At 39.4% G+C, this 288,358-nt stretch overlaps 4 protein-coding genes across 6 annotated transcripts; all 4 read right to left on the reverse strand.

Annotated features, from left to right (window-relative positions):
- Nucleotides 1-655: 655 nt before the first annotated feature.
- Nucleotides 656-34,647, reverse strand: BCLAF3 (BCLAF1 and THRAP3 family member 3). The gene is made up of 12 exons (XM_066545413.1): nt 34,542-34,647; nt 26,075-26,146; nt 23,533-24,111; nt 22,524-23,189; nt 19,692-19,870; nt 18,842-18,956; nt 18,586-18,649; nt 17,615-17,733; nt 15,819-15,933; nt 11,841-11,936; nt 7,317-7,472; nt 656-5,622 (listed from the first exon to the last, which is right to left on the reverse strand). Exons 2-12 carry the CDS (start codon nt 26,113-26,115, stop codon nt 5,593-5,595), a joined length of 2,160 nt encoding a protein of 719 aa, XP_066401510.1. The 5' UTR covers nt 26,116-26,146; nt 34,542-34,647; the 3' UTR covers nt 656-5,592.
- Nucleotides 34,648-43,450: 8,803 nt separating this feature from the next.
- Nucleotides 43,451-124,859, reverse strand: MAP7D2 (MAP7 domain containing 2). Of its 3 annotated transcripts, none has more exons than XM_066545416.1 (17): nt 124,753-124,859; nt 80,207-80,284; nt 76,830-76,993; nt 69,766-69,880; nt 68,741-68,839; nt 66,692-66,802; nt 62,401-62,525; nt 61,198-61,325; nt 53,263-53,495; nt 52,751-52,877; nt 50,647-50,851; nt 50,429-50,530; nt 49,207-49,260; nt 48,151-48,229; nt 47,275-47,461; nt 45,635-45,914; nt 43,451-45,075 (listed from the first exon to the last, which is right to left on the reverse strand). In XM_066545416.1, the coding sequence occupies exons 1-16, from the start codon at nt 124,793-124,795 to the stop codon at nt 45,665-45,667; spliced, it is 2,100 nt and encodes a 699-aa protein (XP_066401513.1). In that variant the 5' UTR covers nt 124,796-124,859; the 3' UTR covers nt 43,451-45,075; nt 45,635-45,664. The 3 variants fall into 3 exon arrangements, with proteins under 3 accessions (XP_066401513.1, XP_066401512.1, XP_066401514.1); XM_066545415.1 differs by having other exon boundaries at nt 62,401-62,549; XM_066545417.1 differs by lacking the exons at nt 76,830-76,993; nt 80,207-80,284; nt 124,753-124,859 and adding an exon at nt 70,072-70,250 and having other exon boundaries at nt 62,401-62,549.
- A 20,792-nt stretch (nt 124,860-145,651) lies between these two features.
- On the reverse strand, nt 145,652-154,429 carry EIF1AX (eukaryotic translation initiation factor 1A X-linked). The gene is made up of 7 exons (XM_066545418.1): nt 154,310-154,429; nt 153,362-153,445; nt 151,661-151,764; nt 150,308-150,358; nt 148,802-148,883; nt 148,604-148,695; nt 145,652-146,988 (listed from the first exon to the last, which is right to left on the reverse strand). Exons 1-7 carry the CDS (start codon nt 154,323-154,325, stop codon nt 146,983-146,985), a joined length of 435 nt encoding a protein of 144 aa, XP_066401515.1. The 5' UTR covers nt 154,326-154,429; the 3' UTR covers nt 145,652-146,982.
- A 1,577-nt stretch (nt 154,430-156,006) lies between these two features.
- On the reverse strand, nt 156,007-229,753 carry RPS6KA3 (ribosomal protein S6 kinase A3). Its single transcript, XM_066545419.1, has 22 exons — nt 229,593-229,753; nt 216,278-216,334; nt 195,809-195,925; nt 193,944-194,025; nt 190,264-190,344; nt 189,182-189,261; nt 186,558-186,664; nt 183,603-183,640; nt 183,088-183,230; nt 179,913-179,983; nt 175,514-175,602; nt 175,191-175,255; nt 174,990-175,092; nt 174,680-174,804; nt 172,798-172,923; nt 171,270-171,359; nt 166,760-166,918; nt 163,486-163,647; nt 163,213-163,289; nt 162,028-162,145; nt 161,208-161,348; nt 156,007-160,075 (listed from the first exon to the last, which is right to left on the reverse strand). The coding sequence occupies exons 1-22, from the start codon at nt 229,662-229,664 to the stop codon at nt 159,953-159,955; spliced, it is 2,226 nt and encodes a 741-aa protein (XP_066401516.1). The 5' UTR covers nt 229,665-229,753; the 3' UTR covers nt 156,007-159,952.
- Between the last annotated feature and the right edge of the window lie 58,605 nt (nt 229,754-288,358).

The following is a 288,358-nucleotide window of genomic DNA, read 5'->3' on the forward strand; positions in this document are numbered from 1 at the left end:
CCCTGCCCCGGGGCGCTGCGACTGACTGGGAAAGGCACCGGCAGCGCCGCAAGCGCCCCTCGTCTCTGCCCGGCCCACCTTCCCCGCACACACGGCTCCAGGTTTGGGTTTAGGAGCAGGGAAGGAAGAAAGGAAGACAAAAAGGGAAGATGAAGAGCGCCTTTGGGGTAGTGTTGATGCTTCACTAAAAAGAGCAGCGTCGCACAGGAGCACGGATTGTTCGAACCGCAGGAAGATGCGAAACCCCTGCTACAGTAACAGTGCGCACACATCAGCAACATGTTTGGACAGAAAGGCATGGAAGGAGGGTGGGGAGGCTTCTGCACAGGCACGCCTTCCCACAGGTAAAGACCCTCGGGAAAAAACCTACAATAGCAGCAGAGGAGAAGCGCAGATTTAAAAAAAAAATAAAAGCTGGTATTAAAGTATAGGTAACATTTTACAGCATGAGCACCTTGACTATTAATGAAACAGCAGCAAAACCAGCCTGTTCTTACCTCAGGTAGTTAATTTGTGCATGAAAACAGAAAACTGCCACTTTCCACTCCCTGCACAAGAGATTTTGAAAAAAGCTTTTTCTTTTTTTTTACCCTGAAAATTACACCAAACATTAATAACTACTGAATCAAATAACTGAATTATTTATAAGTAAAAATTTCGTGAAAACATTTATTGTCTGTAGAAACAAAATTTACATTTATTTTATATAAACTATGTTAAACATACATATAAACATACCTACATCTTTCTATATATCCTTATGAACGAGGCTTTTAGATATGGAGTAACATTGTCAAAAGCACCGTCATGGACTCAAAGACTACAGACTTAAAATGCATTTGCATTTAACTCCAGCTTCAGTAGTTTAAAAATGTCATTTCTTATCCACACTTACAAATAATTAAAGGCTTCTCTAACAGTGTGTTTCCATGTGCACATACACGTACACACACACATTAGACAGTCCTTGAGAAACTACAGTATAAATAACATCAACGATCTATTCCTTAGAAGTGGACATTAGTTCCCCTCATTCAAATGGGAGTAAAAAATTCCTGCTATTCTTAAAACAAAACAATGAGGCTTTTTTTATTCCTTGAAGAACACACTTGAACAACAACTCTTTCCACTGCCTCCTCCCTCAATACTAAAGATGTGAGAAGCCAGTCACAAAATGAAAGCCATCTACTACATTATTTACAGAAAATGAAATATTAAAAAGTCAACATGAGATTCAGACTGCTTAGACAAAATTCAGAGCAATGAACAGTGAACAAAAGAAAACTGCATTAAAAGTGGCAGGCTATTAAACCATGTGTCTAAATACCTACTCAAAATCCCCCAACAAAAACCACCAGGCATGGAAGGAAGGGGCAGGTATTATGACAAGAGTTTTCTCTGATCTTGAAACTGAAAAATAATGTTCACAAAGCTCAAAACAGAACACACTTAAATGTTCATGGCTATCCTTAAGGTCTGTTAGGCAATCAAGTGTCACAAGGAGGCTTTCAACAATCTTGAAATGGCTTTTATTCTTTCCTTCCTTCGAAAGGAGGCTGAAGAACATCTTATCTTCAAATTCTGTGGCAATGGAATGAAGTCTGTCAAGGGCCAGAGTTACGTGCAGAAACATCTTTTTTTCAGATTCATTAGGATGCAAGTCTGAAGTCTTTTAGAGGGCTCTCCCACAAAGAACCTTGTAGATTGCGGTTCAGATGCTTAAAGAAAGGCAAGAGGTGGATTTCAACACAGTATGGGAAACACCTTCCTTTAGGAAAGCAAGGAAATTAAAGAAATCCCTCTATTTACAGTCTTCTAAGGTGAATACTGAGAAATCAGTCTCTCTTTGTTATGATCTTTTATCACCTTCTTCAAGAGACTCTCATTATCCATTTCACAGACATGGCAGAAAATTTACTTTCTGATGCATAACAAGCAAGTGTTGAGAACTCTGCCTCTAATGCCACAAAAGTGTAATCCTGGGGTTTGGTTCTGTTTGTAAAGCAACTAAGCTCATTTAAATAAAACTCAGCATTTCAGCCTGGGGCCCTAGGGAAGATGGGAGCAGGTAAACATTACACAGCAGGTGATGGATCAGCTGGACTTACTCCTATCCTCTGCTAATAGTTACCTGAGTTGAGACAGCTATGTTCAAGTCTCAAGACCATCTATATCCATCAGGTAAAATTATTTCAAACATGCAATTATTAGTTAAGGCAGGCTTACAGAAACCTTGCAAATATGTTGCTTCTTACTGGCCCAGAATTTTGTGAACCTTGTGAACTCAATAATTACAAATTTAAAATAAGTATTCTAATCAATTTATGCAAAAATTAAATGGATCAGCAATATAAATGCAGACATCGTAGCAACTGAGTATTTCAGACACTTAAAAGGAAGACTCTAGTCATATTAAACCCATTACGTTTTGGATAGCAATTAAAAATAAAATTTCACATGTGAACTGAAAATGACAGCATTTAACAGCCATTTCAAGCTAAACAAAACAAAGGCAATTCACATTTGTATTTTCAAAGTGTAAAACAGAAAGCTAGAAAGCTCTTAAGACAATCACATTTTTAACTTGCCCTTCCAATGCAGTGACAGACTTTACTAATGAAAGAGTCACTGTTTTCCTACAGAGGCTTACACACCTATTTAAAGTAAACAGTTGTTTTAACAAGAACTGTTATCAGTCCATGCTCTCACTAGAAAGATTGCAACGAACTTAAGTCTTTGTACATGTGTTTTCTACAATGCAGTCAAAATATTGAAAGGCACCAGGTTATTCAAGTAAATTGACCTTTCTTCTACTTAAGCCTTTTCCTTGTGCCTTCACAACCCAAACAGTAACTTCAATACATTGCCCTCAATCAAACACTGTATTCCAGTACAACAGAATTTTCTGTGCTAAAACAATAAACAAGCTGAACTGGGTATGAGTATATACACACAAGTCTCTGTAATTCACAAAGATATATCTACATAGCAATGTCTCACATCATATCATAGACTAGATGCTTCTAGCACCTAAGCCATGAATTTTTATAAAAGTCATTATTCCTGTGTGCATTTTTTAGAATATAAGAGGTTCTATCATGACAGAATCCAAAACTATTTAAGTAAAATTATCAGTAAAAATGTGATTTGAGCAAATGGGATCATACAAAAGATAAACCAACTGAAACAGTGACTACATTTCATGACATTCATCTTAGGATCATGGGGTGGGGGGGACCAAAGTCAGCAAACAAGCCAAAAAACCCACAAACTTCTTTGCAATATGTTGCTCCCAGTTGCAGAAATAAACACAAAGCTAAACTGTAATGTACAAAACAAATTAACCATGCATAGATAAAATAAAGCACAAAATCAGGAGTCAGTCATATGTTGAAACCTGGTTAAAGCAGCATTAACTGACTGAAGTCTGACTACTCCAGCATTACTTCCAAACAGTGTTAGCAAAACTACCATGTCAGAAGTTTCTTCATGTATCCACTTTTCCCACTTTACTCAACAAAGAGTTCTCTTCCAGAATTTAATAAGAACACTGCAGGAAGCTTACAGACACAGTAGTATCTTGTTGAATAAGACAACACAGCCTCAGTAGTTTGTCCTGTATCATAAATGGTTTCATTTCTCACATCTTTTACAGTGCACATTCAGAGCAGTGTGAAGGACTTGTTGGCTTCAGGGTAAACCTGCCCCTCTCAGCAGGGCAGGTGCTGCACTCCCCTGCCAGCAGCCTGATCAGAACTGCAGCTACTCTACATTTGCTTTGGGTTGACTCATTTAACCTGTTGTTTCAGTTCCTTATTTTTATCTCCCAGTATATCTACACAGGATGACTCTGCCAGATTATTCACTGACAGCATTAAGTAAAAAAACCACTTTCTTATCTGCAGAAGGTTGCCTGCCTCTATTTGTCCAGGGAGTTCCTTTCCTTCCCATTCCCATTTTGTCCATGCATTTTAAAGTTACTGAAAAAACTAGTTAAATTATTAATGATTGTTATTTAAACTGAAAACCTGTGTTTTAGAAACAAACCATATGTTATCATTGAATGACTGTGGCATCAATGAATGTTGCACTCTTCCTGCCTTATTCCCTATGAACGCTAAGCAGAACACCCATGAAACTGAAGAGCTCAAGTCACAATAATTTCAGCTGTTCTGAACCATAATTACATTTTCAAACAGTCTCTCTACTGAAGGCATTGTGGAAAAAAACATTACAAAAAAGCATGCAGAAATCACATCCTGGCTTTCCACCCAAAAATCCAAATTTCCTTTCCTGTGAACACACCTCTAACCCAGAACTGGAATTCTGGTCTACCAGCCACAACAGAGACCAGCCTTCATTCTAGATGGAAATACATCTGCTTGCAAGTATTGAAGATATCGTGAATTAACTTTTTTCTTGAAAAAGAACATCTCTTAAGACTACGTGCTATGCATCTTTAATTTACTGTCAATAAGAAGCCTGAACAGATCTGCAATACATACACACAACCCTACCATAGATAATGAATTAAGGCAAGGGCTATAAACAGGAAATAAACACAATACTGTTTATAGCTGCTTATGAAACAGGTCTGGCTATTTGAGTTTTGCACACAGCCTAACAATACTGCAGTATGGTAAACTTCAGAGAATCATTCAGAACAAAATCACCAACTGTCTGCATTTAAAGCAGTTTCAATTATGAACTATTTCTTTGTTAGAAGACATGCTTTCAAAAACTTACATTTTTTGGTTTTCTTGTAATTTAATACTTCAGGCGCCAATTTTAGAATTCACAAAATCATCAAATCATTTATGATGAAAAAGATTAGAGAACATGTGGCTTGGTCAAGAATCTCATACACTGAAATATGAGACAGAATAATTTTGAATACAGACCAACCAATCTTCTAACAAACCCAAGCATGCTTTCAGTGCAGTTATAAGCTACTGCTACAGTACTTTACATAACTGCCTGTTACCATTAATTTTAACCAAATGCTGAAAGTTGTCCCAACATTCTAACAATTTATAAATGTATATACACATCAGAAATCCAAGTGTATTATTAATCCAAAGTAATACAAAATACTGTTTTATGGAAATGACTGAACAGAGGTGTAAAATCTATTGCACAACCTAAAAGGTCATTAATTGGAAAATCCTGAGCTAATGTGCTATTACCAAACAATTCAGGCACTTTTTTTTTCTTTTTTATTATTACATTAGCAATAAACTTTCAACATAGAAACCTCTAGGTATAACAACTCAAGTTCCATCTGTAACATCATGCTTGGAGAAAAAGTATTCAATAAATAAAACTCCCTTCAATGACTTCCTTACTTGAGACTCGTATGCACACAGAACTAAAGGTACATAATATGATGTTTCAATTGAATACTGTACTTTAAAAGCAATTATTAAAACTGTAAAAAAGTTCTGCAGCATTCAAAATAAAGTTATTTTTTTAATCTGAAAGTTACAGCATTAGTTCCTTTATCCTTTTTTAAGTGTTGAGAAAGTTGTCAAAAACTGAACAGATGCTCCTTTTGCTGTGTTATCTGTTTCAACTTCAGGATCTCAGCTCAGTTCAGGATTCTGTTGCAATATTTAGATTTCCCTACACAGAGAAAAAAAAGAAAATCATTACTGTCAGTTGTAATAGCAGAAAAACCCTCCCAAACTTCCTAAGTTCTGTATGTAAAATGCAAGGTTCTTTCAATTACGGACTCAAAAAGCACAACTATAGCTCACCTTAAAAAATACATATGCATCATTATTACTTCAAATGAAATAAAGATGTTCAGACCTGTTTAACAGATCTTAACAAGTTTTATCATTACAATAGGCAAAATGCTACAATTTCAGGAACAGTTTTGCTTTTTCAGAATTAGCCAACCAGCAAACAGTAAGCTGTTAAGAAAATGGTTTTCATACTTATTCTTCAAGTTTTATTTTACTTTAACTCACACACTCAAATTCACCAGGTGTAAGAAGTCCCATAAAATTCAGAAGTCACTGATGAGTCTCTGATTCAGTATCTAGCAGCCAGCATGTTTTAAGTATGCTTTATAGGTTCCAGACAAGAATCTTAACAGCCAATTATAGAAGAACACTGGAAATTGCTCACAACAACAAAATTGTAACATTGCTATACCCATTTTACAAGGTCATAATTGGGGGGGGGGGGGGGGGGGGTATCTTTCTCCTATTTTCCACGAATTCCAATTCAATTTAGCCTTCAAAGATAATACTTCTCAGAGCCCATGTAAATAGAAGATATATTTGCCCAGATACTTCAGTAACAAGTGATCTCTTTACCTTGTTTCAAGTGCTTGGTTTTCTTTCTGATAGTTGGGTGGTTTTCGTTTGTTTGGTTTGGTTTGTTTCTTACAAGTGTGTTTCCTTAAGGGGTTTTGGGGGCTTTTTCTTCTGCCCACTGGCCTGTAAACTTAGGGAATTTTGCAAACAGCCATAAGAACCTGTGCTTTAAGGTGCTTCTGTGCTCCAAGAGCTAAACTCTAATCCAACTACAAATGCTTATTTATTCAAGTGTGTTTACTTGTAGCTGGATGGACACAGAATTACAAAACAAAAACTCAGAGCACAGAGCTGCAAGGGGCTGTGTAGCTCATTTAATCCAATTCCCCAATGTCACAAGTAACTTCATACTACTTTGATCAATTCTAATAAAGGATTTAGTATGTTTTAACTACTGATCCTCACAAAAGCTGCAACATTTTATACGGCCCAAAAGTTCTTCTGCAGTTCAAGATTATTGTTGGCCCATACACTCTGCAAATCAAAGTTTAAGCTTATCAAACCACTTTACACAAGACATTATATTGTACAGGAAATTTTGTTCAGAGCAGCACCCCAGTGAATGCTTTAAAGCACATAATTACGGTAACATAACAAAAAGGAGAAGCACACATGTATTAAAAATTATTAATATCCTTCTCTTAGATTAAACAGGACAGAATATTTTGTTTCACAAAGGCACAATTTCTGGTCCTGTCAGTAGGAAGAGAAATCAGCTGAGCTTGAGGAAAAAATACTGAAACAGAAGGAACCACAGAATCTCAGAGGGCACCTCTGATTTGCAGTTACACAAAGCAAGTTTCAGCAAGTTTCCATAGAATAAACAGAGAGGAAACAAGAGTGTACAGTCAAGTTTGCCAGTGAAGTACAAAGAGCCAATATCCCAGGAAATCCCATCCAAGTCATCCCATGGAGATTTAAAAATTGAAATGGATCTTATGAATATGCATATTTTACAAACGGCTCAGTAAAAAATAAATTAATCCAACTTACCTTTTCTTTCCTCAAAAATCCATCTCTGAATTTATTAGTGGCAAATCCCCTTACACCAACAGAACGTAACCGCTGGTACTTAGCCTGAATATATAAACCCTTCTGCACTAAGCCTGATTTATAATGGGGTTGCAAACGGCCATCTGCAAAGTTGCTCTGTAAGGGTGGGGGAAAGGAAGAAAAAAGTGTGCAAAATGAGGGCACCAAAACTCAAAAAGTTCATATTTACAGCTATACACATGTAAAACCTCCGGTACTCAATGACAGAAGCATGCATTTGCAAGTGCACACCCTTTTCCTTTATGTCCATGTATTATTTCTTAGACCACAGGGCTCAAAGAACTGTTTTATTGCACTTGCTGTTTAGAACATCTGAAATTATCTTCCTTGTAGAAAAAAAATAAATGCATTGTACAACATTTTAACATTTTTTCAACCATTAATGAGGCACAGTCCATCAACAAAAAACTTTCAGACAACACCTCACTGCCACTACCAAATTGAGTGATGCCAAGCCTGCAGCAGGCACACATTGAGCCTACAGTGTCACACTAACACAAGTCAGTACACATGTTTTTCCTAGAGCTTTAATGTCTGACAGTCTGAACACACAGGCATTTTCTATGCCTTTGATACCTCCACGCTGGAAAACTGCAAACTAACCTAGTGTGGGACTAGGAGCAGAGGCCACAGAGGTATCAGAAGACTTAAAGGTGAAAGGCATTATAAAAACACAGAAAGGATATAGCAAGATCAACACTGATCACAGCAGCTAAAGTTTGAAAAATATTTTCATTCCTAGGCATTCAGACCTCCAATAAAATAGGCAGTAAATATCTTTAGAGTAATAAAAATGTTATTTATCATAATTTTCCATAGTTTTCCAACACTGCCATTTTAAGTTTTTCAACAGCCACTCCAAATTTAAACAATGAGTTTTCATCTACAACCAGAGAAAACCTTCAGGCCATATAAATTCTTCTTATCTTTTACAAACACCTTTGAAGAGCAGGAGAAAACAAAATATGTCACAGAAACAGCCCTTCTTGAGCATGACAAAATTCCTTTGGTGAAATGTCTCCTTTTGACAGAGTAAGGATCACTTCAAGAAAAATCACATGCTCTGAGATTGCAATAACTTTAGAACCACTTTTTCCACTGTGTTTTCCACTGTGTGGCTGGTGAACAATAAAAAAAGAACTGCACAGAACAGAGGTTTCTTTATGCAAATGTAGAGGTTCTGTTACTTCACAAATCATTTCACCCACCTACTTTGCAGGAGACCAGTGATAATCTGGCCCCATCATTCATTCCCCCAGGGTTACTCTGATGGAGGACACTTGCAAGAGCCCATTCAATGCCAATCACTTTCCTGGAGAGTATCAGAGTTGCAGGCACAAAGAACTTCCTTGCACTAGGTTGTATTACATGGCTATGTGCCTATCACAGGGAAAACTGAAGGGCACTTTTAATGCTGGAATAATGCCCTGAACAAAGCACTTCAAGTTCCCATTTCCCCATTCCTGCTATGGTTCCCTTGACTTCAGTGACTAGAAAGGAGGCCTTGGTGGTCTGCCACTGCAATTGTATGACAATAAACAAAGGACTAGAACAAGCAAGGGATGGGGAAAAGGTGAAAGGTATTGAAAATTGCCTTGATAAACAGCTCAGACATTTAAACTTAAGCATCTACATGTTCTGTAAGTGGGGAGAGAAGGACACAGCAGTAATATTACTGTAGAGGAGCATCAGTTACAGACAAAGCTAACAGATTATATATATTTGGCAAATAGGCACCTCAGTCACACACAGCTTATAGCAAAACAAGATAATCTAAAGTATGTGGAAAACATCAAAACTTTTGGTCTAGAAATAAGAAAAGAGTCTGCTGAAGTGACAATCCAGGTTTACATTAGGACTATTATAAATAATGCTAATGACAATCCCTAGGAGCCTGAAGCTCTAAAATAAGGGTATATGAGTAAATATATAGGGCTGCACTGTGTGGCAGGGATGGAGTTAATTTTCTTCACAGCAGCATGCATGGTGCTGAGTTTTGGATTTGTGACTAAAACTGCACTGGTAACACACCAGTGCTTTGGAAATTGCCCAGCAGTACCTGCACAGCAGCAACAATTTTTCCTCCTTCCTTACCCTGCTGCTCAGCAAGGACACCAGGGTGGGCAAGAAGCAGGGAGGGGACACAGCCAGGACAGGTGGCCCAAGCTGAGCACAGGGATGTCATACACCATATGATCTCCTGTGGAACAGAAACTGGGGGAAGGGGGTTTTGGAGGAAGTAGCCATTGCCTGGGGACCAGCTGGGCATCAGTCACTTTGTGACAGATGGTGAGTGACGGCCTTTGCATCACTTTTTTCTTCACTACTTAAAACTGTCTTCATCTCAACTCATGACTTCTCTCACTTTTGCTCTCCACATTTTCCATCCCATCCTGCTGGGAGTGGAAGGGAGCTGAGGGGAGGGTGGCAGCAGCTGTGTGGGGCTGTGCTGCTGGCAGGGGTGAACCCACCACAGCCAATAACACACAGAACTATTCTTAAGCAGTGAATGCAGTTTAGTTTTAAAGATCACTTTACATTTACTTGCTTAAAGGCTGACTTAGTGATTCATGATAAAGGGTCATTACAAAAAAGACCTTTTAAATTTTGTAAGACTTCTCCAGATCCTTTATAAAGTATTTTAGAACAGCAGTTTTTTCTTTTCCCAAAAATACAGTGCAGACCATATGGTTTTTTTTAAATACTCTGAGTAGACATCACTTTTTGCTTACTAAATTTAAATGCCCCTATTTTATATATCAAGAAAAAACTGTGTGGGGCTTGATTTTTTTTTTTGGGAGGTGGGGAGAGGGAAAGGCAGAGAATGGAATTCTGTATGGGTTTTTTGGTGAGGTTTTTGTTTCTCTGTATGCTGCTGCTCTTTTAAATAATTAGCCAAGAAAGTCCTAAGTGTAGAAGATAGTCAAGTCACCTCTATTTCATCAACAGCACAGCAAGAAAACTGTTGTGCAAAAGGAATTTAAACATAAAAATTTAAAGAAATTAAGTCAAATCAACACCACTGTTTCCATGGCAATGATAAAAGTGCTATACACATAAGCAAACTGCAATACAAGTGCATATGCCATTTTCCCTATAAATATTAAAGTATCCTGGGACAGATCACTAGATATTCATATCTACGTGAGGTGACAACTTAAATGGACACTTTCCTGCTTGTACAATCAGCAGAGCTGCAGAGTGATCTAAATGAAAGGAGCACCAACCACCAACACTGCCTCAGGGATCCAGCAGTCAGTGCAAGATTCCTCCATCACCTGGAGGCTGACAATACAGAGGGGATACAAAATAACAGGCTATGATCTTCTAAGGTGCTGAAATAGTTGTGTCAGGCTTTGAACACTTTGAACTTTTTAACTTAGAAAAAGACTTTCTCCAGCAGAATAAAGACAGCAGTTTATGCTGGTGTTAGCTCAGCTATCTGACTAAGATTGGCTGGCAAAGCACACCTAAACTGGAGAAAGTCTTTTTATCCAACAGCTCTTATATCCAACAGCTCTTATGTTTGGGGTGGAGTGGGAGGAAAGAAGGGGGAAAAACCCCCACAAACCACATTTATACTTCCCCACCTTTCAAAATTTCATCCAAAAATGACAGCTACTCAGCCACTGAAATTTTACTTCACTAACTACAAAACAGAAAAGGTGACTATCTATTCTGTGTATTACTTTACTCGTAAGAACGCATGTTAAAAATGTAGGGGGAATTTCAAGTCGAAACTTAGTGTAAAGCTGTTTTAGATTTGACTTATACTTTTCTCACATCAACAATTCTAACTGGACTCATGCAGAGCATGCCGCTGTCAGCAGAAAAGGAAATGTTTTGTTTTTCTGCTGAACCCAGGATACATTTTACAATTAAAAGGCATTAGTTGGCCACTGCTCTACCTGAGAAAGAAGCACAGTTGCCCATCTCTTTACCCTCTTGAGGTACCAAGAATAAAATCTCACTTTCAATTTTTTTTTAATGCATAGCTAGCAGTATGCAGGGTATTCACATGACATTATTTACCCAGAAATCCCTACATGAATGGGTTAATGAAATAACAGTAATACAGTTTTGAAAGTAACACAACTCACATCTTCCAGTCTTTGGAAAAAGCTCAGGCTTCTGTCACGTGAAGGAAAAAAGCTCAGCAGCTTGGGTTTTGGATAGATGAGTTTTCTACTTATTGTGCAATTCCTGCATTTCTTATTCCTGACTCTGCAGTAACATACTTATTTCAACTGCCTGCATACAACACTGGACAGCCCTGCTCAATCCACTGCCAGCCCTCTCACCTACTAAAAGCTAAGCCTCCCATTATTCCAACAGAAACAATTAGGCTTTGATGATACTATTTTTCATGGCACTTAATACCTTCATAAATGCCTCCTGTTACGAAACTCAACAGGTTCAACCACCATTTTATATAACAAACATTTTATAAAAACTGATCTGTACCTTAAAGTGCCTTCGGATGGGTCCTGCATTTTCAAGGTGTCCTCTAATACGTCTGTGGGGGTAAGTGTCACTTGATTTTGAAGCATAGTAAGAATTCTAGTAGGAAAACAGTTATAGCTTCATGTTAATAAATTATTCAAGAAAAAACATAAATTGTTCAGGTTATACTAACAAATAATGCAACACATTCAGTCTTGTACTGTTTGACACAATGACACTCTTTGAAGGAACAGGAGTAACAGGAGCATTGAGCTGAAGGGACAGCAGAGTCCCGAGCAGAATCTAAAGATGATACAGACCATCCTCCTGGAATGCCTTCCTCTTGGAGAGATCTAAGCAGATGACAACACAATTAAGGCTCTCCATCCCTCCCTCCCTCCCTCCCAGAACAAATGCACATATCAAGTAGAGCAGTCATGGCTTGCATCAGGAACAAGGGTGACAGGATTGGTTCTCTGGAGCTCCTGGTTAGCACATGGCCATCACTCCTTAGTGTGTAGCCCACACACACCTCCACAGCAAACAAACAATGCGTAGCACATTGAGGTCCTTAGAAAATGCTACTTTTAACTCCTTAGTTCAAGGGAGCATTTGAGAATTGCTTGCCTGCCACACAAGCACAATTTCAAAAGCAAGTTACACAGACAGCTAGTATTGAAATTGTTGTGTCAACACACTGAACAGCTGGAATCCAACAGCTGTGGTTGCCTAAAACAGAGCACTCCCTCATTGACCTACCTGCACACTTTGGCTCTTTTACAACTTTCCCTATGACAGCTACTTCTAGAAGATGTCATTCTCATCCATCATTGCATATGATCACCAATATTTACAGAGGCATTGGCACATACTTGCATATATTGAAGTCCTCTATGCAGACAGAGCAAACATGCTAATGAACTCTAAGCAATTAAATTTGTTTGTTTATGGTCCGTTCTTGAATAATCCCAGAAGCATTCCAATGCTGTTGAACTCTCTTAATAGAGGAAATTTCATCAGCTTGAAATACATTTTTAAAAGAACCTAAGAAGAGAACTCCCCTGAAATATTTCATAAATACTAATCTTTAATAATAAATGCAAATGCATGCTTTGCTGTTCCCAGAATTTCTATCCTCTACAACTACCAAACCCTTCTGGCAAAACTGCTAATACTGGTGTGGGGAGAGAGGGGGCTATAAATATAATGGAATGATGTTAGAATCCAAGATAACTTTTAACTAGGATTTAAGTTATCTTTCTTTTTTCTTTTTTAGACTATGTTATTGCCTGCAAGTCAACTATTCAGCTTCTTACAATGCCTTGACAAGAAAGGATTCAGAGAACAAAAAGAGAAGAAGAAAGATTTTATGAAGTGAGATCAAAATGGTTTTTGCAAGAAAAAGATAAGAACTTTCCAGTTCCCTTATTCTAAGAAAATAAAGACACTCCACAAAATCAAATTAACTTTCTACATACAACACAATTAAATCAGGAAGCTCCTAGCTGAAGTACACTCCTCCTTTAAGCTGGGAATCCAGCAAGGTGGAAAAAAAATTAGAAGAATTTCCTATTATAGTTCAAAATAAACCTCTAGGAATTAAAATAAAGCTTGCCTTAATTAACTCTGGATACAGCCCTCCCCATCCCCACCTTCCTTAAGACTAAAGTACATTCACAGAAATATTAACATTAGAACTACTTGATGCAAAGGTACAGCAAACCACTTTTTAGGAAGTTCTTAAACCAGAGGCCTAAAAAAAATAAAAAAGAAAAAAAGGAGGAGGGGAAATACACATGTATACTTGTTCTGATTTTCTGCTTCACTCTTCAGCCAGCCTCCTTTTGTCAGTAGGGTAAAAGGCTAAATGGACAAATCTTACAATCAAGCTTAGATACACAATTGTACCTTTCAGGCCTAAGTTTTTCTCAAGTTTAAGCTCAATCCCCCATTATTGAATATTAACATCACAAATATTATATTTTGATTACTTAACTAAAGTTTTTTACTCTTCTACTTGTCTGCAAACCAGCTTCTGAAAGGCTGACCATTAAGAGCCATTGTGTCTTTAGGTTGTCTTGCATTTTTAATACCTGAGCTTTCACAGTTACTGTTGTTCCAAAGGAATTACTCTCTACTGCAGTGCAGGACTTCCTAAAAATTGCACGTTTGCAGTTCACTATTAAATATGAAAATGCAATCTTCCTGAATCTTCACCACATTCAGAAATAATTCAGTGTCTTTTTCAAACCAACCTCCTTTTTATTTGCAATTACAGTATTACTGTGGTGGGTTGACCTTGGCTGGATACCAGGTACCCACCAAGCAGCTCCATCATTCCCCTCAGCAGGGCTGGGAGGGAGAAAATAAAATTTTAAAAACCACATGGGTCAAGAAAAAGGCAGTTTAATAAAGCAAAAGCAAAGACTGCACATAGATGCAAAGGAAAATGTAAGATTTCTTCTCTACTTCCCACCAGCAGGCAATGTGCAGCCACTTTCCAGGAAGGCAGGTTTCTGTGCACAGTGGTTGCTCCAGAAAATAAATGTCACAATAACCAATTACCTCCCACACTCTCCTTCCTTTCTCTGAGCTTTTATTATTTCCTTCCTCTTGACTGAGCAGATGAGGTCATATGGTCAGTTTGGGTCAGCTGTCCTGGCTATGTCCCCTCCCAAGGTCTTGCCCAGGCCCAGCCCACTGGTGTGGGGTGGGAAGCAGGAGAGGCAGCCCTGCCATGTGGAGCCCAACAGTGCTACCAGCACCCGTCTGCACCAGTGCAAAGCACAGCACTGGGAGGGCTGCCATGGGAAATGAACTCCAGACCCAATGCACGCACTTACTGAGCCATTGGCACGCGCTTTGGGAGACCTGAATCTTAGTCTTGAAGAAGTAATGTTTTTGCCATTAAAAACTTGTGTTTCTTTACACTGAAGGAGGCACTTTTTTATCTGCAAAGCAGCTACACTTGAGAGTTGACTACATGAAAGCTACTTTTGATGGACCTCAGAACTAAGTACCATGGGCTCCTGGAACCCTCTCCATAGGGTATTAGTTACAGTGTATAAAAAATGACAACTTATATTAGTCTCCTCCTTATTTTGCTGCCATCAGAAAAAAAAAAGTTTAGAAAAAAAAAAGGCCTAGAATTATACTGTACACATTAAAAAAGCTTTTCTGGTCTCACCAGTTCCCCAGGTTAAACAAGCACATGCACCTGGAACTGATTACAATTCTTTAGAAAGAACTTTCCACAGGAGACAAATTTATTTGTACTGGACCTAATGTTATTGTCTTGCCCACTTCAGTATTGAAGTAAACTGCAGAAAGATAGCCTAAAGAATAATTGTCCAAAACTAGGTTTCATAAATGCAATATTCAAGAGATGTGACATTGCATTGTTTAACATTTCATCCCCAGGAACATTTTTCAGATAATTCTTGTTATTTCTGTGATTTGCTCCTCATTTTTATTTAAAATAAGTGCTCTTCAGAACTTTTATCATAATGAAGAGAAAAGAAACACTGTTTCAGTAACAATACCACCCACACAAGATTCAGGCCTTCCCTTTGTACCAATGACAACTAGAATGCAGGAGAGTATTCTTTTTCTCAAACTACTTAACATTAGCTCAGATTATCTGCTCAATAACAAGGCCTCCTATTTTATAATTTAGGTAATTACACCATTATGTGGAAGAAATGTGATATTAGACACAAACTTCTTTTATGAAAAGAAAAGGAGTGGTATCAGAGTGGTTTTAGTTCAGATGTACTAATCTCTGCTTCAAAAATACCTGAGAAAGTGCTCTTGCACTAGAACTGTGAAATTATGACTAGTTTTATTGTTGAGAACAGACAGAAGATAAAAAAGCTCCACTCAAAATTTAAAAGGGCAAGACATCACAGATTGTTAAATTTACATCAGCGTAGACAATGAAGCAAAATATTAATTATACATCAACAGTGCAGGAGCTACTATTTCTACATTTAGGCTTACCAGATGAGGTCTCCCAATAAATTTCCTGAAAGGTGGCTTAACGAACTTCATAGGCTTTTGGAAACCATCAACTTGAGATGTTTGCAACTTTGAAAGACTGCAGCTTTGCTGGTTCCTGATGTGTGTGAGAGAGAGTGAGAACAATTAATATCTAAAGCCACAGCATATCAACACCCTGTATTTAAAACTAGCTTATTCTAGCATCTGTATCACAAATGCAAAGTGCCAGCTTATAAGTAAATCTTCCTAGGACAATCCAGAAATTCCTAGTCCCAGCTCAAACCGCACAGAATTCCACAGCAAGGTGTATCCTCTCACCGACGGCAGGGGAGCAGGGAGGCCGCGCGGTGAAGCCCCGGCTCCGCTCCCCGCTCGGCCCGGCGCGGTCACTGCTGCCCTCTGCTGGCGGCAGCGCTTCCTGCACCGCGCCCCTCACAGCCAGCCCCGCGCACCTTGTCCTGAACGCGCCCTGCCACGGCATTCCCGGTCCCACAGGAGCTCTAGATCAACACCTACATCCTCCAGTTTCATCCTCAGCAAACAGCTGATTCTGGCTCTGGGCGTTTGCTTGCTTGTTTTTACTGTTTTGTTGTTTTTTTTTTTTTTTTTTACCAAGAATATTGCTAATACAAATGCAACCACAAACTTCTAAATGAAGTATTTACCATGAAAAGTAACCACCAGAAGTCAGAATTTGTATTTCACAAAACACACAGAAACAGTTTTCATAGCTCCAAAACAAGTTAAGGAAAAAAACAGCAGCACACTTGATAAGCTCAGAGGCACTGCCAGTATCTCATCTGAGCTATTAAAGCCTCTCAACCTCAGGAAAATTCTATATATCACTGATGCCATTACTGCCCTCAGCCTGGAACCCCTGACAACAAACTCCAGGACATCCATACTTGGTAGGGAAATTTACACTTCTCAGAAAAGATAAGCTGGACAGTAACTGGGGAAGTGTGCTGGGGGAAATGAAGCAATTCCAGGGATTTTGTCCTCCACGTGTTAACCTTAATTTTTTTTTTTGTTTCAAGAATCTCAAATAGAAGAAATTTCTTCTACAGCTTCTTAAGTCTGTTTTTCCAAATGTGTGTATTGCCATTAGACTGCATTTAAAATGAACAAAGAACAGCACATGAAGAAAAATCTGCACAAGAAACTATGACCACTGTGTGGATACATCTTATTACACTCTGGAAATTCAATAATCAACATTTCTATTAACAGTCCCTCTCTCTAAAGTGAAACAGGATGAGTGAGGTTAGCAAACACCTTTGGGGCAAAAACCTTTAACAAACCTGCTGGAGGAATCCATAGGAGAAAAACGCTATTCCAAAAATCTAAGTTTTCAAATTCTCCAAAAATGAGAAAAATTCCAATTATTTGCTGATATTCCACATTTTATTACCAAACCAGTAGGGCAACAAAACAATATATTCATCCTAGAATGCTTTTACAGAACTGCAAAATACCATGAGAATGTTGTTACGTGGCACATTGAGGAGTTTAAAAATCTTAAACTTTTTCAAACTAACTTTGTCCTCTCTTCTTATTCAATGCTAGTTTGTGCTTGCTTTTTATTTTCACCCACTGCAGTTTAACCTCTTTCAAGGTAACACCTCATTACAGAGTAGTTTGCAATCTATGTCTGCTGGATTTCAGCCCCAGTCAAACTTATAAGGCCTAACTGTAGAAAATAATCACCACAAATGTGAATGTACCTGTGGAAGGGCCCTAAAATGAACAAATAAGGGAACTATAGGCTTGGGCCAACAAGATTATTTGCTCATTACCTTGGAGTTACACCATCTACATGAAACACTCTCTCATCTTCATTCTTCAATCTCTCTTTTCTTCTCCTTTCTATATCATACCGTAGATCATTTGGATCTTCTAACACTCTTACAATGTTCTAGTTAAAAGGAAGGGTTGAAGCCAAGTTAGCTGCTAAGAACTCAACACCAACCTGCTTCTGTCCTTCAGGGGCAGAACCCTGTACATAACCTGTTAACATAGTTCAGCTATCTGCACACAGGACAGGTTCACAGCAACCCAAGGATCCAAAGCCTAAAGCAATAAAAAATGGTCCTAAGCAATTTATCCTTCCTTGCACCAGCTGTCTTTTTACAAGTTTCCAAACAACAGTGCACAGAGCACTGGAATTCTGCATGGAGTTGCCAAGGCAGAAATATTTACATAAATTTCAGTAAATCTTAAGAAGTTCTACTATCCTTAATAAGGAGAATCTTCATGTACCTGTACTATAGAAAAGGAATGGTAACTAAATAATAGCAAGCAGAGCTTTAAAAGGGAAGATAGAAAATCTTATGAGCCCAGATGAAAGCATGGGATAAAATAGCATTCTGAGAAATTATGTGGATTTTCAGTCATTGTAACATTAGAGTAGAAGAAACTTTAAGGCTTTTTGTAACCTCAGAGGAAAACCAAGAACCACACATCAGTCAGGGACTCAGTATTTACATTATTTAAAACCAGACAGGGGTTCAAGCTGCAGGAATAATCACACTCCAGCTACTCAGGAGAACACATCTGCATTTTACTGCTCAGTGAACACAGTACCACATACTGTGGTATCTGTAAATATGCTCAGGTGTGCATTTTTTCAAAACACCCAGAATTACTGCTGGTCTTCACAGCATGTAGAAATTATGTTCCAACAGCAAGGGGAAAACATTGCTTACATGTATAATGTATCTATAATAGCAACTTACTGCTTGCCAAAAAAGTTAAGCAACCAAGGTACCTGGGGAGATTCAGGTGGCACGGTTCGTTTGTTCTGAAGTTCTGCTAGAGACATGTCAATCCTCCTGGAACACAAAAACACTGCATAAAAACAAATGCCATCACTGTAAAAGCAAAAGCATTCTTGACCGGGCTACAGAATGTGTTAAAGATACAGGCAGGTAAAAATAATTCATAAAAACTTCACACTGTGTAAAGTCTACTGAAGATTAATTACCTTAATGCAAATAAATTAAGACCAATAGTTCAACAATTACCTGTGAATTTCTGGATCCAGATGCATTTTCACTTCTTTTGTATTTGCACTTGATTTATCCTGAATTTTTGAGAACCGTTCATGCAGAGTTATGTCAGAAGATGCAAAATAATTTGCTGTGAAGAGATATTAAATACAAGAATGTTATTTGTAGTATTTGAAATGCACAGTGGGAAAAGCTATCTTTTAAAAGATTAACTCTTAAGGATACCATGACAACTCTATTGAAATGAAAGTTCAAACTATTTCCACTTGCAGTTTAATATTCACAAATGAAAGATTAGGCCAGCCCAACTTAGACACCCTTATTTGATAAGATTAAACTCAATTGTCAGCTCTACCATGGTAGTACTCAAATAACTTGAATCTATATATAAAGATATACAGACTCAACACTGAGCATGATGCAGCTGCCTAAACACTAATCTGAAAATTTAAAGGAACTATGCATAACTAGAGAGCTGTGATTACAGCAAAGCTCCCTTATTCCCTTATGTTTTCTAAACAAGCAGGTTACTCTCCCATACTAGAATAAAATCATTTTGATCTTTAATCTCCACAATAATGCCTCAGTTATGGCCTGAGACCTTCCCGCAGTCATCCTCCACCCAACTACTTTAAACCCTCAACCCACATTTTCCTTAAATACAAAAGGAAGCCAAAATACAAACAAAGCCAATGGCAAACACCTGAGACTTACAGGGACCTCATATCTAAACCACCAGCTTTGGATTTAGTAATCTACATTTGTAATGTGTATATATATATATATATATATATATATATATATATATATGTAATATATACATGAACATACATAAACATACATATACTTCAAATACTACAGCCACCTTTAACTTGATGAATAATTGTGATTATTTCCTGAGTAAATTCTTTTGAAGGGTCGTTCTCAATGTTTTGTTTCACAGATGCCATGTGCTCAAACACTGGATGAAAATTTTCTTTTTTTCTGCCAACAGCAACCAGATCATGGGACATCTGTCTCTCTGTAGTGTGACTAGAAGCAGTCCTAGAATAAAAAAAATGTATAGTTTATTTTAAAACTAATATCTAAATCTGAAAACTTGAAATAGACAAGTAGAATAAAACAAATTAAGAAGTTCATTGTATGAATAAATGGGATTAAAAGCAAAAATCTCATTTTGTTCCTTTTTTTAATTAAAAAACTAGTAAGGCCATAAGGAAGAAAATCTATCATAAAATATGAAGAGATAATTTCACTCTCAGGAATCTTTGTTTCTGTGAAGTATGCAATACAAAATTTGTGACTTTTAAATTTAATTCAACTAGATTATCAAATCTAGATAAAAATTTAGATCTTGATAGACATCTTTAGAATAATTCTGAAATGCAGTTATGCCTGTGTCTTGTTTAGAAGGAACTACCAGGCAATTTTCAAGAACAGTTCAGAGATAAGAAAAAGAGTCTCAAATCTTTAGGAACTGAATCATAACTTCAGGCTAGTGAAACTGCTTCAGTAGCAGTGTGTGAACTCAAGAACGTGCTTACCATCTTTTTGTAAATTTTTACTCATTCTAAGTAAGTTTACACACCAAATGGTTGCACTGCTGCTCAAAAATTATTTTGACAAGAAAGCCAACACTTCAACAACCATACTGTTCTTGCTGCAAGGAAAATGCCTGTCATTCTAAAACATAATAAGAGCTCAGATAAAAGATTTTAGGATGAGGACTTTCGTCGCAGACATCTTTTCATTAAAAATCCTTTCTTAGGATTTTTCTTCCTGAGAAGCTTCAGGAACAAAATGTAAACAATGGTTATCTGCTGCTGTGGAATGCAACAGGGGCATCTCTGATTGGACCATCTTAGATGTTTATAATTAATGGCCAATCACAGCCCAGTTAGCTTAAACTCTCTGTCCGAGACACAAACCTTTATTATTCATTCCTTTCTATTCTTAGCTCAGCTAGCCTGCTGAGATGAAACTTTTCCTTCTATTCTTTTTAGTATAGTTTTAATGTAATGTATATCATAAAATAATAAATCAAGCCTTCTGAATATGGAGTCAACATTCTCATCTCTACCCTCACCTGAAAACCCCTGTGACCACCATCACAGACTTTTAATTGTTCATTCTGCAAAGTGATTATGTGCCTGGCCACATTGTATTAGAAGCATACAATACTAGAATTTCATACAAAAATTGCATCAGAAATAGCCTCTAGCAGATGCCAGAAATCATCTATTTTTCCCTAGCAAATTTGGAATAAATGCATGCAAGAAGGAATCCAAGCAACCTCAAGTTTAGATATCTGAATTATCTACCTGCTCCCCAGGTTTATAAAGAAATTCTTCTCAGCTGAGTCATTTCAAGTCAAGTGTTTCTTAAATGCCTAAAGTAATATGAATATTCCAAGTCATCAGCTTCTGTAAAATTAATGTTCTTATCTTGAAAAAATAAAATATTTAGCACTTTTGGCTGCAGAAGCAAACCATCCATACATTAAATTAGCTGTAATCAATGCAGTAGTTTTTGGTCTGCAAACAACTACCATGTCCATTGTGCATGACCTCCAAAAACAGCAGCAAGAGTCTCCTAGATAGAGGAATCATTCTGTGGGTTTGCAACAAAACCCAAAACTTTTCCTTACATTATCATTCGGGAAGTCAAATCCTCATCCTAGCCCAACCGTGGGTAATGGTCATTACTCCACCTCCCTTTCCTCAGTCTTTAGTATTAGCTCCTTATAGGCAGTAACTTGTCTTAGTAACTCTCCATTGTATTACATATTTTTAAATACTGCAAAGAGAGGAAAATTTATAAAGATATTTTATTTGGGACAAGAGGCAAAATCCCTTTAAAATGAAGGCTGATCATTTTGGAAAGGAAGGTAATCTCTTCCAAAAGCCATTACTACCAACATAAGATATTCTGGCCTGTAACAGCATGACAACAAACCAGATAACCCTGCAAGAATCTATCAAAACCAAGCTGCTTACTCTCTACCGTGTATTTATCATCTAAAATTTTATACTACTGTCAATTTTTCTTCCATTGCAGTCAGCACTGCGAATGCTAAATGCAAACACAAGTATTACACAGAAGACATTTGTAAGCAGACTCTACTGATTTTCAGTTCTGATGCCTCAACAGGTTGCCACTTTGTTATAACAATAAATGATAACTCAGATCTCTCATTTTTGGCAGTTTTACTGAACTTGAGATCTTGAACATCTGAATATGTGCTCGAGATTTAAGCATTTAAAGATTAGCTGATTTTTAGAAAAAAGAAGGGGAGACAGTTTAAAAAAATGCCATTGTATTTCAGGTGAAAGCATAGCACTATGCTTATCTGCATTTGGGTTTTGGTCTTTTGAGGGTTTTGTTTTTAAATAAAAATAACACACTGACTTATCATAACCAACTTCTAACTACAGGTTTGTATCAGGCATATCTATTCTTTCCACTTCCTACATCTCCATAAAATGTTGGTTTTTGTTGGTTGGTTGTATTTGTTTATATTAATACAGGTTTAATAATTAACTTGCCCAGACAGGAAAGTTACCAATTTAGAAGAAATAAAACCAAAAAAGTACAATCATAGTTTGTCCTGGTTACCTCGAAAAAAACCATGCTTCCCTCCAATATTCATAAACTGTAAAGACATGGGAAGAAAGCAGAGGTGAAAGAAAACCAATACCTGTACTTGGTCACCATTTGCTTCATATCCACTTTGACTGTGAGATGTTCTCTCATACAGTTGGCCTCTGACATTTTCACATCTGAAACAGTATGACTTGCATCACGCTGGCTATTGGAGGAATCTACGTTTTTCCTCAATTCCCCGTCCTTCCTCACTCTTTCATTCAGTTTGTTTTTAAAAGACCTCAGCTCAACATCTGTTTTGGAACAGTTAACACAAGCATTGCAGCCCTTCTTTGAACTGCATTTAACAGGTTCCTCAACATGCCGTTCTTCAGTCTGCCTCGCTCTGCCCCCACCGCAGTAATCCAGCTCCTTGCTGTTCCGGGCACCCTTGGAAGAGCCGTACTTCTGCTCTTCCTGCTTCACGTACTTCAGAGCTCTGTCTCCTGCAAAAGGCTTCTCCCCGTCGGGATGCCGGCGCCGTTTGTGGCTGTACTCATAGGCTATCTTTGGGACAGACCCCCCCAGGTGCTCCCTCTCAGCCGACCGCTGGGACTGCGCACCCGGGTATCTCTGCTCCTCCTTTTCTTGGCAGGGTGGAAAAGAACGTTCTTGCTTCCACTTGGAATTTCTCGCTACATCTCCAGCGTCATACCTCTCCATTTCCTTAGCCCTTTTAGACGCGTGCCCATATTCTCTGTAATCGTGATCTTCAGGATACCTGTGTTGACATAAAGCAATTTACACTTGCACTAGAGAAGAAAGCGAGAACTTATATGTGCAGAATGTTGGACAGCAGAATGCGTGGCAAGTTAACCCATAATCCCTCGCGCCAAGGTACAGATGTGCAGGGGCTCTTAAGAGGGAAATATTATCCTTTCATACTCTAGCCAGCAATACGATTTACTTAAAAGACAAATACTTCACTACTACCAGTCGCCCATAATTAAACTACAAAGTGGCCAACGTGTTTCAAGGTGGATATCTTCAACTATAATGAAAATAGACTTTCACTTGAGGCTTTACACCACAATACCCAGGGTTTAATTATTTTATTCCTATACCTCTTCTGTAAAGAGCTCCTTGCCGTAAATTCATCAGAAACTCTTCTGGGTGACTGACCATACTTCTCTTCATGTAACCTCTGGTGCCTCAAGTCATCTTCATGCCATTTTCTTTCAAGTTTGCATGAAGCCCCTAATGGTCTATGAAAAGGTTTCATTCCTTTTTCATTTCCAGTGACTTTGTAGTGATCAAACATGTATCTGTCCTCCATTTTGTGCTGGTAAAACGGACGATCATGCTCTTTGTAAGGTACTTCCGAGTATTTTGGTGGTAACTGGCATCTCCTATTGCCTTCAGTCCTTTCAGATGAATGTGTTCTGTAGGGCTTATGACTGTAAGCATCTTCCATGGGAATTCTTTTCAAGTTTGGTGAAGGTGACCTACGTTCATATATTCTCTGGTGGTTATTTCCATGAGGTGCAAACCTGGAATTGCTTTGTCCATACTTGTCATCTTCTGTTCTCCAAGGCATAGACTTTTTTGGGTCCTTACGAAAGCTTTTATATTCACAGTCATAATTATTATGAGCATGCCTTTGCCTATGGTGCTCTGGAGTCCTAAAAGCTGGAGATAAGGACCTAAAGCAAAAATAAAATCCACTTTGAGTAGTTCCATAAAATTAAATCAATTTCTTAATGAGAACATCTATTTCCTAAGGAAGTAGAGTTTAGTACATAATTTTAATCAGCTTGTAAAAATATTAACACCAAGATACCAAAGTGGCATTTTTCTGGCTGAGTACCAGGCTTACTTTTACTTTGTTGAAAGTTTTCATAGTAAAAATACACACTTGAAATTGCAGCAAGTCAATCATTTTGTCTCTTTGAAGTGTTTTAAATAAAACTAAAAATAATTTCATATACATGAAGTTTCCACTACATTGAGAACAACTGTTATACATATTTTTGCACTTCTCAAGCATTCCCTATCTTTCTTTTTCAGCGCAAAGAGAAAAAAGGAAAGGAAAAAAAAGTGTATAAAGAAATTTAAAAGGGGAGAAAAATGCTTTTTCACATTTTCTTTGCATGCCAAAACAACCTTCAAAACTGAAAGACTGAAACATTACAAAATATATTTAAATTGTCATACAGGTAAGCTTTTTCCTGAAGAAAAAAACAAGTTTGAGAAAGATGCTTTGGCCTTTTGGATAATTGTATATACATGTTCACACATGTATACACACACACTTCCACACTCACTGCAGCTTTTGCAATCAAAGATTCAATTGCATCACTCAGCTCTGCATTTTCACCAACAGTTACAAAAACGAGGGCAACCTGTTAGTCAAAATCTCCTTAAAATAAAGAAAAAACAGCACAGCCACTAACGACAACCATAAATAATCGCAGACATAACAGTCCTGCTTGTATTCAAGTATTCACTGCACACTCTTTACACACTCTTTAATAAAAAAACATCAAAAACCAAATTGAAATAAGCTACTTCCTTTATGCACATATTGCAAATGAACAGTTTGGAAGAACTATTTTCTCCATTTCTGCAAATGAGTTCAAACTCAGAACCACAGATGTTGCTAAAACCACAATGGCTGACTTCCAACAGCACCTACACTGTGGCTGCCATCCCATGTTGGTCTGGTTAGGGCTTGAATTTTAATGAGAGCTGGGGCTACCCTTACTCAAATGACATTCACAACTATCAATCCTACATAGGTAGGATTTCTCTTTTTAAAAACAAAAGGAACAAATTAAGAGCCCTATACATTTTTCGGAGTTATCCAAACTCCCTTGGTCATGGTCATCACAACTTAAGTCTGTTTTGAAGAGATACCCAAAACCAGCAGTAATTTCACATTCTCAAAACCTTGCAATTGTATTCCACCCTCCTGATTTTAGCACCTCAAATTTGTATTGCAAGTCTTAAGAATGAGGCAGGTAACTCCCAGCATGAAGTAAGCTGGATATTATCCTGGTGACAAACGTCAAAGAGACGCTACTAGGCTAATGTCCAAGGAGAAGGGCAATGACTCCCACATTTCCACATGTTTTCACTCTCTGTTATGCTGCAAGGCATGTCTAACTGTGCTAAAGATCAGTTTACAAATCAACCCCAAACTTCAGAAAGTCTGGGGTGTTTGAACTAGGAAACTTAAAAAAAAAAAACAAACAAAAACAACTCTTTTTTTTTTTAACAGTACCTCCCTGTAGGCCAAGAAGCAAAACAACAGCAAGTTACAGACATTCACAGTGCACAAGGTGGTGCTTGAGAAAAAATGACCTTAACTAGTCTGAAGCTTGGATTTTGTGCTCAAGGTAGTTGTAAATCTCAGAATACAAAAGATGAAAAGGTTCTTAGCAGACTCAAAACCTGAACATTTCCAGCTTAAGAGAAATTGCAATAAAATCATGACTTGGGAAAAAAATTACAGGTGTTCAGCTGTACAACAAACTAGAGATTACAAAACACACTTTACAAATTGCAATTCTGCATGCCATTTTCTTTCTTTAATGCATGTTTTAGGTCCTAATTACAAATCTTTACATAGAGCTACATTTCAGAACACAAGCTGTAGATATTTACCTTGGTTTCCATCGTGGTGATCTTGATCTAGATCTTGTCATCTTCTCTCATGTGTTAATCAGTTTCTTGAAGCTGTAAAAATGATATAATTTACTATTTTGATTACAAATTACATCAGGAAGGTTTTTTAACAAGTGTAGTACTAGAAACTTCAAAGTTAGGGTGAGGTATATTTTTAGGATGTTTCACTTCAAAGGCAAACCTTTAACACCAATTCTAAGGCAAGCAACTTTTCTTCTCTAGTTGCTGATCTTAAAACGCAGTATATTTTCTTTATAAAGATTTAAATATTTGATAATTGTCCCATTTTTCTCTCCATTTTTAATGCTATTAATGTCTATTCAACCTGCTGTTAAATGCTAATAAGCTCACAAGCAAGCTGCAGCAATGAAAAACATATTAGTATGTGTTGAATGCTGTAGATGATAGGACATAGCTGAGGGGACAGACAGACAGCTTTAAAAATAAAGTGTATAAAGGAAAAGGTTTTTGCATCAAGTTATATCCTGAGCTTCATATATACTGAACTTCAAATTTGTCATATACATCAAAATATTTACATGATTGCAGACTTCCTGTAAGCTTTAACTAATCCATCAAATCTTAACTGCTAGGTCATCACATACTCCATCCAAATCAAACCAGGTACAAAAAAATCATTTTTTTTCATTGTTGTACTTCACCTGTTAACAGCCTACTAACTAGACATACACCAAATATACAATGGATACACTAGGACAAAGTGCTGCTCCTGACTCCTGAAGGTAGCTCCTGACAACCCTTCTCATAAAAGCTATGAAAGAATGAAAAAATACCCCTAGGAACTTCATAAAAAAAGTGATGAAAGTATATACAAACTCACCAGTAATGGACTGGTGAATAGGAATTAAATGATTCTTCATTATTTAGCAAACACAAAGGATTAAAGCAGAATGAAATTATTGAGTAACTGGTTAAAAACTGAAGTTTGGACCACATAACCATGGCTACAGATTTAGTTACCACAAAATGCCTTAAAGGCCAGAAATATAGATGCAAAAACAGATCTATCAACAGTCCTAAAGTTAATGAACAACCAACCATTTGAAACTGAAAGAATGCACCCAGGTCAATGCCAATCTATATATGCTATGGTATTTTCTGTAACTTTTTGTACAAACACTCAGGGAGACAGAGAACTAGTCTGAGCTAGCAAAGTATGGTGTTTCTGACACTCCCAGAGCTGAAATAATTCCTTTAACTAAATCTTTTGCCTAATGAACTGAAACTGAAAAGGGAGAAAAACACGCAAGCTTTAAGGCACTACCTGAAGTAGTGTGCACCCACATGCCCGACCCAGCGCCTCACACCCCTCAGTCACACTGGTTGCTTAAACAAAGTATCACTCCTTGCTATACTTGACTTTTGGTATGATTACCTCATGGCTGAAACAGTAGTATCTTAAGAGAAGAATATACAGCATATTTCTGCTGTCTACCCCACAAGCAGGCATTAGATAAGCCACCTCCTGAAAGAGAAACTGCTCATCAAGTTGCACTGTAAGCTAACCAGACCTTTATTTGCAAGATGCACAGGTTGCGATCGAGCAGAGGGGCCAGGACCTGGCTGCTCTGGGCTCTGAATTTCTCCAAATAGCAATAGCTTAGTTCTGAAGAAAAACCTGTATAACTTATTTTTTGCTCCAAAATCCATCTTTTCATGTAACAAACCACAAGGTTGTAGTTGTTGCAAGGGGTAGTGAAGCAAAAAGAATCCAGCCCCAAAGTACCCCAAGGACAAGATAAAGCATTTGCTCTCTGAACTCATAAATATGAAGTTATCACTGCCTCTTATAGCCTAAAGACAAATATCTGAGGACTGCATAGCATGATTAACTTCAGGCCCTTTGCTTACTTGAAGTTATACTAGCCAAAGTTAGATATGATGCTCCAATGCCACTATTCATTATTTTTCAAAGAAAAGTAATATTGTGATCAAAATAACTTCCTATATTTCACCCATAAAAACACATCTTACAAAACACTATTTCAGAAACAGCAACAAAAAAACCCCAACACAGTCCCTGGGTAACACATTCCAAAATGTAGTACATGTCCAACAAGCTTTAAAGATTCACTACTACCATCTCTTCTGGTAAATTTTACAAGTGACAGTGTTTTTACATGCCAATCGAATTCTTTCTTCCTACCTTCCCTTCAGTTCTGAACTTTATTCCTAATTTTCAAATGGGTATGTAAACACTAAAAAGACAAAAGTACCATTAAACTCCACCCAACTACCTGGACAGAATTTGATCTGCCAGACTGATAAAGCTAGAAACTGGGCATACATAATGACCAACTCCTTATTCTTTCTGAGACTGGCTAAACAATCATACCTAAAAGCGTGAGAAAGACTGTGACAGCACATCCTAGATCTTGCCTTAGGATAAGGAGGACTGCTGTAATTTCCAATGATGACATTCCTTTTGTTTAGTGGAAAGAAGTGCTCACCTAATGCACCTCCTAAAAATGACCCACGCAGTAAGATTTCCTCACAGAGAAACATCCCATATGAAGGCAGCAGACACTCCCCCCCAACAAGTCTCCCAGTCTAACACCAGAATTGCAAATTAATCCATACAGAATTTGTAAACATGGCTAAATCCAGGTTTAAGTCACCTCAGCTAGACCAGCAATATGGTTCCATAAAAAGCAAGTTTTTTGTAGGATGGTATCAGGTAGCAAGCCTGTCTGTAACAGAATTACTTGACTCAAGTGAAGGCCCTAGAGTTTCCAAGTAAGGCATCCTGGTGCTTCTGAAAAGACAGGTCATGATGGAGTAGAGGTGCCAGGACCTGGCTGCTCTGGCCCTGAATATCTCCAAAATGTTCTGCTGTACTTTGGGAGACACTGTCACTATGAAAACATGAAGTGTTGGAATGCATGAAATAGAAGCCTCTCTGAGTCCCTGAGAGAGAGGAAGGAATGCAGGGATTGAACTGGTACCTTTAGAGAAACTTAAAGATATTAAGCCACACAGACATGAAGTAGGAGTGTAAGTTTTAGTTTTAAGTAAGTAGAAATATAGTTTAAATGCCTTAAGAGACTGTGTTAGCTAGTAAAAAGCCCTAAAGCCTAGTTTAAAGTTCAGTAGTGATACCTTTCAAAGATTAACTTAGCTCCAGACATAATGAAAACATAGCAGAAGGTTGCTTACATTTCTAGACAGAACAGACAGAACTACGTACATAGATTTTGTGGAAGAACTGACACTATTTTCGCAAGTTAGAATTAAACTCAGATAGACGTAGGAAGAATGTTTTAGAATCATGTTTTTAGCTGACTGGATGATTTATGAATAAAATCCCCCTGTATTAGGGTGCAAAAAAAGGTGTGGTAGTAGCTTCTGCTAGCTGCTCCTGCTGCCTCTGCTCAGAACATCGGGACTCTATGCCAGAAAGCTTTTAGCACAGACTTTAGAACTCTAAACTCTTTGCCTTCAAGGCTGATGCATTCCTGCAATAAACAACTTTACAACAATCAACAACTGCCCCAGTCTCTTTAAAGACCCAAGACCCATGCATAACTCGACAATGAAGAACTATTTTTTTAACTAAGCAGCATTATTAGGTTCAGAGTGCTGCTTGTGTTTGTTATGTTACAATAAGTGACTCATTGGAAGAGTTATCAGTAACTGTGCTTAGATAGTTTTTAAATATTAATGGGACTCTCACCTTTTATTTTCTTTCCCTTGACTTTTGGAACTGGACTCAGACAACTTCCCTCTTGGGAGAAATGGCCTCAAGCCTGCTACCAGCTCTCCTTTAATTCCACCCTTGGGATATTAGTGTTTTGACAAGTACAAAAGTCTTTTACAAACCTGAAAGGAGTATCTTAAGACAAGTAAATCAAAAATGACCAGAAATTGTATGGGATGTGCCAACTTGAACATATGTTCTTCCAGAAAGGCTGTAGATTTTTCACAACTAGCACTCCTGAACAGAACAATCTTCTATCTCTTTACTTTCTCCAGCATGAAACAAGAAATCACAAATGACTGCAATCATCTAGCTGCACAGAAGGGAACTGGAGCTCTTTCTAATGAAAAGAGCCCCAAATCAGCAAGCCCCAAACAGCCAAAATCCTGCAGGTAAGAGCACAGACTAGTAGAAGCAGTTAACTCTGCTGGAGCAGACTATAAACGTGTGTTTTACATGACTTTCTGGTGCCTTCCATCATCACATGGAACAGATAATGGAAGAAACCTTATCAGGACACACAAAGGGCAAACCAATACTAATAGTGCTCATCACCAGGGAGCTGCTCCTCGATGCCTTTCACCTACAGTGAAGGAAATGTCCTTCCTCACCCCTTTTGGAGGGATTGCCTGACCACCACCACAAATCTTTCAGAGGAGAGAGGGACAAGCAGGTCTCATAGGCTGGGTGACAACAAGACTGACACTTGCTGTAAAAACTACCCACATCACTATTCTCTCTCTCACTTCACCCAAAAAAGATAAGAAGCAGCTCCAAGCTTTTCACTGACTGCCTTCTAGGTGGGGATCAGTCGGAAGCTGCAAGAGGCACACCGAAGTCTGTATTGCTGCAGTGTCTGTCAAGAAAGAAAAACCAGGAATTGAGACTCTCAATATCAGGACAGCCATGTATTTGACAGAAATACAATCAAATTAAAAGCTCAGCTACAATCCAGACTTTAAGTTGGGGTTTTTGTTGTGGTTTTTTAGGTCGGCAATACAGAAAGTCATTTACACTATCATTAAACGAAAAGCACAGAATTGGTAACTTCTCCACTGTGTAGGTTTTAAGAGCTGATTCAAAGGCTGTCCCATGCAGTGACCACTCCACCCACTATCCAAGATCAACACAAGCCTGGCACGTTCTTGCCCATTCATCTTCAAGGCAAATCTTATCACCTCCAACACCAAATCCTCAGGAAAAAGTATAAAAGCAGAGAAACATCTCCCAGCAAATCAGTCTCAATGTTTCTGAGCCTGCAATAGGATTCCTGCAGTCAGTGCTTCCTAGACAGGCTTCAGTACCATCCTCTGTTAGCTCTGCCAGCACATGGAGGTGACTCCCATCTCAAGGCACACCACCTCAGGAAGGACATGTGTAACAGCTTTGAAAGCTATGAGCTGGAAAAGCTAAGTCAAGTTTAAGTCAAGGGCACACACCCAGCTGAGACAAATGAAACTTGGCTGAGGGATTTCTAAACCATTCCCTCTCTAAGAAAACACAGCAGGTAACAATCAATGCAAATGACTGAGAGCCAAATTTCCGTCCTCAGTTCTCTCATAGGTCTCTGATATTCAACAGTGGCTCTTTATGATTACAGATCCCTTCTCCTAGGCTTTTATCACTCTTGGAGCACCTCCCACCTCTCCATGGATAGGCTTTGAATCTCCAAAATATTTTGTGACAGGTCTGAGGCGACTGCAGTCTCACAGCCTAAATCCTCACCACCAACATCATCAGGGAGATAATCCTTTATATCCCCCTTCCACTTCTCATGCCATGCTATATTTAAGAAATTTCCAGATCTGGTCCACAGCACCTCCCCAGGCAGCTGTGGCAGAGCAGCAATGGCAGGAGGCAGCACCACATTCCTGCTGAATGTGTCACCCCTCAAGGTGACCAGCTCCGATGCTCCAGTTTTTCAGATAAGAGATTGGGCATCCACAGCAGCAGAAGCACCCCTTCAACCTACCAAAACCACATCCACTGTGGCTTTAGAAGTTGTCCTCCTGCTCAGCTTTATCCTTGTTCTTCAGCACAAGCTGGGGAAGGCAGGCTTTACACAGGTTGTATCCCAATGCCAAGGACTGTAACAGACAACCAGGGCCTCAAGCCAGTGAGGTAACTGTGCCAGGCAGGGGCAGCATGTGGGGATTGCTCTCCTCTGCTTGCTACACAAATAGACAGAGATAAAAAAATGATTGTTCCCCCTTACACTCACAGTAGGATGAAGACTTACTACACAAAGTACAGTCCTAGCTCAAGCATACAGAATTTCTTAGTGGACCACCCAACAAATTTTGCTTAAAACACATAGAAAATATTCCCCCATGCCTGCATATTTGATCAAATGAATAAAAATAACTGAGTAGGTCTACAGTGCATATAACTCTTCAGTGAGTTCTCATTTAAAATCGACCCATTTAATTTCACTAATTAGCAGGCAATGCCTCACCTTTGCAAAAGAACAGATTAGAATGCCAACTTGGGAAGACTGAGCAGGATAAATCCCTATCACATAATAAATAAGGTATTTCACTCTCAAACTACTTTTTTACACCAAGAAAACCCAATCCATAAATATATTAGTGAGCCATTTCTATAACGTGTTGAATTAGAGGCCTTTAACACCTGTTCAGTAGAGAACTTTACAGCACCATACTCAGCCACATCTGCTGACCAGTTTCTAAGGGGATACCAGAAGCATGTTAAATCTGCTTGTGTCAGTCCTAGAGACAGACCATAACAACTTCCTGCCTACTGAAAGCTCTCCAAAACATACAAACCATGATAGAAACCTCTGCTTTTCACCTTGGTATCACAAACCACCAGAAAACCAAAACAAGACGCTTCTTTATTCAGGATAAGTGGTGCTGCAGAGCAGCATTGCCCGGAGGCTGGGAAGTCCAGGCTGCCTTCCCCAGTCACACCACAGAAATGCATCTTTCCTGGAAGACTCAGGCATGCTTCCTTCCTTCCCTGCTGCCACCTGCCACCCAAGAGGAAAAGCAAACCTGCGTGCAGCCACATCCCTCACCAGCTTCCCTGCAACACCAACCCAGCCTATGTTACCTCCTGAGAGGTGAACACCCACAAGCCAAGACTGCACCAAAATCAAGCCCATCTTGTCCCAGCACAAGCACATGGAGAGTTGGTTTGATGAGTCTTACAAAAGCAGTGGCAGAAATACCAGTTCTTTTGCTGAAGGCAGATGTGGAGGAGTGCATGGACACTCAAGATAGACAGCGGTTTATCAGGATAACAGGGTGTGTCACTAAAGGAAGTTAATTAATTTCAGTTCACTTCATCAAGACCAATATTAAAAAAAAAAAAAATCGAAAAAATCCTCAAAGGGAAAGAGTCATCTGTGTCCTCTGCCCAGCCCTGTGTCAGGCTGCCACAACATGACATCCTTCACCAAAGATCCTTCCATGCCTTTTGCATATTTCTTCCCCACCCTTCCTGGCATCCTCTTCCCTGTTCTTCCTCCAGCCATCCACACCCAGCAAGACTTTCACAGAAGATTCACTTTTCCTTGAGGTCCACAAACACACAAAGTAAGCAGGTAATTAAAATCTCACAGCAATTTGAGCAGCCTTTGTTTTAAACCCTTATAATCAGGAATCTGAACTATATTTATGAGGACTTGAGGCATTTAAGAATGGCAGTAGAAATTAGGTGTTGCTGTCCTAGGTGGAGCTGAGCCAAGTGAGGAGACTGCTATCACCAACTCCTTACCAGACATTACCGCCCACTCAGATGTGTAGGAAAAAATGGTGCAAAATCAACTAATTTACTTAAAGAAGTCTCAAAAACCCCTCAGATTTATTCAAATCGGCATCAATTCATCTTGCTTTGGCTTGAATCAATCTAGAAAATACATTAGAAAATACAAACACATACTGAAACTGAGCTATGACTGTTACACAAAATCTGTACCACTCCAAGTTTTTATAAAGACTTTAACTGGTGTGGTTCTACGTGTGACAACAGATAAATTACTGGAAACAGGGACTGTTGGTATTTATGCATTGCTCACCTCTAAGGTGTCCTTACAGTAACAGTGAGCAGCGACCTCAGCTCTGCGGTGCTGCTGGCCCAGAGGGTTCACAGCAACACGGCTGTTCTGGAACAGTCACGACTCGGGGGCACGACCACGGCCCCGCGGCGACTCGGGTGTGTGCCCCTGCCCTGTGCTTTGTCCCTAGGCTTCCCAAACCTCCTGACGGCCCCGAGCACCGCAACACGGCACACACGCTCCGTACAGACAAACAAACACACAGGCTCTGTACAGACAGACAGGCACACACGCGGGGCGAGGCGGCTCCGGGTGCCGCTGCTCCGGCGACCCCGCCCTCAGCAGACTCAGGATAGTACAGCACAGTCCCCGCCGAGCTCCCGTCCCCGCAGCTCCGCTGCCACCAGCCAGCAGCGCCCGGGCCAGCGCGGGGAGCGAGGGCGGCAACTACCACTCACCTTCCCCGGGCCGGGCTGGGCAGGGCCGACCGCCGGCCCTCGGAGGGCGCGGCGGAGGGCGACGGAGCCCCGAGCACCCCGGCCCGCTCCGTCCCGGCGCACAGGCGGCGCTGACGGGGACAATGACCGCGGCAGCCCCGGCTCCCCCTGCCCGCGGCACCGCCCCCGTCCCCTCGCCGGGCCTTACCAGGCCCCGCCGCGGCCGCGGTGCCGCCACCAGCCCAGCCCAGCCCAGTCCAGTCCAGCACTCACCGCCTACGGCGCTGCTCCTGCCGCTCCTCCAGCCGCCGCCGCTCCGCCCCGAGCAGGTGCCCGGCGAGCCGGCGGGGCGGGTCCCGGCGGCCGCGCCGGCCGCGGCTGCTCCGCACGGGCGCGGCGGAGAGAAAGGGCGGGCGGGGGGCGGCCCGGAAGGGGAGGGGCGGCGGGGCCGGGCGGGGGCGGCTCCGGCACCGCCCACTGACCGCCCTTCTCACACCGGGGCCCCTTGCCCGGAGCCCCGGCGTGCTGCGCGGGGTGGGACCTGGGCCGCTGGGTCCCGGCCGCGGTAGCGCACAGGACGAGGTGTACTGGCCCTTTCCGGGTGTTGACTCCTGGGCAGCTCCTCGCCTGGCATGCCCTGTGGGAAGCAGAGCCCGTGTGTGATACTGGCAGCCAAGAGGGTCAGCCGTGTCCTGGGGCAAGTCAGGGACAGCATGGGCAGCCGGGAGAGGGAGGATCTGCTCTGCTCTGCTCTGCACAGAGGCGGCCTCACTTCGAGCGCTGGGGGCACTTTTGGGCGCCACAGTGATAGAAAGCTATAAAGCCATTAGAGAGTGTCCAGAGGAGGCCTACGAAGATATCAAAGGGTCTAGAGGAGAAACTAAGAAGTGGCTAAAGGCACTTGGCTTGTTCAGCCTGGAGGAAACCTCGTGGTCTACAACTTCCTCATGAGGGGAAATGGAGAGGCAGCCATTGATCTCTCTCTGGTGACCAGTGTGGCAGGACCTGAGGGAATGGCCTGAAGTTGTATCAGGGGAGGTTTGGGTTGGATATCAGGAAAAGGTTCTTCACCCAGAGAATGGCTGGGCGCTGGAACACGCTCTTCAGGGAAGTGCTGACAGCACCAAGCCTGACCAAGTTCAGGAAGCCCAGGCACATGAGTGGTTGTTGGGGCTGGCCTGTGCAGGGCTGAGTTACACTCAATTCTTCTGGGTCTCTTCTCACTGCCCCTTGGGCTCAAGGAGCACCTGGCAGCTCCTGTGCAGGGCCAGCGATGGCCAGAATGGGGCAGGCCCCAAGGACCTGGGTTTCCTGGGCAGGTATCACAGTCTTTCACTGGTCTTGGCTGCACTGTAGTGGGTCAGGCAGGAAAGTCTGAACTAAAGCCTCCCCAAGGCCAGGCAGGTCTGCCCCTGCAGCTGCGCCCACTGTGGTGCTGCTCCGAGCCCGCAGGTAAGGCAGCCATGGCTCCCTTGTCCCAGGCTGCTGCTGCTGCTGCGAGGGTTGAGGCCCCTGGCAAGGTGTCAGGTAGTGCTCTCCAAGACTTCTTGCAAGTTCCTGGAATTCCCATCAGAACATGCACTAGAGGATGGCAGCACTCTCCTTGCCTGGGATTGAATCAGTCCCAGCGGTGTGAAGGCTCTTTAGGCTGCTGGGATGCATTAATTCCCTTGATTGCCAGTCCTGATAGCCAGCAGGCCCAACAGGTTTGGTGTCAGTTTTTCCTTCAGGAGCTATAAACAACAGAATGACACAGTGAACATACTGTAACCCTTTCAAAACAAAGTCTCTTCTTCTGGCTGAAAACCACTCGGAAATAAATTTATAGATCACACAAAACCAAGGGGACACTGATGCTATCTAGATTGGATTGGTGTCTGAGACTGTTGGTCAAGGATCTTGAATACTACTTTGTATTGCCAGATCAACTCATTAATATAAATTTGATTCAGCACAGATGCAGGCACACAATTTTGTTTTAGACCAAGCATGGTTTTGATGTTGGTATTTTTACGGTAGCTAAAGGAAGCCTAGATACCTGATACAGTATCATTACAACAGCAAAGGCAGGTGATATCTGATCTGGTGTAAAGCTTACCAAGTTAACCTTGTCAACATTTTTTTAAACAATTTAATTTAAGCCAAAAAAAAGAACCAGACTCATCACTCTGTGTTACGCAGTCTTGACATTTTTGATCCAGCTGAGAGCCATAGTGTTGCATTCACTCTGTCATCAAGCCATGGCCTAAACAGGGTGAAGTTATATTCACTGAATAGAGAGTGGAGAGGAAGGGTTGCTTGCTTTTGGCCCCCCTCAAAGGGATGGTCTCAGTTTCCTTATGTTCTGACAACCAGTGTGAGCTGCCAACTTTGGCTGTCCTTAGGACTTTTGGCTGCTGACATCTTCCTGTCCTCCTTTTATAGGACTGATCTTTCAGCAGTGCATTATCTTCAATTTTCTGTCTTCTCAAGCCTAGGTGCTGTAGGTGGGACTGAGGGGTCCCTTGTCACAGCTATCAATCCATTTGCTGTCTTTGTCTGCAGGATCCTGCTGGGTTCCCTGTGGACTCAAACACAAGGAATCCCACATGATTTCTGCATAAAAGAATTTCCTGCATTCACCAAAACACTTTGAAATTCTCATATAAAATTATGAGATTATTTAGCTGTAGCATTTTCTCAATTAAAATGGACTGCAGAAGATTTACTGACCCATAGGGCACAGAATTACAATGACAAGCTGCACCAAACAACACTTGCTTCCTCTTTGCCATGCTGGAATTTTTGTGAATAGAAGTTCAGGATGAGAACTGGCTCCATGAGCTTTAGATGAAGAAAGTGAGACTGAAGCAGAGAGATGCCATTGATCTGCACTTTGCCAAAAAACCTGGTCCAGCCTGTGTGGCTCTGCCAGATAAAGTGCAGTCCCAGTTTGCCATATGTGGCAGTATGTGGGATAATCACTGTATAGGCAGCCACCCTTTCATTATCAAGATTCAGAAAGTTGAACTAACAGTAGAAAAGATTTGGGTTTATTCCCTGCTTCAGCTGGTGTAATGGTTTGCCTGACTTCTGCATGTAGGAGGCTACCTCTGCACTGAGACAAAACAAAGCAGATTTGAAACTAAAACTGAGCTCTCAGTACAGACACACAGCCTTCTGTGCATAGGGTAAACTTCTACACGACATAAAATAAATGACCAGATTTCATTATCGACCTATTGATGTTGCCTCAGATGGTCTTGATCCAACTCATATGTATGGATAGCAGGATGGATACTATCCTGATGGACAGTAAGCACACAAGGATCTCTGTGGTTAACACCATGTAGTCTAAGTAAAAAACAACTTACACATACTTTACAAGTTAAATTAATATTTAAATCAGTGTCTATTAGTAGCTCCACAGCATCATTATTCTTCACCTCTAAATTGGGAAGGCCATTCTATTGCACAAGACTTGGCAATTACTGCTTATTAAGACTAATTATTTTAATCTATTTCCATGTTTTATTTCTAATTAGGTATCATTAGAATAGAGAATCACTTTCATATTCCTTTAATGCTTAATTTAGTAAACATTCCCTTTGGAAAGAGCACAACTGTGGTTTGCATGCTAAATACTTGGAAATGATGAATGGAAGTTACCTAAAATTCAAAAGCAAGAACTAGCCTTTGACAGCAGACAGATCTTATGGATCTGTTCTTTCAAAGAGGCATTTAATTTTCCACATAAAATGTTATTCTTGACACTGACCTTTGCTGACCCATATTATGCTAATTAAAAAAAAAAATTAAAACATCTCCTTGATTGCTGGCAAGGTCAGGCACAGAAGCAGGCAGGGAACAAGTAAAGTGCTCCCCAGGCTGTGCTGGGAGCATCACCTGGACTTTCCTGCAATGCCAGGGCTGACCACCACAGCAGCTGCTGCTGAGCACCTCTCTCCACTGAGGTGCACCAGATAAATGACATTAAAATCTTGTTGTGGAGTGGTTTGGCTTGGTTGTCATACACAATTCATTTGGTGTCTACAGACAGAGCCTGTAGATGGTGAGAGTTAAAAGGAAAGAAGCATCTTGGAACAGTGAGAGAGGGTCTGGTGGAGTCAACACCCACAAGATAATTTTGATCCACCATCAAGAACTGCTGTCCAAGGTTAAATCATGGTTTTACCAAGAAACCTCTCATTATACCTAAAGGGAAATGTTTTCTTTTATACTTCACTATCTTGTTATGCCTCCTGATTAGGTTTGCATGGCTTCATTAACTTGGATCTCTGCTTTTGAAGGAGTTTCACATTCATGCTTTCTTTTTCTGCCTCTCATCCATTCCTACCCCTTAGTGCTATCAGGACTTTTTATCAAAATGCTTTCACCAAACCACAAAGTGCATCTCCTGTTATGAAATGAGAGTGAGCTGCCTAATTCTTGGCAGGCATGTTGGTCGTTTGCTTCCTCTAATTGTAGTAATAAAAAAATATTTCTACCATTCAGTGGAACAAAATTAGCTAAACCTCTAAGTTCCCAGCACAGGGGCATCAGCTCTTTCTCTTCATTTATAAAAAATTAGACACTGGGGTTTAAGTCAATTCCTGAGGTCATTTGTCAAAGGCACTTCAAATCTGTAATACCTTATGCAGACAAGACAAGAATATGTTCCAGAATGAAGCAGTAACTCCCAAATTCAGTCATAAGAACTTTCTTTAACAGTTTTCTGTGGAACTGTGACACTTTTTCCAGTCTAGGCTCAAAGCAATAGATAACGACTTCCTTCTTCATTGAGGAAATACATCCTACATTTTTTAGCCTCAAAATTTAAGAAAAGCTGGAAAGTAATTGTTTAATTAAAGCCTGAAGGAATGTGAGAGGATGACTAACTGCATGACTTGGCTCTGATAGCATCACTGAATTACTCTTCAAAGACAGCCTCCAGCAAGCCTGGGCTCTCATGACGTAACAAAAGCAGTGTTTTATTTATAAGGTTATCGTGGCTTTCCTGTAACAACACATGAAAATGTGCCATTGCTGCTGGGCATCCAGCCCGTGTGAACTTGGTAGGGTGTTGGCAAAATACCAGTGAAAACAATCTCAGTGTATGAAATAATACCAATCTGTGACATAAATGCAGTAAGAGGATTTTAAAAACAAAGGCTTTGAGCTTAACGTCCAAGAGGCCAAAGCAGATGAATTTGAGGAGGAAGGCAGAGGTGCAAAAAGACTGCAATTCTTTCCTTGTGTAAGAGCCAGGTGTTGCAAAGATGACAGGAGAAGAAATTGCAGTAAAACAGCAGGTGAAAGTCTGACTGAGGAGAGAGAAAATTTTAAAATGTCCAGCTTGAGACAGCATTGTGGGCATGACTGATACTGATTTGCTTAGGAATTTTAAGAGTAATTATGTGGTAATAAATATGTGTGAAGCGTCTTAGCATTCTTCAGTGACTGTGACCTTCACCCATTCATCAGCTCATTTATTTGCTAAATCCACCAGCAGTTTCATTTGCTACAGGACACCGGCCCTAAAGCCCAACACTGAACATTGGCATAAATTAACCTTGTAAAACTGTAGGTTAGAAATATAAACGTTGCTTGCCAGAAGGGAAGAACTTCTGACCCAGTCTTCAGCTGGGGAAGTTTTAGCCACGTCTGACCAGGACTGTACCTGTTGCCCATGCCAGCAGGGTTTCAGTGCTGGCCCTGACACACTACTGCACACAATCAGTCTTTGAAAGACTCCTTGGACTTCTGTTTCTCTGCCAGCTGTGGTGTAGGCAGTCTTTGTCCAGGAGCTGAGAGAACAAACCAATTTCAGCAGGCAATGGCCAGAATTTGTATTCATTTGAATTTCTGTATTTAAACTGATAAGACGTTTAAGTTAAAAAAAAAAAAGTAAAAAAATGAAAATTATTTCACACCAGGAAAATTAGAAGTTACACCATAGAATTTAGTGGTATAAACCCCCCAGCTTAGCATATTTAAGGTGCTAAAAATGGTATTTCAGACAATACTGCCATCTGTATTTTAAAAGAGAGGTTACTCTGAAAAGGGATGTGTGTGCATGTTAATATGGGGTTACATGTATTGCCCTGATCCTGCTTACTGTGCTGCTTACTGAATTTGGTGAGAGGGGCTATTATTTCTAGAGAAAAAAACCCCATACTGACAGAGTAATTTCCCAGATTCTGAACATCTCTTAATTTTTTTCCTTCAGTTATGCAATTTTATGTCCTTGGGTTCATTATTGTACAATATCAATCACCTACAATTGCATGGACTTCCAGTTGTTCTTGTGGGCACAGCAAGATCTAAAGTGATATGCAAAGCTGCTGGTTTAAGCTATTAATGTAACTATTTAAAAAACTTATTCTTAGAGAAAGGACTTCCTAGAGCACACAGTTCATTGCTTACTGCTCCTTCTATTCCTTGGATGTCTCCTGCATCATAGTTGGTTTTTCTCTGGAAATCATTAAGGCTTGATTATAGCAAGGACACCTATTTTAGTAAAGCTCCCAAGCGAACATGACACACTATCTTCCAGAGCCTCTATTTTGATCCTGAAAACTGCAGGCCTCAGGTAATCATCAAACCCACTAGATTAAAAACCTTACTAAGCTCAGTCTTGAATAATCAAAATGCTATAAAACATATACAAGCTGCAGAGCAAACAAGGCTGCTGGGAAGAAAACAAGTATCTAAAATTCTGGTGATCAAGAAACCATTTTCTTATACTTTAGGTAATTGTTTTAAAAGCTTACATATAATATCTCTTAGAGCTTCTGCCTGCTGTTTTAAGGACTTTTCCACTTCACAGGCTTCAACAGACATGTCAAATTGGAGTGAACAGCCTCACCTACTCTTCAGCTGTAGGACATCACGAGGATATGATAAATGGTTGATGGGATAAAAAAGTGGAGGAGAAATGAACATTCTGGCTCACTGTGTTCTGGACTGGCATTATTGCACTAACAGCATCTGAATATTTAAAGTTTTCTGTTATTTTTAAGTGTATGTATTCTGGAGAGATTGAATTTAAATCCTGCTTTCCTGAAAATTAAAATAAAACCCAGAGAAAATTGCATTCAGTCATAATGTACAATATATTTTCTATATTTTAGCATAGTGGCTCAGCAGAAATAATACACTTTTCAGAATTTAATATTGATACTGAAAATCAACATTCCCAATGTCAGATAACTGACATTGGCCCTTTAGGTCTCTTTGTGCACCCATGAACAGTGATAGCATAGGTGAACCACCACTCTTCACTCTGGTTTTGGAGGCAACCAACAGCCTGAACAACATTATCCTGAAATGAAAGCAAATGAAGAGACATTTTCAGTTTCCACCTTTCTCCTGAATAGGGAGGGAGAAGAGAGAAGTAAGGCAGAAGTCCCACAGGTCACTAAATCAGGCAAAGGAGCAGCATATTACCACTGATTCATTTGTGCCACTTACAGGACAGTCTCCCTCTTGTGCAGGACACAGGCCAGGCCTAGAGAAAACAAACTATAAACCTCAGAGTCTAGATTTCAGCTCTTGAATATTGAACTACCTACATTTTAATACAGTTTAAACCTTAATGAGAAGGATGTCTTCTCCTAGGGTTTCCAGGGTGCTGTGCAGCACTAAAGCCCAGTTATCCTGGGATCTCAGGCTTCTCCAAACAGCATGATCAATGCTGAAAGCCACTGTGCCACCTTGGGCAGTAGAAGAGCTGCAGTGCCAGTCACACTGACAATGCCTGGAACAGGAGTGGGTTGGTGGCAGGGACACCTGAGCTGTAGATGCTAGCAAGGGACTGAGGTGGAGTGGGAAGCAGGGCAAGGTGCTCCTCTCTTCATGCCAGGGGGAAGATCCCCACCCTCCCAGCCAGAGTAGCAATCTGTGCTATTTCTGCAGCTTCCTGCACACATCTCATTTGTACAATTAAAGGAGAGAGGTTGATGCCCCCTGCTTCTTGCTGTTCATCACCAGATGAAAATACAGCCTGGGGGTCCAGATCCACCCCTCACTGATGCAATTTTATTTTGAAATTAACTCCCTGGGGAGACAAGAGGTCTGCTCAGAGCCTTCATTATGGTCCAAGGCAAGCTCTGGGTGCCATTTCCCTGGGCAACACCATGTAAAGTGCTGAACCTAATCAGAAAGCTACTGTGATGCCCAGTTACCCCACAGGTGTTATTTACCTTTTAGAAACTTACTAATAGTTATATAAAATAACTTCAGAAAAGCTCTATCAAGGACTTGTGTGAATCACTACTGATCCTTCACTGCAGTTGCAAAACCACGGACAAATTCAAAGTGAAGCTCATTGCACAGTCTTGATTCACAGCAGCAAACACTGGGATGGTGCTGCTATGAAGAAGTTACATTAGCAAAAGCAAAAAGAAGCAATTTAACCCCTCAGCTGGGAGTACCTACTCCAGATATTCAGCCAAATTTGAAAAGTTACATTTGAAAGTGAATATAGAGGTTAATATGCAAGTTCTTCACAAATACTCATCTTGTTTCCTTCAATCTTGGTAAATAATCGAGTGGAAAAATAACATGAATGTTTCAGGAGTCAATACAAATGAAATGAACTGTCACCATGGAAAGTATTAATATCCTTAATCATAAAATCAGATTGTCTCATTTGCAATTTTGACTGAAGTGATGGTTTAAAAAAAATGTATTCAAAAAATCTCCTCAGCATTTCACTGGAGAACTATCAGAAGCTCCAGGCTGGTTGCTTTCCAAGCAGCAGTGTGAGCACATAGCTTGAAGAGAAGTTCAGCATTTACGTCATGGGTATTCTTACAGAACAGCTCTTGCACACTAAACACAAGTGTCTACTTACCACAGCTCTCAAGTTTTCTTTTGCTTATTTTCTTTGCCAGAGAGCAGAGGCTGGGGCTGCAAACTGGCCCTATACTGTCACCAGCCCTTTGGATGCCACAATTTGGAGTCCTGACCTTGAGGCTCTTTGGTCACCAGTCTGCACTTCCCCAGTGTATTGGCAGCACCTCAGAAAGCAAATGAATATATGGCAATGGGAACAATGGTGAAATATTCTGAGGTCTTGCCAACTGCTCCTTCATTCAGTATTATACTCTCCTTTAGAAAATACCTCAGAACAAATTAACATACATGTATTTTTAAATCAGTCATATTGTTGTGGGGAAAAAAAAGTGCTAAGAAACAAGTCAGATTCATAAATGAAAATGTATTTCACCTTTATACATGCTATACAGGTCATGCAAATACAGAAATCTACAGGTTATACAATGACACCATAATAAAATATAATATGACATTTGTCAAACACAGTGTATTACAGCAAAACAAACTGTTTCTGTTTGTTCATTATTTAGGAAATAGATGAAGGACTAATTTGGAAGACACAGTACCATGCTACAGCTTACTGCACAGTCAAAAGAAAGTATTTCTTTGAAGTACACTAACATAAATAGAGCTGGGTTGTTGTAGGTATGATTTTTTTAGGCATTGCACATCATGTCACTGGTTACTTTCCCACTGCTGACTTTTAAGAGCACAAGAATGGTGCTACAACTGAGGTCAATCTATGCTGTGAACTCTTACATGTGGAAAAAAAGGAAAAAAAAAGCCAAACACCCCCTCCCTACCCCAAGTTTTCACATTTTTGGTGTTAGTGTCCAAAGAGAGTTGTATTTGTAATTTATTTTTATAAGGGACTGGACAAAATATCCTCAAAGCAGCACCTAATCTAGCATAAAGGTTCACCAAGAGAAATAAAGTTCACACTGTGCAGCACATGACGTCCTGACCTTGTACATCGTGGTGTGGACTGTTCCATACAGATGTTTACAGAACGTTAAGGGCGCCCAGTGTTCCCAGCGTGCATTTTGGCCTTTGTGTTTCTGACACTCACATATTGTTTTGCTGCTGACCAAATCCCATTTTGTTGAGCCTACAGGAAGACAAAATACTTCTCTGTGTGATAGAAAGCCTGCTGGTATCAATAAAGTGTCTGCATATTCAAAGGTTAATGTGTCACCCTCCTGATCACTCACTCGGATCTACTACAGCTATACTACACACATATTAAGGGGTTATACTTGGCATTTGGCATACTTTGCTTACAAGTGCTACACAAATATGATTTCAAACACAGTTGATAGTTGCTCCCAGACTAATTAATATTAACTGGTAAGTGCCACTAGTGACTAAAAGTGTCAACATAATCATAAAGGGATAGCTCCCATACTCCACAGTCAATAAGAAGGCTCTTTTGATTCCAGCAGCTATATGTTTTTCAAGCCTCTTCAGCTACAGTTTTGAATTACACACCTCATAAAAGTTGCCATTAACTCCTTATTAAAGACAAAAAAAGATAGGCACAAAACTAAAGTACAGTATATTATTTTGTTTCAATGCACTGTGGGCAAACCCCATCATTATTTACAAGAAAAAGATGTCTAAATGGAAATAGATGAAGGACATGATCAAGCTTAGGAAAGAATTAGTTAAAAATAAAATGCACAGGTAAAAATCACAGTGAAGTGTTGAGATGAATTTTAAATTAAAGAAGATATAAGTGCTTTATTAGCAGCTAAAGCTCAAATTCTAATGCACGCTCTGTCTTCCCTGAAACATCAAGGCTCTAGATCATTGGTTTCTACCAAAAGCAGCCAGTTATTCAACACACTCCCTGGGAAGACAAGTTATATTCAGCTCTGATTATTTGAAATCCAGTGTTCAAGGACTGCAGAAGCTTTTTCAAGTGACAAGCTCATATTTTACTGCCAGTAGCATCACAGGGATATATATCCTCCAGAAATTGTTACCTCTGTCAATCAAAAAGAGAGAGAAGAATATCAGCTACACAAGTTAGATGACCTCAGTTTTGCTATTTAGAGAATATACTCTTCCAAAAAACCTGACTATAGCTTTGTACTTTGAAACTGTCACTGAAGCCTATTATGGATTTTTACTATGCTGGCTTTTCAGGGTGTGTGATTCTACACTGCAAGTTTTACAGCAGCAGAGAAAAGAGAAAGCAGCAGCAATAACTACTATGGCCTAGACTGGCCCCACTTTTAACTGTTTTCTTCATGCAAATAGGCTCCAAAGATATGCAGGAAAGGTATGGTATTAATGAAGAAATTCTGGATGCCTAAAGAAAATGTTTCCATTTACCAGATACTTGTGGTTGCTATGATACAGTCAGTTTGCATATGATGCCAGTTTACAGGCAGCTGCAAATCTCAAAGATTATGTTGAATTTTAATACCTAGGAGAACAGCTTTCTTTCTTTCCCCACACTGCCATGTGTGGGGAGAGATATTCTGGGAAACTAGGAAGTAATCACAGTAATTTATCATAAGATGTTTATCACAATACTGTACCTGTATCAGTTCTGCTGAAAAGCAAGGCTGTCAACAGATAGAATTAAGAGTATTTTCTTGTCCTGGGCTGTTAAATCCCTCAATCAAGTTTTTGTTACAGTCATCTAGGCTAAGGGTATCACTGGACATCTTGGAGTAGGTAGCTTGGCCTGTGAAATCCAAGAGGTCTTCAAGAGCCTTGGCATTACTTGTCCCATTTTGGTCCAAAGAAACACCTGGCATGAGTTCATTCATGGGTGAATATTCAGGGATAGAGATAAGTTCTTCTTTTGAAACCGGGCTATGCAAAAGATAAAGGAAGAAAGACACAGAATAAGAGGTCTATAACTTTTCATTAAGCAACAATCAAGTTAAACCTCTGACTGTTCAGAAACTATCGTGCATCTTAGGACAGCTGTAGCAAGATTTTACCTAGAGAATGTCCTAATCCAAAAAAAAAAAAAAAGATACTGCCCAGTAGTGCATTTTAGTTTGGAGAAGAGAAGGCAGAGGAAGGCTTTCACAGACATTTCTTAAACTATGATGTGGTGGTGGATGAGTTGAGAGCAAAACTATCATGCATGAAATCCTACAACACAAAATGTAATGGGTGTCCAATGCCACCAGTAAGAAACTGGATTTAACAGGGATCAAAGAATATAATCTACCAGTGAGACTGTACTGTACAGACTGCTTTAAGGTGAGGTCCTAGACACAAAGAGCTGGTAAAAAAAAAAAAGAGTTGGATAAACTCATGGGCAACATGTCAACCAGTGGCCACTTAAAAGGCCAAGGCAGACTTCTGCCCTCAATATTCCTAAGGCTACACTTCAGTGATCTTGGATTGCAGGAAGTGGTAGGCTCATGTGCTCTCCCTCACTAGTTTTTCTTATTGATACTCTCTGAAACCAAATAATGGGCTGCACAGTCTTCTGGCTGGTCCCAGCAGGGCATTTCCTATATATTAATGCATATTTGCTGGAAATACAATTTGCTGGAGACAGTATAAGAGGTTCAACTGGCTTACTGATTAATGAAGAACAGCATTAAAATTCCATGTTTAAAATTCAGATCTAGCTTTGACTTAGCAGCCTTAAATTAACTGCCTATATATGTGTGTGTAAATAAAAAAACTTAAATTAAAAATCCTTCATTTTTGCATGTCCTTCCATCAAGGACATGTGAGAGTATTTAAAACCACAAAGTTATTTACTGATTTCCATACATTTCTACTTGTTAAGTACTTAAAATTCTAAATCCATTATTTTCTTTATTCTGTTTGTATGGAGGCAGAAATGCTAATGAATCACAGCTATGCAGCCAAATTAAAAAATAGTGACATCAGAACACTATCTACAGTAGCTGCTTTCACAAAACTGTCTGAAAGGTTTGGGCAAACTTGCATGGAATCTCTAAGTAAGGACTGTGGAGGGATTTCAGAGTTCCCTCCCCCAAATATGTGAGAGTGAGATGAGGTTTTGTGGCTCTTGTGCCAAACACCCAGAAGCATCCTGGCAGGAGCAGAACACAGGCAGTGCACACCCAGCTGCCACCGTGGGGAGATGTGAGAAGCAAGGTAGTCAAGTGCTAACAAACAAAACCCAAAATCCTGTGTCCCACATGAATAATCCCACAACCCTGTAGGTAGATCCAGTCTGTACCTCACATCCATGGACTGAACCTCATCTGTTGAATCCTCCATGCTGTTAGATTTCCCATCAACAGCTTCCAGCTGAATAAGTCCTGAAACTGACTTCAGTCCATTAGCAACTACATCTTGGGAAGGGATTACAGAAGCAGCATTTTCTAAACTTTTATTTTTCAGGCAGGTAGCCAATCCATTGATCTCTGTAAAAGAAAGTTAGAATTATGACAGTAGAAACTTTGTTGTTTAAATAGTTTTAAGTTACAGATTGAGTAGAAAGGAAGACTGACAATGCAGTAGACTCAGTTTAATACATGACTCATCATACTGTACTGTCATTCCTCTATTCCACTCCAAAACTGCTCTTTATGCTACATCTTCTAAATTTGAGGAAACAGGAAGAGAATGTTCTGTCTTTTATGTCATGTAGTAAAAACCTTAGCCTGGAGAAGTAAACAAAATATAGATAATGTCAGACATATTTTATTTAATAATCCTTTAAAAGCATATGGGTTTTTTTTTATGAAGTGAAATTAAATGCTAGATTTAGAGTCATACTATAAAAAGCTTGGTTGTGTGCAAAAATTTTCCACCTACAAAATTTGAAGGTAGGTTGCAGCAATCAAACCAAAAACCAAAACTGGCAGATTAGAACTTTTCATTTACAAAAAATGCTGCATCAGGTACTAAAATGGAGGAGAAACTTTATTCTGCTTTTGCTTAAGTGGCAAAGTAAAGCTGTCTCTAACATTTGTCACTGATGCAAATGCAGCTGTTCTTTCTGAGATGAAAGCAAAGAACTTATAATAATACACAGTGCTCTGCCTCAGATCAAAAAAATCTGAAGAGATTCAATTGTAAAAATAGGTCAGAAAAATATGGCAATTTTTACCTGGCTGGTTGAGAACAAGGGCCTTTGGTTGCTTTTCCACATTCAAAGTTGATGGGATCTCCAGTTTTGGCTCTTCCTTCTGAAATCAAATAATGACTCGGCTGTATTAGAGGGAGGCCTGTAACCTTCATGGAACTGATTGGACTCAAAACTTGTAAGACTGCCCAGGGCCACAGCGTGACAAAGACCATCAACAGCAAGACAGGACTTTTTTTTCCCTTTTTAGTTAGGCATAGCATTTTTTTTTTAATTAAAAAAGAAAACATTCTCTGAAAGTAACTGAACAGTTTCTTTAGTAGATTAGTGTGGTAACCACATATCCTCTGAACAGAGAGAGACAAAGTTCTCCCATGATTTTCCTGGGAAGCTGTGAGAAAGCTCAGAGAAAGAATTAAAACAATTATCTCAATCTCTGCACCTGGCAGGCAATCTCTGTTTGTCAAAGATGTTTACAAGAAGGAGTTGTCCCTTCTCGATCAATAGGTGAGAGAAAATTCCTAAAGGCCAACCAGGTCTTAGGCCCACCATTGTTTCTATAAGAACTGTGAATTTCTAACATTAAAGTGCTTTTTGATGCCCTCTAATGATGGAGTCTCTGTACCACCTTTGTCTGTCCCCAATACCCCTTTGGTGATAGATTAGAAATGAAAACCTGATTGGCACTCCTTAGCTGGACACAACTGCCTTCTTTTCATTCCCACATTCCTGACAGGGGTAACAAAGAGAGCTCAGTAACTAAAACACTGCCTGGTACCAAGCAGGAAGACACATCAACAGCAGCAAACATTACAGCTCCAACAGGCAGGAATGAGCTGTTGCCCCTTGCTAGGTAGTGAGGAGGACAATTATCCTACCTGCAAAGGCTGCATAAAAGCTGTGTCTCTGGAGCAGTGGCTGTGACACAGCAACAGTTATTCTCAGTTTGAAATTTGGGTCTAGAGTGTACCTAAGTACACTTACTAACACAGAACTACCCTAGAATTTGATTTCCACATATGATAATAAAAGAAAATCTGCAACCACATACTTTATTTCATATCTTTATTTGTTTCATACCTTTATTTCTGGGGTTTCACTCTTCCTTGTTCTCTTCATAATTTCATCTATTCTCTATAAATCAAAATAAATTTCAGGATGAGATGGCAGACAGAATATGTAACACAAGAGAAATGGGGAAAAAAGACAACCTTTTCTTTACTGTCAGGACATCCTCTCTGCCTGTCTTGGAAAAGGGAGAACAAATGTGAAAAATAAAGAAAATTAAATAGAGAAAACATCTTGCAGCTGGCTTTAACCTATCAGATCTTAAAGAGCATGACTTTCTCAGCTGGTGCACTTTAGAAACAAGTATTTTAATACCAGGTGTTTGCAGCTATGAGTTATGCTCAGTTCTGGAACAAGACATTTGTTTAAAACCAACAGTAGTTTTTTAATCTAGTTGCTTTTCCAACTATTTCTTAACAGTGCCTTTAAAAATAGTTAGCCTTTTTGGAATAGAAGAACAAAATACCTGAAGTTATTCTTGCTAGAAATGTGTAAGGCATTATCCTAAAATACTTTTGTTTTCCTTCTTTCTTCATTAAAAAGGAAATGTTATTTGAGATGTAAAACACTTTGGTTTGATATTCTAATCTGCAACTGTAACATGCCTCCAGTTCAGTGGTGAACAGTTTAAAACATATTGGAATAACATGTATGGATAGATGACTGTTTGTAACCAGACAGGGGTTCTGCAGCTGTTCTCTTTCTGCCACACAGCTGTAAACAAAGCTAATTTATGCAGCTTCAGCCATTTCTGTGTGCAGCAGTGGCCAGACAATCCTGTTCCTCTGCATAATGCAACCAGAGACAGCCAGGTGGGGGAAAAGCTGTTTGTTAATCACAAACTTTCTCAATTAATGACACAGAGCTTTTGTTGAGCAAGTTTTAAACAAAGTCACTCATGTTTCTCAGTAGTTAGTGATGTCCTGGGTTGGACAGCAATTGACATTTGCCTTGGCATGCCATTCCTTGTTTGTCTCAGGCATTTAACTTTCAGGTAGAGGCTGGCTCTATGTTGCTCAGTGCCTAGGAGAAAGTCATCTGCCTCAGGCAATTCCACTTTGTTACAAATTTTTATGTCCATGTTCCCCTAACAGGCAAGTAACAAATACTACGTTTGCCATAACCATTCACCTCTAACCCCTCCAGATTATTGTTATTAGATACTACTAGGTGCTTCCTGGGTTATGTATTTAAACAAGAAATGAAATAATTATCCTGAGATGCAAATCCTCACCTTCTTCCGCTCCAGCCTTTCTTGCTCAATTTGCTGCATGATTTGTTCCCTTTCAAGACGGAGCTGTTCAGCTGCCTCACGGGCTTTGATTTCTGCTTCCCTCTAATTAAAATGCGTAAAATATGTTAGGGCCATTATTTATTTCAGGCAGACTACTAAATATTAAGAAGAACTTTTTTACATGTATAAAAATGGCACATTTCTGTTTGAGATCATACCTGTTTCTCAAGTTTGGCTTGGAGCTCTTTTTCTTGCTTTTCCTTTAGCATTTGTTCTTCCTCAGCTCTTCTCCTGGCTTCCTCTTCTGCCTTTTTTCTGGCTGCCTCTTCTTCACGTTTTCTTTCCTCCTCCTTCTTGCGAGCTGCTTCTTCCAGACGAAGTCTTTCTTCTTCTGCCTTTCTTTTCTGTTCTTCTCTTTCAAGCCTGCAAAAAATGTAACAGAAGGTTTAAAAGGCTTCATCTCGTTTAGCATGAATCCTTTTGAATGTACATCAGTAACTGGTAACACATGCATCAGCACATATTTTCATGAAAGATGCCAGCATACAGCAAAGACATTGAGCACATGCTCAGAATTCAGGTTGCTATCAAGGTTTTACTCCAATCTTACTTTAAATGCCTAAAGTATTTCATAGAAGTTATAATTTCCATTGAAAAAAAACCATGTGTGATCAAAGAAAACATTCCTGTTCTAATTTCAATTAGAGTGTCAGTAATAAAATCAAGTTTCAAGAACAAAGACAACCCTTCTTCCCCTATACTTGGTACCCAGAATGTTGGTATCTATAAACAAGCAAGTACTTTTATCCTTTGCTTCATCTGAAGATAAACAGATGGGATGAGTAGCAGCAAATTCCACAAAACACAGTGGAATACTGGAATGAGTCGGTCTAAATATCACCTGTGTTGTTCCCTGGCCCACTGAGGGACATCATGCTCCTTAAGGATTGTTTTGTAAGTGATCATTCTTATCATCCTATCAGGGCCAAAATGGCAGAAGCTGGTTCATTCCACTCCAACCCAAATCAAGGGTTTAGAGAAACTGAAAGAGTTAAAAGTTTAACTAAATTTAGTTAGGGGGATAGAAACAATTAAGAGTATAGCACAAAGAGTAGAAATAATAAGGGAGAGTTAATTATTAGGAGATAAAGTAGTTAAGGCTAGAGTATGCATCAGATATATCACCTGCCTATCTTTACTATGTTTAAAGAAGCAGAATGGGATGCAGATTTAATTGTGAAAAAGAAGAGGACTATAGCCTGCACCTGGGCCCCAAAACCTGAGCTATAGCCAAGGGGTCCAAAACCTGCCAACAAGGAAAAGTAAAAGGTCACTTCGACCTCAGAAGACCACGACCTATTTCAAAACCCACCGACCCATTTGAAGCAAAAGACTGCACAAGCATGAAGGAACCTTGGACTCAGTTATAAATACATTTTAATATGAAAGGCAGTGGGGAGGTTAGGTAATGGATATGTATTAGGCATTTTGGGAATTATATGAATATGTAAGACTTTTTAGATAAATAGAGAGCTGGAGCCTGTGATTATTTGGGAATCTCCCACATCTCTGGGAGATGACTCCCCATGTCTGGCACTGTCAATAAACATACCCATTTCTAACTTTAACTAGCTGGAGAGTTCTATTCCACGCTTCAATCCTGCCCACCGTGTCTGTAGTAAGAAAACCCAAAGCTGGCTTTTCTAGACAAGCAGAATGAGTGATTTACTATTAGAGTGTTGAAGGAAGTGCATGGTTTGCTGACACTTGCAGACAGCATCCCATGTGGAGAACCACCAAAAAGCCTGTTCCCAGAACAGAGCCACAACTTCACTGCTCAGACAGCAACCTTCATCCTGCCCACACTCAGCCCTCAATGCCTGCAGCAGAGTTGGGTAGGAAGAGGAGCTTCAGGTTAATTATGAATGATTCAAGCTGTGCCATTTAATGCATATCCCGCTGCTGCAAGACCATTTCTGCTACGTGATCTAGCTCATTTAAAGCCACCTAAAATATTTTTTTACAGTGTAAAATACTTCAGGCATGTCCATGCTGAAGTTACTGCACACTGCAGTCCACTTCAGCATGGACGTGCCTGAAGTATTTGGAAAAGTAATAATTTATTCAGGGTTCTTGAAGAGGCCAAATTATTATTTTTTAACTTCACTAATCATGGAGACTGTAAAAGACACTAGTGAAATGAGTCTGAAATTAACAAATACATATAAACTCCTGCTTGATTCCAAAACTACCACAGTTTCAAGCATCTTCAGTGATACAGATTAAATTACTAGCTTATAAGTTTCACAAAGCAACACAAACCTTTCTCGTTCTTCTCTTTCCTGTTTCTCCCTTTCCTCTTGTTCTTTTTGCAGGCGGGCCTGTCGTCTTTTCTCAGCTAGAATTTTTGCAGCTTCTTCTGCATCGCTTGTTCCTGCTGTGATCTTCCCTAGGAGAAGACAACCAAGGATGGAAAGTCAGGCAGGGAACAAAGAGAGTGCCTAGCAATTCCAGGTTCATACAGAGGCTGAAATGGGCCTGGTTCAGAGTGGTGAGACACCTTTTTAAAAGCATATTTCAGCATTTTCAGCAGAAAGAAGATGGAATAGATAAGGGCATCCCTGGATGTCAGCATTTTCACATCTTCATTAACAATTGGTACATTTGGCTTTTGGTACCTTAGTGAAAACTGTGTATTCACAGGTTCCAGTATGTATCTTTACATATTCTCATAAGCCTGTGACTGAGTAGCCTCATGAAAAGAACAGCTCATCATCATTTAAAACTCTCAGGGACCATCATATCTTGCACTAACCTCTTTCAGCAAGGCTCACCTTCACTGTTCTCAGCCTTTCCAGCAGAAGGCACGTGCTTCTCAGGAGCCACCTGGCCCACGTCATCAGTGCGTGCTCCTGGGGACTTCAGGTGACTGACATTTTCTTTCTCCTTGTCTGCTTTCTTTTTAGGTGTTTCCTGGCTGCTGTTGGAAGTGGCACGATGCTTCACAGGAGAAGCTGGATATTGTTTGGTGTTTTTAGGAGACTGAGGATAAGTCTTTGCAACTGTCCTGATGAGGGAAAACAAAAATCAAACAAGGCCAGATGTTACACAGCTTGGAACCAAACTCCATCTTCACATTTCTCATTCCTTCTTGTCTCTGGCTACAGAGGAGTATCAGCTGTTTTGCACAATACTGAAAAGAACCACCTGGATGCAATCAGAACTTAAAATGCATGAAACTGACACAAAAGTGCACATGATTACAGAAAATGCTCATTAAAATAAACCAGTAACACTGTCTAAGGTCTAGGCGAGAGATAGGAAATCGTGGACTACCTAAACCAATAATTTTAGTAATTGCCATTTCAAAAGAATTCTGTCAACTTTACTGTTTGTACAGTCCTTCTCACCATGTAAACCAAAGCTATGGCTGCTCTCTGTCTGTAGAAATCATAATGAGCTACAGTGTGCTGCTTTCATCTGAACACCACCTTGCCAACTATGGTCTTTTTCTAATCGTATCTGATTTTCCAAAAAAGCACCAAATACCAGTAATATACAAAGGTAAGGCTGGGTACTACTGAATGAGACAGAACTGATCAAACCATTATATTGTCAGCAAAACTGAGTTAGTGCTTTTTTTCAGCACCAACACAACAGAGTCCAGACTCCAAACTCAGCCCCTGCAGCTTTTCAGAGGCTGCACTTATCGTGATGGCGATGCACGGCAGCAATGCACCCCATTGCTTATCTGGCTGTTGCACACTTCAGGGGAAGTGATAACCTGAAGTCAGTTCTGGGAAAGTGGAAGGGTAAAGATACCTGATATTCACTGAAAATAGGTGCACATAGAGAGAAGAGATTACCAGGAAACATAAAACTACACACGAACGCCATTCATTATTTATGTAACACCAGTAAGTAGCACTTGTAACATTAAGAAAGACTGGGATGTGTGACTAAGTAGTATAAAAATAAAGAGATTACAATCTTAAAATAATGATTTATGTGAGTCTCATTAGAATAAATTATCTTACATTAAAGTGAACATTACACATGTATTTCTAACCATCTTCCTGGATATGCAATTATGATATAAATGTATTATCCCTTATCACTTTTTCATCTACACTATATAGAGTTTCATATACCATAATATGCTTTCTGAACTATACACTCATTCTGGCAGGCCACAAGCATGAAACACATGAACAGCAGCTGAAAATCAATGGACTGGAGTGGCAAGTTTTGTATAGATCTAACTAGTATTGTGTGGTCAGAGAGTATTATAACTAGAACAGCATTTGCATTACAGAGCACACAATAAAAACAAGACATCTTTCAACTCCTCCCCAAACTCATGAATTCTATAGAAAAAAGGGTTCTTTTCTACCATATTAGACTGCTTTTGAAAGAGGTTGAGACATTAGACTACAAGGAGCTCACTCAGAGGTGCCTGGTTTGTGGGCAGGAAAACACTGCAGAGTATTGCACCATCCCTACTTTCTTAATCCCACTGAAGAGCCACCACAGAGTCCAAAAGCCCTCAGGAGTCCAAAAGCTGCAGGAACAGTAGCACCCAACTAAATTTGAAGTTCAACTCAGGCCCCCCCTGCCTGCAGGCCCAGGAGCTCCCTGTCAGCTCAGTCCTTGGCTGAGCTCAGCTGTAGCTAAGCCTGTTCTTCTTGGCTTCCTAACCTGCTGATCCTGACATGATGTCCTGGCTTGTCCTTGGACTTGCCTCAGTAAGGCCTTTGTTGGCTGTCACTGGGCTCTTGGTTGACCCTGGTCACTTCTTTTGCCTGCCATGGCATAGGGTGCTGTGGGCAAGGTCCCTGTCCTTGTCTGTCCTGCTGCCACCCATGACTCCTGCTGTTCCATGACAGAAGCAGGCTTTGGAAGATGTAAACAGGCAAGCCTGATTCCACTTCTTGAAAAAAACAGCAATGGGAGAAGCCAATGAGTTTGGTTGTGTTGACCCAATCTGGTTTTAGCATTGTCTTTAGATTCCTCTTTACGTTATAGATGCATTTCCAGGTCCTTCTAACAGCAAAGGCAGATTTCAAGGCCCCACCTACAAGTGTGTATCTCACATGTGCCTCATCACTGCAGTCATTTCCAACTGCATTTCATAAAAATATAATTGGTCAATAGAAAACATTTTTCTCATGTTTTCTGCAGCACAGAGGGTGCTTCTTGCTAATTAGACACTTCTTCAAAGCAGAGTCCCTTTTTGCTGTCTTTGGTTCACATTTCCAACTTTACCGCACGTTCCTTGCAATGCTTTTGATTTGACTGTTGTGACAGAAGGAGCAAAACAGGCTAATAACTAAGGCTGAGTCATTCTCAGTGTTAGCACAGAAGTAATTGTTCTCTAATAAAGACATGACAATCAAAGAGGTTGGTAGGAAGGAGTCTAGTCATGAGAGCCACATATCTTGCACTGCATAGGCATTAGAGCAGACTGGTTGTACAACTCAGCTGGTGGATTAGAAACATGTGCTGAATGTATTATTTAGCTACTGCATCTTTGAACTTTTAGACCTACAGTATTTTTTTTAGTCAAAGTGCTACAGGCTCTTAGACCAGAACAACAAGAAAATAGTAGAGCTTCATATAAAGTAGCTAAAAGTGAGAAAAACAGAAGACTGATTACTGCAAGGATGAGAATAATGCAGTGTGTGAAGTACAAAGCTGAGAAAGTCCATCAGGAATAAGAATATTTTTCAGAATTTTTACATAATTTACTGGATGTCAGTAGAAAGTATTAAATTAACATTGTATTTTAATTGTATTTAAAACATACTCTCAAGTTAGCATCTTTAACATTCCTTGACACAGGCAGAATTGTTACTGGAAAAAACATTCCTTCTAAATAGCATTTGAGTTATGCTATTTTACCCCAAAAATAGCCAAACTTGATTGAAACGGCAGAAAAATGGAATTATTAAGAAAAAAAATTTAGAGTCACTTGTATAGGAGTCTGTTTAGGTTGAAACCATGGTAAGAAAGTGGGAAACACAGAATTAGGCTTGATAAGGATTAGAGAATTAAGATGACAAATCACTGAAGTCCAAGAAGTGGTAGCATGTCAGTTGTCCAACACGTCACTCATTCTCAGTAACTGGATTTTTCAGGGGAATACAGAAGCACCTTCCTCTCTCCAAGAAGACATTAGTTTTCTCACCTAACTGCTCTGAGCTGATATCAGGGCAGCAGCACAAAAGAAGCTGTCCCCTGTATGCTCTGCTAGAATATCTATCACGTGTGAGGATCCACTGATTCTTAATTACCATGGCTCCTATTTAATTACAAAAGAGATAGTCCATTGTGCAGAACAATGTCTCAGGAAGAGCATATGAGGGGTTCTGAGCTTACTTTTGCAAAGCACAGAAAATAAAGCACACGTAGCACACAAATCAGAGGTCACAACCAGCTGTGGCCATAAAGAGCAGGGCAGAGAACAGCAAGCTCTCCTGAAAAGCCAGCTGTGTGGCAGGTCACTGGTTACTGCTGCTCATGAGGCTGACTGGAAATCAGAAATCTTCAGCAATGCCAGAGCTGCATTATTTTTCTCCTTTCTCCCCATTAAATCAACAAAAACTCTGCTGAAACCACACCACAGACCTGCATGTTCTCAAGCCTACTTTCTGACATTGCTCTGATCACAAGCTATTTCTGGGTTCTGATATTTTTGCTCTATCTGTGACACTTTCTCAAAAGCAGTTTTCTTTCACTCTTAGTTTTGATCTTTTGTAACCAAAGACAGATTAATTTCTCTTCTACATTTCTTGAAAGAGAGAAAACTCAGCATAGGTCTGTAGAATAGTTTTTTGAATAGCTGCATTATTACAGATGTTTCAAAAGGTGAACTGGCCTGTTATCTAGCTAACTGCTGAAAAATCCCTCAAAATACTCTTGAACAAACATTCTACCCATTGTTTTTATCTTTCCAAGTCAACACAAAAACGAAGAGTAGCAAATGCAGCACATATAAAATAAAAACAGGTCACTGCAGAACATAGAAGCTACTTCTGTGGGGAATTCACCACATGCAGAAACCTTTCCAATAACTTATTTTTAAACATTTTACAAGTTTGAGAGGCACTTTTTTTTTGTACTATACTATGTTCATATTCCATTAGTATTCTGCAATTTGACTGAGCATGCACATTTGTGACATCAAAAATGTTTCCCCCAGGCTTCAGGGAGCTGTCACCCAACAAAAACACCAGGTAAGGGGTTTAATTAGAAACCACGAGCAAAGGACAATGACCTTTGCCTGGATCTGGAAAGGAAACATGAACCACCACCCATCAGCAGCCCCACTCATCAGTCACCTTTCCCTTCCCCCTTTCTCCTTTTCTCATGAGGTTATGCTTTGGCAAAAGAAGGTGACACAGAGGCTTGTCAGAGCTTTTGATTTTATTCACTGGCTTACACTATGGCTCATCTGAAGACACTTAAAACTAAATCCTACTTCCTTGATTCAGTCAGGTGCCATTGATTTATTTAGGAACTATTTACCCAAAGACATGTGAAGGACACAGGCTTTATTGCCTTCCTGATCTATAAGAAAGCACACTTATCTATTCTCTGAGGGATACTCCAAGAATAAACTGATTAATGTACAGATCTTCAAAGATAAAGCACAAAACAAAAAATTACCCAAACCCCTCATCCTGTTATTATTGATCCTGTGAGAGATCTGAAGAAAATGAGAACTTTGTGCCATCAATATCCAATAGCAATTGAAAAAAATTAAAGACAATTTCTCAATTGTTCAAACAACCTAATCCATTAACTTTCATCTTATCCACATTAAAATTCAAAATAATAGTTTTGGATTTCTTTCTGTGACATTTCTTGACATATTTACTTTTCCAAACAACATCGTGTTTTGATTCCTTCCCCGCTTATAATTGTTGTTCAGCATATTTTGATTTTTTCCCCTTTTCTCCTTTTTATATCTGTATCTGTTCACTTGTCTCAGATGTTATGTTTTTGGGCTGACCTTTTTTGCTTTCTCAGTAAAATTTGCCCATCCAAAACATTAGGATTTTATTTATGTAATTACTGCAACTCTCTTCTTCCATTAATCACTGGGTCTCTTTAGGCTGAGGTTTTACTGTCTTGTTTGATCCTGTTTCAGTTACTTTATCATGATTAAAAGAGCTTTTTATTTAATAAATAATGAAATAACATATTTAGAAGACAAGTTACTGCCACTCAGATACCAAGATGACAACTGTGAAAAACTGGTAAGTAGAACAATGCCAAGATTCAACAATTCAAGAAAACTTGAATGCCAAGTCACAGATTCTTAAGAAAAGAAATGCATACAGCTAATTCTCATGTAAATCACTGGCCATACTTGATTCTTTCCTCAACAGCTTTAGAGGTTTAAGGTGCTATGCTGGATTACTAACTACTAATGCTGTACAACATGTATTCTTATTTCTTCCAGGGTATTTTTTCAGTCATACAGAGTGCTAGAAGGAGAAAGATTAAACATGTAAAAGATTGTTAGGTTTGCAAGGAGAATGAGTATTTGTATACATATTTAGTCAGACTAAAATTATACTTGAATGTCAGATAATGATCTTGCTGATCAGTGGATTTAAATACAGGCAGTAAGGCTTTTGGAACCTTCCTTTAGATTGTATAATCTTCTCTCCTCAATGAAAATTAACAGTGGAATTTGAGTTGTATGAAAAAATACATGTATTATCACTATTATCATCTATATATAATTATACAATATGGCCATTAGGGCACTTCTTTATTTTAGAATTATGAGGGGAAGTTTTAAAAGTGCTGAAGCAGAACTCTATTTCTGCAATCAGTAATAAACATGGATTTAAACTCTATTTACTGTATCTCTCATAAGGTCAAGAAGGGTGTTTTAATTGGGCCATGTTAAGATTAAATGCTTGGTAATACATTCCTAGACATGGTCAGAATCAGATTCCCTTGAGAAAGAGAAGGAGGGGGAAAAAAAGGGATCACTACTGTGGCTCACAGTCACAGAGAAACACACCAGTAGGCTTCTTAGTTCCTCCATGCAGCATCTGTTTCTTCTTCTTCTAAAAACAGTATTCCTTATAGGCATGAAAACATTTTACTGTACAAAGGTCACTGTAATTTGCACCTCTGGGAAAAAAAATCTCAATAATTTCCTAATCTTTTATGGAAATTAGTTCTTCAAATTAAGACTGGGCATACCTTTTTCATGAAGCACTAAAGAGCTGTCTCCCAAGAACTTTTTCTTTTAACCACTGGACATTTTTCTGATGATCTACACTAACTTTTGCCTGCCCAGCAAGCAGCACTTGACTCCAAGCTAATTAATTTCCTGCCAATCATTTTGTTTAACTAAATGTGTCTCTTGGTGGGTCTATTTTTTTTTCTCTTATACTTTACTCTTATACTGAACAAACTGAAAAATGCATTCTGAGCAGGGAGTATCAGTACTTGCCAGAATAATATACAGTCTTACAGCTCAAACTTTTTTTTTACTTTACATTGCAGAGTGCCACTAGACAATGCTCTGCTCAAAACTGTAAGAAGAAAGCTGACTGTCATTACCATTGCATTTCATTAAATTTGTCATAAAATGGATGTAGTTCATACCACAGAATCTGATGACATTACATATATAATATTGGAAGTCTGAGAATTTGTAGCTTTATAAAAAAAACCAAGAAAAGCAGCGTCCCAGTTACATGCAAGGGGATGTCTAAACCAGAAAGAATGCTGAGAGTCAGATGGTTTCCTTATGTTGTCTAACATCAGATTCACACACAAAATCATCCCCCACTAAAGGGCTATGCCCTCAGAGCTGAAAGAGAAAAGGAACACCAGCTGGTTTTTCGGGCAGAAGAAATTTGTCAGAAAGGGGATCATCAAGCCTGGTTCAAAATATGGCCAGCTTCATATTAAAAAAGATAAAAAAGACAATTTTCAAGACAGAAGCGGCACCCACAAACAAGGTCTAAGGGAAAAAGTCCAAAGCAATCAACCAGCCAAATAAATTAGACAAGTATTGTAGACCAGGACTACTTTAGCATGCTCCTACATTAGAGCCAGACTTAATATTCTGTTCTAAGAAACCCATTTGCTTAGACTTGAGTTTCAAGCTGTGGTACACATAAAACTGTTTTCAGCAAAGGACAATCAAGAAAAGCAAGACAGTTGTCAGTAAGCCCAGATATGCTATAGAACCACAGCTCTGCATTAAAAAAAAAGGAGCAAAAGGCGCAACAAACACAAAACCACAGAGGTCTGCAAATGAGCAAAGGTTAAAGCCAATGGTTTAGATGACACATAGTTAAGTGTATTTACGGCACCAGATGGTCATGCCAACAATAGGAAATGCATATATTAAATGTGGAATTTCTAGTTAGCATTCATGATGAGTGCATTTCCTCACATTAGGCAGTTTCTTTAAAATCAAACAACAAAAAAAAGCATATTTAAAAATAAATGTGAAGGAAAGTTTCATATGAATAATGAAATGCACTGTAATCTCTGAGAAAGAAGACTGAGGAAAGGTAGAGAGAACTGTCTCTAGTGGGTACTACCACAATATTACAGATATCAGATTTGTCATCTACACCTCTCCTCTCACCTATCTGTATATGTGTGTATGTATTAGTAAAATTAACTGCATTTTATACAACATTTCAAAGGAAGTTCCTCAAGAATCTGTGCCTTATTTACAGGTAATGAGAAATTCACAGGATATTTTTCCACTAAGAAAAGCATACTTAGGTGTTGCAGGTGATGCAGATCTTCTGGACATAGCAGCAGGAGAATCAGACCTTCTCAGAGGAGATCCCATACCAGATGAGGAACCAGGTGTTGCAGGTCGCTTCTCCTTCTTTATCTTCTCAGTCTAGAAGCAAAGTTCATTTTCATTCCCATAATTAGGATCAATAAATCAAAAATGTATTTGATTGTTTTATTAGCAAGCTGGCATATAAAGAGATTTGTGTGGCACACTTGTAAAAGCTTTTTAAACAGGCAGCTCACAAGTGAGGTGCTATTAATAGTTTTTTATTTTACATAGACATAGCACACACCTACCCCTGTCTTGCAGGGTAGAGCATGCAAATTTCAGATAAGTAATACACATCACAGCCTCTGCAAGAGTTCTTGGATGGGGTGGTGGCACTGGGTGAAATCTTCAAAATCATCCATATGCCCCTGCTTAGACATGATCAGCAGTGCAAACAAGCATCTCACAGAAATGTTGCTGCATGTAACACTGAATCACACCTAAGAATGACACTACACAAATCTTTATTGCCAGCTTTGATTCTTTCACTTGCAGCTAATTTAGATGGCATGAATCCCTCTAACATAAAGTATTACAAGATACAGGACCTTACATGAATATTATAGCCCTAACACAGGTTTTTTTTAAAGCATGCCTTAAGCTGTGCAGACTCAGTGAAGATGAGTGACTTGCCTTTTCTTTTCTGGAAACAACGGTGGATCGATAATGCATCTTTTAAGCAAACAGTATTAAAAATGTCCACATAAAGAGTTAAATTGGTGTAAAAGAGAGGCATTATCAATACACTTGGGGAATTTCTGAAATATATGAAGCTTGCTCATCAACCAGCAAGCCTGGATAATCATACTCAGGAGGGAATTATATTTGTCATCCCCATTCCCAGAAGTTATAAACAAGTCCAAAAACATACACTTCAGTGCCTCAGTTCTCTGAAAATAGGGGTGTTGGTGTTCCAACACCAGCACTCAGCACTGATTCCCAGGAGGAAGAAGATATTAAAATGCACCTTAACAGGAGCACAAAGACAACAGGTGTTGGCACAGCTCACTTTTCTACTGCTCTTTCCTATAGCAGGGGAAGCACTTCATTTGTATTCATGTAAAGGGAAAGATAACAAGCAGAAGCTGCATCAGTTTACCCAGCAGTGAAATCAAAACCATTAAAAACTCACCTGAGTAACTTCAGCTGCAGGTGCCCCTTTCATGGCATTGGCAGTGGAGGGTGAAGTTGCCTTCTTCCTGTCGGTGCTTCGGGTGGGGGAAGGCTTGTAGGGAGATTTAAGAGGACTAGCTGGTGCTACACGAGGACAGATATGGAATACTAAAGAGTTATAGTACAATAGCAAGAGCAAAAAGGAGCATGGATAGAGGAAGTAAAGGAGGGGAGAAAACAGCATACTTTTAAGTTATAATGTTCAAAGGTAGTTTTAAAGTGGTTTTCAGTGTTTTAAAATATCACATATAATGCAGTCAACATGATCCCATGTTTATTAAAAATGTCTTGACTAAAACATTTTATAGGAAAAAATCTCTAAAATATAATACTCTTTTCCTCATATACCTTTTGAATCACCAACTGACTAATACTGTGACTCTTTTTTCTTCTAAGAAGTCCAGCCTCCTTTGCATATGATAAAAAGAGTAAGCAGATAATGCTAACTGGATGACTTTTGAATGCATACTGCAAAATAGGAAAGGTGACAAAAGCATGGGGAGTTTTGTCTTTTTTAAAACCCTAAACATGCAAAGGCTCCTAAATATGTTAATTACTTTCCAAATAATATTTAATTAAAAAATTAACAAAAAAGCCCCCAAACCTAAACTAAATGCTGCTGTAGGTATTTCAGTTATTGCTATTTGAGGGAGACATCAATTTGAGTGTGACACATGCATTACAGCTTATAGGGCAACTTTTTTTATTTGCAATATGAACAGGAATTTTTTAATGGGATATTTTACTCCTGAATATTTTGTTCATATTGCCTTCTAAGATGAAACTTTCACATACATACAGAACAATCAACAGAGTATATGTTTTATCAATAAGACAGACACTAATTGCAAGCAAGTGATAGAATGTTTCCAATTTTAGTCAACTAAAGTCAGAAGGGATATTGAAAAAGCAGCAATTATGCACTAATGTAAAGAAAGTCACATTCCCAAATTTTTTACTGGAGACAGCCCTAATAAGATTTTTATGAAGCCTTTTTGAATACTTTGAAGTTTAACTGGACCTTTGTACTCTTTGACCCACTTTCCAGCCAATTGGCATAAGGTCACTGTATATTAACAAAAACATTCAGAAACTTAAAAGCTGCCTAAGAGAAATATTTTTACTTCAACTGTTAAAAGAATTAATTATGCATCCAGTAACAATTGTGTGCCTGAATATCTTGACTTCGAGTGACATTAATAATGTGTTGCTGTAGAGTCTGAAATTGAGGGTCCTCATTTCTAAGCTTACAGAAAATGCAGTAGCAGAGCAATTTTGACCCCAGCATAAAGACAGGAAAGGAAGATCCCTCTTCCTTATTCAGAAGCTATTTCTGTGGTGAGAAGTACATGACAAATGGGAGATGTCCCTCAACTATTTTGCTGGCAATTACTGACAAAATGTCAATGGCCTCTGTTGTTTGCAACTTGTGCTACAGCCTGATTGACTTGTGGGGAAATGACAAGAGAATGCTTGTTCAAAAAGCTGTTCCCAAAATCAGCTGCCCTGTTTCAGCTCAATGAAAAAGCAGTTTTCAGAACAAATTGTACCCTTGTCAGACATGCCAGTGTATTACTTTAAAGATCCTGTGATGAAGAGATAAACCTGAGAGTTTACAAACAAAATGAGTGAGGAAGGACAAAAGTCATCCTTATTGATTTCTTTGATATCAAATACAAAACAGAAAAAAATCAACACAGGTGGCCTCAGCAATTCAGCTCAAAATCTTAAGCAGAATGTACTGATCTAATTTTCACTTGGGTTTTGCTCACTCTTGACAGTGGCTGGTCCCTGAGCCAGGGACTTTCTCAAGTGCTATATGAAAACATTTCTGCTTCCAGTAGAGGCTGTTTTTAATGTAGAAACAAGGGAAGCAATTTTAGAGGCATTCAGTATCAATGTCCCTATGCACTGAACAGAGAAGTAATGCACAAGGGAAAGTAGGTTTACTTAGCAATTCATTTCTAAATAGCTTTGCATGAAAAACACAGCTACAGAACTTAAGCCTATTTTAACCAAGATGTGTGAAAACACTTATCATAAAGATGATCTGTCTTCATCATCTAAATAGTTTAATCTTGGAAAAGTCTTTCCTTTTGCAGACAGGCATTTGGGAGGCTTTTTTTGTTTGTTTGTTCTACTAAAAGTAAAAAGGGCTGTTAAACTTTTGTCTTGTTTAGCCAATCTATGACCAGGTATGGCTTTATAAACAGAAACTACTCAAAGTCAGGCACTTGCCCAAGTATTAGCATGACTGGAAACATTATTTTTGTAGATGTTTGCAAAATATTGGTTTTATTAGTCTACCCTTTGCACATAGGAATGGTAACTATCATCTCTTAAAGATCAATAATTTCTGTAACTGACATCTTCCTATCAATAGTCTGGTTTTCTGTATGTATATTTACACCTATACATACATATAGGTGTCACATACACACAGTCCACAGTTAAAGGCAAAAAGATACTTAATAAATAGAAATTGGAGCCCTAGTAAAAATAATTAAGTCTCAATGGTGCACTGGGATTTTTGTTCTACATACTATTCAGGTATGACAGGGCTGGCATTAATAAATCAATCAAAGCCTCCCAGAGTTGTCACATCCTTGTCTAAAAACCTGTTTCTTAAATGAATATATTATTTTTTTTTATAGTCTGCAGTTTTAATGACTTTTTTTTCTAAAATAGTTATTCAGAATAGCACAGACAAGATAATGTGCTTTTCAAAGATTTTAAATACACTGCTATCTGAAACAACTTAGTTCATCATTGATTTTGTAGTATCCTGTAAATTGCCATTTGTTTCATAGTACTCTGTTTCTTCCAGTAGCTATATAAATGCAGCTAAAAACAAACCTCAGTGGTTTCAAAGTGAGGAAGTCACATTTTTACCTGGAGTATTGTATTGCTCAGAAAGCATTAATGTACTTCTGCTTCTGGCTAAAGATGACTGTGTGGGAGTCAGCAGTCGAGAAACAATAAAGTTTTCCATTGGACTAAGATGCATGCGGTGAGCTGAAGGATGGGAGCAAATAAAATAAAATTTTAAATGCAAAGAAATAAAACAATGTTACATTAAAATAACTGAAACGAAATGATGAAATGATTAAATGAAATGACAAAAAATTCTAGAACTACTTGAGATTTAAAATACTTGAAGATAATTTTCATTCCCTCTGAAAAAACCTTCTCATTTCTCCATTGTTTTAAGTTTCCCACTTATACACTACACACAGCAGGTTAAGACCATGTTGTATGTTGTTTTTAATCAGAAGCATGTTACATTCTGCAAAATGGTTGCTTTCAGGACTCAGCACGAAAAAAGTTTGTCTTTTTCCCCAGCAGGAAAGGTACAACACTTGGTAAACAGTGCAGCTGCTCACTAATGTGCCACCTGTGCTGGGACTGCATTTGAAATCTGCCATCTCACCATGTTACGTAAGTCTTATTTATACAATATGCCTGCATTACTTCCTGCTCCATAAATATAAGTGTCAACTATATAAGACATATATAGATGTTCCTATTACATGTATATATAGCCATCTGTCATAATAACCTCAAAGCTTCTGATGAGCTAAGCAATTCAAAAATTAAAATAAATTTACCTTCTCTTTTTCATTCTAGAAAGAAACCTTCATAATTTATTTCAGTAAATATATTTTTTCCCATTAGACTTAAAAAAAAAAAGAGGTAGAAAGAAATAAAACCTAAATAAAACACAAAATAAACCTAAAAAAATAAAAAGTTCACAGTGAGATAAACCCTTCAGTCCTCTTTGTAGTGTTTAGCAACCACTAATCCTACAAGATGATCATCTTTTGTGGAGTCACTTGAGGATTGAAGTCTCCCAGGTGGCTCATCAGATATATCCCTGCATATGGAACATCCCATATCTACTGCCAGGCCACACCTTTGCTTTGCCTGTTTTTCCTTCTTCTGATAGAAGGTCACAAGCAGTACAGCTATAGGAAATTGCTGCAGTCGCAGCCTGTACTTACAACCTGGTTTGCTGGAGTATCAAAATTTGGAAAAGAATCAGTAAAAGCCCATGGCATTTGTGTTGGACTATGGTCTCCAGCATGGCAGCACAGCCTTGGGACAGGCTGCAGAACCATGTTATTAATACAGAATCTCTCAGATGTTTGAATAACAGACATAAGCAAACCCCAAAGCTCTATGGAGCAGAAGTGCTCTAAGCAGAAGGAGAGTTTAGTTGATGCTGGCAGGAGACCAGCAGGTTCACTTGCCTCTGTCGGGGGAATGCGTTATGGCCGCTGTGGAGGACGAGAGGCGTTTACTGATCGGCGACTCCATTTGCTTTGGCAGATTCATTGTAGAAGCTGAAAGTTTGTCACATGCTGCAGAGAAACGCATTAAAGATATTTGTATTCACAGCACAGCATTGATAAACTCCAAAAATTAACCTTGCATCTGTACTTGTGGCCCTTGCACTGATGACAGCACTGAACTGGCATGAGACTGTGGCTGCAGCTCTCTTCACAGAGAGCAGCAGGCACGTGAGATGAGCTCTTTCTGACCACTGAGGACCAGCACCCTATGACACATGCTTTGGCATGCAACTTTTCTGCTTGTGAATTTAACATTCCAGTTTCACAAACCCCTATTTTTTATACTGACACTGATAAATAATTATATATCAGCACAAGCATAAAGTTACCCAAAGAAATCAAACTGCATACATGGCAACTCTGAGCTCATCTTCATTCCCCCTCCCCTCTACCTTCAGTCTGGAAGAGCTGAGGTTCACATAAGACATTACTCTAATAAGAAAATGACATAAGCAACATTCATGCATCTATATGAGACCTCACTGTTTCAATGACTGAGCTGACATCAGCCATCTGGCTTTATCTTTCTGTGCTTGAGAAGAATTAAAAAAAAAAAAAGAGACTGTTTTTTTGGTATTTTTCTTCTGAAATACTATTTGATAAAATCTGTTTGAGCATAATATCCATTTCCTACCTTGGGATTTGTTCAACTGAATGAAAGAGAAATCTTACTCAAGTATTAGCAGAGTACTAGTACCTCATGATCACTGTATGATACTCAGAAGCTAAAAGCACAGACGCTTTATTCCCTCCATTTGAATTTTATTTCTTTCAAAATCAAAACTATTTTCAGCTACAGACATGTATGTGACCCTAATTTTGCATCTTCTAAGTTACTGCATTCCCTATTATGTCCATCAAATCATTGCCTTAGTGGAGTTTCCAAGATTTGGCTCCATCTACCACAGTAAACAATGCAATTCACTACATTTCCTTTTTTAAAAAAGCAGATATAATGCTGGTATGCTGCAAAACATCAGTTGCACAGGCAAATACCTTTGCACATGAACAACAGTCAGTAAAAAAATTGTATCTGTTTGCACAGAAATATTAGTTATGTGAGATCATAGGCAGAACAGTATTTACTGTGAATTCTGCAGGAGTAATAGCCAAACTTAACTCCTCCTTTGGGGGAGAGAACAAACCTACTTCTCAAAAGCACAGGCTGTGTTTTCTTTTCAAACTACCAAGTACATTTGCAATCAAATCAAATAACATTTTCAATTTGAAATCCTATATGCAACCCATTTGTTATTTTGGAGAACTCGTACTTCAGAGCCCTTTTATGGCAATAATAATTAAAAAAAACCAACACAAATAAAACCCCACTAAAAATAAAACACAGAAACAAAAACCAAAAACAAACTAAACCTGAACAATAGAAAACATGATTGCTTAAAGTCAACCACTTGAGTTGGTCATAATTTGTTCTAGGAAGCTGAAAACATAACAAGGCTGTTTGTACCAAATTTGCTTGTTTTCAAAATATTGCAGAAGAAGGTCCTTGAGATGGAAAAAGAGGGCTGTTTTGATGAAACATGGTCTTCATAACACATTTTCTTACTGTGCAACTGAAATTTTTCTCAACAGCACCTGTGCACATCCATTAGAACTGCCAAATATACATGTATTACACACACATACACACACACAGAGAGTACCCACAGAATTAAAAAAATGAGAATCTGAGCAGTAGAAGTCTACAATTACTTAGAAAACCATGAAATGCCTCTACTATGCTGGAATGTGAGGCATGCACTGCTCCACCATGGCAAAATTAAAAGGAAATTAAAAGCCACTGGTCTACATCACTAAGGGTAATGCTGTAGAGTAGCAGACTGAAATGATAAGAAAACAGTGGTTAGGAAGAACAAGATCAGTGGATGGATTACAGTGATTAGAACAGTTATAAACGAGACACGATGGTACTGTGATTCTCTGAAATACCATTGAAGGAATCAGCAGGAGCAGTAGAGGTCACAGGGTCTGGAGGAAGGGTGTTGGCAGCTAAACCTAGAACAGGGGGTGGGGTATTTTCTGATTCACCTACACAGCAGAGAAATCAGAGCAAAAAGAGGTGAAAGAAATTACTGAATAAGTTGGGGGAGCTGGAATTAAGCACAAACTGTATCACAAAGAAAACTGGTTTTCTTTCTCAAAGTATAAAAGACTTCTTTCATTATTATAATTTCCTGGCATTTTTAATGACATATCATGAAAACTATGATATGAAACAGTTTGTCTTTTTAAAGTTAAGTATACTTACACACTGTTTAAAAGAGAGTAATTGTTATATTTCATCAACACCCAAACATGGATGTTTTTCCCTATCACATCAGTTTATTCAAACCTGATAAATTCAAATAAATTTTATGATTTAAAAGAGAAAACATGCACCTTTCTGAAATATAAAAGTAGCACATGACTCATTATGTAATAAAAAGAATTTCCTCTGAAGCCCAAGCAAAAATAGCAGAAACAGAATGTACGTGGGGAAAAAACCCAAACTATTTTAAACTGCACATGCTGCATAGTCATCTAGAAATTCCCATCAGGTTTTTAGAAGTACTAAACAAAAACAGAACATCTTTTGCAAGCCTTAGACAGCACTCAGTCCTTTGGTGAATATTAAATTTGCTGTGTGCTTGGGAAGAAGCTATTAAGAGAGCTATTCCACAATGTGGAAGAAGCTATTAAGGGAGACAGTGCACCAATTTTAATTCTAGCATTTAGCATCCTCCAAACTGATTCTGATTACCCTATTAAAATTATCTGCATTCCTAAAGTTAGGAGGAACCTGTCTCCACAGAAGGTATTAGGGAGAGGAAGCCCGGCAAGCAATTACAAAGCACTTATTCACGCCCCAAGGCAGCGGTACCACCCTGACTCTAAACCCATCATACTTACTATCTCCACAATCTCATGCATTTTGCACTTCAAGATCTGCAATGCAGGCAGCCTGTTTCACTCACCATCTCTGCCTCCTGAGCCTGCAGCCAGTGCTCCTCCCCACGACCATCGCTTCTGCTTCTGTTCCAGCTGCTGGCTGCGCTCGAGGGACCGGCGCATCATGGCTTCTAAACGTTCCTGGGAATTTTGGTACAAACCCCAGTGAGACACAAATCCCAGTCAGTTCTCTGCAGGCTTCCTTCCCCTGCCTGCTGAAACCACGCTAAAAATACACAGTCCCCCTGTTGCTCCACACAAGATGCTTACAGGAGCTTGCTCACAATAAAAGAAAATGAACTGAATAAAGAAGGGATCAGCATGCTACCTACCTCCAGATATGTGTATCCTTTGTCTGCAAGCCACTGAGGTCACTACAGAGGCCTAAGTAAATAACACAGGTTGCATCACTGCCTAGCATCTGCTCCTGCTGGTGAGGCTGCTGCTGTGCTCTGGACTTAATTTGTATAAGAATAATGCTCACCAAGCATTAACTCCTTCTTGTCTATGCAGACATCAGAATTTTTTCCCATCCCTTTCTGTGCACAGTTAAATTGCTGCAATGCCAGTGGCTCCACCTAGTCACTCAGATAAATGATCACTTCAAACCCAAAGTAGGTTACTTTGCAGGATGCCCTACTTATTTATTTATTTTTACAAAAACTCCCTTCTTTCTTCTTTTATGTTTCTTAAGTCTAGGCATTTAAGACCTTCTGACTTTTTTTCTTCTTTGTATATTTATTTTAGTGCATGGCTACCTCATACTGCTCCCAAGATTTAATTTTTTTCCCCCTGCCACTCCCATGTTCTTCTCCATGAGTTAGGATTTTCACAGGGGGAAGAATAGAATTAATTTTTTCTCTCCTCAAATCTTGCTCTACCTTTAACTTACAGCTAATTATGGTAGCTTTATTCCCTCTCCATCACCTCTTGACTCTCAAAAACCTTCACTGAGTTTCATTCCCACCTCCTCCCTCTGCTAGTTTCTCAGTGATTTATTGTTGTGGCAATGATCCCTGCACTTTTTCTTTTCCTCCTTTCAAGCAGATAAAATGTGGTTCTTCCCCACCCACAATTCCATCATCTAACAGCCTCTTCCCTTCCTCCTCCCAGCACCTCATTCGCATCTGGCAACCTCCTCACCCTCACATTTCAGCAGCCCAGCCCCTACTGTGAAAGATAAGTCTACTCTTGCTGCCTCCAGCTCCTGCCCCAGCTAGTTTTAGCCCTTTGATCCTATTAGTATTTTTGATGCTATTCCTTATTACCTTTGCTATGTCCCTTTGGTCTAGTATAAAACTCCCACTCTTATCCACTTCAGACTGGATCCTGCAGGCTCCTGTGATTATGTCATACCCATTTTGATTTTTATCAATGCCCTGCTCTATCTCCAATATCTTTTGGCAGCTTAGATAAATTGTGTGGAAAACCCTTCATATATCTCTTGGCCAGATTACTTTCTCTCACTGATTAATGCCTTTGGTCTGGCTTTCCTGAGCTATTTTACAAAAAAATTTCAGTCTTTGTTTAAGTGTGTTTCCTTCAGGCTCTGCACTGGTGGTGACCCAGTTGTCTCTGATGGGAGCTCCTTCAGCACATCAGACTCTAATATCAGGCACCTCCAGTAATCTCCATACCTTTATACATGTACCTGTAAACTTTGTCTTACCTTCCTGGCTTCTGACCCTCGTCACTAACCTTCTACATTGCCAGATGTCCCCTCATCTACTTTTGGTTATCTAAAATATACTTCTGCCTCTTCCACATCTTTGAAGACTCTTTTCTACTACCATGACTTGCAGGAATTTATTTCTGAGCTTATTTTTTCCACCTCACCCAACCCTGCTACCAATTATCCATCAGTATCAACAGCAAGCCAATACCTTTTAATCTTTAAGCTCTCTTCTAATTTTAATACAAATCACTTGCGCTATAAAATATTCTATTACCCTCTATACAAAGAGTGAAAAAAAGGAAATTCTTGCACCCTCTATCATTTCCAGCTCTCCTGTCCCTGTTACCTTCTGGCCAGGTGACCCACCCTGCTGTTTCAATTTCTGCTGCTGTGCCCACAAAGATGAGCTTTCAGTGGTGTTGTGAGCTCACGGTCTATCAGGTAACATCATTCAAAGGCCACTGAGAGCAGGCAGCTGCTCCCCTCCCCCCTCCCCCCTTCATTCTGCCTACTCAGTGCCATCAGTGTCCAGGCAGGCATGAAAATGAGAGCTCTGCCTCTTTCCTTCTCCCTGCAGAGCAAATGAAGGAAGCATCACAAGGCTCAAGCGCAGCCTCTTCTGCAAGGGCACAGAAATCCCCCACAGCCTGAACACCCCATTCCCTTCTTACACACACCCTGCCTGTGAAAAGGAAAAAATCTGTTTCCACTCTCTGGAATCTGAAGTCAGTCCTCTCTGGTTTAGTTTGCTACAGAATTTCTTTCTTCTCTTACTACTTGATGATACAGGTTTCACATTTAAATCCTGTGTGTGCAGGCTTTGCTTACAAGTTTGTGCTTTTTTACCTTTAGCTCCCAACATCTCTAACTTAATTCTGTTTGAGTCCCTTTTATTAGTCTTTCCAAACCTCACATATTTCATCACCAGCTCCTCTCTGCAGTGTGCCTCTTTCCACCACTTTCTTCTACTATGCAGCTTGCCCCAATCTATCTTTCTACCCACATTTTCTACCAAGGAAAATCACCCGCCCATTTCTTTCTCATTAAAGTATACTCTTTCCCAGAACCGTTTTTTTTTCCCATTTCTAATGAATATTGTTATTCAGTAATCAAAAAAGATAAGACTAAAGCAGTCATGTTTCAATTATTTCTGTTTGGTGTCTTGTTTGGGGGGGCGGTTTAACAATGCTTGGAGTAAGCAATCTTCTATAGTTTGCAAACCATAGAATACACTTATACCACCTACTATCAAAATATTGTTTCAAGAATAAAATTCATGCTGAAATAGATTAAAGAAATTAAATTACATTTCATACATTTCATTTCAAAGCCCATGCTACCTACAATCTGAGGTTGAAATCTTCAGTTACATTATTTGGAGATGATCATTCATTTTCATTTGCAAAGAACCTTTCATTAGAGCACTATAGAATCTAAGTATTAAAACTCACAAAACCTTTGCAGATATAGGTTAGATAAAGAACATCACGAAGGCTGCTTTTCACAAAGAAAGGATAGTTATTAAAAAATATTTTAAGTTGGCACAGAACTAAAAAGGCAAAGAAAATAAGACATAAGCAAGCATAGCATAAACAACTCATACATTAATAATTTGTTCCATGATGAAAACTAAACCACAAGACAAAGCTTTCCTTCATCAGCAAACAATGCAGAAAACCCTTCCAGTCTATATTATAGGTAAAGCACTTTCTTGAAATCATATCAGACTATGCATGTGATCTCATTTGGGAGCTCTAACAGCTACAGATAGAGGAAACAATGTCTGCTCTCAAGATATAGTGAGTTTTCACCTTATAATGCACAAGCACTTCATGTAGGTTAAACTAAGAATGAATAAAATCACAATAGAGAGCTATTTACTGCTAACATCTAAAATATACATTACTTTCCAAAATCCAGTTACTCATACAAGTTTTCCTCAGCCTGAGCAATAGAATAAGCACTTGTACTGTCTGAATTAAAAATAAACAAAAACCTGCCCCTCAAAACTTAGCCAAATGACTTGTTTTCTCACAAGTAAGTTATTTCCTTTTTTCTGTGTAAAATATAACACAGATGTGACAAGGAAAAAATAATGTTTCAAGTATTATGACTTAAAATAATTTGTGCAAATAATTCTAAACCAATCTCCTTATATCTGCAAGACAAACATCTGAAAAAGTCCCAAACCATCTCTTCCTCCTCACTTTATATAGAGCACTGTATGTAAGCAGCTCACTGTTTCCTGAGATTATCAGTTGGCTTCATCTTTGGAGTGGAGTACAGGAAGTAATTAAAGCTACAACATCTTGAGAGTTTTTCACTCTTTTGTGTCTAAGCACATACTTTTTACAAATGTAACAAATAGTGCACATGCACCAAACAATCTCTTCCCAATAACCTGTGTACAGCTAGACATCTATTTACAAGGTATTTCCAAGTTACATGGAAGTTCAAGACAGGAAAGGGAAAAGAATTACTTTAACTAAAAAAGGACTAGCTTTTTTTTTGTCTAGTTCCCTGTTATAAGAAAATTTTAAATCACTTCTGTAGAACAACACACTGCTGTCCTCAAGGCTGCTTTTACTAAAAGAAGTGGGCGGCTTTAAAAGTAATATGAAGGGAAGGGCAGTGATACTGAAGACCTCTGTAGATAAGAAAAATGCAGTCAATATAGACAGAATAATTTCTAAACATTATTTATTCAGTTCCTTCTGAAGAATCTGACACTTTCACTGTGCTCTGCAACAACCTCCAGCTGCCCCAAAGAACTCTGACAGAATACCTTGATTTCTACCAAGAGAGACTTTAAAACCATCATCCCTTATCTGGCACTGTAGAGGGGGAAAACTAAGCAAAATAAATCAAATTTTAGCCACCACTTTAAGAAGTCCTTTGCAAGCAAAACAGTCAAGCATAGGATGCTCTGATATAGGAGACAACAAGTCCCCACAGTTTGTTAAGATCTATTCCTGTCAGATTCTTTGAGATGCAAGAACAATATTTTGTACAGGGAGATTTATATCACCTCTTCCTATCATGAACGTGCACTACTTTCTGCTCTGTTTAAAAAACAAGGAAAAACAATTCAGGGAAACTATAAAGAACAACCAGTAAGGCAGAAAGCAAGGAAGAAAATCTCTCTACTTGTCATTTCAGACAGCTGATAAGCAAGTAAAATGGGTATTCCAGTACCCAGCTAGTGTTAACTGGTCTTAAAAGGAGAAGATGGTGCAGCACACACTGGCTCACTGACAGGGGCACACCCACTCCCACACCCCAGGTGGGGGAAATACATGTTCAAAGCTCTTCCAGTAAAGACAGTCTTAAATGGCCAAAATTACTCACAAACAGTGAGTAACTCAAATGCCCAGGGAGCTGCAAGTTCATCACCATCATTACTCAAACCTCTACTGTTATGATGCACACAGAGTTTGAGGGGTCCATCACAAGAGCAAGGGCTGGGGAAGTTGGGACTAAACTGGCAGATCCTTTATAGTAGAATTCAAACAGAATTTGAGAAATGAGGGACAAGAAACTGTGAAGGGAATCTAGGAGGGATGCCTTCTATTCCCATTTTCCTTCTTCTCTCACTCTCCCCTGTTCTATAGATTACTCCCCTATGCACCCTCTTCTCCTTCAGAGGCTCCTGGACTTTTCTTCCACGGTTTAATCCATCCCCAAACAAGCAAGCATCCTCTCCTGTCCTCCTGCCCACATAGCCTTCTCTCAGCTCCTCAGCCTGGGGGAGGAGAAGGGTGGGAAGGAAAGGGAAAGAATCCAGACCTAGGCCTGCTTTAACTTCCAAAAAAGACTTTGGACACTTAAAGCATAAAGGACCAGCCTGGTGAGCAGAGCTAGGAGTGGTACTCACATGATGACTGAACACTGGGAATCAGCCTCTCTCTCACCATTACAGAAGCCTGCCCTCACACGTGCAGTGTCTTGGGCAGCTGGATCAGGCTCACTGGTGCTGGGGAAAAGCATCACAGTGTGCTCAGCCTCTTATTCCATCTCTGGGGAAGTACAGGAGGCTACTACAGGAGATGGGGTCATCCCCCATTAAACAGATGCCTTGGGTCTGACCTGTCACTGCCTCTCACATCCAACAACTCTGCTCTCCTTTCTTCAGCAAAGGCAAACCATGAATGCAGAGAAAGCTGGTGGATACTTGCTCTTCCTACACCTCTCTGCTTTTCTGTCCTGCTTTGCTGAAAATTTTGAAGACAGGGTTTTGGATGTTTTTCTGCCCCTTCCCCTTAAAACCCTCACAAAGGGAATTGATTTTGCTTAGCTGCAGAAGGTTATTACAGCAGGAAATGCTGGGGAAGAAGCACATGACTTCAATGATGTTACCACAAGAGAGAGACCTCCTACCCTTTGTTTCAGTTTTTTCTCATTTTTCTTAAAAGAATTTGAAACAAAACACATAACAAAATATTTTTAAATCAATTCTCTGCCATTACATAGAAGCCATAATGAGTATGTTAAAGTTGAACAACAAATGACAGGATGCAATCTTCTCTTCAAATAAAGTGAAAAATCAAACAAAAAATTCAATGAATAGCTGTATGTTATTGTGAAATCATGCAGAAGGGTTTTACCTGTTCTGCAAAGTTATTTTGATGAAAGGACAGGGGGGCAGAAAATTGGAGGTTAAGAACTGTGGATTTCTAAAGCTTTTTTAATCTAGGAATTGAGAAAATATTTTCTTTGGGCTTTTCTTTTTTTTTTTTAAACCACTGCCCCCTTTTCCAAAAATCATGAATTCTTTATCAGTTGCGGGTAGCAGTGCTAGTGTTCTCCACATAATGTCATGCAGAGATATACACACACACACTCTGCATTCAGAGAGCTGCACCAGCAATTGGACTCACTAGAGCAAAAAAAGAACCTTAAATGATCTCAGCAGGGAGCCTAGAAGAGAGGAAGAGCTTGAAGATGCCTAAAAATATGTGATTCTGTTTTATGTTAGAATTTGAAAACAGCCTAGATTCTTCAGTGCTTTAAGTACAAATTTCTGAGATTCTGTCACGGAGGAAAAATGGAACAACACATTATTTCTTTTTCATGGACAGTAAACAGAACAGTAAGAAGAATCTTTCCCTTTTTGGAAACACTCATCTTTAAAGACTTCCTTCCAGAAAGGTGGTGTTTTATATTTGACAATCAGAGTCCCAGATATGTTAGCAATAATGAATGACTATTCCAGAAGATCTTAAAAAATGTTAAAAATTGTTTTGGAAAGTGTTTTTGATGTACAGTGGTAGACTCCTAACAGCTGTGGTGATGTGCTTTGCAGCTCCTGCAGTAATTGCTCACATGTCTCCAGTCTTGCTCCCACCCCCCATGGTTTAATGCACGTCAATATTCAGCCCTGTTCAGAGCTCCCATACATCTCCCAGGGGACCTCACCTCCTCCTCTTTAAGCTTTTGTCTCCGCTTTTCTTCAACAGCTGCTCTCTTCTGCTCCTCTCTCTGCCTCTGCTCCTCCAGCCTTCTCCATCGCTCCTCCATTTGCTTTTCATACTGAAGTTTTGCTCTTCTCTCCTTCTCCAGTATCTGCTGCTCCCTAGCAGCTTGTGCAGAGAAAAAGGTGCATTTCACATCATGCAAATTTTCTTCTATTTTAAAATTATTTGGTAACATGAAACAATAGTGTAAAACAACAAATGCAAGTAGACAGGGTTTTAGTTGACTGAGATTAAAAATATAGTGCACAGAAGTGCTGAAATGATTAGTAAATCTAAGCAATTTGTTAAATACATAAATAGGGAAGCCCTTGTATGCAAGGTGCCAGTTTGTACCCCTTATCTATGTAAAAAACTGTGTACAGAACAGTTTAGCAAATTTTTGTTATGTTTCAAGTCCCTCTGAAGCTTAAAGCCAAATTATTTTTTCAGACATACTCCTAGTAATCTTTGAAGGAAATCAGCTGTATATGTTGAAGCAAAAGCCCTTGGGATTTCTTTAATACTGTGCTTCTTGTTACAGAGCTGCCTTTAAAACAGACACATGCAGACAATATATGCTATGTTTTCTATGAAGTTTTGAAAATACATCTTTCAGCTCATTATTTGGTTCTACATCTTTACCCACTTCTGCCTTTTCATATGAAAAAAAAATTACTTCTGTCACTGAGGTTTTGCCCAGCTGTTTATTCCAACTGGAGCAATAATCTTTATGGGACCTTACCCTGATGTTTCAGAAACTCACACTGCAACAATACATACTGGACTGCTGCTTCAGGTGTACATAAAACAAGTAGCAGGAGTTAACATGGCAAATTGAGAGGAAAAATTCATTTCCCATGCAAGTGTATTCCATAAAAAGGCAGGAAAGAGGAGTTCTGTAAGCATGCCTATATACACACAAGCCTGTAGTGTCACATACCAACACACATACAGCCAATATCAAAGAGGGAATATTGCTAGGCTAAGAACTTGAAAGTCAGGGAAAGCCAGAATTAATACTGTTTATATAAGAGCTAGTCCTTCTTCCTGCTCACTTATGCCTGTGTTTCTTCAGTTCCTGTTTCCTTTTGCAGCACATCACCCTTCTAACTCTCCCACTGTTCCTAGGCTCTTGTCCAGCCATTCCAAATGCTTCTTCTCAGATCAGCCTTTTCCCCTCAGTTCCTGCCCCCAGGCTTTAACCACAGCTGTGACTTTCTGTCCCTCTTAGCCCCACTCCATCCTCACTCCCTTGGGTGAAAGCCAGAGTCTTCCCAACACCCAGATCCTTTTCCAACATTCCATTTATTTCCCTTGAATACAGAATCCTTCTACAATACTTCTTCTTCAAATCCAGCCTGCTTTCCAGAACACCTTCTAGTTTATTCTTGTCAGAAATACAGTTGATGTTGTCTTCCCCTTTTGTCCTATGAAAATCCACTCATCCTCCCCACTCAAGACAGGGCAGTATGAGGGGAGTGTCAGTGATGCAGTGAACCTGGATTGAATGCATGAAGTTCAGACTTGTCAACAGAAGAAGTTACCTCAGAAACAGTGGATAACAAGTGACCAGGCATGAATTGTTCCAACTGCTAGCCACATCAGGTAGAGCAGGTGACAAAGCATGCTGGAGTTCATAAAAACCAAAAATAAAGTGAGGTGTCCAGAGATTGTGCTAAGATTACCTTCTGAGTAAGTAGATGAAACCTGGGACTGATTCTGGGCAGAGAAGTAAACAATTCTGTCATCATGGACACACATACAACTCCTGTTGCTTAATTTAGGGATGCTAAACCAGTGATTAATGACTTTTGGCTCGGGTGAAAAAGTTACTTCATATTGCTATACAGTACCTGCTGACTGCTTAAAGATCTGACCCTTGGGGGAACATGCTGCTTTTTTCTGAACTTCTAAAAGAAAATTCTGACAATCAAACTGTGACCAAAACTCAAAGCTCCCCATTACAGAAATAGCCTTAAGAAATATGCTTCCAGGAGGCATATATGATGTCTGGGAGAAAATTGCAGACACCACCTTCCAAATCCCCTAGGCCAACCACTCCCAAAATCTCCAGGTTTCAGTTTCTTTTTCATCTCTTCTACACTGAGTCCTTTCCAATCTAATACCGTATCACTTTCTTGGGAATCAGAAAAGAAGGGATAATCAGAAGGAAAGAAGAGAATAGCCTACACTGAGCATGCCTGGAAGAGAAGTAAGTCCCAGATAGACAGAAGCTTGGGCAAAGTTAAGTACTAAAGAGCAGCAGATTTTCAGCAGAACTACCAAAAGGAATCGTGCTGACCAAGCCCATGGTAATGAAAAATCTCAAGTCACTGGTCTCAAGCCCCAGACTTTGCAAAGAAATGGTCAACAGTTTGTTTATTTCTTGCAAGAAAAACAGTATTTTCCCATGATTCTTCTGACAGGTGCCCATACTTGTTTAGTTGACATTTCCTCAAAATATATGCTTACCTTAAATTTTGCAAAAATCATAAAACACTGACAATTCCTTCTGCTAGGTATTGTCAGGTTAACTCTAGGAACAGTGCTACTGATCTTTCTTGTCATTACAAGGAGGAAAAGTGAAGTTAACTGTTTAACACCTTTTTATATACACAGAGAGATATAGGAAGTCCAAATCAATGTTGAACAGAAAATTTAAATTTATGTGTATATATATGTATACACACACATATATGTATATTTTAATTGTGTATACACCCACTCCCCTTAAATATATATTTATACTTTTTACATATCTATTTTACAATTCTCTCAACATTTCGCTGGTCATATTAATAGATTAAAAATAAGCAATTGTTTTAAACAAAATCTGAAATCATTGATCAAAAACATTCTTCAGTTCCTGAATAACATAAGCGTTCTCCTGAAAGATTAACCATTTTACAACTTACAGAAAAGTACATACTTTATTGCTGCACTTAAAAACTCTATTATATATTTCAATATAGCTAAAATCAAAGACATTAAAACTGAGGTTATTTTATCAAATCATCCTACATATTATTCTGAGTACTATTCAAGGTTTATTTGGGATTTTCACAAACCAGGATCATAACAGCAGTACCTTGAACATAAACCTATATTCAAAGGCTCACAAATCAAAGAAGAAAGCCAACTTGTACATATAAAATACTAAATATTTGACTGGAAATGCAAAAATATTCTTTTTTATAATTTAAGTTAAAAGAAGTGATAAAAACCAGGAACAAACTGAACAACAAGACTTAAAAATCAGAGCACAGAAAATGCTGTATTAGTTAGTTAAGCCTATTAAAACGTCTATATAAATAATAGATACACCTCCTGCCAACTTACCAAGGTATTTCTCCCTTTCTTCTCTTCTTTCCTTTGCCAGTCTTTGTCTCTCATCAGTTTTCAGAAATCCATCAATAGCTGAAGACAGAGGGAGGGGGAAAAAAAAAGTCTTAAAAAGCTGTTAAGCAAAACTAAAGAAGGATCCAAAAGAAATTAAAAGAATCCATCAAAAAGAAAACATAACTACTGCATTTAAGAACTCCAATAACAAAACCAATTTTGCTGTTGTACGTGGGCAGGTTAATGAGCTGGGATTCGGGCACCTCTTGAGCACAGCCTCCCACCCACTGCTGAACTCCAAGCACGGCTCCTCAGTGCAAATGCCTGACTCCTCTTCTCAGAGCAAACAAGCATGCTGCTAGTGCTTGTTTCAGAATCTGAGACCTCCTTGGGAAAAATGGTAAGGATGCAATTAACATGCATTTGTCTTTGTTAACGAGCTCATTTTAAATGTTTTGGCTAGATAGAAAAAGGTAGCTCAGAAAAGCAGTAAGCAGCTATGGAGTCCCAGCCTATATATTTATGGCTGACCACAGCCCCCCAGTTTCCTTGCTTGCTCAGCATTTCAACAACCAGCAATTACTGCTGGATGAGGCTACAGAAGCAGCAGCCCTGCTGCCTTCTTTCCCAGGCAGGAAACACTGTTTCCTCCTGGAGCTGGTATCTAAAAGTAAGATACTTGTTTGGGACAAGGTTGCCTAAGGATGTTTTGTACCTGGATCCAGACACCCCAGCTCTTTTGCACAGCATGAGCAGCTGAAAAGCCCAATTTAAGGAGGCAGGAGGGCAGAGTGTGACACATCAGGTGCCCTGGGGTCACCTGCCTGCATGCCCTGGAACAAGCATCAAAGGGACCTAAGATGGACCTTCTGCAACAGCAGGAGAAAGGCCATCAATGAGTGCCTTGACAGACCATCTAAGGGATGGCATCCTCTTAAAACAGCTGACATGGCCTCCAGTGCCCTCCCTTCCCTCTCTGCTCAGGATCTCCTGAGGTGCAAGCAGTGCAAACAGGCATGCTGTCTCACAGTACAGTTTACATTATTTGCAGTCATTATCTGGGCTCCCTACTGAGTTACTGAATTCTAATTAAGTCCCCTTCCTTTTGCTCTGAGAACTGCACTTGTTAATTTTATCAGATAAATATGAATGGAAAACTTACATAGACTGTAACCCCAACTACCTTCCTAAAACATCACACTTGCAGGTTCCTTTCCAAAGACATCCTGTCTGTGGAAGCAAGAATTTTGCATAGGAAATACCTTTCTCTAAAATGCACAGTTCTGTAGGAAAGCTGAAGCCAGCCTGAGTGGCCCCTGGTGACAAAGGCAGGGTCTCAGCTGTCCCCCATTACAATAACAGCTTGCTTTTCCCCAAGCAGCACCTTCAAAGACCATCTCTAATCCTCCTCAACACACACAGACTGCAATTACCTGAAGGCAGCCAGGCCCCTGGAAAAATGTGATTATAGCTCCCAGCTGGTTAATTACAACTCAATTTCTGGGTCAAATACATATTTATTTATTACCAAAGACTCATCCTACTTCTATACTAGTCCACTTGTTTGCTCACTTGGCTGACATTTATTTTCAGATTTGACAAGGAAGAAGGAGACAAGAGGTGGCAGCTCAGTAAAGCAGCCATGGCAAAGGTTTGCTATGGCTTTGAAGGGGCCTGCAGTAAGTAGCCAAGAAGGTGATTCAGCATAGGTATTTTACAGCTCCAATGGAAAGCTTTTCAGTGGTCTCAATGTCAAACAAACATGAAGCCTACAACTCAGGCTAGAAGCAGCAGAGGGATGTGAAATTCTGGTGGATCAAGAGCCCAAAGATGGAAGACTGAGCTTGGGAACAAGGAGGCTGGAGAAAGGGAAAGAAACAAGCAGAGGCACAAGTTAAGGTCTTCTGTGGCAAAGGATGTAACTCAGATGGAGAGGTGGAACCTAAAGTACAGAAACTAGAATGGGGATAAACGGAGGCATGGAGATGAACAGCAAGGGAGTCTATGTCCATGAACTATGTTCACAAAATCCTGCATTGATTCTCATCACTCTCCTGGCTTACAATAACTATCTCAGAAATCCACCAGCAAAAATGCATCCCATTATGCCTAGCAATAAAATCACAGCTAACTCATCTCTAATTTGATTGCTTCACAAACAAAAAAGTGAAAAGTGTAAAAGTGGATCTAAAAGCCTTGCTCACAACCCCATTGCTATCCAAAGCTGATGCACAATTTTTCAGGTTGGCTTTCTAAAGCATTTGAATATCTCAACCCAATTCAAAAAATACTATAAGATAACCAAAGTTGTGATGTCACATATTAAAGGAACGAGAATGTATCCAAATTGAAACAGTCTGTACAATTTTTATTTTGCCTGTTCTTACATATATATTACACTTTTTCCTTTTAGGTCCCTTTGCTTATTCATTCAGTGCATAAGAGTTGAACCAAGTTCAAAGTTATTAGTGATTCTTGCACTTTCTTTCTGAAACTGGAAAGTAGACAAAACTATACTTGAAGGCTTTTTGGAGAACAGCATTCCACATTTGGCTACGTCACAGGTAAAACTACAAATGCACGGAATTATGTTCATTACATATGCAATACACCAACATGAAAAAAAAAAACAACCCACCAATAAAACAGTGGAGGAGAACTGCATTCTGATACATACAGGCATCAAACACAAGATGGCAAGAGTAGCATTAGAATACCACAGGCATCCTCAATGCTGGCATTTCTTAACTCAAGTACTTGACTTTGCAAATCGGCATGCCTGCCAAAAATCAGAAACTTTACTTCAGAAAGTAAATACAGTTTTGAAGGACAGAATAACTGAACCCTGGGTGATAGCTTGTACATGGAGATGATTTTCAAAGGCCAAAATGACTACTTTATGCATCTTCATATAACATTCAGGTAACATTATAAAGGCAGTGGGCACAGCAGTTACCTGTGACAAGGAATTTCATTAATGATAGGAATTCAAATCCCTTTGGCAAAGCAGACTGCAAGCAGCAAGCTGGCACAGGTAACTATCCCGGGAATAGTGTAAGGGCATCCCTGTCCCCTAGCAGGGAACTGCCAGCAGAGGGCAGGAGAAGGTCTGAATGAATAGCAAAACCCCACGGCAAAGTCGCTCTCACTGAGCTGTGACCTCGGGTTAAGTCTGTATACGCAGCTTTATCCTGAGCCTTCCTCATATTTACAGCTAAGCCTCTGATCCCTCACTTAGAGAGGCACGTAACAGCTAACAACGTGTTTAAGAGTCAGGATGTAAACGCAGGCTGGCTGTTCTTCTGCCAACCAGAGTAATGAATACAAAGGGATACTGGTGGAAAATTCCCTAAGAAATGTTTATTCCCAGACTTGCCAGACTTGCAGAGGAATAAGGAAACTGCTCAAATAAAAAGATCCAAGATTTAACTCTCAGGAAATGCACACGTACAAATTGCTTCTGCTTATTACTCTATCTCACAGCCCTCCCCAAAAGTCCTCTGCACAAGAGTCCCCACTCTCTAAGGCATGTACTTAGGCACTGGGCTAATTCCTTGAGATTGTGCCTCATTTTTTGATTGAGGAGGGCCAGCTGTTCATCTGGGACTTTATTACAATGAGCATTTCTAAAGAAAAACACCATAACATAAAACCAGTTCAAATGTCAGCAGCAGACCTGCAGCAATAATGTAACAGCTGAAGCTGCAGGATTCCTTCAATACTTACTTCCATGTTACCTCAAAATAAATATTCACAGAAGTAAAACCCAACATGTTAATCACTGCTTCAACCCTTTTTTATGGGCAAGGCAAACCTATTCAGACTGATGAAACAGTGCCAGAACATGTCCACACACACTGCTCTGCTCCACATCCTGCTTGTGAAAGCCTCTTGGTGGTTGCTCAAGGCAGGGGAAGGCTCTCCTCTCCTGATGAGACATAGCAACCTCTGTCTTTTAAAATCCATATCCTGTTTTTGGTGAGAAAACAAGTACCCAAGCAGGACAATAAGGTTAGTGGAAGCTGAGGCTGCATTTCAAAAGGACCAAGAGGCTGCTTGGGCATCTCCTCTCCTGAAATTCATACCTGACTGACTCTCAGCAGGTAAGGTCTCTATTATTTTTACTATTTTCTGCTTTGTTATTGAACCCACACTCCCACCTGTCCTCTCTTACACCCCATGGTATTTGGTTTCACAATATATTTATACAGACAGATACTGAAGCCCTTGTTGGCCTGCAAAGCTCTTGTGGTGTTCCACACACTGAGACCTCTGGCCATCCTGCATGACCACATTTACACCTTTGTCCATTCTATCTGGCATTGCCCAACACTTTCAGACCTTGGCCACAATATGCACTGATGCTGCTGAATTAGTGAAATTTCCCAGTTGGGATGCAGTTCTGCCAGTGGGTGGCCTTGCCTGGGACACCACTGCACTTACACTCAACTGTACTGCTGGCAAACTCTGCTGTTTCAAATAACAATTTTCATCTATAAAATTGACATTCTGCTCCCTAAAACCTGCTTTGTCTCTCTTGGGACTCTTCTTTGAGACAATAATGAACAGACATTTTCCACCTGTCATTGTTTCCCTCTGGGTATTACTGACTGAAGAAATATTCAAGTTTTCAGCTATTAACTATACTTGGAGGGGAAAAATAGTTACAAAGCTGTGTGTGACTGTACCTGGATGGCAATTTCTATTGGCAAAAGGCACTTTTCCTAAATTTTAATTTTAAAGCTGAGAGGCTTTCAGGTAGAGGCAACATGCAAACACCACAAGAGCTTTGCAGGTAGGTTCAGTAAGATTTAGTGGATTGTTGTCCTGTTTGATAATTATCTTTTTCACATTTTCTTTAATTAAAAAAGCTCTTTATTTTATGGCATTCAAAAATCTTAATACAAAGAATCAGAATTTCCCCAGTTTCAGATACTTAATTTTAGTTTTAGATTTGCCAGGCTGGATTTCAAATATAACCAGAAAAGAAAAAGGAGCATTGTCCATTATGTCTAATTAAAATACCAGGATGGCTACTTGTTGTTATAAAGATGTTAAGTGGATGAAGTCATTAAAGACAAACAGTTGCCAAACACAGTGACATTTCAGAACCCCAGGCTAATTGTCTGAGAGGTGGCCTGGCAGATAGAACAGAGAAGCTGTTGGGGACTGCATGCTCTAGTTAAACAACTAGGACACCTGCCTTATGCTCCTGCTCCCCCCACCCTGGATTTTCAAATTATCCATTTGAATCAAGAACTTCAGCTGTAAAACGTATTATACAGACTGCAGTAGCAAAATATATCCTACTGGTATGTTTATTTAAGTTTAAGGTGAAATTGCTCCAAAATGCTGGCCAAATAACCTTGAAATGATACATAGAGTATATATACATCATTTTGTGATCACATATATTAACATAAATATCTTAATTACGACATGGGGAGTAAACAACTGCTAAAATATTAATGGCAGATCTTCTCAGTTTTGCACGAGCCCACAGACACCTATTAGCTCCATGGGATTGTGTACAAATGTGTGTGCAGCCCGAAGAGTGCCCCAAGGAGACTCTAGTATCAGGCAGACACAGCAGATGCACCTCAAGAGCACTCAGAGAATGGTAAGATACATTAGCAGAATGCTTTTACTTATGAAAACACTATATAATTAATCTAGTGTTATTATTTATTTAGTTTACTGAACAGGTCCCTGCTATACAGCCCCTCACACAGCCCATACCAAGCAGCAGCACTGGGTCCACGTTTCCTACACTCATGTTTTATCCATGTGCTTCCACAACCTCTCAGGCAGAAAGGAGTCCAGAGGCTCAACCAGTTCTTGACAATGTCTTTTTCACAGATTTAACACACATGAACATTTACAGGTGTATTTTTCAAACAGCCCTAGACCCCAGACCCATGTGGCATCTATAGGTAGCATCTTCCCTTCTATAGCCTGCCCAGCAACTTTCTAGAAGGAAACACTGTGCATTCTGAAAAGGATAAAAACAAACAAACATACACACAAACCCAAACAAACAACAACAACGACGACAACAACAACAAACCAACAAAAAACCTCACCAAAAATACTCTTTCTAATCCACAATTAACATTCTGAAACTTCTAGGGTTTGCCAAGGTGGCACTAGCTGGAAATTTTACACTAAAACAACAAGCAAACCTATGAACCCCAAAGCTATAAACATTTCAAAATGAAAATTTTTTCCCATGGCTGAAATACTTTTCTTCTTTCATTCACTTACTGCCTATCTCGTGAATCAGCAATAGTCCCAACATGTATTTGTAATTTATGCATTGATAAACTTGCACAGACTAGTTTCACTGACTTCAGCAGAATGACTTGTGTTAAAAGAGAAGATATGGAAATACCTTGTTAGGATCAGGAAGCCCATGCTTACCCCACCCAAATCTGGAAAAAAGGTCCTATCACTCATGTACTATGATACTGAATGGAAAATTCATTTTTTGGAAGGAGAGTAGCTATAAGTACTGTAGACATCACTTGCCTGGTTCACTGTATTTTGACTTTTGCAAGAAAAAGTCTCAGTGTAAGACAATAGACCTCAAGTCACAGTTCTTTTGCCCAAATTATCTAAGGGAAACTTTATAGGATCAGATAAAATTGTTTCTCCATCACACTAAATTCAATCCGAACAGCCTCATTTAGGAACATATACATCAAAATGAAAGAAATTCCCTTCATTGTAACAATTTTTGTTGCCAAAAGGAAAAAAGCTTTGGATCTGTAGTGCACAGGTGTAGTCAGCAGCACTCTGTCCAATGTGTATTCTACACTGATGTTTTATTTATGTGCTTCTGTAACCTCTCAGGCAGAAAGGAGTCAGAAGGTTTAACCAGTCTTTCTCTCAAGTTTAACACACATGAACACATACAGCTGTATTTATGTGTACAGTGTAGTCTAGCACAATTCAATTTCTAATTAAAAGTGCTTCTGGACTGACAACACACATCTATGTATCAACATCTGCTGATGTTATATATTGATTATTAGGTATTAGATAACCAGAGCTTAGTGAAACACCAGCATCTCACTGAGAAATTCAGCTATTTTTAGCATGAGCAGACCAGATGGGAACTGTAAGTACCCATTTCTCCCACCTCCACTGGCTTGTAATCCCCAAATGCACATTAAACCCACTTCCTGCTCAAGTTAATTGGCTTTGCTGGTGTGTGGCACTGAATAGTGATCTCATGCTTTTCAAATGTCACTGCTGCGTTGCGCTCTCCAGCGACAGCTGAAGTGCACAGAGACAGCCAAAGCCAGGGAGCCCTGAGCTGCTCTCCTGTGCCCAGCACCCAGAGCTGGGGGAAGCCTTGGGCAGCCCCCGGTGGGCGAGGAGCTGAGCTGAGCTGCACTGAGGGGCTGCACTGAGGGGGGCACCACAGCTCATTCTGCTGCTGAACACCTGAGCCAGCCTTCACAGCAGCACCCACGCTGCACATTTAAACACATTTAAAACCAAGGGCTGCAGGAGCCAGTGCTTGCAAATGTTGTCAGTAGAACACAGAGAGCTCCCAGATGTGAGCACCCAGGTAACCTGGAGCACACTGGGCTCAGCTCCTGTCCTCAGGCTCTGTGGGCCATGCAGCCCCAGTCACCTTCCCCTCTGCAGGGGCGGCTGTCCTGCCTCCACCCGCAGGCCAGGCACCCCCAGAGCAGCACCCAGCATTCAAATTCAGCTCCACAGACAAGAGGGAGGCTGGAATGATTTTCCCACTGTGACAGCTACATGGAACATGTCAAGCTGCCCAGCTCAAGGCACTGAAGTGCACTGCTGAAGGCCATTCTTGGGCTGCTAGAGCTCCTGCTCACAGCACCAGTCCACAGCAGCTGCAAATCTCTAATTTCACCTGACTCAAGGGTCACAGGACAGCATTTTGGAGCAGTCCCTGTACATCCTGCCTTCCACTGTGGCCTTTCTGCAGGCCATGGATCTCTGCAGCAAAGTGACACTCTGCAGATGGGGCAGACAATAAAGATTTTTTTAAATTCTATAATCAAACTGGTAATTAACCTCTATGTCTAGGTACCCAAGCTAAAGCATGACAGAAATTTACAGCTTGCTTCTAAACCAACTTCAGCCAGAAAGTTTTCTTTTGGAGTCTGAAGTGAAAATGAAAAGGATTTGTCAGTATGATCTTAAAAACAGTCCTTAAAAATATTTAAGACAATCCTAGAAGAAATGATAAAACAAAACAGAACAAAAATCTACAAATCAAAGGCTCACACTTGGGCAATAGGGGCTTGGTGCATGACCACTCAGAAGTGGCAATTTGTACAGTGCAACATAGACCATCAACCTTCCACTGCACATGTATGTACAGGGATGTTCTGCAGATTCCTTTTACTAGGTCTGTTTTCATTTCAAGTCTTATTTAATAGAAACTGCAAAAGAGACACTGGTGGCTTTGGGATTTGCTCTGAGTTGCAGCAAAGATACAGTTAGAGAACCAAGAACACACTTGGCTCCTAACAATGCTTATGGAGGCGTGAGGTGTTGCCAGCATGTCCTTTATTACTACAGCACATCAACTTTTTTTTATTCCCCTAGATAGTACAATCAAAAAAAAAGTGTTAATGACTTACTAACATGACATGCAGCTATCAAGGACTGACCTAAATAACCTCCATTTTTCTCTACCCACGCCTCATGCATTCTGAAACAATGTATTATTCCAAAGAGAAGCAGCTACCAGCATCAGACCTAGAAAGCACATACTCCCTGTGATTTGGCAAAAGCTTCCAAAATAAAAAAGAAGCAAAGCTGATTAATCCACAGCACACATGATCAAGTGAACTTCATCCTCTGTGGACTTGGCTAAGCTCAGGAGCAACAGTTAAAATGTTGCTTTTGCTGAGCTTCACACTAATTATATTTCCCAGTCATTTATTTCAGGGATAACGCTCATTAACTATCAAAATCAAAACAATTTATTCTAGGAACATGCACAGTGAATCCTCACGGGAAGAAAAGCTTTAACAATTAAATGTTTGTTTCAAAGTTTTTTCTTGTGTTTTAGTAAATGAACTACACCAACATAGTCGAAGTTTATAACGTTATGTATGGACATACAGTCATACAGTTTTAACTATGTTTATTGTCAATGTCAATTCATCAAAGTGTATTCCAGCTCCTGGTTTTGCATTCCCAGTCTAGCCCCTACATATACTTCTTAATAAAGCACATAATTTAGTGGTGGGCTCCAAATACCCTTATAAATCCAGAACATGATTTTTCCCTCTGGCATTTATGCAGTCAGTCTCATTGGAGAATCTAATCATTCTAGGTCTTCCATTAAGAGCTAATGTCCTTGTTGGGACTTCTGCTTACTTTTCTACTTGTGCTTTAGCTGTGAGCTTCTGACACTCAAGGAATTCCAAGCATGAAGCTTTCAGTGCATGCAAGTCCACCTGCAAGACATTGCTGAGACCTGTCCATGTGCTGGCAACCTCTCTGCCCCAGAAAACAAAATATTACATTTACATACATCCTTTTGTACATATGTATGCATCTCTAAACAATCATTTATTATGACTGTTCTTGGTCCAACAATTTAATATTGGCCACTGTGCACACAAAGTGCTGCCTCTGTTAGAAACCAATCAAGCCTCCTGAAGGGCAGAGCTCCAAAAGCAAGAATCTCATTCAACTCTTACCCTTGAACTATAGTAAAGGGTCTGAATTACTTGGAGCTTCTAGAAGTCTGGAAAAGTCTAGGAAATAGGCCAAAGTAGAGACTGACTTAACTGACCCAGGCAAGTTCATCTGAGCATCGGGCTGGTGTTGAAGGAGTCCAGGTCAGTTAGGGAACAGTGACAACTGAGACATGTTGGGACCCACCCCTATTGCCTAAATCCTGCTTCATTCTGACAATGTTTGCATTTTATGGAAACAGAAGACCTTAGATCTATTAGGTTAGTACTTGGAAGATTATTTTTCAAGGGCAAGAGACAGCAAGGAGATGGACAGACACACAAATAAGGCTGAACATTTCTGCATCCCTTGAAAGAGTCATGTGAACCAATGTTCTTAAGTGGAATTTATTTGGAGATTCATTACCTTAACAAATGTAAAAAAGATTAAGTCTGCCTTTTTAGCACTGAAAAACATACATCTTTGTTTAATCTCTAATTTCTCAGAGGATTATTCAGAGTTCCAGTATAAATTATATTAGCTGTTTATGCAAACTCAGAACACAAATCACACTGTTCATGGAGCTCTTAACCTACAGAATTATAAAGATAATCTACCATACTCAGACCTTCCACACAAGAGAGGTGAGTGGATTATGCATCCACTGATTTTTCAAATCTCAAAAAGAAGGAGGCTTTTTCCGGGTAAGAATTTGGAGCATTTACAAAGATTTACAAAAATCTATAAAATTAACGGATAAATCAGAATATAAAATGACTAAACTGCACACAAAGTGCTTAAATGATATGCTAAGATGAAAACATACACTGATACAGGCCTGACAGCACACTGCAGCCAACACAAAGAGGCCAATTAAAACATAGTGGGTCACTAAGCTCTGCAGTAAGGGGCATTAGCACAGAGATCAGATCCTGCATTCAGCATTTTCTGTCAAAGTTCATCGGAACTTTTGCAGTGATGTGTGACAACACTACACAGGATGAAGGAAAACTCCACTTTGCACTGGTGTCTCCTACCTTCTTTTGTGACCTTCGTGGCCCACAGAGGAACAAGTTGGGAGACAGAGTTAATAATCCAGTCAACAGCTGCAGCTTTCAGGGCTGTGACAAGCCTGCCTCTGCCCTGGCTCAGGGAACCCCTGTGCAGGAACAGGCACTGCAGGCACCAAGGAGAGCCATGGAGACTCAGCTGGTGTTCCCACGGCATGAGCATTTTAGAGCCTTTAGACACAAACAGGCCCTTGCACGTACATATGCACTCTATAAGCACAGTGTTTTCTTTTCACTGCTACCAGAACTCATTTCAAAGACCAGCCCAGCATTTAATTTTTAAAGAAAATACAGGTACTTATAGAACATCATTTCTTGGATTCCTGTTGATGCTTCAGCCATCTGGAGAAGACTGACTTGATTCAGGACAAAGCCCAAAGCTGGCATGTAAGTGCTAGAGTCAGTAATTCAACATTAGTGTCCAGATGCTTTCTGGGCACAAAACAAGCAGAAGATGACTTTAAATATTTAAGGAAAAAAATGTAGCTTATATTTCTCCAAAATGACAGATGTCTATTAAGAGGCTCATATGGGTCTTCCACCATAGCATAAGAAAAGCTATCTGGTTCAAAGACAAAATGTTTTTATTACTTTATTCCTTCTGCCTCTGTATACTCTTGCACATGATTTTGTAGCACTTTGCAAAGCAAATTTTTGTTCTTATTTATAAATAAGGGCAAAGCTGGAAATCTTGCCCACAGATTTTTATTTTTCTGGTAACTTAAATTCTTCAAACAAGTGACTTCAGAAAAGCCTCTACACTGAAAAGCCTAATTTATTACAGGGCTCTGCCGGATTCTACCAGAATCTACCAGATTCTCTACTGAAGTGTTCTCAGAGGTCAGGGTCATTCATAAACAATTCTCTCCTGAAAGTGGTGAATTTTAGGCCATGTGATATAGGGATGAGCTTTTACTGTGTTCTGTGGCATCACCTGGTTTTATCATCTTTGTGGGAACATAGCATCCTTTAGACTGTCATTTATGACAAATTTGGTTGAAGTTGACTGATGGCTTCAACAGCTAAATATTGGTGAGGAGAAAGAAGGATGGACAGACAAACAGATGTGATCCTCTACATTTTAGTTATTTTTCAAGAAATACAGATAACTGAGTTCTTGAAATTGTAGCAAGACACTTAAAACCTGCATTAAAATCCTTATTCATTTGCATTTCTCCAGAAATACAGCATATTAAGTACACAATGCCCTATCAATAAAGGCCTTTCTATCTTCAAGGCCTCAGCTACTCACAACACGATGGCCTTGAGTAAAAAGAAAACCCACAAGAACTCAAAAAAATCTATTAAGACTCATGGAAGTTTCTTCAAAGAACAAATACAGAAATCTCCATATTATGTTTTTTGATAACCTAATAGTTCAGAGAAAAATCTGTAGGTTCTCCTGCACATTTTCTGAATAATTCACCTATAATAAATCTAACAATAAAAAATGAGAGGACATAGATTAGCCAAAAAACAAATTTAAACACACAGTTTAAATATTTCAGGAAAAAGACATAGGATGTTATGCTATATTGATATTCATCTAATTAGCTGCCTGACATTTAAACTGACAGGCTTGAAGAAAGGCAGAGACAAGATATAAGATGGGAACTGTAAAAGAAGCATAAACCAGTGTCACAATATTAAACTGCCAAGATAAACTGACCAACAATAATGGCAGAATAATTTTCAGTGATAATGTCTTTTGGGTTATTTATAAAAAGCAAAACAAGAAACTGAGTGCTTGCAGTTTACCAAAACATCACTGTTTGGCTAAAAAAGTGGAGGCTGACAGATGAGTTTGAAAAAAATTTGCAGGAAACATACTGAGCTCTAAAAGGAAACAAAGATAATTATTTGCACAAGTGAACAGTAGCATAAATGTATGAAGGTTGATGATGGCTGAATTTTCACTCAGCCTTCTCCTGTGTGGGATGCCACACTGAATCCACCAAATCTAATCACACAGCCTGGCTCTCCTTTGGCACACAGATTTATTTAATGCTATGACATAGTCGAGTAGCACGTGGTGTGGATGAGTTTGTGGGGATAAAAAGCAAGCTCTTCAATAGAGATAAATGCATGATGAATGTGAGGAATTGAAGGTCACACAGCCTTGGCAGACAATACTTTGTTCTAATTCATTTAGAAAACACTTGAATGATGATTTAGCAATTAAATTATCTACTTGCAATACAACATAATTATACATTTTGGAAGATAGAGTCTAGTTGGCTTAATTCCTTCTAATGTGTGTTCAGACTTTGTAAGTCTACAATTAGCTTATATATGGATTAGCTGGTATTTTCTGTTTAAAATTCACTTTTTAATTTTCTCTTATTCTTTGTTCTTCCCTCTCCCCCTTTTCTGATGTATTGCAGTTGTGGTTTTAATAAAACAATTGCTGGCAGAAAATTTAACCTGACTGATCCTGCAAATAAAACAAACAGCTTTTTTTTTGGCAGCAAAATGTAGGAATTTACAGTCAAAAGCTTAAAACTTTGCACCACAAAATAGCAAAACAATTGGTTTAATTCTTGGAACAACCTGTCTCATCACCTTTCCCAGCCCAAATATCAACACTAAATGCCAAACTATGTTATTTCCTACCTGATTAATTTTCTTTTTATGTCACAAAATCTGTAAGAAAGTTCTAGTTTTATATAATGCTTCAGGACGTTTGCACCATTAAATCTTGCATGTTCAGTAATTCAGTGTCTGAGTATCTATTTAAAATTTACTCCTTATCTTTCCCTTTAGCACCTCACTGTGGTTTCCAGAGAGACTGTTCACCTCTCAGGCTACCAGAGCTGACATTACAGCTACAGAGTAGAGACACATACAAAACTTTCCTCATATCAAGAACATCATCAATTATTTAAAACTATTCCTATTCTGGATCCTACAAAACTAATGAAGTTTTATTTAAAAAATATCTTCTCAGCTATACCTCAGGGATAAACTGGTGCAAATCTGCAACACAGTTATGGAAATAACATATAATTATCAACTGATTAAATTTTTTATCTAAATTTTTTTTTAATTTTTTATCAGCAATCTACCAGGTTTATTCAAGTTAGACTGTCTTTTCATCACTTTTTTTGCTGTTTGCAATATAGTTATTTAGGATTTAACACATATAAACATGCCATATTGCTATGTTATACCTCAAAAATAAATGGGCTGTAGCAAGTAAGTTTCATATGACTGACTGAAATAATTTCCCATGAATTATGCAATCTAAATTAAATTGCAAGTGGTAAAAATAGTTGCTGAAGGTATTAAAATTACTTAGAAACCCCTCAATTTCAAATTTGTACTGTTTACAAACTGCCCAGCCAATGGACAGCAGAAGGGGTTAATCCAAAGGAATTTGCAAGCAAAACAAAAACCAAAACACACCAGGATCTCAGGAGCGCCCACAAAAGCCATGGTCCAAGCTCCCTGACCACCCATGCAGTAACAGATCTGCTGGACTACATGAGAGTTTGGGGTAACACTGACATTACCTTGCACCCATCTCCCCTCCACACTAACTCTTTCATTAAGAGGGTTTTTACACAGGCCACCACTCCCTTGAAGACACCTCTGGAGAAGGGGCCAGTGCCCCATGGGTGGACCCAAAGTGAGGTTGCAGACTGGCTGTTCCTCTGGGCTCAGTCACTGGTTCCCCATCTCCAGCCCAGCTCCTGCCCATCCCAGCTGGGTCCCTGGATTCAGCTGAGCACCCTACTGGCATGGCACTGCTGTGCCCACTCTGCAGTGCTGGGAGAGAGCACAGAAACTGTGCTGCATTACTGCCAATGCACAAAACTCTGAATTATTCCTTTGTTTCACATGAGAGAACTGCCAAAGTGCTCAGCTCCACATCTCTGTTACTCACAGCCCAGGACCTCCCTCCTTGTACATGGAGAGCACAGGCTGCACACCATCACTGAACAGCCCTGTGAAACCACAGGACCAACAAACACTGACTTTCTCCCAGGCTCCTTTTTATTTCTCATCCCTTTTACTGCAACAGCAACCTGCATGCTCTTTTCCACTTCTGGCTTCCAAGAATCACTGACTGACATAAAATAGGGTGATTTTTCACCACATAAAACAACAGCAATTAAACCACAACAAAAAAAAAAAAAAAAGGTAATAGGGTGATTAGTCTGCCCACTAGATAGATAACAACTGAGTAAAACAATAGCTATGTCAATAGCAAGTGGTGTACCAGGTTTCAGGTATTTTTAAACACAAATGTCTCATCAAGTCCAACTGTTATGTGAATTGGTTTAAAACAAAACAAGGTTTGCATAGTGATATTTACTTCTCTCTCTTGTTTTTTTTTAACAGATGATTATGAAGTGTGAAGTACTTTTGACAGAAAATTAAACTGTTTAATACTGGCATTATTACATTCTTCTATTTCTATCTTAATAAGTAACACATGCCCAGTACCCATGCCTATGATCGTGCTGGGTACTTTATACATAAAAGAGATTCATAAATAAACAATTGTAACACACAGAGATGGCTGCTGGTGCACAAGTAACCAGAAGCCAGGAAACCATCCATTTGCTCACTACACAGAGGCCACCAGCTGCTAACAGAAGGGAAGGAAAAGTTCTTCTGCTCAGTAACGCACATCCCAAGAAACCAGCAGCCACTCCTGCTTAATAAGTGAGAAGTGATCAGATAAAAACAATTTCAGGAGAAAGAAAATGTTAAACCTACACAGCTATGTTTTGGCTTCCCCCACCTCACTTTGTTTTAACCTCTCACCTTCTCCCTAAGTTTTTGGACATACTTCTCATCAACATTTCCCCAAACTAAAGGCTGGAATGTCAACAAGAATCATCAGGTCTTGAGTGATGAAATGAAGCATTTTTATTTTGACGCCTTAAAAAGCACGACTTAGGATGAAGGGTGTTTTGAACACACATCTGCTGAAGGGCAGATTCCTACCCTATGTAATCCATCATGGCAGTTCAGCTAAAAGATCAGGGCTACTTGTCTAATAAAATCTGCAGGTCTAAAAGTCCAAGGTGATAGGTCTATCAAAACCCAGTTAAAGATCAACATATTAATGAAAACAAAACAAAACAAGACAACCCCATACAAACACAGCAAGTTCTGAAATTGATAAAGGTAGAACCAGAAGGAAATATGAAAGGTTTCAGTTTGAAAATAGGAAGCATTCAAGGTGAAAATGAAATCAGCTTGCTTTGCAAACTCTCATTATTAATATCATAAAGACCTAGCCAGATGGGAGACAATATCCTGCACAGTGCAGCTGAGACAACAGCAGGGAAACAAAATCATTCTTCTTTTCAACTGTAATAACACAGCCAGCAATAAGAGTTGTTTTCAGAAAACACTCTGCAGGGTTTATTTTGAATCAAAAGTAAAGTACAGCCTCTCCTGAGTCTTGTCTATAACTGCCACTGCTGCAGACAAGCCACAATGATTTCTTCTCTCTGTTGAAGAGGAGCTCTCAAGGATGTTTCTGACAACCACTTAAGCAAACAGCATGACAATCTCAAATACAACATTCCTAAACACTATTTGAAGAGATCATATATGTTTCCCTCCTCTCATAAATATAAAAAATGTGTGACTAGAGGCTACTCGGTTGCATTCAAAATGACTTTGAACAAATACATCTGCAGCTAATGATGATGGCAACTGAGCTTCCTTCCTCTCACTGGAAGTGGATGCAGGTTTTGTCTAAGCACTTTCCACACTTTGTGAAAAATTAATAGGTCGATTGCTGTGATTTATACAATACTAACTTCTACAGAAGAATCAGTGAGCAGCACTCTGTAAATAATGTTTTTCTAGGCAAAAATATATATACCTTATATAATGAGCACATAATTAACTTAAGATTACTTTTCTTCATGGCAGAGTCCTGTCAGAAGTGTTGACTGTTATATGAAGAGTCAAAGACTGGATTAGCTCTTGCTCAGCCATTTTAAAATGATTTACAGTATGAAGAGTCAATAGTAAGATTCAGAAAAAGATTTATGTGTGACTAGATAAATAAGATTCCTCCCACGTACATATATATGGTTGAAGGGGGAGGACAGAAATTGAAAAACAAAACCCATGAATACTGGAACAGTTTTCTATAAGCAGAGTGATAAATAGCAGCACTGTGTGAACGTCTATCTTTTCAAACTCCTCTTGTGCTTATTTATTTATTGGAGATCTCATGGCAGGCTTATTTAACCTTGAAAATTGGTGAGCATCCTGGCTTGGAAATAGTTTTAAGGACAGGAAAGTTCTCTCAAGTATCAATGAAAAACTTATTGCCACAACCTCCTTGTGCAAGGCAGACTAGGAATCGGCCAAATGGGCATGCTATAGCCATGTTATGAATTTTGATGTGTAAAGAACATTACACACATTAAGCTTCAGTGGTGGTGAGTGTTAGCCTATGCTTATTTTTAGACTTTATTTAGCAAAGAAAACAAGGTGTATTTATATACACCTGAGAAATTCAAATATGTATACAATGCTTCCGGGAAGACGCTTCCATATCTGTTTCCACCTTTATAGAGTTTGGCTGTAGAGAATACCAGTATGCTGAGTTCTGCAATTTCTCCTCATTCTAAGCAGTTTTCCTCTCTTAAAATTAGAGAGAGGAAGAAATAGATAAAGATGCCCTCTCCCTACCTTTCCCCTTCTTTTTTTGAAATAATTCAAATTACATCAAAAGCAGCTCTCTGCCTTCAGGCTCTGCCTATGCATACACACCCCTTTTCTGGCATGCCTTGCACCTTCCCACTTCTCAGCACTAATCTGCATGAGCTCCTGCCTCCCCTCAAACCCTACCCCTCAAAGAGAATGCCATCTGCACATCCAGCCCACTGTTCCTGCAGCTTTCAGCACAACTGTCCTGCACACCTCCCCTGACTCACCAAGTGCCCCAGGAAGCTCCTGAGGGACTGCTGGGGATGATGTGCCATCCTTGGCAGGCCAAGTGCCAGCAGCACTCTGCTGGCAGGGGTGGCTGGCACGCTCCAGCACACCAGCTGCAAGCAAACCATGCACCCCACATGTGCCTGCTGTTTTGGGAAGCTTGAGAAGCCCACAGCCAGAAAACAGACATTTTTCAGGACCATAAAGTCTCTCCCTCACACCCAGCCACTCCATTCACAAGGGAAGGTGGTTTGGACACATCCATGGGCTTTGCCACAACCTCTGCCAGCCATGAGGCTGGCACTCCTGGCCCAGGGCAGCTCTAGGCCTCACAGAGAAACCATACACAGGCTTTCCTTACAAAAATCACATCAGCCCTTACTCCAAAACATCAGTTTGGGTACTGCAAATATGTAGTTGGCTTGTTGCTTTCTAGAGTTCATGCTCTGAAGGACTGTGGGTTCATACAACCACAGCACTATCCAGGGAGGAAGGAACCTCAAAAAACCATCTGGTCCAATATTCCATGAGAGAAGGAGCCCAGATGAGATTATCTAACATCCTGTCCAGCTCCATCTTGAAAACATCCAGTGACAGGGCCTCCACCATTTCCCTCAGGAGCTTGCTACAGTGATTATTGTTGTCACTGCAAAAAAATTTATTTCTTTTATTGAGGTAAAGCCTCTCCTGGTACCATTCTTTTTTGCTTCCTCCAGGTAGCTACTTGAGAAGACAGAGCTTCCATTCTCTTTGGAGTCATCCTTTAAGTACTGGAATATGGTGATGAGCTCTTGAACCTCCTCTTCTCCAGGTTAAATGCCTGGTCTCCAACAGGGAGAACAGAAAAATGAAAGCAAGTGCCTGTTGATACCCAGGGGGGCAGCAGAAGGATGGGAGCAGAAGCCCTGGCTGCAACACAGATGAAAGGGCAGAAACAGGAGGTGGATGTTCTTCTCCTACTAAAACTCTAGGAACAGACCTGCAGCATGGTCCTGGAGTATTGCAAGCAGGACAGCAGCCGAGTCAGGAGCATCAAAATAATCAGAGCCAATTGTGCTAATTACAAGTCAATGAATTCTCATATTTTTGCATGTTTGGAACACAACAGAAAAGCACACTGCTGTTTCTCTCATCAGTGTGCATTAAGACAGGACAGACTTAAAATGACAGTAGAAAAGAACACTTGTTTCCTTACAGTAGCTGACTAGATTAGATATCATTGTCAATTTTATTTAAGATTGGTGCAAGCATCATTTTTTCCACTATACCTTACACTAAGAGTCTCTTTGTTTTCCAACAGAAGACAAGAGAGAATCAATGCAAACAAATGAATTATACAGTATTAAAATATAAAATATTTCAAAGCTCACGTTTTATAGAACTTTATCTAGGTGCTCCCTGACAAGAACGGGAAAAATGTTTTATACCTAACTGACTGGGAAAATAGGTTTATTTTTCTTTTTGAACCAAGTTAGTCCAGAAATATTTGATGAAAAAATGTTAGTTATTAGTCAGTATCCAGATGTCAAAACAGAACTTTCAGTACTACTTTAATAATAAAATATTCAAGAAATGTAGCCTAAATTTAGAGATTGGATATAAATCCTCTAGTGAAAAACTGTTCTTACTCGATGTTTAAGAATTCTTCTTATGATCCCTCAATCATTCAAACTTCACTGAGGGATTATTATTCAGCTACAAAATTAAAACCCAAACTGACCCTAAATCATATACGGCTTTTAGAAACCATCTGTTGAATTTTATGCCTCAAAATTCTAGAGTACACGATTTCCTACATAAAAAGTGCACACCAATATTTCAACATCACACTTCCATAAAATCAAGTTTTATTGGATCTTAAAATACATATATGTCTCTATTTTTAAACTTCCAAGTCATATCTTAACCAAAATGTACATAGGAAGATATGTGAAACAACGTTAACTTGTTATACCCAGTTAAACACTCTTCAATAAATAATTCTCTTGTAACTGTAATACTTAAAGCTATTAAAAGGATGTACTAACACCATCTCTTCAAGATCAATTGAAATGGTTTGGCTAAAGGAGATGTGGCAATCAGAAGAACAAGTGAAATTTAACTTGAAGTTTTCTGCAAGTCTTGCCTTACACTTCAGGTGTATATAAGCATTGATATTTGACTGCCTAAGGACAAGAAAATGGAAAAAATGAAGTTTAAACAATTTGAAAGCAATGTCAGTAAACCAGAACTACCTTAAAGCAAAGACTGAATTAGTTTTTACAAAGTACTTCTGATTATTTCTTAAAACTTAACACACACCCCAACATGACATCAAAGTAATCGGCAAGTATTTGGCATATCTGAATATCCTTGCAATGACCTGACCCAAACTAGAATAACATCAGAATGTTTTTATCAATAAGGATTCAAGGATACATAGATGATGTACTGGGCATCCCTTTTATTATGACTAAAGTTGGCTTATCTTGTGGCATTACTCAGAATTCTAACTCTATCTGCTTTTATGTTTTCCATGAGAGGTAGAAAGGTACAGATTACTTCTTTTTTTAAGTGTAAGAACTATAACCTTAACTTCAAATGGATCTTCTCAAGTTTTCTCATTGCCTCCTTGGACAAAAGGATTCTCAGTTTGTTTCTTCTTATACAACCAGCAAGTCCAATATGTATTTCTTTCTAAAGTGTTTGCTGTATTTCATAAAAAAGAAAAATCACTGATAACAATTCTGAGATTATAAATGGAAACTATTACATCATTCAGAAATAACACACCACTACATTTATAATTATGATATGCTGGAAAACCATCTTACTTTCTCATCCTTGGCTAAAGCTCTTTTGACTTGACAGTTTCTGAACGCCCTTTAAGGAATATTTCTTCCCTTTTCACTCCATCTATACTCACCTGCAAAAACATTTAATTCTGTGAAGTAACCATTTCTGAGTCCCAAATCGCTCTGCTTTCAAGCTTTAAAGCCTTATTTGCCACCTTCTAAAGAACAGCTTGCCATGCATGCTATGCAGACGAAACAACCGTAATTTTTACTTCATACACCACTTTTCAAAATAAGTCTTTGGATACCAAAGCCGCTTCAATGCAAGGCTCAGAAACTGAGGGTGACAGGCTTGCTTGAGTAGAAGAGCTTCGTGAAGATGTGAAGAAACTTGCCCCTGATAAATGGGATCAGGAGAGGGGAATGGCTCAGGGTCCTTGCGGGCAGGCTGCGGGCGCTGCAGGCTCCTCATGTCAGTCGGGAGAGCTGAGTGAGCAGAACGATTTAGGGAGCTCATTACTGCTTCAGTGAGCAAAAGGAGCTAACACACACATCCCAGCTTACAGCCAATTAAAAGCTGCACATTCCTGCATTACATCACTGAATGCAAGGTGAAGGAACACAGTCAACTCTGCAGATCTGCTCCTTCGTTATAAATAACATCAGAATAAAAATTTAAAAGAAAAAGCAACAAAAAAACCACACCAAAAAAAAACCTACCCACAACAAAAGAGTTCTTTCAGTCACTAGTTCTGCAGCCATCATTTCAGTACAAAAGGATGCCCTTGAGCATCTGTACACGAAACATACACTGTTTTTACTTGGTGAATGTTGTGATTACCTTAATGCAGCTGATTTGAAATGAGCCTGCACATAGTCCTTTAAAAAGAAATTTGCCTCTTTGCTAAAGGAATGTTTTCATAGCACTTTACAGTCAATTTCAGAACAAATTCCCCTTTGCAGTGAGTAGTATTAGGCTCTCATCTACTATACATAATTATAGCAGAGAAGATCATTTGGATGCTATTGCTTCTATGCTACGGCAGCTTCAAATTCAGTAACAAAAATAACCAACATACTGGGACATTATTTTCCTAGGGCGATCAAAAGCAGGCATATTTAAGTAGTGATAATCAGCACAGCCACATATCTGATTGGAACCACAGCAGTGTGAGAAGGAACTGTATTACTTTCATTTCAAGATCCAAGCCACAGGAGAGGAACCGGGCCAGCTTACAGCAGCCGAGCAAATGGTATTTTTGATAACTGCTTTCTGGTGCTCAGAATCTAATTTCCATACAAAAATACCCAATTTCTTGCAAGTGGAATGGATATTCATAATTTTATATATATGCCCTAGGACACTGGCTTGAGGAAGCGTGGATCACACCTATTTGTTTCACAACGTGTGGGATACTGATTTGGGCAACAGGACCTTGTATCTGACTTCATAAGTATTAAAATCTATTAGGTTTATCAAATTATCCAATTAAAAAACAAAACAAAAAACCCACCCTGACGTGTCCTCCAGTTCTTCCATTATTCATTAAATCAGAAATAAGCAACTCAACATAAGGCATTCAAGCTGTTATTAAATTCACTTATTTGTAAATGACAAATGAAGCTCATTCTCAGTATAACAGCTTTTCCTGGGGAGTCAATTTATTTAAAATAAATTAAGACATTACCATGCCAGGACATAATTATGGGATTGTATAACAGCTCTGCTTTTAAACTTCTATAGCAAAAAAGGACTTATTATCCATTACACTGTAGACCTGACATATCAGATGTGCTCCAGGAAGGAAGGAGGTCTATAGGATCACATAACTACGTGCCTTTATCCTACAATGGATCTGTACAGTTGGATTCCCCAGCCCCAAACAGGAAGGCTCTGAAGGAAGGCAGAAATCCATCAGTGGCCACATGCAAGGCTGTCCCTCCAAGAGGATTGGCTTGCTGCCTGTGACAGCTGGAAATACCTCCACACTGCTGCAGCAAGGCTCCTGTTCAGGCTGCCCCTCTGAAATCTATTTGGAAGAATTACCTACTCAATGTCCCAGCAGTGTGCAGCTACACTGCAGGGCTGCTGGCACCTGAGAGGCAAAGAACAGCAGAGCAAGACATCAGAGTCCCTACAGAGACTGTGAATCTACAGCATGCATGATTTAATATTCCAATACCAAGGTGATGAGTATTCTATGGAAAAATCATGTAGATTACTCTCCCAGCAAGTCTGTCACACACTCAAGTGTGATATTTGAAAATACTAGCTTGTTTTCTGACTACTTTTTAAGGCTTAGTAAGAAAATTTTCATCCTACTCACTGTACCAAAATAGCTTCAAGTAGAAATATTTGGCCTTGGGAACAGAATTACTAAATAGTGTGTGTGTAGGTACACACAATCCAGAGTGTGCCTAACCAAAATAGCTCAAGCCTGCAAGCAGCAGATCCTGTTTGGGGATTTCTATTTTACATTTGCCCAGCAGATCCCTCACCTTCTTGCCTGCCCTGGGAAGGTGACTGTACACTGACTGGGCAAGGCAGAGAGGGGTGGGAGGGCTACCCTGTGCACTGCTAGTGCAAGGAAAGGAAGGGACATCCCGGGCAGCACACCCGACACCTCTGCCTTGAGCGGTTTGGCAGGTGACAGCTGGAGCAGTCTGACACACAGGAGGGAGGTGACATCACAACTCTTTAAAGCTGGGAGGTAAGTGTTGACCTGCCTAAATTAGGGAAGTTTACACCTAAGCCACACAACCTGATGTGCTTGATTTAGGATTTTGTTAAGGCTTGAATTTATTTAATCATACACTTAAATACAGTGCTACGCTTGAGTATGATAACTAGTTTCTTTCAAAATATTTAATCTGTTGCAGTATTTTAACTTTATCCATCCAAATATATGTCCTTTTCATGGAATCATAAAATTGTTCAGGTTGGAAAAGACTCCAAGATCTGAGTCCAATCTTTGACTGAACACTACCCTGTTAAATAAAGCAGTCATTTCTTGAACACATCCAGGGGTGATGACTGCACTACTTCAGGAGGGAGTCCATTCCAATGCTTGACAACCCTTTCAGTGAAGAAATTCTTCTTAACATCTAACCTGAACCTCCCCTGACACAGCTTGAAGTCATTTCCTCTACTCCTGTCACTGGCTGCCTGCCAGAAGAGTCCAACCCCCACCGGGCTACAACCTCCTTTCAGGCAGAGTGATAAGGTCTCTCCTGAGCCCCCTTTCCTCCAGGCTACAGAGACCCAGCTGCTCCTCACTGACTTACTCTCTAGACCCTTCCCCGGCTCTGCTACCCTTCTCCGGACATGCTCCAGCCCCCCAACCTCTTTCCTGTAGTGATGGATCTGGAAATGGATATAGAACTTGAGGTGCAGCCTCACCAATGCCAGCTACAGGGGGACAATCACTGTCCTGGTCTTTGCTTAAGAACATCATTGTGTGAATCAAAATCAAGGGCACAGATGGCTCTACAGGGCAAGGAGGAAGGGCTTTTATTTGGAGCAACTGAGAACATTTAATTTTCCTTATTTATGTTATTTGTTTGAGAACACCAAGGAGCACATAATAAAGCAACAGCATCCTCCATCATCTACACACAAAAAAATCCAGACCAAGCTAACTATTTTGGTATATGGAAACTAGGGAAGAAAGAGCATCACTTTGAAAGTCTCCAGAGGCAAAAAAAGCTTTTAAAAAGAAAAACAAACAAATAGTGTATGTAGGAAGACGAAGTTAGGGTATTATGAAGATTAAACTACATGCTCTTCTAGTCTGCATTCTCTGCAGTCACTCAATCCCTCGTTCACAATACTTTACAAAGCCAGTCAATTTTTTAGAGTAATCCACTGAAAATTCCCTTAATGTGCACATCCCAGAGGCCTAGAGGGGTTCAGAGCACTGTGCCCCTTTTTAAGGGTCAAAACTTCAGTTCTTTGATATCAACGTACTTTTGCATGTTGTTAACAGTAATTCTTCTCTGGGTCAAAAAAGAAAAGCACAAGAAATAGCCTGCATCATCCTGAAATGAGCCAAACTTAGAGCAGACTGTACAGCCTTAAGCTAAGGTTAGTTAAAACAGGCATAACAGCCAAGCTCAAGGAACCAGGGTTAGGCAGAAGGCTGTCTCAGGGCAGCACAGGGAGATAAATGGGATACACCACCAGGACAGGGCAAAGTGCTGCTGCCTGGGATGTAGCAAAGCAGGGAAGGGATCTCCCTTTCTCCTTTTCTTGACTGAACAGGCATTCACAAAACCAGCAAAAATGCAATCAGGGATGTCAGCATTTTAGACAGTGTTCCAATCCTCTCCAAGTGATGTAAAAATTAGAAGCTAACTTCTGTACCATACACAGCTGTTTGAAGGGAAAACAAGGTGTCCATCTAATAGACATGTAAGAATGAGATTTCAATAAGATACTCCATCAAGCACATTTCAAAATTTAAAGAGAGCATGCAGCCAAGCAATGCTCTTGGTTTGCTCTTGAAACCAATAATAGAGCCAAGCATGGAAGGACATGCATGGATTGCTTTCTTTTGCAGAGACCAGTTCTGGACAACTAGGCCATACATAACAGTACAGAGAGGAGATAAAGAGGTGGACATTTCGACAAGGATGAAAAACAAGCAAATACAATATTGTGGTTGCATTCCTGAAGGTGAGAGACAGAGGGGGAGAAAATGCATATTAAGCCAGGCATGCAAATTTACATGCAGGAAACTGATGGGAGCGGGCGTTGTGGGTGGAAATAAAGAATGGAAAATTAAAATCTTGGACCATGTTAAGTTTTCAATACATTGCCTCCACTTACCTTGGAACTTCATTAAGAACTGGCTCATTTACAAGTAAAAGCCATCATATTTCAACTCTATCAGTTACACCATTTACCTTATTTAAAATGTCAACACAGTAAGAATAAATAGCCTTCTAAAACAGGAGCCAAGAACTCTGACTTGACTTTATACCACTACACAATTACAAGATCATCTGATTACCTACAGGGCAAACAATGTGCTTTTCTGCTCAGTGGCACCAGATAATCTGTGTTCTAGAAACATCATTACTGCAGATGTTTTGAGACAAACTACTAATAATACCATCATCATCATCTTCAAAAAACAAAACAATTTCTGGCTTCTGGAAAAAAAAAAGTTGCTCAATCTTGATTAAAACCACCCTAGGATTTCAAAGGACAACTTTAAAAGTCCCTTTGAACATAAACAAATAAGAAAGAATTCATTTTGGTATGGAGGATTACATTTATATCTGATTAAAACAGAAAATATTGAATAAGAAAAAAGGCAATACTCTATATATAATTAAATTTTCATTCTCAAAATTACTCCTAGCTTTAACAGATAATTGAAAATCTCTGCAAGCCTACATTATAGCTACATATTAACAAAATGGGATGCTTAATCTGTACAAGAAAAGAAGCAGAAAATACAGAGTAGACCTGTAGATTTTACAAGAGGCAGGCTTGACAAAGCTTTCCTTGTTGCATATATTCAGCAGAAAGCTACCTTCCAAATAGATTTGAGACTTCATAGTGCAAACAAGGGCTAAAGGCATTTATAACAGGCAATCTTTTCACATATGCCAAATTCTGTAGAGAGATCAAGTTTTTTAAATTATTTAAAATTAACATCAATAATTCTAACATGACCGATGCAGTTTCTCTCTAAAAAAAGAAAAATCATACATCATATTTAGGAAATACTTCTATCACAAACCATTAATTACTGGTTTTAAAAAAGGTTTCACTCGCATGTATTGCATAGAAAACCTCCACAGAAAACCAGCTTCTGAATGATCATTAATACTGCTCAGAACAAAAGATTTTTCACAGCTACAGGCAGCTTCACTAACTGTGAGGACACAGGATCTGAGAAGATCCCAGCCAAACCCATCCTCCCAAGGTCAGGAACTTTCTGCAGGGAAGGCTGTCACCCCCACAGACTGGCCTTCCTCCAAGGCTGCCCTCCCCAGTGTTACTGGGTAATTCAAAATACCTCATTGTTTATAAATTGTCTTCCACAGGCATTGCTCCTGACATCTGTCTGTACCAATGAACACTGAAATCTGTCTGCCATTTTCTGCTCAGTCACTTGGTGGTCATTTTTCTAACAAACTTAATGACTACTCTTCACATGACCATTCTTAAAACCTATTCAACAGAAAACCCCATCACAGTATTCACACTTTTTTTTCACATCAATCATGAAATCACCAGACAGTAAAGAGGTTTCAAGATGTTTAGTGTCTTTGATGATGGCTTCTACAAACATCTTTTAGAAAAGCCAAGCTTATTCCTTCTTCTGGACTACTCCACCTTGCCTGTTTGCTGACCTCTTGTGAGGAGCCCAATTGTACAAAATATATTTCCTTACAGAAAGCTCATAGGCTCTTCCCAGTGTATCATAGTTCACCTACTCAGTTTTATGCTTGAAAATTTTAATTTTTCACTTCTCTAGAGTTTTTAAACCTTTGTATATTACAGCTAATTTCCTCTAGCATCAAATATAATTTAAGCAATAGATCAAGGTATATTCCATGTTAAGAAAGACTTGGACAAGAAACACCCCTAAACTCCTCTATACACAACACTAAAGCAAGTAAGTAAGCTTCAGTGATACAGCCTTATGTCTCTTGTGTTCCTTTCACACATGGACCATTTAGCAACCTACCACAAAGTCTGGCAGGGTCTGTATCAAGGGTGACATGTTCACTGTTCTTTTTATGTCTTCGCCAGTTTGCTCCTCAAAAATATTTGCCTTGCAATTTTAAATGTTTTTAAATTTTCAGAGATTATGCTCTCTTCCATGGTCTTGTTCCTTTATTTTCAATGTGTTCCTTTACTCTGCTGTTTAACCATGTTTTAAGGATTCAGACAAAATACTATTTTGTTAGACTTTGTTTTTTCTTTGGGAGAAAAAAAAATATTCTTTTCTATTGTAGGAAAAAATTGCACAAAGGCTTTAATATTTGGCTCAGAGTTGCACTGTGCATTAGAAACACGAGATAAAAGGCAGTCCCTGTCCCCCAGTGGTTATAGTTATGATAGTAATAAGGCATTAAAAATTACATAAGGCAGCTCTGGCAGGAGAACTGGTCAAAGATAAAATACTACCTGTATTTAGCAAATGATGCAGAAAAAGAAGTTTCGTTTATTCCATTTTGGTGCATCAGTAATGGCTTCATCTCCAAAGCAGGGGGCTACACAGCCTGCTAATTCTGTGGCCTTCTAGTTGCATCTGGAAAGTAATCTTACATTCACCAGGAAGCCCATAATAAGCAAAATATATACCCAATATCAAGGTCCAATAAACAGAATTAATACAGTATGTTAAGTCTTAATCTTCATGACTACCCCCAATTTAGCAAAAAAAACACCCTGCATGGATAAACAATTTGTATAATCAAAACAAAACAAAACTCAAATAAAAAACCTGAAGCTTGATGATTTTGGGTTTTTTTAAAATATTTTCAAACCTCATCCCAAATGCTTTGCTGAATGACAGACTTCACAGGAATCCATGTATATATGGGTTTACCTTACACAGACTTTTCTAAAACAGAGACTGGCAATTATCATAAGCTCTATCCCACATTTCTATTTAATTACTATATTGCAAAAAGCTAAAATACCACAGTGTTTGCTTAAGTGGCACATGTTGTAACCTCAATGGTCAAAAGTTATAGTGATATACAGTATATATGGAGCAGTAACTCTTTTGATGATTAGAATAAGCTTTCAGAGCCAGAGAAACAAGAGCATGACATATCTTCATGACACATCAACACATCCATAATTGAAAGCGAACATCCCATGAAATTTGCCTGCCTTCTTAAAAAGAAGAGATTTAAATGAAGTGATAAATGGTTTGAATGATTACCAACAACCAGTCAGTGGTACCAAACCAGCAGCCTCCTGGCCACATCCTGCCCATCATACAGGTCACACAGGGCACAAGCAGCTTTCCTTTGCCTGGATGGGGCATTCCAAGTCACACACCAGGGAAGGCATAGAGGTACTGAGGAAGACAGCAGCTTGGAACAAACTGCTGCCACTGGAAAAGTCCCACTGACTACATCGTTGTGAGTCAACAAAAGGCCTCTGAGAAAGGCTGGCTGAGCTGTGGCTCCATGAAATGCCAACTGGTAGCAACACACTGCTACAGAGGGGAAAACATCAGAGCAGACTGGCACTTAACCTTTGCAACAAAAATGGTAAACCTGACTTGTAAACAGCACCCATGTTTCTGCCCCTGGGCTCGCAGGCAGCAGCTTCAGCAGTGCACAGAGGGGCCATAACCAGCCCTCCTGCGCCTCTTGAGCATCCTCAAAGCCTGAGCAGTGCAGAGTAAAGCAACTGCTACAGCTGTCAGCATATCATGAACTGGATAGCAGCCACAAATTGTCTCCTCATTTGCAGAGCTGTACATTAGGACAGGTACAGCACCTCCAGTGTACCAGGAAGGGTGAGATTCAGCCTAACTTCAGCTGCCCAAGTAAACAGACACTCACCTCTGAGAGCCAGCATCTCTCAGCTTCCCTCTCACTCACTTTACAAGAAGAGCTGGGGTACCTCTGAGACCTGTCACCTCCTCCTGAGGGAGGAATTTAGAAGTGCCTGTTCCACTCTACTCAAAGGGAGCCCAAGACAACCAGGGCAGACAGATGTCAGATGAATTCCTGCAGAGAACCTAATTGTGCACAGTAATGCAATTTGTGCACTCTCCTGCCAGTGAGGCATTAGGGCACATACAGGAAATGGCAGGATTTTCTACAGGTATATTCAAAATACCAACTGTCTTCAATTGTCTGCTTATTAACACCTGAAAAATTACACTGCACATGTAATAGCAAAGGAGGAAGTTTTTATTTAAACTTTTCTTTTTTGGGGGTCAGAATTTCAAAACTCTACATTTTTATTGATGACAAATTAAGAACATTAAGCAGTTGAACATATATCCCTTCAGGGAAGGGACATTTAATGATGAGTTTTCAGCTAAGGATCAAAGGCTTCTAAAAGAGCTCTAAAATCAGGGTTTCTAACAATTTGACTATCTAAAGCTCATATTTTTCTATTCCATTACATATTACACTACACAGCACCATCAGCCTTTGGGTTTCTAAATGAAGGCAGCACTTCTACATTGTCAGAGAACAGACCTCAAGGAAATTAAAGGACAGAACAGCAGGACTGAGAAGAATGAAAGAAACCAGCTAAAGCATCTTAGCAAAGGAACTGAAATACTACATATTTAATTTGATAATTATCTCCTTGGACTGCTAAAGAGATAAAACAACCTCAAAACTGATTCCATGAGAACTGCAACATTTAAGCAGAATCCCTAAAATAGATTAAATGAACCCAGTTCCTGATGTAACACTGACAAATCTGCACTTGACAATAACTTTGTCAACTGTGACAAACCTCTATAAATGTTCATTAGCGGGTAGTGCTTAGCAGAGTTTCAACAAATTAACCCAGTAATAGTAGCAGCTTTCCAATACTCACTTCCAGGTTCAGCACTTGCTCAAGATGAATGCTCAGAGCAGCATGAAACAGACAGTGCTCATGCCCTGTTAACCTCAGAGATAGGAAACAAATCCAAAGAGAGTTCAGAGTTTTTGTAGTTTAATGAAAGCACAGCAAGAGCAATGCTGCAAAAGGTCACGAGGAAACAACAGCAGTGCAGTAATGCCAACATAAAACTCTCAACCTTTATTTAATCTTAATCCCATTATTCTTTTCCCCATCATGACAATAAATCCCACTGAACCAAAGGGATGCACATCATTTTATTTCCTGTGACTGTGTGTAGAATTCCAAATACAAATAAACACAGTACACTTCAGAAGAACTCTTCTGTGCACATATATAGATGTGCACATAAAAATTGCAGAAGTTAAACCTGTTACCAGAAGATGAAAAATAAACTGTAAGAAAAAAATAGTCTTACTGAACATCATTTTTCCTTCTGTTTACATGGAGAAATAAAGATTACTAAGTCAATGCAGTAGATGTTTCAGTATGCAAGTTCATACATTGATTTTCTTTTCCAGGAACATCTAACAGAAGCAGGATGCTCTTTTTAAAAGATCCTGTTGTAAGCAGAGATTTGACTAAAGAAAATAAAAAAATCAATACACAAAACCCTTACGTTTTTACATTTATAAATAAATATACAACAGGACTACAATGAAAATCAATGTAATGCTCTCTAATAATGACATTTCTTCATCGAATAAGAATGTATATGGACCCTGTTTATTGTTTAATTAATGTATGCTATTCTCTATTAAACATGGGTTTGCTCAATTTTAGCTTAAGTGTCTTATTTATTCTCCATAGTTTTTCAGAGCTTCAACACTAAAATGATGAGCTTCATTCTTGCTTTTAAGTCAGCGTCTCTAAAACCAAAAGAACATACCCACCCACTTTCCAATGTCTTGTCTCCTCTCCAGCACCTTTTTTTTGTCTTTTTAAAATTCAAGTGATTAAAGAGCTCTGTGCCCTTCTAGAAGATCAAGTCTCAGTCACTGATTAGCAGATGTGTCTTCCTTGCAAAACTCAAACCTAATAAGTAAGCTAAGTAGAAAAGGAAACATCAAAACAAATGTCATGAGTTAGTGATTTCAACTAATAAAGATTTTTTTACAGTAGATACTCAATATTGGAGGGAAGAAAAAAATCAATGCATCTTAAGAAGGATTAAGGAAAGCAATATCAATTACTCATTATTGATAACATATACAGAACCACAGCCACGTCTTGGTAGCATGAGCTACCAAAGCAACATACTATATGTAAATAGCACCAAATAATACCATTTTCTATTGTCTCCACATAAGACATCAGTGTGAGCTTCCTACCATTTTCCCCTCATTGACAATGTTCTTCAGAAACAGGCAGCTGCACAGAAAAATCACTGAATAACTTGCCAGAACTTACCCAAGTATAGCTGAAGCGAGATCTTATTTGGTTTCAGAGGAACATAGAAGCTTCCAGAGAAAAAATGAAAGAAAAACTGGATTCTTTCCTTACTACTGACATCAGAGCTGTCAATCCTGGGCATGCTACCTCAATTATGGTTCATGTCAGTCATGCTTTAAGAGTTAGGCTACAGTAGTGTTAATAAAGGCATAAAAATCAGATTACTAATGTTTTCATGATATAGTTCAAATGCAGGTTTTTGAAACTGAAATGTTTCCATCATTGCAATAAGTTGAGGTTAACCCCATGCTGCCTTGCAGCTGCTTATACACCAACACAAGGCCCATCCACAAGAATCGTGGGTGCTCAGTGTCTCAGCTTTGAACCATAGAGACCTCACACCTCCTCACTTTCCTGAAATCAGGTACAAGATTCACCTTTGTTGAGGTTACATTTTCTTTACTTACCGCCTTTTCTAAGCATTCAGCTACCTTCAGCTTTACGTTCCTTGTCAAAAAAATGTAGTTTCATACCTCTTCCTTCCAACTCTTCCTAAAATAAAGTGGGCTGTTCCTACTATCCCTGCCAACACATGCTGCTCTGTAGTCCACCCCCTGCCTCCACACACATGTGTAAGGACAGTTTAAAAACCCCTCTGCCAAAACACGTTTGACTACTACTCTCATTCTGTCAGTCAAATGAAACTACACCACCTTTCATCTTGCTGTATTTTAAAATAGGAGACATGAAAATAGTAAAGGAAATCTCCACCTTTCTCCACAGTTTTCTGTTCCAAAGTTTAACTTTCCATCTCCTCTATGTCTGTGCTGTACACAAAAACCCCTCACACCTCCTGTCTGCAATTTGTTCTGCCAGCCATTTCAAAAAGCAAACACCCTCATGCTACAAGCAAAGTGCTAAGAACTGATAGTTCTCTACACTTAGCAGGCAATCTGTATTATATACAGGTTATATACAGATATATTATACCCTATAAATAGGATATAATATATCCTATTTTCAAAGGCAAAAAAACTTAATGATATTTTACATAACACACAAAATATGACCTTATTTCCCTCCCTTATTTATATAGCACTGAACTTTTTGTCAAGTCAAATAAAACAAAGCTAAATAACAAGAACATTTCTATAATTCCTTTGAAAGCTCTTAAATCTGAAACTAAGGAGTTGTGCTTGGCCTCATAAATTCCCTTCCCCTCAAATTTGCTGAAAAAAATCTGCCCTTGGGCATGTAAGGCTCTGACAGTGGGTTCCAGTTATGGCTCCCAGTGAGAACCACAGCTCAGCTAAGTAAGAGAAAAGGTGTTTTTCCAGATAGCTACTGCATATCCCTAACTATCTTAGTAACTGAAATCCTGAACCACTAAAGGACAGCATGTATGTGCTCGGAACAGATCTGGTATTTGCTGATGCTGTAGGTGGCAGCAGGATCTCTTAATCTCTCCTAGCTCTGGCATCCTCCAGAAAAATCTTAGAGAAAAACAGCAAAGCTGCCACTGCTTTGATGATACAATACACTTGACACTGTTAAATTCCCTTCTACTAAAGAAATGGCAGAAGCCTGTAACAGCAGAGTCCCTGCAAACAGAGTCACAGCAATGTGCCTGCCTGTTCATTTAGCTCCAGATGTGCCCACAGCCTGGTGCCATAAATCCCACAATACCAAGAACAAAAAAATCCAAGCTTGCTAAGTGTTATGGCTGACATTTTTACTTCTTCCAGCAAGCTTTCATCTGACATTTTTTCCTTGACAAAGGAAGGTCTCAAATGAGGAAAGTGGAGACTGCATCATGTTTCTCCATGCAAGCTAACCAGTAATGCCATTTATCTTTACTATACAGTGCAAACCTAGGTGAAAAACCTAGGAACAAATTAACAGCAGTACAGGAGAAAAGAGTCTTGCCTGCCTACTTAAATGCACTCAGAAATTTATTAATACTCAGCAATTGTTGCAAGAGTGCATTCAAAAGATTGCTATCTCCAGCATTTACAAGGAATCTGAAAACTGCATACAATGACTATACACGTCAGCAATTCTCTCTTGGTTTATTCTTTTAAAAATCATGAAGGATACATCCAAAACATACTGACATGAAAGATACGTCAAAAGGGGATTTTTGTTTGGGTTGGGGTTTTTTGTTTATTTCTTTTTCACCAGTTTTGTTTTCCCTTGCTAATCTGGAATTCCACCATTACAACTATAGTTAATAAAATGACTCACCAGGGTTGCTTCATTAGGTGAAAGTTATTTTGTATATAAGCACAGAAAAACCAAAACCCATCAATGGGTTGTACACTTTGTTCTAAACCCCAAGAGATGTGTCTTAACTTCACCTAGTCAGTTCTTGAAACATAATGGCAAATATTCACCCTGCAAAGCCCTTAACCCCACTAGAATACTTTTCAAAGCAACTTAGACATCTGAATTTTTATTCCCACCCTCTTGTCTAGGGCTTCTCTAGATCCTGAACTGAGTTGACCAGAATCACCCTGAGCAGTGGTTGCCACCCTGCAGCACAGTAAAAGATCACAGGTGCTGTGTCCCAACATCCTGTGTGTCTGTAAGAGCAGGAACCAGCTGCTGCCTCAGGAACCTCAGTGCTCATGCACTCGTCCTGTTCTTCTCTCCACTTCCACATATCATGAACCAAGCTGCTCCTTCTCCAGATCGATGGGCAAGGAACTTTGCTTGTTTGGACTGTAATTGGTCTCATAACAAGAGGTTATCTGTCCTCAAACCTCGCCTCACTGCAAAGACATTCATTGCAGGATTCTCAGCAAAGGCAGCTGACTGCGGAGCTCCTTGCCAGGGTGATTAGACACAGACTAATTGTGGGCAGAGCAAAGTTCAGGACACACCTGTACAAGGAAAGGCTTTTGTTTGACTGTGGCAACAGAGCAGCTGTGCTGAATGTGGAGCCCCATATCACAAACACTCAGGCTGAAAGCCAGCACTTACATGGGAATCCTACACTCTTCCAGAATTTTGTTTCACATGTAGATAAAAATCAAAAGATACAGAGTCAGGGCTTGAAAAACCTGCCTACCCATAGCAAGGGAAAAAAGGAGAGAGATGAGTAGGTTGAGTTGGCTGAAGAAATAGAAACCAGTAAATATTTTGGAAGAGGCCAGGAGGAGTTGGGGATGCATGCTGTCCTGCACAGGTAAGAAGAAGTCAGGAAGAAGGGAAATGTAGGTCTACACACACACACAAGAAGGCTGCTCTCTAAGCCTCAGCTGACAGTAGAAGAAAGAATGGATACATCTGGGCTAACAGGCAATGGGACAAAGAGCCATCTATACCCATCTTCTCTAATCCACCTTCTCTACCCACCATGACTAACAGCCAACTATACCCACCTTCTCTACCTTAATGAGGATTAATGCTATACACAAAAACCAAAACTAACACTTCTTTTTTCCAGTAGATCAACATCTGAACTTCTTACCTGAGAATACAAATGAGATCCGAAATTAATTTCTCCCAAACAAGCAAGCAAACATTTTGGTATTGCTCCTGTGCATAGGCAAGAGGACCATCTAACACGCAAGAAAGAAATATTTTTGTCTTTGCTTTTAGTACTTTTTTATTGATACACCAAATATTTCTGAAACAAAAGGAGACAGTTGACTAGCAGCAAAAGATTAAGAGATTCTTGTTCCTGGTTAAACATTTGAAGACTTAGGGGCAGATTACTTCAGTGTAACATGCTTCATTAAATCCAGAACCAGAAGCCAAATGCTGTACCATCTTCTCAAAGCAGAGCTAGATGAGGCACACTGAAATTCTTTTCCTCTACAAGCCTGACACCATCAGTTCCTTACCAGTTTGTATAAACTTTGACACAGGAAATTCCCAAAGACCCCAAACTGTATACTCAAAGAATGTCACTCTAGCTCTACCTACAAATAAATATGTGTATTTATTTATTTCACTATTCCCCAATAACAGCACTTGGCATCTGTCAGACAATGGTGAAATTAAATTTTTTTGCCAAACAACACCCAAGAAGAACAAATTTGGTTTATTCTGGCAAGGTACAAGGTAATGGACTAGATTACACAGCTGGAAACAGATAGGGATGGCTGAATGCTTTCAAATCTAAAATGTTGGAACTATAGTTAGCTTTCAGTTGCTGAGCAGTTTTCCACATTCCTTTAAGAATTTTATTTCTTGGTGGTTTTCAGTTGTACAAATTTACGAAGGACTGTACAATCAGCTTGAAACATTGCTCCTCAGATCCAACAGTTCTCAGCCATTGGGGTCAGAATAGGAAAATTACATCTTCCATTACTTTATACCATGGAGGTTTTGACCAGAATTTCTCAAGATGCATGCATCACCAGGAGATATCTGGATTCATTTCAGTGCAAAATAGCCATTAACAAACCATCTTGAGGACTTTTGCCCCTCTACTTCTCCAAGTCTATAACTTAAGTATATCACACTTGCAACACATTAACCAAGAGCTGCTCTGAAGACTAGGAAAACATTTGTTTTTGTTACCTTTGATTTTTCAAAGAGCTCTTTGATATGGTGATTCTCTACTTCTGAACAGCAACGCCTGAAGGAGAGGTTAAATAGCATGGAATGCAGTTTCTTTTCCTTTCCACCTTTTTCCTATTCATGGTCTCTGCCTGCTCTGCAGCTGCACAAGAAAAACTTCAGAGCTACTTCAGCCCTCTGGGGTCCCACTGCAGAAGGCAGGTGGGCTGGTGAGAGGTAAATTCCTGCTGGAGCCCATCTTATGGGCCCAGTCTCCTCCATCATGCTTTCCTCCACTCCCCAGGCTGGATAGAACGAGTGAGCTCTGCTGGGGCAGCAAGAGCAAGAATTACTGTATTGAGTGTAATTATGAAATTGCATCAAGAAGCAGACTAGAGCACGTGAGTTATCCTAGCAGGGTCTCATTTTATCAACAGCACAGATGCACCATTATCAGCAAGTAGGCACCAGAAGGTCTATATAGTGCAGGGGTTTTTATCACCAGAGATTTTAGTGATCTTCCAGGAGCATCACTGTGCTATTTTAAACACCTTTTCACTTGCTACATGGCCTGTAAGCTTGTCACTATGCTTTAGGGAGCACTCACTACAAGGAGGTTGCATGAAGACTTTCCTTATAGTATTCAGTTCACCTTCAGCACTTCAAACAGACCATGACAAAAATTGGATCTGAAAGTGGATGTGCTTCCACTGTGTAACATGATTTTCAGTGCCACTCACACATGATTTGGACAACATCATCACAGATTAAATATATTAAAATTCAAGGATAGGCTACTTTTTTATTACATCCTTTGGCTGTATGAGACTTAAAGGAAGACTGGATAATGGCAGTGACTCTGTTATAAGAACAGAGATTGCAAAAACCTTAGAGGCAAAAAGCCCCCAACCCAAAACAGGGAAAACATACTGCAAGGCATGAAAGAGATACAAAACTGCCTATAGAATATAAAATTATTACAAAAACCAAGCTATTTACATTATCTGTAAATGCCTCAATCTGTTCCGTTATTTCTGTTTCAAGTTTTCTTTCAGTTCTGTAACTTGATAATGCCATAAAAAAGCAACCTTTCGCCATAATACATTCTCTAAATCATTTCTTCCCTATGCAGGGCTCAAACATTTTCATTCAGTGCCATAACCTGGCCTCAACAAGCCATGAAACACATCCTGGCTCACAACCCTGCAACGCAGCACTCACATCCAGAACCTCATCAAAAACTCATTTGTGCCAACGGAAGGTCACTCTCTTGTTTCACTGCATCATTAAAACCACTTCCTCACCCTACTGAAAAGTGCCATGTTTACTTGTAACCACAGCACTTAGAGCCACTAAACCCAGGAAACATAATGGAAATACTCACATCTATTAATAGACCATTAAGCATATGGGAAAAATATGTCCTGTGGCTGATGCATGGCATCAAAAGTCAAGACACATGAAAGTAAAGCCCTACTGGCTCCCTTCCCTTCAGGAGAGGGAAAGGAGAACTAGAACTCATCCACCATTTATTTTGGAAGCCATAATTTTCTCACTGTTTATCAACATTTTAAGAGACCCAACAGCACATTCCAGTTCCCTCCCTGAGGTTTCTTTCCCCTGACACAGAGTGGGTCTGCACACACACACAGACACCACGTTCAACACAAACAAGGGAATGAAAACTGGCAAGATGCAGGCAAGTCACCAGCAAAAGGCAAAGGAAAACTCTTCCCATTTGTTGATACCACCCTCCCATGGGAAGGGAAACCAAATCCCTTAACTTGAACTATGTAAAAATCACAGTAATGATGTGTGGATAAACACTGCAGTATGTCCTGTTTTCCCTTCCGAGACAAAAGGAAAGGGTGATTTGTCATGCAGCAAACTTAGGAGCATAAAAAAATATTTTTGTTTCACATGGCTGGAGATTTTTCAAAATTAAGTTTAATTTACTCCCAATATAATTGGATATTGAAAGTTTATTCCAACTCAGCAATCAAGGCTAGTTTATTCAAACTGGAGTATTCCAGCTCTCACTTGGTCTATCACTGAAGTAAGAAGGCAGCCGAGCTCTGCCTGGACCCCTTCAGCACTCCTGCTGTGGTTACAGCCCCAGGCATGCCACAGCACCTTTGGAAAGCTCGTTTCTTTCTCTTTTGATTGTAGCCACATGAAGAATTTCATTATTCCACACCCACGAGCAAAATTAATTTCAAGCTATAAATATTTGAATGAGCATTTTTCTGAATTAAAGCAGAGCCTTGATGGCTTCTGCTTGGCATGAAACAAGTAATTTGATAATTCATATGGATTGAACTGGGCAAGGCGTAGTTGCAGATCTTCCTAAGTGAAACAAAACCACAACACATCCTCCAGCATCTGGCACCAAAACAGACAAAACTGTACTAACTGTAGTAGTATTACCACAGTTTTCTTGAAGATTTTTTGATATGCTTTTAAAGTGGCATCCACAAATTGATATATGGTATTATGTATTTTATCTAACACACCCATTGCCATCCTATCAAAATCTCAGGTAGAAGTGATAAATTCTCACTCATGTTATTTATTGAAATCACTGCTAGGAAAAAGAAGTATCTAAGAGAAACTATTCAACAAAGAAAACTAGATTTATGAAGCTTCATGTAATTTCTTCTAAACTGGTTGAATGCACAACACACCTGTGATGGTGTTAAGGTTATGGGGCATAAAATCCATTTTCATTTTTGTGCAAGCAGATGTATTAACATGCACAAAGCCAACAAGGCACCTACCTCTGGCACAAAGTAACAATGCAGAAGACACCCTAGATTAAAATGCTCATCTTATTACACCAAGTTAATACATATTCCATTGACTGGTCCTCTTGGAAGGCAAATGCAAGCACACAACAATGCAAAAAATTACTACTGAAGGGGTAGACTTCGAAAGCTCAGACAATTTCATCTATTTCTGTACTCAAAATACAGGAAACAAGAGTTTACAGATTTTTCACAAACAAGAAAAAAGGATTTGAATGTCCAACACTGCATTAAATGTATATTTACTTTTGGAAGGAAAAACAGAGCTCAAAAAGTTAAACATTATATGATGCACAGGAAACAATCTCTTCTGTTAAATCATTAGAAGAAATTGAGTTCAACACTGTTTTTCCAACTGGTCCAATCAAAAAGCACATACCTGTAACACTGGAACACAAAAAAAGCTGCATTTTACACATTGTAAAGGAATGTATATAACAAAAGTGAAACATTAATACAAGAAGGTTGCTATTGGCATCTTTATGCCAAGAAAAGTAACATGAAAACACAGTGAAAAAAAACAAACTTTGGCACACAGAGAAAAACAGTTTAAAGCAAGCTCATGCCTAAGCAAACAGCTACCACAGCACAACTGTGCAAACCCAGCACAACATCAGGAATACCTCTTCTATTCATCACTGCTTTGGAGCTCCTCACTGAAAAGCTGCTAAAACAACAAACACCTGCTGTGTACCTGAAGTTGATGCAAAGATCACAGAAATGCTTTATCAATCTCAGCAAAGCAGGCGTTTGTCTGCAGCACCTCAATACCACAGGAATAATCAGCTCCTCCTCGATCAAAGGAAAGCAGACACAAGCACATGAAAGAAGCAGCAAAAGCCTTCAGATATTCCAGTGCAAAAGCAAAATTGATGTCCCAGAATTTAGGGCAAAACAGTTTGATCTGACATTTGGCAAACAAAGATGACACACATACTAATAATACATTAAATGAAAAGAAGCAAAATACTTCACAAAACTTCAGATCACAGAGGGCATAGTTATTAAATAATTATGGGAAAGTGTAACTACTGTGGATAATGCATTTAAGAGTTACAAAAAGAAAATTACAAAAACCAAGAATGTGACCAACAAGCATTGGAATATATTAGCTCATTACAACTGCAAAAAGCCTGAAATGTACATGCATTATATATGTGCATACACAGAGGACAACTCAAAGCCAGAAGTAATTCCAAATGAAACATTTGGATTACTATTTAACTACAACAAGAAGTACTTTACTAAGATTCTTACAACATTCAGATCCACAGAGAGTGCTAGGGTTTTAGGATCTTGACAGCTTCATGACACAAATGAAAAAAAACAATAGTGTACTCTTTGAATGACAAAGTCTGTCAGATGCATTAGTCTTTTAAACCACATAACAATAAACTTGAGGGTTTCTATAATGGTTAGATAGATTTCCACTTTGTGAAACCTACTTATCTTTGCACAGCAACACATCATCATCATCATTAATCATTGTGAATATAAGACACGGTGAAAGGTATTCCTAAATATCCTATCTAAAGCCAGCCCAGGGTAATGTGACTACCCAAGATTTTAAGTCACTTTTTTCACTGGGTGAGCTGCTTGAACACAGGTACATTGGGAAAACTGATACATACCATGTTCCTACATGCACTAATTCCAGGCACAGAAAATACACCAGTAATATATCAAGTTGTGATGAAAACACCAAACATGAGTCAATTACAGCAAAATAACTCAGAAATTATGTAAAATTACCTAAAACAGGCAGATTAAAATTAACCCTGTTACAGTACTGAACTTTGCTTTTGATTACTCCGATAACCTTGGCTGAGCATTATTATTTCTTCCACTATTTAAGCGTATTATCCAGATTTTCCCTCTCAACCAGTAGATGTCCACAAGAAAGTTAAATCTGAGTGTGTAATACAAGTAACTAAATGCAGTTAGCATTCCCAAAATTTGCATTAGCTTCCTGATCAGCTTCATCTCTCTTCATCTTATACCTAACTGGACCTGTACAGTCCAGTTATTTATAAAAATTCCATAAAACAGTATCTTAAACAAAAAAAAAGTATTATATAAATTGATGTAGAATCTAAACTGAGGATTACTGCTTCTAGGATCTGCTCAACAGCTTGAGCCAGTCACAAAGGGCTGGAAGCTGCAATGCCCTATCAGAGAGCTGGTGCAAAAACCTGATTTCACAAGCAGTGGTCAGGATAAGTAAAAGAGAAGAGCCAAACAAGCTACTCAATAATCCTGACACTGGGACCTTCTTGCAAAGGTGAAACACACAAGAAGGAAATAAGATATTTTTTCCAATCATCTAAGCAGTCCAGAATTGAACAGATTTTAAAGCCTTGCTTTATTCTGTAGCCTTAGAAAGCATTTACTTATAAATGCCAGACATAAGATTTTTTAAGAATTTCCCCTGTCAGTTTTGGTCCACATACATTGAATGACTGATAACCAAAAAAATTACAATTGTATTTTATTTATTCACGAGATTTAAAAAAGCCTTACTACAAAAATCTTCATACAGTATCATTACACAGGATACATAGTTTCATTTACATTAAATACATACATGCTCCTTCAATTAGCACATCCAGAAATAATTACCCTATGTTCAAAAAAGCATTCCTCATGCCTTTCCACTGCTGTGGATACACCAGCCACCAAAGCAAATGGAGCTATGTGACACTATACAACACTGTCCTATAAACACTAAAGCTTTCAGATGCTTTACTTTCCTAACCTGTGCATTTCAAGGGATCCACCTTCCTTTTACTGCTGCAGCCCTGGAATTCAAAGGCAAGACATTTTTCTTCACTGCCGTTTAGTGAACTTTACTGGAAGGGGGTTTGACTTTGCTTTTTTAAGGACAAAGCCAATACTTTAAATACCAAAACACTAACCTTGAGAGTGTATTAAACTGCCCTGAACTAAAGCCAATACTTGCAAATGGTAACATTACATGAAAAGCAGCACATGAATTAACCTTGGGGATAAACAACTTTGAGTATCCATATATGAGAGAAAACAGTACAGTACAAAAAGAAGAATGTAAGTACACATTGGTTAAATCATTTTGGCCTATGAGAAATCACTTGGAAAAGCAATGAGATCAAGAAGAAAAACCCACACAGTATTTTTAAAGGAATCCACACATTAATTCCTCTCACACAAACTGGTTTTGTGATATACAGTCTAAGATGGCACAATACATCATTTTTTCTCTTAAATTCTTTTAGGCATGATCATGTTTTCTAGAAGGAAAAAAACCCAAACAACGAACAAACACATCTTACTCTGAAAATCAAAGTGTCCAGTATTTCAGCCCCCTAGCACATACTTTAAGCAAATCTCACCAGGCAGTAAAAAGGAAGACAAGAGATTCAATACTGAGCCACTTGTCCTTCAAATGCTCTTTAGTCATTACCTTTACTATAGACAGCAGCAGCAATAATGCCCACATTTTGGTCACCTAACACTCTCCCTAACAAAAAGATTCCTACAGTGTCTTCTCATGCTATTGTTTGCCTCACGCCTTTGATTTTTGGCAAAGGGATATAATTGAACTCTGCAATTACTATTTTCTTGTACCACCGAATTTTGCTCCTTGTTTGCAGAATTAGAAACAATTTAACAATATTCTCTCCTTTAGTAGTCAAGAGATGCAAAAAAAAAGCCATATTGCAGGTTTGTTTGTTACAGCTTGGTCTGGGCAGACAGTCTGAAGTGCCTTGCTTGCACTGCCATCCTAGCAATTCCCCCAGCACTGGAGGATCCTACAGATCAAAGCTCAGATGCTGCCAGAGAACTCCAGTTTGGGAAAGGGAACGGTGGCTACAGTCACTGCCTGTTGTTGGCAGCACCCTTTTGGAGAACAACACCGTGGGAAGGAGCATTTTACTCTGGAACAGAGAGGTAAAATTCTTCCTATCCCTATGACCAAGACAAGGACTTCCAGGACCAAGGCACACATACAAAGATGAACTAAGAGAGCACCATTTCCACATCCATATTAATGATGCACTTTAGTAGCTGTTGTGCTTGTTACAAAATTGGGAAGTCCCACAAAAAAGAGCCTCATTCTCTGCAGGAGATCAAATGCTATCCATACTGCTGTCTGTAACACGCCCCACACATACACCATCTTTTACACCACATCATGTATTATCTTCTAGCAGACAATTCAAATAACAAATTTGGCCAAGACCACTGTATATATACTGCCTTCCTTGGGTATTAGTGCTCAAATGTCAATGCTTGACCACAAGTAATGACATCTGTCTGTGCCTGTCCATGCCCTACAACACATGACCCCATTTGATACCATCTTTAATTAGAGTACATGCTACCTTTTTTATGGATTCCCAATCTCATACAGGGTGAAAAATAGATTATGTACTGGTCAATATAAGGAGTGAAAGTTTTTTGCAACATTTGCCTCTGAAGTTAGAATGTATAAACTAAAAAAAAACCCACAAAAAGAAAAATGGGAAGAATGCAAGTGAATATTGGGAAGAATTCCCTATGCTTTAGACAAGAGGTTTAAAAAAATTCTCACAAATATGAATTCTGAACATTAATTTCCTCCTGCCTTCCATGTGAAATACTAAGAAATGGAGACCCAAGCCCTAGAAGTGCCTGACTGCTCAACAGCAACAACCTTACAGCAAAAGCCACAACTGCTCAGCATGTGGAGAAGGGCGAGGAGCAGTAAACACTCCCAGCTCCTTCCTTGGCTCCTCACACTGTGTTACCTCAGAGAAGTCAAAGTCGCAGATTCCCTCTCCATAAATTTGAAAGAGTAATCCTTCTTTATCTCCCAAAGCAATTGTAAAGCTACTTTTAGTCACTACAGTGGCTTAGGACAAACGGGGAAATTAATTCCCTCTTATGCACCAGGTTTAGATGGTTTACCATCCACAAAGCACAGGCTCCATACCAGATAATTAAGGTAAAATTAAGGTGCAATGAGCACCTGCATAACACCTTAATCACCACTCATCTCACACTGAGCCCAGAGGAAGTCATGTGAAGAAGGAGCAGCCAGACCCACCCCAACACCTACATATGAAGCCAAGAGCCAAGGTCACGACCACCAGCCTTGGCTCCAACATCTCATGGCGCTGGGGAATTGATCCCATGCCAGGTGCTGCTCCCACAAACAGCACAGCAACCTCCACACATCTCACACACCCTTTTTCATCCTCGGAAATGAAAAGTTATGTTCGCCGAGCAGCGAGGAGGGACCTTAACCAGGAGCCGTGCCTATATAAGGGCTCTGCGTGCGGTGTTCACGCCCGATACCCGCTCAACCAGTTTGCTGCCCGGGCTGGGCAGCACCGGCACAGGCAGGCCCAGGCACCGCCGAGAAGGAGCTTTACAAATCGCTGCCTCCCCGCTCTGCACTTCGGGGCACAGCCGAGCTGCCGCCCTCCCGCCCCGGCAGCACCGCCGGCGGCCGGGGAAATCGCGGCGGCACAAAAGCCACCTCATGGCAAACACCTCCCGCCCCACAAAGGGCAAGGACGGGGATCGCCGGGAGCCGCGGGCGGGACCCGCTCCGTGTCCCCTCGGGAGCGGCCGCCCAGTGCCGGCACCGCCGCGGCTCCCGCCGACAGCGGCCGCCCCATCCCTCCGAGATGGCGGCCGGACCCGGCGGCACCTGCCGGGGAGCGACCCCCGCCCGCCCCCTGCCCGGGGCTCGGTCAGCGCCGGCGCCGGGCGGCGAGAGACGGGACGGGACAGCGCCGGGGGAAGCCGCGGGATGCGGGCGGAGGAGCCGCCGTACCCCGGCACGTCGCGGGGCCGCGGCCCCATCCCTTACCTGTGGCCCGCGGGTGGCTCCGCGCAGCCCCCGACTCCGCCATCTTCCCCGCCGGTGCCGCCGCCGCGTCCCGCCGGGGCCGGCTGGGCTGGCTGCGCCCGCGGCCGCCGCACAGGCGCAGTGCCCGCCCCGGCACCTGACGGCGCGGCGAAGGGAGGGGAGGGAGGGCGGGCCGCGGCCGGGCCCTCACGGCGGGGCGGGCCCGCTGCCCAGGTGGAACCGCGCCCCGCCCTCAGCGCTCCGGCGGCGGGGCTGCGCTCGGCGGGGGGCGGCTGAGCGGCGCTGCGGTGCCCGGGCGCGTTCACTCGGGTTATCCCTCAGAGCCAAATAACGCGCGCTCTATGGCTTTCCCGGCCGATCCAGCCGTTTTCCCAGATTTTTCCATCCAGGTGTTTGCGCCCGCTGTTTGCAGCCTCGTGCGGCCTCGGGTGAATCCATGGCACCGGGGAAAGGCACAGCCGTGTCCTTCCCATCCGGCTGCGGTCGCGGTTCCCGCACGGGGTCCCTTCGGGCCGCGCTGGCCCGGCAGCGGCGGGACCACTTTGTACTCGGTGTTAGAAGAGGAGAAATGAACATCATCTTTGTCTCTCCTCATCACTCACATACTAGTGGTTTAACTCCCCTTCCCAAAATTTCAACACACACTTTTTATGCTTCTTTTGCCCCCCATTACTGGTTTTGCTGTTTCCGGACCATGTTGGGACACAGCAGTGCCAGGGGAGCGCGCACGGCCCCAGGGCTTGCGGCGTTGGGGCAGCACCTGCTCAAAACGTTGCCAGAACTGGTGTGAGATGTCAAACATCTTATTGACCCATCTTCACTGCCAATTTACCAAAATTTAAATGTAAGATAAATGTAATCCTTCCACTTTTCAATCTTACTCCTTTTTTCTTCTTTTTGCCAAGCAATTATGTTACCTTTATATTCTTCACCTGAAAGTACAGACCATGGTCAATATGAGATGAGGGAGGAGGGCAGCATTTACTTTGGTATTCCTGATGTGCCTCCTGTTTCCTAAGAGGCAATTATTCTGTTGGGGTGCTGGGCAGCAATTCTTCCATCTAGACACTGAAGTGGCTTTGAAGAGATGTGTGGGTTCACACACCTCAATAAAGTTTAGCTACACAGATTTAGGGTTTCTGGTGCATATAGTAATAATTATTTGTAATGTTGCTTTATCAATGAAATATGTAATTTTCATTGCTTAGAACTCTACCACATTTTGAAAGTGCCAAGTGATATTTTTATTTCAGCTGTTTCTCCCACTAACCCTACATCAAGGGGCCCCACTTATTATTCTACCTGTCTAAAGATTAAATTGCAGTTTTGGTCACATGACAGAAGAAAAAACCCACCTCTCACTGTAGCTGTTCATCCTAATTTCCAGGGGCTCCTTTGGCAACAAAACCAAAAGAGGAAGAATCTCCTGTGACAGTAATTAATCTTCAGCCTGTTGGTGTCTGATGAACACATGGGAAAGAGCAGCTGGTCTCAGTGCAAGATATATGGGCTTAGTGATGAGGAAAGGAAACACAGAGAATGAATTTCCAGGACTGGGAAACAGGACAGCAGAGAATGGATGTGAGGCATGAAAAGATGGAAGATTATGGCCAGAAACTGGAGAAAGGGGTATGAGGGAGAGAGGGTATTCAGGCAGTAGCCAGTGGCTGAGAGGAGAGGGATGGATGGGGGCACTGGAGAATCTGCCCCGAGGAACAGGAGCCCACCAGTGCTGGCTCTCAAGTAGTCCTGAAGCCCATAAGCACAGCATGTCACATGGAGAAAGGAGTATTCTCCTACTACTGTAATTTCCTCTGATAGCTGGTTCTCAGCATTCATACTTGCAGTCATGCCATGGAAAAAAAAATAAAAAGGAGATTTTAAAAAAAACTTAAGGAAACTATACAGAAAACATGAGAGCTCCAAAAACAAAGCCCTCCCCTGCAGTATTGCATGTTGTTTGTGATAGGAATCAGTTTTTTAATTACCTTTGCAGAGTGTTTTTTTCCACAAGACTCCTGCCTCATTCAATACAAGGATGTCTTTAATTAATGTATAGTTCTTCAATGTTTCTCTTCATTTTCATCATGTAAAGTGGAATCTTTCATGTCATATTCTCTGTACATTCTTCAAACCCTGCCTTGAAGGCAGGTTAATTAATTTCCATGATGACTTTCCTGTGGTAGTCTTATAACTCCTTCAAAACATTCATAAATTTAACTTTGTAACAGCCTTCTAAGTTGAAGTAGTACTATTATATTTTGCACACAGGGAAGAGCTAACGGATGGCAATGTGTCTGCAGTTGTCTGTAGTGGTTTGTTAATTCTTTTATTTGTGGAGGCTGGCAGGTTGTTTTAAAGCAGGGAACAGTGGATTTAATACAGTGTGCATCCAGCAGCACCTCAGAAACAAGACCATAACTGTTTTTGCTCAGGTTTGACTTTAAATACTTCATAGATCTTCAAGCACTAGGTGTAGTGGGTTACTTAGGGCACTCTACAAAGCTTTGGTATGCACTTAAACCTGGGAGTCAGGAGCTAATTTCAGCATGTCTGTATGTCCTTCTTTATGACAAATAGAAGAACTCTGGGAAATTTTTTAATATTCAACCTTCAAAAAGGAAATTATGAACAGTTTAATTTTACCCATAGTTTACAGAACAAGATTATTTTCTTGACTATAGCAGCAAAAGGGACCTTCCCAGCTGTGGTGGACTACAGCGAGCATTTGCATGCTTAGAGCTGGAGATGTCACCATGTTCCTCCCTAACTCTCCACAGCCCACCTTGCTCTGCTGTCCCTTCCTATTAGCAGAAGGAAAGCATCCTAGAGGTTGCACATCACCAGGAGCAATGGGAGGGTCCACTTCTGAGTGATAGGGGAAGGATTACACAACTTTTACATAGTCTTTGGTTGCTGAGAGATGGGATTGGAAAATTTCTCCTCATCTCCTGGGCCAGGAGTGTGAATTATCACAGCATTGTCTGCAAGGGCAATGAGACAGCAGGGAGAAGCTGTGTGCTTGCTGGGCATTACCAGTCTCTGATCAGCAGCTCTCTGGCATAGATTATAAAGCAGTGCAGGAATTTTCCCAACACAGAACTTCATCTCTGTAAGGCACATCACGTTGAGCACTCCATTTGGGAAAGTGTTTATTGCAGATACTTTGGTTATTCTGCTTTCTTCATCTGAAGCCCAGTTTGTCCTGCTATGAATGAAGCTCTGGTAACACTTGTTCTAGATTGTTGTATTTTAAGCATTGTTCTTTCTTTTAAGCTGTGTTGTGCAGTGTTAAAATCAACACCACTTTTGATTTCTTACGTGGAAAACCTTTTTCCTGTCTTCCCACACATTTTGAGGAGATTCTTTGTTTAAAAAGGTCTGTGCAAATGAGCTACCATAGGTGATGGCCAACCTAAGCCTATGAAAATCTCAGAGGTAAATCTGCAGAGAAATAAATTCTTACAGTCAGCTCAGGATGCAGACAGAAAAAAGCTGGAGAGATTGATAATTTTGCCACCTTAACAGGCATTCAAATAAAAACTGTCAAAAGTGTAAACTAAATTTTAGAATCTTGGCTTCTTTTCTCTGTGTTTTTGAGATGGTGGTATCTATGCAACCAAAGCCATCCCACCCTAGGAATGCTTCTGAAGGAAAAAGAGCAGTCAGTCCTGAGCAAACTAGCCAAATTTACAGTGTTACAAATCTATGTTGGTCCACAGTTTTTGCTGTATTTTTTGAATCAATAGCCAAGAATTTGAGTGCCCAAAAAAAAGGTAAGGCAAGCAGAATGGCTGTCTGGGTATTTCAGTTGGAGCAACTGGCCCAGTGTCATGCAAACACTGCTTGTCAGAGATGTCAAATCCATAACTCCCAGGCACTATTTGTCTGCTTTAATTTCAAAATCATCCTTCCTTTTCTGAAACTTGGAAGTGCAGTGTCTCACAATCTCTGGATGAAATTCAGTGCTCAGACCAAAGTATTTTTACAAGCAGTGCAGAGTCATCTGAAGGGAAGTGCTCCTCTTCATCAGGTAAGTTTGTGTTCTCTGAGATAAACAGAACATGAGTCAGAAGTTAGAAAGAGTGTTTTAGCACATGTGTCAGAAACTGAAGAAAGGTGGTGGGTCTAACTAGATATAGTTGTTCCTGATTGTTCAAATATTAACTCAGCATCTTGAGCATTCCCCTAAAAGAGATTACAAGGGCACGTAGGGGTAAGACAAGGGGGAATGGCTTTAAACTGAAAGGGGGCAAGTTTAGATCCCATATTAGGAAGAAATTCTTTATTGTGAGGGTGGTGAGGTACATGGACACATTGCCCAGAGAAGCTGTGGATGCTTTATCCCTGGAAATGCTCAAGGCCAAGTCGGATGGAGCTTTGAGCAGCCCAGTCTAGTGGAAGGTGCCCTTGCTCTGCACAGGAGGTTGGACTAGATGAGCTCTAAAAGGTCTCTTCCAACTCAAACTACTCTATGGTTCTATGAAATGACAGAAACACATGGAGTAATTGACTGATAAGAAATCTTCCTCATGAGAGATCAATCTTACATAAAAGAATCATGGGCTCTGAGTCAATAAACTGAGGACCATTGTGATAACAGAGAAAATCTTTTTTTTCCAGTAGCTTGAAATCATTCTATAGAATGTGTTGGTGGTAGCAGTCTTGAAGGTAGATACCAACAGCAAAATGGTGCTCTGTTTCAAAACCACAGTTTTGAAATCAGAACTCACAGTTGTATTTCTGAAGGACTTGTACCTTTTTAGTCAAAAATATTTCTATAAAAAATAGTTGAATTTGCCCAGGTGAAATGGCTTCAATTTCTGTTTTTCTCTCACTGTTTAAGAAGTCACAGGTACTCACAGGCATCTTCTCCTGATTGAAGAGCAGGAACAATGTGCAACTCCATCTGGAAAAACTTGAACTACATCTGTCTGCTTTATTCTTGTGTATACATATATACAAGAACTGTCATTCAGTGAGTAATATCAGCATAATGTTAAAATAATTTTTAGGATGAATCATAATGAATTGCTTTTGTATTTGTTATTTGACATGTGAAAAGTGTATTCTTTCTCCTTTATGTGAAAGTAGACTTTTTTTAACATTGTTAAATGTTAAATTGATAAATCACATACCCCACTATCCTATGCCATATGTGCTTTTTTTTGTACTCTACAAATGCCTTGAACTAGGGGAATATTTTCACTTGCCTCACACTTTTCACTTTTATCCTTTGTAGTTCAGTCATAGCTATTTGATTTGGAAAAGGTTGGCACTAATAGGGTTGATCTTCACAAAAATAAGTGAAAATAGAGCAAGAGAAGAACTCTCTCATCACCTTGTCTTTTGTTATTTGCTGACAGCAGAGGCATTTCAAGTCATGTACAAACATAGCCCTGTATACACACCCTGCTTTGCTGAGCCTGGTTGTGGGATAAACAGTAGTGGAATGCAGTACAAACCTATTTCACATTGATTTAAACTGATTTAAACTGATTATTTTGTCATCAATATTTCATTGAAAGGGTGATATTTATGATTTCTCCAGTTCTCCTGTAAATAAGTCCTTAAATATTTGCCACCAAATGCCTGCTATTCCCCTCCAGATTCAAAACCTTGTGAGCCATGAATCTTAAGAGCTGTGTTACTAATTGCTTTGCAGATTTGTGGGCAGGTATCATTGGGCAATAAGAACAAGTTAGATTTTAATGAGTTTTGGATTGCTTTTGATTCTGGGATGCAACTAAAGGTTATTTACTGCACTATTAGGTAAAGAAAAGGCAAAAGCTCTGTCAGGTTTTCATGCTTTAAGAGGATGTGACAGTCTTACCTTTGCTGGGGGAAGCAGGAGAAGATAGGTCTTGCTTTGGAAAGGAAGAATGTTTGCCCTGCAGCCATAGAAATATTTTTCTGTTTCTCTTCACCACCTGCTGAAGTGAGTGATATTTGCCTGAAGTATTTGCAGTTATTTGTAGTACTTTTGTTTAACTGCACCAGGATACTTTGCCAGGAAGTGGAATATTCTTCCCCCAGCAGCACCTCAACTGAACATGCAGGAGAAGATTATGTTATATAGGAGAGAAGCATGGACAGGAATGTTCCTACCTCACACTGATAATGCACTGTTCTCAAGTTCATGGAATATCAAACCCTAAAATGTTTCTACCCTGATTGAATGCCTAAAATAGCCTTAAACTAATTAAGTTTAGCTATCATTGAATAATAATTATACTGCATCAGATGTCAGTCAGTCAGTAGAGAATTAATTTTTTTTTTTTGATTAAAATAGCATCCCAAGTATGATAAATTCAGTCACTTTGGAGAGAAGGAAAATCATGACTACCCTGGGGATGCAAAACCTCTGCAACATATAGACCAGGCAGTCCAGGCAGTCATGTGGTCTTGAGAGTACATAACTTTATGGGTAGCACTGCAAGTGCACACCCTCACAGTCACAGTGAGACCATTTGCTCTGTGCTCACCACTTCCTAAATGCCTGGCAAGTCCAGGGCCTCAGCCTCTCTGGGCACTATGCACAATACAGCTCTGGGAGAGACATGATAATTCTAGGAGAGAAGTCTGTGTGCTTTAGGTCTGCTTTCATAACTAATTTTCAGTGATTTATTAAATCATAAACATTCATGAATTTTTACCTTTTAGGAATCTATGACGGATGCAGATGTAATTTAAGAAAATACTTAATATCTGCCCAGCACAGGGAAGTACAAGTCAAATTCTGTTTGCTTTTATTGAAAGAGAGAGAAAGAACTTTGTAAAAAATGAGGATTTTATTTACTCTTATAATCAATTTTTCATTCTTCCTTAAATTCCACAGACAAGGGTTGTGCCATGTGACTTGGCTCACTCAGACATAGAGAAAGCAATGCTGGTCCCAGTGATTCTGTGGCTGCTTCAAAGCATGGTAAATCAGGCTGTGCCTGGAGATGGTTACAGTATGAAGGCCTCCTGGCTATTAAAATGAAATCAATAATTTTTAAGCAAGCAGTGTTTGAAAAATGGTTGAGCAGAATGCAAAATCAATTAGTATGAAATATTATACCAGGCATTTTAACACAAAAGGGGAGGGGCTATTGATAAAACTTGTTCATCAAGAATGAAATGGATTTTCAGACTGAGTTCCACTGCCTTCAACACAGCTACAAATTACTCAGTCTGTCTCTGAAGAGAAAAATCAGTTACTGCATTTTATAATGTGTAAACATTCCATTAAAAAATCCTAACTAGATTTGCTAAAGAGATAAAATGACAACTTCAAGGAATCTCATAGAGATGCATTTAGATAGTTGTCATGTGTTACAAACTTGACTAAACATCAGATATAAATCAAACATTAGTTTACCTTAATGTCACAGGTGAAAGGTCACTCTCATGAACAATTAGGCATCCATTTTCTGCCTCCCTGCCAATGCAATCATTCTGCTTCCTCTAGATTTGAATTTTATAGGAATTACAACTCAGAAAATATAGTGTATGCTTTTGGTACATGTCTATAAACCTCTGTAGTCACCATAAGAGAGACCAAAAAAAAAAATTAATTGCTAGTTATTGAATAAAAATAAGCATGAGAGAATCTGTGGAAATAGTGTTGAGGATGATTCCAAATGTATAGCGCTGGTTTTGTAGCCATTTTGTATATTTTCTGCATCCTAGCTTTATACCTTTCCCTCTCCCCCTATTGAAAATCAGAATTACATTTAGCATATATTTTCTAAATTCCATCTTTTATACATCTTAGCATGTTTTTGTTTTTAAATTAATTTGTGATATTTATGGGAGAAGTCATTTACTCTGTCCTCAGGCTCAATTTGAAGATGCAACCTGATGTAACTATCACAATTAATTGGGGAAAAATACGATGGTTAAAACCAGTGTTTCTATTCAATGAGAATTCTGACATTTTGGAATTTTATTTCAAATCAAAGTAATGGAAATTACTTTCTTGTAGTTAAAGATATTTAATATTCTACAAATTTCTTCTACAAATATGAAAACTATGGTGAAGTTTTCATAGCACTCTTGCATATCTTCTCACTGCAGTGTAGAGGTGTGTTAGTACATTTAGGAATAGGTCTTACAAGGTTATATCTCCATAATTATAGAGGAACTAAAGGTACTTATTTTCTTTTCCAATTGACATAACAGATATCTACACCCCTGTCTAATTTCAACTCTCAGGCTCCCTTGGGTACTGCAGGCTCTCTGATACTCCAGTACAGCACAGTATGTTTTCTAACTTTTTCTAAACAATCTTTACTTTAACATGACTCCTGCTATTCACACTATCCCTTTCTTTTCTCTGAAGTCATTCATGTATAATGGCTGTTTCATCATCTTTTTTTTCCTCCTCCATCTTTCCTAAATTATGCATGTAATTCCATCCTATTATTCCAGCCACAATTGCTAATCCTCCACAGGTATCTGTTAGCTAGTTTTGCATTCTGACACAGTAGTTTTGCATCCTCTGTCTTGTTTTACCAATCCAATGTCTTCATGCTGGCCACCACAAGAGGCTAAATTTTAGCCAGCAGTTTCTGGCTCCATATATCAGTATTGGCACTTTCCTCTGACCTTTTGATATTCCTTTCTTACTACATTATCATCATGCAGATTACATGGACCTTTCCCAGCTTTGTTCCCTACTTTAAAATTTAAGCTTTTATCAATCAAATTAGCCTTGATCCCAGTCCAGACCTCAAACTACTCTGTGTGTGCATGCATGTATGATCCTCTTCCAAGAATGTTTCCCAATGGCAGACCAGCCCTAAGCCTTCCTACAGGTCATCTGTTGGTTTTCACTATCAAGTTGCACCTTCCTTCTAAATCTTCAAAAAATAAAATAATTCAATTCAATTTTTATTGATATTGTATTAATCACATTTAACTGCCTTATAATTTCAGACATTTTTCCATGTCTTCCTGACAGCTGCCAATTGATTCTGCAGTTGGAGCAATTTTTCCATGTTTATTCATAAGTCTTGACCTACTGGAACAAAGGTGTGCAAGAGTCAGAATGATCATCTCTTGTATGTGATTTAGATTAGCCAAACTAAAAAAAAAGTATTTTAATGTCCTAAGTAAATCACTACTACTTGACAGACACAAAACCTCCCACAGTGGGAGGCACTTAGTGTCAAAACCAGGAAACCAGGAACACCAAAGCCCAGCTGGAGCTGAGACTGCCAAGGGGCACTGGTTGGAACAAAGCAGATTATGGAGATTGCTAATTGGAAAAGCAAGTTCAGGGAAAATGGACTTCTACTGACAGAGGCCCCTTGTGACAACAGGTATTAACAAGAAAGCTGATGAACTCAGGGCCTTTTTCTGCCTCTGTCTTCAGAGCCAAAGCTAGCTCCTCAACCCCTGCCTGTACAGACATAAGTGGGGAAGGAATTGGGCAGCCAGCAATGCAAGAGCCAGAGGTTAGAGAAGCTCTGTGTCTTCAGATCCACTGGGCTGGATGGGAATCACCATGGTGGGCCTGACTGTGAAGCCACTATCAGTCCTCATCCTTAAAAAAAGGCAAGAAAGAAGACAGGAGTCACAGAATCCCAGGATGGTTTGGGTTGTAAGGGGTTGAGGGTTGCCCTCTGGATGGGCCAGTCAGCCACATCTCAGTCAATGGAAAGATCAGGAGCACATAATCAGCAGAGTCAGCCCAGGAAGGCAAATCATGTTTGACCTGCTGAGTGCCTGCAGTGATGAAATGTCTGACCCTGTGGGCAAGGGCAGAGTGGTGGCTGCAACACACCTTGGTTTGAGAATGGTTTTGACAACACCTTCCCCACCCTTCCCCTCTGGAAAGAGCAGAAGTGTGGACTGAAGCTGCAAGGATAGCAATCACTAACTCAATATCTGGTTGGTAATCAGCAAAGTAGCCTGGGATCAATACTGGCACCCATATCCAGGGCCTTCACCAACAGCTTCTGAGCAGGTAACACTGAGGTTGGGGAGCAGCTGCTGGTTCAACCCAGAAGGACGCTGAAAAGCTCAAGGATCAGACAGAGACATCATGATTCTTTTAAGAAGTATGAAGTTCTGCCCCTGGAATGGAATTGCCCCAGGTATGGGTACAGAGTGGGACAGAGGGCACAATCCTGTGGATTACAGCACAGGAACCCATGGCTCTTCTGGAAGGAGGCTCTCACTGGGGTGCATTAGAGACATGGCCAGCATATCACAGGGAATTTGCTGATTATCTCTGCTGGGTACTGGTGAAGTACCCAGCAGTTTTGGATATCTCTGATCAAGGGCAAGATTAGAGAGTGTTCAGTGGAGGGCTGGTAAGAAAGTTATTGAGGGGAGGCTGAAGGCACTGGACTTGGGTGGTAGAAAGGAAACTCTGAAGTAACATAACATCAGCCTACAAGTGTCTGAAGGATCATTAGAAAAGTGTCAGAGCTGAACTGTTCTTATCACTGCCAGTGGGTCTAACAGAGCAATTGCCACAGTTTAAAACTTGGGAGGTTCAGACCAAGCATCAGAAAATAAAATCAAAAAGTAGATGAGCAGTAGAACAGCTTGTCCAAAGGAGTGGAGGAATCTCTGTCACCGAGGCTTTTCAAGACTCAGGCAAAGCCAAGATTGACATAGTCTAGTGCTGACCTGGTCCAGCTGAAAAACAGCCTTCAGAGGTACCTTTCAACCAACATTTCAATGATCTTGCAGCAGGTCTCAGGTCTTCACATCTTATTAATAAAGCCTATTATTAAAATAATGTATTTATTTACTTGTTTGGTTTCAGGAGTGGTAGTAAAAGATTGTCACCTAGCCTGTTTGGAGAGGGAAGACTCAATATATGGGAAACACCTTGGTGAGTTGCCTAAGTGGGACAACACCTCTCACCAGCCTACTTTGTGGAGTTGGAAATGCAGCAAGAGACTTCCGCTAAGGAATGGCTTTCAAGTCACACTTCTGCTCTACATCCACTTGCCCTGGCATCCATTTGCCTTTCCAACTTAGATGACTTATGCCTCTACCACATTAAAATATGAATGTAAACTCAGCTACTCCTCCCAACATGTCTGAAACAATAGCAATTAGCCTCTCTCTGGCCTTCTGTTATCAAATCAGTATCCAACTTCTTTATTCTGTAGAAAATTCTTTGATATAAATAGACATACTCTGTAGTGAACTATATTGATTCCATAACAGCCAGTAGATTCAGCCCAGTAGATTCCCAGACTGATCACACCACCAATAGAACTTGCTTTTACTTGTTTTTTGGGGAGCTGTAACCCGCTTGTTTTCTGTTTAGAACTGTGAATCTTTTACCCCCTATTCTCAGAGGGTAGTATAGATGCCACACATCTGAATCCTTTCTTGTATTGTGGATTTGATTTGGGTCCACTATTCAAAGTTTCAGTGGAGAAATGGTAGGATGTGATGTATCTTAACACGAGGAGCAGAGCAGCCATACTTGGAGAAATTAAAACTAGAAGGTATCTGATGGAATACACCTAACCCACATGGAAGATAAAATAATGTAATTTTACTGAAGTTTCACAGAGCTGCATTTAGGTATTTGTCATGCATGTCAAAACTTGAGTAAACGCATGATATTAATCAAGCATTAATTTACCTTAATTGCAAAGGTTAAAGTTTACTGTCACATATAATTAAGGATGAGGTTTTTTCCTCCCTGCAAATCCTGCAATCCATGGAATGTGTTGCTTCTTCTAGATTTGAATTATGTAAGTTGTAACAGTATAGAGCTGGCTGATGTCACTGTGAGGTCACCCTCACCAATCTCTGAAAGGTGCCAGTGATCATAGGAGGTTCCTAGGGACTGGGAAAAAAAGCACATGTCACTGCTTCCTTCAAGAAGGGCAGAAAGGAGGATCCAAGAACCTACAGGGCAGCCAGTGTCACCTCAGAGCCTGGAAAAGTGATGTTGTGAATGATTTCCAAACACATGAAGGAGAGCAAGGTGTTGGGGAGTAGTGAGGATTGATTTACAAAGTGGAGATTATGCCTCCCTATGATGAGATCATATAAGTGACCTGGTGGAGGAAGGGAGAGCAGTGGATGTTATCTATGCTGGCTTTCAATGCTGTCTCTCATAACATCCTTGTAGAGAAACTGATTAAATATGTAAAAAATCAGGGTACAGTGGGGAGGATTGGAAACTGACTGAACTGCTGGATTCAAAGGGTTGTGATCAGAGGCATGATTGAGGTCAGTCACTTGTGATGTAACCCTGGAGTTAATACTGCATAACATCTTCCTTAGTGGCCTGGATGATGAGACAGATTGCACCCTTTGCAAATGACACAAAACTGGGAGGAGTAGGTGATACATCTGATGAGTGTGCTCCCATTCAAAGGGACTCTGACTGGAGAAATGAGTCAACAGAATCCTTGTAAACTTCAAGAAAGGGAAATGCCAAGTCCTGCACCTGGGGAAAAGAAGTACCTGAGGATGGACTGAAACACTATATCTGACCTCCTTTTTTCTTTTGTTGAAGTCCAAGTAGTAGAAATCTCCTTTTACCTGCCCTTGTCACATGCAGTACCTGATCCAGTCGTTCTGTAAAAGCTGGTGCTGTTTGAACCACTGGTGACTGCTGTGGGTACTTGGCCATGAAGGGCTCTTCAACTTCTGACACTTAGAAGATTGAACTGAAGACTCTTTTGTCTTAAATATTGCAGAGAGAGAACTATGACTTTAGGGGTTGCTGATATTAAGGCAGTGCCAAATAAATAGGGCTTTGGATTAGAGAATAGAGTAGTTTGAATTAGAAGGGAACTTTAAGATAATCTATTCCAACACCCCCCACCCTGCCCTCCCCCTACAATAAGCAGACACATCCTCAGCTAGACCAGGTTGCTCAGAGCCCTGTCCAACTTGACCTGGAATGTTTCTAGGGATGAAGCATCCAACACCTCTCTAGGCAAACTGTTCCAGTGATTCACCACCCACTGCTGACACAAAAACTTCTGCCTTATAACTAGTTTAAAACAAATTCTTTCAGTTTAGAACTGTTATGCCTTGTCCTATTGCAACAGGCCCTGCTAAAAAGTTCATCCCTATCTTTCTTTTAAGCCCCTTCTAACACTAGAAGGCAGCCAGAAAGTGTCCCCAGAGCCTTCTCCACACTGAACAGCCCCAACTCTCTCCACCTTCATTCATAAGGAGAGGTACTTCAGCCCTGGGATTGTAGTGGTGGCCCTCCCATGGACCAACAGGTCCATGTCTTTCCTGTGCTGAGGACCCCAGAGCTGGATCCAGGTGGGTTCTCACAAGAGCAGAGTAGAGGGGCAAAATTCTCTCCTTCACTGTTCTGCCCATGCTGCTTTTGGATTCAGCCCAGGACATGGTTGTTTTTCTGAGCTTCAAGTTGCACATTGCCCATTTGTATCCAGCTTTCCATCCACAAGTATCCTCAAGTCCTCAGCAGGACTACTCTCAATCTGTTCATCCCCGAGCCTCTGTTGATACCAGGGGTTGCTTCAGCCCAGGTGCAGCCCTTTGCATTTGATCTTCTTAAACCTCATGAGATTCCCACAGGCCACTCCTTGAGCTTGTCCAGGTCCCTCTGGATGGCATCCCGTCCTTCAGGTGTGGCAACCCCACCACTCAGCTTGGTGTCACCTGCAAACCCAGTGAGGGTGCCCTTGACCCCACCATGTCATTGATGCAGACATTAAACAGCAGTGACCCTGAGGGACAGCCCTTGACATGGTTCTCCATCTGAGCCACTGAACACTGCCCTGGAGATGTGACCATCCAACCCATTTCTCATCCACCAAAATCCTCCCATCAAATCCAGACAGACGCAGAAAGGGAGTTTAAAACAGGGCTGGGACAGAGTCTCAGAATAACAACAATTAAATTATTCCAGTGATTGCACTTATTTCCTCAGAAAGCACCTCCTCAGAAGAAAGGCTGCAAGCTAATTAAATAAAAGGATGAACAAGTGATCCTACAGAATGAAGACTCAGACTGATTATAGGCTTAAGAAAAACACTTTGTTTAAACATGAACCTAAAAATAACCCCAGAACCTCACAGTTCAAGCAAGTACACCTTTGAAAGTCCTCCTGGTATGAGAAATGTCCTACCCCCTATACCACAATTTACTCTTCTGAGCTAGGATTCAGTAAATATGAATTACACCTTTAAAGCTTAGCTCTAAGACTTCCAAACACTTTCAGATCTATCTGTCTATCTGTTGTTATGACAGTAACCAGTAACACAGTCTGTGGTGCAGTTTTCAGTAGTTACAGACACTTCTAATTGTACTGAAGGTAAAAGCTAGTTTAAAAAGAAAATGAGAAAAAAGAACTTCTAAATTTTTTTTCAATACTTCCCATTTGTATTTTTCCATTTCTGCTCAGTCAATCACTCAGTTACCTTCTCTAACAGAGAGGTGAGTCAGGAGTTCTCAGATCCTCGGAGTCAAGTTCTAATCTTGTGATTCAGATCAAATGCTTCAACAGCTCAGCAGTGTACAAAAAATCATGCACCAGATGGCTGGTTCAGACTGCAGTGAAGAACACTGTTATGCTGACACTGCATCCAAAGCACTGTGTCCATTCTGTGGCTCCCCAACATGAGAAAAATGAGCAACAGATTCCTGAAGGAACTGGAGCACATGACAGTGGGGGGACATTCATATATCTGGACTTGCTCAGCCCAGAGAAAAGAATGATGAGGGGAATTCTTACTCTTTTTTGCAGCTACATAATTGAGGTGGAGGGGAAGAGAGAGCCAGACTCTTCTTGGCTGCATATCATGGGTGAACAAGAGGCAATGGACACAACCCAGGGCACAAGACATTCCAATGAGATTCAGGGAAGTTATTTGTTTTCAAACTCTGAAAAGATTTCCCAGAGAGGCTGTGGAACCTCCAACCTTGAAAATACTAAAAAGGCAACAGGACAAGGCCAAGAGCAACCTGCTCTAACTCGACCTGCTTTGTACAGAACATTGGAGTTGCAACCCCCGGGGGTCCCTTCCAACCTAAGCAATTCTGTGAGTCAAACAGCTGCTGGAGGCCAGGATTTCCTCAAAGCCTCCAGAGCTATAACAGCTCACAGTTAGCTGTGAGCACTGAACACAGTTATCTGTACCTCCACTGCTCTTCTCACCTCCCAGCGCATTTTTCCTTCAGCTTGGCTGGCATTAATGCAAATGGAACAGTGAAAAAAAATAAATAAATGTTCTCTTAGGTAACTAAACAACTAAACTCCCCTGAGATGGTTCAGGCTGCGCTGCACAAAGCGTTGTGTTGTACACACTGTGGCAGAGGTTCAAAATGAGTATTGACCAGGGAAGGACCTAAAGATCATTTATCCAAAAATATTGTCTTGCCAGGGATCACTGTTAAAATTTTTACAGTTTCAGAAAAATTCCTGTTTTGGTTAATGTTAGTTTCATTTTTTTTGTCTGCCATTTTTACCAATGCAACATTATTCTGCCAATACAACCATAAAGAAATAGGGTAACACAAATACCAATTTCCTAAAGTGGTCAGTACCAACTAACTTCAGTATCACTAAAGGACTACTTTTGCAGAAGAATTACAGTGGGGAAATTTGTTGCAAAGATTCCCAGGCTACTGCCAATTCAGCTTAGCCCAAGAGAGAAAGAAGTTTCTGCAGCTTCTGATTTCTTCTTATTGAATAATCAATAGTCCAATATAATAATAATATCTGCTGAAGAGATCATATGGATGTAGTATTTCAGCTGTGCAAATGAGGTGCATTCATTATTGTTACAGTGAAAAATATTAAAATATATGTAAACAGGCAGGAGCTCCTAATCTGAATTTGATTGATAGACCTCCACTGAATCTCATTTTCTCCTCACATACCGTGTTCTTCAGCTTGTTCTAAGGATCACTGATAACTCCCAAATTATCTTGAAAGCTTAAGTTTCTCAGAATTCTTGTTTGGGGAAAGTTCAGTGTTTTACAGATTACCCTCTTTAGGCATGCACTCATCAAAACAAATCCCCAAAACCTGTTCAAGAGTAAATAATATTTTGAGAACCATTAATAAGGAAGGCTTGGGTAATAAAGAAGGAAACCATGAGGTGTCATACACTTCTTCCTTTCCCCTGTTATTTTTGTAATTGATTTAGATGTCAATCTATGCAAGTAATCAGAAACACTCATGCTGTCTTCTCAATATAAAGTTATTGGCTACTTGGCACTTAAGCTGTTTCCTCTAAATGCCTCCTCATGTCCTATACCAGACACACATTGATTTTTGATTTTTTCAAAAAACACACAGTGTTTTTTGATTCTACAACACTTGCTTATGTAACTATTGGTGTTAACCTAAACTGCCTGTAAACACACATAACCAGCTATTGGCTATATTATGTTCTCTTTCTTTGTAACCATACGTTATTTTCTGTATTATCCTATACTAAATATTACAGCTAACCTAGACTTTTGTGGTCCTAAACAGTAGCTTTACATCTGTTTAGTTTAAAACCTTTCATGGAGCCTGAGATCATTCTTTCTACATTTGTGGACAAAGCATATACCTGGCAATATGATAGCATCAATTCAAACTGGGGAGGGAGGCCAGAAATGGAAGTTGTTGAGGATTAAAGCACAATTTAATACAAAAAAGTACAAGCTTTTTCCACTTTTCAGCAACTGTTTCACTAGTCCATGTCAGGATAACAATACACCAGTAACAGTGTTTGTTCCACTTACAGGTGACACACCCAACTTCTAATGAAACAGTCCCTAGGCTGTTGCACGTTTCCAACAGCTTTGTGAAATTGGTGCCCTGTTTTGGGGAGAGGTTTCTGCTCACTCACCCATACTCTGGTTAACAGCAGCAATCCAGACACATTACCAGGCTGGAACTCGTATAAGCTGCTGTTAAGGGGATGCAGCTGACAGCCACAGTGAGACACAGGTGCCCATCCTTGGGACCCAGTCCCTCAAGAGGAATACAGTAACACTGGACAGCACACCAATGAGTCTCAGGACATTTTTAAGGATGCTTTCAACTAACAGGGCTTCCAGAATCAGATCTGAAGATCCATCTCTGTATATTCCATCACACAGTTACTTAGCATCGGCTACTTCTGCCATTTTCATCAAAGCTTATGTTCTAGCTGCATATTGTCACTTGTTCAAGACAAAAAGGTCGCTGTGTCAGAGCCGTTGCCAGACTCCTCTGGTCAGCCACTGCTGCAACAGCTCATTATTAACATCCCAATGTATTCCAGAGCAACCTGGCAAGGCAAGTTGGGATAGTCACTGTCCAGTGGGTAAAAAGGCAGCAAGGTCTTCCACACCTTTTCAGGGTCTTGGGCTTCTTGACAAGTCTTCAAGACTACAGCTTTAATCACTGTATTCTCTATACATCTTCATGAGCAGGGTGGATGTTTCTACTGGGTCAGGCAGCAAAAGACTAAAACTGTCTTTTGTCAGGGTTTTCTCAGAAACCTCGTTAATGCTCCTTTCTCCAGCCTCCACCACTGTCTACTACACTTAGTTTCAAAGTCATGTAAGTCAGAAGCTGTTTCCTCAAGCCCTATGCAGCGCTTGGCTTTTCTCTCCAAGCACTGAGGCTAAACACAGTGCCCACCATGTCCTGTCACTGTCTTGTGGACCTGTCACAGGCTGGATCCTCCCTGACAGCCAGCACCACTGATAGTGGAACATAAGTAACCTACACAGTTCTGGGTTTCCCACGGGGATCCTTCAGTATTTCTGCTGTTCTTGGCTGTATTTACTCCAGCTGCCAACAGCAGTGTCCATTGTGTGCTGCTGCCAGTGCCAGAGGTGCACCTAAGCCCATACTAACATGCTTCAATCAGCTGCTTCTTTAGGAAGAAGGTGACCTACTTTGAAAACCCTAAAAAATATTTTCGTTGCTGGCAATACTTACTGCAGACATGGGCACCTCAGAGTCTCTTAAAGCCAGGAATAGAAACTTCCTACTGAGATGCTGAGGCACCCTGCTTGCTCCTGTATGTCAAGGTCTGGTTTTTTGTCTGCTCCCTCCAGAGGCCAAGCACACAAAGGCATTTAGCTGATCATCTTCCTCAACTGGGAATAAAATTCATTAATTTAACCATAATGAAGAGTACTGCTGATTAAGGAATACAGGTGCTGGTGACCACAGAACAGACTCCTACACCACCACAGCCTAGAAACACAACAACAAGCCACCCACTTTTGCAAGAGGGAAAAATGAATGCCTATGAAACACAGTGAGAGGGTTTCAAAAGAGATTTCACTGCTAAGTAAGCGATGCAGTAAGAGGCCCCAAGTCTCTGTCAGCTTCTGCCAAAGCTTTCCTTCCTTGAGCTGGCAGCCTGGATATAAATAAAACTGCTGTGCAAGTGTCCTCTCTACAAACACAGAAAAAAAATGAAGAACAGTCTAATCTGTGCATTTTTTGAAAGTATTTTTTGTCCCACTAAACTAGCTGCAACTACTAAATAAAGGTACTCAGTTTTCACTTTGCCTCTTTATTTGGTTGTGATTGCATTTTATAATCACAATGTTGAGCTCTGGCATTCAATCTGATGGGCAAGATAGCACAAGCTATAACCTGAATTAATCAATAGGAACTCTGACTCTTGCTTGCTGTGATTAAAAATGTAACGAAGCCAAGGCATCCTCCCTTACTTCTCTCTCCTTCTCCAAAAGGAAGGGCAATCACAGCCCAAGGAGTAAATTCTGAAGACTCGGTTTTGCAACAAAATGAGAAAGCATTGCCAACAGCTACCTGCAGAAAAGCCAGCCATGGGCCTCAAGTTTGAAGGGACAAATAAAGCTGCACTCACACTACAACAACGTTATTTCAGATAATGCTTCCCTCTTCCCACACATCTTCCAAAAAGCTACACCTAATTTTAAGTCTTCTTCCATGAAGCAGTCAGCCTGCCTATAGGATAGCACAATGTCCACAGATGAAAAGCTGGGTTTGAGACCTCCAGGGAACCACAGGGAAACTCAAGTCCCCTGATACTCATATCCAGAAACAGCAAATAATTATGGATTCGATTGGAGCTTGCTCAACTGCAGGAACAGTTGACACCCCAATTCACCTGAGAGCAGGACTTACCTTATGGCCAGGGGGTCTCAGGGAGCAGCAGTCCCAGCATTGTTTCACACTCAGAGATGCCACCAGACCTACCAGTTAATCATGAAGAACCTGTGCAGTGTGACTGGATACCACCCAGAGCAACCTGCCAGCCTTGGTCATCAGCTCACTGCCATCCATGGACATCAGCCAGGGGACAAAGCAACCCCTGTGCCAGCCTAACCTCTGCAGGTTCTATGTGTACACTGATTTAGGAGTGTGTGTGTACAATATGGTACCACATATATGAGATTTATGGCCTGTATCACATATCTGCATGGCACCAGCACACAGCACCTCAGACCTGCGTGCTGGCACACGCAGAGCATAGCCATGGCACCACCTATCAGCAGTAACAAATAAATGGCACACAGCTCAGCAGCCATGGTTAACAGCTCCTCCTCTTGAGAAGGGAACGAGAGATTGTTTCTCATACACCTTTTTCAGCTGCTGTGTCTGGACTGTATTTAAGGATTAGGGTGGAGAAGCATTAGGGCTCTCCAAGCAAAAGTACAGTTGCCCTATTGTAAGGTGAAGAGACAAGATTTGGAACAATGGACAAAAATAATTTTTCAAAATGCTAATCACAGAGAAAACCTTGAAGTGGGAAACAGAGAACACAAAGTTTGTATTTTAGCTGTGGGAGAATAATTTTTGTATCCCTGCTTTCAATTCTGTACTCTAGGGAAAAAGACAGCTGCAATTCTCACACAAGAATAATTAAAAATTTATCTAGAAAATACTTTACAGATGGAAGGCCTTTCACAGCTTTGGAGTCAGCAACCTTGCAATGCTCTAGCTGGCAGCTGCTGTTCTACCACTGTGCTCTGAACAGAGACATGGGAAAGACAGCTTCTTGTGCAAGCTGTTTTTCTGGCCCCAAAGGAAAAAAAAGCAATAGGGATGATATTAAGCTGCCTAGATTAGACTGTGAAGGGAGCTTGAGCAGAGGACAGAAACAAGGTGACCAAGGGTACTCACAAAGGCAATACAGCCCAGCTTATGAGTAGAAACCTCAGGGTGTTTAGTGGTGCACTAAGAAGAAATTAATAGTTAAGTAAGAAATTTCCCTAAAATCTGCAGTTTAGGTAAAGCCAGACACGAATGTGGGAGCAAAGAAGACTGGAAGGAACCTCAGGACAAACCAGAACTGATTCTGACAGGAACAGCTCCATCTCTGACCCACAGCTGCAGTCTGTGTTACACTGAGAACTGTAGGCTCCCTCAAGCAGCAGTATGTACCTGCTTCCCCTTAGCATTGACCATGCATTTACATTTCACATACAGAATATCAGATTGCAAAGTACAGTTCCCATAATACCTGAATCTTCAGTACATGTTTTCTGCAGTGTAATCACTAACCTCCCTGCTAGTACAAGTGAAAGCACACACCTCAAGAACTTTGAGAGCTTTTAACCATTCTCAGAGCTGCTTAGCCTGCAGAATACAATGAGGAAAGCAAAGAACTTAGGAGTTTTTATAAGCCTTTTTCTGAAACATTACACCATTTATGTTCCTTCACAATTGAACCTTACAGACATAAAAAGACAGTAAATTCATACATTTAAGATCAGTTAAGTAAGAATGCTGTACTGGTAGTATCTTTCCCTCAATACTTACCAAGTTTTTACAGCAAATAGTTAAAATCCATGAAATAATTATTTAATACTAAGAAAATGTTCTTCCTAGAGCAGGGTACCTGATCCATGTAAAGGAAAACAGACACCATAATGAAAGAAAAAGAGAAGACATTTTTACAAAAGCTCTGGATGTTTAAATCTCCTTAAAAATACATATAAAGCAAAGAGGCCACTCTGTATTTAAAGCCATTTTCTTTTTATCTATTGGGGTAGTCACTTTACATCATACCAAAAAGACTGTATAAGGAATACAAGTGTCAAGAATCAGATCTTTATGGCACAAAAGGAATTTTTTCATTAATCTGTTTCAGAGTTGTTAAATACATTATTAAAGACAAAGACACTAAGGCTACCACAAAATAATATTTGCATGATGATGTTAGTCTTTATTCAGTTTCTCAACTGACTCCTCCAGTCTGAAGGTGGACAAGAATCTTTCCAGTAGTCTATTTCATTGATTTATTCTGGATGAGAAGATTCTTTCTACTTTTGACAGAAACTTATTTATATTGTTATTCAAAGTTCACATAAGCTTTTATGTTGCACCTTACAATGTATGGAATTTCAGATTAAAATAAAACTCTACTCTTAACATAACCTTTTATATAATGTAAAAATATTCTACATGTTTAACATATCAAGAATGTTAAGCATTTGCTTTGGGGAAAACCTATTTTATGCATTTTTCAGTACAAACCCCACTGTGAAGGCTTTGCATTTGTGTCTCCCTGTTCAGTCAGGTGCCACCCAATGTTCATTGTCTGCAGCTGCAGCTCAGCCACTGCAGTTTCCAAAAAATTGCAAATTTGAGATGCTGCTCACTGTTCATCTTTACTCCTCTCCCATCCCTCCCTCCACCATGGAAAATTGACATCTTTGAAATAATGAGTGTTTTTAATTATCAAAATCAGTATAAAAATAGCAGCATGCTACTAGACACGAAAAGCAGATTCATCATGCATTGTGAGTTTAAATGCAGATTTCTGCCTTCCTCTTATATTATCAAAATCTTTTTTAAAGTTAACATCAAGGCAAGGGTATAAGGACAGACACTGCATAGTATGATTTGATACTAATCTGAACTGGGTTATTTGCCTTTAATCAAAATCCATGATAATTACAGGGTAAACAATTTTTATTTCAAAATACAAGTTTAACTGGAATTGTAGTGATGAAAGCAGAAGAGGGAAAAATGCAGTCTTTTACAGCCCATGTCACTGCATCTCACTTACATCCAGAGATAAAAGCTCTAATTGGTGAAGAGACAAAATATTTGTGGCATGTCATTGAACCTTTGTGATAATCCAGCGTTATCCATTTCTAAAGAAATATAAATACTTTAAAACAAACATTGAAAATAAATCCTTTTGATGTAACAAACTACACTCTTTACTGAGAATTTTCAGTCTTCTTAAAAGTAAGGGACGTCACCCAAGAAATAATTGAAGTATCAATGTAGAACAATCCTTGGAGGAAAAAAGTTGGAATGTAAACCTCTGCTCCAAATTAGATCTGAAAAGCAAAAACACCACACCATGTATTTCATCCAAGTGTATTTTTCATCAATAACTTTTTAAAAGTTATTTTTACAGTTCAACAGGAGACTTCCTGAACTTAGCACAGTCCTGTTTTGCTTCAGCTTATACCCTGTTTTCTTAACAAATGAACAACTGCTCCCTGCTTTTGTCCCCGCAAGCCCTGTGACAATACTATGTCACACAGGTGAGCAATTCTGCATAACCACAGCATCTGCAATACAATTATACATCACTAGAACAGCCATAAATTAGCCCATGATTCTCACAAATGAAAATAAAACCTAATTTAGGAGTCACTTCCCTAAGTAGCGACTTTCCAATCGTCCTTCTGATACAAAAAAACAAAGGAAAGGATCCACAAAGTTCCTCCTGTTTAAGAATGACCTTGGAAACTGGACTTCATTCCAGATATATGACAGTGATCCTCAGAGAGGTTACTCACATCTTTTCTTTACATCTTTTACTTTCTTAGAGCATGATATTAATATTTTATTGAAGAGCTGACAAAAGCTTTAAAACAATCATAGCTTCTCACTTAACCCCACACACAGATCCATTAGTTTGCAAATTTGTCCTACAGCTACTTATCTCTTTGATGTCTTACAACAGCCTCATTATTAAAAGCATGCAGTACTAGTTTTACTGGCTTCAATGAGCTAAATCTTGAGTAAGTTCAACCACTGACAGGCCCAAAGTGAAATTTTCAAAAGTCTGAAAAAAAATTCTTCAGCATTTTGGTATTTTTAAAATACTTGATCTAATGAATCATATATTGATAACCTCAAAAAAGTCAGAATAATAGAAGCATTTTAAAAGAATTAGTCATATTATCAACTCAGAGAGAGGACTAAAAAGATGAAGAATTAAAGCATAATAGTATTCTTAGAGCAGTCTATCCAATTAAGTTAACTCACTGGCTCAGTAAGTTACTACTTATCCTCTCAGCCAGCTGACCCTGCACACATTCATCTCAGCTGTAAATTAAAGTGCATCAACTTAGAAAACATTGCACAGCAGATACTACTTCTGCAATTTACTATGAAATTTGAATTGTAACAATTTTACTACTATAATTTCAGAGTGTGCATGACCAATTACTACAGTTTAGTGGTAAGCAGTAACACAAGTGACTGTGACAGTCAAGATTATGGTTAACTTTAGAAAAACTACTAGGATGCAGCTTTTTGGAGTTTTTATGTAAAGAAAAATGCAGACTTAAAACCTTTATTTTTAAAAACCAAATTCCTTAATTATTGCTGCAGTTCTGGTGGGACAGTGAGGCTGTTAAACCTAGAGGAACTGGGGGGTGTCAAATGACTGATTTTCTTTTAGGCACCTTCAGACTGCTCTCTGAGTGTGTTTTAGCAGTGTGACACTAACTGTACCATGGGTTTAGAAGTCAGCACAGGATTGACTGTAGGACAGGAGAGAGGACAGAAAGCTGGCATGAATGCACCACAGCACTCCCTGAGGCAGTCCCTGAGGAGCTATCCTGAACATCCATGTATTCCTGCTGTAGAACTAACAACAGCTTAATGCCAAAGATGAGAGCTTCAACCATATGATAAAAATACACATTTACTACTTACATCATCAATATCTTCATCATCATCTCCAATATCATCAAACTGGATTTCATCATCATCTCCAGGACCAAATGTGTCTGTTTCATTGATTTTAGCTATGAAGGAATTTGGAGAAGTTAAGAAGTGCACTCACACTGTGCCAAGACAGACTGAGTATTCTTATCCAACATGAACTTCAATTTGAAGTAAAAAGATTCTTACCATGTTCTGGAAGCTCCCCATATGCTTTCAGGCTTCTGGCTTCATCTGCATTGTATTTTAGAATAACATCAGCCTTGTTATCCTAAATAAGAATTTATTAGAATGTATTAGTCATCTAAGAAGGAAAAAGAAAACTATTAACCTCAGCAGACTGCATTATTTATAACAACTATATTATTTACAGTGGGTTAACACCTATAATATTTACAGAAGAACATCTTGTTCTTCCTTCCCCTCCAGTTCCTTTAAATGTGAAGTAAACACATTGGAGTATTTTAATTTCTTCTGAGTGACAACTTAATTATCTCCAATTGCAAGTAATTTATAAATTCACAGAATGGTTTGGATTGGAAGGGACCTTAAAGATCATCTACTTCCAAACCCCTGCCATGGGCAGGGACACCTTCCACTAGACCAGGGCACTCAATCTGGCATTGAAAACTGCCAGAGATGGGGCATCCACAACTTCCCTGGGCAACAAGACAAAAGAGAGTTTGAGACAAATGAGAAATCTCGAGTATTCAACAACTTGACAAGCTCAGTTTCATGCCTTTGAAATTAACCTTTCTTCAGACAACACATATAGTGAAGTGTTGAGGTCAATCAGGAATCACAGAATGACTGGGTTGGAAGAGACCTTAAAGAGACTCATTGAGTCCAACCCAGCCCTAACACCTCAACCAAACCATGGCACCAAGTGCCACATCCAGTTTTTTTTTAAACACATCCAGGGATGGTGACTCCACCACCTCTCTGGGCAGGCCATTCCAGTACTTTATCATTCTTTCCATAAAAAACTTCTTCCTAATATTCAACCTATATTTTGGTGAAGTCAAAACCAGAAAATTGATAGTTTTATGTACTTAATTATATACAGTAAGTGACAGTATCTTAAATGTTTTATAAACCTAATGAACATTTCAGAAGCAGAATCTATCTTCAACAACTGCTGACAACACGAACATTCATGAAAGGCATTCACCTAATGAAAACCTGACAACTTTCCATTTTTTCCAGTTTCCCATTACTGTTTGTATTATGTAAAGTTACGCCACTCCATTTTTGGAAATTTTAGTACAAACTAATTACTGATTAATTTCCCTTTTAAGGTAAAAGCCTAAACATAAAGGACCCAAAATTCTGATTACAAGCAATTCTAATTGTCACCATAAAATGTTTGGTATTTGACTCCATCTCCTTTTGTACCACAGGATGCAAGCACCAAATGGCTCCATCTGGGAAAAAAACCAGGTCAAGCTTGATGACAATAAGCACCTTCACTCACAAACTTTCAGGGTGCAATTTAAAAGAACAAGTCAAACCAGAATTTGTCTACTCATTACAATCTTCCTGTAGTACAAGGAAACTAAAAATCATGATTTAGCATGACTAAATACAAATGCAAAGTTAGACAGGAATTTCCTCACAACACCTGCTGCAATTTAACAGTAAATAAAGATACTTGTAAGATACTCCTTATAGTGGCATATTATACTGGATTTTTACCTGGTAGTCTCTTAAGCCAATCAATATAATATCAGATGTATTTATCCAGACCTGAATGAGAAAACAAGTGTTACAAAAATTCAACTTCTGTTGTATAACACAATAACCAAACTGCACATTTAGATTTATGGAGAGACAAACCTTTCATTACAGCCACCACCTTCATTTTCTAACCAGAATGCTAAAAATGTCCAATTTAATATTTTAACAGCAAATCCAAGGTCATAAATACTCATAGTTATTTTTACATGTTATGGAGCTATTACAGGGTAATCAGAGTTCTTTGAAGAGCTTCTATCAAGGCACAAGTTGTGAACTCTGTGAAGTGAGCTCTTCAAGGGCAAAAATTAAAGAAAAACCCGATGAAGGGGGTGATGGACAAGAACAGTGAAGAGCACAAGAAAATGAACTGAGCTGTTTCCAGAAACTATGCTAACAGAAATCTGCAGAAGAGGATATGCTTTTAAATGCACAGGGTGGTTCTATGTGAATTCTATCCCACATCTGCTTGATTTTTTTGGAGACTGAACTAATTTCAGTTGGAATTTCCCTTCTTTTAAACATAAGGAATAGATAAGTGGTGCTTTTTGTACCAAGAAATTAATCCTGCACTGTTGATGTTAACTTATGCACATTCTCCACCACCTTCAAAAGTTTCTTGCAGTCAACTATAGCACTGCTTACACTGATCCCAAGACACATGCACTCAGTGCTGTCCAAAAATGGAACAATCCAGAATGAAGACAGTGAAAGTCTGCTTTCATTGGAAACAGACTGAGGGACCTCCTCCTTACCATACACCAGCAGAGGACAGGAAGATGTAACACCTAACAAGGGCCAGAGGGGACACCATCTGAAGATGGCAAACTTAAGAATGCAAACATTTACACCTGATATCCCTGAAGGTACAAATCTTTGCAGACTAGCTTCCAACAGAAATATTTTGGGAACGGATGAAGTGGACAATGAAACAATGGCATTGGAGGTGTATTTTCTAAATAGTCACCAAGCTCCTCATCTGCAATTAGGGAGATTTTTAGTATTTTATATATGTATAATTTTCTAGAATATGAAAAGCTTGTATTTAATAAGCAGCCATAAAAACCTTCCCCTGAAAAATGCACATGGAAAGGCAGCCCTTCAACTGTGAGCTTCACCCAAGAGCCAAAGACTGCCTATTCTTGTGTCAGCAATGGAAACAGAAGGACAGACTAGTTTACTATCAAAAAAAGTAGTTTAAAATATTAAGTGCAGTAGAAATATTTGTTTTTGTAACAAGCTACATATGTAAATTTTTACAATTACATATGATGCTTAATGTCACTGTTTCCTATTGCAATGCTTCAGAATTACCTTTTTTCTTAGCTTCCCTCTAATGTGACATAACCTCTTCACACCATCAAAACATAATGCCTCCAGTCTTCCATTGCCTAACATCTTGATCACCTGGGCATATTCTGAAAGAGATGGTAACATAGAGAAACACAGAATCGTTTAGGCTGGAAAAGATCTTTAGGATCAACAAGTACAACCATTAACCCAGCACAGTTAAGTCCACCACTAAGTTATGTCCCATAGTGCCACAGAGCAAAACTTCTGAACAAATCCAGCTTCAAGACACAACCAATAACTTTCCCACTGTAACCCAAATCTGCTGTAATATTTTATCAAACATGAACTGCTGACAGGAGCTTCAAGCACCCGCACAGGCTGCTGAATGTATCACAGTTTTGTATCACTGTTGATGTTAACATTTTCAAATACTGCTCCTTCTTGGTTGCATCCACCCTTTCGTTCCCTCTCAAATGTTTGCTACAGAAAATCTCAGAGCTACTGAGTCACACTCAAAGTATTTAAGTACATGACAACATCACAGCACCTGTCTTAAAGGACAACACCTCAGTGGTGTCACTGAGGCAGGAGAAAGCTGCATGCCCTGTACAGCTACCCACTGAGACTCTGAATCCCTCTTGCAGAGGCTCTGTGGACAGCACCCCTCTGTCCTTGAAAGGACAGAACCCTTATCAGACACTGCAAGGCAAGGCAAACAGCAGACTTCAGCTGAGGTCTGTGAAGCACCTCTCTAACCCCACCCTCAATCTCTTCACCTTGTATTTCATTTTCTCCCTCACCAAGCTGCAAAAAAATCACATACTGGAGAACTTCACACAAATTAGACAGTCCAGTGAACCAGGAGACTGTACATAACTGAGAATAATGTTTCATTAAATAGACTTTGCTTCGGAGATGTAAAGAATCTTAAGTTTCAGATGTACATAAAAATAAACTCCTTTTCTGCTTACAACCAATACAAAATACCAGAAATTTGTTCAGTGGCACTTCTACAGTGATTTAAACCAGTACCCTTCCCATATTTCTAACAAACCAACTGATTAATTGGTTACTAGGAAAGCACTCACATTATGTGAGCAACCACCAGAGTGTGACACACAAGGCAGGGCAAGCTGAAAGGGAGGTGAGCTCACTGTCACCAAAGGCAGGGCAGATGGGAATCCCAGTCATCCCCCATGAACTCTCCTATGCCTTACTTCACCACACAGCATCCCACTTACTGCTCCTGTTTCAATAACTGCTAGACTTCAGCTCAGGAGCCAGATGAACCAGGGGACAGAACAGTGAGATGAGCTGCTCTGCCACATCAGTGACTTCAGGGAGCTCAGTGAAGGGTCCAAGAGATGTTAGAGTCCATACAGAACAGAAAGTGGGACTGTGTATCCCAGGGACAATTACTGGCAAAACTGAACCACATCTGCCAAGCCAGCTGCTCACAGACCCTAACACCAAGCTATAAAGAGGTTTCTAGGAAATGTTTAAGTGCTGTTTTACACAGAGCATGCACTAAGTTCAAGAAGAGGAAAACATCATTCTTAAGCAGTGAAGGTATTGAAAATTCTCCTTTTCCTACTTTCTCTTACATTCAATATGTCATTTGGAATTCAAATACAACCCCAATAAGAATACCTCTCTCTATTCTGTCACTTACAGTATGTGACTGAAAACAATGACATTGCCATACTATAGTTAAAAACTCACCTTGCCCATCTTCTTTGAAGACCAGTTCTCTTTTTTCTGATTCATTCTCATTCTTACCTCGTCGCCTGTTTTTACCTCCTTTGCCTAAATTAAGTGGAAGAAGTAAAAAGCAGGTGTTACTGTCTCTGGATACAGTGAATGAAAAAAGTCAGACGTATGGAGATTTTTATGCTTGCATTCTAAATGACAATTTTAAGTATCCCACCCAGATCCAGATTTTTTGCTAACTTTTAAGTCTGAATTTTTATCTGGGTAGTAACAAAGTAATTAAACATTGGACTCTCCACTGTTTAAGCTGTCCTGGTTGCTCTGGAGTGACAGCAGCCTTCAAAATGATTTTCACAAGATGGCCATTTTCAGTTTTTGTGATCCCTGCTACCAAATACCTCAAAAATAGCGGTGGGATAGCCTGATGCACGTCATCTTCAAGAGCAGATGAATAACTTCAGTTACTGTGCTGCTGAAATCCCTGAAATACTCAAGAGGAAGCTTACCCTCCGAGTGAAGCTGCCCTTTTTAAAAGGCACACACGTGGCAACAGGATTAGATGCTCTTCACGAAGAGCATAAGAGCAGCTCATACTCGCCCCGCTGTTAAAATCTGCTGCTCCCTTTCCCTGACGGTCTCTGCGTTTCCTTTCCGGAGTACGAAAGAAGGGAAGCGGCAGCGAGGGCACGGAGGGGCCCGGCCGCCTCCTCGGCAGGGCCGCTCCTGACAAGCGAGCCGCGGGCAGGGCCTCCCGCTCCCGGCCGGGCCTCAGCGGCCTCCGGAGCGCGCCCAGCAGGCGGAACCGGCCCGGGACCCGCCGGGCTGCCGGGAGGGCCCCTCCGCCTGCAGGCTCCGGGCTCCGGCGGCGCCCACGTGAGGGGCCCCCGGGCCTGCCCTGCGAGACCGCGCCCGGCCCCGGCCGCGCCACCGCGGGCCCGGCGGAGGGAAAGAGCGACTCACCTTTATTCTTGGGCATGGCGCCGAACGCTCCGCCGCGGAGGGGCTGCGGGAGGGGCGGCGGGAGGGGCTCCGGGCGGGGGCGGCGGTTCGGGCTCGGCGGCGGCTCCGGGCGGGACCAGCGGCGGGGCCGGGGCTGCGCGGGCTCGTGCGCTGCGCTCCGGCCGCTGCGCCGACCCGGCCACAGCGCCCCCTCGCGGCACGGCGGACTCCGGCGGCGCCGGACGCGCCCAGGCCCCGCTCCCCGTCCCCGCTCCCCGTCCCCGCTCCCCGTCCCCGCTCCCCGCCCCCGCTCCCCGCCCCGGCCCCGCGAACGGCCCCGGGAAGGGCCCCGGGAAGGGCTCCGGGAAGGGCTCCGGGAAGGGCCCCGGGAAGGGCTCCGCCTGGGCACTGCTGGGCGTTCTTTAGTGGAGTGCAAGGAAAAGGAGCAGGAGGAGCGGGCAATGCGCACCCAGGCAGCCCCGGGACACCGCACGGCGCTCGGGGGCAGCGGTGTTAGGGACAACTCCTTCCAGTACCCGCAGTACCTGCCAGGAAAGATGGGGCAAGACTATTTACAGGCGTTCGTAGTGACGGAATTAGGAAGAGCGGGTTCAAACTGAGAGAGTAGGTTTAGATGAGACATTCCGAAGAAATTCTTTACTGTGCGGGTGGTGAGGCATTGGCACAGGCTGCCCAGAGAAGCTGTGGGTGCCTCATCTCCGGAGCTGCTCAGGGCAAGGCGGGATGAGGCCCCGAGCATCTGCTCTGCTGGGAGGTGTCGCTGCCACGGCAGGGGATTGGAATCAGATTTTCAAGCTCCACTCCAGGCCAAACTATTCTATGATTCTGTAAATCAGAGGGTATGAAGGTGAGGAAGGCTGACAGCAGGAGCTGTGGTATACCAGCCCCCCTTTCTGCCTTTGCATGGTTTCTGGAGGTTTACAAATGATCCAGTTTACTTGTAAATAAATTAAAAAATGTTTTTAGGCAGGCAGCATAAAGCCTTGTGTGAACAAAGGGCTACAGCTATGCACACCTCTGATCCCAGGTATGAATTTCACTGAGGAAATCACAGTATCCATTGCCAAACCTCTCCATGCTACCTGAGGCCTTTCTTCTGGTACACTTAGCAAAACCTCTGGCAACATTCCTCACAAATCCTCTATCACAATTACTGTAATGTTTTGTACACTATGCAACCTTTGAAAATCTCCCATCTTTTCCAGGCTGTAAGGTTAAGAAGAATCACAGCTGTAAGCTTCCAAGTTGTATGAGCTGCTAAAACATAGGCCTGTTGTTTATGGAGTGCTTCTGCATATACTATTATGTTTCAAATGTTTACAAAGTGCATTAATTATCCAACATGCCCATATTTTCGGTGTCCAGAGCAATGCAGCATTGCAAGTGCCATTTAGCAGCCTCCCATTAAGTGGTACTTTAGAGTTGACTGGAATCTGACAGGGTCTTTAAAGACAATATCCTTGCACTGTGGTCTTGTTGTATGTTAGATCAGGTCTATAAGCACCAGACGAACAGGAGTTTTTTCTTTACCATCTTTACCTTCCTCAACATGCTGCAATGTCAGGACACTTGCTTTTTACAAACCCTTTCTGGCTGGCAAAGCACGCTCAGTGTGCTGTGAAGGTAATTCAGAGTTAGTGATGAACAGTCAATGACTTTCATAACTGGTCAGAACAAATGATTACACAAAACAACCCTTGAAGATATTTCAAAGTTTATTCATAGTAGAAATTTCAATTTCTTTTGAAGACTACAAAACCTGCCATTAGACAGGAAAACAAGCAATGATACTTTCCAAAACTGTTCATAGTTACATCTGGAACAGTTTTAATTACACATTAATAGCATGATTGGAACATCTCTTAGATCAGACTCTGAATAAAACAATCATTTAAAGTATTCAGTACAATTAATTTTTTTAAACTAGCATTTCATTCTATGACAGCAGTGCCAAGCATCTAACAGATGCTATTATAATGGTCTAGAACAAGGTACAATACCACTGATTTTCTGGAACAGTACCTTAGACTCACTTACATGCCATGCTGAGAAAACTAGTATAAAGTATGATTGTATAGAATCGTAGAAAAATATTTTATCTGTGATTTTGTAATTTTTTAAAAATTGTTTAAGTAGACTTCCCCCCCCAACTAGGTTGCAAAATAATTACATCCCTCATAAGTACACCTTCCCTTTGATTAGGTCAAGAATATCAAGATAAAGCTAATCATTTACATCATTTTCATAAGTGAAAATTTATCTATTAACCACTGCTGCTTAGTAAGGGCCAGCACATTTTGAATCCTTTCCTTCCAGTAATAGAAAAGCACAGCTTTAGTTGGTAACACCACATTTACAAAAGCAAAACACACACACACACACAAATCCCAGACACGTAAATCTATTTTCTTATGGCCTTGTCTCTTCAGAAAAAAGCTTTAACTATTTTCTTGAAAAACTCCTTTTAAGTTTTACTCAACGTTATAGTGATTATGAACACAGAACTTTGCCATTACTGGACATAGATGGCATTTAATAGGTATTGCAACTTCACTCTTCCCTCTGTTCCCTCATGCTCTCAAGCACAGTAAATGGTAATTTCACACTAAAAAAATTAAAAACAAACCATGGTCAACACATAGAAAAATTCACTTGTATCTGCATTCTCTTTTTTTATCCTCTATGACTCTCTGAGTCACTTGCTTTGCTTTGCAGACCAAGCAGCAGTCCAGCAATGCATGTACACAGTGTGTCATAAACTCACATTCTAACAGAAAAGTGCTGAGACTCAGAGAAGCATTATGTGGATTTCTTTACAGGTTATAACAACTGCAGCTATAAAAACATAAAAAAAATGGAAGTCATGAACATGGATCCAAACCAGGAAGTAAGGTACATAAACCATGCCTGGCTGTAAAATACACCTCCCTGATTAGGCAGGCCCTTTATACCTTGGTTTAGAAAGTAATTTCAAAATATAGTGGATCTAGACTTCAACACATTCAGCTTAGGGTGTGCTAAATTTTCCTGTTTTGCTACAATTTAAAATGTTCATCCTCTGATATATATACATGACTTAATAGCAACATTTGTAAAGTCTAGACTAAATTAACAGCTTACTTGAGAGTGTAGATACATAAACGCAGGAGTTGACTTTGCTTCACTATTTGACTAATGAGTTTGAGGACCACAAAATAAGGCTACAATAAAACTACTGAAAGTATTTTTATATTATTTTAATATGGACATTGCCAATAGTGAGGCAGCTTAAACACTTCCTCTTTTTGGTCTGTTCTTTGCCAGGTACCTATAGACACACACTGAACAGGGTAGGAACTCCTTCCTGAAGTGAAATGTTATTACTGACACACTGGCAAATACTGCCATCCTTTTATTTCAACAGCATTTAAATAATTTGGTTGACTAGATATGACAATCTTCTAATTAACACCTTAAAAGCCACCAGAAAGTACAGTTTCCAGATTTTGAGAAGCCTGATATAAAATTGCTCACAGAGCTGAAAAATACATTTTTTGAGAGGTAAGGTTTTACTAAATTCCTCTGGAACTGCTGACATTGTCAAAAAAAAATAAAGATGGCCTTTTTCTGCCTCTACTTAAAAATGTTTCTTGAAGGAAGGGTAGATGCATCTGTACAGTTAAAGGGAACTTCAGTGTTAGAGCACCAAGTAAGGGAAAAATACTGTTTGCTTCGGAAGAGCTGTGTTTTCAAACTTCTGAGAGCTAGGCTAATTTAAGAATCCTTGTTTATAAAACAAATTTCTTCACAATTATATCATGGATTAAATATTTAGCAAAATTTTAAGGGCAATAAAAGTGGGATCATTTGCAGATCTAGCAAAGGAAGCTTCCCCAAGGAACTCAAAAATTCTGGCAGAAGAAACCTTCCTATCCAGAGCAAATCTGTGGTGTCATAAAGATGATTGTTCCTTTCAATAAATCACTGATGATTTCAGGGAAATAAGCCAATTAATTACTATAAAAGAAAGTTAATTCCACTAAGCCAAGAAAATACCTTCTTATGCAAAACACAAAATTGCATTGTTCACCAACAGCCATTCACCCAGATCCGTATTTTATTAAAGCTAGAATTCCCAAAATAATTTCATATCTGGAAGGACTTTACACAGCCTGTAATTTTGGTGGAATGGAACATTCACTGTATTCAAACACATTCCAGTGCCCCTTCTCATTTGGGAAATTTCATCTTATCAAGACAAGCCATCAAGATGGGCCTTTAATCACTTTAGACAACAAGAAGCCAAGAATATTAAAAGTTTATACCAGTATTTAAAGTGAGTCTTCCACCCTCATTACCAACTCACCTCCATCTGTGGAAAAGTGAGAATGTTCCCTCTGAATGGCTTCATCTTACCTGTCTGGGATGACACTATTTTCAGGGTAAATTAGAATGACCCTATTCTAACCAAACAGATCTTTATGTCCTGCCCCTCATTTTGCTTTGAAGTCAATTGAAATTATCAGAAAGAAACTGACAGACCATTAGATCCATCAGTTTTGCAACTGCAATGAATGCAGTTTAAATCTACTCTTTGCAGGCTGCTGCTTATTAGTGACCAATATGTTTTGCTTTATCTTCAATGTTGCCTTTCTTCTATAATGCCAACATTCATTCACTGAACAATTCCTTTGCAGCTTAAACAAAAGTCACATACAGATAAAATATTAACAATGGATTATAAGAATAAACCACATAGAAATGTCCTCTATCAGAAAGTATTTAGCAATAATTCCTGAGTCCAGAGATTAGATGGGAGAGACTAAAAGGGAGGGGAGGGGTAACAAAGACAGTGAGAAATGGAGAAAGTTATCTTTTCTCTGGGTTACATTACCTATAGGATATATAGTATGGTGAGAGATTCATTGTTTACATTTTATAATGTGACATGTGGCATCAAAAACACAGAAATGTAGAAAAGACATAGGCAAGGAAAACTACTTATCCATAGTATTACATTCAATAGCTGTTTAACAGTCAGGCTTCTTTTAGAGCTGTCCAACAATACTGATTAATCCAGGTGAACTGTTTAATCAGACTTACTTGTCAAAATGATTAATAATATCTAAGTAAAACAAGGCATGTATACATTAAAGAAAACAGCACGGAAATGTACTGCTTGTGAACTGTTTACAAAAACATACAAAATGTTGGATGGCACAATGTATAGTGCTAATATAAACAGATTGTTTAAGCTAAGTGCTTAACATAAACTGTCCATCTCGACCTGTAACAAAGAATATTTTAGGGGACAAAAAAAATATTCCTTATAAAAATAATGCTATGTGGTGCAGAGTGCTTTATTCAGTGTATTTTTGACAGAGGTGGCATTTGTAATTCTTCTGGTTTACTCAGTCGCGAACACGGTAATTTTCACTGTCTCCACTTGTCACTCCATTTGCAGCTCCAGTAAGATCAGTAACTTGCCATCAACAGTTTAAAGCGAGAGTAGATGAAAGCAGTAGCAGCAGCAGGAGCAGCAGCATTATAGGTACCAGCTGGGACAGAGTGTGCTTGCAGGTATCTGTCAGATATGTGCTACCTGTCGCCATGATTTGTGCTATCATCTTATGCCATGGTACCAAGTGTCTGCTTGAGGTCACTTCACAGGGCTGTTGAGGTAATTTTTTTAATACCTCTCCTCTGAGCAAGAGTAGAACGGCCAACTGGCTCCAAAACTGGTGACTGATTACGATTCAAAGCAGAGTAAGTTGCTGCCATTGCACCCTGTGGGATAGAGGGGAAAAGAACAGTAAGAGTACGTTGTGACTGATGCACACACTACAGCAGTGCTAAATGCCAGAAACGCTGAACAGGTTTCAACTTTCAGTCTATTTTCATCTACAAAACAGAAACATGCTACTGCATTACTCAAGTCCTAGCAGTGCTAGGAGTGAGTGGTTTTTAGGGTAATAAACAGTTTTACATTGCTTGGAGTCAAACCCAGAAGGTATAAGCTAGGTTGCCAAATTAAGTTCTATCACTATGTTGTGCAAAAGAGCTGGGGAATGAAATCCCATTGGTAGACTGTCTCTGCTTATCACTTAAATAACTATTTCAGTTTCCAACAAAATATTTAAAAATCACCCACATTATTCAACACATAAAATTAATTAAAAAAAAAATTAGAAAGTTGTGAGCTCTGGGATAGAACTCCCCCACTTCCCACTTGTGTTTTGGATGCTAGAACTTTCTAGTAGCTGACTCAGAGAGAGTGTTAATTATATTCTTCAGATCCCTTTTATGTTGCACAAGAGATTCTTGAAAGTAGGACTGAAAACAAGGTTGAATACAAAGAAGTGGAATTCAATTTCTTTTGATTTTCCTCTGCTTATTCAAAGTGAAAAAGTTCCAGGTTGTTTCAGACAGAGTGCAGAAGTGTGATACTATAGTAATTAACAATGCCCTTTTGACTTCAGCTTTTACTGTGATCACAAAGTATTCTGTTTTCCTTCAGTTACTGGCAAGTACTCTCTTCTGAAACTGTAAAGTTAACAAATGAGTTTACAGCTCCCTTATAGACACCTCATATTTTTCACTTGAGGAAGAATTATTTAAGTTGGTTTTTAAAAGCACCTAAACCTTCCAGTGTAAGTAAGCCCAATAGATTGGGCCCAATAGATTTCAAACTCAAGAAAATTTTTTTTTTCCAATTTATTAGATTTATCACCTGTAAGTGGTTTCACATTAAATCCTATTACATATTCCAAGTTCATTTTACGGCTTAGTGCAACATCCACTTGTAACAACTTTTTCCCAGTATTTAGAAGACACACATGCTACCCCCAACCTTAAAAACAAACCCATTTTGTTTACACTGATTTTGGCTAAACAGCAAGCTGAAAAAATATCTACTTACCTTCACTAAATGGGGAGCATCCTGCCTGTTCAGCTGGTATTGAGGCAACTGGTCACAGTGAACTATCCAGGGGTGACTGAGAACTTGAGCTGCAGTCAGTCTTTGATGAGGGTCAACATGAAGCATTTTTGAAACAAGGTCCTGTCAACAAAGGTCAATGGAAATAACAGCAGAACTTCAACTTTAAAAGAGATTAATAGTTCAAACTATAGAAGATTCTAGAGGTATAAAAATATGTTCATCATGTCCATTTAAAACAAATGAAAAACCACCCAACAATGCTAACAGTGTAACACAAAAGGAAGGTATCCAATTAAACACGGAAAATTTTAGCATTTTAAGCATCCATATAGAAGGGGCATAGAGGATATTGCACACTGAAGTTCAGAGTCTATTTGCTGTCAAAACCAGAATTCTCAAAAATGTAATACTTCATTGGTTTTCATTATCATGATGTAGACTACCTGTATGACTTTTGAATGTCATGCTTCCACATGAAGTTTTATCAAAGCACTCCTTACCATGGATAACTGTGTGTATGAACACTGACAGAACACACAATATTTCTAAGGACAGCTGTTAACTGCTGCAGTGTAAGTCACACCTGTTCTTTCCTCCTACATGCAAGTGACTGCTGAAACATGAACAGATCAAAAACAGGAAACAAAATTCTAGGCACATAAGGGATTAGATCAGTATTTTAATATAACAGTGGGTGGAACTTAGCCAATCATCTATGATACAACATATACATTATAATCAATAATGTTACATTGCAATCCATCCCTGATTCCCCAAGAGAAAAAGCAAATATACTTGCCTTAGCTGTGTCTGAAACACTGTTCCAATAACCACCACTGAGGGAGAACTTTCCACTTCCTATTCGGGCCAAAATCTCCTCTGGGGTGTCATCAGGACCATTTGCAAAAGGAGTGTAGCTATTTAACCAAACAAATTCAATGTTAGCAACTTCCATAACCTGAGTCTCAGTATTATAAATCTGACTGCAAGTTCAACATAATTATAGGCAACAAATAGTTAAAAAGCTGTAAAAAGAATTTATTCTTAACATGTGAAAATACATGGCACTGACTATAGATCTGTTCTTATTGCATGTATTTCCTCTGTATCTGGTCTGAAAAGCAGATTTTTTCCTATAGCAGTTCAAATACTGGTGGTTCCTGAATTACAGAAAGTATTCCTTAAGCTTTCATATTCTCGTGAAGTACTAAACCAATCCATTCTGTAGTAAATCTAAATATCTGAGAAAGAATAAATGCTGGTTTAATGCCAGAGGAAGAAAGGTGCACCAGTTTTCCTTGCTTGACTATACATACTCTTGCTGCTATCAGAATGCCCCCAACCAAAAAAGAGATACACTTAAAACCAAGTATGTTTGTCACTTATTTATTTTAAAATATGAAAATCCTTGATGATGTTAACTTTTACCAAAGTGGCAATCTGAATAATCTAGCATAAAAAGATAGTTGCTATTGCATCTGCTAAATAGATTTTATTTTGAACTTCTGGTACTATAGTTGAATTCCTTATAAGCTTTTATACAATTTATTTCTGCTGCATATACAAATGCCTTTCTGTTGAATTTATTATATTCTAACTGCATCACTTCAAACATTCAGTGGCTGGATTTTGCACACAAACATGCCTTAATGCATTGTAATTGTATTGCAACAACATTGTATTTTCTTCAATATATATGCTTAATCTATCTTTTAATTTTCACATGAAACAATAAATTCTTAGTGCAAAATCACCTTTAAGCAGAGATGAAAACCCTGAAATAGAGGAGACAATAGAAGCAAAGATTTTTTCCCATCAGTCCCTGAAAACTTGGATTTTACTAAAGGCGAAGCATATTCTCAACCCCAAAGATGAGATTAATCAGTGCTTTGATAGAAACATCTGCAACAGTGGGCCTACATTTATTACTGGTTTTGCTTGCATTGGTTTATTCTACAGCAAAGCAAATTATAATCACCCTTACCCAGTGAGCATGGTATAAAGTAGAACACCAAGGCTCCATATGTCACAGGCCGCATCATAACCTTGCCTCTTTAAAACCTGAGGGAGACAAATATTTTTTCTAAAATAAATGCTTAGAAATGCTTTGATTATGCTATAAAAATGGTAAAATTTCAAATTTTTACTATTTACAGATTGATTCTACTTGTTACACAAGAACAACAATAACAAAATGTATCTAGCAAAAAAATCCCAGTAAAATATATCAAGGCATATAAACTATCCTGGGTTTTACCTCTGGTGCAACAAAATTTGCAGTGTAACATGGAGTCATCAGAAGACCATTTTCTGCTCGCAGTTGTTTTGCAAAGCCAAAGTCACAAATTCGAATTGATTCTGGATTACCAGATTCATCAACATAAAGAATATTGCTAGGCTTCAGGTCTCTGTGAACAACCTAAAAAACCAACCAAACAAACAAACAAAAAAAACCCCATTAAATCATTAAATACAATAAACTAAACATATGAAAAGCTTTTTATTTTAACTGGCAATTCTGCTACTTAAAATTAAGTCTCCCACCAGTGTGCTTAGTTTCCAGAGTTCCAGCTTCCACCATCAGCTGCAGTGTTTTGATGCTCCATGGTGTCTGGAGCACATGAATTCCAACTTGGAAACTCTTCTTAACTATAAAACCTCCTGCACACATCCCCGCCCCCCTAATTTATTTGTGCAGACAGTTCCAGATGTCTCTTCTAATGGTTGAAAATGTATTTCTTTTTTAACATGCATAACTACCAGGCTCTTTAAATCAGAACTTTTGGTTTCTAATATCTTTTGGAGTCAGGGGTGCCCATAACTGCTGATGTGCCACCTTGCTATGTAACCACAGACTAGTTACTGCTGGAGTAACTCTGTATTCCATTCTCTTCATTCAGGCAGTCTGAATTAATCTCAGAAAAACACTTAAAGCCTGATTAAGAAGGAATTTTAATAATAATAATAATAAAAAACCCAATGAAGTATCAAAGAGGTATTCTCCAAGTACCAAAAAAGCCTGTACTGGTTCCCAAGTGTCTGCTTTTGCAGGGGCTCGAGATGTAAAATGCTTGACAATACTGGAGAAGCTGCCAACGTTCTGGCAGAATTTGAAGCTATGTTATACCAAGCCTTAACAAAACCTGAAATTGCACAAGGACAGTCTTTGAAATCAGATGATCTGCTATATTTTCTTCACAAGACTAGTAAGCCTACAGCCTCCAGAGACTTTGCTCTCTGTAAAGAACAGGGTATATACCACTGTAAGACAGCAGAGTGGATCTAAGTGTCCTCCTTTAAATATTGAAGCCGAACATGAGGGCCTTTATCTTCCTTGTTGTGCTATGTCCTTCATTAATGTTAAACACAGTTTTTATGGTTAAATTGAAACAGAAGAGATTGTGAAATATTTCATAATCACATTAGAACAAGAAGATACCCCCAGACTTCTGCAAGTTAATGATATCTAGAAATCAAAAGCTCAACACACTCATCCAAACCTAGCAGGGTTTCAGGAAAGCAGTATGAGACTAAGGGGGAAGAGTGCAGAGGGTCATGCACATTGCAAGGCCATTTAACACATTAAGTCTATTTAGTAGAGACTTCTCCAGCATGCAAATCCCATGCAATTCTCAGATTTAACAAACCAAGCACCTAAAATTATGGAAATAAGCACCTTGTAAGCTGATATATAAAAATTATATTAAAGAATTTGACTTGGAACAGTAGGTGTTAAGGGGAACATCCTGGCCTGAGATGTCAGTGTATGAGAGAATCAGTTCCTGATTGCCCTTGGTTTTTACCTTTTCCCCCCAATAATAAGTGAAACAACCTTTACTGCTCCAAGAAGCAAATAAAAAAAAGCCCCAGTTTTAGTCTTGTTGATGTTTTGGGGGTTTTTTGAAAGAGATTCTAAAAAGGGTAGAAAGGAAGAAGTGAGCAATGGGAGCAGCACATTAGCTGAGGATTTGGCAGTTTCTAGAACAGTCTGCTTGAGTTGTATGCTTTTTTTGGAAGATTGGGAAGCAAGGCTCAAGTAGAAGGACAAATAAGTCTAAAAGTGCAGTTCAAATTAAAACACTATTTCCCAAGCAACCAGAATGTTTATGTCAAAGAATAAGTGAAACACCTTCCAATGTTAAACTGTTTTCCCAAAGGTAAATTTCCATGAGGAAACTCTTCCTGGAAGGGTTGTGGAGACTGCACACAGATGCAGAGACTGTCAAACCTGATATGACCTAATACCATATTCAAATAAGCTCCTCCAGTGTCCAAAGGAGTTTCAACAGGAAAATTCACTAAAGATAGGAGAGACTCTTCCAAAAAATAATTAGACTGCTGAAGTGCCCACATATTTACATATGTGGCCAGCTTTCATGTGGAGGTGTACTTAATGTAAGACTTGAAAATTTACAAAAGCAAACATTCCAAAGTGTGTGTGGTCTAATACAAATTAAAATGCCAATATTTATGGATATCTACGGTAAAGAAAGTAAAACCCCTAAAATCCCTTACTTGATGCAAGGACTCTGGGCATCTTTTAGCCACATGTGGCAAGAATGAACCAAGTTAGGATTTGTTATTCTACTATCTGTATTTCCATACAGAGGTATCAAGGTTTGATCATAATTCCCATGGGTGCTGCTGGCCAAGGACTATAATCTGTGCACACAGGCTCAAAAACCAAACCACACACATGAGAAAGTGACTGGAGTGATGAATCACAGAATGAGATACCAGATAACTTTGATCATAAGTTTTCTGAAATAACAGCTTCCAGCCATGACAGTATGTACTGAATTCTTTGTTATTTAAAGTAATTTGAGTACTATATGTTCCAAAAACATACTTTCTTGGGCAACAACATCATGTATTAGCAGCTTGGCTTTTTCCTTGCAGCCTTATTTTCTGCTTTTTCTCCATCTCCTTTTTCTTGTTTACTTAAAAATGCAACACAACTTGTCTTTCTTGCCATGCAATTATCACACTGTCCTTCTCTATATTTGAACTACTTCCTCTGTCTCCAAATTAATTTCCCAAAGTGCTAATTTTCTGTCTCCTACAAATTCCTGATCCTATGGCACAGGAGTTACAAGTCATAAACCATGTTCTTTGAAACCAAGAAGTCAAAGGAGTTACAAGTATAACAGGTGGAAAATAAATTTTCAGAGTATATCACAGGACAAGACTGAAATTGCATTAAGTCCCATGGCTATACAATAACACTGGTCCTAGCACTTCTTCCTGGACTTTCTTCCCCTCATATCCTGTTAGTAATTATCTGCATATTCCACAGAACTGCTGACAGACTGCAAAAGAACAACAGAAACAGTTGCATCATCTCAGTTATCTGAACACGTACAGAGCTGATAAGGAAAGTTTTGATTTCAACACAAATTCCTGCTGCAATGTAATTGTTTACCAAAAACTACTTAATTACCACACAGAAGAATGTATCAAGATACAAGTTTATGCTTCTGAAAGAGAAGCTTTCAATAGCAAAAACCATTTTGTCTGAGATGAAAACTTACCCCTTGTGTGTGGAGATATTCAACTGTTTTTGTTATTGTGAACAGAACAGCACTAGCTTCTCGTTCTGAGAAAAATTTTTGCCTAAGAATTTTATCCAGCAGTTCTCCTCCTTTCATAAGTTCTGTTACTACATATACGTATTTTCCATCATCATACACCTGCAAAAAGTACATAAAAATTTAAACTTCAAAACATTTATTCTCTGCTGTCTTCTGTGAAGCACATAGAGATAGTGCAGGTGTGTCCACGAGCTGTTTTCTTCAATTGTTTTCTCCTGATTTCATACCCACATGTTATACCCAAATGTTGTGCATCTTCAGAAGTGAACACAAAACAGTCACCAAAAGGCAATTCTGTACCAAAATAACATAGAAATACTAGCATGAAAGTGTTTAAAGATAAAAGGATAAGTAACAGGTAGTTTCCCCCACACAGGTTCACTACAACAAAGGAAACCAGACATGAGAAATTAAGTAGTAAAAAATGGAAACTAGTCTAATTAGGCAAAACCAGAGCTAGTTCAAGCAGCAATTATTGCACCAAATTAAAAATATAAACAGAGATCATTCCAACAGTCAGACAAAAAAAAAAAAAGGAAAAAAATTAAACAAAATTTATCTCTAATAGCCCCTGTGAACAGTGAAAAACACCTATAACTTATACATCACTCTGCACATGAAGACTATGCCAAAGTCTAAAAGTATTAAAATAAGCATATTTTTTCCCTTACTTCTAGTCATGGAAAATGGTTCAATTTTTGCATGGATTTTATCATCCAGGGAAGCATTTGAGAATTCTTTACATTCTCACCAGAGGGCACTACAGACTGAGTGATACCAAAGCACATTTTAAGGTACTTACACTTTAGCATTTCATTTCAGTTCCACTTCCACAGAATCATGGAATGGCTTAAGTTGAAAATGCCCTTAAAGATTATCTAGTCCCAGCTTTCCTCCATAGGCAGGAGCATGTTTCACTAGATCAGGCTGCTCCAAGCCCCATCCAACCTGGGCTGGGAGTTCCAACTTAATCCAGAAACAATTCCTGCTTTAGTGAAATCTTTTACAGACTGTTCCCTTTAATTGTTTCAACCTACTTTTATGGGGATGTCCTAATTGTTATTTTCAGTAAAATGTGTGAAATAAAAAACCCCTTGTGTTTAAGTAGAAACAATTATCAAAATTATAGTAAAATACATTTAGGAATAGATATCAGCTAAGTAACAGAAAATAAGAATAAAAAAAGAGGTTTTTATCCCAATTCCCTGGTCTTAAGCTACCTGGGAAAAAGTTGCTAATAAAGCTCTAAGCATCAAAATTTTTGTTCCCCTAAAGATACTAAAAGGATTTATTTTCTCAGCAAATTAAAAAAAAAAAAAAAAGCTAAATAATTCTGTAGGCATTACAAGCTTATGATCTTAAGGAGATGAAGACATGATGGGTTTCTGTGTTCTCATTTAACAGGAATTTTTCCCCCATAGAATATAAATGACTGAGCACCTGAATGTGTTTGTATTAAGACTTTAAATATAACACAGTACTCAAAAGCAGAATTACCTAATTCTAGATACAAAACTGGATTTTTTTTATAGGCATGCTTCCTCTAATCCTGGTATGACATGAGGATATCAGCTTATTTCATTTGACATGACAGAGCATACACACCTCAGTATTGCCAAATTCAAGCAAAATTTGAATTTGATTACTATTTTATCTGCTGGTCCTGTCTGCCAGCCAAAAAACCCCACAGATAACTCACCCCAAACAAACCATTCCCCTTGCACCAATGGTATTACCAACTTAAGTTGTTTTACCATCCTCTAATGGTATAACCAACTTAAGTTGCTTTTTGAATAAATACTGCTGAAGTTTTCTTCACAGATGCACTGTATCAGGCTAAGGTCACAAATGTGACACTACTTTTTAAAATTAACTCTGAGCACAAGCCACAGGTCAGTCATTATGTTTGCTCTACAAGGTAAAGTGGAAGAAACTATAGTGAGAAACAGATGTAGGCGTATGAACAAAACATAATGCAAGGGAGAAAGAAATTAAGGTTTTTGCCAAGGGAAGTAAGATTTTACAGACATATTATGAGGTATTTTGAAATCATAAATAAGCACTTGGACAGGGAGACTGGATATCTTGTATTCGGGTTTCTAAAATGTTTCTGAAAAGATTCTTCAGGCAATGCTTTAAATAACTCAAAGCAGGACAAAAGTTCTGTTACAGAACAGTAAGTATTAAATAAAAAGGGTAAAATACTTATAATGGTCTAGCACAGGAAGTTTCTAGGTAATGTTTTGTTGGAAGCTGTGTGCTTCCTCCCTTCTTACACTGTTTCCTAGGCATGCACTAAGGGCCTCTGTCAGAGACAGGATATTGGATAAGAAGGAGCTCTGAATTAGCACAATATAGCTCCTTTTGTTTATATACTGTGTAACTGAAAAAGACCACTGATAATAATCAGAAGGAAAACCCCCAGAGGACTGTGCACTGCAGAAAGAATTTGGTCTCTTGAATATCCATTGTTTCAATCCAAACACCTTCAGAATTAAATTACATAAAAAGGCTGAACAAGAATGAAAACTTGCATCTTAAGCAAAATTCAAATATTACTGCATTTCTTCTTGAAATAGAAGAAAAGATAGAAATTGTTTTTTGCAGAATAATAATTTCCAAAGCAGGCATTTAAATGCTGAACTATTTTATTTTGGCACTTCAGATTAGAAACATTTCATTTTTGATGTGGAACTAAATGAAAAAATGAGCAAATCAACAATGAGTTTTATTTTTACAATAGTACTCGAGAGTTTGGTTTACAATGGTGCTCTAGAATTTGACACCTGAAGGCAAAATACTCCTTATCTTCTCTGAAAGCTGTAATAGCACACCACTATAATGTGGGATATGCAAGCAATCTGCCCCATGGGTCTGTATTAGGACAAAAAAAACTTAATGCCAAATTCCTACAGATTTATACAATATTCTATTACATTTGAATTCTATATCTCTTTACATCCTTCCATAATCTTGCTTGGGGAACTGATCTTGAAGCAGAAGTGAGTGAGAATTACAGCCTTTCCCCCTTTGTGGTCTTAAAGCTTTTTTTTTTGTAGTCTCCTATTTGTGTGTTGCTGTTGCTGTGCATGAAAGATGATTCCTGCTGGAAGATGACTGATGATAATAAAAGTTTAATTACAAAGTGAAATAATTCAGCATATATTGCAGCTGTTTAAGACTGCCTGGATTTCTGTTCTCAATGTAAAATATTCATCATGCTTAAGTTCAGGTTAAGTGCTCACATTCTCATGTTTGTCTTCCTGCTTAAATAACATAAGCTGTGTTATGAATTAAAGTAACACATGATCCCAGCATTCAGCACTAAAAGCACCATGAATGCTGATGCAGGTTCTGTTCAGCACAGCTCCTTCCAGGTAGTTTTACTATCCAACCACATGAAACAGAACAGAAACTGGGACTGTAATTGTGGTCTCTTGCTTACAAGAAGATAAGCTCCCTGGTGGGCTTCCCTGAATATCTACCTTATTTTCTCTGTCCAAGAAAGGGCCAAACAGTATGATATCAATAAAGTGAAGACAGATTATAGTAGATCAGCTTCATGCAGAGCTCTCTAGTGCTCATCTCCACAGTATTTATGAGCTGTTGTTTTAATGGCTTCAAAATGTCTGACAATCTCCTTTCAGCTGAGCTCAGCTTCCTGGAAATGGTTTGCTGTTTTGCCTGAGGTTTGGTTTGGGGGACCAGAATATTTCCCTGCAGTCTAAGAAAGTAATTACGCATACGTCTTTTTAATTTTTAATCCTCTTTAATGAATAACCAAGGAGACAATTTTCTTTTTCAGTTAGGTCATCAGAATATACTGTTCACTATGAAAACCCTCTACCTCCCAGCTTGTATTATTCCTTGCTTTTATGGACAAAGTGTTTCCATGGTCAGAGCAAATAATACAAGGAAAAAATACCTAGATAGTGTTCATAGAGAGGCCAGATAAAGATAAAAAACAGTGAAAACCATGGACATGGAAAGATTTTGTCTACTACTTGTAGTAATACTACTTGAGTAATACTTGCTACTGTCCATGAAAAATACTTTGGGTACTGTGCTAACAGTAAGTCCTTTGTTATATAATAAAATTGCTTTTGATTAATGCAGGGGAAATCAGATTTAAAGTTAACTAAGCAAGCAAAAAACTTCCTTGATCCTTTAAAAACACAGCCAACATTAAGTAAATTATTCTTGCTAGGATTTATGAAGGGTGAATTATTTGACTCCTTAGAATAACGCTGTACCACAATATATGCGTCTTTAAAAGAAAACACAGACATCCCAGTAAAAAAACTAGATACTACTGAATAAATTGCACTGTTTTATATTTAAATACTGAAAAACATGAACATAAATCTAAAATATGTAGCTTCTCATCTCTCAAATTAGAAGTTATTCAGAATTGTAATACACTAAAGGATGTCTTTAAAACACTACTTACATCTTTCAGGGTGATAATATTTGGATGCTGTCCATAGCGCAGTAGGATTTCAATCTCTTCTGTTGGATCTCTTTTGCTTTTGTCAATAATCTGTAAGAGCACATACAGACATAGGCATAATTCTTTTTGTGGATCTAGTGTAATGCTTTGGTATGCTTATTAGCATCAACAGTTAAGCAGTATTTATTGTTGCAAAAGGCATAGATTATAACCAAAACCAAGTTTGTTAAATTGGAAAAGCAAGGCAAAGCAAAAAATGTTGGGAAAAATGAAAAAATTTCTTTTGAAAACAATTTCCGAGGATAAGTGACCTAACCTCTTTGGCTGTGATAAATAATGCAAGGCTGTTCAGCAGATAAGACTTCAGTGATCCATTATTTAATAAAATAGGAAGTTCCTAATTTAACACGAGATACTGGTTGGATGATGCTAATCAACAGATTTTCACAATGCTAATCTCAAACATTTGGTGCAGCAAAAGAAAGTAGGAGAGAAAGAGAACAAAAAAAATAGTAAAAATAAAAATTTCTCAGAGTTAATTCAAACACATTCATTACAAAAGTCCATTTGAATCTCTGGCTCTCAAGTTCACCTTGTTCAAACAAGCAAAATAACATTTACCCTACTTAAATGTATTCTTGTTCTTCTCACTTTTTTCCTCTCCTGAACTGTAGAATTTTCTATAATGTCTCTTCCATTGTTATGTTAGCCCTTTATCCTTATGCCCATACTGCTACCCATCCCCTGCTAACACATCAGACACTGGTACCTTATTTTTTTTTCAAGATTCCTTGAAGAAAAAAATGCCCTAACAGAGGCAATAGAAAAGCAAGTGAATCTTCACAACAAATATTATAGCTGAGGGAATTATCAGCTATGCCAGGACCTTCTTGCAGTTTCAAGAAATTACTTCAAATTGAAAGGACAGAAGTCAAATCTGTTCCTGGCCAGAACCAGAATAAAATAAAGTATTTAACTACCAGATTAAAACTGGAAGGTTTAGAGGAGGCAATCTACATACTTAATAAATCTTTGTATTTTACATAATTAAGTACTAAGCTGTTTAGCAATTCAAAAAGAGAACTGCCCCATAGAATAGAATTTAAAGACTGCTCTTTTTTTCACTTATAAAGTCTGCTAATCCATACTCTTGCTTTCATAATAACCATTTGGTCCTAGGTTATTACACAGAAAGATAAAAAACCTTATCATTGCAGTTCTGGGAAATCTACTGATTCCAAGTGAGAATTTAATGCCTTCATAGAAGTGCTACAAAGCCCTAGAGAATAACAAAAACAACAATAAATACCTTGCTGAAAACCAGGAAGCAAAAACAGAGCTGAAGTTTATTCTGGAAGTTATAGCAGACTGAAGAGTGTTATGAAGAATTTATGAATTTACTTTTATAGCTGTATATAAAATACTTTTACATTAAAAAAAATAATCTTAATCTCTGTGTTTCTCTATGGCAAATAAAAGATGTCCAATGCTAAAATCTGAAAAGTGTGGTTTATAACAAAATAATTACCTTTACAGCATATTCCATGTTTGAAGCTTTATGAACACATCTCTTGCAGACAGAATAAGAGCCAACTCCAATATCTTCTTTTACTTCATATCCATCAGTAAACTGAATGCTGTTCCTGTGCAACTGCTACCAAAATAACATTATCAATTAATGAATATTCTTAATGTGTAACTCATTTTTTTTAAATTAAAATAACTTTTTAAAAATTCCTATTGATTTGATTAGAATTTTAACTGATGACTCTACTAGGTCAAAGTGGTCTAAATCCCCACTACCTTCTGTTCAAACTTAGTATAAGATAAATTATATATTACACATGCTGTAAATAATGCACACTGTATTTTAGAAACTGATGGCATTATTTTTCTGATTGCTGCTTTACTAATTTAAAGTTAGAAGCTCCAATCCAAAGAAAACCAGAAGACTTCAAGATAAAATAGTGATACAACAATGGTAAAGAAGTATCACTGTTTTTATTATCTGAATAGACAGAATGGCAGCTGGAAAATTCAGACATACTGAATAGAATCAGATTGGCCGGAATTGCATGGAATGGCAGTCATAAATCCTTTCACAGAAATAAAAAGCTGAAAGGAGGACAAGTGCTCACTCTTGTAAGGGAAGGAAATGGTGTTCTAGTGTATGGAGTTTGTGCAAAGGATGCAAAGCATTTGCAGGAAACCATCTGGGTATCCTGCAGCACAGAAAAGAGGAAATAGGAGTGAGGAAGTTGTTGAGGGGCACAGAGGAAAGGCAGCAGAGAAACAGATCTTTACAAGAAAAGGAAACCATACACAAAGAGCAATAATGCCATCTACAAAACTACATGGAAATAAAGCAGCACAGAGAAGCTTTCAGAAACTTCTAGCAAGATGCCAGGATCAGAAATAATTCTGAGGCATATATCAAATCAGAAAGCTTCTTGAGAATAAAAAAGGATCTAAAGTTATATTTTAAAAAAATTATTACACAGGAAACTGTAATGTATAGAAAAGCATGTTGTGACAATTCTTGACATGAGAGTGTTAATGAAATGCAAGGGCTATTCACATTCTGTATAAATTGTGGGTTTTTAAAAATTTTCTCAGACATTTGCAAAATACCAGTGCACTGAAAAATACAAATAAACCAAATCACACAAGTAAATCTAATAGTAAATCCAATCATTTATTCCTACCTTATTATTAAGAAGTTTTCAACACAATTTGGATCATGAGTTGGTTTTCATGACTCAGTAATTATTAAAAGAAGAGAGAGGAGGGAGAAATACAATTTTTACATAGGTCTCCTTTTCTAGGTGACAGCCTCACAATTATTAATACAGCAGACTCTACTGGAGTCATCCAAACACATCAAGGAAGCCAAAGCTTGAGTGTGCACTGTTACACTGACTTGTAAGATGCACTGATTCCAGTCACAAAAAGCAGAGATTAGCTAACTAGTGGTTTAGGAGGGACAGAATATGTCCTGGGCCATGGATTCCAGCAGTCCAGAACATCCAGATACAATTCAAAATTGTAGTCCAGTGCCTCCTACTACTGCATTGCAGGAGTCCACTGACATTTTCATGTATGGGGGAAAAAAACAATAAATCAATGTATCTGTTATTCTACTCCCCCTTATAATTATGGCTTGACATTAAAGAGTTAATACAGTACATATGGTATAAAGTTTTCATTAAAAGCCTGTCTGAACCTGTAGCTGCTCAGTAATTATACAGGTCCTGTACCTTCAGAGATTTTGTTTGGATGAAATAATCTGATCTTTACTTTTCTTGTCTAAAACATGACAGTGATTTTGTCATGATACTTCATTCTGTGACAAGGAAACAATCCATCCACCAAGAGACAGCAGTGATTTTTTTTTAATTAGATATACTCACCTGGACAATTGAATGCACTCCAACTGTCTGCATTGCTTGGCTTTCATCATCTGATGCAATAGCTACAAAGCTAAATCCCCGAAAAAGCTGATGTGCATTAGCACTGGGTGGAATACCAGGTGAATCTGAAAAATACATCATCTACTTACAAGCAGATTCTTTACCATGTAGATATGAGATTAAGTACTGAAATTTTGGTAGCACCTTGGATTTATGAAGACAACAATTTCTATTAAATTTTGAATGAAAAAATCTGAAATTCAAATTCAATCTTTTGAATATGCAAATTCTCTCATTCATATCTCTTTACCTTTTGGAGTTTTTGCTGTAAATTCAGGGTCAAAATAAAATGTATCTTCAGGTCTGCCAGTTGCAGGTTTAAAAGGAGGATGAATTTCTCTCCGGTACAATTTCTGAAGAGAAGGGACAAATGGTAAGTGGAAAAGTTACATGATACCATAAAAGACTTAACCAAGAAATTTACTGGATTGATTTTTAATTACATACTCACATTCCAATCTATTTTGGAAAAGAATGCATGCCTCTTAATTTCTTCTACTCCATCTGGACCTGCTCCTTTTATAAGGAAGAAAAATGTCTATGAATTATCTTCTTCTTGGTCAAAGGAATGGCTAGCAAAATTATATTTCTTATTCCTTAATTTTAGATGTATGACTAGCAGAAATGATAATACTTTGGTGATCCCTTGAAGGGCAAACTACATTCTTCCTTTAAAGTCTATTTTACATAGGAAACAAAATTTTAGTCAGTTTAGTGATCACTGATGTTATGAATATTATGACCAAATTTAAAATATTCTGCTAAAAACTTTACCTAATCTGTTTGCTGGGTTTCTTTTGAAGAGCATTCGCAGAAGGCTCTGTGCTTCAAGACTCAAGAACTGGGGCATTCCAAGTTTGGCCCTAGAGAATAAAAATAATTAATAGCATACAAACATATCTAGGTAAGAATTAACTCTGCATTCCCCCTGTCCTTTGCCATTCAACAAGTCCATAATAAATGAAGTAGCATCACTGAGAAATTGCCCTCAGACATCAGACACAGAGCAAAAGTGCTGTCAGTCATGTAAACATGTTTGGGTTTCAAATTTTTCTTTTTTAGTAGTATAGTATTTTCAGCAATGACTCAGGAATTTAAGTGGAGGAAAAGGTGGAAAACGTAGAGAAGAATAGCTAGAGAACAGCAGTTTATAAACTTGTACATTTTCATAATATGCTTTGATCCACTTATAGGTCCAGTTACTAGTAAATGACACCAAACAAAGCATTCTGATAGTTATCTAATAGAAGGACTAAGAAAAGTACCACACTATGACACACACCAAGATGACCCAGGAAACAAACTAGAATACAGAAATTCAATTAAGGTAGGACAGATCTTGCAGGATTAGCTGGTAAAAAAAACCTCAAAAAAACAAACAATAAAACCCCACTCCTCTTTTCCTTTTTGCTCCCCTCCCCAATCTATTTCAAATAATACTTTTACAATTTGCCAGCCTTGAATTTTTAGATTTAAATTTTTGTACTTTAATTTCATTTTGTTTTGTAATGGCAACATTCCTTGTCATTTAATGTTGAGCCTTCATTCTCTCACTGTTACTAGGTCTTACTTTTTCTTGTAACTATGATAATGGGAAAGAGGGATATAATTCCCTCCTTTCCATCACTAATTCAATCTGTAGCTTGTATTTTTCTGTAACTGTCCATGACACAAGCTCTGTGTTTCAATCAGAACTTGATTTGTCTTATACTCCAGGTATTTGTAGATAGTCACCTTGGTATCACTTGTCTAAATGCAAATCAGTGTTGCCACTGATTCACTATTCATTACTTTCAACCTAGAACTTAGTAAATTTTCCATTCCTTTCAGCATTAAAAAAGCTAGGGCAGGGGGGAGGAAAATCTGAAAAACATTGGCTTCTTTGGACTCTTCAATAACACACTACAGACAGATGAAGGCCACCAGTGGAGGGGAGAATGGGCCATGGGCCATCCAACTCTTCCTGACTGCCATGCACCGCCACCTTTCACAAAATCCTGTACCAGGCACATGACAGAGGAGAAGGAAAGGCAATTACCAGGTCCTCAGAGTTCCTATATTATGCAACTACATGAGTGACAGCAATTTTTTTCTGACATTCCTGATGGACAGTGGCAAAATTTTATATGAGGGGATACCTCTTAAGTAAAGGAGAAAAATGTTTAAAAATTTAACTTTGTTGCAGCAACCTATGATTTCTTCAAACTGCAGGGTTTCCCAGTTTTAGGTAAAACACGCAAGATAAACAAAAATTTCTCTTGATAACGTTGTGAGAAATAAAGAACCCTCGAAAAAATTTGTTGTAAGAAGAACGCATTTTCTGTGGATTTTTAGGAACAGAAGGTAAGAAAAGCAATATATTGTAAATATACACTATGGAAACCAGAATTCATATGCACACCTGTCCACTTTAAAGTTTAATGGAAAATTTAAGGAAAAATATACTACGTATGTGGAAAATAAAAAGAAAACATAGACCAGAAAAGAAGTGTGGACTTAATCAGAAAATACTTCAAAATATCTTCTGGTTTTCAGCTGCTTTTCTGTCCAAAAGAAAAACACTTCTATGCAAGATAATATTAATAAGAATATGGAACATTCAAAGAGGGTAAAATGTCTTTACATCATAGCACGCTTTCTGTGCAGCTATTTGAAACCATTAACAATTGCAAAAACTAGAAGGTAAAAAAAGTTGGAAAGAAGTTGTATCTCATTAAGAGATATATTCTCAAATGAAATCTGAAAGTAATTACAGAATCATAGAAACCTATAATTGCTTAGGTTGGAAAAGACCTTTAAGACTGTCAAGTCCAACCATTAAGCCAGCACCGCCCAGTCCACCACTAAACCATATCCCTGTGTGCCACATCTTTTTAAAAAACCTCCAGGGATGGTGAATCAGCCACTTCCCTGGGCAGCTTGTTCCAACCCTTTACAACCCTTTTAATGAAGACATTTTTCCCAATATCCAGACATAACCTCCCACAGTGCAACTCACGATCCTCTCATCTGGTTGTTTCTTACTGTGGAGAAGAGACCGACCCCCACCTGGCTACAGCCTCCTTTCAGGTAGTTGTAGAGCAAAAAGGTCACCCCTGCACATCCTCCAGAAAAAACAAACCCAGATCCCTCAGCTGCTCTTCACAGAATCTGTGCTCCAGACCCTTCACTGGCTCCACTGCTCTTCTCAGCACTCGCTCCAGCACCTTAGTGTCCTCACAGTGAGAAGCCCAAAACTAGACACAGGAGGTGCAGCATCACCAATGCTGAGTACAGGTGACAATCTCTACCCTGCTCTGGCTGGCCACACTATTGCTGGCACAGGCCAGGATGCTACTGGCTTCTTGGCCACCTGGCCACATGCTGGTTTATGTTCAGCAGCTGTTGACCAACACTCCCTGGTGCTTTTCTGCCAGGCAACTTTGCAGCCACTCTTCCCTAAGCCTGCATGTTCCCTTAGGCTGTTGTGATCCAAGTGTAGGACCTGGCACTTGGCCCCACTGAACCTCATCCTACTGGCCTCATCCAATTTATTCAGCCTGTCCCGATCCCTCTGTAGAGCCTTCCTAGCCTCCAGCAGATCCATATTCCCTCTTATCCAGGTTGGGGACACCTGCAAACTGTCACTCAATCCCCTTGTCCAGGTTGTTGATACAGATGTTTAACAGGACTGGCCCCTCGGGAACACCACTTGTGACTGGCCATCAGCTGGATTTCACTCCATTCAGCACCACTCTCTGGGCTATGAATGACTATGAACATCAATTACCTGGAGAAATGCAAGGATATTCTACATGGCAGCTGAATACAGAAGATATTTATAGCAACAGTGAAAAGACTGTTGAGGAACAGGGCAGAGTCACATGCAGGCAAAGAGAAGAGAAAGATATGACTCATGAGACACAGAAAAAAATGCATGGCTCCTGAAGCAAGTGAGATTGCAGCAGAATTATCTCGGACTAGCTTCTTATAAATAGGAGATGGTCAGAAGGAGTTTATGCTTGCTGTGAATAGATAGAACTTTTTAGTTAAAAGATATTGAATAATCACAACATGAAGATTTGATCTCACATAGTGCTGAGGCAGCAGAAGAAACTAGCATCACTAAATACATTTGCAAATAAGATGAAGGAAAAAACCAAAGAATAACATAACATGTATGCATTATGAAAGTAAAAGCCAGGAAAATAATGAGCGTGTTTTCTAGTGATTTTCACATTCTAATTATTTAGAGAAAAGATTAAAAGTTCCATGTATTTATTTTTCAAAACAGGCTTTTAGTGCAAAAAAAATTCCAGCTTTGATATATGGGTAGACAAGTGGCTAACAGGACTGAGAACAATGATAAACAATGAAGCAGAAAACAAATTAAAAAACTAAGATAATATTATGAACTTCCATGGAAAAAAAATGGTATTAGTTAAAAATAGATGGAAACAGAGAAGTGAACCTATGATATGAGGAAACAGACTTGTTTGCACAGTGTTTGGCTACAGTCCCAAAAATGGGGCATTTACGCCATAAGTTGTACTACTTTAGAGAATATGTGGGGAATTGGCAAAGAAAAAAGCAGAGCTTCATTAGCAAAAACAAGAACATTAACTGCATGAAGGAAAGCAATTCCCACAATAGAGCTAATGCAAAATCAATGCTGAAAATAGCAAAGGGAAAAATTGGAGCTAAGGCGAGTCATAGGAGAGTAGAGAAGGGAGGAGTACTGGGGAGGCAAGATGCTGGCAGCACCATTAATATAAAGAGGTAGGGTGAGGAGCTGGTAAGATAAAGAAGGAAGAGGAGTGAAAATACTTTCTCAAAAAAAACTCCAAAAACCTAAAACAAAGGAAAAAAAAACCCAACAAGGAAAAAATGCACATATTATCAAAAAGGGTAAGAAAGTTAAAAAAATATTATGGAAAGAAGATGGGAGAGATCATGTGGTTGGAGAAGTTATTATTACAGATTAAAGAGCTGCTATGAAATCCTTTGTACCTGGTATGGTGGAGGAATAGTGAAGCAAATTAGATAGGCAGCAAAGGGAATTAATAATATGGAATAGGGAGTGAGGATTTACCAGTACCTTTGAAAATGAGGGAGGAGTAGAAATTAGATATTGCAGCCCGGAGGGCATCCCTGTAGAATACCTGATGAGATATATAAATAAGAGTGTACTCACTTGAGAATCATAGTCATGGTTTCTTTTCTGTCTTTCCCTTGGAAAGGTAGAGTACCAGTGAGCATTTCAAACTGTATAGAGTAAAACTTTCATCAATTACATTACCTGGACAAAAACTAATTTTTGACAAAACTACTTAGCATCTTAACCTTCCAAAATTCATGCATGTTAACAATCAAGTCTGAGCAAAACAACTTCATTGTACAGTTTCAACTGCTAAGAACATTGAGCAGCCTTTGCCATTTTTAAAGCTGCAAAATATTTTCCTATATTGGTAACTTGCTTTACATCCTTTTATCTGAACAACTTAGACTATAATGTTCTGTGTTTAATTTCTGCCTAAAAATTTTGTCCTAGGGAGACTTGATCTGTACAACTGTATTTTTAGTTTTAAACAACAGGGGAGGGAGTAGGGGAAAAGGTTTTCCTTTGAAAAGTTAGTGATGATTTTTCCTCATGCAGAAATTTTTTAAAAGGTCAAAATTTTGAAAATTGGCATGTACACAGCCTTGGGAAGGGGAAAAGGTTAGCTGATTGACAAAGACATGCATGATGAAAAGTGGTTACTGTATGCATACAGTGGAAATAAAGCCTGAAGGAACACGGAAGAGCTACACAGTACGTGCATGCACATTCTACAGTGCCTGGCAGTAAGCAACAGACACTGCTAAAATACTGATTTGTTCTGAAAGTGACTGAGTAAAAATAGATAAATATAAAGGCACTCCTGTTGGACTGCAGTATGCTGCAGGGATATCAGATCTAAGTGAGGCAGTGAAAGCAGTCTGGGAGCAGTCACGGCAGCCAGCACTTAGGCAGAAATTGGATTTTTTTGGTTTAAAGATTGCAAAACTATTTAGTTCAATGTAATTTTATGGCATACAGTTAACGACATGAAAATTAAAATAATTATAAAGGAACCCTCAGAACAGGTTATGCAAACTTAAGTCATCCTGAACACAACGTATCCTCTATTCCCCTCTTTTCTGGTATGACCCAAACATTCAGCCTCCTAAACATAAGAAATGGAGTGGATAACTTGAATAAATAATGTGTGACTATAGTATTTGTAGATCTACAATAAGAGCATGAAGTTGCACTAATAGTATTCTTTAAAACACCATTTTATTGAAATAAAATTTGAATTCCTTACTGCCATCTCTTCACTACTGGTAGATGCTTTATAGTCTAGATAATATTTATTACTGATATATTAAAAAAATTAACTTTAATAATGATGCCAACATGAAAAAAAGACTACTTTTAACTTTAACACCTAGGACAATTGTCAGGAAGATGTGAGAGGGATAAGCCAGAACTATAAGTATAAAAAAATTTTGTGCTTTAGCAAGATCTTTATAAGGTGCACTTAAAAAAAAAAACCTTTTTAAAAAGGTAAATTTGGAGTGCTGCACTTACACTTGCATGAAATACAGTTTCTTTAACAAGCTCCTAATTTGTCATAAGCACACATATTTGTATTAACAGCTCAACATGTGTATTCTTTGTCACCCCTCCCAAATACTATATTCCAACATTAAGAAGCCAATAGTACTTATAGAATAAGCCAACATTGGCCTTTCCTACTTATGTTTTATTTCAGGAGGAGAGTACCTCAGTGCTTCTGAAAACTTTAAATGAATGTTTTTACTTGTATGGCATCCCTTAAAACTGTCACTGTTTCAAAGGATAAATTGGAATATAGTTCTTAACAATGGCTTAAGCATACTTCATGTCTAGCAGCAAAAGAAAAGAAGCCAAATGATTTGTTGAAATATCTTTAAAGTCTCAATTTCTATACTATAAATTCTAGCATAGAATTTATGTTCACTCTAGTTTCTGTGTACTTATACCACACCAACCGTCACTTGAATTTTTGATCAGCTCAGAAATTAAGAACAAGTTTAAAGTGGATACTTACAGATTGGTTATGAAAATTACAAACTATAAATGCAAGCAACAAAAATATGTCCTAGAAAAAGCTGCATTGTATTTCATATACTACTTTAAAGAATTTGGTTTTTAAGGTCATATTTTTATATTCAAGGTAGAAGCCAAAGTATTTAACATGCAGTGCACTTAAGACTGTGAAAGCCACCCCAATCACAGCTAACATCTTACAGCAATTTTCAATTACACCATATCCACTTGATAAACACCAAATTATGTTTTCTACCTTTATAAATTAAAGCTGAAGTTTAATTATGTTTGCGTTATCAACGATAAATATTCTGTAACTACAGTGTAATTATCTTTTAATTGACTGCTCTTAATGATAAAATGTGAGGTTGTGAGGAGTGTGTGTGCTTGTCTGGAGAGAGTTCAGTTATCAGGTGCTACTTTTACATAGTCAGTTTTCAGATCACAACAGCATTCTAATCATAAAGCCATAGGATGACCTATTTTCAGACACAGGAGTCCTTCTTGTACTATAAAGCACACACATTAGTTGTACTGTTACAGTTATGTAGCAGAAGCAGTAAGAAATGAATACATTTATACAGTTGTTTAATTTCCATGTCAAAAATGCACACAAATATTTTAAATGTTAAAAGTCTTTCAGCATTCCTTAAATAACAAACATGATCTATTATTATTTTCCAATTCATATTCCATATACATAATATTTCCCCTGACCCTGTAACTTTACAGTAATTACCTCTTGCAGAAACACCATAAGCAAGTCAGAAACTATATCCCATACCAGGTCAGTGTCATTTAGATCAACGTGATGCATGAGAACAACAGTTGAACAGTTGTCATTATTCCACTAACTTGTAATTGCACCGTAGATTCTAATTAGAAAGTTGCCAATCACCTTTTTCCTCTTGTATGTAAATTCAAATTTAAAATTTGAATATGAATTTCTTCCCCACTTTGGAACAGACAGCCTTTTTCTGTGTACTTCTGTATTTCTCTTGGTCCCTATAACATTCAAACTATTATAAAGTATTTGACTGAAATGATAATAAAAATATGGCATAAAATTGGTGTTTATATAAAACCTAATCCATGATCTTGGTCAAACTTTGTGGTGCTACTGATTTCTCACAATTAAGACTTCCTTTGTAGTTAAAATTCATGTAAAGCTCACCTTAGGGGTTAGTATTTGATTTGTTTCAACAGACCTTGCAAATCACAATTTTGCTATTATTTACATTTGCCAGAAACCTACCATTAAAACACCAAAAGACCACCAGTCTGCACTCTGTGTATGGCCTCGTCTGTTAACAACTTCTGGTGCCATATATTCCACTGTTCCACAGAAAGAGTAGGCTTTTTTTTCATGATCAATTGACTCCTTACTTAAGCCAAAATCTGAAAGGATAAAAGTAATTCCAAATGTAATTTTTAAAAACAATAAGTTCATGGTTGATACTTTAACCATAATATGAAGTGTTTTGCTTTTATCATTGGTATAGACAACTGAACACTAATATGGGACTTACAGGATTCTCCTTCCCTCCCCACATTATTATAGGTCCATAACATCAGATATACTTGTAAAGCAGGTATCTTACTGAAATATTTAGATTTTATTTATTTCAACCAAATTACACTACTTGCTTCCACAGCTAAATTACCAATCAGTTAAAATTACTTATTTTATCTTAGTGGTTTACCAAAAGGAAAATGCAAATATTTTACTATGAACAGAAATGATCCTAGTATTGCAATTCCTTTATTCACCTGTCAATTTGATATGTCCTTCCTCATCAAGCAGGATGCTAAAAAATAATAAAAATAATATTAAAAACGAATTAAAATATCTTAAGTATTATTTCAGAAAACATACTGACTATATTTACGAATAAACAGTAGAGGATACACAAAGAAGGGGAGAATTAAGCATGCATGAAAATGAATTATTAGAAGATACATTCAAACGACACATTTTGGTTTCCTTCTACTCTTTCTTTTTAAAGATTAAGAAACAGGTTTACTAGAATTTTATTCAAATATTTTATTAAATTCAGCATTTAGTAACAGTTTTGGCTAACTGCAGCACATGAAGCACTATTGTAATTGTTAGAAACAGAGACATAGTTCTATTTTTCTTATACCAGGTATGTTTTCATATGTATACATAACAGGTATTAATTTGTAATTACCATTTCAAAAGTTGTTGACCATTTCAAGTAAGATTGAGTAATAAATACCCTCATGTTGTACCAAAGGACAGGACCCACAGGCCCTATCCTATACTGGGAGCAGACCTTAGGCTTCCACCTTTTCACTTCAATCACAAGAAAGGCCACACTTCTCAGAGATGCCAACTGTCCTTGACTACCACTGAATATCACTGCATTGCAAAGCATGCAAAGTATTCAAGAACTCGATTTTGTAACATCCCTTACACAATGGATTTAGTTCTTCCATCTGCATTTCATCCTTGGGGGCAAGACATTACCCAGACCTCATTCCCTTCCTCTTTGCAGTTTCTGTGGTGGGAACCATTAAAGTCTGTCCTCAAGTGCCACATGCAAACACTGCCTTCCTGCCCACCAGCATATCAACACTTCCACCCAACTTGGTGTTGTCTGTGGGCTTGCTCAGGGTGCACTCAATCCCCTCGTCCAGATCTCCAGTGAAGATACTAAACAGGATGGGTCCCAACACAGAGGCCTGGGGATCACCCCTGGTGACCAGCCTCTGGCTGGATTCAATTCCATTCAGCACCACTCTCTGAGCCTGGTCAATAAATCAGTCTTTTACTCAGTCAAGAGTGCACCCGTCCACACCACGGGAAGCCAGTTTCTCCAAGAGAATGCTGTGGGAAATGGAGTCAAAGGCATAGAATCACAGAAGATAAAGGGCTAACATGTATGTCTCAAACACTGAAAGTCATTTAGCTCTGGGGCCAACCACAGACTGTTGCTAGTAACAGATAAGGATTGCCTGTAATAAGCAAGGATTGCTGGTAATGACACACTGTGAGAAAGAACAAGATGTGCCCAGAGAAGAGGCCATGCAGAGATAGGGCAGCACTTTTCTGGGACAAACATCCTCGTTCTAATTCCTGAAGATAAGCACAACCCAGTACAGCACAAGTGCAGGAATGAGGTTGAGAAACAAACATGGACTGTAGGGGAAGAAAAGATCACCCAATGTTCCCAAAGACCCCCAACCCATTTTCCAAAAGGTCTGAAAGAACAGACTGTGCCTAACAACTAATTTGTATAGCAAACAAGAAATTTACCTTCATGGCAGGGAAACCTATCTATAAAAACATCTCCCCAACAAGCCCCAGCTGACACTCCCCAGACCCTGGATGTCCCAACAGTTGGACTGGCAATGTAGCCAAGACTGGTGATCTCTTTTTCTCTCTTCCTCTCTCTCCCTCTTTAATTACCTTTTCTCTCTTCATCTTACCCCTTTACCTAAAGCTGACTGCATATGCTTTTATAGTAGGTCAGGGACTAAAATAGCAATTTCCATGCCAGGTATATAATTTACTAATAAAACCTTGTGGTTTTTTTCAGACCCTCTCACTTCTGTTGTTCCTTTCCACCACAAGCATTTACAAACTTCGTCTGGTCCTTTCCCTTTAAGGGTTGGATGTTACAAAAGGCTTTACTAAAGTCTAGGTAGACAATATCCAGAGCCTTTCCCTCATCCACTACACAGGTCACCTCATCATAGAAGATGATCATGTTGGTCAAGCAGGACCTGCCTTGCATAAATCCAGGCTGGCCTGGCCTGAACCCCTGGCTGTCCTGTACATGTGACATGATGGCACTCAAGATGACGACTCCATGACCTTCCCTGACAACGAGGTCAGGCTGACATCCTGGTTTCTCCTTCCAACCCTTCTTATAGCTGGGTGTCACATTCGCCAACTTCCAGTGACCTGGGACCTCCACAGTTGACCTGGACTTCTGATAAATGATTGAAAGTGGCTTGATGAGTTCTTCTACCAGCTCCCTCAGAACTCTTGGGTGAGTCCTATCTGGTCATATGGAGGTTCTAAGTTGGGGTTCTAAGTTGCACAGCAGTGTGCTGGCCATTTCCTCCTAGATTATGGGGGTTTCATTCTGCTCCCAATCTGTCTTCCAGCTCAGGGGGCTGGGCACCTTGATAACTGGTCTTGTTATTAAAGACTGAGGCAAGAAAGGCATGAAGTACCTCAGCCTTCTCTTCATCCTTTTTGTCACTATGCTTCCCCTCATATCCAACAAAGGATGGAGATTCTCCTTTTGCTGCTGATTTGTACAAATGTTTTTTGTTGTCTTCTGCTTCTGGGATTTCTCACATATTGATATTCCTTTCATCCTTGCTGCTGAAAGGACCTCCATCCCTTAACTCTACCTCTATGGCAGACCAAAGGACCTTGGAGAAACACTGTCCCTCAAAGAGTGGTGTGCCATCCAAAGGCTTACCTCTGGCTTTGCACCTATTCCCCTTCAAACAGAGTTTAAAGTTCCCTCAACAAGCCCCTGTAAGTCCTAAGCTAAGATCCTTTTTCCTCTTTGAGACGGGTGAAATCCAACCTTTTAAATGAAAATAGCTCATAAACCTCCTCCACCTCCCTCTGTTCAATTTATATAGTAAATTACCGAAGTTTAACAGTTGGGAAAAAGTGCACAGGAAGAAGTGCTATAGAAATGAAGTTAATACACTGCATTTCTCACACAGGAGCCTTACTTTTCTGGTTTTAGGTCCCGGTATATTATTCCAAGACTATGTAGATGGTCTAAAGCCAGTGCTAATTCTGCCAGATAAAATTTCACGTCATCTTCTGTGAACATCACCTGAAAAAGTAGCACAATGTATTTCACATGTGAAATCTGTAAAGGTTACACCAGCACAAACAAAACAACAGCAGTGGTGTTTCAGAAGGGTTTCTCACAATACTTGAATTCATTGCTACACAAAACACTAGAAAATTCAAATTTCTTAGTTATACAAAAACTAGGATTTTATAACCCACACTATTTCATACTTGAAATACTTGGACACACTTAAAAAAGAACTTTTAAAGGCAATATATTCTTCTTTCTGCTTTCAGATATTATTTGTTTCTGATTGTTCAAGAAAACAGACAGACACATTGTAGTGAAACTGAAATACTTTGGAAGCACTTAAAAAATGTAAGTACCTCTTGGTTGGATGGGATAATTTCATTCACAGACAACAAATGGACCAAAGAAGTCCAAATGCCACAATTTCATCCACAAAGTAAGAGAGAAGAAAAGTATATGTATCTTGATTTTGGAAGGTACTTTGAGAAAGTAGGTACTACGAAGTACTAGGCTCCTAGGTACTTTGAGAAAGAAGTTACAGCAATAATAAAAGCCCCAAGGTGCAGCCTTGTAACTGCAGATGTAACTGCAGAAAGCAGATGAAGGAGTAAACTAACAGGAGCTAACAAGGAGTAAAGTGAACAGCCTGCATAAGAGCAGAGGGAGCATCCCAGGTAGCAATCCCACTTTCTGGATTAGGAAGATAAACTACTCTCTGTTTATGTTAATTGATATGAACATATTGTCCCAATATATCAACTGTTGTGATCCCTGTCAGAATACATTACAATTCAACTCTTCTGAGACTACAGAAAAAGATAAAAATAAAACCAGATCCTGCATGATTTGATTCTATTTCAGTTACTACTCAGTTATTTTACTTGCTTTGTTTTTAGACTCTAAGACTCAATACCTTAAGATAAAGCATACAGACCCAGAAAAAAGGATGGCAATTCTTTTTTATGCAAAAGCATAAAAATTTATTTCAGCATAGCTGAAGATTTTAAACAAAAGTTAAGAATGGAGAATATGTTTTCCCCTTAGTAGTTTCATGAGAGAAAGCAATACTAAAGCTTGTACAATAGGTTGTTGCTGATGTTACTTCTACAAAAGAGCCAATATTTAGTGCAGACATATTCAAGAAAGGAAATCTGTATAAGAAACATTTAAAAGCTCAAATAATAAAAGATCCTATGAGGAGGATAATACACCCACACTTAGTTATTTAAAACCATTGCATGGGACTCGTCTTTCCTAACCTTAAATATCTGCAGTGTAGACATCTAGCTTGGAATTAATCACCTTTCCCTTGTAGACAATAGGAAAAAAGCAACAACTTTCATGTGATCTCTTTCAAAATCACATGGTGTGGTACGAGGATGATATTAATAGCATCCAGCATGCCCATTTCACTCACCAGTCATGAACTCTGCTTAGATTCAGGTACCTATAATGAATATTTCTCATCTAACCACATTAAATTTTATAAAATGTGAGTGGCTCAGAATGAAAAAAGTCAGGAAGCAGGAAGCCAATATACATTCTTTTTTGGGAATCAAGAACGAACTACAAACTTTAGGAGTATCTCAATTTTAGAGCATTAATAACCAATTAGTTACCTGTGGCAAAAGAAATGACAAAGGGCAACTTGAAACAGATGGCATCCTCAAAACAAATGTAATAATTTATGTGGTCAGCAGAGAAGTAAGGGTACATCTATACACAAAATAAATTCCATTCTACTCTCCTCTTAATAACAATAAGTGGTATTGCACTTACTGCAGTGGTAACCCAGCTGCCCCTGATACTGTTGTGGCAAAGGAAAATGGAAAGCAGCTACTGCAAGTCCAGGCTACCAGATACACATTGGATACAATCTCTATCCGAACAGATATTTGTTGTGAGGTTTTGAACAGGAGTAATGGATAACAAAAACTTAAAAATATGGCGAAAAATTAGATGTTAACATTTACTTCAGGAATTATAATCAAATTAAATTGAGGTAATGAAACCCTTTGAAGCTGTTATATCCTGTATCTACACAGACACATTACTATCATGACAGAGGCAAAACATTCACTTTTTGAAAATTACTAAAATAAGTGGTATACAAGTCTCACTTTTTAAATATTCATACATAATGCAATTTTGCATTCATAAAAAAAGAGAGTATCTTATCTGCCCCTGAATTCTGGATATCAAAACCAGCCATAAATATACTTTATATAAATCCAAGTTCTGAGTCTTATATTTAAACATGGCAACAAAAGGAGAAGATTTTGCCAGGTATAAAAAGCAGCACAGAAAGACTGCTTGTCTAAGACTTTTTTCTGAAATAATGTTAATTGCCATCAGCCCTTCTATGACGGGACTGTGCAAAGAAACCCAAAAAAACAAAAAATGTACCTGGTTAAAAACAGGTCAAAATTTTATTAAATGAAAATGGCATTTAAAATGTAAATTCTCCTAATACAGACAATTTATAAATTCTATCAACAGACAGTTTTTCAAATTTAAAAAGTGTACCTCTTTGGATAAACGTGTAAACAAGTCTCCTCCCCTGAGAAAATCCAAAATAAGATACAGCTTCCCTTCTGTCTGAAAAGCTGAAAAGATCAATTAAAGAGTTAAATATCACCTAACTTTATCCACCATTAGGAAAATAACATACCAAATAATTCACCCTTATTTTCATTATTAAAATTAATTTCTCTTTTGCCTTTGTGAGAAAATGTATTGAAATGAATCAGAGGTAACTGATCCTCTACAACAGACCAAGTAATTCCCATGCTATATGAAAGTAAAGCAAATCACCAATAAAGTTCCTTAAAAAATAAACTTTACTTAGGTTAACCAGCATTTTATTTCAGATTTTAAAGTAAGAAACTAGATTTAAAAGGGCAAACTAGTAACTAATGAACCTTTTAAAATCTAAAAATCTAAAAACTAGATGTCCCAGCTAAACAGGGACATTTACTATAGTCTGCAAAAGAATGGCAAATAAAATAGTGAAAGGTACATAATTTAAGCCACTTTAAAAAGTGAGAGAGGCATGAGGTTTAACTATAGGAAAAAACAAACCCTAAAAGAAAAACATGAGCTGAAGAAACCCCAAACCAAACCAAACCAGAAACTCCCCTTTTTTTCCACATGTTTAAAGTACTGATATCCTCCCCTCTTAATCATAAGTATTGTGCTACAGCTGTTCATACTATTAAAATTAAAAGACTAATTTCCACCAATTTCGATGCAAGTGGAATTAATGCCATTGCATACATTTTCTATAGAATAAACAAAGCAACTGTAAGAAAGAACTTAAAAAATGTATGTCATACAAAAGATTAGAGGTTTTGGAAAATAATGGCTAGTTATTAATAGATAACTGCTTTTAATAACACAAAGGGCTACAGACTCTCAGTTTTATAAAGATTTAACACCGCATGAGGTTAGTCATGTGCTTCTTTTGCATGAGAATTATTACAGAGCAAGTCTGCACCATTGGGACTTAACACCCTAAAGTTCTGTGATTTTCTGAACCACAGAGCAAATATTAAAAGCTATCTTGACAAACACGCTATGCTATAAAAATGAATTTTTCTGCAACTCACCATAATGTAACTTGACAATAAAAGGATGGTTAACTTCCACTAGGATATCACGTTCCATTTTTGTCCGAACCCGATCTCGAACTGCAACAGAACATGAGCGTGCAAGATGAAAAAAAAAGTTACATTATGACTCAGTATTTCTCAAATGTTTCTTGATGTACTTGCCATTGTATAATATTATAATTGTCTGCAGGTCATTATACCACACACAGCTGAGAACTCAGAAAATTTATTCCACATTTTTTTCTGCTAAATATGCATTTTGACTTGCTTCAGTTTTTGCTACTGACAAAACCTAACACTAGGCAAATAAATTTAACAAAAGCACATGAGATAACACAGTCACCCTTCAGTCAGCTCTATACTTAGTAAACCTTTCAAACATCACAAAAATTGCCACACCTATGTATAGAAAACATTCTGCTAGTGAAAAGCATAGAGAATTAAAGTCGTAGCAAAACAAACAGCATAAGTATAATCATACTATCATAAAGATGCTTGTATTAGTTTAATTCATTAAATAACTCACACTAAAAAAATATTAAGTTCTTTATGATTGGAAGGGATTTTTTTTTCATTTCCTTTATAATAAACTTAAAATAAAAATGCCATTGCTTCAATGTAGTGTATACTTCAGATTATATTTTTAAGGACATTTACTGAGAGGAAATGTGCATGGAGAAGTATATCAGACATTAGAAGCAGTTGCTGCTCAAGCTGCCTGTGCTGTCCATCCATGGTGGCTCTGAACAGGACATGTAAGTGCTCCTATGCCACCAGAGAATAAACCCAAATGAGCATCACATGCCAGCAATGCAGGAATACAGGCAGGGCAGTCAGCTGAGCACAGCACCTGCTTCAGCTGTTCCCCACAACTTTCCTGCCAGCTCCAGTCAGGGCTTGGTTCCCTTCTGAAGCTCTGAATCAGCCAGGATACAGATAATATTCAGTACTTTACACAGGGGAGAACTACCAAAGTTTGCTTTCAGTGGTTTAAGATGTTGCATTTTTCTCTTTCCCTCTATTCTACATCTTGTTACTGCTCCTTTCACAAATGTATCTTCCTGGAGGAAGCACCCCGGAGCAATGAAGTCCTGTCCAAAGTTTAAGCTGACAGCATTCCTTGTACAGTTAACAAGCCAGAGTTCTCAGATATTAAAACATAACGAGGCAGAAAAGAAAAAAGAACAAGAAGCAAAATGGTGTTAAGGCATTTATCTATATTTTCCCAGAACCACACACTTACAATAATACAGATACTTATGAAAAAGTTACATAGATATGTTTTCATGAATGAAACCATGAAGTTTCCATCTGCCTGCAGAACACATCCCTAAAAATGGAAGCTTATGAAATAAGTGCTCAAGTACAAAGCAAACATCACATCTGAATGTTGACCTTTGCATCTAAAGCCATTAAAATGTCACAAGATAGTTAGTTGTGCAGTTTAACTGTTTCAGTAGTTCATCCGAATTACAAGACTGAAATTCAGAATACTCTTAGGCAGGTTCAGGTGAAAAAAAAATGTAAAAGACTTTCAAGTGCCTGCAGCTATGCAGCAGTTACATGGAAAGTATAGACTTAAAACTCCAAGCAAAAGAAGTGTAAAGAACTGAGCTCATTTCAGATAATGGCATAAGCCATTATTTGACTTGACATCTGATTTTTGTTTGACTCTAATTTCCACGTGGGTTCTACTGGAAGTACTGATTTTTCTTAATATATTTGATTCCAAACACTCTAGCAATGTTTTGGCTGTTTCTCTCTCCACATCATAAAGGGGCACTGAAAGATAACACTTTCTATCAGAGTGTATTAATAAACTAGTCTCTGCAGTAAACAAAATTATATGTATATATTCTTGCATTTGCTCTAAACATTAGAAAGTTGGACTGTGTAGTTACATCAATGTGTTCTGGCTAATACAGCTGCATTTCTATGAAAATATTTTCTCTAATTTTGATTTGTGGATCAGGTACACTGTTTTCAAGTGTGGTCTTTTTATCTTTAATTATAGAGCACAAAAATAACTGTATGAAATAGATTTGAAAGAGCTAAAGAAACACAGACAAATCAAGTAATATGCTGTATTAAAGAATACAGTATTACATATATTAAAAAGTTGCAATCATGGAAAATAGAATTAATTCTAGTTAATTTCATATTAAAGTTTTAACAGTAATCTTAATTTGCTTGCAACGCTGCTCTTCCTAAAACATGAATCACAAGCAAGCATCTGATAATCCAGATACAAAGTGCTGAGGACTGTGGCATCCTCTTGATGTCGTCACCTTTCTGCTCAAGCCTTTTGCATCCTTGAATTCTTAGTGCCTCAGAGGGTCTCCTTTCCCAATTTGAGTCATGCTCTCAATTTCAGTATATATCAGTCTCTCCCATCTGTAGGCAAAACTAGAACCACAGCCTGGACTGTAATTTTTACATGAGGTTAAAACTGCAATCAAAAGGTGATGAAGAGAAGCCCTCAAACATCTTAAAAAGCAACTGCTGAGTGACCTCTGACCAGTCCTGAGCTATTAACAGGCTGGGGAATGAAAGGCTGTTGAGGATATTAATGTACCTTAAATGAGTGGAAATCAAATTCAGAAAAATAGGAAGTAAATAATGAGAATGACACGTGCCACAAAACACAAAGGAATCAAAATATAGGAAACTGTTCAAATACACAGCCCTCTGTAAGTGTAAGAACTGTGACATTCAGCACTAGATCTTAAGTGAAAAAATTTAAACATTTTAGCCGAAGTTTATAAATCAATGTTTTTGTTCTCCCCATCATTCTATAAATATTTGATGATAAAAAGGATTAAAACTGAAATTAAAACATTAAAACTGAAATTCAATATAATAATCGATAACATCGGTAAAGCACTACAGGCTGTTGGAGCCATCCCAAAATTATCATTTTGGTTTCAGTAGAGTCATAAAAAAGGGTAAAAAATACCTTATTTCTTTTTTCTTACAGAATTTTCTGAGACAGAATTGAGATTGTTCAGGCTTAGACTTATTTTGCTACTGATAGCATTCAAGATCAAAATCACTGAAGAAACAGATCAATCCACAATTTTTTTCTGCTCAAGTAACCTAGATGATTAACTTAAGATTTTATAAAATACATTCTACACCGAAATCATGTGCCAAGAGTTTGGCCAAGTGTACTGTATACACTTGTATATATACGTACTGTATACGTCTGTTTCAAAAGAAAAGACTAAATCATGTGCTTAAGAACTTCTAGAATAAAAACAGCCAATATAAAGTGCTTTTAAGTATCATGACCTAATTATAAACAGAGCAAAAGGCATTAACTGTATCCTTGGCGACACACAGCAAAGGAAAAACGGAAGGATATTAAGTTTCAAATAACAGCTCAGGAGCAAGTCAGGTGGCAGATGTAACACAACCCCTCCATTAACCCACCATCACCTAAGGAAAGTGGCAAGGGAAGGAGCCTGCTGTCCTCTCTAACTACCAACATGGTATTGTTAATCCTTAATCCTTCCAGGTTTATAAGACAAAGCAGTGTATTCTGCTATTTCCTGTTTCAGAGAAGAAAGCTGTAAGACACAATCTGTAGAGCAGCAGCTGTGTAAAGATTAGGTTTTGGTATAATGTCCCTGAGTAACCTTTTTTATTTATCTTCCCTTGTTCTAAACAATGCTTACCTTTCAAGGTGGCCTTTTTCAATACCTTCATTGCATAAAGCTGTCTAGCATCCGATCCTGAGATTTTTTTGACAAGGAAGACCTGCATTAAAAATTAGAAAGAATTCTTAAAAGAAAATAAAAGCAAGTCAGATTAATGTTTTTTGCTATGAAATTCAAGTAGTCACTATGATTTCAATGAAACTTTGACAGTTTTAGATTCTGCAAAGCCAAATCTCCTTTCATAATCTAAAAAGTTCATTCAGAGGATACTCTGCCAAATTAATTTTGGTCTAACTTAAGTAATTTTAGTGAGTAAAAAAAATAAATTGGATTCTCTCAGAAGTTCTTCCAAACTTGACACACAAAAATCTGCTTTTTAAAATTAATCTCTAGTTTTATCTTATTGAAAATCATAGAATGACACAGGAAATATGCTAATAAAATAATTTTCAGATATGACCATAAATATGTGAACAAAATTTGATCCAGAAACCTATATAAATCAATGTATAAATAAATTTTAAAAATATCCTAGTGTTGCATGTACCAATAAAGAACAACCAGCCTCAATTAAAGGGTGTTTCATTTCCTTCTTCAATATCATGGGATTTCTTGACTGGTATTGTTTTAAATACCCTTAACACAAAATTAATTTCAGTAGAGACAAATTTTAGATTTAGGAATGAAAAAAACAAACACCAAAACCAACTGTCACAGGTTTTCTGGCTGTGGACATGTATAGACACATGTTGTGGTTCATGAGGAAGTTAAACATTTATGTGAAATCAGTTTGATGTCTGGTTTTGTGCCCAATTCTCACTTATGTTAACATTCCTTGCATTACCCAGAGACTACCAGATCATTATCAAGAGACCTTGAAAAACATGCAAATTTACTTTTTTTTAAACTAAATGGGAAACAGAGACAGCTTCAAAAATTATTAGAACAAAATGATTTATGGATTTTTAAAAAATATTAATGATTTCTGCATAAAGGCTAAGACAACTGAGAACAAGGCTGGCATTTTTGCAGAAAATTGTGTCAGTTAGACAGTACAACGATGTGACTAACAGTAACTTACTACCACCAAAAGAGAATTGGACCTATTTTTCTAATTTCCCACCATATCTAAGGTGGTTTTTTACATGCTAGAGCTTAATGTCACATTCAGAACAGCAGCTGAGGATGAAAATGGATGTAAAGGCTCTCCTGTCCTGCCTTACATATTCCATTCAGTCTTATCATGTGAGCTTAATGTTTTGCTTTCAAGTTGGATTTGGACAACTAGAAGTATAAAAAATGTATGCCTAGTGAGATCTCAGTACTCATGAAATGTTAGAAACTTTGAGTCATTAACAGATGTTCAGATAAATATCAAGGTACATTTTCTTAACCAAATTATAACAGATAATGAACATGACTGGGGTGTATCACATTTACTTCAGTAGCCATTATTGCCTAAAATTTGTTCATTACAATTGCACCATGCTACAAAAACCAGCTTCTGTACTGGAGATGTCCTACATTTAGCAAGCAACAAGGAATACTTATCAAAAAAACATTTCAACCCTCACCCTCTCAAATAGAGAAGAGTAGTTAAGAGAAGAATGACATTCCATTTTTATAGAAAATACCCAATTATTTCATATCAAGCCATTTTTACTATTGAACTTTGAAATCTACATATTATGCTAACATGAAAAAAAATTACTGCTTTAAAAAGATCTGCCACAATTACAGTGCCTAGTTAGCACTAATTTAGAAAGCAGTTTTCACTTGCAACGTTGCCTTAATGCAAAACTGTGACTGTTCTAAATATTTCACAACCAATATTCAATGCTATATTCCTGAATAATTGGCTCCACAAGAGTTCAGTTACCAACCTTTCCAAAGGATCCTTGTCCTAGTACTTTCAGAAGTTCAAACTGTGAAGGGTCTGCTTTCTCATGTCCTTCCTTTACATGGTGAGTTATTGCAATTTCTTTGATACTTCCTTCTTCCTGGCAGAGGAAAACAGAGGAATAAATTTAGATTAATGGTTTACGAATATTTACAAATTCACAATATGTTGGAAAATACCAGTGTCACTGAACCCAATCAACTAGACAATGCCAAATATAGGGAAAAAGCCACTCAGCAATGCTATTTGCATAATTAAGACAGCACTAGTTCAGTAACAATGTAGCTTAAACTTTTAGAGATGCACCAGGATCCAAACAATAACAGTAGACAGAAGTCAGCAATTCCCAAGATTTTCCTTTTAGGCCCATATTATTGGGTTCATATTTCTGTTCCAGATTCACAACCAATTAATGGAAACCAATCTTCTTAAGAATTTAGTAATCTTAAAACACACCTAGAGTGTATCAAATGGACCAGATGTCTTTGGAAAGCCCTCCTTTTTAACACTTGAATGAGGACCACCATGCTGCAGCAATGCCAATGCCCACCTTTTAAGACAGCGTGAGAGTCAAGACATTTCCACACAAAGCAACTGTCCACCCCCACTTCAGCAGCAGACCCCACCTGCCACTGACAAAAATTCTGTTGAAGAAAGTATTCTGCCTTTCTTCTCAAGGAGAGTCTATCCTATAAAAGCTGCCCAGTCCTCATCCTTTCCCCTTCTGTGAGAAAATGTTCATCAGAAAGCTCTGAGCAGCAGTGAATTTTATCTTCTTGTGCTCTGCACTTAATTCAGCGTTTTCTCCACTGAATTTGAAAATCCCTGAAAAGTGACACTCCTTGCCACACAAGGAAAGAATTTCAGAACTTACAATCATCAAGTACGTAAAAAAACCTGCATTCTTGTTAATGTCATCTGAAGATCTATCTAGGCATTACATGCAATCCAAGCTACTGTAAGTTAACACACAACTGACTGTTAGTTAACAAACAGAAAGCAAGATACTATCTACAGTTCTAACTTCTTGTTCATTCTCTTTCTATTTCTTCTATGGGTTATAGCAAACAAAATAAATCTGAGAATACTTTCCATCTATTTATTGAGGAACTCTTAGATCCATTTCATAGAATTGCAGACTGGCTGACATTGAAAGGGACATCTGGAGATCATCCTGTCTAACCCCATACCCTCTGCTTAAGCAGGGCCACCCAGAGCCAGGATCTGAATATCTCCATGGATGGTGACAACCTCCCTGTGCAGCCTGTGCCAGGGCTCAGCCAGCCTGACAGTGAAAAAGTGTTTCCTGATGTTCAAACTTCTGTATTTCTCGTTTTGCCCATTGCCTCTGGTCCTGCCACTGGGCAGCACTGAAGAAAAGTTCTTTTTACCCTCCCTTCAGGCTGGTTGAACATCATTTCACCATTGTGAATCCATGCTGAATAAGCCCTGCTACCCTTTTGTACTCCACGTATACAGGAACGCTTTGTTTCTCCATGATTTCCCTGGGGATTAAAGCCTGGCTGACCAACTTGTAGTTCCCTGGACCCTCCTTCTTTTTGAAGACAGGAATTGACATTCACTTTCCTTCAGTCCTGTCACCTCTCCCAGTCATTGTGGTAATTAGAAAATAATCAACAGTGGGCTCACAATGACAGCTGCCAGGTCCCTCAGCACTCAGGTGCATTCCATCAGGGCCCAGACTCAGACACACTCTGTCTGCTTATCAGGGCCCACAGACTTAGATACACTCTGCTTGCTTAAGTATTCTCTAACCTACCCAGTGGCAGGACCTGAGGGAATGGCCTGAAGTTGTGTCAGAGAAGGTTTAGGTTGAATATTAGGAAAAGGTTCTTCATCCAGAGGGTGGTTGAGCACTGGAACAGCTACCCAGGGAAGAGGTCACAGCACCAAGTCTGACAGAGCTTAAGAAGCATTTGGACAATGCTCTTGGGCACATGGTGTGACTTCTGGCCATGGTGCTGTGCAAGACAAGGAGCTGGACCTCGATGTTCTTGATGAATCTCTTCCACCTCAGGATATTCTATGATTTACCTCTAAGACTATGTCTTCCTTGCTCCAGTCTTTTCCTACATCTATATGCACCAAAATGTGCACTAATTAGCTATAGTGATAGGTTAGTACAGGCCAAGTTCTAAAACTGTGTTTCTGAAGCACTAATTTGTAAGCTTTTCAAGCATTCTGCAAAATTTATGTGCATGAATTAGTGCTGAAAGTACCCTTTTGCATCTGATCGTTTCAGTACTGTACATAAATGCAAAGCAACTGTCCACCCAGGTCAGCATATTCCAACACATGCTTCTCTCAGACAGACAATTCTTCTTCAAAAGATTCTTATTTTCAAAAGACTACAAAGTTGGAAACGAGCTGCACACAAGAAATCCTGAGTGTGTGTGATAGTCAGTGTATATTAAAAAACTCCAGCACATGATTTGGAATAATGCACAGAACATGCTGGCAACTTTTAAAATCAGGGAGTGAAAAAAAGATACTTTAGTGTGAAGAATTTAGTTTAAAGAATAGTTTTAGAAGACCCAAGACAAATCCAAGATGTCCTCTAAGTTTAGGTGGCTGTTTCCATTTTAAGACAGCCAAATTTTGCATGTGTGTGCACATAGTCATGCTGAGTACTCCACCTAATAACCTGAACTTCTGTGTCTTTTCAGGAGAAAATGCTACCATCATTGATTACCAGCTGAATCTGTACAGAGTCTGAAAGAAATATTGTTGAATAAATTGCTGGTGGACATTTTTGGTTTTATATTTTATATTATAATGTGATCAGTTGGATTACATACTACTTAAACCACCCATTGAATCTTAGAGAATCCCAAGGGAGGAACAGAATAGCTCAGCAAAACAGACTGCCAAGCACACATTACTTCAGATACTTTGATCCACTTCTGCTTAACGGTTTTATCTATTTGCCTACTGGCAATCTTGGGAAAGTCAAAAACATGTGAAACACAATGTAATAAAATCTTCTTTATTTACTGCTTTCAGAGATGCAAAGGAATCAGGTGGACATAAGAAGGACATGGAAGTGTAGGAGGAAATCCAGAGGAGAGCCATGAAGTTGGTAAGATGACTGGAGCTCCTCCCTGCGAAGACAGGCTGAGAAAGTTGGGGTTGTTCAGCCTACAGGAGAGAAGTTTGCATGGAGAGCCCATAGCAACTTCCCAGTATCTGAAGGGGACTGCAGGGAAGCCAGAGAGGGATCCGTCATCAACAACTGCAGTGACAGGACAGGGAGTAATGGGGACAAACTGAAGAAGGGAAATTTAGGTTAGGTATTAGGAAGAAATTCTTTACTATGAGGATGGTGAGATACTGGAACAGGTTGCCCAGGGAGGTTGTAGATGCCCCAACCCTGGCAGTGTTGAAAGCCAGGCTGAGTAAGGCCTTGAGCAACCTGATCTAATGGAAGGTGTCCCTGCCCAGGGCAAGTGGGCTAGGATTAGGTGACCTTCATGGTCCCTTCCAACCCAAATCCTTCTAAGATTCTATATTGCTTTAAAAGCACTACAAAACTCAACAAGAACAAGAAAATATATTAACTTGCTCTCTATACTCAAACAAAAATTATTATTTTTGAATGCTATGCAATTATTATGCAACCATCTTTCCAGTGGTTATTTTGAGCACCCTCTAAAAAACAAAACAAACCCCAAACCACCACTTCACATTCCTGATACCAAGAGAATATTCCCAGGCTTTGCATTTTCTCAGGGCTCAGTTACTCTTCAGTCCATAAAAGGCAGACCTAATAGAACTCTGTTTTAAACTAAAAGGAACTCCAATGATATCCAACTTTAAGTTGTCGGTAACTCTCATTTGGGAGCAAGATTTATGATGAGTGGTTGTCCACAAATTTGCAGTTTCCTTTTCTGACATAACTGCTGAATGTTTGTTATTTTAACCTGAACAGTGTTCTGAAAATGCAAAAATACAAAAGCTAAGGCTTTTATAGAAACACAAATCATACGCAGAGGTAATAAGCCTCACTATCTACCTGAATTAAAATACAAATCTTACACACTGCAGAAAGAGATCTCTATTCTCAACCAACTGCACTAATTACATCAGAATAGAGATGTCATCCTGCAGTAAACTAGAAGAGAAGCCAGCTGTTCCATCTGGTATTGAATTGCTTGATCATTTCTTGGTACCTGGCAAAACCATTTGTCCCATGTGATGAACTGAAAATAAATGAGATGCTGGAATACTTGGGTCCTCTGCTCCTTTCTTCCATTCCTTGACAGTTTTCACACAACTACAGTCAGTCAACTCACCAGCTGCAATGGTAGGGTCTTCCCTCCAGTTACAATTATACCCAACTGCCTACATTTTATTTCTGTTATTTATAAGCTTGGAAAGCTCCCATTTCTCAAGCATTATACTGCAGCAGGGTCTAAATAAAAGTCTCAAGACATGATTGCCTCTTCCAGACACACAGTTCTCTCAAGGCCTTCCTCACATTAGAAAGTTGCACTGCCTCAGAAAGCCATTTAAAAAAATCCCCAAAACAACCATGTGTGTCAACTTTTAAGTGGTTGCTACTGGCTTCCACTACAGTGAAACTAAATATAGAAAACAAGGAACAAACAGAAGGTAACATTACTCTGAGTTTACTTAACAATGTAATAGTGTTAAATGAACACTGGCCTAGAAAGGAAGTGAGTGACAAACAAGTTCAGGTATGAATTTAAAATACGATATTCTAGAACAATTTCTGTACTGAACTAGTCTATTCCAGGCAGTATCTCCATATAAGTAAGCTTATAGTAATATATTTCACAATATATGCCTGTGCACAAGAACACACAAATACACATAGGAAAGAACATCAAATGGACTGTATGGTACAGACAAGTAAAACTGGAATGAAAAACTTTATAAAAAAAAAAAGGATTCTACAACACCAAGGGCAGCTAATTTTTATCATAAATAATCAGCTACAAATTGGAATAGGAAACATGCTTGCCAGTAAAACAAAAAGACAGACACCTTCTAGGGAAGCAGTGAAAAACTATTTAATCATTATCAGACTATAAAACTAATAGCCTAATCATGTTGCTGGGAAAAAAACTCCCAATATTTTAGGTACTTAATTAACAATTAAACACTCATTTTACTTCTAGTAATTGAATTTATGTGAATTTCCTTTACCATCATGTTTTAATTCAAAAGTAAATTAACCCTGCTGCAACATAAAATATTTGTATTTGTTTGAGATCTTATTACAGGAACAGCTAATAGATAATATGTTAAAAGAAAACCAGACTTCAAACCCTAAAGGAAGTAGAAACAGTCTTACTAGGCATGTATTTCTCAGTAGTAATGAAAAAGCCCAGAAAAGCAAGAGAAAAACATGAGTTTACATAGACTCTTCTGCAACTTACCCTTTGGAATTCTGAATTTTCAACAGGAAACCTGAAAACTGCTCTGTGTAAAGAAGTGGCCCATGCAGAGCTGGATGGCATAAGCTCATCAGTGCAGAAGGAGCTGTGTGTTATCTGCAGACCTTTCTCTGAGCAGTATGGTCCAGGGACAGCTGAATAGCTGCTCTAGGACTACTAAACTGGGCTCTGAACTGGTATTTAGGAGAACTACCAGTAAAATCCACAATACCATTCCGACACTCATTAGTGTTTAAATAGTAAACGTTAAAAAATGGAAGCATTCTTAGTCCGCAAATTTTACATTAAAAAGAGAAATAATCAACTAAAGATTAAAATAATTTTTAAAAATATATAAGTGTATACTGCAATATTGGTAAAATTATTCACAAGGAAATACTCCAAATCATCTAATTAGGCAGCACAGGATCAGATCTGTGCTCTTACTCGTAGCAGGAAGAGGAAAGCCATTCAGAATATTAGCACATCCAAACATCATAGGAGTCTCACTGCACCTAAAATTCTCAGCCTCAGCTTCCTGAAAAAAATGCATAAGCAAAGTGTGAACTTGCATGATGAAAGTGCTTGGCAAAGAAATTTCAAAATACTGGGGCAGAAATAGGAAATTCAGCAAGAATTTACTCTTAAAGAGGTGTAAGAACTAGATGTGAATTACCTTAAACACAACATCAAAGAATAAACTGCTATGTTACGTATGGAACATGTACTTTGGAAAGGTATTTCTGGAAGTCAGATTTCTTCTTTTCTAGATACTGAAAATTACAGTATGAGTAGAAATATTTTAAGCACTTTAATCTTAATGACAACATATTTTAGATAACAGTTGTTAAAAAATAATTTGTTCATCAGCTTCACAATGAAGGACAAAGACTTGAGTATATACTTTTCAATATACTGAAAGTATAAATTAAAATTATGATATGCATATATTATTCCAAAGGACAAATGCAGCAGCTACCTAAAAAATGTAAAGTTTTAGTGCAAAAATAATAATGGACCAGTGTATTTATATGGATCCTACACAGAGGCGACATTTAAGGGGTGTAAAGACATGAAGTGACATAGAATTGGAAAGGTGAGAAATAAAAAAGTACAGGGAAACATTTACAGCTTAAGGCATTCAAACATTAAAGTCAATAGCACATGACTCTAAAAGTAAACTGGACCCATCCTGAACAGGAAGAGTGACTGCATAGTCTCTGCTGTCTGCTTCAGTGAAATTAAACTAAATAGAAAGCTGACTGAAAGCAAGATACCCAAAAACTAAGATTCCTAACAAAGACAAGCATGCACAACAAGACTGGGGGGTTGGAAAGGTCCAGGAAGATTTTATCTGATTCTGTAACTGTGGGATTTTAAAAAAAAATCAAATTAAAAAAAATCTTTTTGACTAACTACGCAAAGAGCAACAAAAAACCCGTGAGGTTTAATTTTTTTACCATACCAAGAGCAAAGATAGGTATGTGCAGTACATGCCACAAGTACCTAGAGATTAAGGCTTTTTGAAAGAACATTCTATTTATTTTTAACATGTTGAACACTTTGAAAGGATTTGCATTACTTTTTGAATTATTCTGAGGCCTGTTATTGTGGAAAATGGATGTTCTTATTTGATGAAAAAATGGAGTAACAGCAGCTAAAGGCTAAAGAAAATAAATGACTCCTTCACCATACCCGAGTTCTACCTGGAACAAATTCAGGAACAGATTTCTGAGAAAGTGCTCTTTATAAAAGGTTGATTAAGAAAATCCCTAAAGTCATTATTGACATGAGACATGTGATGAATAACTATCCTGAGTCCTTTGTATCAGGAAGGGGATATTGGAGATAACACAGAACATCTGCATGCTGTTACAAGAAGGGACCCACAAGAACTGAGTGCAAATCAAGGCTGGCTGCACGTTCACCTTCCCATGAAAGGAGCATTATCCAGATGAAGGTGACAATCTCCTCAGAAGTGCAGTAAATTTCAGCTGGCAGATGACTAAATACTGATCAAAAAGCTTCCCCTCTGCACACACACTTCTTGGCTTTACAAAATATAGCAAGAAACACAGCACCAAACTTGTAACATCAGAATAAAAGGTTTCATGGTTGAAAAAAGTAGAAGGCCACAGACCAACCCCTTCTGCAGTTAATAGAGATGGAAGTTATGAAATAAAGGACATAAGAAATGAACAAGAACAAACTATTAACCTCACACTCATTTTAAATAAAATCTCTAAATTTTACAACACAATTTCTGGACAGAAAGAAACCCCTCTGTCATATCTTTGCTTTTAGAACTGAGAAAAAACTTGACTAGCAGGACTTTTAAATAAACTGCCACCTTCCAATAACAAACACACATCAGTAGGATAGATGTGCTATACATACTCAAGTTCATAAAAACCTAGTGGGAAGGAAATCTGACACATGCAAAAAATCCTTGGATGGGTTCAGTAATCATAGAAGTTCTTCCCAGACATCAAACATTGTTGACATGCTGACCAAAATCTGTAAAAATTAGGTTAAGGCTTTGACTTAACAAAAACATCAGATAAGAAGATGAACAAATTTTAATCTCAATAAATAATTAAAACCTTTAAAATAGCTAAGCCATCTTAAGCAACTGCTGGAGAAATTAATTTAAATACTGATAATCCTGGTTCCAGCATTACCCAGGTTTCACCTTTACCTGTTAATTCTGTACTGCCTTACAGTACAGAAGTAATTCTGTACTGTACAGTAATTCTGTACTGCCTTACAGAGTAAAGAAGGTACAAAACAGAACCATCTTTGACATACAGTTCCATACAGACATAAGTTATCTTAGTTATGATTTAATTTGCTTCTTAAAGACTTGTTCAGATTTCTCACTGTAAAGTGATTTTCTAGCTCGTGTTCTTGTAAAGTCTTCACTGACTTTTTTATTTTTACTACTTGATTGTTCATGTTATTATGGAAGCCTCTGCATCACAGATTTCTGCTGCACATAGAGCAATAATCCCCACACTTCCAGCCACAATCCTCCTGCCTCAACCTGCAGTGACCACAGCTGCTGAGGGACCAGCCCTGGGGCTGTGTTCAATGGGTACTGAGAGCCCTTCCAAGAGTCGCTGCCTGACAAAACCAAGTCACTCCCCCAAACTGGACATTTTTTTCTAAATACACCATTTACCACTTAACTGTGCCAATACTGTGACTTTAACATTTCTTTTAAACAGACCCTATGAATACATTAAAAAATGTTGGTGGATCCATCAGAAACCCTTTAGGGAACTATTTAATGAATATGTTCTGCTTAAAATCACATACTACAGTATTTTTTGTATCTATTTTATATGGGGATAATTTACACATGAGAAACAGCCAGAATCACCACTAGGAAGGATACAGTTCTGGAACTTCAACTTTGATGGTCAGGAATCAGAATAAGAGAAAAAAGAAATCCTTTTTGATAGCTTTGATCATAACAATTAAGTCAAAACCATTTTGCCAATATTGGCAAACACCTCCCTCAAACATCAGCTATTTTTCAAGATAAGACCTAAATCAGTGTATCAGTCCTAAAATCAGGGTATGCTGTTGACCATACAATTTTCAAAAAAAGCAATCCAAATGCGCAGCAGCCAAGATACTGCTTTTATCATTTTTCATTTGTTAGTATTGATTATGTAGCAACATAGATTTTTTTTCCATTTTCATTACAGAAGTAGCAGCTTTGCTCTCACCCCTCTTAATCTCTTTTCAGGAATGTTTTGCTTCCTTTAGACAAATGCACTTTCCTGAAGCACATGTACATTTAGTACAAGCAAAGATAAGGCTGAAAACAGAAAAATGGATTCCCCAGCAATTTACTTCCCACTGCTCCAACAATGGCTATAGGTTGCCTTTTACTACTTTGCTAGCCTTCACTGTACTGCTAAGAGCTCTGCTGCACATGGCTGTGTTTCTCTGTCACAGGCAGCATAATGTTGATCCCCACAATCAAATAAACTATTTCTGAAGTACTGACTGATATTAAACCTTGGTGCTGAAGTTACATAAAGCAGTTATGTCCTGTAAGGACAGTAAGCTTATTGGATATCAAGTGATTTTAAAAGGATGACTCAATGTTGGCGCAGTGCCCCAGCTCATATACAGAACTTCCTTTTCCTCCCCTCCCTTGAGTCAGGAAGTCTCCTAGATACATTTTTACTTTCCCAACTTGTTATGAACAGAGGATGAATTTTCAGCATTATTTGCAGAAATTAAACCCTCCTTTTGAGTTATACTTTTAGAAGTAATTAAGAGCAACAAACTGAAAACCAATTACTTTTACCTCTTTGACTAGAGCTTATCGAAATCTTCATTAAGGTAAAAATGGGAGTTAAAAATGTGAAGAGTACATCAGTCTAGGTGTTTTTAAATACCTTAAAAACATTTTATATACATTCATACATTCTACACTGTTTAATTCTCCTACCTTCAAATTCAAAACTACCTTAAAAATAAAATTCACATTGCAACAAGTACTTCACAATCTCCCATTACTTTGGTAAGCAGTGTTAGTGAGCTAAATCATGGTCTAAAAGCCATTCCTTATAACTGTGACTAATATTCAATTTGAGTCAACACAAGTAGCCACTACTTATCCGCTCATACAAAAACAATTGTTCTAAAAAGCTGATTAAAAATCCTGCTTCTGAAGTAGCAATTATTCCAATACAACAAAAAACAAAGCAGTACCATGCATAAAATTAAGTCAAGCTGATGGAAGGATATTCTATGTATGCTGTCTGTTTTACACTACTACCAAAGAAAAGCAAGAGTAGAGCAGATGTTCTAAATGTGGACATCTGAAGTCGGAAACACAGGCGTTCACAGTTTATGTCTTTGCTTCTTTTTACAAGATAGAAAAACCTACAATTTCAACTAACAGCATATCACTTGTTGCAGACAGCATCTATTGTTTTACATGACAGAAAATATGATTTCTTAGAGAAAACTTTATTTGTAAATGTTTAGTTTCAGGGTCTGGTTTTTTTTTTAATCCTTAAATTGTTAAGTCTTTCAGAGGAAAACAATTTGTAGAGATAACAAAGAGAAAATTGCATTAATGTATTTATTCCTTAGCCTCTTTCTACTCTTTTTCATTTTTGTCTTTTTCTGCAACAATTTTGAGATCATAGATGCCTATGTCTGTATTTGTTTCACATAGCCAACTCACAAAATGAAGACTGCAGACCTGGCTACTGGGACAGAACCCCTCCCATTCTTTTGGTTGTAGAGATGAAGCCAGACAGGAGTTTGAAGAATGAATCCTGTCCCAGAGAAACAAGCCAGAGGACAGGTAAGGCCCTATGGACACATGTGGTTCACTAGGCTGGGAGTGTAATTCTGATAAATGCTTTCTTTCCTTAGAATGAAAACAGAAAAGGAAAGGACAGGACAGGACACTACCCCCTCCTTCCCAAAGGAACTGTGAGCAGTAAGCTGAAGAATTCCTGTAAGCATTTTAAAAGCTCAATGTCACCAAAAGCAGTTTTGCAATGCAGTTCTCTTTTGATCAAGCAGCACAAAATTATCTCATGAACTGAAATGTGCTCATCAGCATTGGAAAAAAATACTCATTGGGTGGAACTTTCATTTCCCAGTAACACTGATATAAATTTTTTTCCTACTTGGTAAGCACTAACAGAGAATTGCAATTAAAAACCAATTAAAGTTAAAAAGCCCCAAACTATTTAGAAGGAAAAATAATCCCTGAGCATACTCAGCACTAATCTATGAAAACTATGAATCCTGTTTTATGATCATAATTTCCTAAATATATACTCAACTCTACATGGGTTGAAAACCTGTAGTTTGGTCTGCAATAGCTAGCACTTTAAAATCAACAGAATGTTGATGACAACCTAAGCAGGCTGCTGTAAGTAGATAAAACAATGCCATTGTTGGACCAAATTTCTGAGGAATACCTTTCATGTTGCCTGTGGAAAAGAACTATAATTCAGGACTATGAGTTGATAAGTATTTATTTTGTAATGTTTATATTAAAAATTCTCTTGATTATAACCCAATCTATGTTCTATTGTTTTACATTCATGTCTGGTTTTGGTGTTTCACTTGTGGCAAGAAAATTCCAATTCATTTTTTAATATGCATTGCAAAAACTAATACAAATTGTTTAAACCAGTACATGGGCTAGTAGGTGTCTACTGCTTTTAGAAGTTAACAGACCCTCACTTAAGGTGTTAAGTCATTACAGAAGAAGGTCATGGGTTTGGGGGTTTTTACCCCCTCATAGAAAAAGTATTTGCAGACCTACAAAAGGAGTGAAAGCTGATTTGACTTCCAATGACAGAATGTTTACATGTAATGTTAAATAGTTCTGAAACAGTGCTTGGCACAATACAGTACTCCACTAGTAATTTTTCTCAATGTAAACCAAACTTTTTAATGCTTAAATATATGCCCAACAAGACAAATTACACAAATTAAACATTTGCTATGACTAAATTATCATTTGAAATAACCCTAACCCTGTTATGCAAGCATCACTACTCTTCATACCATTTCAGAAGTAAATTTAAGATATGAATATGCCTGAGTTACTTTAACTATCATCACACAGAGCCATATTTTACAGTTTAAAGCACTATTAGGATGAAACTATTAAAATTACCACTAAGTATTAAAAATACAAAGGCTTTTAATAAAACTTGACTCTCAGTGAGAAAACATACAGCTAAGCTCACATTTAACAACCCCACCTCCCCCTAAAATAGAAGTTTTACATTATTTACATACAGGTAACAATTTCCTAATAAGGCTGAATTTTATCAGCAGGTACCTTAGAAACTTCTAAAGCATACAAACATACCACAGACTTTTTTTAAAGGAAATACAAAACACTTTGTATCCAAACAACACTGATCCCTAAGTAGCGAAAGACTAAAACTGCTCTGAAATCCGAAGTTAAATAAAAGTAAAACTTTCCCTGTTACTCTCTTAAATAATAAACTAAGCTCACCCGAACAGAGCGAACACGCAGAGGCAGAAACTTAAACATGACTAAGAAACCATGATGTTTGGATTTTCTGACTGAGCAGGGAAGACCAACCCTGGCGTTTTTGCTGTGACCAGCTGTTCCGGCAATTAGAAAATTTCCTGTCAGGCAAGTCAGACACAGCTGGGGGGTGGGGAGAGAGAAGGGGGAAAAAAAGGTCAAAAAGAAAAGAAAAGAAAAGACATTTAAAAAAAAGACACTGATTTCACACACACACACACACATACAGCGTTGTGATAAAGACTGGGCAGCAGTGGTACTCATGCTGCTGATACTTACAGAGATCAGCACAGGAAACTTAAGCAGATTGCCTGATAGCAACAGGCTGTTGCAGATGTTACCGATTCCTGGTTCCCAGAAAAGAACAAAAGAGACCAGCATCTCTTTCAGAAATCACACTACTACACAACATTTCACTGATTAAGCACGATAGCAAGTATTTTAAAGTCCTATATGTGATTACTATATTTTTAAGAATTTAACTTTACAAAATGTTTTAAGATCTCAGATATCATTATCTTATAGACTTCAATGCAGAGAATGCCTAAAGGTTGTTTTTATTTACTAGAATTTAGTTAGAGGATCAAAATGACCTTGTACCTAGTCCTTTGAAATCCTGCACACAGAAAATGCTACACAGATGTTCTAGGCCAAGGCAAACTGCAGAAATATTTAAATTGGATTGCCCGGCTCAAATGTCTGACTTCTGCACCAATATTGTATTGCTCTGTAGAAAGTGAACTTCTTGAAGTAAAAAAAAAAAAAAGATCCCTAAGCTTTCTTTCAATGTTTAAAAAGCCCCAGAACCTTCAAATGTTCTAGGAATTAGAATTCAATCTATTTACTGCAAAGAGTAAGAGAGGAAGTTTTAAATTTGATCTCTCTAGATTTACCATGGGAGCTATTTTCCTGAATATTGACACTATCTTTAGCTTTTTTGATACTTGTTAAAACAAGGAATTGCAAAGTACATGCTCCTTTAGTGGAACAAGATTGTTTTTCACGTAATAAATAAACAAAGGCAAGTAAAAACCTTTAGTTAAAGGCATATACAAGTATTCAGCTATAAACATATCCAGGTGATTCCGTTTAGTGACTGAGTATCAAAGGAAACATACAGCAAAATACTCTAGTCCTGCTTGCACAAGACATGAAAACAAACCCACCCTGCACACAGCTTCCCTTAACTGGGTTCTAACTAATATCTGGATTACTTCATTTTTTGTTATATTTAAATTCCTTTTCAGAAGACAAAGCCAGTAATTTAAGTGACAGACCACATTGCTATCTCTAGCCCACATCCTGGCTCCCTACAGTATCAGTTTCTAGCTTTTCCTTTAAATTGGGATTACACATCTCCTCACCATGAGCCAAGATCCTCTTGTCCAAATGGAGAGGTGAAATAAAGACCTGACTTTAGCCATATCCCAGAAGTAAAAAGGTGCCCTTTTAGTGTTCTCTTGTACTCCTCTAAGTCTTTATTTGTGTCACATCTGCAGGGACGATCTTTTAAACTCTGTGTACTGAATATACACAATTATTATGATAATAAACACAGGCCTTCAGGAACTGCTACTACACAAAGGAGGACTTTGTAACTCAACTGAGGGCTCAGAAGTCCTCAATGCCAATGTGCTTTTTACAGTCCAGTGTGGTACAGCCTTTTGGGAAGAAGTCCTTCCTACAGCAGCAGTAACACAGCATAAAGAATTATTAAACATTAGTTTCAAGATGAACAAAGCTTCTTGAACACAAGAAGCTTATAGCAACACAAGGATTTTAAATATTTCATAAATATTATAAAATTACTTGAAGCTTTCCCTTCTTCGTTTCAAACATGTAGCTACTTCCTCCTTCAAAACTGAAATACTTCAAGAACTTAAATTTGCAGTTTAACAGCAATATAGTTATTTGCACTTGGAAAACTTAAAAAAAAAAAAAAGGGAGACCATTCAAGCTCTCTGCCATTACCTTGCAAAGAATAGATGCAATTACACTAAAAGCAGAGTGACCAGGAATCTTCCAAGTCACTAAATTAAACTCTGTTGTACCAGAAAGAGCTAAAGGCAGAAATGGAGAGTAAATGGTAAGAGCAGCTCTAACTACAACATTCCTTAAAGATGAAAAGATACTGTGGGTAAATAATAATTTTCTTATCTTGTGGCTGTAAAGGTAAGAGTGTATTTTGCTGCAGATACGCTGTATCTGCTAAGGGTGATGGGAATAAGGCATTTTAACTGAAACATTTGTACAATTGCTGACTACTGCTCTCCAAAACCTTTTATGTGACCTCCCAGAGAAGTACAAAGCACAGTGCTCAGGGGTCAGTGGGGTTACTGCACAACAATAGCTCTCCTATAACTGGCATGAGTCTGGCAGGTGGAAGAAATTTCTTGTGCTCTGGGAGAACACAGCCTGCATGGTTCCCAAAGAGCACCAGCAACCAACCAGAAACATTAAGAAACAAGCTACACAACTCTGAGCATCTCTCAGAAGAGAGCTTGCCCTTTTAAATATTCCTTCATATATGAAGGAGACAGGTTAGAGGGCAGCAGTCCCCAACAGGGAAGTCTCTGATAAAAAGAAGAAATTGCTTCAGCAAGTTGCTTCCCTAATTTAAAATCTTTGATAAGATTATTGTACTTGTTTATAAGGAGACACAACTGTCTCCAAAACAAAGGGAATGTGGTGAGCCTGTCAGTCACAGTCCTGTCAATTGCAGAACTGCACTTGCACAATGCATTTCCTTTTCCTCCAGTACAGAAACAAAGTGAGTTCATCTCCCCCCATCCCCTCCTCATTGTTTAAATTGGATGATCTGAGTTTAGGAAAATTAAGAGAAACGCTGTCTAGACTTTCAAGAGAACAGAGCTCACAGACACTACAGAGAGCAGGAGAAACGAAAAATGCCGAGGAACTCTCAAAGCAATAGAGAACATTTGGGAATCCATGAATTCTATTGAATGCTGAAACACTGAATGCAAGTGGAGTCCTTCAGATAAACTGACAATCTCCTATACCCTCAGTTTGAGAAGTGTAACAATGCAGATTAAGTCTTTACAGTGCTAGAAAAGCAAGGCTCTGTAGTACGGATTGCTTTCAATTATTTGCAAAAAAAAAAAGAAGCAGTACACATATGGAATGAAAAGCCCTTGTTTGACAAAGGTCAACAGTTGAGGAACAGAGAGATAATTTTTTGAGTTTTCAGAAGCAGAATAATGTACTTTTCTTCATAATAAATACATTTGTATAGCCAAAGAAGCAATATTCTATTAAACAAGGGGTGTGGCAGCTTCCATCTGTCAGTTTACAGGCTTTGCAGGGCTACCATCTGTTTTCTCTCCATGTAACAAGTAAGCAGCTTGACTTTCAACATTGCTTACTCTCTTAAATTATTTAAATTTTCTGACCAAGATCCAGAACATACCCTGCAACTAAGACACCAAATGCACAAGAAGTCACTCAGAAAATCCAGTAGAACACATTACTGAAATTTTTGCTGTAATCTTTCCTCAACACCTGATGACATCTTAGGGAAAAAAAATATTCCAGGGCTTGCCTTCTTTATATATTAGTTTGATATCTAAGAGTTAACATTTCAGACCAAATGGTCTGCACTGTTTACAAGGATGCTGTAACTTCTTACATGAGGATCTGCAAGTTCATTCTCAGAAAGCTAAGATGCACCCTATCACAAAGTTGCTAACAAAATTCACGCAAGTTTCAGCAGAGGAGAGTGCCTTGGAAGATAATGAATTTCTAATTTTATTACATTAGACAAAAAAAAAAATATTCAGCCTTTTACAAAGCACAGTCTGGTCATTGAAAAGGAAATGACTGGATTTAAATTTTTACAGATGTAAATTGCTTGCCTAAAAAAACCCCTTATTTGTTCCAGAATCAAGTTATTTGATTGTAAAATAAAATTAAATACATGAGTACATATATCTAAGTATATTTAGTAGAATACACTAAAAGTAATGTAAGAATCACAGAATACTTTCAAGTGCAAGTTTAGTATTTGCAACCCAAGCTACAAGTAGCTACACAAGTAGCTGTTTCAGCTAAAAATAAGTATCAGTCTGTAAATAACGAGAAATCCAAAACCTGGATTATGGATTACGAACACCTGTGAATCTAAACATTTCCCTAATGTTTAAGAAATCATAGCTATGTCTTAAAGCCTCTACCACAGAGCCAAGAATTTTAATCAAAAAACTGACAAACATGCACACACAGAAAATTGGAATGTGAAGGTTGTATCAGCAAAAGTAAAACAAACATCAAAATCAGAAATGTCTTCATTGTCATGTTAACAGATATGACTGTTCTTAAACATGGAAACTGTTACTGATCACCTGAGCAGGAATACCCAACACAAGTTTAGAGCAGTCCTGAAACAGTGCTTCAACTTACCAAAAGACAAACAAAAGTTTCTGAAACATTGAGTTCTCACTAGTATAGAATATTAGAAATTGAGGCTAAACTTAAAATCAGCTAAAGCCTCTCTGAAATGTTTTAAAATCTAAAAATCGTTCAGTTTAGTTATGCTTTTTCCCTGAATTTTCCTGAATAACGTTCTCATCCTGCATTATTTTCACAGATGAAGACACAACAAATGAGATTACTCCAGATTACTCTGGATTTAGTATTACTGCTTGAGTGATGGGGGCTGTTTTGCCCATGGCTGTAACTGGTAAATTATTTCCCTCTCCTAATCTTGACATCCCCATTCCAGTGCTTTACAGATTTAGCGTAAATTCATGCATGTAAAATAGAGAATCTCAGCACCAGCCAATCAAATGCAATACTTCAACAAAGAGATTCTATTGTCCACATGCTTCAAATTATTTTTCCAATGTATACTGAAGCCTTTTTTAAGATGACGCTTTTCTTATAAACTCTTTTAATAAAAAACACTGACTAGGAAGACAATGGTCTTAATTTTCATCTCTCCTGACTACAAACAGATGTGTTACTTAAATTCTATCAGAAAAACATAAATGAAAAAGACTTTTTAAACTACTGACTTCTCTTTGCAAGCATTTCTTACTCTACCTTTGACTACCCACTGACTAGTCATTGTTACTTTAGTTACATATTTTTAGTAAGAGGATGACAGCTACTGAGATTTAATTTTTTATCACCTTGATCAGCATATTTCAATATGACTTGTTTTGATTTCGTTTTAATTCTATGTATGCCTTAATTCTGCTTGTTTAAAAGTAGGGCCAAAGCAAGAAGTCAAGGGTAGTAATATGACCCCACCACCTGCACTGAAGAGAGGTTCATCCCAGGTTTGAGCCCGAACAGGTTCCACTTCTGCCTGTACTGGAAAAAAAACCTTTTAGTCCTTGTAGATTACCAAAAAGAAATTTTCCTGCAACTTACAAATGAAACCTTCACTTCTAGTGAAAAGAATTTTTTTTACAAATTCTTGGAACCTAATATTTTTCATATGTTTAATAATTAGGCTTAAGCTAGTAGAATGCAGTGGTAATGCATCAATTAAACTAAGTGTTTATTCAGTTACATAGAATCCAGAAAACAGTACATAAAGAACACAGCACAAATATGATATGCTCTTCACATACACATAAAATGGGAAGCCACCTGTTAAACTAGCTGCAGTTGCTGGTTAGCTTTAACTAGCAATAAAGCATGAAGCATGATTGCAACAGCTCAAAACAATTAATTTGCTCAGTTAACTTACTCAATCTCTGTGGACACAGAGGTAGAAAAAGCAATGGCAGCACAAGAGTGAGAAAGGTAGCAAATAAAAGGCTTTAAATAGCTTCCCCTTTCAGTAATGCTCACTTAAGTTTTCACATCAGGTTAAGCTTCAGCCAGCTGCTCTTACGTTCATTTCCTGCTGGTCCCAGGTCATTTATGAGATACAGATAAAAAAATGTTGGCAACAAGCTATAAAGTCAGCTATAATCAGCACACTAGCTGCAATAAAACCATAGTACTGAACGATTCCCCTTTTAAAAGAAGCAAGACTTTGAACCATACAGCATCTTGGATTCCTTAGAAATGGTTATCTTTTTAGCTCCTGATTTTCCTAAAACAACTACCAAATTTGAGTCACAGCCATGTAATTCAGACTTTCCTGTTAATTAACTTTACTTTCAACCAAAAAACATGGATCTAATGAAACAATTTATCTTTTGATACACAGAATACTAGAGAGAGTTCCTATGTACATAGGACGATACATAGAACTGTGTTAAGTTTTAATATTGATTTTAAACTTCCTATCTTATTTGCATTATCAGCATTCTATCCAACTACTTACAACAGAAAAAGGATGCAGATTTCAAGCTTTCACCTTCTATCTCCATAGAATTATGGCAACTTTCTGTCCTGAACTTGCATACTTCACACACCTACCAAAGTATTTTGTCTTCTGACCTGTTTTGCTAGTACACCCTAGGCATTCTACTCTCCTCAGTTACAGTTGAGAAATTTCATAAATTGTTAGCAACTATCTAAGTGCCCCAAGTCCATTTAAGTTCAAAGTTAAACAGTACAATTTAAATGAGTTTCAATGGTAATTTACAATTGTCTGTATCTTGCACCAAAACAGATTATGAAGGACTGACAGAATCTCACATCCCAGCTCAAGTAGTATTTTATCACCTGACTGACAGCACTGGTTAACTTCCAGCTATAACTGACTGAGCACCTGAAGTAACATGTTGTTTAAAAACCCCTAGAGTAATTTACACCACAACTGGCAACCTTTTACTCACCACAGTCTAGAAATAAATGCAAAGTATACTCCTAAAATACTGGTATGAGACATTAAAAAGCTGAAACAATCTTAACCAAGCAGCTCAAGCATGACAGAAAGAATATCAGATTAACGCTTTAACTTTTTGATGGTTATACTGTATTAAAATCAGGTGCTCACAAAAAAAGCAGCAGTTTGGAAATTTCCAAAGAAAATATAGGGAAACATTTGCAAGCATTCTGTAGTTAACAAATATTGAAAGAGAAGTTTGATAATTTTGAGGGAAAAACCTTAACTGACTGCCAGACACCCACCCAGCCACTTTCTCAATCCCCCTCCTCAGCAGGACATGTAGGAGAAAAGCTCATGCCCTGACTTAACAACAGGGACAGCACACACCAGTTACCACCATGGGCCAAAGAGTATCCATTTAGGGAAAAATTATTTCACCTGTTGCCAGGATAGTGAGAAACAAAGATGAAACTAAAACCACCTTTTTCTCCACCCTCCCCTTCTTCTCAGGCTGATACCACTCCTCTACCTCCTCCCTGTCAAGCAGCACAGGTGGAATGGGAAACAGCTTGGACCATCTACTCACAACCTGAAGTCTGCACAATATGCAACAGCAGCATATAAACCCTGAAGTCCAACCAAATATGGAATTTCAAAAATTGTTTTTATTGGCAAAGCCATTTATCACCAGACCTAAGATTCAGCTAGTACTCTCTAACATGAAAGCACAGCTAAACTTCATGTTTGACAAAATTCACAGGCATTGCAACAAGAAAACTGAACTCAGTATCTTCACATTATGAAATTTTGTAAACTGCAAGTCCAACATGAAGACAAGGAACCTTAAAAATTATCACAGTAAGGAAGGTTCACTGATCCTCTCTTTAGTAACAATCTCTATTTTTAAGAAGCCTAGGTTAAGAACTCCTTTGATGAATGCTTTTCAATAACCAGCACAATGGAAACTACACTTTCACAGTTGTTCCTCACACTCAACCTTCCCTGAAACACTATTAAAAGCTGAGGGATGAGTTTTGAGAACAGCAGGATACCAAACTAGACTGGAGTCAGTGAGAAAAACCTCTCTCAAAAATATTAAGATCTGAGAGTGCACCCCATGTCCAGTAATATCAAACAACAAAACACTAGTGGCAAACTGCCATTATGAATTAAGAGATGTCAGCATGCTCCAAAATTGTACTGTTTTTATTACAGCCATCTTTTACTTACAGTTTGTTGGTTGATATCATCTTCTCCCATAGGTTCATCCACAATTTGCTGTCCATTCTATAAAAAAGACACAAAGTGAAAATAAATACTGAATCCAAGTACAGAAATAAATATACTGGAAATAGGCTTGCATAGCATGTTACTGTACTCTCTTCTCCATATTCTACAAAAGCAGGTAATTGAAAGTAAACATTGAAATTGAAAAAATGAAAAGTGATTGAAAGTAAACAGTAAATAGGGAAAATTCCCTATTGCTGGCATGTAATGCCACTCTTGCTTTGATCCTTCTGTATTCTCAACCTGGATGAAGTCACAGGAAGAAATACATAAAACCACCTGGCATTTGAAGCCTCATTACTACACAGCTAGACATTATTTGCATTACTGCAACTTCTGCAAAACAGTTAAACCTGATGAAGACTGAATGGCAAAAAGTCACACAAAATGAACAGATAAAGGGGCTCCTTCTAAGACCATGACCTTACATAGCAAGTCAGTCTTTATTCCACCTTAAGGAAAATTTATAACTACAGTATAGACTATAGTTACAAATTTTCCTTAAAAAAATACTGAATGCAATTCTAATTTTACTATCAATTAGACAGCATTTACCACTTTCTGTACTTCCCAAGGGCTATGCTAACAAGCAATACAGAAAAAGGCTTTTGAATTTGAAATTTAGTAATAAAGATTTTAAAAAAATCCAAAAACCTTGAATACCTTGTTGGTCAACAAAGGCTTTCCTTTGCTTGACAGTGATACTATAATTGGAGAATTTCTAAGAGATTTTTCCCTGAAAGAATCTGAATGACTTTGTTTACACAACAAGCATGACCAATAGGAAGTTGTAAATAAAAGTACATATTTACTAAGTTAGGGAACAGGGCATCACCTCAGGCATTAATTCTTAGTTTGCTCCTAAATTTTAACAGTGATTCAGTATCATTTTAGAAACAAATGAAAAACTGTAGCCATGATATTTTCTGAAAAATTCTTTCCTTAGGATTTTTCCTCCTGAGAAGCTCAGAGGCCTCAGGAACAAAATGTAAACAATGGTTATCTGCTGCTGTGGAATGCAACAGATGGATCTGTGATTGGTCTCATGTGGTTGTTTCTAATTAATGGCCAATCACAGTCAGCTGGGTTGGACTCTCTGTCCGAGACACAAGACTTTGTTATTCATTCCTTCTTTTCTATTCTTAGCTAGCCTTCTGATGAAATCCTTTCCTCTATTCTTTTAGTATAGTTTTAATATAATATATATCATAAAATAATAAATCAAGCCTTCTGAAACATGGAGTCAGATCCTCATCTCTTCCCTCATCCTCGGACCCCTGTGAACACGGTCACAAAAAACTATTAAAAATGGTTACCATTTTCCATTACCATTGGAGACAGAATCTGAGCTCATTTGTGCATTGTTTCCCTAGAGAATCCAAAGTCTAATTAATCAATTTTTTCAAATCCTAATTTACTTAAAAGTTACATACATGTATAAATAGTTACCTTTTAGATGTCAGAAAGTTAGTAAAAGCTGTTCAGAAATTCAGATTTTAGCTTCATTTCACACCTTCCTTCCCACTACTCAGTTTTTCAGCAGAATTCTTCAGAACTTTCCTAACATCTTCTGTAACCACTTCTGATTAATAGAATCTTCTAGCTTGCATATGGCTAGAGGAGAGTCTTTCATATGTGTCAGATGAAATCCTAACCACTTCCAAATTCTAATTTTCAAATATTGCAAGCACACTGAATGTTCAATCAGATGATTACCAGCTCTCTAGCAACTTTTCTCCGGAGCATTTTTTTTTCCTGGAAGATGCAGCTAGAAAAAGCTAAATTATAGGAATCATGGATTTCCCAAGTATGACACAGGTGGGCTGGGTTTTTTTGAGGGGGTGTTTTTTTAGGTTTTTTTGGGGGCTTTTTTTGTGTTGTTTGGGGCTTTTTTCTGTTTTTGGATTTATTTTTGGGGGTTTTTGGTTGTTTTGTTTAGGTGGTGGGGAGGGGAAGAAGACAGGATTTTCTGATTGTCTTCCTAGTGCAGACATCTGGCACATGGTAGCAGTGCTATTTTCTCATCTTTCCTTCAGGAAAAGCTTCAGGAAGATACTAGAGACTTCTGACATGACTGTGGTCGACTCTGGAAGTCATCTTTCCATGATGGAAAGATTTCTTTCTAGTAAGAAATCAGTGGCATGTGCTATACATAACTACAGCAGTGAATATAATCTTTAAAAGCTGTCTCAGTTAAGGGCAGCTAATACAATCTTTTATCTGTACAGCAAAGGGTAATTTGATGATTCTCCAAAAAGCCCACATTCCCCACATTGTAATATCTTTTACTTATAGTGTACAGGCAGTGCATATTGTATTGTACTATCCTTCCTTAAGAGACATAAAAAGTTAATATTATCAAATAGAAGACCAGAAAAATACCAGCTTAGCTAAGTAACAGAAATGAGTGTTTTTAATAAAGCTTGTTTACAGGGACAAGCTGTATATTGAGTACACATATATCATTACCATCAAGGCCACAAGTCACATACTTCCTCTGTTCTCAAATTTAAGACATAAATTAACATTAGTATTTTAGCTACACACCTCTACATTCTGTTCACACCACAACATAGCTTCTTTCAACCTTGCAATCAGAAAAAAAAACACCAAAAAAAACAGTGGAACAAATAAAATAATTGACTTTAGCTGAAAAGGAGGAGTCTGTAATGTCCTAACAGCAACAATGGCTAAACTCTGGGGCCTAAAATAGGGCAATTTGTATATCAAAACCATGTGCTCTACACTGACTCCACTCCACATGCAGATTTTCAGAAATAGTAATTCCTGCTACAATAGTCATTCTGCTAAATAGTAATGTACATTAACTGCAGGTTAAAAAAGAATTCACAACACAGTAAGTTTAAGTTCTCACGTTTACTATTTTAAGACAACTGAAATCAGTTGGAAGTGAAATGCACCCTCAGAAACTTCAGAGAAGCCTCCCTTCAAAGAGAAAAAGGCGAGATCAACCTCTGTTTTTAAAAAGGCTCTAATCTTCAACCTCACTGACTTTCTCAGCAGTCAACCAGAAAAACCACAGCAAACTTCTGCAAAAAAAATAAACTGTTTTGCACAATCTGGTCTTCCTGTTTAATCCTGCACTCCTCACAGTTACTTTTCAGCTGAACTCAAGCAAAACACACTCAGTGGAACTAGGAACAAACTCAAGCAATCAGCATGAGCACCATGCAGTCCTGTCTGAGCCAGAGCACTGGCTTAGCAAGATCTTTTCAAACAGGTCTACCCAAGCAATGATTATGCTAAGGGAATCACTGGATGGTAGAACCAGTTTTTCTCAGAACAGTCTGAGCCATGTAAGGTAAAGAAGAATATGTATATATGATTTATGGTTTGCTGGTATATACCATTGAATGGAAAACAGCTGTGTATTCAGAAAGGCTGTGTACTTTGCAGCCTTTCGTAGGAGTTCAAATGTAAAGCCCAAAGGTTCGTGTTGGAAATGGCACTGTTGAAAGCAGTGTGGAGTGAGGAGGTCAGCAGCACACTTAAGAAGTGAGCAAATGAAACATGTTTTGTTTTGCTGGTTGTAGACTCCCTCTAGTATTTAACTAGCACCAAGGGCATGCCTTGATGACATAACAGGCTGGGAGCAGATCTAATAGTCTGATGAACACAGACTAAGAGAAGGCTGAATATAAATCTTTTGCATTCTCAGATTAGTTTAATTCAAAGGACAGACTCCAGACCTTGATTATTCTTCAGGTGCTCTCCTCCCATAGCAGGACAATTAATTAAGTAGAATTGATCCACGATCTAGATATTCCCAGTACTCTGGTTTCAAAAGTAAAACCTATTTCAGATGGCAACACAAGAGAAGAAAAAATAACAGAAAAGGTCCTTAGAAAATTTCTACTTACACCTGAACGTGTAAACAATCAATTTCTGCCAGGGAAAGGAGGGTGCCCATCCCTTACAAAGGCAACCTATAAAATGGTCTTCCAATCCACTCTGATTCAACTTCCTATTCTGTTTTCCAGTGGAAAAAGTCATGCTAATTAAGGTACAAAATTTGTTTCCTCAAAGCTTTTAAACCTGTAGCCATATCTCACTAAATTAGTAGAAATCAATACCTAAACAGAGCTGGGCTCCAGCAGTTTTCCTGAAGGCACATGGACAGGAACACAAAGAGATCCTACAGGTTCTCTACTAGGTATAAAGCAGGCAGACACCAGGGAATCTTTATCAGGCAGCTAGTACATGAATGTCCCCCAAATGATCTGACAGAACATGTGACACAAAAGTCAATCAACCATCAATATTTCTAGCAATCAAAAATTACAGGTTTCAAACCACTGAACTCTCAGAATGTAAGAACTCCTAGGAATTTCCTGACAGAAAGACAGTTTAAAGAAAGTTTTTTTAAAATTCAAATTATTTCAAATCTGGACCAGTAATGCACACCCATAAAAAGCACATTGCAGGGACAATGTGGTCACAAGTAGTGTCACATGTTAAGGTACTGGCATCAAGAACACACAGTCATTTCTTACAAACCCTTTGTAAGAAAGAAGTACACCAAGAAATGCAGCCCACATCTCTCTACAATCAATTAACCACTTCCTTTGAAGCACTGAATATCCTGCACTTTACGTACTACAGTTACATATTGATCTGCAAGTTGTAATGCCACTTTTTTTTTTTTTTTAATTATAGTCCCAGCATTTACTGTAAGAGATTCAATTTGTCTCAGAAGTCTGGCAAAACTCACCTGCACAATAAACCTAATGCTTTTCAAAGCTACCTTTCTGATTAGCACTGCATCCAGATGGATAATTTTGTACATATAATACAGCACCTAGCATCCATAAATACAATTAGGACTTTGGAACTTGGGGCAGGATATCTTGTTTTAATAATAATGTCAGGTAACCATCATTTCCAGTACATGGAATGTACTGTTTTTACATGTATCCAAACCATATCAATTGAAATTTTAAGTGAGCAAATAATTATGTTTCCTATTGTATTCATTTTTCATATTTTCCCCTTAGTTTCATCAATAATATGATAGATAGTATACACTTGAAGTTTTTAGATTTAGTTTAGCATCTCCATTCCTACATTCTGTTAATCTTTGTTCTTTTCTACAGTCTAAAAGGATTTTTTTCTGAAGGGCATTAAGTTTGTCCCCAGATATTCTTCAATATTTGACACCTCCTCCCATCCCCAGAATATTTTCCCTTTGCATTTAGACTATTTTGGAATGTTTAAGTATTCGTTCTGGTAAATATTTTAACCTTTTTCCTCAACTATGTTTGTCAGCTACTTAAAAACTCTTTATGAAACTGATACCAATTGCATCTTTTGGAATAATTTTTCTGCCATTAAAGTCAATATTTCCTAATTATTAATACTGGAATTGAGCATATAAATTAGTAGGCAGTCCTTATACTATTAACAGAGTTCAGTAGACTTGGCAACTACTGGCTTTTCCATGTAATTGGTGCCTTGTAGCAGAACCACAAAACTCAGTAAACACAAAAAATGCTATATTCCTAGACTCAGCAATTAATCAAGACTTGACAAGAGTTAAATCAAGAATTAAACTGTAAATCAGTGCAGAATGATTCTTTGAGGACACAAATAAGAAAAAGAGATAAGATGTCTGAATCAGACCCCTCACAAATTGTTATGTGGATGTTTTAACAGGCAAATGAGTAACATAGGTGATGAAGGCTCTCTCAGGTAACTCCTAGTTGTCAACAATGAAAACTTCCAGATCTACCCAACAACTGCAGTTACTGGATTTAAACACATGAGAACTTGCAGTATTATTTAGTCATTAAAACACTGGGTATATATAGACCCGAGCTCCTTCCCTCTGTGTTTTCAAGGGACTCTCAACTGACAAAGCCCAAGAACTGTGAGGTCCTTGGATAGAGTAAAGCTGTGACAATGCTTCTGGCTTGTTTCAAAGCAGCACAAAATGCAGCATTCCATTGAAACACTCATAACACATCTGTGCCACAAGGCACTGTGTGGAACCACATTTAGTAAAAATCTTTTGAACTGTGCACACTCAAAACTGCTATTCTAAGCAGCAATGAGCTACCCTGAGAAAAAATTTGTTGGTCTGCAAAAAATAGTTGAAAATAGACCAAAAAGGACCTTAAGAGGTCAGCTGATCTATCTCCATGTACCAAAGCAAGATCAGCTATTCCTACAATGCTGCTCACAAGACATTTATGTCTAAGCTCTTCTTAAATCTTCAGGAGTTTTCACAATCTATTCCAGTGCTTAAATAAAATATAAGGCTTTAATAGGATCTGAATTAATGACTTGTGCTCTAACTTCTGAGCTGTGAAGCCACACAGATCCAAAGCACTTACCTAAATCCTGACCTGATTAAAATTTACTAGATGCAAATAGCAGAAGTGAGCCACCATCTTAGACTTCTCTAGCTGTTCTCTTATAACACTCATCCAAAACATTTTACATATACTGTTAGAAATAGTACATGCAAGTATTAAAAACTCCTTCTTAAAAAAAAAATCCCACCAGCATTTTAATATAAAACTTTGTTAACTTATGTTCCATGAATTCCACAGAATTTATTTTCAATTTTATTGTCTAAGGTGACAGACTTCTTCCTTTGCTAAGTATTAAGAGAAACAACAGGATGTTGAAACTTGCCTCTCCATAGACAAACTGAGATAAAAGCCATTAACTTGCAAATCATTTAGGTACAAAGCCAAACTTCTTTAAGTTAAGATACTTGGGCAACTTTAACTATGTGATTTTGTAAACCCTATCTGCTTTGCCACCTTCTTCCCATCTAGTATGACTCAAGAGTATAGTTTAACAATACAGAAAAGCAGTCCCCTTTCCTGCACCGCAGTGCTTTTCTTCGCTGGCATTTCTCCAGCACCATGCCAAGGAACATTAGAAAAGTATAGCAAAAAGCTCTCAGCAAGTTTTATTCTCTGAATTAACTCATCTTGAAGTCAAACAAGTGCCACAACATTATTCAAGATGCTGTACATATACTGTTATAAAATCTTTGTCTTGGACAAGCAGGCTGTGTAGCTAAAACCAGCTCCAAATAATGTGTGGTCATGTGTTCACAAAAAAACCCCAGCCAATCAACAAAAAACCCAAGAAAATGAGAAAAAGACAGGGAAGAGAAAATCTCAGTTCCCTACCTAAACAAGTGGATGGGTAGTAAATTATTACGCTTTACACATCAATTGACCAGCCTTAGTAAAACAAAGCCAAAAACCCCACAGCACCCAATCTCTGTTCATCTGCTCCAAAGGGGAAGAAGAAACATACACATTATTAGAAATCACCCATCTTAATATATCCAACTACTGCTGCACACCTGAAAATAGAAGAAATTCCTTCTGCTTGCACGCATAATCTTAAGAGTGACTCTGGCACCTGAGAGCGTACAAATCTTACTACCAAGCCTGCATCTGCACGAGAAGGCAGGTGCAGCTCACCTTCCCTTCCTCCTGCAGTCCCAGGGCCCTGGAAATGCCCTGTGCCTTCCCAGGCTCCTGCCAAAGGACTGGATGCACTCAGGGAGGATGTGCCAGGCCCTTCCCTGAGCAGGGACAGGTAGCAGGCACAGCAAGGCTCTGCACTGCACTTCCCTGTGTTACACACACAGGTTTTCAGAAGTTAGCTAGTTTCTCAGAATTCATAATAAATTCAAAGGGTGAAATTTAAACATTTTTACATTGATTTTATAGTTTACTATTTTCATACATTCTGCTAAGAATAGAGAATAAGCTGTGGAACAACTTCACTACTTCCTAAAATTCAGGATTTCTGAAGTATAGTTCTGACTATGAAACAAAAGTCAGCTACAGGAAGACAGAAGGAGAAAAAAACCCCATGAAGCTAAAAGCATTTTTTCACAAATAAGTCTAAGTTCTAACAGTAACTAATTTTGGCAAACATCTTATGCAAGAAATAATTCAAATAATATTTACATCCTAAAAACACTACCTTTTGAATATGCAGGACAAAGAGGGTTTTATTTTTCAGAGCTATGCATCGTTGGATATTTAAAATCACAAAATACCATTTCTTCACATCATTTGCATCCAGCTAAGCATGTTTCAATAAATTAATGCTTGGATTAAATTATTTAAATATTCTTTTAACATTTATTTTAATTTCAACTTAGAAACTGTCAGGAAACAGACCCAGACCACAATAAAGTATTTTTAAGATACATACTCACTCACACAAAATTGAATGGCTTCACTGAATAAATAAATAAATTAATGATAAAAATTATTTCCTCCAAAAATAGTTAAGTGGAGTGTTAAGCATACCACAGAGGTTTCTTGCATCAAAAACAACATATGGTAACTCTTACTGATAGGAATGAACTAGCAGTAACTTTGTGGTCAAGGCACTGGAGCAGGTCCCAAAAAATCAGAGTTCATGTAGTTCTAGAAGAGACTCAATGAATGATGCTAGATGGGGTCACTAAGCTGTTGAGCCTCATTTTCCCATCTGCTACACAGGATTTTTTTCTCCCCTCTGTTTCCAGTGGGTGAGGCATTTAATCTTATTTCAGGGAATAAGGAGAGAATAAGTAGCATGGTATCACGTATGCAAGCATATAGCACAGCAATGGTGGTACTCAACCACTTTGCCCAAACTTAAACATTCCCTGAAGGGATTCTAACTTTTCCCAGTTTTACTGATGAAATTGTTCTCCTCTTGAACATCACCAAATTTGAAAAAAAACCCCTAATTATATGAATCTACTCTGGCCTGAAAAACTGCTTAAAAGTTTCACTATTGGTATATGGCTATGAATTATATCTGGTGGAAAAAAGAACCCAAAAAAAGAAAGCCTCAAATTCAAAACAAAACATCTCCCCACAGGAAAAAACACAATTCCAAACCAGTATCTTGAGTAGGCTCTTAAAGCTGGTAGATCTGCCACCTGCCAAGATCAGTCAACACCCAAAGCTAGTATTTTTGATGTGCAGAAATAATTAAACGCCCACCTCAGTCTATGTTTCAATGTGACTTTAAGTTTAGCATTTCAAATGACAAACAACTACAGTCAGTGTGACAGACCACAACCAATTCAAAGATAACAGACACACCTTTAAATGTGTCAATCTGCTCACATCTACTTTGTGTTACAGCTGGGGCAAGAAATATTGCCTACACTACAACAAACAAAACAATAACAAGATAAGAACTGCCGATGCCCGAAGAAAAGCAACAGAACCATTCAGAGAAGTTAAATTCAACACCTTCGCAAGGAAACCAAGAGCTGCAGAGAGCACACAATAATGAGTGCATGGAGGTACTGAATTCAACAAAGTAAAGCTCCTGTCTTGTCCTGCCCCACTCAGCTGACCACAGGACATGATTACTATGTTACAGATTAGGACTGCGTTAACTGGAAAACAAAGCAGGCAAAATGGTACCAATAAGGATATGAAAAATCTGAACATCCCCCTCCAACACTTCTCATGCAGATTATGTGTTTCTCAAGATAGTATTTACATACATATAAGATCTGTTATCTGTCTATCACAACAGTTTGTGGAATATAGTGTATACTACTTATTTAAATGAAAATTAAATTTCTAATTCCCATTTTTAACTCAGTACAAGAAAACATCACCCTACAAATCAGTGAAAAATTCAGACTTCAGAATGCACTATGCTGACAGCAGTTCTGCATGAGAAGCGACAGCCGAGTGCCGCACAGAATTTTGTCTATAATGGAGAGAAAATGGATAGTCTTCAAAACCCCCACAGACCAGTCCATTTAGGTGATTCCACTTTGGCTTTAACTATTTACCTGTGTTGGCTATACCAGAAATGACTGTAAATATAGCCTTTGCTCCTGTGGAAAACAAGTACAACACTGATTACATGGTACAGAATGTGAAGAGACAATCACAAACACAGGCTCAAGGCTACAGGTGGCAAGACATCTGACAAATTTCAGCTTCCAGGCCAGAAATATATATTGACATAGAGAATGCCACACTGACAATCAAAATGAAATTACAAAGCAAAATTTGCATTATACTAGCTTCTTTAAAATATCAGCATGACTGTTAAGTGCTAGCATCCCTTGTCTCATGGAAAGTTCAAATAATCCTGGATACAGAATATAAAACAAAGAAATTTGTGAAGGAAGATTCATACCACCTACTTAAACACCTGAACAAGTGACCATAAACTCTGTCAAGAGCAGTGGAAAAAAAAAGAACTTTCTCCACAGTCAGTCTGGAGCATCTAATTAAAGCTCCTAATGACAGCTGTCACAAATGCTTCCCAGAACGTCTAGCAAATGGCATCTCCTTATGATGGCCAGTTCTTTCAACATATTGGTGTCCAAAATTTGGCTGCCATAACTGTATTCATTCTCCTCCAGTTGATATTAATATGCATGGCTGGGAGTACAGATCAAAGGATCAGGCTAGTTATTCAGGCATTCAAATGCAGACTCAAGTCATCAATACTTAATTTGCTCAAAAGCAGATGATTTGCAATAACAGGCATATTCTCACCATGAAAGACTAACCTGTGCTTGTTATGAATCCTGAGTAGACCCTGAGTCAGTAAGAGACAGCATCATTCCACAAGCTTTAAAGGTGCTGTGATTTACAACATGAAAATGAAACTACACGTACAGACAAAATATTTTAAAAATAGTGTAACTACTTTACACATTAAAAAAGCCATCAGAGATGCAATGTGCATCACTGGCCTGTTTGGACCTGTAGAAACAAAAGTCCTGAAAATTATAAAGCCACATTTTATCTAAAAAAAAAATTTGTCTGCTTTATTTTTTAAGAAAGTAAGACTATGTTCTGCACACCTAAGTTACAGCAGCTCTTTGTGGTTAAGTACACTTCTACTCTAAAGTTATTTAAAGGTATCCTAGTCCTCCTCCTAAATTTGCTCACCCATCACAGAATATCACCTCCTTGGTGGTACCACTGTAACTTTGGGACTGCACTGGGAAACAAATGAAACATCAAGTCAATTAAAAATTCCATTAGTCGTTAAGACAAGGAAAGTGTCTGAGCTGAGTTTTAGAGCTCAAAAATTTGTAATTCCATATGTGGCTAATCAGCGTTTCAAGACTTGTGTCAGCAAATCTGAGAGGTTAGCAGAAATGCTTTACTCAGAGTTACAGCTAAGACATTATTAGTATCAAACTATGACTGAAATCACAATGAGTTTCAGGCAAATGTAAGAACATTTTTGCCCAAGGATACTCTTGCAGAATAGGGTCTGTAATTAGGATATCGCTATGCTACAGATAAACACAACTCATGCAAATCAAAAATCCAAGTTATGTATTTAGGTCACTTGTCTATGTATTTGAATTAAACTATTTTTACTAAAATATCTTTTCTTAAATAGTCATTTCACATAAGCAACCTTTCTAAGGAACTTTTTCCTTTTGAATGTCATCTTAGAAGCTTTTGCAGGTGCAACCTGGTCTTTTCAAAAACTGTTTATTCTAGGCTAGGGCCTTGGAGTGCAAACCTGTCAGTTCATGCTGTTTCATGTTTTATTATTGGTCCTAGACATTTTTTGGTGATAAACTGCTCTACATGATACACTCATGTCAATAAAAAGTTTAATTGCTTTTAAGGAAGTGATAAAGTACACTTATTTCAAAAAGTTTAGGACAGCAATTTAAAAACAAATGATGTCTGAAATATGCTAAAACAAGTAAAGTATAATCATGCAAGTACACACATTGCAAATAACAATCTATTTTTCTACATATCTAGAAAATACACTATTATTGAAGTTAGACCGCATGCAGTGAGCAAAGACTAAAGCAACAGTTCTTTTCTCTAAATGATTAATCTGTTTTCCCCTACCACCCTCTGCCCCACCCTCAAGCATCACACTCTATTGTAGTTACTCCCAGTTTAAAATCATCTAAGATCACTACTCCAGAAGTCAGTGAATAACTAGCACGAATTTAAAAGTAACTACAGTACCTGACAAGAATTTAAAAAAAAAAAAAAATTATGCGCCTGTCAGATGTGAACTGTAGGTTCTTCCGACTCCCTGAGATACAGTGACTTTCAGCCGAAGGATGACAAGACAAAGACCAAAAGGACAAATCCTGATACTGCAGAAACTCTGCATTGGTCCTTCTATGCTCGTCTCACTAAGGAGAGAGTCCTAACCTTGCGACTAATTGTTGTGAGCTGGCCTGGGTCCACACCGCTCCACATCAGCATCACTTGAAGCAGCCTGGCTGAGTATCAGCTGGAGCCGATTCAGGTCGAAGCTGCACTGTCAAAAGCAGCTTTTTCTTTTCAGATGGAATCTGGTCGCAAAGTAGCACACGCACTGTAGGCTACTAGGGACTCACGGAGCAAGCACAACTGACTGTGTAGGTGCAGTGTTTACATAGATCCAACCCAAGAGTAGTAGGAAAAAATATTAAAATAGCTGAAAGCTTCTATGGCCTCGGTATCAAGTGACTAATTTCCAGCCGCTCTCATTATTCCAACCTAGGAAAGCTGACACGCGTCCTGCCTAACAAGGACAGGCACAACACGCACTCCCCGCTACCACAGCGGGAAACCCACACTGCGCGGCACCCCGGGGTTGTTCCCGGCAACGCTACCGAGCACAAAGCTTCACCCATGCTCCACCACCCTTCACGTCCCTGCGGTTTCCCAAATTCTTGCGAAACTACCGGCAACCCCATCCTGCCGAGATAAGGGGGCAGCGGCACCGGGCGGGGACCCATACGGGGAGCGGCCGCAAGGCGAGGGCACCGGGCAAGGCGAGGGCAGGCCTGGTCCTCCTGCCCACCTCAAGCCGCGCCGGCGGAGGCGGCGGGGCCGCCCTGGGAAAGGAAACTCGCCGTGACAGTAACCAGACACCGCGCTGGAACAAAAGCGCCCGAGCCGGCGGCCACCGCGGAGGCAGGTTACTGCCTCCCGGGAACGGGGCGGAAGGGGAGGGAGCGCGCCGGGAGCAGCCCGGTCCCGGGAAACACGCCCCGAGCCCGGCGCGGGCGGGGGAGTCCCGGCCGGTGCCGGCCGTGAGTCAGTGCCCCGGAGAGGAAGCGGCGTGCAGGGGCCAGCGCTCGCCGCGCTCCCCCACCGGGCCGCTGCCGCCTGGCCCCCGTCCGCTGCCCATCCCGAAACCTCGTTAGGGGGAAACTCTGCCCATCCCCTGAGCGACGGCAGCACCGGGAGTCCCGGTCCCGTCCTCTCCTCACAACTTTCCCCGCAGCACCCCCCCGCCCGCCCCGTACCTCGGTGCTGCTCTCGGCCGTGCTCTCCACAGCCATCTTCTGCCAAGGGTCTGCCAACTGCGCCAGGGGCATCTTCTCCGCCCGGCTCCCGCAGCCTCCGCGCTCCGCGTTCCCGCTACCCGGCGGGGGCGGCCAGGCAGGCAGCGAGCGCTGCGGAGGGCGCGGGACAGCCCGGCTAGCTCCGGCGGCAGCTCCTGCGGCGACTGCTGCCCGCTGCCACCGCCGCCGTCCCTCCCCCGCGCCCTCCCCGCTGCCGGGCGGGGCCGCGCTGCCGCCCTCCCCCGGCCCGTCTCGGCTTCCGCTCACGACATGGCGGCGGCCGGGTCTCGGCCGCGCCTGCGCCCGGCGGCCCCGACCGGCGCCGTTCCTTGCCCGTGAGGGGCTGCGCCCTCAGCTCTGCCGCCGGGGCGGGCGCGGCCCACGGAGAGGGGCTGCGGGAACCGGGACTGCTGCCGCTCCCCGGGCTGAGGGGAATTGGAGAGGCGGAGAGTTTGTTTGCACAAACAAGCGCGGAGGGAGAAGTCGAGAGGCGGGTGAGACGTGGTGTTGTGCAGAATATCATTAAGCAAAGAGGGAAAGGAATTAAGGTGTAGGAATTTGTTTTTGTAGCAACACCGTTTAAGTAGTGGTTGGACTGCGTGAGTAGGAGTTGCGTCGAAGCGGGAAAGTCATACTTCCCCAGGCCAAGAGACATCAAGGTAAAGCTGTCAAAAAGTCCCCCACAGGTTCTGAAAACGGCCCTTGTCTTACTTTTTTACTCTCAGCTGTTAGCTGATACGCAAACAAAAAAACTGAGACCCACAGCCTCTGGGGTGTTACATGGTTCTCCTAAAATGCTAAGCACTGTCATAAACACCCATCGTCTTGCAACATTAGATGCCTTGGCTGATGCTGAAGAATCCTTGAAACATGAGACCAGCAACTGAAGGTGGCTGAACGCTGGTGTCAGACTTCTTGCTGTTAAAGCCAAACTTTCCAGAACTCTCTGAGAAGGCCACTTAGTTTTCGACAGCCCCCAGTGCCCCGACCATTTATAGATTTTGACAGGTCACATGATTTACTCCATCCTTTATAAAAGTTAACGTTCTTTAAATACTTAGAAGGCTTTTTGGAGTGCGAGAGATGGCAAGAGTGCTAGTAATTAAAAGAGTGTGTGTGTGCCTGTGTTTGTGTGCATGTGCACACTGTTGTGATGAGCACAGACTGTTTCTGTTTGGTAGCAGTTTCTGTTTGATCCCCCTTCATGTTCATGTAAGCATAAATACCCACCTACAAAGAGGAACAAAGGAGTGGATAGGCAGTTGCTCATAGTGAAACAGTCTTCAGTTGGTCCTACAGAGACTTCCATATCTGCAGTAAAAGGTCACAGTTGAATGATCACCTGAAGCCAGGAGGAGCACATGTGCCCTTATTTACTGCAGTTCAATCTGGCCCTTGCATCGGTGTCTCTTGAAGGAGTGCAATTGCTTGTGCTGTCATGTGGTGAGTTATACCAGGGAACAGATCCACATCAAAACTTACCCTTTTTACCTCCTGTTGTCCTCAAAAAAAAACCTCACCAACCAACCAACCAGCCAACCCACCCTGTTAAAGAGGCTGAAGAGGAGCTGGGACTGCTTCCTTCCAATGTGGTCAAGTTGCAGAACTCTGGCTGGTTAATGATATGAAATTTAGAACAATGCAAACGTTACGATATTAAGCACAATGCAAGAAATAATTTTTCATAGTCTGATCAGCACCAGGTCACTTCAGTCTCAGACTGGCTGCTGGAATGTTGAACATAAAACTAATTTTTTACAGCAGTCATGCATTATGTGGTTGACACACAAATCAGGACTTTAAAAAATATCCCTGAGTTAATGTAAAAATTCATGATGTTAAAAAAAAATGTTACCTTACATCCCTCTGGAAATACAAGTTTCTATTCCCCCACAGGGATATTTCACTTAACTTTATCAAAGTTCATGCATTTGTACCTGCATCAACTGCGCAGTCAGGTACATACATCTGAAACGTGCCATTAGGGAGAAGAACCTGAGAACTGAAAGGTGGCAATCACAAGAAAAATACACCAAACCTCAACTTGCATTTCACATAGTTCAACAAGTCCCTCTTTATAAAAGACTTCCTTCCTCTAACTAAAAAACTCCATGATCTCTTTTCCTTTCATAGTTGTCTAGTCCTTTCTTGCCATGGGTACATATTCTAAATTACTTGTTTTGAATTTTGAACTCTTTTTAGAAGGGGAGGGGGGTCATAGTTTGCTTATAGTTTTTTACATAGATCCTCTTTTGTCCTTCACTGTATGCATCTTACAAATCCAAAATAAAACAGGGGCAAAAATCTTCTGCACTAGCAGGTAAGAGGGCTGCAAACAATAGGAATATGACCTTTTCTGAAGTACAGAGAGTAGGTAGATGTGGGATCTCAGCACATCATTCCTGATGTTCAGAGATGCCAGGAGAACCCTTGGGGGTCTCGAAAATCCTGGAATGTTGCCAAGAGTGTCTGGTGGCTTGATTTTGATCCATCCACAGAAATAACAAGAGTTTGAGGACAAGAGAATCACTTTAGAGTATAAGGTGTAAAATAGACACATTTAGAAAGTGAAATATAGATTTTAAGGTTTTTTGGGTACAGGGGGGTTATGGAGACAAGATGGAGGGATCAGGGCGTGTCTTGTCCTTCTTCCTTCTTCTTGTCCTCCATCTCCTGTGGTGATGTTGGCATTTGGGGATTGGTTTATGGTGAAGGTGCACTTGCCAACATGGGTGAAAAGCATTGGGAAATAAAGGTAAATATTATGTACGTAGATATTAGTATAAAAAGACATGACCGCCCCGTGGGTGGTCAGAGAGTGCCTGTGACTGCTTGCAGATCAGACCTCTGTTGGGCAGACAGAAAATTTTGTAGATAAGAAATAATAAACAACCTGAAGACCGAAAAGCTGAAGAGTCCAGACTCGTCCTTTAAAACGCGTGCCACCCAAGAACCACACTACCCGTGTCGGGGCAGAGACAGACAGCCGAACCCGACATTTGGCGTCCCTGGGTGGGCACCCGGTGGGCACCCAGTGGGCAGCCGGTGGGCACCCGGCGGACGACCCAGTGAGCTACTCGGCAGCAACCGGCGATCCAGCAGCATCCGGCAGCACTCGCTGAGCCACGGTGAGCTCTGTTGTGCACCTCTTGCACAGGGGCAGCCTTGAAGCTCCGAGTGGGCAGTTCCCGAACTGGACTCATTCCCAGGAGAGCACTGATAACTCCTTGGGAAAACAGCCAGAAAGCAGCCAGCAGAATCTGCAGAAGCGGCGGCCGCAGAGAACACCGCACTCCACCTCCACCGAAGAAAGTTCGTAGCAGGACAGCCCGGATCGGAATCGGAAAAGGCGCCTCCGAATCCATCTCCTGTGACCTGCAGGCCAGAGACCAGGAGCCTTCGGACTGCTCTGACGACAGGAATTCGGTGAGAAGGTCAAGAATTAAGAACATGGGGGGTACACTTTCCCAGGAACAAATAGAAATTCTGTCCGACCTACAGGGCGTGGCAGACACACACACAAGGGGGATCCCAAAGAAAAAGCTTAGAGAATTATTGCTGTGGGTGCGGTGTAATTACCCGTACTCAGAAACAAGGTTGTTATTTGAAGTAGGCTTTTGGCAAGAAGTTAACAGACACCTATATTTTCTAGCCACCAATGATGATAAGACAGCCTTGAAATTGCTGTCTTCAGCAAGAATTATGTTAGAGGCGACCTCGACTCAGTTGAGAGGGTCAGCCAGGCAACAAGTTGTTGCGGGTCCCAAAAGGGCGGAGGGACCAGAGCAAGGCTCCAAGCAGAGATTGGCTCTGATCTCAATTAGCCCGGGGGGAAAGGTGCCCGAGAAAAGGGGACCGGGAAAAATGTCATTGCCTTCAGTCCCACCATCCCGAAAACCCAAGGGAACCCGAAAGCGCCCCGAAACTCCAGAGAGTGCAAGGGTTTCAGACTCTGACTCAGACACAGATGATGCCATTCTACTCCCTGATGAAATAAAGTTTTCTCCTAGCGATATCGAGGAATCAGAGGGAGAGGAGGTGGAAAAAGTGGCGGAGTCGGGGAGGGGGGTTCAAAGGGAACAAGCGGGGAGGGGGGATGCGCTCTCTCGCGGCAGGCGCGGCGGCGCAGAAGCGGCGGCGGCCGGCGGGGGGGGCGTGGAGGCGATGGGAGACACGGGTTCTGGTGCGGCTTTTGCGAGCACAACGCCGAAAGCAGCGGCGGCCCCATTTAGCGCGGTGTCAAAAATGCGCGGGTCGAGCAAGACTCAAAGGACGGCCGGGGAGGACTTTCAAACCAACGCGGCAGCGTCAGACACGGGCAGCAAGGGCGGAGCAGCTGCAGAGCTCCAGCGAGCTGCCACGGAGGGACGCAGGAGACGCGCGGTGGTGACGTCAGACCCGGAAATCTGGACCAGGAGATCGGCTCGAATTGCAGCGCGAAGGGGGGCACCCGCGGGGGGGGGGCTGCGCGCTTCGGCGGGGGGTGTGGATACAGCGTCAGAAGAGAGCAGGAGAGCACAGATCCCAGAGGCAGAGAAACGAGTACGCAGACGGAGGAAGAAACTCAAGTTGTGAACAGCGACTCGGAAGAAAAACGAAAAGAATAAAAACTTTGGGGGGTTTTTTTTTTTCCTTTGTGGCTTTGAGTGGGAGCATGACAATGAAATTTTATAAGGGTGAAGTCATGAGCTTCATGATGCTCATGCTTTCATCTGTTGCTTTAAGCAATAGAGCAAATCTACCTGTCAGTCAGCCAAAACAAAATGTTTGGGAAGCGTTAGCCCAGGCAGCAAATTTAGAAAGTATCTGCCTGACACATTCGAAACCAGGGAAACCATTCACAGCATGCATGGTTGGGTTGCCAGTGGGCGAATGGCCAATTCCAGGACATTCTCCAATGGAGATTTCACAGGTCATCAAAGATCCTGTGAATGAATGGTGTGCTTGGACACATCTTTTACCTGTGGCTTCTACCGAACCGCAGGAACTGGAAATTTTTGGGTCCACAACAATGGAGCTATGCATGAAATTCGAAATTTCGAATGTGTCAAGGGCAAACAAAAGTGTTGATGTCACACCAAATCACGAATATTATAGAAACGCATCAGCCTGGTGCAATCACACAGTGACGACAGCCAAAGGATCAATCCAGGTTCCAGTGCAATTGCCACGTGGGTTGTTTTTAATTTGTGGGGACAGAATTTGGCACGGCATTCCTGCAAATGCCAAGGGAGGTCCATGCAGCATTGGGAGAATTTCAATGTTGTCACCAGATTTGAAAGTGTTAAGAGAGCAAAAACACAAAGAAAAAAGGTCCTTGCAACATTACAGTGTAAACTGTGATGATGAAGTGTACACTTGGGACAAGGCAAGGAGAATTGCGGCAGCAATTTTCTCACCTCAGACAGCGTCGGGGGTGGCCTTGACTCAACTGGACCACATGGGTTGTTGGTTGAGCAAGCATGCTCAATCAATCTCTCTCGCTTTGAGTGATATGTTAAAAGACGTAAGCAGTGTGAGAGAGGCAACTCTGCAAAATAGAGCAGCAATCGATTATCTATTGCTCGCTCATGGACATGGATGTGAAGAGTTTGAAGGAATGTGCTGCATGAATCTCTCAGATCATTCGAGATCAATTCATGAAAGTATTCAAAACATAAAAGACAGTATAAAGAAACTAGGCGAAGTCACTGGATCATGGATTGATGATTTGGCGGGATTTTTTGATCTTTCTCCCTTATGGAGAGGGTTTCTAAAAATGGGATTTTATATTTTAATAATTCTCTTAGTCCTCATGCTCATCGTCCCATGCATCTTTTTGTGTGTGAGACGTGTCATGAGTCAAGTTGCCAAAGAAGTCTTCTTGGTGCAAACAGAAGGGGGAGATGTGGGATCTCAGCACATCATTCCTGATGTTCAGAGATGCCAGGAGAACCCTTGGGGGTCTCGAAAATCCTGGAATGTTGCCAAGAGTGTCTGGTGGCTTGATTTTGATCCATCCACAGAAATAACAAGAGTTTGAGGACAAGAGAATCACTTTAGAGTATAAGGTGTAAAATAGACACATTTAGAAAGTGAAATATAGATTTTAAGGTTTTTTGGGTACAGGGGGGTTATGGAGACAAGATGGAGGGATCAGGGCGTGTCTTGTCCTTCTTCCTTCTTCTTGTCCTCCATCTCCTGTGGTGATGTTGGCATTTGGGGATTGGTTTATGGTGAAGGTGCACTTGCCAACATGGGTGAAAAGCATTGGGAAATAAAGGTAAATATTATGTACGTAGATATTAGTATAAAAAGACATGACCGCCCCGTGGGTGGTCAGAGAGTGCCTGTGACTGCTTGCAGATCAGACCTCTGTTGGGCAGACAGAAAATTTTGTAGATAAGAAATAATAAACAACCTGAAGACCGAAAAGCTGAAGAGTCCAGACTCGTCCTTTAAAACGCGTGCCACCCAAGAACCACACTACCCGTGTCGGGGCAGAGACAGACAGCCGAACCCGACAGGTAGAAGTATGCCATTTCATTGTTCAGGGGTTTCAGCATTATCACACCACACATTTAAATTTTATAAAAGAGAAAGCTGCATCAGGATTTTAGTAGGAGTTACTATGCAAGAACAGACTTCAGGGCAAGAAAATCATCTGGAAAGTGTCTCCACAGGGAAGACAAACATATCAGTTAATCTCAGGGAGATGCAGGGGATTCTGACTTTCAAATCCTGCTAAGCTCAGAGTTGGATCATCCTCCCAGCAAGAGGTAAGATGCTGAAGATATTTTGCCTCAAGACAGTGTCTCCTATTTTTCATTCCTTTTGTCTCAGGCCAAAGTAAGGCAGTGCCTTCACCTGTGGCAGCAGACCTCTCCTTTTTCCCTCTTTCCCTCTAGGCACAGCTATCTCTGCTTGACTGCAGTCACTGCTAATAACTGTCTGTCACCAGGCTCGGCTGTGGGCGTTGATGTCACCTTTGCATAAGTGCTTGCAATTGTGGTGCATCCACATGGATGTTTTATATGCATTGCAACCAAAAATTTGATCACGTTTGTTAGAAAAGGGTAGCATATGGCACTGAAATGACAGTGCTGTATAAAATCCCATTAACTTGTCATATGAATTAGATGGGCTTCACATGCTGCACCATTTTTTTTCCTCTTGTTTCTAACATACGTCACTGAAATGTCACTCGATTGCAAGGCAGACATCAGCTTAGTAGTACTTACCTGTCTTTTCCTACAGGCAGCCTCTTGATATATATGTGACAGAAATTAGAGAAGCTTGCTTATGGATGGTTGTATCTAATGCTTTGCTTACCTTTGAAGTAGTACCTACTTACTCTTTGCAATTAGTGCAAAATTAATTGCAGAATTAATAAATCACCATAATCATGCCCCCCAAAATAAGTATAAAACAAAATTAGTTTACTAATATTACTATCAGAATAATATTTGGGAGCTTGAACTTGCATTTTTAAAATACACATAAAAGCGGGGAGAAAATGAAACTATGGCAACAAACCCCACAATCTGACACTCATCTAGAAGGTCTAGTAGTGCATTAGGTGGGAATTATGATGCAGTATCTTCTGAATAGAATATGAAACAGTAAATACAGTGCAAAAGTGTGAAATTCTGTTTCAAGTATTATGACCACAGCACTGAGGTGTATCATTTGAATTTAATGCACAGGAAAATATACAGAAGGTACTATCTGAATTTGTATGGGAAAAAACCTCCAAGGAGTTAAAAAATAATCAACACACTGTATAGCTAACAGACAAAGAGAGTCTCTTACTCTCAAGACACCTGGATTCAATTCCTAGCAGAACATAAAGGACAATTGTGTTATCTAGTCAGTCACTTCATATAGATGAGATTCAACTAAGAAGACTTAGTCTATCTTCATGATCTTTTCAAAAGTGTGAGGAGGCCTTGATTGAAGAAGCATAAATACATTCTGCCAAAATAAACTAAGGAAACCTTAGTGCTAGTTAGAATTGGCTCTGTGCTTTAGGTGCAGATATAAAGAACATCTCCTTAACATCATTGGGATATTGGAAGGATGGTTTCAGTGATGTTTGGGAAGCTGACAAAGACCAGGGGAAGAGAGACAAAGTGCTGCAAGAAGTTTCCAGGTGGTATGAGTTGTTATATCAGAGACACCAGAAGGATTTGCTGTATGAATCAGAATTATAATCAATAACTAAAAAGGGAAGAACTGAAATGAATGTCTATTGTGTATTAGGATTTAACCTGACCTTTCAAACAACATCTGCTGAAGGGTGCTTTCACCATTACAGGCCCCTGGATGATAGAATCACACAGGAATGCAAACATTTCCTGCATTTTCCTCTGGCAGGCTCTTCTTTGAAGTTCTAATCCTGAAAGTGTAGTAAATGTGATAATGACAATAAGAATGCTTCTAAATCCTGTATATGTTAGAGATACAATGTCTGACTCGCTGCTTAAAACTATAGCTTTTCTGGATGTAAGTATGTTTACATAAAATTGCACTGAAAGGGTAAAACATAATGCATGAGGCTCGATGGAATTACTTATGCGAGTTTTATCTGTGGTCACTATGCTAGCAGGAAATAATTGTGCCTGTGGTTTCTACATCCTGAGTGGAAATCTGGAATTCAATAAAATATGGTCTCATTACAGCATACCTGTCTCCAACATATGTTCTCATTTTAGTGTTTCTGTACATACAGATAGCTCAGATTTATTGTCTGAATTACAAAATTTATCATGTTCACCACAGAGTATAAGAAACCTCTTGCTGAGCTTTGAGATCTTACATGGGGACCTGCTGTCAAATACGGAATGTAAGTTGTCACCCCTTTGCAGTGGAACATTGAGAAGCAGATTAGAATTTCAGATTGGGGTATTTTGAGACAAAAGGGACATGGTCAAGTATGAACAAGCATCAGTGTGTAAAGGTCAGGGTTCTCTTGTGTTAAATACAACACAAGATAGCTATTTACAAAAAAAAGCAACAAAAACCAAACCAACCAACAAAAAGACCCAAAACAAAAGCAGTGGTGATAGAAGATGATGTTATATTATACAATATAGCAATATAGCAATGAAAAACTCATCAGCTTCACAAATCATTGCTATGAAACACACTGCCTAGAGGAGGCCACAGCATTATTTATGCACCCTACCCCCCACAGATCTAGGACTTTAGGGGTCACAGACCCTTTTATTATTCTTAGCAAAGTAAAGAGCCTACTGACAAGCAAAGCCTACTTTATCCCACTTTTTTGCTATTTAACCTTACTACCTAAATTTCCTGATTTTATGCCCTCACAATTAAATACTGCCTTGGTCTCTTTGAAAGCTAGTTACCAAATCTTCTCTAACCATCTTACTCTTCACTTCTTTTATAGAATATCCAGCATCTCTTATCAAAGAATCCCTTTTAAATCTAGAAAGCTTTACTTTCTCTTTACTGACCCTTAATTATACTGAACAGGATTCTCCAGACTGAGCTAACAGCTGTCCTTTATCCTGCCTGACAACACCTGATGCTCATTCCCAGTAGTCTGGGGATATTTCCAAGATATGTGCTGTTGAAGTGATCACACCTAAAAATAGAGCTTGTTACCTCTACTGGTTTGAAAGATCCATGTATTCTCTCAAGACAGTTCACTTGCTTTTCCATCAGCATCTCACCTTTGTGCCTTGCCTTTTGCCCTGTGGAGAATAAAGCAATGCCAGAGGGGGCCCAGGTTTGTGATCATGTCCAGAATGTTCTCCAGTGATCAGTAAAACCTGTTACATCATCAGATGTAAATCAGTAAGGATCTACTGATTGTATATGTATGATCTACTGATAATTGTGTACATTGTACAAGAGGCTGTGTAGAGGTAATATTTTCCTCAGCTCCCTGTATGAGCCCTGGGCCCCTCTGTGATTCAGTGAAATGATGGATTCACACTCCTGTGCGCTGTTGATACATCAAAAAGGAACTTCACTGATGACAGCCTTACCCTGAAGTATTTATTCAGCACTCACTATTGGCTAGGAGCTATCAAACTATACTGACACCCTTCCTTGTGTACTACAAGTGATTTTACTGGTGAAAAGGTGCCTGCTCTAAGTATAGATAATTTACATCCCCAGCAATCATTTCAGCACATTGCAATGACACAGTTCCACAGTGAGTGCATGTTTCTGTCCCCCAAAGTCACTGCTTACTGAAGGGAAGCATGAAAGTGATGGAAGACAGCTTTGGAAGCATTATCCAGAAGCAATGAAGAGAAATATGTTAGATGAAACCCTGTTCCCCCCTTAAGTACCTCACTCTTTCCCAGCTGTGTTGACCCACTTTGTCCTATTTCATGGAGCAAAGACACGCTCAAGAACTTGCCCCAGAGTCCCAAACTTGCCAAAAGGAGTAGCAGGATGAGGAGGCAGCAACATTTATTCTGTACTGCAGAGCAGCTGAAGACTGTGTTAAGATGTGGTTCCTTACTTAGAGCTTTAGTGTTGCAAAATGGTATATATGTGACAGGTGAGTCAGAAACTGTAAAGTCTGATACCTGTTGAATGTTCTGGGCTTAAGCTAATGAGTGATATGGACTTGATCTACTACTAGATGGGCAAGATACAGGAGGAAGGGAGATTGTGGAAGATTTTTGGCTTGTTGGTCATTCTTCATTAAGTGCCAAGGAAGGTAATGTAAGATGTAGGATAAAATGGAGAGGGAATGCTGAGAATAGAAGATAGCTTTTTAAGCAAGGAAAAAAGCAGAACAGTTTTAAAGGAGCTTATAAGTTTATAAGGAATGGTTGTGTCTTGGAGGTGAATATCCAGTTAAATCTATATATACTTCAGTATATATTTTGTGAATCACAGAAGATTGTAAAGGCTGTTCATAATGTGTTCATAATGATAAGCCAGAGAGATGCTCTAAACATTTATAGAAATCTGTCAGTATTTTCTTTTTTAAAGTCACTTGATACAAGATTAATGAAACAAAAAACCATTCACTGTCTCATTAAGTCTGTTACAGCTGGATACAATTTCCAATGGCTTAGCTTAATGCTTGCAGTAAGAAGTAAACTTTCAGCTCATGAGTGGATGTATAAGTTAATAGTGTTTTTGGCATTACATCATCACAGACAGTAGAAGGGATTAAACGAGTTGTCAGGATTATATTCTTCCTCTACTGATTCACTTTCAGCAAACTGAAACTTTGTCTGACTCAAAGAAGCTATTTTAAAAATCACAATTTTCAGGAAGGAATGACGTTATTTTGCCTGCTTCATCGGAATGAATGCTCCTCTGCTGTGCACAAACACGCTGCTTGCCCTAGTTGAACAAAAACCACGATGAGGGTTTTGATCAGTATTGACAGTGTTCCTGCAGTATTTCAGTGCTTCATCACTTTTTGCTTTCTAGAACCCCTACTAATGACGTTGGTTAAGAGAGAGTGTAAATTGCAATAAGATGGCCATCTCCACAGAGTGCTGAATTGGTCTGTTGCAAGGCTTCCTTAACTATTAATTTCATTACTCCAGATTTTTTAGGGTTTAATAGTTTCTCAGGACAAAGACATTTCTTATTAGCTCCTTAAAGCACCACTCATCTGTATGACAAAATTTGTACACTTTAGTCAACAGAACACCTTGTACATTCACGGCATATCATGTCATGAATGTTCTTGTCTGAAGTGTGACATTCAGCACTGAGTTTATTTTTTCCTTGGACACAAGCAGGAAATCTGTCACTAATTTCCTTCCGGTCAGCTTTGACTGTCTTTTCTCAGTCCTCTTAGTCCTCTGTACATTTCTTCATTTCAGCTTCTGAAGACAGACCTTGTTTTCTTAACTTCATTCTCATGTTTCTTTTAAGGTTTTCATAATCCTTCTCACACAACTTAAATCTGGCACTTGGCAGAAGATTGCCTGCTCTCATTGCATTATATTAAGTAGATCTGAGGTGCCCACCCACCTCATGTACATCTATTTCCTCGCTTACTATGACTCCTCTTTCTGCCCTGTCATCATTATTTTTTAATTATCTGCATATTTTATGTGGTGCATCCAAAATTTTTCTTCCCCTTCTCTCAATGATTTCCCACTTGCTGCGCAAGAAGCCAACCTCTCTAATCCTCCTTGTCAAGTCATCAGCTTCTCACTAAATCATGTACCTTCAGGAACTGCATATTGGCTATTCAGCATTTCCTTCCTGTCTGTTGCCAGTGCCAGGAGTTGCAGTCCTGTTGCTGCAACGTTCTCATCACCTCACATCTCATCACTCACCAACACAGCCAGGCTGCTCCCATCTCCCTTGACACTTCCACACTTTCACTTCTTTCTGCTTCTTACTCAGGTTCAGCCTCATAGCTTGGCAGAGCTCTGCCTTGGCTTATTTCTTCATTTTCTCCTTTGTCTGGTTCACGGGCCTGTATACTCATGCATCTTCTTTTCCACTGCTTCTCAGCCTCATGCATTTTTTATGTCACTCTGTGCTTCAGGCTTCTCACGTAGAAAGGCCTGCTTTTCCCCTAATCCCCTCGAGTCTCCCTGTATCCACCTTAATAGTGCCTCTCAGCCACTGTCCCAGAAAGTCTTTTTTTTCCAAGTTAGAAAACTCTTCAAAGCACAGTTTTTGTACTGTCAAAAAGCAGAAGCTCTTCCACCTCCACTTTAAAAGGAAGCAATGCAGTTGAGAGAGAGAGGTATTTTTGCAGATGTAGAGCTGCATACTCTATACTGGCCACGGGGCCCACAGGTTGTGCATCTGAAGAGTGACAGATTTCATATAAGGTCACTTTTGAACATTTTGGGAAATGATTTAGACTCTTCTCTGCTTTATTTAGATGTAATTCTAAAGTATTTGGAGGACATTTTCCCACTTCATACAAGTATAAAATTGCTGTAAATCTTATGTTTTGGTGCTTCCTAGAGAAAGAAAGAAAAATGTCTTATATGGTTACAATCTTTTGAAAAATGCATGTATACTTTTAAACACAGAATGACAAAAGCAAAAAAGTACCTAACTTGAGGGAAGGGGTGCAAAACAAATGTATTAGTAGTAGGCATGAGTAAAAAATTAATTTTCCCTTTCTCACTTTTATGCTTCTCCTTTACCGGTGCTGTAGAGACTGAAAATAACTCTGCTCTCGGTGATGTCATCACCATTAGAGGCATGCTGTCAGCCTAATTTGTTTTCTGACTTCAACAAAGGAAATAGAATCTGACTGCTGACTCACTTGTTAGGTCTGAAGCAAGTAGTTATGCTTCTTTCATCTATTTTGGCCATGAGTTTGGGTCTTTAAATATCCACCTTCTTTGTAGCAGATACTGGCACTCCTATTTATGAAGAAAAATGTAAATGAAGACTGAAATAATTTTGCACTTTGTTATCATACAGCAGATGTTGTTGAAAGCAGGAATACATATGATTTTTTCAGAGTTGTCCTACTGATGAGTTTTCTCCTTCCATACCAGGCCACAGTGTTATCTAGTTGTTGGTTGTCTGGGATGGTTGAATTGCTACCTTCACCTCAGCTGACTCAGTGCCAGTGGTGTCAGCAAGCGATGCTTTGGCTGCAGATCCACTGCTCAGATGCTTTTATTTTTTCTTCCTGGCCTGCCCCAAAATACCTGCAAGCTAAAGTGAAAATGTCTTATGGAAAAGGAGTGTGCAAATGGACCCTCTTTTGTCAGTTTTATTATCTTTTTTTTCCATGTAGCTGCAAGGTTGGGCAGAATTGCTCCTGCTCACAAAGAATATTTTGATTTCTACATGACATATTTTATGCACATTATAGGGGGAAAAAAAGGTTGCAGTTTAGTTTGGATGAACAAAATAGCAGCAAATGGAGGATTTTCAGCATACTTTTTTTGGCTCTCCTTCTATATGTAAGTATCCAGGAGTCAGATCCTTTGCTGGCAGATGATGAAAGGGGCTCTAGCTTTTCTGACCACTTTGCCTTTTCAGGGATGCCACTGACTCACCTAAGCAGAATGGAGTTGTGTCCATAATCAAAAGATAAGGTATATTTGAATGCAATGAATGGCTGTATATATTCAGAGCAACGAAGAACACACACATGAAATAAGAATAGGCAAAAATATAGAGATTGTTTCCTTTGTGTGTTTTTCCTCAGGATGTTTAAGTAGCATTGCCTTACTTTAACTTTATTTTTCTGTAGGCCTTAGAAGTTATTTCATATCAGATCTCATCTAATTTTAAAGTTTAGGTTGGAAGCTGCTCCTTGCTGTTTTTTCACCCTTTTGTTAGGATGTAGAAGAAAAACATGCTGGCATATTTCTAAATTCTCACTGACTCAATGAATCATTTTTCAGTTTGTCACACTTTTAATCATGTGTGTGCATTTCTGTGGGAAAAAAAAAATCAAGGAATTCTAGAAATTGATGTCACAACAACACTAACAATACTAACAGAATCTCAGAATTACAGAATCACAGAATGGTTGGAGTTGGAAGGGACCCCAGTGGGGTCATCTGGTCCAACCCTCTTCCTAAGGCAACTTCACCTAGATCTGGCTGCACAGGATTGTGCCCAGGCAAGTTTCAGATATGACCAGAGAAGGAGATATTGCAGTGCTTTGTCACCCTCCACGTAGAAGTCAAGGTAGACAACATCCACTGCTCTTCCCTCATCTACCTGGCCATTTGTACCATACAAGGATGTCAGATTGGTCAAGCATGTTTTCCTCTTGATTAATTCACTTTTATAAGTTTCCCTCTAGACATTAATGTCAGTTGTAGAATGTACTTTCTTACAAAAAACCTGAATACTAAGTCAACATTTAATTTAAATATGAGGTCCATGGAAAGGCAATCTCTTCCCGCTGAGAATATTATATTTTGTGATTCTCTGATTCTGTAATGTACTAACACAGTAAAAAAATGAATAGAATTATTTTCCTGTTGAAACCATAAGCATAATTCAAATAAATACCTACAGGAGCAAAAATCAATCTGGCTGTTAAACTTTTATTTTTAAATGGGACAGTTCATTTGGTCATAGAGGATTGCTGCATAGCATCCTTCAAATTAGGAGTTTTCAAAACAGCTTTCTGGTATAACACCATGCATTTGAAAGACATGTGAAGAACTTTAATTTACAGAACCAAAATTTCCATGCTGTGTCACAGACTTCATCTTATCGATCCCACAGTGGCATCTACAAGGTTCATGCTTAGTCTTGCTTTTAACTCTCCGTACAGTTTGATGAATTCTTCACATAAGCTGCTCTGCAGCCTATTAAAGAGCTTATACTCATAGCTTTCAAAAGGCAAGGACCAATCAAATCTCATGGAAGTTTTGTTTGACAAAGAACTGAGTGAACTTTAGATAGAAACATCAGGTTCTGGCCCAGAGAAAGCTCAAGTAAATAATTCTTTATTGTTACTACTGGCAATTATTGACCTTGTTAAACAAGCTGAAGGGAGATTTCAGCTAAAGAAACAATATCTGGAAAATGAAAAATTATAGAAATAATAAGTAAACAGCAGTGAAAAATTGGGAATTCAGACTTGCTGATTGATATGTGGTTTTTAAAGTATTATAAACCATTATCATTAGTACTTTGTCTACCATAATATTATTCTTTTATGTATTTGCTGATGTTTACTAAAATTGGAATAACTGGATTGAATGTCATGCCTTCATAGGCATGTGTTCAAACTCAGAGTCTAAAGGCTGAGGGAACATAAAGGACACCAAAGCCATTTCTATGTTTCATTATGTGCATATGAAATACAATACAATAGAAGTGAAGAAACTAAGGAAGGAAAATTCTTATTGCCTTATGGATTGTGTAATTTTGCCATAGAAAACAGAGTAAAACCCAAGTTTTCTAAGGTAATGTCTCAGATCAGATCCTGAGGTAAGCTAAGTATTTGTTCCATCCATCCATCCATCCATCCATCCATCCATCCATCCATCCATCCATCCATCCATCCATCCATCCATCCATCCCAGCGCATCTACCCATTTGTCCTGCTTTTTCTCTCTCACAGGTTAACCTTTTTTAACAGCAATATTCAAAACAGTACCTGGGCAGTAGCTGATCTGTATGCTTTATACTTGTCAGCAAAGCAAAAGAAATACAAAACTCAACACAAGTTCAGCAAAAGGTAGTTCAGCTTGACTTTTTAGCTGGAGGAGGAAGCTAATACTGGTGTTAATTACACGCCTTTAAAAATGCAAATCTTCATTACAGCTATTGTTGCCAATTCAAAGTCAGTTAGATTTACTGTCTGTCACAATTCCTATCTGCAACTGCCTCCATACAAAAGACTGCAATCAAGAACTTGCCAAAATTAAATAGATGCGTGCATTGACATGCTTATTATAGCATTTATGATGCATTAAGTGCCAGGTGGATGCATGGACTATGAGAGAATAAAAAATACAGAGCAATCCCAGTTTTATGAATTTGTATTGCTTTGTGAAACGTATCTGAGACCCTATTTTTCAGAGGCACTGAGATCACATACTTCCAAAAAAAACTTCTCTAGGTTGGAGGAGCAGGGTTTATTAAGGTTGAGAAATGTTGGTTTTTCTAGCACATTTTTATAGTAAGGCAACTGAACTTCACTGTCTGAAAATTGTAAAGTAGAATGTGGGCATTATCACTGACAATTCTGTAATATTGAGACATGCACTGTTACCTTTTAACAGTCTTTAAATCAACGCAATAGAAAGATGGTACACATGTAGTGTACCTATAGCTGTCTGTTGTGTAAGTGGCTGAAGATGAGCCTGAAAATGTGAGGAAAAATGTCAGTCACTTGAAATCAAGCTCAGTGTTGTATCTGGAGGAGGCTTTCTGCACTCAGACAGTACTTTCTCAAGTGGATTTTTGTTGCAGACTAGCCTCTTCCAAGCTTTTCAAGCCCCTGGACATCCACTGGCAAGGCCAATGTCTCAGGCTGCCACTCACACACAGACCTTCTTACCACCCTGAATTCCTTTTCACTAGGGCAAGGCAGATGTGAGAAAGAGAGACCATATCTGGCAGAAACCTCTGTTCTTGCACAAAATCAGTGTTGTACAAGAAGATTATCCAGACACTATAAGGGCTTGCTGGGAATTCTTTAGTGTAGTCCCACACAGCTCTGCCCTGATTTTGAACTCTTCTTGTCCAGAATGCAAGAGTTGCTTCTCCTTTCTCCTCTCAGCCACATGTCAGATGCCATGGCAGGAGATGCCCATGTGCCTTCCAGCTCACCATGTCTTAAAGATAGCCTTGAGTGTCTGGACAGGCTTCTCAGCAGCCTCAAAGCTGACAGATGAAAGAAGGGTCCAAGTGCATCAGTGAGAGCTGAGCCTCACTGATAGCTGCAGATTGGTGGCTGCATCTGAATATGTCAGCAATACACCGATCAACCTTCACTCCTTAGACTGAAATGCCCAACAACAACAATAACACAACTTCAAAACCAAAGAAATTGAAAAAGGGATTCCTAGTGTTTCCAAGTGCCAGAATACTTACAGTGATAAGAACGGGAGGGTGGGGGGGGCGGGGGGGGGTTGGCCAGGGCAAAGGATGGGAGTGAGCCTGAGAGCAAAACTTGGAGTGACAGCTAAGCAAACCACAACAACCAGGAGTTGCTCAGATAAGCAGGTTCAGAGAAAGTCCTGCTTCCCTGGCCTTGGAATGAACAGACAGACCTAGTCCTACCTTACTGACCTGCCTATCAAATCAAACATGACTGCTGGGCTCCTGGGTTTTTCGTACATGAAAAAGAGTCAATTATTTTCTAACCATGATTTTCTTTTAGACAGAAACAACAGCTTTTAAAGAGATAGTGTGGGCTTGTCCCATGTCTGTTCTGGCTTCGCCCATTTCAAAAAATGAGAAAAAAGCTGGCAAGTGTAGCCAAAGGCGGTTTCCCCAAACACTGCTCTGGTCCTGATTGACCTTCCCATGTTGTACTCAGTAATCATTTGAGAAATGATTCTGGAAAAAAGTCCTGTGCTCAGATCATAAAGAAATGCCAATAAACATTTTCATCTTTAATGTTTCTCAGTGAGAAAGGCCATGGTAGGGAGTTTCAGTTGTTTCTTTGATATCCAGGAGAAAGTGTTTTCCTCAGGAGCTCTGCAGCCATGGCTGGGGCTGTCCCATAGTCTGTGCTCTCTCTGGTCCACCAAACTTTAAAGCTGTCTCAGGTCTTGGTCTGTCCACACAATTGTTCCAGGAAGATGAGCTGTAGTCCAGTCCTTATCTTCTTGCTAATATCCCTTCCAAGCTCTGTTGCTGTCTTCCAGTTCATTCTACTCAATCCCATCAGGTTTCTGTGAAAACACATTTTATGTATCTTTTTGGTGTTGGGTAATTCATGGCTCAGTATTTACACAGAGTGGGTGAACCTGATTGTCATTGTGGGAGCTTTGGTTTTTACATGTTTGGGTTGGCTAGGGATGGTGTAAGCTCAGAGACAACTGGGAAGATGATGGAGGAAATGGGACTTATAGGCCCAGCATGTAACAAAATGGCCCCAATGTATTAGGCAAGGGCTGAATATTTACATGGGAAAATGGCCCATGTGTCCCAGACTCTTTGTGTGACCTTTGGGTGGAGACATCAAGTTAGTACTAGAAATCTGTTGGAGATAGATGGAATAAATCACAGTGGGACATACCTATCTAAATTGCCTTTGACATATACTTTAAAGTTGATGAGCCTGACCACTAACTTTCAAATTGCTAAAATTGCATGAATGAAACTATTCCTGCAGAAATACCTTAGAGAAAGAGTTGTGAGAATGCCAGGTGGGAATAACAGAGAGGATAAGTGCTATGGGCTGTATTAACTGATCAGAATCAGACTATGAGCTACTAATGAGAAGCTGCCTTGAAGCACAGTGCTTGGATTTGTCAATTGAAGTAATTGTAAGGAAAAAAGGGACATATTCATGCAGGTGTAAGTGACTCTGCCAAAACCTTATCTGGAGTATTGTGTGCACTTCTGAGCATCAATGACTGAGGGAGAGGGAATTCAGACTGGAACAGGTGCAGAGAATTGATTACACTTATGGGAAGTGTTTTGAACTAGAGAGCTTGCTCAGCTTAGAAAAGCAAAAGCTGAAAGAGGACCTGGTTGCTCTCTGTGAATGCTGAACAGGTAAAACACCTGGAAGGGAAAGAGCCACTTGTGCTCAAGAACAATACTGACACAGGAACTAATGAGTATAAATTGTCTGTGAACACAACTAAATTGAAAGCTGGGATGGTTTATAACTAGCAGAGTAATAAGGTTTTGGTTGCTTTGAAACTTCTGTGGAAATAAGGGATGACAGAATTGACAGAGTTTTAAACTAGAACTTGGTCAGTTTATTAAAAGGATGATTCAGGCTGTTTGCCAGTAATACTAGATAGGTAGAACTTGTTGCCTTGTTGCACTGGGAAATCCCATCCAGTCCATTGCTCCTGGGTCAGTCTCTATACTTGGGCAGATATAGCGAGTGCCCATAACAGAAAAAAATAAAGCTAAACTAAAATTGAAATATGAGTGGCTTTCTGTGGAAGGGCAAGTTATTATTTAGGACACAATATGGTCCTGTAGATACTAGAATCAAGTTCCTTCTGGTAGCATTCAGGTACTTAGTCATGAGTGCCAACATGCAAACCTGATTAGATAAAGACAAATAGGGTAAGATAGGGAATAAGAATGCTTTGTGAACAGAGATTACATTACAGAGGTGGCCTAGCAAACACTATTAACCTAGAACCTTGAAAGCAAAGGAATATGACATTAAGGAAAAAATACTTTCTTTTCTACATGGTCCTTAAAACTCAAAATACTCAAGGACTGCAGAGTTTTACTCTACTGCAACAAAGGCAACAAAGAACCACACAACTTCTGAGCTCTGAAAGAAAACCTTACTGGTGGCTGATACATATGACTGGAATAAGAAATACTGGGCTAGATGGGCCAAATTGTCTGTTCCTTAATTTCTGTTCTAATTGTCTATTCCTAAATTTATTCCTGAGAATTATTGGCACTTCTATCCATCTTCAGTGTGTTCTTCATACCCTGGAATAAGTATCTCATTTTAGGATCTCTGATGCTAAAATTAAAGTTTCTGGTAATGACAATCTACAGTGTGAACCTCAAGGATCAAAAAGAATGGCCAAAGAAGAATATAGATGGCAACAATTAAACCAACACTCTGCACCTTTATTTTTTGGCCCTGCAGACTAAAACTTGCTTAAAACACATGTACCTCACTCAGCAGCTGTGACAGAGCTGTTATTTTCTTCTCCTGTAGAAAAAGAAGTCTTAAAATCTTTCAGATGAGAAAAGTCTGAAAGGTGACGTCTTTTTCATCATGTTTTACATTTTTGGACCTAAATTTCAACACTGAAGATTCCAGATGCTATAAAAACATCATTGAAGTGCAACATGTATTAAGGTCATGTCTCACTGGTGCAGACTGTACTGGTTTAGCCACCCAGCCTGGCAAACTGCTGCTAGTGCCAAACCAATAGATCTTTTTTTTCCCCTATAATTATACCATTTTTATCCCTGAGTGAGATTTTTCAGACAAGCTATTGTTGTCAGGGATATAAGACTCCATTTACCACTAATCTGCAAAATTTCCCTTGCCCCCACAATGCATTCAAATGTATGTTTGTTTTTACAAAACAATGGTTTCATAATCACATATTGAGCAAAGTATAGCTGTGCTTAATAAAGTGGTGAAGTACAGACACGGTCATTTTCTTAATTAACTCTAAAAAAAAATCTCTGTACAATACTATTTTGTTTTTTCAACTGTCAGAATCCCCTTCTAAGACTCACATGCTGTATCAAAATTTAAAAACAAGTCTTTGACTGGAGCATGGTAAGACCTGTGGTTGTCATGCCAGAAAATAATTAAAAATGAAAACAAACTGGAAAGCTATATTTCATTTGAAACAGTTACATCAGTGATTGATAAGCAGTAATTTGAGCTGATATTCCTGTTATTTCCAGAAAGGAGTTCAAAGTCCAGATTTTAAAAGAAATACCATTTTCATTGTATTAAGTATCACTGTAATTGAAAGTAAAGCTGTCACTTATCTAAAAATAGAGGACCAGCTCACCTCTTCAAGGCAATTATTATGGAACATTCTTATGAAGTTTAGTAGTGTCTGTGGCTGGCAATACATGGCTGTACAGACAGACAGCGCTCACCCGTGGCAGAAAGGTGCTCACTCCTTGGGAACAGGCACAAGCTCCAAACCAGCAGCCCCATCCTGCTGGCAGGCTCTGCTCCTCGGGGTAATGCTTTGACTGAACCCCACTGATTGACTCAAGCTGCTTCTCACAAACAGGAAAGAGCTCTGGTCACACAGGGCAGCCAGGATGCAGCGACACAAGATGCTGTAGGTTGGTGAGCAGAGGACCCTGGTCTTTGGGGAAGCAAACAGGGACTGGTTCAAGGTTTACCTGACATGATCCCTTATGGAGCTGCTGTGAAGGGGAGGAGTGCCCAGGAAACCTGGCTGGTTTCTGAAGGTAACTTACTGAGAACTCAGGAATGAATCCCACCATGTGGGAAGACTGAATTTCTGGAGAAGATCTGCATGGCTAGGTGGGGAGCTTCTCATTGAAGTAGCTCACAAAAAGGAAGTGGAGAAGATGTAGAAAGAAGGACAGGCAGTATAGATGGAGCAGTGTTAGAAACTTAGTGTCAAAATTAGGAAGGCTGTAGCCCAGCTGGAACTGAAACTACTGAGGAGCGCAGACTCTGGAAATGTTGGTTTCAAAGTAAATTCAGGACCCAGAGATGGATGGAGAAGAAGCACTAGTTAAAAGGGAGCAAAAATGGCTTAAGTATTCAGTGACATTTTTCCTTCAGTATTCACAAGGAAAAGCTGATTTGGAGCTGGCAGGATGTGGGATGGAGAAGGACAGCCCTTCCTCAATGAGAGAGATAAAACAAGTTAGAGACTTGAACGAAGCTGGATGTACTCAATACTGGGGATAGGGCTAGGAAGGATTTACCTGAAGGTGCTGGAGAAGCTGGCCTGTGTAATTGTGAGATCAGTATACGGACAAAACATTTTTAAAATAATTTTTTTTTTAAGAGCAAAGGTGCTGTGAAGAAGAAAATGGAACAGGCATGTGAGCAATTTTAGATGTAGCTGAGCTATGTTAGCTGCACTGGTTATTATAATGAAAGAAATTCCCACAACTGAGTGGGCCATGGGATTTGATTTTCATATCTCTTGTCCTACTTTTATGTTTATAAGACATTACATATAGCAGCTTTCATTAAGACCTGGGATTTGGTGTTTAATATTTCTGAAACAAAAATGAAAGATTTGCTGAATTTATCACTGAGGGAAGAGGGAAAAATCCAACACCAGGTGAAAGTACCAGGTACTTTTAGAAGCTGGACTTGATATGAGCTTTCACAGCTGGCCTAGGTGAGATAAGCTGGTACCCTAGTGAAATACTCATTTGCCATCTGGGGAGGAAATGATGTGAGGAAGTGAGCTCTTACAGCCACTAGGCCAAGTCCCAAAGTTTCTGCTTAGATTTAGCTCAGCCAAATGCCAAATCCAACTCATGTGGATTCCTCTTCAGAACTTAGATATTCACAAGGACTGCGAGTCATTATCAAACTGATTCCTCCTCCTCAAAAAAATAAAAGTAAAATAATAGAAAAAATAACAGAACATCCAGTTTGTGAGTTGTCAGTTGTGAATCTTGATTTCCAGTCTGGCATCTGATCTGCTTAAGGCTCCTGTCAGACTCATCCTGACTCATCCTCCTGTGTGCTCTGTAGTACCCAGCTATCAGCGGTGCTATCCATGCTTCCCAAGGACTGCCTCTCCTAGAGGGGTTGCAGCCTGGCAAAATGGGGGGGAGTAACAACCCCCCTCACACTGCCACCTTTCTCCTAGAGGGGTGACTGATCTGGTTGTCTCTTCTCTGCTATTTCTCCAGAAGGCATAGAAATAAAACCTTTTGGAGATCAGGAGCTCTCTCAATTTAAAGTACATTAAGCCAGAGGGCTCAAAAGTGAAGGTGAGCATAAAGACAATGTGGTCAGATAATCCCTATCTCCTTCAGAAACCAATATAAATGTATAGTGAATCTAAGAAGGAAGAGAAAAAAGGAAGCTGAAGCTGGGAGTGAAAGATACCAAAATGTCTTATTTTCCTTTTCATTTGTGTCATTAGGTTTGAATAGGAACTGAGCTGGACCCTAATTCAGCTATGCATATTTCAAAGAAAAATATTTAATTTGGGCCATAATTAGAAAATATGTAATTTAAGCAGAGTAAAGAGGAGACAATATAAAAGAAGCAATGATGCTTGTTCCTTTTTTAAAAAAAATCTGTTTGATATTAATATTTAGGCATCTATTGACACATTAATAACTGCTTTAGGAAACAATTAAAGGAAAAACAGCTCCTTTGGAGCTAGGTGGCAATATAAAATGAATTACTTGATACACTGGAATAAGTAGAGAAATTGAGAGAAATGTTTTATTACCAGTTAAGAATCAGTGAAAGGGACTCATTTAAGATTGAATGCATAACCTCAGCATCACTGTTTTCCATCTTGCTGGGCTTAGGCAATTTACATGTTCTTTGAATGTATTGCTTTTAATGAACATAGGGATGATACAGTGTCTGTGTATATACTGAGATAAATTCACTTTCACCTTGGCTATCTGCTGTACATTCTGAATGACTGTAATATCATTATTAAAGAGCTTTGGTCTCCTAATATTTGAGTCTAAAATTTTCTTAGATCTTTTCTAGCGACATCATCCATGTTAACAAATTTTCAACCTGCTTCTTCAGATTCAGTACAGAATGAGCACTGGCTTTGTTAGTCTGAGCACACAGTTTCATAACCATTGAGCACTGGGGTTATTAGTCCTTATGCCTTTATTTGGCAGGGTATGAGCTAAGCAGTGGTTAAACATTTAATTTGGGCAAGAGCTTTAAGTTATGTGAATTCTGCTGGACAAACATGCCCCTTCTTGGAGTTGTGCCTAGGGATGCTGTGATTCATCACACATATTCAGGCACAAGAAAGAAAAGGCAAAGAGAGAAGGGGAGAAGTATTTCTGAGGCAAACTCATCTTCCTAAGACCCTGGAAGTGGCTCTGGACACCTGCAATGTGCAACCTTCAGATATCTGGAGATGAACAGTGCAGGAACTGACTTTGCAAGTTAGTTCCCTGAGAAGCCAGAGACACGGGCTTGTTAAATAAGAATCCATGGAATTTTTCTACATCAGGTTTAATGTGCTTAAATTTGCAGGCTATAATTTAAAAAAAATCATACTAGGCCTCTTCTGACAGAAGGTTGTCCACTGACTGACAACCTTCCTTGCTTCTGGTTTATAATTCCTCCTGTATTTTTCCAAAAATGGATCTTCTGTGTTATTCTCTCCAGGTGTATTAGCCAGGGGCTCAGCATCTTCTTATGACATAATTTATTGCTTAGCTGTCACTGACCTTGAGTATTCAGTGCTGAAAACTGGTGAAAACTCTTTACCCTGGCCAAGAGCCAAGGGTTTCCAAGGGTGGGACATGAAGTGGCTGGTCAGGCTTCACTGTTCCTGTTTACCCTGTGCTCCTTGCAAGAACTGGCCCTGTGTCCTCCCATAGGTTCTGTGTCAGCTGGGAGGGCAAACACAGGAAAGGAGGCAAAAGAGACCCATGCTCAAATTGTTTTTAATCCTGGCCTCTGTATGCAGATGCCTGATGTGATTTAAAAGCCAAATAAAGACATTTCACTGAGGTCTGCAGGACCTCAGGTGGTTGTTGGTCTGCCATACCCCACACAACTTGCAGTCCTAGGCAGTAAGCTGTGAAATCAGCTGAAGCACAATGTGACTAACAGGGAATGTTCACTATATAGGATGAGTAACTCTATATGGTAGAACTTCCTAAGCTTACAAAAGCTGATCTTGGTTATGCAGAAAGAGAATGGCTGGGATCTGAAACGGAACTACTAAAAATGCCACTTTCTTGTCTGATTTATAAATTCCAGTTTTGGGCTGTACTTAGAGCTGTAATCAGTGTTTTGAAAGAAGTTAATCCCAGATCATGAGGAGTGACTAATACTATTACTCTCCTTTTTTATTGCTTGCACAGTGCTTCTCTTTCTGATTAGTAAGAGGAATTCTCTACCCAAAAGTCTCATCTATTTGCAGCCTCTGCTGCTCATAGTCAAGGATTACTTTCATTTAGAAAATTACTTGGATAATTTTCATAATCTGCCTAAAATTTTCCTTTCTTATCTCCTATTTTTTTCTCTTGCTTATTTTCTTCTCTGTCTTGCATTTCACAGAGGGCTATCCAAAAAAGAGAGAGGTTATTATGATCTTGCCTCTTTTGCTGCAATAGTTTTAGAAGATTTAGCGTGGAGATAGTTTCAAAATTACCCCACTTTTGAGCTTCCAGCTCTGTTTTCCTTCTCTAAAGAAAGGGATAGCCTCTATTAAAGAGGCTATCACCTCTGTAGTCAGCAATTCAAAAACAAACAACAAAATCTCAGCTCTTCTGCTGCTCAGGAGTTTTGCATTGGTTTAAACAAAGTTAACAGTCAAAATGATGCACAGGCAGAAATCCAGTGATGCACATCCACACACCCAAAGCCAGCCTGAGACACCAATGATTCAGAAAAGGGGAAAATCCTCCTTGTGCTGCTTCTTTCCAAAACATTACCTTGTCTGCTTTTAATTAGGTCCCTGTTGATTGCAAGGTAATGCAGTTACCAGTGGCTCAAAGCTTTAGCAGTTTGTTGTTGCTCTTCTTCTACTTCCCAGTTTCAGAAGAGATCCGTACATTGGGTTGGGACTTCCCTCCCAGATGGTTGTCTCAGTTTTCCAGTAAGTTGCTTTAGTCATGTCAGGTCTAATAACACTTTCTCTTCCTAAAGACACTTTCACAGAAAATCCTCTGCCCTTTGTGGTTCCTTTCTGGGGCTGTTGCAGCCTCTCAGGGGGAGGCAGCATATTTCAGAATGCAAGGGAGTAAAGCTTATCCCCAGAAATGTATCTCAACCCAGAAACAACGTTTCTCAATCCTGATAATTGTTCCTGGAATGGAATATTCCTATCTCTGGCCTGCACTTAATAATCACTGTGAGCCTAATCTTCACTTGTTCTTTATCAATTTTATATAATGAATTTGTTGGGAATTACAAAGGTTTGATGTAAAACATAATTAGCACAGGTATTTTTATAGATTTCAAAGAGCTTTTTATTATTTGATAGTTCTCATTCAGTAGGAGGTAGACAGTTCTGGCTCACAAATGGGTAACATTATTTTGCTTTTCTTTCATAAGTAACACTTAACTACTGTTTCTAATAATACTGCAGCAAAACAGTTTCTAAATATGACAGAGTGTTGAAAACACTGATGTGCAGGGGAAGTTGCATAATTGAAAAAAATCTTCATTTCTTGTGCCTAACACTTTAATCCCTCCATTCAAAGCCTAGAGGTTTCTTGGTCTTTCAGCTGTGCTTATCTGATAAATGAGCTTTTAAAAATAGAGATGGCAGTAAATTCAAAAGGAGTTTCAGACCTCTAAGTACTGGGAGGGCGTAGATAAACCAAGCTTATATTACAAGCAGCTGCTGTGCTAACTGTCTACAAAACAGAAAATAGGCCTGAAGTTGAATAATTTATTGAAATATCATAGTATTTGGTTATGGTTTAATCTGGTTCTCCATGTGTTATTCTACCCAACAAAACGTGATTTCAGTTTAAGATCAGTGTCATTATCTTCTGGAAGGCATATGCTGTTACTGTGCCTGCTGACAGGCTGCACACATGTGCTAGGAACCGGCTGTGGCTTTGACAGCTGGTCCCAACTAATTGCCTCCAGCAAGATAAACATGGTCTGGATTTTGATCAACTATTTTTTAGGATAAGGGACCAATGGAAGGGAGCTGTGCGCTGTGGGAATCCAGGAGACTAATGGGGAAAAGATGAACACTGTAAGGATATTGTTTCAAGGCAAAAAGACAGTATATTTTATGCTTATAAAGGTACGTTCTATACGAGCAATTTAGAACAATCTGTGATTTTACCTTTGCTACATCCCACGAAGAGTATCTCCTTTCTTGCAGTGCCATTTTATTCAGTAATTGTCCCAAGTCATTAGACTTCCCACACAACAATTCACAGTCAGAAATGTAAGTTTGAAGGGAAATGCATTTCTTCAGTTTATGGAAGAATATGTACCCCACTTCCACTTGGAAGGAAATTCTGATCTGATTTATTTGCAACAGCCCAGACAACCTATTTTTATTTAGCTTTCCACATGAACTTGTGTCTTGAAGAAAAAATTGCCTAATTGGTTATACTGCTGTTACACAGGCGCAGACTTGATGGATGCACCTCTCCCTTCTCATGCCAAACCCAAGTGTCAAGAGGAATAACATGAAGAATGCCAAAATTCATTTTGAGCTGTGTCTGGGTTTGTATTTTGGTGGCATACACTAAACTAATATTCTGTTAAGGCAAAGGAAAAACTTCCGTTTTCACTGTGGATTTGTTTCAGTCACATGCAAGTTTCTGGCTGATGAGGATGCTATGACTATTATCACAAGAAACAACTTTGAGAAGGGGAAGCTCAGAGAAGCTAGCAAATTGAACTTCAATGTCATCTAAATTTGAGAGAATTAAGGCTCCTGGTTGCCAACAATCTTGTGGTAGTTCCACTGTTAGCTGCCTTCTGCAAAAACCCAGAATGTTTTCTTTCCAGACCACGTGCTAAAACTTCCCCAAGGACAGAGGTGTTAATAAGCAAGATGAGAGGTCCCTGCTCTGGCACAGCACTGAAAGGGTGACACCAGGCTCACAAAAGCACCGATGCCAAGTATGTGAGTGCATTCATTGTACAATTACCCTGTGTGTCTGCCAGTTACAGTAATTGGATAATTGGGTCCACAACTGCCTAACTACATTAGCAACTACTCATTGCTAAATTATATGTGAGCAATGTATAAAAAGCCCCAGTGCCTAAAAGCCTTTGTTACAGAAACTCTCATTTTGTGAAGGCTCATCCTAGTTGAGAAAAGCATGCCTATGCACCATGATCTATCTTTTTGTTCATTCCTTTTGAATCTGGACGGGACTGAATCTAGACAGGAAAACAAACACAACTAAAAAGGAAGAGAGGCAGTTGTGAACACAGGCTCTTGTTTCTCTCTCCTGCTGATTCTCAGAGCTTTTCAAGAAGTGCCATGGGAAATTAAGTCAGGAGGTTTTAAACATTCAGCCTTTAAATGAGCATTCTGACAGGGTCTTTAACTGACAGGTTGTTACAACTTATTTCTCCTCTCCTGGCCTTTTCAGAACTCTCATTCAGTTAATTTTATAGGAATAAAAGAATTACTTCAAAATGTCCTGACCTGAAGGAGTTTTGGAGAACTGAGCCTTGGCAATGGCAAACCCATGAAAACTCAAATTGCCCCTAATGGCCACTGCATGGAGAGTTAGCAGAGAGCTACCAACAGGACCATGTTTTTCACCTGAGGGCTCTAAGTGGACGCAAATGAACTACTAGTTTAGTGTACAGCCACTTGTTTCTCACCTATAACCAGTAACCTGGATAACAGAGGAAAGGAAATGTAACAAATGATGATGCCTGATGTTGAATGGAGTTTCAGAGACTTCAGAAGATTACAGACTGGTTTTGTACATTAATAAAAGAGCAGAATTACTGAGTATGTAGGCAAATATGCTACATTCAGAACGATTTTTGATGGTTCTGTAAAGATAATGAATTTCTCATAAACCTATCTGAGTTCTCTGAAGGATTGAACAGCCATGCTGCTCTGGGAGATACAGCTGATATGGTCTCCTTGGATTCCTGAAAGTCACTGGACAAGATCCTTCAACAAAGTGTCTTAAAAAAGTTAAGACTGGGATGAGATGGACAGTGCTGACATGGATAGGCAAACAATTAAAAGAAGTTACTTCTCTCACCAGAGGCAACTGTGGTTCCATAGGGGTATATCTGATGAGCCCTGCTCTTCATTACATTCACAAATCAATGGAATATGAAGTGACAAAGTTGAGTGACTGTTCTGAACTCTTCTTTGTGTTAAAACCAAAAGCTAGCAAAGTTTGAAGAGCTGCTGTAACATCTTGTGATACTGAGTAACGTGGCAGGGTGGGGAAAGGGAATGTGTGAAAATGTAAAAAGAGTTCACAAGAGGAATTCTAATTTAATGTATTTGATTGCAGACTCTGAAGAAGCTATTATCAGCTAGTACAGAGATTCTCAAGTTATAATAGCAAAATTTTTTATGCAGGAACATCAGCATAGTCCGAATAGCAGCAAGTATGAAGAAGATTACTAGGGAAGGGGGGGAGAACGATGCATAAAACAATATTAAGCTACAGTATCTTGGCTGTGGACATTTTTTAGCCTTCATATCAATGTGTGTGTGTATATATATATATATATATACACATATATATGTATGGATTTATAAAAAAGTACAGTTGAATGGCAAGGAAAACTGTGGGTAAAAAGGCTCAATACAAAAAAGAAATCAAACATGGAAGGACTCTAGCTATGAAAAATGTTGACTCAGAGGAAATATGAAAGAGAGCTGTAAAATCATACATGGCATGAAGATCAATAAGGAAGGATAATTTTGCTCTTCTAAAATAAGAGGGAGCATCCAAGGAAATCACTAGGCAGCAGCTCAGCTGTAGAAACCAGACATGGGGATAATATGAAGTACTAAAAATCAACTTTGATTCGAAATGTGATTAAACAAATTCATGAACATAAAAAAAACCCAAACCAAAGGAAAACACAAACTTCTATTTAATGCTAAGGTAAAGTAAGAGATGTCTCATTAGCAGACTTTGGCAATGCCTCTCCCAGCAGTCCTTTATGATGACTCCAACTTTTAACAAGTGTTAGACATTGACAATACTTACCTTTTCTTTGGCACATAGTTGCTAGGGAAATAAACAGTAACTTGGCACTGACCTCTTTGAGAAACTTCAGATCAGTGAATGTCACAGACATTTCATGAATGAATTTAATCTTGCAACCTGCACACACAGTTCTTCATCTGCCAGGAAAACAATTTTAAAGTAAATAATGCATATCAAAACAAGACATATCAAAACAAGTCACTGTGTATGGGAGGTTTTACCAGTTTCACTATTGTTGAAAAAAAAGCAAGCGTCCCAAAAGGGAAGGTAGAGAGAAAAAGAAAAAGAAAGAAAAAAAGTATGCAGCTTATTTTCAAAGTAGAATCATTCCCAATTTTTCCAACTGATGATTCATGAAAGGGCTTTTTCTTTTTTATTGCATGCAAGCAAGCAGTTTTTTGTCTTCCTTGTTCTAGCTTTTGGATTTTATTTCTGTTTATTTTGCTTTTTATATCATAATGCCATGATATTCTTGATCCAGGTTTAAACACTCCATTCCTGCTTCGCATGTGCTTGAAGTACTTTAGAGAGGTTCCCTGATTTTTTTTTCAAAATGTCTGGAACACTATCCTTGTCCTTTTTCATTCTGAGAGCCCTCAAAGAGTCACATTCACACACTCATATTGGACTCACTGGCTCAGAGAAATGACAGCTTCCCTTCAGATTGCCATCTCATTGACAAAGCAAGCATCTAAAGATGTTTAAAATGAGGATGGCACAACCCAAGGTCTGGAAATTTTGCAGACTGTGAAAGTTATTTAGTAAGTTTTAAAACTGGAAACATGTGATAGCACTGCAGAGTTACTAGTAGATGAAGTTGCTGTCAGTAAATCCCCAACCCTTGGGGATTTCCGTGAGGAAGAAAACCGTGGGGTTTTCTTTCCTTTTTCTTGGGGGGATTATCTTTTTTTGAGGATATGATGCTGAAAGTACTGAAGTTCTGTCTAACAGCTCTGGCTTCTGTCCCAGAAGTGCCCTGACCACTCAGTCTGCCAGCCAGCTTGGTGGGTGAGAAAACCACATCTTACCATGCCTAAAATCTGGGGTCTTCAGGAGTCAAATACTTCTTCTGCGTTCACCTCTTGAATACACACCAAATATATGCAGCTCCCCTTGTCAGAGTTCCTGAGGAATCTACCACAGCTTTTGGAAAGTTTTAGCACCCAGGGATGTGCTATAGTCACATACCCAGAAAAAGGAAATGAGAATGATAAATGCCAAGGAAAGCAAAAGTTCTGTTTCAGATTGAGTTCACAAAATATATGGTCACCAGTAGAATTTAAGCACCACCCATACACAGCTGCAGATGTTAAAGACAGTTAACACTAATAGAGATTAGAGAGCAAGTGAAAAAATGGCATCTTAAGAGGCAGCTTATGGCCTATCAAGACTGATGCTCCTTGCACCTGTTGCACCCTGAAAATAACTCATATTGCCATTGCTGTTAATGTTAAAGGCATAATGGTTATAACTCAGCATAAGTTGTACCCATGGTCTTGTGAGGGGCAGAGCCTGGAATGGAGATGGTGGCTGGCTGCTGGTGGTTTTGGTGCCCTGGTATGTATCTGCTGCCTGTACCTGCCCTGAAGCCAGTCTTGGACTCCAGCCGTCATGGAGATGGCCTAAAATGCCAAAGGAAGTGACCTGACACAAGCTACGCCTTTAGGTCAAGCATGACCAAAGGGCCCCAGCGCTTGCACTGGGGTTAGTATGGGGTGCAGAGTGTTTGCTGCTCTCGGGATGCACTGGCACAGTCAAGCAGCACACTCCTCTTTGTGGCTCTGACTCCAGGACCTCCTCCCCTCGTGCTGTTCCAGTAGCCCCAGTTTCACTTCAGGAAGCCAAGGTTGCACAGATCAACTTTCAAAAGTAACCCAACAACAAAATATCTTACAGACTTAAACTCTTTTTCTCTTGGTATCCTCATATTTTAAATGTAGAATTTAAAAGTCTTTTTAGTTCTAGGTCTGTGTGTGTGTGTGTGCCACTTTTCTCAATTTGCTTAAAAAGTGCATAGGAAATCACACAGCAAATAATATAAACATGTCAGCAGATTCAGGATCATGAGGCAGTATTTGCCAGTTATGTTTAGCTTAGAATCAGAGTCAAGCAGTGTGACTTTTTGCACTTGATAATCTTGGAGAAACAGCCCTGCACAGTAATTAGGCTCATGAACTCAGGTATCTATCTATGACTAGCATTAGATTCTGCAGAAAATCCATTATGAGCTGAGTTTTCTTCTAACTTTTAAATATGGGAGAAGGAGTAATTCCTTTCTGGTTTTAATTCATCCAGGCAGCACCAGTCTCAGCAACTGCAGAGCAGTGATCAAAACAGAAGATCAGTGTTGGCAGATGTCAGACTTGTGGCTTTCATGGGTACCATCTCCTCCTATCTGAAGCATTCAGCATGGCACCATAGTGTTCTGTGCCTTGGTGGAAGTTACTTGGACTAGAAGCCTTTTAACAAAGTCTGTGACATATAATATTTGTGTGTCATGTGCAATCTCTATGAAAATCCAAATTAATGGTAAAGATTGTTTGATGACACATAGTTAGTAAGAGTATGTGCAACTAAAACATAATTAGCAGCACACAGGATCAGACTTAGGAATGTTGTAATAAGAAGGAAGTGCTTTGAACACTTGAGATAACTCTCAACCCAGGATAAGCCATGAATACCTCACCTGTACATGAACAGGTCTCTAGGAGCTGATCATGATACACACAAGTAATTTTTCATCTCAATTAGGGAACAAGTAGAAGGAGCCAGTAGCTCAAAGAAAATCAACATCAAAAGTAACCTTGAAGTATTAAAAGCAAAAATTTCCAAGTAAAGCCTGAGTACCTCATTTGTACTGAGGAAGGAGTTTTGAAACAGCGTAGGAGAGGTTGGCATTTAGCTCTTGGGGTGCTGCTGGAGTAGTTGAATGCTGCGCTTTGACTGGCTAAGTCCTGATTTAGGAATCATAGATGAGAGACATGAAAATGGTCTTCAAGCAATCTGTTGGTGAGCAACCTAAGCCAGGCTAGAACCCACTTAATTGCTGTGCTTGCCTCCAGGAACTTCATCTCCAGTTTTGCAACACACATCAACCTTTGGCTCTTCTAGAACAGCCCTTTCTATTACCACTTGGAAAGAGGCAAAGTCCAGAGTAAAACCAGTGGGTTTGGTTTGTCCTCTTTTTCTGGAGGCGGTAAAGCCGGATTAGCCAGCACACACGTCCACCCAGAGATGTGTTTAGTGGAGACTTGTTGAAACAGTAGCACTGGTCTGGGCTAGGAAGGAATTTCAATGCAGTGAAGAGTGGGTATTTGAAAGACACTTTTCAGCTTCAGGCAGGCCCTAATTCACCACCATGACATCTCTATTGGATAGAAGGAATAATTACTTTTATCTAAGCATTCAATATTTCTGGTTTTCAATCATAGCCTGAATGCTGTGGGAATCTTACTACAAACTCCACTGCTAATAGTTTATGTGACACTTGCCTAACTGAAAGACCTCATTGACCTGTTAGCAGATTATAATCATTGGACAAAGCTGTTGGACCCTTCAGGAAACTCCAGCTCTGTAGCTGGAGCAGAGACAGGCTCCCATGTGTACAGGAGCTCATTGGCTCACGGGGTTGGCCACAGGATCTGGACTCTAACTCTTGACTCTTTCTCTGTAGCTTAAACATTTCCTTTCTCAGAAGAGCAATGGGAACGTGAGCTTCTGGCTTGTAGCTGAAACCCTCAGAAGCCACAAGACAAGATGCAGACATTTTTTGCAAAAAACTTACACTCCTGCTAGTACTGGACCTAAGATGAAACTGGAAGGCTTACAGAAAGCACAGGCTGATTCTCCCCTCTTGGGGCAGCTGAAGAGAGTCTTTCCCCATCCCACATGGTGAGGTATGATTGCAACTTCTTTTCCAGCTAGTGTAAATTTCCGCAGGAACAGATTGTGTATAATTGCATGATCCTTCCCTTGCTGTACAAATGTGGTTCCCAGAAATGAGTAGATGTAAATTCGTATGTGGTGGTGTTGCAAAATAAATAGCTCATTGCTTTTTAACTTCTGGTGGTTTATTTGTAAATAATTAAATTTTTTTTAGAATCATGTTGATAATTGAGTAGCAAAACTGTAAGGCGGTTTGGCTTGTTACTGGTATCTCACTGCTTTTCTAAGAATGGTAACAGCCACAATCAATACTTAAAGATGAGAATGTGGCCTGCCCTTTGGGTTATGTTCTGTCAGTGATGTTACAATTTCATACCTGTAAACCCCTCTGAATGCTTGATAGATATGCTTAGTGGACATAGCTCACTGCTATAGTTCTTACTGTAGGTGAGATTCATTAGCCCATCCTAAAATAAAGAAATAAATTAAATAAAGCTCAGACAGTCCAACTGCAGTGGTTTAACAAAGTGAAGCTCTTCCTGTTCCCTCCAGACCCTCTGTTCATGAATGTTTCAGCCTAACTGAGGGCCTGTCCCTGCTTCACAGGCATTTCATGAGTATGAATGAACGTATGCTGAAGCCCTCAGGGGTTCCTCACATCCTTGTGCCAGTGGCAAAATTTTAATGAGAGGACTCAGTCCCAATATGGAGGGAGGAATTGGAGCTGTAGTGAATATCAGCTGCTCACAGGTTAACATGAGGGAGTTCTTTCCCACTGTTTAGATTACAGCACAGATTAGCTGAACGTATCAAACTGCTTTAGTTCTGCTTTAGTATAGAAATGGTTTTAGCTCAAAACCTCAGTGTTAATTTCCTTTTATGCAAGTTGAGACACGCTTGGCCTGGACGGCAGAAAAACTGCTGCAATTCAGTTACACTAAAGCTGAGGAGCAATAAAATGCCAAGCGTTTCATAAGCCAGGAGACCACACACACACTCTTCCTGCTCAGCAGAACAAAACCAGCAGAAAAGTGCCCTTTTTGCTTATGCCCAGTGAAGCCTCCCAGGTGCAGGGAGAGCAGGGGCAGCCCATCGAGCTGCCAGCCCAGGGCTGGCATGACCTCCTCCCTGAGTCTGGGTAAAATGCACCCCACTCCATGCCCGCAGCAGACCTGCACTCTGAGGGGATGGGGCACTTCACTTCTTATTGTACTAATTCCTGCTGCCCCTCTGTGCTGCCTCTTCTCTTGCCAGCCAAGTTACAGTGCTCTTTGTGGGCAGGCCTGCATTCAGCCTTGGAAAAATTGGCAAGTGACAGGAATAGAGTTTCCCATCATTCACTGCTGGCAGTCCTTCCTTGTCCCCATCACATCCGACAGTGAAGCCAATAAACTGAGCTAGGGACCATCACACTCACTGCAAAGTCACAGCAGTGTCATGGAAAGCCTCCCCCCACATCAGGATTTTCTTAATTTGGTAAATTATGGCCTTGAAGAGGGCATTTAAGTTGTATACCAGCATTTGGGCTCTAATTACTTCTCCAGTGCCTTATGCAATGACACTAAATCGCCCTAAGAAGCTGTTAAGTAGGACAGGTATTTTTTTGTAGTTTCATTATAATGGTAAAGGCCGAAAAAGAAAAAAAAATTACTATTGCTTATGCATATGCTTCCAGTAACATTGGAAGCAACCTATTTGTGCAACCTTCTGATGTCCTGGGGTGGAAATTTCAAAGCTGTTTTACCTTAATTCCCTGGCAAGGAAATTTCAGAAGAGTTACAATGGGACAATGCTTCTCTCAGGTCTCTTCCAAGGCTCCCTTTCACTAGGGAAGGTCACACAGGCCTCTTCTGCAGGTATTGCCATGTTGGCAGTGGTGGTGATGGCATTTGCCAGAAATGTACTCTAAAGTCATGGGGTCCCCACGGTGGCATATGGACCCTTTTGGCTGGTACAAATGTGACCCAGAAGTGAATTACATGGCTAATTCCATTCAACAGCTAGCTGGTCAAGTAAGGAAAAGAGTAGTGGTTCTGGGTGGCAGTTTTATGTTCTTTTGTTGCTAAAAGGAAAGCAGATGAAGATTTACATCAGCTTTTTTTTGAGGTACCATAACACAGTGGGAATTACAATCCTCATCCTCAAACCCATTTAATTTTGAGATGATAGAGGTAATAATGGGAAGCAATTTTCTCTTTGCAACATTGAATTACTACTATCTCATATCTGTGTAAATGCCTGGATCAAGCACCTTTTTGAGAAATGATCTGTCAGACAAAGTGTAGGAAATGCATGTGAAACAACTGTCACCAATCCTTTTGTAGATGTAACAGTGTATTTTAGCTGTTAAAGCATAGGAAAGCCTGTTATCATGAAAGCAGAGATGAACACAAGGTTTTATGGTCATGTGGATTAAAGTGCTTCCTGATGTTTAGCATTTGGCAAAGCTTTGTGGGTTTTTTTTTCCTTGAATAATTATTCATGAGGATATTCCTAGCATGTCACTCTTAGTTTGAAAAATGTGAAGTAAGGTATCCTCTGCTTATTCCATTGTTGGGATTAATGCTTTCCATATGTAGAAGTGCTAAAGGTGGTCACTTTAACGAGTTTATCAGAAAATATGGGAATCCTGCAGAAAAGCCCACTTGCACTCATGGAGCTATGCATCCTCCCTTCCTACCCCGCAGAGAAGTTTCAATGTTTCCTTTCCCTCCCAATCTCTCTCTGTTTGTGGGGGTGGAAGAAGAGCTTGCCTGTGGTGCACTTCGTGCTCTGCCTGTGGTGAGTTCAAACTCCTGAGTGGTCCACACTCCCAGATGGTGCAGAAAGTGAGCCAGGATGCAACCCTGGCTGCTCCTGCAGGTGCCCACAGGACACCTCTGTCAGGGCTCTGCTCTGCTCCTCTGGCAATGTTGTGCTCCACTCATCCTCACAGCTGCAGATTTCTTGGGATGTGCTTATCTTACACAGTCACATAAATAACTGGTCAAGGACACGTCAGAAACATGGCCAAGGACACTGAAGGTCCCAGTTATGGCTGCCACCTCCGCTTCCTGCAGCCTTTGTCTTGGGACAAAATGTACTTATTAGTTTGCAAGAGGGTATACATTCTCTGGTTCTTACGTAAGTCACATTCCTCCTCCTGCCAAAGACAGCAATTGTATAAATGTCCAGAGCACTTGGACATACCAGGCACAATTAACACCTGGTCTCTCTCCTCTTTTATCAGGGAAGACACAGCAAGGATAAATTTGGCCAGGAGTAAAACCTCTGCTCAGTGTTGTGCTCCTCATGCATGAATGTTATTGCAGCATTTAAGGAACAATCGCTTGCTGACAGGGTTACTAGCAATTACAGGGCATATTTCATTAGTGCATCCACACAGGGCATTGGCCAGCTCTAACAGCTGCCAGGGGTTGCACTTGTGAATGCCAAAGAAAGTTTCTTTTATTTGTCTGCCTGGGTACAGATGTTGGACCTGAATTACCTCTCAGCATGAGGTCCCTCATTGTCTCCCAAAATATCTCCAAGTCACTTAATTCCATCAGGTCATTGTACCTGACCTTTAGCTAGAACATCCCAACCTGTTTTTCCCAGTGGGAAACAAGGACTGCGTCCAAGCTGGCAGTGGGAAGGCAGTGCATGCACACAAGTGCAGGGTGCTTGTAAACAGGAAAAAATACAAGGTGAGGGTTGGGAGAACCACAGGAAGGATTATTTGAGCCTATTTCTAATGTTCATTTGTCACTGGCTAGCTGAGCCATCCTCTGAGGGTTCTCTAGGCTGAGTCCAAGGGCTGCACCCAAAATGAGACTGTCTCTGAGTGGCTGGGCCCAGCCTAAGTGTCAGAGGACCTGTATGCAGGTTGGAGAGACCCTTCTCTGGGTTTCTTCCATTCTGGGTGCTTTGCTTCAGCTCTTGGGAGCATGCAATTGTTGAAACTATGACATGGAACTTTGGCAAAGCAGTTTTTGAACCCTGTGCTTTTCTCTAGGGCTGTGCTGCAGCCACAGCAACACTAGCACACCATTTTTTTCCTCAGTTTCCTTGCTAAAGCCAGGGATCTTCAGGGCTCTTCAGAGGAGAAACCTTCAGAGGAGGTTTCTCTGTGCCTGCAATCAGGAACAAGTGCATGCCCATTTGATGAGTCATTTTAACCTCTAGTGACTAACCCATCCAGCCTGCAGGAGGGAAGGGAATTATAATAGTAATAACAGTTTGTGTTGCCACTGGAGGGTTTCAAAGTGCTTCCTAAGCAATTTTCCTTATCAGGGTTCCTCTGAGATACGACAAACATGCTACTCATATTTCATGGCCATTTCTGTCTGTTATCTTTTTAAACCGCTCGTTGCTTTTTGTCGCTGAACTCACAGAAACCTGAAACCCTCAGAATTCTGAAACCCACAGAATTCTGAAACTCTCCTGCAGGATCTCAGAATGGATCAGGTTGGGAGGGACCACAGTGGGGTCATCTGGTCCAACCTCCCAGCTCAAACAGGGTCATCCCAGAGCACATGGCACAGGATTGTGTCCAGACAGCTCTGAAATATCTCCAGTGAGGGACACTCCACACCCTCTCTGGGCAATCTGTTCCAGTGCACAGTCACTGCACAGGGGAGAAGTTCTTCCCCATGGTCAGGTGGAACTTCCTGTGCATCAGTTTCTGCTTCTTGTCCTATTGCTCAGCACCACTGAGAAGAGCCTGGATCCATCCTCTTGACACCCCCCCCCCCCTTCAGACACTTACAGACCTTGATGAAATCCCCTCTGTTGTCTTTCCTCCCAATTCCTGATTTTCCCTGGCTATAATCAATTATAATTTCCAGTCTGGAAAATAATATGGTGAATTGCACTGTAGTGAAAGTAAAACTGAATGCATAAAATACCCATCTGCTTTTTAACACAACAACCTGCCAGTTTAAAAAAACATGAATGGTTGCAATGACTGCAAATTAATCAGCTGTGAGGGAAGGCAAAAGAGCCAATTCCACCTATTTAAACCCTTGGGACTGCTCAGGTACACCTCCAACAAAAAATGAGAGACAGTTCAAGGAGTTCAAGTATTACATTTTATTAATATTAATTGGGATATTTCTTCAGTCAGTTTTTCTCCTGGCTCTTCAGCTGTTTTCCCCAGTGCCTTGTGTACAGTCAGAATGTATACAGGAGAGTCTAATTGAAAAGTTATATTAATCATAAATAGATTCCTGATTGAATTAGGAGACATAGTGGACCAAACTAAAGCTGCTTGGCCAAATGCTTGGGTTGTATTTTTATTCTGTAAATGCAGAAAAATGGCAAAAGGATTGTTCTTCCTGTCCAAAACCTACTTTTCTTGCTGTAGATTGAGTCAGTAACCACTGAGGATTGCACTGAGATCTGTCAGGAGGAGACTTGTCTACTCAGCCTCTTTCCCTCTGTATTTTAACAGCTAATTTTCCTTGGTTGTATCTTTTATTAATTTTTATGAAAGTTACCCAAATTGCAGAATACACATGAAATAACTTAGTGTGTGTGAGGAATCCAAAATTAGTGAAGCTTGATTGGGATAAACACACGGTTACTGTTCCCTAACTCTTCCCCTGCCCACCAATCCCTAATAAATCAAATTCACAACAGCAAAGAGAACAAATCAACCATCCACAGTGATGTATTGTTTAAATAATGACTCAGCCAGATTACAGATACTTTATTTATATAACCATTGAGAAATGAATTTTACAGAAAGCACAAAAATAGTCTGACAGTTGAATTCTGTCTCAGACACTGTAAATGGTTCCTTTAATGGGAAGAAATGAAATAAAATGTGTACAGGTGTCCACACTATACAATCACACTCTTTTGTATATAAGATATATAAATATATTCACTTTATTTATTACAGTTATAAAAAGTCCCTACTGTTAATGATGCAATCTATGTGCACAGTGTTTGTATGAATATTTAATGTGTAAGCTGTAGATTTTGCTAAATGTAGGACATATTATCCCAATGGCAGGGAGCAGTTTCTTCTCTTGAGGGACCATCTACCCATAAATATCTGTAAAATGGCTCTTGTCATTTTTATGGCTTTCATGTTATAAAAAGCTGAAAAAGCAGACAGATAATAAGGAGCTATGGATGGCTAATTGAGCTGACATTATTTCCCCAGTAGTATTTATCACATGATGTCAGACTTCCAGAAAATGTGAGATGTTTTATACTACCTCAGTGATATACAGTTCAGCTGGATGGATTAGAAATTACTGATCCTGTTGGGTCATCACTTTTACCTGCATGGTAATGAAACTCTTATCCAAACCTTTTTTCAGAATTACCAAAAGATATCTGATGTAAGAAGTTTTTCAAAATTTCCTTAGTATGCTTTTTGGACAATGATTTATAAGAATGACAGAATTGACTGTTAGAAACTAGACTTACATTAAATCTAAATATATTTTCCATGTCATATTAGCATGTTAAGCATATTTCTATGTACACTTAACATATCTATTTTCTCTGTCTGGAGTGTTCCTTTCCATGGTCTCCAAAAGTTTATTTTTGGTGCTTATTTTTCCCCTGTTTGACTGCCAGCCTGTCTATAAGTCTGTTTTTCATCATATTAGTGGTGTTAACCTGAGCAACAAGGTACCTAAAATTTAATGCCATTTTTTACAACAACTTGATGAGACGCATAGAGTTGCTGTTGCCAACCTGGAGAGCAACAGCAGAGGATATTTGTCTGTTTTAATATTTCCTGGTTTTGCACTCTCAGACATTTTATCCCTTCTGCTAACACACACCAGACACTTCTATTACAGTTGCATTTTAGTGCTGGGACTTAGTTTCAGATGTTACTTTAGGTTTTGAGGGCAGAGCTCAGTGGGACACTCTAAGCTGCACAGTTCCTACAGCAATTTCTCTGTACAGCTATAAATAGGATTAAGATGCATCTAATTTAGTTGTGCCTTCTAGTTTAGCTTGCTGCTTTGCAGAGGAGGAGTTAGGAGCTACAGAAAAGGTGAAGCAGCATAATTGAAGTCCACACCTGATTCCCTTCAGCTAGCTTGCCCAGCTCATTACTGATACACATTTGGAGCTGAGCTGGTGCTTTCTGCCAGTCTCAGACCCCCACTACTGACACTGACACATCTCATGTCAGAGCAGAGGGCTGCACTCATCATTGCAGGAATACAGAAAAAAACCTTGGAAGATGAATTTAAGTGACTGCTCTCAGCAGCACAAATTTACACCTGACAAATACTGAGATATATAGGAACAACAGAAAAACAGTTTAAATCTAATCCTATGGTTTGCCTTGTATGCCCCCATTAGATGAAACCCAAATTTGTCAGCTGTTAGCTGTCAGCTGATCAATCACCTGGGTATATTGGCAACAGAATCACTCCAACAGGGGATTTGTAGCAAATTGCTAGCATTGAAATGTTTTTATGATTGTATATCTATCTAGTTCTATTCATCACTGGATTATCAAAGATGAAATGCGATAGAACAAAAGTGTCTGATACATCTTAGTTGGCTTTTTCACGGAATTATTTTTAAAATATCCCAGCTACTAGAAAAGTACATAAAACTTTCTTAATAGCATCACATAGAGTTCAAATTTAAAAATTGACTGCAAGAAGATCTCTCTTCTCCTTAAAACTATGCTGATCCTATTGTGTGACTCTGCAAAGTAATCAAACTGAGTTTATGTAAGTGTTCTCTTTTATGGGGAAAGCTCACCCGTGCTGGAAACAATAGCAAAGTATTCATTAACTTTAATGGAAACCGGATTTCCCTCTTACATTTTTTATTTGGTTTTGGTTTTTTTTATGGACAAACTATTGAAATTATATGAATTGAGTTGGTCATATATACTACTGAATGGTCTATAAAAATAGACAGATACATACTTGTGCACATAGTGTAAAAGCAATCACTGTCCCAAAGAAAATATTGTTGCATTACATTAGAAGCTGTGGATTCAATAAGAGGGTTCTCAATACATAAATTAATTCTTTAGAATAGACAGTCCCCAATGATGTAGCATACATCCAAAAGTGAAGTCGGCAAGATTTTGCAGCTTTGCAGGTCTCCCTATGCAATGCTTGGCTTTTTCCTTTGGATACTCATTTACTTCCTGTGCTCTAGATTACATTCTCTTTTTTTTTCTGGAAGAAGAAAATTAGTTTTGCTGACTTCACTTAAACCCTTGTCATTGGATATTTCCCCTCCTAAAAAAAAGCACTACCACTTACAGACCAGAAAAATATATTCACTCAGCAATTTTCCATGATGCTTCAATTTTAAAGTTAACAATAATACAATTTCACCTGAACAGAAGTAGATTTCCTGAATCACTATGCGTGTATGCATTACTCATAGCAAGTAATGAAAATATTCGAGATATAGCCTTTGTGATGGAAAGCTGATTGTGATGAAAGGAACATCAGGACAAAATCTCTTAAATAAAGGAAAATGGCACAAGACTATGAGGCTGACATGATATGCAAATGGAAATCCATGTGATATATGTGGTAAAAAGATTGAATTGACATATTTTAGGTCATGATTCTTAAAGGATTCTGGGAGAATTCTCCTCTGAAGATGCAATTTTTCCAGGTCATTGCCAAGTGCCATGTTTTTATCAGATGGATTTGCATGATTCCATCATCTTGTAGCAGAGCTCAGGGTGTGATGCTTTGGTTCCTGACTGCATCATGCTGCATAATTGGGTGAAAATAGTTCACACATTTGTCATGATGCAGTCCAGCATCTGTAGCTGCACAACATTCCCCACTTTTGTACTTTGAGTTTAGTGGCTCCATAAACAAATCCACATGACTCATAATAAACAAATGCAATTCTTTTCCATAGCATGTATCTTCAGCATGGCCTAAGTACAGAGTGCTCCTCTGGCTACTCTCCTCTGTGCAAATGGATTATGCACACTCTGTGTTACCTGGCTTGTGGTCATTCAGGTCTTTTCTCTGTAGCTTGAGTTACCAGTTCCACTATGACCAGCAAAAGGGGATCTTTCACCCAAGAAAAGTACATCAGTGGCAAATAATTAACAAAACTCATATATGCAAAATAGATTTGAAATCATTTCACCTCTACTTTTAAGGTGTATTATTTACTGCTGCACTGACAATTATCTCAATAATAGAAGAGGTATTTAATGCATTTTGTTTTCACTTTTTATAAGGTCTAAGTGAGATTGTTCATTCTCAAGTTTACTGTGGCTCTGCTGCAGCTCGTTACTGTGATTGCTTTTCCTGAAAATTGCATCTTCTGAGTCTTTGCCTTAGAAAACCCTTTTTTCTCCACTAACTCCTCAGACTATGAGTGTACTTCTTGATTTGAGCTACAGTAGTGTTCACATGCTGAATTTTTCTTCTGTATTTGGACTCTATAGAACAGTCATCAAAATACCAAGAAACTGAACTGATTCTTTTTAAAAAAGCTATTTTAAGTGTTTATCCTCTTAAATAAAAGAATGATTGCAATGCCTAGCATGGCCACAGTTTAAAATGTTGATGTCTAGCAATTCTCTTTTGAAGCTCTCCTACTGTATATACAAAAACATCCCATTGTTCTTGGGCTTTTGAGAAATACAACTGCTGCTGTAGCCTGTTGTGAAATTAATTCTAGAAATTTGTTTCCTGTTCAAAGGCTGGGTGCTTAAGACAGCAGGGGATGTAATTAAAAACCCTTTAAAAAATTCATGGATATAATAAAGCTAACCAAGCCATTTCAGAAGTATGGTTTGTGTAATTGAGAAATAATGAAGTGATGCTTGTGGAGGTCCATGCTGGCATCTGCTCTGAAGAGCAATAGAGCATTTGCAAAGCTTAGAAAGACACAGAAATAGGAGGAACCTTGAAAGACAAAAATTATTAAGTCCATCTGATGATTTAATCAAAGTGCATTATGACTTGAAGGGAAGAGTAAGGAGAATGTTTCACTGGGCATGAAGGAATATAAAACTCACCCACACCCTTTCTTCTGAAAACAATAGCTCAACAGCTACAAGTGCTTGGCAAGTTAAGCCATGTAGGCAGTAGGAGGTACAGAGATTATATAATTCTTCAACCAGCTCCCATTTTCATTAAAATGGGTCAGCACAGCTTGTACATAGAGTCTACTACAGGCCATAGTTTCAATTTATCTGTAATTGCCTTGCCTATGCTCAGTACTGTGCTCCCACTGTTTTTTATAGACTTGGCTTCCCTTAAGAAAAAGATTGGAAGAGGTTTAATGGCTGTCAGGGTGGCTGAAAATAGTGCTAAAGAGTCAGATAAGAAACAGAAACTTCTTGTGAAGAACCAGCTGCTCCTGGACACATCCAAAGGAACTGCAGGCTGAGCAGATTGGTGCTTGGGAATGAGTCAATCATTAGTGTATGGTGGGGACTGCTGATGGCTTGGTACAACTGCCTGCTTGGTTTTCCTGGGCCAGGAGAGCACAGATTATGGGGCTGGCATTTTGCTGCGTTTCTATTTTCTCAGGATATGTAATTTTCTGTTCTTTTCAAAGTCAAATTTAAATAGAAGTAGAAGCTACCTTAAAGCCATATTGCCCCCTGCATTTATATTCTAGTATTGCTCTGAGCAGAGACATGAAATAAAACAAGATCAGGCTCATATGTTTTCTCTTATCTCCCTTACTTTTTAACTTTCTCAAATAAGTGTTCACCTGTGAACCCCTTTTACAGAGTAATTTTCCTAGGCTTACTTTTTAGTGAGCTGACTCTTATACAAAGCTCTTATGTAGCATTTATTTACTATGTATAAGGATTCCCTTCATGAAGTTATTTTCCTGTATTCTTTAAAGTCCTTTAAAAGTGTATCCATATGGCAGTTGCTCCATTATCTGCCTCCTCCTGATTTTTTAAGAGGACTGGCTGTTAAAAATAGTTATCCTCCTGAGATTTCAACTAACTTCTCAATTGCTTACTGACCTTTACCTTTGATATAGACATAATATTTAAAGGAAATGTATTCTTCAAGAGTTTCATTCCTTCTGATTATGCCAGCTCTTTCAGAAATGAACAGCTGGTAAATTCACTGAAGCAGACCTGTGTGGTGCCACATTAATGGAGTGCTTTCTTGGAGCAGAACAATGCATTACAGCTTTAGCCACAAAGTGCAATCTAAAAATAATTCTACTCTGCTCCAGACATATGTATGGATTGATTATTTTTCTCCTTTAGAGGTGATTCAAGCTATTAAAATGTAGGATGAGTTCAAGAAAGGAAATGTGATTAGACCAGGTGCATTATATCTTTATCAGCTTCCGGCTTTCTTGTAAGAATTGTTGGTTTTAGCTTTGAAATGAATCACTTATCATTTACATACTTAAGTAAGACTTTACTTTTGGCAAACAGTTAATGTTGAAGTTTTAATGCGGAGGAGTAGAAATGAAAAACATGATTGTCAGGTGACTTTGCTGAATTTTATTAACGATGGAGCTGTGTTTAATGCTTAATATTTAATGTTTAATTGTTCATTGACTTTGGCACTGAAAATAAAACAGATTCAATCATTCTGCATGACCTAATAAAATGTCTTTAGAATGTGAAGCTTAATTCCATATTTTGTGCATGGCATGAACACAAAAAGAAACAAAAAGAAGTAGGCAGGGTTCCTCCTGAGCTGCTGGACTTCACTGAAGACCAGCATATTCCTGGTAATCCATCAGGCTTTGGGGATGTTGAGGGGAGGAGAGGGGGAACTGCAGGGTTCTGTTCTCCAGGGCTCTGACTCCCTTGCCAGTCAGTTTGTGAGAGGCCTCAGCCATGCTCCCCTCTGCCCAGCCTCTGCCTTCCTGCACACACTTTTTCTGCAGTGTGTTTTTTCCATGAAGGACAGGCCTTTACATGCTGTTAAACTCCTCTTCTGTCCCTCTTTGGCAAAGCTTCTTAAATAACTGCTATTTCTTTGCCCTTGCCTCTTCCCAAGTACCCAAGAATGCCAGTGTCTCAGCTGGACTTCTGTCAGGTCCTGGAAGCAAATGAAATTGTAATTACCTGCACGATCTGTGGAGCAAGAGCAACAGAAATCTAGCAACAACATTAACTGCATTTTTTTTCTTAAATTCAAAGCAGAATAATACTGCTACTTGCACAGTGACTACTCTGTGGTGGTGAATAGTTCTGTCATGTTGAAGAGCTCAAGAAGTATTTGGAGGGTGCTCTCAGGAACATGGTGTGACTCTTGGGGATGGTCCTGTGACTCTTGGGGATGGTCCTGTGCAGGGCTAAGTGTTGGAGTGATGATCCTTGTGGGGCACTTCCAACTCAGCATGTTCTGGGAATCTGGGATTCTGTGTAGACTGAATACATACGGTAGTTTAAAAATACAGTACAGCCTATAATATAAGGGTTTCTAATGCGGCCCCACAATTTGAATCTTTATTGTCTCTTAAATTCCCTCAAAGATAGTCCCAGCTCAGCTGATAAAGGTGCAAAAGGTGGATAATAGCTTTTGGCAGCTGGCTAGAGAGCATCTAAAATATTTTATATGGGAGGGTTTTTGAAAATAACCAAAACCCCAAATCACTTGCAACTTTATTAACATCAGTAACCAGAAAATAACAAAAAGTTTGCATATGAGTTGTCATAGTTTGGTATTTCAAAGATGAATTGGACACTACAAAGATGGCAATAAGGCTACTTCAGGCTTCTTGCACTATGACTTAAAAATATTCTGTGGGTTTGAAGACTTTTTGATAACCACCAAAACTGTAAACATGATTATACTATATTTAGGGACTGTGAAATAAATGTGAAATAATTCTTCATGAGGGATAAGAGGATGGTAACAAACCAGGGAATCACATGGACTTTTTTCACCAACAGTGATTCATGTTTGGGATAGACCCAGAGGCTATGTCTTAACCAGAGACCTGGAACCACTGACATACTTATGGGTCAACAAAGTACTGCAGCCAGTTCCAGAGGAGATACAAATTGCTGGCAGCACTGCCACCCTTTTCCTGCTTCCACAGAAAATGGGGCAGATGAAAGCACAGTTTGTACAGCCCACTGGTTAGATGCAGAGTGTGAATAAAACAGTATCATTCCCATGGATGTCTCTAACTCCTGTAGTTTCATATAACTGCTGAGTTATACTCAGGGATTTAATACAATATGTCTGATTTATGGTCCTGGCTGGAAATCAATGAAAGACGATCGGCAGCAGAAATGTCCATTACTATTGGCATGGCATTCGTACAAGGAAGCTTCTTGTGCTACAGACCTAGTTTTCTATTTTGAAGAATGACAGAGGTGTTTGAGAAAGATGCTTCTGCATCAGTTGTGGTATTATTCAGAAAATAAAATTCAAGGGGAGAAAAAGACTCACCAGTTGTCACGTTTGTCACTTGAATGGAGGTTATCCCTTAGGAGACTGGCAGAATGAGTTATTAACTCAGCTTCTCTGTTAGGGCTGTTTTTGAGAAAAGTTATGAGTGAAAAATTTGGCTAAACTTTTTATTTATAGATGAATGAGACTATTTTATCATGAAGTGCTGATAAGGCTGGAATGGATGCTTACAACCATATTAGGCATCAGTATTTTCTTCTATAAGGAAGAGGAAGGAACTGATTTTTTAATTTTCTCCCTTTTGTCTGGGATGGGGATTCTGAACTTCTGTATGTTTAAAGAAAGACTTTAACAGACTCAGAATTATTTTACACAACTGGCAAACTGCACATGGTCACACCCCACACGTGGACATGCTTTAGGGAATTTCCTTTGCTCTATTAAATGCTAATTTCTGCATGTATGACAAATTTAAGGGGCCACCGAGCAAACTGAGGCGTTTCTGTGAGTTTTATATTCCTGATCCTAGTTCTAATTGCAGATGGAATTTCCTGTGCATTTCTCCATGTTCTGAAGTCAAATGCTTGCTTTCACTTTCTCTTATTGCTCATGATGTCACATTTTCAATGAAATAATGACAAAATGAAGGACACCCATATTTCCAAGGAGTATTTCACACCAAGTAAAATTTGCATATATTTGTTTCTCTGTCTAATAAAATACTTGTGCTTCATGAAGTGTTTTTCAGCAGGGTGAAAATGCAGAGTGAGTTCCCACTGTCCCACCAGCATGGTGCATTAGAAAGACAGGGCTGTATGAGGGAGACTGAGTCCACCACCATCTTTCATCTCACTTTGTCTTTCTGCTTGCCATTAAGCTCAGAGTTCAGACTCAGGGCTGGTGATGGTGCACTTGTTTCTCCTGCTGAGTGAACACAAGATGGCCTAAAAAAGGGGAATCTTTCAGCATAATGACATTATCAGGCAAGCTGATTTACTACTGGGGAAAGAGCCCATTGCAGCTTTTCTGGTCATGTTTCAAGGTTTTGCCTCTTTTCTCTCCAACCCTCCCAATAATAATGATGTAATATATTAAATTAAGTGGTAACAGTCTATGAAGCTGTGGTTATCATTAAGTATTTATGCTTCTGGAGTGTTGTAAACACACAGTGCCCTAATTAACCATAGGTAGTCTGCAATTATCCCATGGTAATTACCCTAATTTGAATTGGCTTATTATGGGAAATAGAATAGAATTTGTTTTCTGCTTGGTACTGAGAAATAGAGTTGGCAATTAAGTAAAAACAGCAGTTGCTTCATCCAACTCAAAAAAATTAAATTGCCCTCTTAGAGCCTGTCACAGTTTACACAATTGGAGCAGTTTTACAAACAAAACCAATAATCAGATCCAGCTTCCAAAGAGTACATACTTTCATAACCTTGTCTCTCTGTCAGCGTTGACTAATAGCTGTGCTGCACAGAGGTCCATAAAAAAGCCCACAGGGCTATGCACAGCACCCAGAGGCACACAGATCATTTGTTCTGAGAAGCTATTAGAGGAGTTAAGGGAGCAGTGAGAAAGCACACGCTTTCTTTTGCTCTGGGAATAATTCAGCTGTAGACATGCAGAGCAGAGTCTCTTGTTTAAACATGATGAGCAATATTTCTGATCACTCCTCTCCTCCCTTGGCCACTGGGAAACCTTGCAAGTGTAAGACAGGGAGATCCCAGGCTGTTTGCAAGAGAGCAGCCATACTCTTGTGGAGCTGCCACAGGCAACTGGATCTCTCCAATAGCCCAGGGAACTTGGCTCATTCCAAATGCTCATTCCCAGGCCTCTGCCAGCAAGAGAGTGAAACACTCACATGCAGGACATGGCAGGTGTATCCAAATGCTCCTGGACACCATCCTGAACCAAAGAAGACATGGGATCTCTGACTAGGCTGACTCCCACTGGCCAAGGCCATGGCCTGACATGCTGCTCTGCTGTTGCTGCTTAGCTCAGTGAAGGTGCTGTTGCCCCCAAAATCCCATCTCTACCCCTCCTTCCCCACCAGACAGCCCTGATTCCTTACACACCAATGTTGGGGTTCTGGGAATAGCAGGAAGTAGGAACAGCCTTACCTGGAAGTGCTCCTGGCAGAAGAGGATCTGTAATTGCAGCACGAGGATTGAGGACAGAATACTGCCACTGTGAGGAATCTCCTGTTTCTAATTTTATTTTCCTATCTGTTCATTAATGTCATGAAAAATTAAAAAAGAAGTGTAGGGTGTTACAAAGTCCTGTCATACAAATGTATCTTCTAAGTCATAAATTAATGATTTGTTTTCTCCATCTGCTTTGCCTGATACAAACAGGAACAGTCTGATTTTGCTGAGACTGGAAATGCCTCTGCTGAAATGATCTCATGGAAATAGGAAGATGCAAGAAGAAAAGTAGTCTGTAAAGCCTGCACACTGGTACAAACAGAAGAAAAGTTCACAAAAGAAAATAAGAGTTGGAGGATAGTGACTGATCTGTATCATATGCTGTCCTCATGTGGTATGTATCTGTTTTCCACAATTAATGAATACCCACTTTTTTTTTTTACTCTACTTCTAAAACATGACCTGCCTTTCTTTTCGTCATGTCTGCGACTTTGTGTTTTTGGGACTTAGTTCCATTCTTTCCAGTGTTGTTTTTATTTTTTTTTTTTTGCAACAATTACATTAGCTGCCATCTCCAAAGAGGAGTTTTTCCAGCTATAAATGAGGCTAAATGTGAAAAGTAAGAAAAGGAAGATGCTGAAGATATGCCTGTATTACTAGAGCACTTCGAAAAGGGAATATAAGCTAAAGCTTTGGAGGCAGTGAACAATGGCTTCAGTCAGAGTAAAGAAGGTAAGTACTGTACTTCTAGTTAAATGATTTTTTTTTTCATTGCAGGAAATATGCAAAAAAATTTCTAAATTGCTTTTCTCTGTTTTCCAAATATCTTGAAGTTGAAGGCTAGCAAAACTTGGTGGGTAGATGTTAGCTATTTGCCTGTGGTTATGCCTGGGACAAGGAGGTATTGCACAGGGAGGTTGTTGGTGAAGTTTTCTGCATTCGCATGGTAAATTTCAGAAGATCTTAGGGACAGAAGATGGGGAAATATGTTGGTCTCATTGAGAGAATCAGCCCTGAGATGTACCATGGTCTTTGCTTCTTCTCCAGCCTCTAACCAAGGTATGCTGGGACTTTGTGGGGCTGAAGCAAGTGGAGGCATAATAAAGACAGGTGAGATTACAGAAAACAGTATTTTTGCTTGTTAGCTCAAATCAGGCTCTCAGGAGGAAGATAACTGAGGCAGCACCTAACTGGAGAAAGAGCCAGAAAGGGCAAATCTCTTTGCAAGGACAATTTATGGAGTACATTAAAAAATGATGGCTTTCACAGAAATATTATAAAAATTGTATTAAAAAGTGTGCATACGCATGTCAATTATACCTTTTAATTTCTCTCTCTTAGCTCATCCACATGTTCTCACCTCTTGTATTTTCCTTTGTATAAAGCATCTTCATTTCAACAGTCTTCTCTGTGAAACTCTTCTTTCACTCCCATGCATTTCCAGCAGAACTCAGCACAGTGTGACTCACATGTGACATCCTGCTCAGCCCTGCCAAGGGATGGGGACCCTGGCCAGGCTGCTTTGTTACCAAGGAGGGCTGCAAAGTTATCACTCAAATCAACCCCCCTCCCCTCCATTTTGACTGAGATGTTCATGTTTTTATGGAAGAGCCAGTTCCCTTAGTTCCTATTTTCAGTTTTGTGCTAGCAGCCCCTGAGAATTAACATTGAAGATGGAGGGGAAACGACATCTGTCAAGGTGAATGTCTGCACAGGCAAAAGAGAGTTTTGGCTTTAAATGGAGTTTACTGGCCAGTACTACCATAGGGACTTCTGACATGGATTTTTTGAGCAGTGCAGATTGTCACAAGAGCCCTAAATATGATACTCTTTCTATTTGCGTATTTTTGAAGTACCTCAAATTTTTTAGCTGAAGCAAGAATCAGTTGCATTTTATGAACTTGTTCCCCTTCAGTGTTGAATCTTTTATACAGAGGAATATAATGGCAGAGGGAAACCAAGCACAGTATCTGGAAAGACTGCTTGAAAACCTCTGCAAACCAGAATGAGCTTTAGGTGAAGTGTCTAAGTGAATGTAGCCTCCTTCAGGATTGCAAAGGGCATTGCCATCCAGAAATTTTGGCACCACTTGTCTGCAAGTTAATTCTGATTCTAGAAGGGACCTGGCCCTCACAGCACGACTCTGCCTTGGTTCACCATCCTTCATAAGCAGCAGCAGGAGTTTTATTTGCATTAAATGTCTCCTTGCTCCTGTGGTAATACCCTTGTCCATAACTCAGTGTAAGGGCATTTTTACATTATACCGCATTGTGCTATACAAATATAACCTTTGAATCTAATGTCATTTTAAAAAATAAATTTAACTGCTTAATAATTGCCAAAATGACATTTACCTTCTGCTTTTTGTTTTGAAATATAAATACTTGTTTCAATTTCAATACTCCAGTAAGAAATGCACTATTTTTAATGGGCTCAAACACACTATTAAACTATTTACATGTCACCACAGTATCCCCATTTTTCTTCAAGGTATTCATTTGTTCCAGCACTCCTTCCTTTGGCAAGAAACTCACTTGCATAAGCTGTTGGATCAGCTTTTGACTGATTTTGAACTCAGTGATTTTTTGCTTAAGCGGAAAGAAGAGCTGAGTAAAAGAGGTTTTAGTTTAGAAATATTTTTTCTCCACCAGGAATTTGGGTGTCCATTAACTCCAGCAAGAATGGAGACTCTTAGCACTTGACAGGATGGGCTTGCCACCTTATCCAGGTTCCAAGGATCTGTGCTGCTGGAGTCTCATTCCCACTTGTCCTCTGTTTCTCACCCTGTGCTTTTCTGACTTTTTTCTTTAAGTGAAGGCATTGGTTTTCTTGGAAGAATTTGCAAAACTTACCCCTCCCTCTGCCACAAATTTCCTGTAAGATACAATACAGGTAATTTCCTAGAAGTGTGCTTTTTCTTTTTAGTGGGCATGTAAAGTGCTGCTAATCATTAGTGGGTGTTTAAGGCAAATGAAAGCCAAGCTGATGAGTGAGTGATGCCTGGCAGGTAAATCCCTTGATTCTCTCAGTTGCTGTTGTTAGTAATGTTGCTTGTAGCGACTCCTTCCTTGCTTTGCTTCCATGGAGTACCTGGGAAACAAGGAAAATATTTATTAAAATTGTACTACTGCAGTAGTGTAAGACATTTTTTCCTTGTTGGGATTCATTCTAAAACAGTACATTACAATGGAAAATGCAGTCCTTTGGAGCAGGCACTGCAGCAAAGCAAACCTTGAAGTGCTCTTGAAAGCTCTCAGCGGCTCCTCTTGTGGGACGTGTTGAATGTAACGACTGCGATAAGTGACTCACCTTGCTCAGTCTCACAGATGCCAAACTGAAATGCACAGCTGGCTCTTTGGGGTTCTGCAACACTTCTGTTCGCCGTGGTGGAGCCAGATGAAAAATTTAAATTCTGTGAGAGAGCCCACGTGAAAACCTTGTGTGCCTGAAGTCAGGCTGAGTTGTGTGTCCAGATTCTCAGGGGACAGTTGTTTTATGCTTTAATTTTCAGGAGATTTCAGTCTTAAGGTGAACTTGATTCCAGGCTTCAGACAATCTTTGCAAGGATACAACCCATGAGGCAGGAGGCTAAATTTGGATTTGATCCACTGTCGGCCAATAGCTCACTGTTGATGAGTGTTGAACACAGTCTGCTGGAGGCAACCCTGTCTCAAGAAGTCCCTACACTAATGGTCAGTAACTATGAAGGAAAAAGAAGGGAAACACAGCTCAAGGCCCATTACTTACAGCACTGTCCTGAGCCTCCATTGCTCACACCATTCAGCACAGTCTTTGGTGGTTCTTTGCTCTAAGCCCGTGGGACTGTTCCTGTGTGCTTCCTCAGGTAAATGATTCAACTTCTGTGCACCTTCACTTCCAGTTACAGAAAATGGGATAATGTCTCACCTTAACTCCGTGCCTATGACAGGTAAATAAGGGTAGACATCTAAAAATATTCAGACATCTGACGATGGAAATTATCACACAATAAGGTTTTCAAAATACCCCAGGTTTTTAATTTCTCCTGGAGTGAATCACAGTGAATCACCTCAAACACTTGCTGCTTGTATGGGGCTCAGCTCCCAAAGGCTGTGTGAAAGGACTTTGCACAAAGCTTTGACCCTTCTTGCAAACACGAATATGATTTTTTTTTGTTTTGTTTTTCTTAAAAAATGACACTACTTTGGTTCAAATTTTTCACTGAAATGAAGATTTACACGTACAAGCTCCAATAACACCCTTTTTTCACCTGCCTACTGTTGCTCCGTACAGCTAGCTGACTTTTCAAGGGGTTTAAAGATTAAAATGTACATTAATTTGCAACTCTCTTTCTTTTGTCAAGTCTTGGTCACAAATGCAGCTTTATAAAGGCTTCTGGCTGATATGATTCAGAACATATTTTACAAAACCACTAGGCTCTGTGGAGAGATTTGATTTCTTTGTCAGCGAGAGTGATTGACAACCAAACCCCACAAAATCTAAAAGGAGATTCAGAGGCAGGATCTGACAGTCCATCACCACAGACCTGGCGAGTTAGCAAAGCCCTGTGCAGGGACCCGGCAGAGGGCTCTGCGATGGGGCAGATATTGATCAGGGGCTGAAGGCGTGTGATGAGCGCAATGTGCTAGGGGTGGCAGGGGAAGCCTGTGCCGTGGGAGAGGCTGTGGATCGCCTGCTGCCAGAGCATGTCCCTGAGCGCTGCCTGTCCCAGAGCCACCCCGGCCGCCGTGTGGCTCCCCCTGCCCTGGACACCCTGCCCGGGACACCCTGCCCGGGACACCCTGCCCGGGACACCCTGCCCGGGCCCAGCTGCTGCGCCTGAGGGGGAGCACAGGGATGGATCTGCAGAGCAGCTGCCCCTGCCCGGGGAACACCCTGCCCGGGACACCCTGCCCGGGACACCCTGCCCGGGGAACACCCTGCCCGGGACACCCTGCCCGGGACACCCTGCCCGGGACACCCTGCCCGGGCCCAGCTGCTGCGCCTGAGGGGGAGCACAGGGATGGATCTGCAGAGCAGCTGCCCCTGCCCGGGGAACACCCTGCCCGGGACACCCTGCCCGGGACACCCTGCCCGGGGAACACCCTGCCCGGGACACCCTGCCCGGGACACCCTGCCCGGGGAACACCCTGCCCGGGATACCCTGCCCGGGCCCAGCCGCTCGGCGGCCCCGCGGGTGGGCGTGAGGGGGAGCACAGGGATGGATCTGGGCAGCGGCTCCCCCTGCCCGGGGGACACCCTGCCCGGGACACCCTGCCCGGGGAACACCCTGCCCGGGACACCCTGCCCGGGGAACATCCTGCCCGGGACACCCTGCCCGGGACACCCTGCCCGGGGAACACCCTGCCCGGGCCCAGCTGCTGGGCGTGAGGGGGAGCACGGGGATGGATCTGCAGAGCAGCTGCCCCTGCCCGGGGGACACCCTGCCCGGGGGACACCCTACCCGGGCCCAGCTGCTCGGCGTGAGAGGGAGCACAGGGATGGATCTTGTCATCATCGGCGCGACTCGGTGAGTCTGGCACCACCTCAAGCAGATGTTTTTGGCCACTGCTCCAGTAGGCTGAGCTGGGAAACAGCACCAAGTTTCGGCCCAGCAAAGTCTCTCCGGGCTGTGCTTGTGAGTGTGGCCAAGTGCTGTGGGAATGGATTCACAGAGCTGAATCTTTGCTGCAGCCGTCATCCGGGACAGCTGCTCAGAAACCTGTGTTACCATAATCATGTTACCAGTGCTAAGAGCTGAATCATGCACCTACCAAATCTGTCAGCAAAAAAATTTATAGGTAAAAAATAAGTCACTACATCTCTTTAAAATGTTGGCAGCATTTTATCAGGGAAAGTATTTGGATCTTGTAAGTGTATGAGCTTTCCAAAATATTAATTTAATTGCACAGCCGCCTTCTTATCTAATTTGCCCCTAGCCAGATTTAAAATGATTCAAACTTCAAAGACGATAGTAAACCCACATGCACAAAGACACTTGGAAAAACGATTTCTTTGAAATGTAAGTGATTACAAACTAGTGTTGGTTGCCTGTGCTTTCCTTGCAGCATTAGCTCTTCTGTGGGCATGGAATGCTCTTGTAATTTGTCAACCGCTACCACCATTTAGGATCAATTAAGCTTTCTCACATTAATTAAAAACTGTAATTAAATAACCAAAAAGCCCTCACTACGACTCAGTCTCAGAGTGTGCATCTGGCCCTTGTTTGAGATGGGGGGAAAAAAAAATGAAGTTATGTCAGAAATTTCCGGGATGTTCTCTTTTGATTACCTCCTAAAAGAACTCTGCTGAAATGGTAACGGCTGGGAAATAAAAGAGAGAGAAAGACGTCTTTTATTGAGGTGAAAAAGACTGTGGCAAATCCTACTATTTATGTTGCATTTTGATCTGAGAGCCCAGTAGAGGACTAAGAGATCAGGAACAGAAGCTGCAAAATAAATATTATTGCAAAATATCTTTTAATATTTAGCCCTGTAACATCTCAGTGAACTTTACTTGAAATTTACTCTTACTCTCCCATATTAACACAAAGGGGGAAGATGAGTGCTAAAGAAGCAGATTTACCCTTGGAAGTGGCTACGACTGTATTTAAAAGCTATATGTTTACGTATTTTAAAGGATTAGGATATGGTTTCTGAGTATATTTGGGAAAGAAAGAAAGAAGAACTCTGCATAAGGTTGATCATATTGCACAAGATCTGCCACCACTAATGAAATTTTACTCCTTTTGTGTTGTTTTAGTGAGCATATGAAACAGGGAGGGTAGGATACCTCAATATCTCTTGATGGAGAGGATGTACATGTTATAGTTAAAGTTTTCTAACGATTAAACTGTCCTGATTGTAAAGACAGTTATTTCCTCATAACTCCCCATCTAGATCTCATGAGAACTGTTAAAAAACATTTGTTGAGCAGCTGTCTCTAGAAGGAAGAGTGCACTAGTGAAATATATTTCTTAAATTGATACAAATTTTGGTGGATTGCTGTTTGGAGTTCTTCTTAAAAAAAGATTTCAGAGTGAAAAAACATTCACTTCGAAATACACTTATTTTTCTACAAAAAAGACATTCAAAAATATATATATTGAACAGAAAATTTGGAGTTACACAAAGTAATTTTTTGAAGGTGGGAAGCATGTATGATAACTGCTGGCTTTATAGCTGAATTTAGTTTAAAAGAAAAAAGATGTCTCTTCCAAGACAGAAATTCCCTTTTTATCAGCTCAAGATTGTTATTTCTATCATGGAATATGGCAAAAGAGTAATTTCTTTGTTTGTTTACTTTTTGTTTATTCCTATGTTCAAGTGAAAAACACATCTTAGGAGACTGTGATGTCACTTGTGAAATCATAGTCATAACACCACATTTGGGTCATCTAACCCATTTGGGTTGGAAATGAGTGGATGATCAACTAATCCAGCTCCTCATCTTCCACTGGACCAGATTGCTCAGAGCCCCATTCACCCTGGCCTTGAACACTTCCAGCAATGGGACATCCACGCTTCTCTCTGGGCAACCTGTGCCAGTGTCTCACCACCCTCACAGCAAAGAGTCTCTCTAGTATCTTATCTAAACCTGCCCTTTTGTGTTTAAAACATTGCTCCTTCTCCTGTCACTGCAGACCTTGGTAAAATGTCCCTTTCCAGCTCTCTTATAAGTCCACTTTGATATATTGAAAGGCCACAATGAGGTCATCCTGGAGCCTTCCCTTCTCCACGCTGAACAGCCCCAGCTCTCTCAGCCTGTCCTCATGGGAGAGGTGCTCCAGCCCTCTGATCATCTTCACGACCCTCTTGTGGACTTCTGTGCAGACTAAAGGAAAGAAATATATGTCCTGTGCTTTATCTGGTCCCCTCTTCCCATGCAGTAAATCTCAAGAATTAGAGAAGAGGAAGACCCAAGAAACACTCCTCTAAAATGGTAGTAGACAGAGGGAGTTGTATAAGCACAATCTCCTGTGAGGCTGCTGAATGTGATCTGTTAAAATTTATATCACTGCTTTTCTATTAATTCTGAAGACAGTGAAGTGCAAGGTTGAATTTGTTCTAAGCTTGTCAGATGTAGCCATTTGTCCACCATTTCCAGGAGGAAGAAATGGCTACACTTGGACAGGAAGGCAAAATCATGATCCAAAAGCAAAGAAGGGGATTTTGGTAATATTATGAAGCATTTCTTCAGAATGTGCTTTGCTAGAGAATTATTTTAGGAATTCAGATTTCTGTTTCCAATTATAAAAACCTTAAGAAGTTATCAGAAAATGTAAAGCTGTGTACATCAGCTTCAGAGGCACTGTGGCTAATTTATGTGTGTGTATGGGAAAAGGTGAGGTGCCTTATCCTTGCAATCTGTATATTTCTGATGGGACAGTCCTTTCTGAAGGTTCTGGCCCCAGATCCAGCATGTTACTTAATAACCTGAAGATTCCTGGTGGCAGGAGCAAGAGTTAAAGCAAAAACATGCCAGAGGACCTGGATCCTTGTGACACCCTGGTGGCTTGAGAGGTGTCTGCTCAGTGCATATCTCTGCTTCTGGAAAGGGAGGAGAAGGTGGGTCATGACATGTCCTCACTGCATGGTTGAGGGTCAAGTTAAAAAACCGGATAACACTGAAGTGAACCGCTACATCCAAATCATGCAGCACAGTGTGCACAGAGATCATGTTTGGCTCGTGCCAAAACAGTCTCCATGTGAAAAGACAAATACTCTCTCCATATGAAGAGACATCTACTTTCCACAAGGTTGATCAGCTCAAGCACAACACAGGGGCAACCTACACCACCAGAGCTATCTCTGTTTATGTTAATTTGAACTAAATCGATCTCTTATGCCTTATTACAGCATGTAGAAATATCCTTTCATTTTTTGTGTATATATATGATAGCATTCATTAAAACCACCCATGTCTGTCTCCTGTTAAAATTGAGCAGTTTCACATTTTAGATGAAAATCAGAATTCAGGCTGAAAGGAAGCCAGGGTAGGGACTTTCTAATAAGGAGCCCCTGCAGTCTTGGACTGCTATGGACTCTTTTAAGTTTTTCTAGGCATATTTTCAGGTTTTTGATTGCTTGGCTCTCAAAATCCATGTACTAAATTGAAGCAGCCAGCTGATGTTTCAATTGTTCAGTGTGTAGCTGTGCCGACCAGCTTTGCAGCTAGATTGAATTTTTGCTAAAATCTCCTCATCTGTGTCCTGGAAAATGCCTCTTCTGAGAATTGTTCAAAACACATGGTCAGTCCATGGCCCAATCCTCTTTCTATTGGACATTTTACCAAGAAAATAGTAATTTTACAAGTCAGTGCAGTATCTTTACAAACAATAGTTCTACAGTTCTCTCAGTGAACACTTAATAGCAGAGGGTTTCAGAAACATATTCTACAGTGGTATAAACTAACATTTAAGTAGACATGACAAAGAAAACTAGTCTCTTTCTCAAGGGAAAAGTTCTGTAAGAAATAAAATAATGTT

Source organism: Molothrus aeneus, chromosome 2 (assembly GCF_037042795.1).
Source record: "Molothrus aeneus isolate 106 chromosome 2, BPBGC_Maene_1.0, whole genome shotgun sequence".
Classification (NCBI taxonomy): domain Eukaryota; kingdom Metazoa; phylum Chordata; class Aves; order Passeriformes; family Icteridae; genus Molothrus; species Molothrus aeneus.

Bases quoted from the DNA above. Each gene is read 5' to 3' on its own strand.
- MAP7D2 (XM_066545415.1), bottom strand. From the start codon at position 124,795: ATGGCGGAGTCGGGGGCTGCGCGGAGCCACCCGCGGGCCACAG. The intron at 66,803-68,740 runs GTATTTCAGAGA...GTTTCTCTGCAG, and splicing joins TCCTGCTGATTCCTTCAATG to CATGTGACAAACTTTCAGCT. The intron at 48,230-49,206 runs GTATGAAACAAA...ATTTGATTTCAG, and splicing joins GTGAAACCCCAGAAATAAAG to AAGGAAGAGCCAAAACTGGA.
- RPS6KA3 (XM_066545419.1), bottom strand. From the start codon at position 229,664: ATGCCCCTGGCGCAGTTGGCAGACCCTTGGCAGAAGATGGCTGTGGAG. The intron at 163,290-163,485 runs GTAAAACCCAGG...TGTCTCCCTCAG, and splicing joins CAAATTTTGTTGCACCAGAG to GTTTTAAAGAGGCAAGGTTA. The intron at 162,146-163,212 runs GTAAGGGTGATT...TTGGTTAAATAG, and splicing joins CTTTATACCATGCTCACTGG to CTACACTCCTTTTGCAAATG.
- EIF1AX (XM_066545418.1), bottom strand. The intron at 151,765-153,361 runs GTGAGTTTTTAA...CATCTCTTTCAG, and splicing joins CTTCAAAGAAGATGGGCAAG to AATATGCCCAGGTGATCAAG. The intron at 148,884-150,307 runs GTAAAAATCCAG...ATTCTTATTTAG, and splicing joins TTGGCTTAAGAGACTACCAG to GATAACAAGGCTGATGTTAT.
- BCLAF3 (XM_066545413.1), bottom strand. From the start codon at position 26,115: ATGACAAGATCTAGATCAAGATCACCACGATGGAAACCAAG. The intron at 24,112-26,074 runs GTAAATATCTAC...TTTTTGCTTTAG, and splicing joins TCACCACGATGGAAACCAAG to GTCCTTATCTCCAGCTTTTA. The intron at 18,957-19,691 runs GTGGCTGTAGTA...ATCTCTTCACAG, and splicing joins AATTATTCATCAAGTTAAAG to CAAATTATTTTGCATCTTCT.